The sequence below is a fragment of the Ochotona princeps genome, chromosome 1, assembly GCF_030435755.1.
Source record: "Ochotona princeps isolate mOchPri1 chromosome 1, mOchPri1.hap1, whole genome shotgun sequence".
In the NCBI taxonomy this organism is placed as follows: domain Eukaryota; kingdom Metazoa; phylum Chordata; class Mammalia; order Lagomorpha; family Ochotonidae; genus Ochotona; species Ochotona princeps.
In genome coordinates, this window is record NC_080832.1 from 96,089,125 (window position 1) to 96,377,482 (window position 288,358).

General features: G+C 42.7%; 2 protein-coding genes across 2 annotated transcripts; one reads left to right on the forward strand and one right to left on the reverse strand.

Moving 5' to 3' along the window:
* Positions 1–2,877: 2,877 nt before the first annotated feature.
* LRRC1 (leucine rich repeat containing 1) lies at positions 2,878–151,288 on the reverse strand. The gene is made up of 14 exons (XM_004580491.2): positions 150,908–151,288; positions 99,819–99,936; positions 62,100–62,178; positions 58,970–59,059; positions 34,360–34,416; positions 34,008–34,071; positions 33,548–33,622; positions 31,077–31,221; positions 28,608–28,726; positions 27,374–27,457; positions 16,447–16,562; positions 7,544–7,716; positions 6,426–6,562; positions 2,878–4,350 (listed from the first exon to the last, which is right to left on the reverse strand). Exons 1-14 carry the CDS (start codon positions 151,064–151,066, stop codon positions 4,192–4,194), a joined length of 1,575 nt encoding a protein of 524 aa, XP_004580548.1. The 5' UTR covers positions 151,067–151,288; the 3' UTR covers positions 2,878–4,191.
* Positions 151,289–259,433: 108,145 nt separating this feature from the next.
* KLHL31 (kelch like family member 31) lies at positions 259,434–273,725 on the forward strand. The gene is made up of 3 exons (XM_004599442.2): positions 259,434–259,644; positions 271,004–272,206; positions 272,806–273,725. The coding sequence occupies exons 2-3, from the start codon at positions 271,035–271,037 to the stop codon at positions 273,536–273,538; spliced, it is 1,905 nt and encodes a 634-aa protein (XP_004599499.1). The 5' UTR covers positions 259,434–259,644; positions 271,004–271,034; the 3' UTR covers positions 273,539–273,725.
* The last annotated feature ends 14,633 nt before the right edge of the window (positions 273,726–288,358 follow it).

The window sequence follows — 288,358 nt, forward strand, 5'->3', positions numbered from 1 at the left end:
CTCAAGTGGCAGGAACAGGATTCCAACTTATATTCATATGCAAATGGTCCAATGGCATGCAACCTTAACAATCAAAAATTTGAATTCCAAAACATTGTTAAGAACACACTTTCTCTGCTTCTTTGACAATTTAAATAAATTATGCAGTCTTCTTAAGTGTGTTTGAGTATTTTAAAACACAGTTTGGTTTCTTTGTATTGGTTTAGTATTGGTCTGTTGAATGACTGGTCTATTTTATTATTCTGCCTTAGAGTGTTTAGAATTTTCCTTTGTAAAAAGTCATTTCCACTGGTTTTTGCTGTTGTTGTTAAGCTGGCTCTTGGGAAAGTTATATGAAGTCAATAGTAATTAGTGAAGTGACATTTCAGCTTTCTGGGGATGTCACTGAGTTGCAATATCCTGGATCGCCTTGTATTAACAAACATTTCTAGTACACACATATTAGTTTGCTAGAAAACGTTTGTGTATAATCCATCTGGTATACCTTGAGGAGGACTGGTTGTGCAGACTAACTTTCTGACATAGAAAATATTTTTCCCAGCCTCCACCCCTTCCATTAAGCATGTCTTCATGGGTGTGGTAGATCTCACAAGAGATGGCAGATGGTCCACTATGCAAAACTCGTGTGAAGAGATCCACCTTGCTTCCTTCTCTCATGGATAGTCATCAAGAAAGTTTGCAGGCAGAAAGATCAGGTTGATCAGAACTATTCTTGCAAGCATTTCAGAAACAAACCAACATTCAGAAAAATGTGGTAATTTCTTACTGGTATCTTTCACACTGAAGAACCTAGGTGTTCTCTGCTTTTGTGATTCCTCCCTTAATTGCTTGGCTGGGGGTTATGTGAACTCCAGGCCTGACAGTCTACGTGACACCGGGCAGGACACCTGGCATGTCACATAGGCAGACCACTCCTTAGGAAGGAGGTAACTGGTGTTTGATAAGATCCACCGCCTTATAGCTCATCAGTTTGTACCTTTTGGGAGTTCCTTGCTTCAAATCTACCAATAGAAGCCTGCCAACTTGCTCTTTTTGAAAGTGAACAGTTAAAACTGACCAACCACGACTGTATAATTATATGGGATTGTCCTGAAATGTATAAGAACCTTGTGCTGTTCAACCTCGGCCCTTTTTGCCTTCCTGCTTTTTCCACCCTGCTGTTCCAGCTGCAGCTGTCCCTCTCCCGCCCAGCCCTGCTGGGCTGGGGTCGGGGAGGTGGCTGGGAGACCTAGGCTAACCTGAATAAACACATGTATGCCTTAGTTCCGACTTCAGACTTGATGAATTTCTGGGGATTTCAAAATCCAGCACAACAACATAATCAATAACTTATTTTTCTACCTCCAAGTTTTGTCTGTTTCCTCCACTGAGGTATAATTTGCCTTTTAGAAGGAGAAAGTAAAGAGCTATGAAAAAGAATTGAACAAACAGGTCTTACTAACCTCCTTTCCTGCTTTTATCTGTTACTCCCACAAGACAAACAAGCAGGCCAGACACTATACTCCTCCCTTTCCTAAAGGAAGGGCAGACAGAGGTGGTGGGTGGCTATCAGTGCCTTGCAACTCTGTCCCCTGGAGAAAGTTCAGCAGCTCTTGACCCAAGGCTCACAAAAGAAAGGTATATGTTTTTCTTTTTTCATAATTAATTTCCCTTTTAACTACAAAAGAAACCATCTTGAAAAAGGCTTAACGTTCTCCAGTTGGGACTGTTTGGTTGGTGCTGTTTCCACAATGACACTTGAGTTTGGTTCCAGGATCCTCAAGTCCAAGAGCACTACTGTGTCACGAAACAGTCAACATTGAGATGAAACAGAATCTCCACAAATGAAAATCAAAACCCAACTCAACAACCAGTCAACAAACTAACCAGAGAAACGTGAAAGAAAATAGACTAAAGGAAATAAGTAATTAGATCCATAACATTTCCTAGAAAATTTCAAGCACAACCACCAGAGCCATGAGACACAGAGCTGTACAGAGTAGGCTTTACACGAAAGTGAATAAGCAAAAAAGCAGCAGGCAAGTTGTTTATTCTAAGGTGTCAAGGCAACTCCCCTGAAAACTGATTTGCTTATCTGTAATCAGTGCAGGAGTTACTGGTACCACCTTTATCAGCTTAAAGCAAAAGAGAGTGTGCCAAGATCTTCTATAGAAGAAAAGAAAATGGGTACCCACAGAGTAAGAACAATCATACATGTTGTTAAATAGTCTTAAAAAGGCATATACATACAGCGGCCAGCGTTGTGTTACAGCTTGTGAAGCTGTTTCCTGAGACACCAACATCCCACATACATGCCTGTTTGTGTCCCTGCTGCTCCACCTCTGATACAGCTCCCTGTTAAGGGATTGGGAAAACTCAAGATGGACCAAGTGTCTGGGCCCCTGCTACTCATGTGAGAGACCCATATAAAGTTGCTGGCTCCTGGCTTCAACCTAGCCCAGTGCGGGCATCTCGGGGAGTGAACCAGCAGATGGAAGATGACTGTCGTTCTTTCAAAATAAGTAAGTCTTAAGAAAATTGCACACATATTAACACATATGTAACCAAAAAAGGCAAGTGAGCCCACAGGTAAATACACAGACGTAAAAGATGTATCCTGTCAGACTGATTGAGAACAGGTTTCAAAGGTGTCCCCATGGCCACCAAGCCACAACCCAAGTTTACAGGCCAGAGTTGAAGACAGTTCTGTGTTCTGCCCAATGTGAATGCAAGTCTCATAGGAGCTAACCCAAAAGTGATTGTAACTTTGGTATTTAATAGATGGGAGCACACTGTGATGGAATTTGGCTATTTGCTTAAATTTAAACAAACCAAGTAATAATTAATTTTAAAAAGCTGTATAGCTAATGTTCAGGGTTAGTTTATTTCACAGAGGGAGAAAAATTAAAAACCGACATCATTTTCCCAGTCACTGCAGGGGACTGGCAATTTCTTTTATCACAGTATACAAAAAAGGAATCAACAGAAACACACCAAAACATGTTCCCAGACCCCTTAAATTAGCGATTTTGTTATACTTTCATTCAAACTCTATTTACACATTAAATTGCACTTACAAAGATAGCAACATTTCCATAATGGTAGTAGATTATTTTGTTTTATTATGGTCTTATTTCCGGATATAAAACTTATAAAGCTTTCTTTGATAAAAAATAATCATACTTTCTTTTGCAGTACATAATTTATTTACCCACTGAATTTCTAAGCCAGTTTTCTCTTTTTGTGCTTTTCTTCTCTATTTTCTTATACAAATGGGGCACATCTTCCAAGCAGACAGACTGATACTGCACTCATTGTAAGAGACTTACTTGTGTAAAGCGTTAATAAATGAAATAGTATCAGTCCAGTCAATCCTTTGGTTCCTCTTTTTGAAAAAAAAAAAACTGATATAATTTACAAATCGATGATAATTCATCTTTTTGGCTAAAAACAAATGCACTAGGTAGATTGCTTATTAAAATGCAACACTGCTTTAAAAGTACCACATACCCAGTTCCATCTCATTGCTCAAGGACGCCACTGTTTACAGCTGGTTTAACATGATACACAATACAGTAAGGCACAGTAGATGGGACACATGAAAACAAACACTTTAGGGCTGGTCTGTTTTTCAGCACAAACACTAAATCATGTACCATTTTCAAGATAAAATAACAAAAACAAAAGAAATACATATTTTTGTTATGAAATACCTATACAAAATTTTAAAATTTACACCATCTGAGCTGCCAAAAAAGATTTAAAAAGAATCAATTTCCTCCATTTGTAAAACTACTTTTCATCAGTAGGTCCAAGAGAATTTGGGCTCGAAATGTCCCAGCATTTGATGGAAGGGAGGAGGATTAAAAAATTCCCTATCCTGCTTTCCCTTCCCCAACACAAGACAAAAACCAAGGTCAGATGTTTACAGTAGTGTATTCTACTCATTACACACACCTAAAACTTAGAAAGAAAAAAACAAAAAACAAAAAACAAAACAAAACAAAAAAAACGCGGCAGGAGATCACTGTGCGCAGGGGTGAGTAAGGCACTTCCTGGAAGAGCTGGCGTCCTGACACTGGACGCAGGGAGGAGCTGCGGCAGCAAGCAGGTGCTGTGGAGACCAGAGGCAGCGCGAGGCCCCTCGGGAGCAGACTGGAACATCTCAGGCAGCAGGGGAAGCCACAGGGGGGAAACCCTGACGGTGGAACTCTACACTGAAGTGGTCACTCTGTCAATGGCATGATTGACCTCGTTTTTGTTGGAATCCAGTCCTTTAGCAGCATTCATATCATTCCGTAAATTCTCCACTGTCTTTTTCATGTTCCTTAACTCCCCAGGGTGTGGAGTGGCTCGCCTTAGAAGTGTTCTCTAAAAAAACACAAACAGGGGAGTTGAGTTTTTTGTTTTATTTCATAGCTTTTTTCAGAATACACAGCTTCAAGGCAGTCACATTCCAATACAAATCTTCCTTCTCAGAAACTGTCACTTAGGGTGTGTGGAAAAGCTCTGTTCGGAGCTATGTGCATTTATCAACTACTTCCCACATGTACTTAATGAAGATGAAGGAGTCTCACACTACTCACCCAAGAGTCATGATGGAGAGTTGGTTAAAAGACTACTATTTAAACTTACAGACTGGTGTCAAGTAAAATTAAGGTTCCATAAACAGTAAAAAAAAAAAAAAAAAAAAAAGCTTGGTGCGGTAGCCTAGCGGCTAAAGTCCGCGCCCTGCATCCACCGGGATCCAGTTTGTATCCTGGCTGCTCCACTTCCATTCAGCTCTCTGCTCGTCACCTGGGAAAGCAGTAGAGGATGCCCAAAGCCGGCAGACCCTGCATCCACACGGGAGACCTGGAAGAAGCTCCAGGCTCCAGGCTTTGGATTGCCTCAGCTCCAGCCAGATTCTCCATGCTTGTTGACAAAACACAAACAGCTGGCAAATATGGGTAGTATCTTAAATCCAGTGCAACGAAGCTGACATCATCTCAGAACAATCAAGGCTACTCAAGTAACGTGCGAAACAGTCGTCTCTATCAGGGACTTTGGGATGAAACCAAGGGGCCATCTCTGTCCCCTGGCACTGACATGGCCTGGCAGCAAGGGATACAAAATCTCTACCTCCTCCCCACCGATCCCATAGTCACAGCAGGGAAGGTGTGGTCCCACCCAGCTTCTTTTACCATGTCTTCCCACCCCACCCAAAGCCCTGCATGGGCCTGTGATCCTCTTACCTGTGTAAGAAACATTTAAAAAGAAATTAATTTAAATTTTTTAAAAAATCATGCACACTTTAGCAAGTCTTGAGGTAAACAAGGAGGAGTCACTGATGTTGAAGCTACTTTGTCATCCCTAACTTCCATTTTACACTCTATTGCCTAAAAGCCCATTTGGTGACAGCTGAAATAACACAGATGACAGGTAATAATTTAAAAGCTGACCTTTGTTTTGAAGGTTGTATACACTCCCTCTAAGCTCTGTTTATGAAAATCTCAATTATTTCAAGGAATGTAAGAGGCCAAAGTCCACTGGCAGGAGGAAGGAGGAGTTGTCATTGACTCCTTGGGATGCTGGATTTCTGAGAGATATTTTCAACTATGGATAAAAGTCAGGATGACCTGTATCAGCAAATCCATTTCCGGAGCAAGAAACTGCCCTAGCAGTTAAGATGCCAGTTACGGTGTCTGCATCCCATATTGGAGTACCTGCATTCAGTTCCAAGGTCTGGTCTTCACTCCTTCTTCCTGCTAATGCAGAGCTAGACGTGGTGTAGTTCAAATAGCTGGGTCCCAGCCACCCATGTGGGAGACACGAATTAAATTTTGGGTTTGTTTTTGGCTTTGGGCTTCTTTGGCCAGGCCCAGCCCCGGCTGTTGCAGGCCGCTGGCCGTGAACCAGTGGATAGCACTGCTCTCTTGTCTTAGGCTCGCTCTTTTTGCTCTTTCCCTTCCTCCTCCCCCTCAGTGCCCAATCTCTGACCAAAAACCTGTTAAGGCAATCCAACTAGAATCATAAGCAATCTGCACAAAGGTTAAGGTGACCTGGTTACACAGACATCTGGTACTGAGTCACACCATGATATAATAAATCAAACCAACATGGTCACAAATGAGAGTAGAGGGCAGGAAGAGAGACTTCATTCACTGGAAACAGAAAAAGAAAAACCCACAATTCTTATTTCAAGGAAACAGCTATGGCAGGAAGGGAAATCATCACAAAAAAAGAAACAAACTATTAAAACAACAAAACAAATGCTCTGTGTGTGCCTTACTCACATGTTGTGACTCAAAACCTAGAAGTTAGTTTTGCCTTCTAAAGAAATTTATAAAGGCTGTAAGTGGAACAGAGAACATATTATTTGAAAATAAAGACAATCCTTAATTGCTGCACCTCTCAACCTTAGGGATTCTGAACTTATTCTAGACAAAGAATCCCCATTTCCATACCGTTTCATTGTCCTCTTCGTCTTTTTCATCTTCCAAAAATCGGATGGCGCTGACTCTGTTTATTGGTTGCTCATTCCAGCCTTCATCAGAGACGTCATGTACCAAGTTCTCCAGTGCACTACAACGAGGCAGGTTCTCTGCAGGGACAGGGGCTCTATCAGCAGGAATCTCTGGCAGGTCCTACCCAACTTTGTGTGTGACGAGGCAGAAAGCATATGGAGCACCATGGGCACATAGCATCAGAAATAAGGAGGGCAAACATTGTCTCACCCTCCAAGTCTTGGATTTAAAAAACAAAAACAAAAGCAATCAAAAAGAAAAGGCTTGGAATGGGGGTGTCCTTTCCCCCCCCCTTTTAATGATGTGTAATCCTGTTTTAGATCATATAAAGTATCTTTTAGATTCATATATTTAATATTTCCTTCTAGAAAGTCATAACTGATACAGACCTTTCTTGTGATTGTTACACCGTGACTTCAATATTTTGCTGACAGAGATGTGGCTGAATGTGTTGGGTGCTAGTACTTTCCTGAGTAGCACATTTTTATCAAAGCTCTTACAAGCTCACCTGACACAGTGCAGCCAGTCAAGGTAGCTGGAGGCCCCCCCACTTCGGGGAGTCCCATTGCTCCAGGGCACTGCAGTGCTTCTCTTCCAAACTCAGCTTTTGGCAAAGGATGTGTAATAGCATTTTGATGTCAGCACCGTTTTTTTAAAATCACAATTTACAAAACAAAAATACAAGGACTCAAAATAACTCACTGGCTTGGACACAGTAAGTCGGTGGTATTAACTGTTAATCCATAGAACTATCACTTTGGATCTTTAGAGACTGTTGCCTTTATAAGGAGTGCTGTATTTTCCACCACCTCAGTTATAATTCAAACATCAAGGTATTGATTAAGAAATTTCAGACAACAGGTGTTCAGATAAACAGGTGTGATGGGCTCCTATCTAGCAAGTGCTTGGGAACCCCTCCCAGAGGAGCCCACAGTGGCCTCATATGGACAGGTCCGACGACAAAACACCTGCCCTTGTGGGGTGGAAAGCCTAAAGGATAGACAGACAAGAGCTCCAATTTGCTGTGCTGGTTATGTGAATGCTGCCCAAAAACTCACCCAGACAAGGAGGTTCAGAAGGCAGCTGAGGGAGTAAGACGCAGGTTAGAATCTTCTCTCCTGTGGTGTGGTCCGTATCTGTCTGGAAGGTAAGCAGAGGCTGCGACTGGTTGTCAGATAACCACAGAGCCTTCAACTTCAAGGTAGTCAGGGACAGTGGCAGATGCAGCAACCTAATGTAAAGCAAAAAGAGGTGTCACAACATAAGTTTTGTAATTAAATCAACTGTCCGACAGGAAAAAGCAAGTAAAACAAAAAAACCCCCAAAAAACCCAAAAAACTAGGAAGAGCTCTTCAGTCTGAGTTCAAAGTAAAAAGATGTTATGCTTATTTATCTCTCAAATATTCATTTATTTCAAAGGCAGCATGACAGAGAGAGAAGAGACAGAAAAAAGAGTTTCCTGAGCCCTATGCAGTAGCCTAGCAGCTGAAGTTCTCGCTTTGCATGCTCTGGGATTCCCTATGGGCACCAGTTCTAATTCTGGTGGCCCCGCTCCCCATCCATCTCCCTCTTATGGTCTGGGAAAGCAGTCAAGAATGGCCCAAAGCCTTGGGACCCTGCATCTGCATGGGAGACCCGAAAGAGACTCCAGATCAGCTCAGCTCTGGCTCTTGTGGCCACTTGGGTAGTGAATCAGTGGTTGGAAGATCTTCCTCTCTGTATAGATGACTTTCCAATAAAGGTACAATAAATTAAAAAAAAAAAGTTTCCCTTCTGCTAATTCACTCTCCAAATGGCTGCGACAGCCGGGTCAGGGCCACGTGGAAGACAGGAGCCAGGAACTCCATCCTGCTCTCCCACATGGATGGCAGGAACCAATAAGTGCGCCATTTTCAGCTGCCCATTTTCAGCCACATTAGTAGGAAGAGGATCAGACAGCAAAGTGGTCAGTACTTAGGAGTCTGTTCTGTGATACAGGATGCTGGTGCCCCTGGTCAGGGTTTCAGCTGCCATGCCATACCACTGGCCCCAGATGTGAAGTGTAGAGCAAGCTCGTACATTTACCCCTGGCAAACACATTGCTCAAAAAGTTACTGCACCTCTCCTCTCTGCTGTCACCTCTTCCAGCAAGGCTTCCAAACAGACAACAACAACAAAATGACGATACATTGTTATATTTATTTCAATCTAGAGAGGAGGAGGGAAAAGCATGATTATGGAAGGATGTAGCAACCCAAGCTCTTACTACCCCCAAAAGGCAGCAGCCAGAATGAGGCTATGGGGCTACCCAGTTCCAGGAGCACCTGGCAGAGTGGGATGTGAGGAAGGAGATGGCTGCCGAGCTAAAGAGCTTAAGCTGCCGTGAAAATGAAGATTAAAAGTCATCTCTCACAGGCTCCCATGTGCTTTCTGCTTTCTCTAGGGAGATTATCTCAGGCATTCCATCTTAAACTTTTATCTTTCAGCTGCTTCTCAGACTCCTAGGTGATAATTTGCACATCTAGTTGTTTCAGTTTCAAATGAGGTAGCAGAAATGAACGCCTTTTATAATATGACACCTGAAGACTGGTTTCATATTTATGCTTGCACAAAGATCTGACAATCTGGCTGCAGTCAAATCTACTCATAAAGACCACACAGCCAGAAATTAAGAATATAAGCAGAAAAATGGAACTGAAAATGAAATTTATTTTGGTATATAAGAAAAATTCAGATATTCAAACATATGAGTGGGTCTTCAAAAAGTTCATGGAAAATGTGTATTATGGATACAAGAGTATGCATCTTAAATTTTCACCAAAACAAACTTTTCTTTTCATTCTGAGAATCTTTTGAACTCCCACTGTGCTTTGTATCTCTGAGAAATGGCTTGGGCTCATGGCTCTCAGAGACGATTCCACCCTTGCGGGACATCTGACCGTATCAGAAGACATTTCTAGTTTTCACAACTGGGGCAGGGAGACGTGCTACTGGCAATCCATGAGTAGCAAACAGGAAAGCTGCTAAACATCCCAAAAAGGCACAGGCCAGGCCGTACAACAATTACCAATTACCTGCTTCAACTGACAACAGGGCCAGGGTGAAAACCCTGCTTTTAGCATAACTTAATGCTTCCAACAGCTGACTAATTCACTTTGAGAACAACCAAATTTCTATAAAAATAAGAAACTCAAGGTTAATTTGTTATGTTTTATCAACTATTTTCACTCCAGAATGGCTCCATGATATAAAGATATGGTTCAAACACAGAAATTACTTGGACTGAGTTATATAACTACCTTCAGTTAACAGATGCAAGGAATGCACATATACAACTTAACAAAATATCAACATTGCACTATCAGACACATGCACTGTTCTGAGTTGAAAGAACTTATGGAAAATGCACTAGAACTCCATATAGAAATGTGAATATTGTATTCCAACAGCATAAACTAATCCAAATAAAATGCAGGCATAAGCTGGTTAAGTCAACTTAATAAATGAAATAATAAAACATTAAAGAGCACATAGAGAATCTAAACAACAAAGGCATTAACAAACTCTTCACAAAAACAATTATGTTTGCAAGAGTTACAACATCTTATTTATAGAGATGACAAACTATTTTCCTTGAACAGTTCAGTACAGGCTGTTCTACTGCAGGTCTGTGTGTCATGTGCAGGCCTGAAGTCAGGGGCATTGCAATTTACTTACGTGGGAGTTAGGTTCTAGAGTGAGTGATTGCTGTAGAACCGTCAACATGCCCTTGAGAAGACTTTATTTTACACTACCATATCTCACTAATGAGAGCCAGATACGGTGATAAATGTGTTCTTTTAAATCCTGACTTCCTCCAATGCAGTGCCACACTCACACCATGACAAGGACATGAGAAGGAACAGAGGGAACAGCAGATTCACACATGCACCTTTTAATACTCAGAAGTAGTCGTTCTTCAAATGGGACAGAAAGGGAGATCTCTTGGGACTAGTGTCCATAGCGTAGAAGGTGAAGCTGCCTGTGACACAAGCATTTCATAAAGGCACTTGTTCATGTCCTGGCTGCTCCACTTTGAATCCAGCTCCTTGTTTCGATCTGGGAGAGCAGAAGACAGCCCAAGTACTTGGGCCCCTACTAACCACTTGGGAGACCCGGATGAAGCTTCCTGCTCTTTGCTTCAGCCTGCTCCAGCCCTGGGAGTTGCAGTCATGTGGGCAATTTGTGTGTGTGCATCTGAAATCAGTGCACACCAGGGCACTTCAAAAAGTTCATAAAAATGGGTGTTATGAAACAACTGTAAATAGATTTAAAAATTTCATTACATTAAACAAAGTTACCATTTAATTCTATCGTCCATGAATGTTCTAAAGCACCCTTGCATTTGCCAAGTACTGTGATGGGAATTTTTGCTTTTAAAGGAGGCCTGGGGCTGGCGTGATGGCTCAGTCGGCTAAACTGCTACTTCCAAATGCCACCATCCCATATGCATGTTGGTTTGTATCCCAGATGCTCCACTTCCCATCCAGCTCCAAGCTTATGGCCTGGTAAAGCAGTGGAGGATGGCCAAAGCCAACGGACCCTGGGTGTTGACTGTGGACAAGCCCAGCTCCAGCTATTGTGGCCATCTGGGGAATGAGCCAGTGGATGGAAGATCTTTTTGTCTCTCCTACTTTCTGTAGATTTGCCTTTCCAAAAAAAAAAAAAAAATCTTAGAAGACTATTCACTACTCATTGTGAATGTTTCAAATGCATCAAACTTTTCACTGTATTGAACAAGTGGATCATTTCTTTTGATTTTCACCCACACAGGAAACGTATTGTCAGTACCTCTACCTATCTTCATCATGAGAATATAAAGGAAAAATTCAGACTTGAAAACTGGCACAAAACACAGATACTCGAACATGGTCACTGCAACTTCTCAAGCTAATAATTGGCTTCCCAGCTGTAAGCTAAAGGAGAGGCATACATAAAAGGCTAGAAAGGACATCAGTAATAAATAACAGCTTCTGCGGCCCAGCATGACAGTGTAGTGGTTAAAAGTCCTTGCCTTGCAGGTGCTGGGATCCCATATGGACACCAGTTCTAATCCCTGCATCCCTGCTTCCCACCCAGCTCCCTGCTTGTAGCCTGGGAAAGCAGTCGAGGATGGCCCAAAGCCTTGGGACCCTGCACCTGTGTGAGAGACCCAGAAGAGCTCCTCGCTCCTGCTTTCAGACTGGCTCAGCTCCAGCCATTGCGGTCACTTGGGGAGTGAACCATCTGATGGAAGATCTTCCTCTCTGTCTCTTCTGCTCTCTGTTTATCTGCCTTTCCAACAAAAATAAATAAATCTTTAAAAAAAAATAACAGCTTCTAACTACACGACACATGACAGAAACTAAAGTAAATTACTGGACTCTGCAACAACTGATCTTGTGGCTGTATTTCAACCCAGATTAATGAGTTGTCTAAAATGCCAGTCATCCTGCAGGAGCCCAAGTGCCAGACTGAATATGGCTGTGGCGAACACGTCTGAGCCACACAGCAGCTTGTTCACATCAGCATTACCTGGGAGTCAAACTTAAAAAAAAAAATTACATAAAAAATGTAGGCCCTGTTTCCTAGACAGTTGGCACAGACTCTGTGGGCTGGCCTGACCCTCCTGCTGGCTCACTGCAGCCTGGGGAGGAAGACACACATTCACTCCTCTGTTTCTCTTAAAACCATCATAGCTACACAAGAAAATAGATGAAAAATATAGTCCTGTTTTCTAGTGGAACTAAGAATATGTTTTTGATTTACAAGGAACAGAATCAATGCAAGAAACCACTTCCCAATATTTATATGTACTTCTGCTTAGGGTACTACTCCTCAGAAATAAAAAGACCATCGTTACTATTTACACTGATGATACATGATAAAAGCAAATGCATAACCAAATTGCAGCCTCCTGTTTCCCATTATATCCATGACCTATCTAGCCCAAGGTGACCTTGCAGGCTTCAGAACTACTGCAGCAACTGCACTGTGAAATTAATAACTAAACATGGTCTGATTAATGCAATACTAACTTAGCATACAGATGAATACATCTTATAATTTAATGTTTTACTTGTTACTGCATATTAGTATTTTTAGTTATAAGCAAAGCTTTCAGAAATGTTTAAATGTAAATAAAGAAATAGTGGGGCAGGCACTATCAGTTACGTAAGTCATTACCTGTGATGCCAGCAATCCACATGAATGTGGGTTTGAGCTCTTGCTGTTCCACTGCTGATCCAGCTCCCTGCTAATGCGCTCGGATCAGCAGAGGAATACAGCTCAAGTGCTGGGGCCCCAGATGCCCACCTGGGAGATCCAGATGGATCTCCAGGTTCTTGTCCTTGACCTGACTCAACCCTAGACATGGGGCCATTTGAGGAATGAACCAACAGATTGAAGATTCTATTTCTCTGCCTTTCTCTGTGATTCTAGCTTTCAAATAAAAATAAACCTTTAATTGAAAAATATATAAATGAACACATAATCAGTGAAAGTATTTAAATAAAAGAACCACCGACTTGTTCAGTGAACCACACAGGTAAGCTTGCTGGTTCAGAAAACAAAAATTCAAATACAAAACTGTGATACGTGATTCAACACTTGCCCTCTTCACCCATCATCAGGGGTCGCCTCCTTTCTGTATCACTACACAGGGACACTAACCATTTTTCTGAGTGCTTAGTATTCTATCACATGGCTATATGTATCACTGTCTCTTAATACTTTAAAATTAAAGATTTGGGGCCCAGCGGCGTGGCCTAGCGGCTAAAGTCCTCGCCTTGAACGCCCCGGGATCCCATATGGGCGCCGGTTCTAATCCCGGCAGCTCCACTTCCCATCCAGCTCCCTGCTTGTGGCCTGGGAAAGCAGTCAAGGACGGCCCAATGCATTGGGACACTGCACCCGCGTGGGAGACCCAGAAGAAGTTCCAGGTTCCCGGCTTCGGATTGGCACAGCATCGGCCTGTTGCGGCTCACTTGGGGAGTGAATCACCAGACGGAAGATCTTCCTCTCTGTCTCTCCTCCTCTGTGTATATCTGGCTGTAATAAAATGAATAAAATCTTTAAAAAAAAAAATTAAAGATTTGGAAAACATGTTACAAAACCAAAAGATATAAATGCCCAACAGGTAGCCACTGTTCTAGTATTTGATACTAGCAAGGAAGATTCTCAAATACCCACTTTTGTACATGTTCTGGAGTATTCCTATGGATAAGAATCTGCTAAGAATTCGGGAATTTGGTGTTCTGTTTCCATGGGCAGCTGACAATTCAAGATGTTCTCATTGTCACAGAAGGTTTGGTACCTAGTTTCCAAGTAGCACTTTGCACGAAGTCATCCCAGCTGTGACACATCCAACAGAACCTATAAAGGAAGTCTCTGGAAACTAGTGCACGGTCTCCCTGCCTGTCTGTGTGGTCATATGCCTGAGCGAAGGGGCAGACACTTCTCTTGCTGTGATTTCCTATGCTGTGACATTCCTGCAAGCTGTTAGTCTGACATGGCAGTTTTTTTTAAGTTGTTAGTTTCAATATAGATACTTTTAAACAAAGTAGTGATTAAATATTTTAATAGGCTTAAAATTTGGTTAAGAATCTCTATACACATGGACTAAAGAACATACTTAACTGACTCAGATGATAGCTATGTAACTTGACTTTTTAATTAGGGTTTCTCCAGTCCAGCCCAAGCACAATGTCAACTTTCCCTTCTGAGAACTGAACAATGAGGCTTTCGCTACTGTGAAAAACAGTTTTCACACATGACAGCAATCCTTCTGCATAAGAATTAATAATGCCAGGCCAGGGGCAGTAGCCTAGTGGCTGAAGTCCTCACCTTGCATGCATTGGGATCCCATGTGGGTGCCAATTCATATCCTGGAGGGCCCACTTCCCATCCAGCTCTCTGCCTGTGGCCTGGGAAAACAGTTAAGGACAGCCCAAATCCTTAAAACCCTATAACCACGTGGGGGACCCAGAAGCTCCTGGCTTTGGATCAGCTCAGCTCTGATCATTGTGGTCACTTGGGGAGTGAATCAACAGAGGGAAGATCCCCCCCCTCCACTCTCTCTCGTCCTGACTTTCCAAAAATAAATAAATAAATAAAAGATATTGATTTATTTTTAAAAAAGAATTAATGATGTCAACTCATGACCACCAGTGAGAGAAGAACCAGAGAGCTACTTAGAGCCACTGAACGTCTATGGCTGACAGGGGGACATGGAGGCAAGGAGTTGCCCTTCCCAGCTTGAATGGCTCATGTTGTACTTGGTTTAGCAGAAACTCAACTCCAACTTTAATCAACCCTGAATTTCCAGAAATCCATCAGTGATCCTAAGAATATACTGAGATGTCCCAACACTATCAACTTAAAAGAAAAAAAAAGCACATTTTCTGGGGCCCTAAACCCCCTGCAGAGTTCAGCTGACTACTGCTGTTTATTTAACTTTCTCATCTATCATTCATTTACAAGAATGAAGAATAGTGGTTGTGTCTAAACTAAGTGACCAGCAAATGAGCACATGCAGCTAGTCAGCTGAACACCCTTCACTGGTCACCTTCCTGGTTAAACACTTTCTTTCCTATATAACTATTTCACACACAAAAGCACCTAGTTCCCTTTGGCAAGGAAGCCTGTGGTAGAAGACGTTTTGCAGTAGCTTACTATTCACTTTACGAAAACTATTAATGTTTCATTCAGTCAGCAAATATTTATCAGGCGTCTACCATGCTCAGACCTCATGAACAAAGGCTGTTGCCGCACGTAAACCAGAGCATCGAACTCAGGCACCTGCAAGTCTAGGAGGGCTACATACATGTAAAAAGGCCATTTTAACCAGCGCTGTGAGTGATGTGGCAGAGGAAATTACCCAAAGGCAGACTCAGAGAAAAGGTTTTCTGGAGAAAATATGGTGACAGAAGAGAGAGGCAGAAAGACAGGGCAGAGGGCCAGGTGGACAGGAGCAGCTTGCACCAACTCCAGGGAACGAAGAGTGCGTGAAATCTAGAGCATGCTGCAATCAGTGGAGACCAGCCGAAACAGATCCCTGTTCCACAAAGGAGAGGAAACATACTCCAGAACCTGGCGAGCAGCCACGACAGTCTGTGCTCCAGCACTTGGCAGGCTGTGCCGCTGTGACCTTGGGGGTGTCACAGCCTGGCAGCTGCTCACAGTTTCTGGTGAAGAGTGATTCTGATAGGAAGACTATGACTTGTAGTCATTTAGATTTTCTGACACAATTTAATTCGAGGGATTCAGACTCACCAGCAGAACCCCGAGTAAAAATCAAGTCTGAACAAATTCAAGTTTGACGAGGCCCATAAAGACTCACAAAAGCCGGTTACAAAAATGAAGGCAGGTGGGGGCACAGGGCGCAGCATTTACAACACCAGCTAATATACCCACATCTGGTAGCAGAGGACCTAGGTTTGATAACCAGCTTCCTGCTATTGCAGGCTCTGGGAGTTAGCAGGTGATGGCTCAAAGTAGTTGAGTTTCTACCACTCACGGGAGAGCTGGATTGAGCCTCTGGCTCCTGGCTTGGGCTCAGGCTTGTGGGAATCTGAGCAATGAGTCAGAGGACGGAGGTGCCCTCTCATTTTGTCTGACTCTACAATCAATTACTTAATTTTTAGAGTGCCAAGATAAAACGTGTTTCTCTGCACTCAGGTCAGCATTCTTTCCCTTCCATAACTGTGCTGTCACTCTATGAAGTGTTTCTATGGAAGTCTCTGTGTAAACTTCAAAATATCCCTGCTCAGGTTGTCCCTGACCTTCTCTCTACTGTCCTGGTTCTGTCCCCTGACACTATGGCCACCCTTGGGTATGGACCATGTGACTTATTAGTCTTGAATGCTGTAAGAGGGTGCAGAAACAGGACCACAATGATGCAAGGAAAAATTACTGTGCATGGACACTTGGGCCACTTAAGCAGAGCAAACTAGGGTATCATTACCTGTTCCCTGCCACATCTAGGACATGAAGCTCTGTTGCCTGTGACACCTCTGCAGGTATTCGAGTTAGTCGGTTGTCGCGCACGCAGAACACAGTGAGGCTGCAGCACCCGCCGATCTACAGTGGGAAAGAAAACACCTTTTTTCCATTTTGGAAACATGAGGTGTGATCAGAGTCCAGACACTCTTTTTTACGAAACATCATGACAAGGATACATAACACTATGCCACATAATTTAAATTGTCACTGATGGCCAAAAATGGTTAATTTAAAATCTACAAAACACAGACCTAAAATTCATAAAAAATTATGCGAAACATTAAATGCAGATATTTTAAGACAATAAATGATACAGTTAAAAGCTTCTATTCTGAAAAGAAAGTCATTTTGCTCTGCTGACATCTAATACAACTGCATCTGTTCAATGTGTTAACCAAACTACGCAAGCCCAAATAGTATTTGGAAATATAGGAGTTCAACAATTCTAGCTCCAAAGTTGGGCTAAAAGTGATACTGATACACACACACACACACACACTTTAATTCCTACCTATTACATTCATTCACATCAGTGTTTTTAGTGTTCCAACTTAATTTTTTTAAAAGGATATCCAGTAGGTGAGAGAATACAATCATTTCAGTCACACTTTTCATAGATTTTTTTTTTAAAGATTTTATTTTTATTACAAAGTCAGATATACAGAGAGAGGAGGAGAGACAGAGAGGAAGATCTTCCGTCCGATGATTCACTCCCCAAGTGAGCCGCAACAGGCCGATGCGCACCGATCCGAAGCCGGGAACCAGGAACCTCTTCCAGGTCTCCCACACGGGTGCAGGGTCCCAATGCATTGGGCCGTCCTCAACTGCTTTCCCAGGCCACAAGCAGGGAGCTGGATGAGAAGTGGAGCTGCTGGGAGTAGAACCGGCGCCCATATGGGATCCCGGGGCGTTCAGGGCGAGGACTTTAGCTGCTAGGCCAAGCCGCCGGTCCCTTTCATAGATTTTTGATCATCAACAGTTAAATTACTGAGTACCTGCTCCAAGATAAACACTCCATCAGATCCTTTGGATGGAAAGGTAACTCAAAACAAGTAAATGAATTACTGCAGTACTGTGAGATAAGTACAGTTAAGAAGCTAGCTATAAAGTATAGGGGTAAATAGAGAAGTGATTATGTCTTGAAGAAAGTTGGGAAGTCTTGTCTTCTAGAGATCATTTTTAAGCTGATTGTTGGAAGAATTAGGGACTTGCCAGATGGAAAAGTCCAGGCAGAATGTAACACAAAGTGAAAAGGCCAAAATCTAGGAATGACAGAGTGTGTTCCTAGTTTGTTTGTTTGATTGTACTGCCTTTGTTTCAGGAAGAATTTAAGGTAATTTATGTTCCAGTCTTTTCATATTGGAGTGGTTAGAGACTCAAAGATGGCAGGAAGTATATTATCAAGAGTTTTGTAATTGATGCTTGAATATGAATTTTATATAATGGAAAACGAACCCAAGAGGACTGATAATCAGATTTGTTGTGAATTTTCTGAATATTGAATGAAGATAGAAATTGAAGATTAATATGTACATTTACATGATTTCATTTTTGTAAAAGGCAAAAGTGCACTTATGTGTGTTTATATATACTTGTATATACAAAGGAAAATGTTTCAAAAGATATACTTTAACTTGTTCACAGTGATAACCTCTGGGGAATGGGATTAGAGGGAAGGGGATTTATGTGGCTGTCTGTATACTGGGTGGGATATTGTGCTTTTATTTCTGTATTTGAATTTTTAATAAATATGTATTATTATAAAAATTTAAAAAAAATTTGGTAAATTCACTTTGCTTTGAGAATACAAAATCAGTACTGTCCTATAAAAAGTGAATCTGTAAATACATAATCTCTTTATGTTTGAGAATGTACACAAACCAATATCTGTATCCACACCAAATTTGATTATCTTTTAAGTAAGGAATTTATAAGTAACTGAGCTCTATAGGAGTTTCGCCTTCAAAACAACGCATAAACACAAAAAGAGTCCAATGATTCTTTCTCTCTTTCATACACACACACACACACACACACAAACTAGCTGTGGTTTTTACAGTCGGGAAAGCTGAACCAATGGGGAGGAAAAATAACTCAGTTCCAGACACAACATTCTGCAGGACTCCATAAAGTACTACATTCTTCTTAGACTTGCCATCCTGACTAAGAGCATTTGCTAGAAAAGCCTCATGAAAGACCTATTGAAGTCTCACTGACACATGGAAAAATACTATTCTGCACCTCCTACTTAAGGAAGAGCAAGAGACTTGACTCCACAATGACATGACTGTATCTTCTGTCCTTTGCTATTTACATGTGTGCTTACTATGTATATGTAATAAACACAATGTTTATTTTTGAGATTGCTATATCAATACCTTCATGTACAATCTTCTTCTGTCTTAAGAGTTAATGTAAAGATTCTGAAATATCTTATTTAACCATAGTCTTGAACCATAGAGGAACACACACTAACATTTGTCTCTGACCATGTGGTAAGTATCCAAATAGATTAAATCTTTCAGATTGTCCCCTATATTTCTCAGTATTTACATATTTGCATTTCCAACCTTATACGTGATGGCTTACCATATTCTAAAATACACTTTTCAATCTAGCCTCACTGTTTCTTAAGAGAAATTGCTTTCCTGTTTCAGTCTTTTTAAAATCTTACCAATCATGCAACATTAGTTAAATGCCATTTAAGCTCCACAAAGTCACCTCACAACTCTCTGGCCTATATAATAAATGACTGTCTGCATTTCTTCTGTAATTATGGTCTAAACCCCTAACAGCACAGGACTCCTGGGATCATCTGACTGAGTTCTGTGTAATGTGCACATGCGGACACACAGTCACTACGGAAAGTACAGTATCCATCCTATCTACTCACCACGAACAGTCTTACCTACTTACCACACCTCTCACTTAATTGTTCATGTATTTACTCATTTACTTATTCACTTGCTAAAAACTTTTTGGTTAAAAGTTACCAACTTCTATCTGCAAGAATGGAGATAACAAAATTCCTTGTTGTAGTAACAACCTCCAGAGCAGCCTTTCTTTGGTTTTGTAAATCCCGGGCCCACGATAGTATCCTGGAAGAGATGTGCAACTGGATCTTCACGAGGCTTGGCCTTTCTTCCTTCTTCGAGGGATGGAAATCAATAATGGTTCTCCAGTGCCCAGGAATATCATGGAAAGAAAAGAATTCAAACCCCAGTTCTTCTGAGAATTGGCATGATCATGTTCTCCAAGGAATTAAGCCATTACCAGCAAAGATAGCCATCAGAAGAACATCTCAGACCCACAGCGGAGAAGTGGCTCTAGGATGACTGAGTTTAGTGGTGGGCCTGGATTCCATGAGGGAGTTCTTCCCATTGGCAGCTGACTGAGGCTGGAGATCTATCAACCACCTGCAAACAAGGTCTTGCTTTGAAGAGACCAGATTTATTGGTACCCCCAGCAAAACAGATAACATCAGCTACTCAAGTGATTAAGCCCCATGGGACAGTAAGCTCCTAGCAGGCATCGAGAGCTGAAACTGTACTGACATTCTGGGGCATCTTACCATGGTGCTGTCTACTACCCCAGTCACCTGTCCCCTGCATTGTCCTGGGGCCCTACAGCTAGACTCCATAGGTATTTTCATTTTGTATCATGTGCATGTATAATGTAGTAAAAAAATATATATATATATATATATATATATATTGAATTTCAGTGGGCCAGTGAAGACTCTAAGAGTAGCAGAGCAGTTAATTTCCCTTAACTATTTGGTGGAAAAAGAGTATAAACTTCCAATGGCACGTGTGAGCTGTCTACTGTACTTACAAGCTTACCGCCCCTCCCACACACACCCCTTTTCAGCTCTCATTCTAATCCCAGACCCATATGAGCTGTCACTGGGAGTAATTGTGCTCTATAGTCTCTTGAGCTATCTGGTTCCTAAAACAGGCAGTGTGGGCTCTTGACCTCTATTGTCTATTACTCTGAGCAAAATAATGCCAATAGAGAGCATACACTGTTGCCTCATGTACTAGGGGTGCCTTAATCACCCGGCAAAGGCACACACTGTACCCAGAAAACACGCACAAACACCTCTTTCCATATCAGCCAGGAAGGGGTAGTACAAAACATTTGCCTTTTGGAAAAAATTATTAAGCAGTAGAAACCATAACTCAGAAGAGCTGGTTTGTCACAGACGTCAGAGGGGGAATGTGGTGCAAGGGAGGAAGCAGATGCTTGGAGACCACAGTGACATGGGTTAGGTTTTAGGGTCAGTCAAATGCTCAGTGGGCTTGGATATCTCACTTTAACCACAAGTAACAACAAGGATTAGATGAAATTAAATCGCATATATAATTTAGCAGTTCTTGTAGAACCTGGCCCATGGCTACTGCCAAATACGTGTGGTGTCAGCTCTTGTTTATTGAAGAAGTGAAAACCCCACATCCAAGTGATGAGCTCAATCAACACGTGAATAGGTTCCACGTTCTTAGAACTCTGCTGACACTGGCAATCTCTTTTCAGAGTTCATCTGTACCTCTTAAGAAATGGTCTCCCAGACAATGGATCCCCCAGTGACATTTGTACTAATCATAGTGAAAAACTGACATTAGTTCAGTATCGTATCATACATATCACTCATATGTATTTTCACTTTCCCTTTGGGAAAGAGTTTGGTGGTTCCTTAGTGGTCAGTAGGATAAAATGTCTCTATCACTTAGAAATTCTGGGAAGCGGAATTACTATCCAAATGACTTATTACTAGTTATGTAGGAAGCTGATATTTTTAAACCTCTCTTAAGCCACATAATAGCACCTTCCCAGAAGAAAAGGGGCTGGACTTGGATTCTCTGAGAATTACAGAATGTAACTGAGACTCCTTGTCTAGTTGTTTTGTGTTTATCTTAATTCAAAATGATACTGCCCTCAACTGCTTTGCACTGATCCAACTCTCAAGGGCAGAAGACCTGCCCATCAATGGGCAAACCTTTACCCAGGTCAGCTCTTGCCAAATCATAACTGTCTGAAGACTAATTATGCTAGAAAAAAAAATCAGACAAATTCGATGGTTCCCAGGTCTCCAAATAAAGAGCCTATATTAGTCATCTTTGTCTACTGATATGCCACTTGGCAAATGCCTGTCCTGAATGTAGAAATATTTTCATTTTCCTTCAGTCTATCCTTTCAATATTATTTATAACAGCTGAAACCTCATTTCACTGGCAAAAAGATTCACTTGAACAGAAATAGCACAATGCATGATTTTAGAATCCCATCATTATTTGTGGCATATTACTCAACCATTCCTTACTTTGTAAATATTTTGGATCGCATGTGGTTGGGTCACTAACAACAACATATCCACCAGCATCTACTCATTCTTTTTCTGTCACTTTGCTCTGCATCACTAGCAAGTTACTTATTACTCTCAGTCTTAGCAAAACAATGCTAATTTCCCTACATTTCATTTAACTGCCACAGAAATTAGACAAGAATAACCATGAAAGCTCTTGGTTCAGCGCCTGGCGGTCAGCCATCTCTGCACACCTCTGGGATGGAACTCGAGCTATGTTAGCAAGAAATTCTCTTGTGCTTCACTCCTGGTGTGTATCCATGAATGTTTTCTTTAGATAAATTCTTACAAATAAAACTGCCAAAGCAGTTAGTACATTTTTACTGTATTCCCTTCCAGAGGGGCAAATAATTTATATAGTAATCTGCACCTTCCCATGCAGTTGCTAACATTTTATGATTATTAAAAGAAATCTTGAATACTGGTAGGCCTTAAAAAAAAAAAGTCTTAAGGTTTATGTGAACACTGAGGAAGCTGAAACTGTTTCACATTACCTGCCTGTTTCTGAATATTTTTCTTCTGTTTTTGTCTACTTTTCTGCGTTGGGTTTACCTTTTTCCCAATGCTGTGAAAGGATTTCTAATAGAGTAAGAGAAGAGCTCTTTTCATCTTTGATGTCAATTTCTCCTCACCCTCAGGCTGATTTACAATCTTGGAGATCAGAAACTTAGTTTTCTTTTTCCTTTAAGACTTACTTCCACCTTCAAGGTTAGGCATGCCTTCCCTAGGTTGAAATCTGATGGTTAGTTATATCTTACTCATTTATCTCTTGGTTTTATATTATCTCTTTTATTAATAACTCATTGTAGAATGAAAACTTATACCAAGAGATTTTTAAATTGAAATGAGAAGGCAGAAAGTTCTCCACAGCATGAATACTCCATCACTCTAGATATTTCTGAATATCAAGTAACATATACAGATAATTAATACTGACTAGTTGACACATAATGAAAGTTTGATGAGTGATCTGTAAATTCTATCTTGTCTCATTGGGCTGCACAGGTGCAAGACATTGGAGTCATCTTCAGTTTCACTTAATGGATACATAAAAAAGTTAGACTCTAAACTTGGATACATGTTTGATTTCTGCCAGATGAAAACATTGTGGTCCAGGGCCTTTACAAGTAGTATTTGGCCAGGGAACAGTATGAAGTTACCACCTTTCACTCATCATTCCCATGATCACACATACATCAGCTCCTACCTACCCAGCAGTCACACTCTTGGACAGACTCCTTCCCTTAACTATTCCCTTCACCAAAGATGAGTTTTCAAGGGAATTTCCTTTTCCTAGAAGTAAATATACTTAAGCAACAGGATGAGAACTAAAAGGCACAAAAAAGTGGCTGACAAAAATCAGAAGCATGCCACATGTAGCAAATAAGCAAGTCTAGCCTTTCCGGGAGACAGGATTGTGCTGAAAACGACAAGTTAGTGAAGAGAGATGAGTTGCCAAGTGATGTTTTTCAGAACTTCTGAATAACTAAAAATGGAACTCACAGAAAAGCATTTTTTTGAGAGAAAATCTGGAAAACACATAACAAAATAATGTTCCAGGCCATGCAATCATATTAAAAAATTAGAGGAAATGTTCAATATTTTATAATGAAGAACACACAAAGCAGTCAGCCAATTTGAATTTTCATGCATTTAAGAAATGAAAGTCAGAGATGCAACTGTAGTCTGAACAATACTTACAAGATAACAAGTTACCTGACTTTTCTACATTTCCAAGCAGCTAACAATTAAGAAAATAAGAGACATTCATTGATTTGCAAATGTTTACCACAAATAACACCACAAAACACAAACAGAATCTACCTGTGTGACCCACACAGTACAAACATTTTCCCCTCAACCATTTGGGAAAAAATATATGCAAATAATGCTGCTACAGACTGAGGAGCTGTGCCATAAAACTGACAATATACAATACTGTCAAATTAAAAAAAGAAGACAAAATATAGGAAGAACTGCACAGTGCACCAAGCCAGTGACAACTAATACAACTACGAATCTTGGGCATAAAAATTGAATGGGCCAGAACTTCAGTTTAGATACATCACATATGCAACTTCATTGTTCAAGAGAAAGTAAAACATTTTTGGAGGAAAAAATTCCAGTCAGTAAAGTGCAAGATGCGATTCAGTGGTATCATTCTAGTGGTAGGACTCCTGTGCACACGCATGTGCATCTTCTCTCTCTCTCTCTCTCTCTCTCTCTCTCAGTCCCTCAGTCTCTCTCCCTCCCTCTCACACTCAGACACACACACACAGCCACAGCCCTACCACACTCACTGCACAGAGAGGACAGGACAGGGCTGTCTGGGGCCAACGTGATGCCACATGAAGTGAGGAGGCTGTCAGTGGTTTGGCTGTTCAGCTCTAAGGGTCATAGATGAGACCTCCTCAATTTCTGCTGGGCTACCAAACTGTGACTCACAGTAGAACTGGAGACATGTACTCAGGTGTGCACTCCTGGTCTGGGAGCTGAGTGTGTGCAAATAGGTGTGAAGGTGTACCACAAAATATCTTATTTCTAAGAACATAAACATCCTCTGCTTTACCAGGAAGAAACGTCACAAAGGCTTTACTCTTTTCTAAAACTCTAAATGCCAGCAAGCCAAACACAACTTCCCAGAGAATGGGCAAAGCTTGATAGCTAAAGTGTTCTGAAGCTATAAACAGTTTCACATCCTGAAAAGCTGTTCTAGTAAATTCAAACAGACCAGGTATAATCCTCTAATCAGAAACACTATGTACAAGTTTCATGCTTATCCAACAACAAGCAGGCTTGTGCTTAAGTTTCTGGAGTTCTTGTCTAGAATATACAAGAACAGGGAAGAGGGAGGCTGGGAGCTCTGGCTGAAGTTCAGCATAGATCTTAAGAACACTCTCCTTAGCACGTGCCTTGAAAACACCTGTAAAACTTGAATTTTGTAACATATTCATATGAATGATAATTAGGTTTTTCATGACCAAATCAAGGTCCTGTCTTACTTCAAGGTCACACAGAGGAAAGCACTGGCCTGAGTCAAGATGAGCTGGGTTGCTGTGCTTTTGCTGGCTACAGAGAAGTAGGTTGGCCATTGGTAGTCTAAATCTACAAACTCCTATCTTTGTGAGCCCTGGTGGGGGAATCTCACTGGTCTCAAGTCATACAGCTTTCAAAATTGCTGTGCATGTGAATGAGTTAACATACTTGAAAGCAGCTGGTGCAATGTATTGCACTGAGAAAATAAATAATTTCTATTTCTCTCAGTGTGTTTGTGTTTGCACATGCTTGTTGAATCTATCATCCACCTACCAGGGCTATTCAGCAGAAGGAAAAATAATGTTCAGGAATATCAATAGTGTTTTTGTTTATCACTTGGAAAACAGAACCTACACCATGTTGACCAGCCAAAACTCTCAGCCATTTCCTGGAATAGGTGAGGCAGAGACTCCAGTCTTTCTGCTGGAAACAGTTACACTTAGGCACTCCGGTTCTTATTAAGGGTGTGTCAGAATAGGGTCACACTTAAAATAAATATTCTCATGCCTCCACTGAGGAGTGTCAGCCCTCTTACCTGGAGAAGATAGGGATGCTGAAGGCAAAACACCTACATGAGGAAGAAGATAGGAAGCCAGGCCAGTTCTGACATCCTGAGAAGCAGCTCTACAGAGAAAAGGAGCCCCTCAAGTGCTATCTGGTTGGATGGCAGCTTTGAAATTATTGCAAGACAAATGCTACAAGGGCCAGAACAGAAAAATCTGAAGAAAACTGCACAAGACCAGTGATCACATCCTATGAGGAAGTAAATGTCTGTTCTTGTAAGAATGCAGCCCATTTCACAGTGAAAGTAAGGGGCAGAGAGTGAGAAGTGGCAGCTTAAACTCAGTCTTAGTCTACATTTGCTAATGAGAAATCAAGCTCTCTTAAGTTCCCCACAGAAAGTCCGTAAGACACTACCTATCTCCCGGCTTGATTTACTGCAGGCTCTTCCTGCTGAGCAAATCCACCACCCGAGACAGGATTCAGACACCTTTATATCCACACGGCTGCTCCTCCCTATGGGTGGTGACCGTCTTTTTTCTCTTGCTTGGAGCACTGACCAGATAAAGGAAGTCCCAGGATGCTGTAGCCTGCCGTCCTCCTTTCTCTATGCCTTTGCCTTTGGGAAGAACTCACTCACACTTATGGTGAAAGCATTCAGATCTACTTTTACATCCCTATGGCTTATGAGATAGTTCAATTTCATATTAAATAAAATAATCAAGATCAAAGTTATTTCCTTCCTCTCCCAAATTTCTAAATTACCTATTCCTATCAATTATACTAAGCCCAACATCAATCTCTCCCCTTTTCCCATTTGGAATCCTGTCAATTCATGTTTCAAAATTCTCCATGATGTAAAAGTGATGTATCTCTGACACAATGTATCTGACCAGCTCCATACTCAGAGTTCAGAGTTCACACCTTTATTTTTTTATTTTTCTATTTTTATTAATTACATTGTATTATGTGACATAGTTTCATAGGTACTGGGATTCTCCCCACCCCTCCCCAAACCCTCCTCCCATGGTGGATTCCTCCACCTTGTTGCATAAGCACAGCTCAAGTTCAGTTGAGTTTCTTTCACTGCAAGCATAGACCAAACACAGAGTCCAGCATCTTATTGTCCAGTCAAGTTCAATGGCTTCTTAGGTAGACCCTCTCTGGTTTGAAGACAGAGCCAGCAGAGTATCATCCCGATCAATTAAAAGCTCCAACATACCATCAGCAAAAATTTACATCATTATGGAATTAATTGACATAGTAATGAGTAACCAATATGTTAAAAATAAATGCGAGTTCTTAACCACATTCTGTGACCACCTCACTTACATTTCAATTTTAGTTTATACACAACATATAACATACATAATATAACATGTTATACATAACATCATATCATCTTAAATTAAGGCAAACATGTGGTATTTAACCTTTTGGGATTGGCTCATTTCCCTTAGAATTATGGTTTCCAGTTTGGCCCATTTAGCCACAAAGAACTGCATTTTGTTTTTTTTAATAGCTGAGTAGTATTCCATGGAGTAGATGAACCATAGCTTGTCAATTAACTCCATAACGTTATAAGTTGTTGCTGATGTTATGTTGGGGCTTATAATTGATCGGATGATACTCTGCCGGCTCTACCTTCAGACCAGAGATGGTCTCACCAAGAAACTGTTGAACTTGACTGGACAATAAGATGCTGGACTCTGTGTTTGGTCTATGCTTGCAATGAAAGAATCTCAACTGAACTTGAACTGTGCTTATGCAACAAGGTGGAGGAATCCACCATGGGAGGAGGGTTTGGGGAGGGGTAGGGGGAATCCCAGTACCTATAGAACTGTGTCACATAATGCAATGTAATAATAATAAAAAATTTAATAATAAAATTTAATAATAAGAAATAAGCATCACAAGTACTTATAAAGTATTTCACACTTTTGGTCCTTCTTTGCAATTACTACCACAGCATTTCTCTAAAAGCACATACCTCTTTTGGTAAAGACACTAATTTATTTCTGTCTGCGTTCAAGTTGCTCAACTTCTTAAGTTTTCCAATGCTCTTAGGTAAGGTCTGTGAAGACAATATTTATTATTATTAACACGACACAGTTATGACATGGTTTACAGCAAACCCAGCTGTTGTAAGGATATAGGGGTGTCATGAGGCTGGAGGAAGAAGGTGGTGTGGCAATGGGAGGAAGGCGAGTACAGCCCTACAAGAACCATGCTTTGCCCAAGTGGGGTGGTGGTGGTGACATATCACAGCTGTCATGATTATCACTGATGAGACTCAAACTGTAAACTATGATAGGAAAATCTGGTAACTCCTACACCTGTTAGAAGATGGCTACTTGAGCCACCTGAGGAAGGGTGTTACTGGGTTTCCCTCACTGCATCTGTATACCTGATGCTCTAAAATTGTCTTTTTTTGCTATTTTCATCTAAACAGTGTCACTCTCTTAAAAATATATGAAAAGGAAGAAATAGTAGAAAAAAAGCAGAGTTAAAAAAAGTAACAAAGATGGAGAAAAGAGAAGAGAAAGGAAAGTTAATTACAGAAAAAAATGCTGGGTTTAGGAAAATTATGAGAGGGTAAAAAAGAGAAGACGGGGTGATGACTGAAGGACTGAGCAAACCCAAGCAGGAACAAGGGAGAACATAACTGAGGGTTTCAGAAACCTGGCCAACGCACACTTGGCAGGCGGGCTATGTGCTGTCATTGCCCCTGATTGGGTGGGGAGTCCGATTCGTGTGTGGGACTTTTGCATAGCCACTTTCTACGATGGAGCAGGAAGCAGCCTTGATCAAAAGCCCATCCGATACCACAACAGACACCAATGTCTTGTTCCTCTAGAGCAGCTTCCCTGACCCAGCTCCTGTTTTTTCCCCTTTTCACCTTCTCTTCTCATTTGCTCTAAAAACCCAGAGAACCATCAGCAGAACTTCCGCCCGAGAGTCTCTGGACGCCATGGCAGAGGCACGAGCACGCCCAGTCACAGCGCTGGGGTCCTCAAGTGACTCATCACCTGAGGCCCTGTGTGTAAGCAACCCACGGGTAGCCAAGGTCCAACAGCTTTAAGCAGGTTAAACTCTCACCATTATGCATTTGTTTTACTAGTCCCTTTCTGAGATGTAATATGAGGGAACTGCTTTTGTGGCCCAAATAACAAACCAATACAATGGACTCTAGGTCTCTATGAGAAGTTGCAGGCCACACTCACCAGGAGCCGGTTTTCTGTCAGAACTAACTCCGTAAGACTTTCACACTCCCCAACTGCCTCAGGTAACTGGGTGAGCCTGTTCTGATCCACCTTCAGGATGGACAGCTTCTTCAGTTTTCCTGAAAAAGTATTATTTAAACTAATTAGTTACAATTGCTTTTCTAATTTTCTATTATTTGTTTTACACAGTTACTTTTCACATGAAATCAGGTCATTCTCATTTAGATTTCTAAAGGCTGAGAGCTAACATAATTTGTTCAGAATATCAGTCAGCAATTACAAACAAATCACTCTAAAAGGCCGTATCTGACAAAACATCTTCACAAAGCTGGAAAATCTAAAGGGAAACAAACAGTTGGCTCTGAATATATCTTTAAGAGCAGGAGATGTTCTCTCTGTACAAGAGGCTTCCATTTAAATCTAAGAATCAACCTTACTAAAAACAATGAAGTACAGTATGTTAAATTTCTAGTGAATGAAAATGACTCAGCGAAGATCCTTCCGGGGAAATCTGCATAGAGACTGAACAGGCACTTTTTGGCCACGCAAACAGGCCACGGAGAAGATGAATTCCCCCTGCAGACCCCTGAGAATCCCACAGGGATGAAGAAATCTTAAATCTTTCAGATTGCAGAGGAATGAGCCTATTGAACAGATGCCCTTCATTATCTACTCAGAGTGACTTTCCTCATTCAATCTGAAAACACTTTCTATCCTAAACAGAAGCCTGAGGCTGAGAAAGGGAAACACTGAAAGGACTGACTTGTCATGCTTGCAGCCACAGGACAAAGCAAAACTGATTCTTCAGCTCTTTATTAAGCTTAATCAATAAGCTTCCAACACTGTCCCATCAGTTTTTCAACCAGCTTTAACCAGTCTCCAATGTCTGAATTCCTACTGAGTGACTGTGATCAGTACCCCCTGTCCTCTTGACAAAGTGCCACGGAGCAAGTGGTGCTATTGTACAGCTTCTCCAGCCAGTAAAAATCTTCAAAAACTTTGTCACATTATGAGCTAAAATTAAAAGATGGCAATCCTATGGCCACTGGATAGTTAAACAAAATCCTTTACAAGCTTTAAAAGGCTGTGCATGGGGGAGTCACCTATTCACATCTGTTTAAACCTCTCTCTCTGTTTAATCTCAACACTGGACTTGAGATCCGTAAAGAAATGGTCTAAACTGATTGTTTTTAAGGAAATAGCACAGAAGAGCTAAAGACAGGCCTTTAGCTGAATCTGCCCTGGGTCATGCAATAAAATCAAAGGCATATTCTCATGAACTGTTCAGGAGGCTGAATTAGCAATTTCTTAGGAATGCTCAAATGTTTTAAACACATTTTCTTTTTTAAAAAAGATTTATTTTCATAACAGACTGATGGAGTTATGACTCTTTAGGAAGGACTATACTATTGTAGCAACATGGGGATCTGTCGGGGGGGTGGGAGTTTGGGGGAAATCCCAGTCTATACGAAATTATACCATAAAATTCAAAAATTCAAAATAAAAACTTAACAACAACAAAAGATTTATTTTTATTGGAAAGTTAGATATACAGAGAGAAGGAGAAACAGAGAGGAACATTTTCCGTCCTCTGATTCACTCCCAAGCGGCCACAACGGCCAGAGTTGAGCCAATCCAAAGCCAGGAGCTAGTAGCTTCTTCTGGGTCTCCCATGTGGGTGCAGTGTCCCAAGACTTTAGGCCATACCTGACTGCTTTCCCAGGCCAGAAGTAGGAAGCTGGAGGGGAAGCAGGGCCGCCAGGATTAGAACCGGCAGCCATATGGGATCCTGGAGTGTGCAAGGTGAGGACTTTAGCCTGTAGGCTACTGTACCAGGCCCTTATTTTTACAGATCCATACTGAAAATCACAGACAAAATGCAGGTAAAGAGTTAGCTTTTTTTCTCTTTTTAAAAAAGATTTATTTTTGTTGGAAAGGCAGATATACAGAGAGGAGCAGAGACAGAAAGGAAGATCTTCCGTCCAATGATTCACTCCCCAAGTGACTGCAAGGGCTGGAGCTGAGCCAATCCGAAGCCAGGAGCCAGGAACTCTTTCGTGTCTCCCACGTGGGTGCGGGTCCCCAAGGCTTTGGGCTGTCCTAGTCTGCTTTCCTAGGTCACAAGCAGGGAGCTGGATGGGAAGCGGGGCCACCGGGGACCATATGGGATCCCAGCGTGTTCAAGGCAAGGATGTTAACCAGTACGCAATTGCGCCAGGCCCCAAGAGTTAGCTTTTAAAAGTGGTAATACCTGTAACTGAACCCAAACCAGAAGACAGAAATATTTCATACAGAGAAAGATAATTACACTGAATAGTTTTAGCTTTCTTTTCCTAGAAACCAGCCAGGGGATTTTAAGGAGGCATGCCCCCAGCTTCTGAGAGTTTAAGCAGAGGATCAGAACTTACTTCAGATGTTCAAGATGATAGTGGGCAGCAAGTGTCCTAGTGAGTGACTTTAAATACTCACCAATGCCATCAGGAATAATTTCTAGTAGGTTCTGGGAAATGACTAAATCTGTTAATGAAGTCAGTCCACTGATTTCTTCAGGAAGTCTTTCCAGTCTGTTTTCAGAGACATCCAAGCACAGCAGGTTTTTCAGATTTCCTATTTCCTGTATCAGTGGCAGAAAAAGAAAACTGTTCCTAAAGCTGCCATCAAACAGAGAAAGCTATTACAGTGATCTTTCGGAGTCAGATTCCTAAGTAGGTGAAAGAATGTCAGTTGAGCACACATTCAAATGTTGAGGCAGGAGTAAATTCCTAGAGCTGTCCCAGACAAATGGGAAGCTCTCTGCATCACAGACCCAGGGCTGGGAAGGATACAAAGCAGGCAAGGAATCGTTTTCCAAAAACGAGGAGAGTGACACCAAGAGAGAAAAGAATGACTGCAACAAGATACAACTAGGGTTCAAAAAAAACAAAATAAAACAGACAGACCAAAATCTAGCTAAATTTGGAATGAAGCAACTTATACCCACCCACTTGTTATTTCCTTCCAAGATAGGGAGTACAAGTTATCCCAAATCTAAACACAAATATTTTCCACAAACTGGAGCATAAAGACCCACTGATACCTTCAATCTTAACAGCAAAGAGAAACATGATGGTGCTTGTGAAAACATGCTATATGGGGTTGAGCCTAACAGTCTATTCAAGAGCTCTAATTTCCCATCTCCCAAATGCAAATCTTCTTTCTCATAACTGGCTCTATCTTTTATTTCCCAATTCCCTGTGTTAAATTCTAATTCTCATTATCCTTTCAACTTCCCCTCCCCAACTGCTTCCTATAAACAGAACTTCTTAATATCCACCCTGAAAACATTGCTAGCTTTGGTAATATAATCATTCCACCCTCCCACTCAAAAAACACCTGCTGGATGCCTGGTGATCACATACGTGCAAATTCCTCACTCTGTATTTAACTCTGCTTATCTATTTATCCATTTCGCCTCCAATCTAATATTTGTCTTATGATCCTGCCCCTATATGTCTGGTATGTAGGAAATCAGACCATGTTTCTACTCATCTCTGGCCAGACTTGTGAAGCTGTTGCACTGCACAGGATTTCCTTCTAAGGATGCTTTTGTATGATTTTCTTTCCACTATCAACGAAGTCAGGAAAATAATACCGATTATTTGAGATTTCTTAGTGTGATTAATTCTGGCTTAATACTAGTTTACACAACAGGGGAAAACAAGAGCCTTTAAAAAATTTCTAACATAATCAAAGGAGCTTTAATTTCTTCGTGTTTATACCATATTTTATACGTAGTCAATAGTACATTTATATCCTTTCCCTTTCATGTCCCATGGTGATGTTTTGCCACTTTCCTAATAACTCGATCGTACTGGTCCAAATCCTCTAACATCCTCACAAACAGGATTTCTCATGTTTCCTAGCAAAATCTAAAGTTCACTAACTAACTAAACCTTATCCACAACACTTGATCTGTCTCTTTTCCTTAACTGTAGCCAAGACTCAAGCTAGTTTCTGAGGTCTATCAGTTAGCAAGTGACACCACTGTAACTTCAGTGCCGTAATCGCAACAACTAAAAAATTGGCTCTAGTATTTTCTTCTAGTGTCAGAATTCCTGCCAATAGTGTGGCATTTTCCTCCTAATAAAGGACACGGCCACAGCACAGTAGGTTCACACAACCAGGCAGAGACAGCAACTGAATTACATTTAAAATATAAGCACTTATATCATGAAACACACTCTTCAAAATTGGCTGCAAGCAGCCCAAAGGATAAAATTCAGTCAATACAATTAAAAAAAAATAATAAGGTTCGTTTGGTAGAAATTTTTTAGGTAACTCAGTGTCTCTCTTAGCAAGTGGGCCTGCTTGGCAGGACTTGGGTCCGAGGAGCAATTGTGCATTCAGAAGTCTGCACAAGACTGCTCCATGTGGAACATGGTTCTCACATTTGCTATCGGTGGGAAAAGCCTGAACACCATGACAAGCCAGCTAACCCCCAAGCAATAATTGGGAAGAAGGAAAAATGAAATAAAAGCATCTGATACAACTTTTACATGAACTTTTGCTGAGCACAATGTGGTCAAAATTATCCCAAAGGACTTGGCACATCACAAACAGTGGCAGAAATGTATTCCATCAGGGGCGTGGGTCTTGGCAATTTACAAATCTGCTGGGCTTGAAGTAAGCTATACAAGTAGGAAAGATGAAATAAAATATAGACTTCACAAAGCAAAGGCTATATTTATTGTCTTTAGAAATGTCAGACTGAGGCTTTTTTCCTATGGCAATGTAGAATGATGAATGCTCAATGTATTTTCCCAAATGTGCTTTTTTAATTAATGCTTTGGTTTTCAAGATCTTTTCTTTAGAAAAGCCTCATGTAGAAGTATGAATGCATAAGGCTAATTTGCTACAATTTCCCTATGCTTCTGGAAAGATGCTGTGAAAGTGCCACTTACCTGAGGCAATTCTGACAGCTGGTTACCATCCAACCAGAGATCCTTGAGATGGAATAGAGCTCCAATTGATTCTGGCTAAAACAATAAAAGCAATGTTACCGTAATAAGTACCAAATTACAGCCTTCCATTTGGAAGGAAATAATCCTTAGTAGCTGGGTACCAGAGCAGACATTTGCTATTCTCTAACATCAAGCCCCTCTGCTTCTGGATGCACCCCAAACTTTCTCTAAGAACACTGGCTGCTTCCACTTATGCCTGACATCTGAAGTTTTGTGCTGCCTCACCGCTGGATCCTAATTCCTAAGCTGTGTGGACTGAAGCATGTTCTTTAACATTTCAAAGTCAGATCTATGGAAATGCTTGCTTGGTCTGTATGCCATCCCTAGAGACAGCCCCAAAACGTTTTGTGTTCTTGCTTAACAAGAAAGTTAAACTTACGCTTCTCTGGTCCTGACTTACCAAGTTATAGATTTCATTGTTTCCTAAATCAAGTTCTTCTAGTCTCCGGAGCTGAGTTAGAGAACTAATGAAGAAACAAAGAGGGGGTAAAAAAAAATAGTCAAAGAGTGCTTAGACATTCTGGGCAAGACTGCATCCCTCTCTTGGACCACCTTCCAAAAATAAGATGCACTGGGACTTATTGTAGTAATTATTACACAGGAATAACTATTAGGAGAAGGCTGGAATCTCCTAGCTCCCAAAGAACACAAAATCTTCCTTTGGCATAATACTGCTGTGGTCTTTTCTTCTTTTTCTTTTTTAAAGAAATTTATTCAGTACAAAATGCATTTTGGTCCCCCCAGAGACTCACTCAGGAAGATAGGTAAGAAGATTCTCTCTCAGTTCCAATGAAGCCAGGTTGTAAAGACTAAAAACAGAAGAAAAAAACAAGTGAGGGACATTCCTGAGATTCTTCCTGCTTCTCCTACCCTCCACACACGGGTAACAACTCTGAAGGAAACCTGTACATCACTTGTCAGGGTTAAAATATCTCCCACCACCTCTCATGCTCATTAAAAACAAAATCATCTCCACTCAACTTTAAGATATTAAAATAATTAATAAAATAGTAGCTCATGACGAAAAGGCACCTTCACTCAAATACTTTGTACATTTGCTATGTGGAAATAACTCACCAGCTTTCAACAGACAGCCACTCCCTGGACCAAGATAGAAGCGGAATACATGCTTTTCCATGTTAGAATGTAAAATATGTGCTACTACCATAAAAAACAGCAACGCCTTCATCATACAGGGCTCAGAGTTCTTCTTCCAAACATCAGTGAGAAACCAAACCTGCCTTCACTTAGTGGGCCTTTCAGTCCAGGGAGCTGAAGACCACAAATTCACAAAGCAAGCAGTGACAGTACAGGCAAATAACTGGTATTAAACGCATTAGGGAAAATGGAGCAACACACTTCACATGGTGTTAGGACAGGGCTGGTTTTATAAATGGTGGCTGTAACAACACTGCTTTTATTCTTCTTAAACCCTAGAATGGTGCTCCTTTCAGCAGGTCCTCCTGGTGGTCAGGTTTAGCCCTGTCTACCACACACACAGTGAAAGCAGACAGATGTTTCCCAAAGCTGCTGATTATCTGGGTCAGCTCTTGACAGGCAGTGGCAGTGCTGTGTCCCCAGAAGCCCTCACACACAGAGGAAGGTCAGCACAAAACCAGCTTACTGGATCTGAAAAGAAGTGATTCACCTATCACCTCAGAAGACACCGTACTCAACTCTAAAGCAGCTGAAAAACTCATGTTTTGCTCATCGTCATAGTAACACCCAGAGTGAGGAATTTTCTGAACAAGCAGGACACAGGAGGCAGGCACTCTCCCCATGTGCTCTAACCTGTCTTAGGTCTCTACTCCCCCTCCTTCCAACCAAAAAGCCAAAGGCACGTGCAGTAACAACACTGGTTTCACAACATGGCAAAAATGTAGATTTCAGTTAACAGCATGTGACTAATGTATGTCAAACAGAAGACATATCTTAACTGCATTAAGTACACAGATTCTGAACCTCCTTCAATTTTAGGAAACAACTGCTTCATAATTAAAGCCAGAGAAAGCAAATTAAATACTTTTAAATCTGCATTTAAAAAAGAAAAAACAAAATCCCTGGTAATAATCATGGATTTCATATGAGCATCCTTCAAAAAAATGTAATTAGGTGGGAAGCTGCCATTATCTAGTTTCCCATGACCAGATGTCTTTGTGGAACAAACAAGAGGAAGGGCAGGAGAATGAGGCACATATCACCCAGGATCTAACAGTGTCTTTAAATAATGGGAAAAAAATAATACTCCGAAAGTAAAAGTAAAAACAAAACACTTGGTTTTCTGTTTTAAATTTGCATACAACTTCTAACCAGTTCGATTGACGGAGCAGGAATCCCCTGGTTAATTTTCACTTTGGCTTCTTGAAAATCACTGGCAAGCAGGTCATTTTATTTATTCAACAAATTACTTTCACACCTATCTTGACAAACTGAGAACATCCTCTAGCAAAAGCAGGAAAAAGTCATCCACTGCTTCAAAAACTCTCCTTTTCTGGGCATCAGCGAAAGCAACACAGGTCTAAATAATCACCGTGCATCTCCCACCTGAGCCTCCAGGGAGAAGCCTGGCTATAAATGCAGAGAAACGGTGAGGGGCTCCTTCACGCCCCTCCTTTGCCCACTAGTGACCCAGGCATGTTGATGATTCTATGAAAACACAGCAGGAGAGTCAAGCTTTGTGTGAGGCCCACAGGCCAGAAGGAGGCAGAGCCACACTTCACACTTGGCCCAATGTCAGAGCTCCTGCTACCCTCCCTCAATCACACACTGCCACAGCCACCTGCAGGGTTCTCCATTCTCTGGAACTCTGCCTAAAGTTTAAAAACTCTCAATTTGAGGCACACGCCTAAGTTTCATCTCAACTAATGCAAGAAGACACTGGGCTCTTGGCTGCTTGGGGATATTTTCCACTGGTTGTGGGAGCAGGGAAAATGTGGATGTAAGGTTTCAAACTTTTAAAAACAAAAACTAAATTAAAATATACAAAAGAATAAATAGCCTTGGAGCAAGCATTTGACTTAACAGTGAAGACATCACTGGGATACATGCATCCCATGTCAGTGTGTCCATGGCTCCATTTTCCATTCCAACATCCTGTTAATGTGTACATAGGAAGGCAGAAGGTGATGCCTGAAGTACCTGGGCTCCTGCCACCTATATAGGAGACAAGCCATGAATTCCTAGTTCCTAGCTTTGCCTGGCCCAGACCCAGCAATTCCTAGCACCTGGGGAGTGAGCCAGGTGATGGAAGACCTCTGTCTCTGCATGGGTTGAAAAGGAACTGAAAGCAATGAAACAGCTTTGACTACAGACTCCCACCTCCTGTATCACTTAGCTCACAGCATGTAATTTGGACAAGTCATTCCCAAGGCAGAGTACCAGTAACTGAATCTAGAATGAAACAGGTTTGGTCCTTAACAGACAACCCAGGGTAGTCCTAAATCCTACTGTAGAAATCCAGGAGCCTTTTCCAGAATATGACACTCTATAAATAGCTATCATAAAATAGGATTAATGCAGACTTGGACCACTGATATGAAAATGAATGATCCAATGATCTCCTTCCTTGGTGTTTTAGAAGACAGCATCTTCAAGACTCCAGAATGGTTCCTGTGTCCATGAAGGTAACCCCATCTATTCAGTACAAACTCCATCACATTTCTTAGAGCAGCTAACAAAGAACACACTACTAGGAAGCATGGGGAAGGGGGTTTGAACTCATGTCTGTGTACTTCAGGGCACAAGGTCTTGATCCTTACACCCAGAGAAAGTAGGAAATTCAAAATCTGCAGCAAAATGCATGCTACTTTGGTTTAAAGCATAATATTACAGAAAAAAAAGAGGAAAAAAAAGTCATTTCTATTACTTTTATAAACATGATAAAAACTGGAAACTTAAAATGTTTTTAACAATACTACATATGACATTGTCAACTTTCTTTGTGATAGACATTGTTATATATTTTACAAGAATTATGGGTGAGAAAACTAAGGTACAGAGAGGGAACTTGGTCTAGGGCTCATAGACCCAACACAGAAGCCAGGATTCGATAGGGAATGGGACTTTTTAAACATTATGCTCTGCTGCTTTTGACACTTGTGGTAAGTCAATTTTGTCCATAAGCAATATATTTACCTGCACTTTAAACAACATATTCAATGGAAATATTTCCTTCTACACTTCTATTCAGGCAATCTAGTTTTGCATTCTCACAGAAACAACCGTTTTAGAAATCCCATATGTATCCATCTTGATTTTTCTCTTATGCAGAGACAAGCAAGTATGAATACAGCCTTTATATTAAGATGATAGCAACTTATATGTATCTGGCATGCTGCTTTCCCTAAAAGATTCGTGATTCATTTCTTACCTGCATACAAGAGGGAAGAAATTTTTTTAAAAGTATATACTATCGGGCCCGGCGGTGTGGCCTAGCAGCTAAAGTCCTCGCCTTGAACGCCCCGGGATCCCATATGGGCACCGGTTCTAATCCCGGCAGCTCCACTTCCCATCCAGCTCCCTGCTTGTGGCCTGAGAAGGCTGTCGAGGACGGCCCAATGCATTGGGACCCTGCACCCGTGTGGGAGACCTGGAAGAGGTTCCTGGCTCCTTGCTTTGGAAAGGCGCGCACCAGCCGTTGCGGCTCACTTGGGGAGTGAATCATCGGACGGAAGATCTTCCTCTCTGTCTCTTCTCCTCTCTGTATATCTGACTTTGTAATAAAATAAATAAATCTTTAAAAAAAAAGTATATACTATCTTACTGTGCATAATGGTCTGAAATTTTAAACCAATCACACTAGCAGGTATCTGACCTTCCAATTTTAACTTCTAGCAAATTAAGTTTCAGTGTAGTATTTCTGAAACGACCTCATCCCCTCTTACAGAAACAAAAAACTGTCCATCTTTCCTATGACTCCGACCATTTTTTCCACTAAAACAGAGGTGTGTATGGAAGGGGTGTGAGCCACATCTAACAAGCCCCTGAAGGAATTAGGTTAAAGAAGCATTTCTTGGCACACCAGTAAGTCTTTGTAAAAGATACAAAAGTTATATTCTGTTTTAAGTGAGAATGTAGGCCAACTGTATTTTTAGGATTCTATTTCAGGGACTGAATGAGTGGTTACTTTACAGAATTTACATCTGTTCTCTACTATGTTTTAGAAACTTTTAATCCATTTGGATTTTCCTTTCCATTTTGGTGACCAAAACCATTAAGAAAATAAAGTAAAACAAATTAAGATAGACCACAGAAACAAATTACAGTACACTACAAACCACCAAAATATAAAATTACAATACTTAAGGCAACAATATTTGGAGAAAACAATAAAGTAGCACGGGGGTTGCTGATACATTCATAATCCTTCTGCTCTTCTAAGAACACACTGGCATTTAGGCAATTTCCTCATGGTGGCTATGCAGTGGAAAACATTCTAAAAGTATTTTTTTAAGCAATCAATATCTCATAGTAACTCATAGGTGTCAGAAAAAAAGCATTAAATATGGTAATAGTTTCCAAAGAGAAGTTTTTCTCCCCTTATGCAGCATAGACTCCTAAAGCAATACAGGCAAGCCAGCCAGTACCAGGCCTTATTCTTAGCCAGGGCTAAGTGGCTCACAGTCCAAGTCCACCAAATTAAGGTCAACATTCTCACGAGCAGTAGACAAAATCAGATCCACAAGCTGCAGTTCCACCTGCCACAGCACCTAGGGACTACGCACTTGCTCTACTTCTATCAGCTGATTTTCATATTAAATGTTTATTTAGTAATAACCACTTAGTGGCCAATAACCACTTTAGTCACTATACTAGTCGACTGTACATGTTCTTTCTTATCTAAGAATGTGTGTTTTGAGAGAGAAGATTTAACTAAACAGCATTAGATACAGCAGATATTATTGGAGATATTCAGTCAACTTTTTGGGGGGGAAGGTATTTGCTTAATGGCATAGGACATGGAATCTCAAGTAAGAATCACACAGTGCAAAAACAAAGCATAACTCCACAGAAATACAGCTTTGCAGATCCTCAACTTGGTCCACTACTTTCTGTGGGATTGTGTTTCCTCGCAGCCTCCATTCCCACTCTTTGTGTCCTGACTTTCAGGAAACCTGGCTTTGTGCACTTGCTTGACCCCACAGGTCTACTATACTGAGCTGTTTCTATAAGAATAAACTGGGCCATCTTCCTATGTATAACAATATCCTCCAGCTGAAGGTCCATTCTTTTTCATTAAGCTGAAACTTGCAGACAATCAAAGTTAGCTTTTAAACTACAAAATCCCATATATATATGTGTGTACATATATATATATACACACACACACACGTGTGTGTGTGCATGTTTACCTACAGGGTATAAAACAAATGTCTAAGTTCAGAAAATTCTCATTATTCAAAAAGAACATTTATGTCCACTCATATTCATTCTTTTTTTTTTTTAAAGATTTATTTTTATTACAAAGTCAGATATACAGAGAGAGGAGGAGAGACAGAGAGGAAGATCTTCCATCCGGTGATTCACTCCCCAAGTGAGCCACAATGGGCTGATACGCGCCGATCCAAAGCCAGGAACCAGGAACCTCTTCCAGGTCTCCCACACGGGTGCAGGGTCCCAATGCATTGGGCCGTCCTCAACTGCTTTCCCAGGCCACAAGCAGGGAGCTGGATGGGAAGTGGAGCTGCCGGGATTAGAACCGGCGCCCATATGGGATCCCGGGGCGTTCAAGGCGAGGACTTTAGCCGCTAGGCCACGACGCCGGGCCCCACTCATATTCATCTTTACCATTCCCTTCTCTTTCACAATGACTAATTTCTGTCAATGGATATAATTTTACTAGAAATTTTGTATAATCGGAATCACTCTGCATGTGACCTTTGGCATTAAGCTTCTTGTTTTCTAGATTCATTCATATTGCAGCATGCCAGGAACTCATTCACTTTTATGGTCATATAATATCCCATAATATGGGTAAACCATATTTTGTTCATTAATTAGTCCACTGGTGAAAGCTGAAATTGTTTCTACCTTTTGACTATTATAAATAAAGCTTCTTTGAAGCAAGTCTTTGTGTGAGCTTATTTTACCTTCTTTTGGGGACTTAGAACTAGTGTTAGAATTGTTTGGTCATAAGTGACTGGACAAATTCTTGAAACAGAATCTGCTCACACTTTCAAAAAGGGACTGAGCCATTTAATATTCCCACCACCACCATGGAAGACTTCGAATTTCTCTACATCGTTAACAACAGTTTTGTCACAAATCTTTTGTTTTTAACCATGACTGAGCATTTTAAAAAAAGGTAACAATGTTTAAGATGTTGCGATATTTGCTTCCCTATTTTTCTTGAAAACAAGGGTATTAACACCATTAAATTTTGCCATTCATGACTTACTACAAAGTGAGTAAAGAAAAAAAATGGCCATGTAGTGGTATAATTCAGTGAAGTAATATGTGCAGCTGCATACCAAATACTCTGACACAACGTTTATGCTATATGTATGTGTTTTTATACATGCGTTCACGTACATATATGTGCATATATAAAATCTACACATATATGTATGTGTAGATTTTTCACAAGCAAGAGAAAATGTGATATTTGTTTTGATGTCCAGATCCATCTATTTCGCTGCAAATGTCAGGATTTCATTCTTTTTAACAATTCAGAATATTCCACCCCCCCTCCCCGCACACACATTTTCTTGAACTAGGCATCAGCTGATAGACATCAAGGTTGCTTCCATACCATTGCTAGCGTCAGTTGGATTGTTATAAACATGGAAGTACAGGTATTTTTCATACAGATGTTACTTCCTTTGGATTTACTTTCATAAGTGGGTTAGCTGGGGACTATGGTAGAGCCAAGCCACCTTTATCTCTCTCTCTCTCTGATCTCCACACTGTCTTCCGTAAGGGCTGTACTAGTTTGCATTCCTACCAACAATATATTAGGATACTCTTGTCTCTGTAACTTCTGCAGAATTTTTTTTTTTTTTTGGATAGCAGTCATTCCAACAGGAGTGAAACGATGGTTCAACATGGTTTTTCCTAACATCTTTGCAGTTGACTAGTGATCCTGAATATTTTTCATAGGTCTGCTGGTCATTTGTAAGACTGTCTTTGAAAAAATGCCTATTCATATTCCTTTGCCCATTTATTGACTAGATTTTTAAAAAATTCTTCATATATTCTGGATATTAAACCTATAAGGGACAAAGTTTGCAAATATTTTTTTGCATTCTATCAGTGTTTTTTCCCTTTGTTAATTGTTTCCTTTGTTGTACAGAAGTTTCTTCACTTCATATAACCCCACCTATTTTTGCTTTTTATTACCTGGGCTTAGGGTCTTACCCAAAAAGTCTTTGCCTAGCCCAATGTCTTAATACTTCCCTTATGTTTTTTTTAAAGATTTATTTATTTTTATTACAAAGTCAGATATACAGAGAGGAGGAGAGACAAAGGAAGATCTTCCATTCAATGATTCACTCTCCAAGTGACCACAACGGCTAGAGATGCGCCGATCTGAAGCCGGGAACCTCTCTTGCGCGGGCGGGTACGGGTGCAGGTACAGGTGCAGGGTCTCAAAGCCTTGGGCCGTCCTCAACTGCTTTCCCAGGCCATAAGCAGGGAGCTGGATGGAAAATGGGGCTGCCGGGATTAGAACCGGCGCCCATATGGGATCTCAGCGCATTCAAGGCAAGGACTTTAGCCGCTAGGCCACGCCACCAGGCCCTTCCCTTATGTTTTATTCAGTAGTCTGATAGTTTCAGGTCTTAAGTTCAGATTCTTAGTCCATTATGAGCTGCACAAAGTGCAGCTAAGTGTCCCACTTTTCCAATTCCAGGGAATTCTTTTAGCACATTTGTCAAAGATTAATTGGCTGTAAAAATATGGATTTAATTTTGGGATTTATACCCTGTTGCACTGGTGTACATGGGTTTTTTTTTGCCAGTTACATGTTATTTTGATTATTGTAGCCCTATACTACATCTTGAAATCTGGTATTATTATGCCTCTGGCTTTATTTTTATTCAGATTGCTATGGCAATTTGGGGTCTTTGGTGTTTACACATGATATTTAGGATTTTCTTTCCTTGAAAATGGGTATGAATGATGTCCTTCAATTTTGCATGGATATTGCACTGAATCTTCAAACTGCTTTGGATAGTATGAACATTTTGATAACATTAATTATTCATATCCATAAACATGAAAGATCATTAAGTTTTTATGTCATCATTAGATTCTATCATTATGTCCTACTAGGTTTTACACAACCTTGGTTGCATTTATTCCAAAGGGTTTTTTTGCTGCTGTTGTTTTTTCAGCTATAATGAATGGGACCCATCATACAGGTTCTTTCATTGCTGGCACATAAGAGTCTGTGTGTTGACATTACATGTTGCAACTCTGCCAAATTCTCTGATCAGTTCAAACAGTCTTTTGGTAGAGACTTTTGGTTCTTCTCTATAAAGATTTATGCTATCTGCAAATGGAATAACTTGACCTTTTCCTTTCCAATTTTTATGCACTTGATTTAGTTTCTTGCCTGATAGGTTAATCTAAAAACTACAGAACCATATTGAAAAGCAAGTTGTAAAAAAAAAAAAAAAAAAAAGAAAAACAAGTTGTGAAAGTAGAAATCCTTCTGTTTCCAGATCTCAGTGGAAATGCTTCTAGCTTTTCTGTCTTCACTATAATGTTGGCTATGAGCATGTCATATATTATCTTTTTCTGGTGAGGTGTGTTTCTTCTCTACCCATTTTTAAAGGTATTCATCACAAAACAATGCTATATTTCATGAAGTGTCTCCTCTTCAACTATTGAGATAATCATATTGCTTTTATCTTTCATTCTATTGATGTGATACATCTAATGTATTGTTTTGCCTATGTGAACCATCACTGCATCCCTGGGATAAATAAAACTTAGGGTTAATAATCTTTAAAATAAAAGAAAAAAAAAGAAATTTTTACTTGAACACATTCATAGCAAGAGGGAGGGAGTGACAGAGAGATTTCTATCCACTGGTTAATTCCCCAAATATCTGCAAAGGAGCTTTTTCCAGGTCTCCCACTTGCGTGCAGGGGATCAAGGCCTTGGGTCATCCTCCACTACTTTCCCAGACCATTAGCAGGGAGCTAGATAGGAAACAAAGCAGCCAGAATTAGAATGAGTGTTCATATAGGATGCCAATGTTGCAGGAAGAAGATCAGCCTCCTATGCCACCATGCTGGCCCCAATGATTCGTCTGATGCGTTGTTTGGATTTGATTTGCTAGTATTTTGTTTTGGAATTAAGGTAAATCTGCTCTCATAGAACAAGTATGCAAAGGTTTCCTCTTATTCAACTGTTACAAAGAGTTCGAGAAGAACTGATATTAATTCTCCCTTAAAGCTTTGGTGGAATTTGGCAGTGAAACCATTTGACCCCATGGTTTTCTTTGTGTTGTGACTCTTTATTACAGATTCAGTCTCAGCCTCATTTGGTTATTGATCTATTCAGGTTCATGCTTCCACTTTGGTAAATTAGTTGTGTCCAGAAGTCTATTCATTTCTTCTAGCTTTTTCAATTTGTTGGCATACAGTTGTTCGCTAATATTCCCTAATGATTATTGGGATTTCTAAGGTATCAGCTCTAAAAACTGCCTTTTACATCTCTGATGTTACTTGAATCTCTTTTTTAGCTAACCAGGCTAATGATTTATCAATTTTATTTATTAAAAACAAAACCAGCTCAGGGCAAGCATCCTGGCACAGTGGGCTAAAACGCTGCCTGTGACATCAGCAAACCATTTGGGCATTGGTTCATGTCCCAGTTGTTGCAGGTCTAATCCAGCTCCCAGCTAATGCACTGGGGAAACAGTGGAACATGGCTCAAGTACCTTGACCCCAGCAACCTGCATGGGAGACCTAGATGGAACTGCGTACCTCTGTATTAGCCTGTTCCAACCCCAGGCACTGTGGCCATTTAGAGAACGAACAAATGAATAGAAGATCTGTATCTTCTTCTCTTTCTTAGACTTTCAAATAAAATAGTAATAATATGTTTTAAAAGGCAGCTCTATTATCTCATTGATTTTTTGGCATTAAAAAATTGCTACTTTGTTTATTTCTTCTCTAATTTTTCTTATTTCTTTCCTTCCATTAATTTTGCATTTAGTGTGTTCTTTTCTTCAGGTGCACTGTTAGTATAAATGTATATACGCCTAATGCGACAGCGCACTGTTTCATAAAACAAATGGTAATGGACCTAAAGGGACATTTTAACACCCCACTTCTCTCAATGAACAGAATAATCATAACAAAAAATCAATAAAGAAACAACATAGCTATGGACCTAACAGACCTCGACAGAACATTCCATGCCATAGTTGCAGAATGTACATTTTTTTTCATTAGTATATGGAACATTCTTCATTAGTATAGACCATAATGCAGACCATAAAACAGTCTCAAAAAATTCAAAAAAGGTCAAAATTATAACATATACCTTTTCTGACTGTAATGGAATGAAGCTGGATATTTGTTACTAGTGTTCAGCAGAAGAATCTAGAAATTTGCAAATACATGGAGGTTGAATACCATGTTCCTGAATGAACAGCAGGTCACTAAGGAAACCATCAGAAAAAAAAATTCGGGAAACTAAGCAAATGAAAATATAACATATCAAAACTTATGGACCTGGTGCGATAGCGTAGTAGTTAAAGTCCTCGTTTTTAACGCATCGGGATCCCATATGGGTGCAAGTTCTAACCCTGGCAGCTCCACTTCCCATCCAGCTCCCTGCTTGTGGCCTGGGAAGGCAGTTGAGGACGTCCCAAAGACTTTGGGAACCTGCACCTACGTGGGAGACCCAGAAGAGGCTCCTGGCTTTGGATTGGCTTAGCTCTAGCCGTTGTGGCCGCTTGGCGAGTGAACCATGGGACGGAAGATCTTCCTTTCTATCTTTCCTCTCTGTCCATCTGCCTTTCCAATAAAAATAAATCTTTAAAAAAAAAAACTTATGGATACGGTCCAGTATAGCAGCCCAGTGGCTAAAGTTCTTGCCTTGCATACGCCAGGATATGGGTGCCATATGGGTGCTGCTCTACTTCCCATTCAACTCCCTGATTGTGGCCCGGAAAGGCAGTAAGGAAAAAGAGACCAGAAGAAGCTCCTGGCTCCTGGCTCCTGGCTTCAGATCTGCTCAGCTCCAGTGGACAGAAGCTCTTTGTTCTTCCTCTCTGTAAATCTGACTTTCCGATAAAAATAAATAAATCTTTGAAAAAACAACTTATGGATATAGCAAAAGCAGTGTAAAAGGCAAAAATTATAGCAGAGTAAATGTCTACATCAAAAAAAAATTAAGAAGAGGTACCAAATAAACTAAAGAACCGATTTTTGGTATGATAATCTTCCTTATGTACATGAAGTGGTATATCTCATGGTTTTAATTTACATTTTCCTGATGACTAATGATGCCAAGTGTCTTTTCATATGCTTATCTGAATCTTTGGGGAAATGTCTACTCAAATATTTTGCCCACTTTAATTGGACCATCTATTTATTCTTCAGTTGTAAGAGTTCCTTATATATTTTGGGTAAAAAGTCTATTATTGGTCCTGGTGGACTGTAGCCTTGCAGCTAAAGTCCTCACCTTAAGTGCATCAGGATTCCATATGGGCGCCGGTTCTAATCCAGGTGGCCTTGCTTCCCATTTAGCTCCCAGGTCGTGGCTTGGGAAAGCAGTTGAAGGCATCCCAATGCCTTGGGAACCTGCACCAGTGTGGGAGACCCAGAAGAGGCTCTGGGCTGCTGGCTTCAGATTGATACAGCACCAGCCACTGTGATTGCTTAGGGAGTGAATCAATGGATGGGCAATCTTCCTCTCTATGTATTTGACTTTGCAATAAATAAATCTTGAGAATCAAGATGGTGGAATAGGGTAAGGACATGTTTAAATGGAGAGAGAAACATTTAATCAGGATGAAGCAGAGAGGACATATTTCAGGAAATAGGAAAGGACAGAACAACAGCAGAGGGGTACCTGGAGACTGACAGACACAGGAAAGCAGTGGACACAGCAGTGTGGTATTGCAGTGACTGATACTCCAGCAGCATTCAGCTAGTGGCGATCTGAACTCCACCAGCAGCTGGAACTCCACCAGCAACCAGGTGGAAAGGGACTTTCACTGGGAGCTTGGGAGGTGAGCCCAGACAAAAAACTGTCCATCCTGCTGGTCTGTTTGATTTGACCAGGAGCAGAAACAGAGCAGCAGATCTCAGACGGGCAGTGCGAGAACAGGGTGGATTTCATAGCACAGTCAGTCCCCTAGAGCTGAATTGGGCACCATTTTACTTACGGAGGCAAAGGCAAGGGAAAGGACTGAGCATAAACTGAGCTGGGAGTTAGCTCATTTGTGACTCAGTGAACTGCAGCAACGTGGCATTCTATAGGTTCCACCAAAGACAGGTCTGGGTAGCCCTCGGATCTGACTGCCAGCAGATCAAGAACTGTAGTGGTGGTATCTCAGGCGCCATTTTGTTCACTCTGGCAATAGCTTTAGGACTGCAGGACAACAGTGAACTGCGCATGTGCTGAGCTCGCGAGAACTCGCTCAGTTACTGGATTGCACTGGTCCTGCAGAAAAATAATACCGACTATGGCATCGTACGGGTCAAAATAGGTCCGTGTGGCACCCAGACCTAACGTCCAACAGGTTCTGACAAGATCAGTGCCACCAACAACCTTATTATGTAGGACACCTGGTGTCTCCCTAGTCCTGGGACCTGCTCCAACCAGAAGTGGGAGAAAGTTTGCAGAGACAACAGTGCAGCCTCAGCACGATATCACAGCAGGTGGAGAGTGGTGAGTCAAGAGCTGGGGCTGTGGAGACCACAGTAAAAATCTGACATAAGAACCCAGACCTGGAACTCGCTGGAGCAAGTGGCAAAATTGGCTGCAAGCAGAGTTGTATACCAATTGCAATAAGTAAAATTGAACTATAGACCTGTGGGTGACACAGCTCAGAAACCTGCCCCAAGGAGAAGACTCTGCTAACCAGAAGTACAATGACCAAGAGCAAAAGAAGACACAAAGGCACAATGAATATTACTGAAAACTCCCCTGCAAAGGAGCAAAACCCTATGCCAACCTCAGAGTTACCTGAGGAAGACATCGAGAAAATGGGGCACACAGAATTCAGAAAACTTATTTTAAAGCTTCTGATCAAAAATGAGAAGCACATACAAGAGTTCAAATAATTTAAGGATGCAACAAAGCAAATCAAGGCTGGTATATCAGAAATTAAGAACACAGTAGAGCAAATTGAAAGTACAGTGGAGAGTCTCAAAAATAGAATGAAGCAAGCAGAAGAAAGAATCTCAGGATTGGAAGATATTTCCTGCCACCAGGGGGAAGCAAACAAAAAGCTGGAAGCAGAGCTGGATCAGGCCAAAAAAAGGATTCAAGACTTGAAAGACACTATTAAGAGGCCAAATGTAAGAGTTATGGGAGTCCCAGAAGGTGCAAAAAGAGAAACTGGTTTTACAAATATATTTAATGAAATAATAAAGGAAAATTTGCCTCATTTAGAGAAAGAATTGGGAACCAAGATCCAGGAGGGGCACTGAACTCCCAACAGGCTTGATCAAAAGTGATCTTCACCAAGACACATGATCATCAAGCTCTCTTCAACTGAACATAAGAAAATATCCTTAAATGTGCACGTGAAAAAAATCAATTGACAGATAAAGGAATGCCAATTAAACTCACAGGAGACCTCTCACAGGAAACTCTACAGGCAAGAAGAGAATGGAGTGACATATTCCAGATTCTAGAAGCAAAGGATTGTCAGCCTCTGATAACATATCCAGCAAAGCTTTCTTTTGTCTTTGAAAATGAAATAAAATTCTTCCACAGTAAAGAAAAGTTGAAAGAATTTGCCTCTTCCAAAGCTGCCCTACAAATGACACTTCAAGATGTTCTCTTGACAGAGAAGAGGAATAGCACCTACCAAAACCAAAGGCAAGCGGGAAGAACATCCCAGTGAAATGACACAGAAGACTAAACCAATGAACAACCCATTCCTAAAATGACAGGACCAAAGTAACATCCATGTATATATTTTTTTTAAGGATTTATTCATTTTATTACAGCCAGATATACACAGAGGAGGAGAGACAGAGAGGAAGATCTTCCGTCTGATGATTCACTCCCCAAGTGAGCCACAACGGGCTGATGCGCGCCTTTCCAAAGCCAGGAACCAGGAACCTCTTCTGGGTCTCCCACGCGGGTGCAGTGTCCCAGTGCATTGGGCCGTCCTCAACTGCTTTCCCAGGCCACAAGCAGGGAGCTGGATGGGAAGTGGAGCTGCCGGGATTAGAACCGGCGCCCATATGGGATCCCGGGGCTTTCAAGACGAGGACTTTAGCCACTAGGCCAAGCCGCCGGGACCTACATCCCTGTATATTAAACTCTGAACGTAAATGGCTTAAGCTCAATCAAACATCATAGATTAGTAGACTGGATTAAAAAGCAAAATCCATCTGTTTATTTTCTGGAGGAGACACACTTTACCAACAAAGATCAGTGGAAACTATATCACATGGGTTTTGTTGTTTTCTGTTGGTTTCATCTCTTCAAAACACTTTCTTCTGATTAAATCATTCAATGACTCGTAGATCATGCGGTAGCATCATTTTCTTCAAAAAGTTTCTTGCAATATGGACATAACAGTCTTACCCACTTCCCTATAGCCCGTTAACCTTTTTACTGTAATTAACTATGTAAAGATTGTCAACAATATAATAATAATAAAAAAAATATATATATATAAAAGAAGTTTCTTGATTTTCATTTCTTCAGCTACACATTAGTCATTTAGTAGCATGTTATTTAACTTCTTGGTGTTGTTAATTTCTTTTTTCTTCCTGATGTTGATTTTGCTTTGTGGCTCTACATTTAAGGGGATGTATAGTAGCTGTATAATGGAGACTGTCATATCTAGTAATGTGTTATTTAACTTCATGGCATTGTAAATTTTTATTTTTCTTTCTATTGTTGATTTTGTATCACGACTTTTCATTTAAGGGGATGTACAGTAGCTGTGAAATGGAGACTAACATCCAGATGTGAGGATGCAGTGTAGTATGCATTTCTGCTTCCAGACAAAGATGGACTTACAATGAAACTGTTTACTATATCTTGACAAGAAGATTCTGGACTCTCTGCCATTGTCCATGCCCGCAATGATGGACATATGACTGAGTATGAAGAACTATATGTTAGTAATGATATAGAGGAACTAGGTGGGGGGGGAGGGAATAGGGGAGGGGATAAGGGAATATGGAACTGTATCATAAAATGATAGCAATAATAATAAAATGTTAAAAAAATACAGATTCAACTAATCAAACCGTCATATACCCATATGGAACTACTATGCAATCATTAACATTTTGTAAAAAAATTAACAATGGAAAATATTAAGAGATTATAAAAAATAAAAAAGATTAAAAAAATCTATTATTTGCAAGCACTTTTTCACACTCTATGGGTTGTCTTTTCATTTTCTTTGTAGCATCTTTTGCTGCATGCATTTTATACTTTGATGAAGTCCAATTTATTCAGTTTTTCTTATTGTACAGACTGCTTGCGTTACATGTAACAACAGTGACTAAATCAATATCCACTCTCCACCACAAATCTCTATGCTCTGCTAAAAGAATTTTACAGTTGTAGCTTTTTATTTGGTGCTCTAATTTTTTTCCCTATAGTGTGACTTCATATTTTTGCACATGAGTGTTCATTTATTGAAAAGACTATTCTTTCCCCCATTTAAGCCCCTTGGCACCTTCATCAAAATCATTCAACCATAAATCTGTGGATTTGTTTCTGGATCCCCAGTCCACTGTATTCACACATGTATCAATCCTTAAATTAGATCACAAATTCTTGATTACCGTGGCTTAATCTTTTCTGACTTTACTAGTAGAACCTTCCAAATGTTCTTAATTACAGGAAGGTAAAAGCCATGGTTCACTAAGGCACTATTTTTAAGGGAATATCTCAGGAAACTTTTTACTCAAAGGGTTTTCTCTGATAGCTGCAACTTTACAAACATCCCGCTGCAGGCCTCTCCTGCTCTCCACTGCTGCTTTTCTGTCATTTTTAACAATGCGTAAAGTTATTTACTTAATTTTACTCTGAACTTTTTCCAAAAGGGATTTAATGAGGGCTCTGAAAAATTACAATATGAAAAGGGTTCATGAAATACAAAGTCAGAGTCACAGGACAGAGAAACTCATGCATTCACTGTGCAAAGCATGGCGAAAAAAATTGCTACATTTTCCAGGAAGAAATTAAGCTTAAATGCCAGCTCTGCCCTCAGCACCAAGGGAGACTTGGGCAGAATAGGACTCCCATTTCACAGAGGAAACTAAGGAAGCTCAGGGACACTTGCTAGAAGCCTTTCAAGCCAAGTTCACAGTGAGATAGTGCATGTGCCTAATGAAACAACTCGCTCTCATCCCTCAGTTACCTTCATTGCACACAAATTACTGCAGCTGCTCTCAGTGATGATCAGAACTATCTCCCAGCTCTCTGGCACAAAAGGGAGAAAGGTGAATGTGATGAATTTCAAAGTTGCTATTAAAAGTGGAAGAAGCCTACTATTCTTTTGGTAAGTTTTTTTTTCCCCTAAATATAACTTGTTCTCTTCTTAACAGCTCCTTATAGCAGAGAAATTAAGCAGTATTAGAAGGCAAATTATTCTTCATTAAGAGGTATTAGAGCAAGAGCAGCTGTATTCTTAATTGCTTCTTTATGACAAGCTTTATATAGAAACCTGTTAGGAGCCACAGACTTATGGGCCTTAGACTTGGCCTACCTGACAGCCTGTTGCATTGCAAAAGCCTGCAAGCAGGGCTACAGCAAGCAGGATATTAGGTCAAAACATCCTCTGTAGAGGGAGCAGAATAGAACCTCCACCCTTGTTCCTGTTCAAATAATTAGTTCCTCCCCTGTTTCAATATAGCTGATTAGTTCCTTCTCTGCTTCAATGAACATAATTACTCCCAGGAAACCCCTCCCTCTTTCCCCCTCCCCTAGAGAAGAAGGTATATATATGAGGAGTAAAAATAAAGAGAGAGGCACTCTTTTCCACCAAGTACGAGTGTCTGTGTGTTTCTTGGGCCAGCAGCACGGGGCCAGCAGCCCGGCATTCCCAGTCTACCCTCAGGGTTTGAGCGTTGTGTCCTGCAGGTCGGGACAGAAACCGAGTATGTGGTGTTAAGACAAAAAAAAAAGTGACAGTGCAGGAAGAGTTTAACCTGGTCCTAGCAAAAAACTTCCAGCATTCTAAGTTGGTTTCCATTATGTCATGTTGGGAACAAGGGAGGTAATACCATGTGGCTCTTTCTGTGTGCTTGTTTGGTACATTGAGAACAACGCAGAGTTAAGTACAGACACACAGAGTTGAACAGCACAGACCCCTGCTGTATCAGAGTGCAAAGTGATGCAGGTGTGAGTGCGCACACACACATATATACACTCATACACATACATACATACACACACGTAATTAAGACCAAAGTTAGACTTCCACTGACAGACTAAGGACTGAAGTGCTCACGGGGAGGGGGTAAAGGGAAGGTGCAGACACCTACTCAATGGAGGCCTATATCAACTCTTTTAATCACTCTGGAAAGGTGTGGCAGGAGAAGCAGGATTTCAACCATTATTTGAGGAAAAACTTCTCACTTGCAAAGAAAAGAGGTAGATAGTAAAAAAAGTTTAAAGTTCACTTTCATAAAAGAATTTGAAGCTTCCCATTTGGTCTAAACAGTTTGGTGGGAGACATGTCAAAGGGAACTCCACAAGACACGCTGCTACAGTAAACAATTATAACCAATCGTCCAAAATTTTGCTTTTGGAACTTAACTAGGAAAATGTTTACGGCAGACAGACTTTATATCACTTAAAACTTCCATACAAGAAATTAGAAATCTAACAACAGAGCAGATGGGACACAGAGATCCACAAACAGCACCCACTAGGTATAGGCTCTCCTCACAACACCCTGGAGAGAATTCAGGAGGACCCATGGGGCCTCACACAGCAGAGTTTGAGAATCACTTTATAGAGCTTAGCTGATTTCCAAACATTCTGTTCAAGACTTATGATCTCCACACACTTAAAGAGTACACGTACATCATCCTTGTATCTTTAAATACATAAATGTTCTATGTGCATTACAGATAAATTAGATGCAGTTTAAAAATCTTACAGAAAATTAAAAAAAATGTTTTGAGATAGTACAGATGAGGTAAATACAATGTCAGATCTTAGTGAAAGTAACACAATTAAACTGCTTTAGTATTTGTTAAATTGTTGTCTTTATAGTTGCTGCTAAAACTGGTTTTAAAATTGGTTTCACACTTGGTTTAGTGGTTATACTGAAAAAAGAGATACTTAAATCAATTTATTTGAAATGCAGAGTTACTTACAAATATAGGGAGAGACAGAAGAAAGGAAATTTTCCATTTGCTGTTTCTCTCTCCCAAATGGCTGCAGCTGCACCAGCCCAAAGATGGGAACCCAGAAGTTCATCAGGGTCTACCACGTGGGTGGCAGGGGTCAACATATCTGGGTCATTTTCCACTTCCCTTCCTGATGAATCAGAAGTGGAGCAGCAGGGATATGAGCCCATATTCATATGAGTTGCCACAATATTGGACTTTACGCATAGCACCACAATACTTGGCAAAGTTACACTGATCCAAGAAAAAATGCATTACAAGTTGTATTTAGTAAGTCATTGGAAGAATTTTTCAAAGCTCTTCAGACTATGGAATGTCTTTATTGAGATGTGACTGAAAACAAATTGTCATTTTCTTCCCTGATGCCAATTACCTGTTCATAAAGACTAACCACAAAGTGCTGTATTCTTGCAATTTTGCTATTTATTTATTTATTTTTATTTGAAAGGCAGATTTTACAGAAATAAGGAGACAAGAGAGAGAGAGAGAGAGAGAGAGAGAGAAAGAGAGAGAGAGAGAGAGAGAAAGAGAGAGAGAGAGAGAGAGAGAAACCGCTGGTCGACTCCCCCAATAGCCACAATGGCCAGAGTTGAGCTTATTAGAAACCAACAGCCAGGAGCTTCTTCCGGGTCTTCAATGTGAGTACAAGGGCCAAGAACTTACGCCTTCCTCCACTGCTTTCTGAGACCAGGAAGCTGGATTGGAAGTGAAGCTGGGACACGAACCTGGGACTGCAGGAGGAGGATTAGCAAGCATGCCACTGTGCCAGCTCCTATTTTTGTACTTTCATATATAACAAAAAGGTTTTTAACAAATCCATTGAAGGTGAACAAGTTTCTCACTCATTGTTAAGTATAGACATCAGTCTGTAAGACTGAGTAAGGTTGATGGGCCCATCACTATTTGACATCTCAGAAAAGGTTCATCACATTTGAAACATTTAGATTAGTAAAAGAAAAATCTGTAATTTTACAGAAGGCCAGTGTACCTCTGGGGCTCAAAAAATGCTCCCAATCACTCCTTGTCTCAAAAAATTTGCTTCACCAAACTAACCAGACTGCTGCTTGAGTGCAATGTAGGACAGGGACGTCAAAACTTCGCACCCAAGCAGCATGGCACTGGGACCCTGGGCTAGTGGGATGTTCCGCCTCCTGATGAGAGGATTTTCCTGGATATTGCCAGTGACCACACGTGGCACAGGGACTGAGTGCGGAAAAATACCTACAGGACATCATTTGTTTTTGAATGTTTAAGATTAAAAACAAAAATTATTGCCATATACCAGAAGGTAACATTATATATTCCCTAAGTATTCACGTTAGCAACAACTAATGACTATTGTGCACTGAGACACCCAGGGAAACATCAACAAATTGGCAGGCAGAGGGCTGGTACCATGGACTATTTTACAGTACAACAGTACAGGCACGCTCAATCTCTGTTCCCCAACAGATGAACTGCCAGCTCCAGGTGACAGACTTGGTCTTAACATCAGACAGCTCTACACTCCCCTCAAGAACATCCTACTGGGCCTGGTGCAGTGGCCCAGTGGCTAAAGTCCTCACCTTGAATGCCCTGGGATCCCATATGGGCGCCGGTTCTAATCCTGGCAGCTCCACTTCCCATCCAGCTCCCTACGTGTGGCCTGGGAAGGCAGTCAAGGACGGCCCAAAGCCTTGTAACCCTGCACCCACGTGGGAGACCTGGAGGAAGTTCCTGGCTCCTGGCTTTGGATTGGCGCAGCACTGGCTGTTGCTGTCACTTGGAGGGTGACTTATCGGATGGAAGATCTTCCTCTCTGTTTCTCCTCTTCTCTGTATATCTGACTTTGCAATAAAAATAAATAAATCTTAAAAAAAAAAGAAAATCCTATCTTAGGCCTGGTGTGGTAGCCTACTGGCTAAAGTCCTTGCCTTGCATGCACCGGGATCCCATATGGTGCCAGTTCATGTTCTGGTGTACCCACTTCCCATTCAGCTTTCCTGCATGAGAAAGCAGTAGAGGATGGCCCAACGCCTTGGGAATCTGTACCCGTGTCGGAGACCCAGAAGGGACTCCTGGCTTCGGTCAGTGCAGCTCCGGCCATGGTGGCTGCTTGGGGAGTGAATCAGTGGACTGAAGATCTTCCTCTCTGTATACCTGACTTTCCAACAAAAATTAAAAAAAAATTTTTAAATAGATATCTTATCTTCACAAAGCTGGGTTCTCAGTGACTTTTATGCGAACTCCATGGGAAGAGGAAATGGGACAGTGGTTTTTAAGAAGCTGAGTTATGAGGTCCAGAGTAATGTTCACTTGGTTAATCCTCCCCTTGCAAGGTCTGGGTACCAGTTCATGTCCTGGCTGCTCCACTTCCCATCCAGCTCCCTGCTAGTGGCCTGGGAAACCAATAGAAGATGACCCAAAGCCATGGGACCCTTTGCCTGCATGGGAGACCCAGAAGAAGCTCCTGGCTTCAGATTGGCTTAGCTCTGGCCATTGTGGCCACTTTGGGAGTGAACCAGCAGAAGTAAGATCATTCTGTCTCTCCTTTTCTCTGTAAATTTGCCTTTCCAATAAAAATAAATAACTTTTAAGAAATCATTTAAAAAAAAGGAGTTGAGCTGTGCCTGACAGGTGCTATATCCCACAGTATAGATACTTGAGAATGAAATAAAAATATTTAGTCTTTCAATTTGTATGCATTTTTTTTCAAACAGCTACCAGATTACTAGGATATAAATATTTATTATCTGGAACTAACTATTTCATACATGAAAGTGTTGGGTATTCCTAGGAGCACTAACAACAAAGTTACCAAATCTCTAAGGGCTTTTGGTTTAGAAGTGATGGATAGTGGATTAACGACAAAATGCAAGAATGCAACCAGAACTATATTCTAGTTTCAATTATGCTAACGACTCTCCAAATTCTTGAAGTTAACCATGCTTGGATAGAACAAACACAGAGTGCTTGCCTTAGTTCAAAGGTCTGCAAGTCTGCTCATCCTAGTTACAGACTTAGGCCGCTCTTCCCAGCCTGGACACTACTGCCCATCCTGAGATCCCGCAACCTGAGAACTCTGTAGCCTTGCTGTAAGTTCCGCATGCGTGCAGTTAATACAGGGGCCCAGGCTTCACTGTTGCTCAGGAGGCCAGCATTAACACATCTCACTCCATGGGAAGTGAGACCATGGGAACAGGCTGGCTTTAGAACAGTGAGTGACAAGCATTCAGCTAGCTTATGCTCTTTTCAAAATGAGGGAACAATGAGCATGTGTGCTTCTCTTTATAAAACCATACTCTCTCTGGTTAATTAAATATACCAAATGCTCTACAGATACCATTTGGGACTCCTTTGAGAAACTGAAGAAATCTTTCCCTAAAGGGAAATTGGTAAGTTTCTAACAATGATTTGCTTAGAATGTTGTATAATTGAGGCATCCATGAGAGACTTCTTCAATCACTCCACCTCACCTGCCAAGTGCCTTTGCTGTGTGGGCCAGGACAGCTGAGGAGCTTTCCTTTGATTGAATGAGAACAGGTGAGCAGGAAAAAAATTCTTAAATCCGGTGGGAAGAAATTATAGTTTCTTGGTATGAAAATAAAATTTAAAAGCCAGGAATAGGAAACTCTATATTTTTCATTTACTTTCACAAACCTGTCTAATACTAATCAGTTGATTTCAATTGTAAAGCGGTATTTTATTTTGGAATCAGTCTGCATAGTGCTAAAGAAGTAACACAGGTTAATGAAATCTCAAACAAAACAAAACAAAACACACTACTCTTGCTAAGAGGAAATAGAGTCATAAGGGATCCTGAATGGTGATGAAAACAGGTACAGATATTAACAGAAAAAGATGGAATATGGAATACTGCAACGTATTCTGAAACAATTACTAAATAACATTTTTCCATTAAACACAGTGAGAGGAACACTGGATTTAATAAGAATATAATTTTCTGTCACAGCACTCAACTTTTCCAAACAGGCATAGCACAGGAAAATGGAGGAGGGGGTGTAAATCAAGGACCAGCAGGGGTGACACGTGGGCAACAGCAGGCTGAGCATGAATGGGAAAAGCAAGCGGCAGTCCCTATGTTCAAGCAGCCACCTTACTTAAGGATTTTTAAATTGTAAATATATGAAGCTTGATAGAGAAAGGGTAAAGTGCCAGTGCATGAAATCCCAAGAGAATGCTGTTGTCTCTTCTGAAAATGTTATCTGAAACAGCACTTGGGGGTCTTCTGCCTCCTTCCCCCCACAGGAAAGGAAAGAGCAGAAAGAGGTCCCAGAGACCTCTGGAGAAAGCCCTTGCAGGATAGATGTGCAAGATGGTTGCACTCAACCATTTACTGAGCTGCTCCCAGAAGAGCAGGTGTCCATTTTGTCTTACAACTACAACACGACAGGTGAACATAAGGGAAATCATCTTCCATACGAGAGTTCACTGGCCGACCAGGTTAGGCCAAGAGGAACTTCAATTTTACATGGTTAAGCAGGAACCACTGCCTCACCTGATTCGACCCACTGCAAGTCCTTGAGAAATGAAAAAGGTCTGATAAAATAATCAATTAAGCCATCTGTGATAAGTACGAGAGCATTTTTTCACTAGCATACACTTTAGTGAAAGATTCCATTTCTTGTCACAGCTGAATCCTACATGATCTCTAACTAGAAACACAGACACGTGCCTACCCTATTCCATTCCTTTCCTAATCCCACATTTGTACTCCCTACTCTCAGCAAAGCAGCCCCCAGTGCTGTTAGGCATAGCTGAGGTTCAGGAGCACACCCTGAAGTTTTCAGTGCAGTTGTCCATTGGCTCTCCTCCCCAGTATAGTTGAAAATTACTAAGTGGGATCAGCATTGTGATATAGTGGGTGAGACACAGATACTGGCAGTACATGTCCATTTCAGTCCTACCTGCTCTACTTTTGATCCAGCTCTCTGCTACTGTACCTAGGAAAGTAGAAGACAGTCCAAACACTTGAGCCCCTGACACCCACGTGGAAAATGTGGATGGAGTCTACTCCTGGCTTCAGCTTAGCTAGCTCTAGCTGTTGTGGACAGCTTGGGAGAGAACCAGCTGATGGACGATCTTTCTCCCTGCTGCTCTGCCTTTCAAGTAAATATAACAAATGCTTTTTAAATATATATATTTATATATATATTTATATATATATATATATATATATTAATTTATTTGAGAGGCAGAGATATACACAGAGAGGGAGAAACAGAGATCTTGCCACTGGCTAGTTTACTCCACAAGTGACTGCAACAGCAAGGGCCGAGCCAGGCAAAAGCTAGGATCCCAAAGCTTTATCAAGGTCTCTGACACGGGTACAGAGGCCCAAGTCCTGGAGTCATTCTCTGCTACTTTCCCAGGACTATCAGCAAGCAGGCAGCTAGACTGGAAGTGAAGAAGGCAGGTCTCGAACTGGTGCCCATTTGGGATGCCAGCATCACAGGTGGCAACTTTACTCAGAACACCAGCCTATACAATAAATCTTCTTAAAAATTCACTGAGTGTTGATTTTCCAAATATTTATCACTAGTAAGCACATGATCTACTTCATCTACATTACTACTACTTTGGAATCTGTCCTTGGAGCGCTTTCAACCCAGTTAGGTTTTTTTTATTAGTAACACAGAGGAACATCCTTCACAACCACTGCAACAGGACAACTAGATTAAAAAACAGGAAAGATTTGCTGACATTTTTTTGAACATTAATGTGTAAGTGGTTTTCAGAGCAGAAAAATAAGAGCTACAAAAGAGAATATGGCTGCAGTTGACAACATGAGTGTCCCTTTACCCTCACATAATCCCAATTCCATATAAAAACTTACTTGCCAATATTTTCAGGCAGAGATTGTAGTGAGATGTCATTTACAGAAAGACATGTTAAATTCTGTAATTCAGGAAAGCTTTCTGGCAACCTAAAACAAAACAGTGTTGGTTAAAAAAAAAAGTGTACATGGCGTATACTAAACATATATACAATGACTTCTTGCAAATGCAAACTAAAACAAACTTTCCCAAATGTTATTATACACTGCACATTTGCCTTGTAATTCATTTTTGAAGACATCTGTAAGGGGAAAAAAAATAGACTTCATCTGCCTAAGGAACTTCGCAGGAATAATAAATTCAGAAAGAATTAATGAGGAAAGACATGAGTTCTGAGAATAAAAGGGGGATAATTTGTGGGAGTACTGATTGCTTTGTAGAAAAAAAAATGATAAACAGTTGCTCCAGCTACAAGTGCCTGAGTGAAAATACTCTGATTAGCTGAAAAATAAGCAGAAAATGTCATCATCCTACAAGGTTATAATAAAACACAGGACAGCTACTGAACAATTTTTTCTTCCTGGCCCTTATAACACCCTGAGCAAAGCTATGGACCACTTGGAATTGATTAGCTGACAGGCAGTCACTACTTTCTGAACCTTTTTTCCTTTTAATTTGGTTTCAGATGCCAATCACCAGAGATAATTATGTGTTTCATGGTATTCTACACAAGAGGAAATGTTTTCTACATCCCTAAACTCTACAGAATAGCAAAGCTTCAAGAAAATCATTTAAAATTTACAAAGGCTTTAGTTTTAATATTTCTATGGTTACCAGTACTTGGGGAAGAAAAATTTTGGCTAGAAGCAAAAAGATCTTACTGCCTCTACAGTGAGCTACAACACAGACACATACATCTGCTAATATAGACAAAAGAACATGTAACTGTCCCTTTTTTCAACAGGGAAGAATCTTCTGGATTTTGTGATAGTCTCTGGACTAGAATATTTCATGTTTTCCTCTCTTTAGGTTCTATTAAAAAAAAAAGATAAATCCTATATTATAGTTTGACATTTAATACAGGCTAAATCCAAAATTCAAATTTAAACCCACAAGATGAAGAGATTAACTGGAATGTTAAAATCATTTAAACAAAGTTGTTTTTTTTTTTACTTATAATAAATGCAACTGATCTTTTCTGCACAAGTTTTTGTCAAAAAGTATGTATCGTTTTATGATTTTTAAATAGCTAGAAAGGGAGGAATTGAACCTACCAGTCCCATGATGAAGTGCCTGAGATTAAATCTCAGCTCAGTTTCCCATTCCAGCTTCCTTACAGGGAAGACCCTGAAAGGCAGCAAGTGGTGGCTCAAGTAGGTGGCTCCCTGCCACCCATGTGAAGGCCCCAGACTGGATCCAGGCTCCTAGCCTGAGCCCAGTGCAGTCACAGTCACAGCTAGCATCAGAGAAGTGAACCAGGTTCTCTCTGCTTCAAACCATTTTTTCCCCCAAAAGCGGGAACAGGCACATCCCGTATCAGTGTGCTTAGGCTCAAGTCCTGACTTCCCTCTGGATTCCAACTGTCTGCTAATGGGGATCCTGAGAGGCAGCAGGTGTTGCCTTAAATTGCTAAGACCCTGCCACTCACCTAGAGACCGGGATTAAATTCCCAGTTCCAGGATTTTGGCCTAGTCTGGCCCTGGCTATTGTGGACATCTGGAGGGTCAATTAGTAGATTTACTGTCTCTTAGTCCTTATCTCTGTCTGTCTGTCTCTGCCTCGCATCCTTCCACCACCACCACGACGTGTATGTGTTAAATAAATATGCTTAATTATGTTTAAGCTATGTGCTTTCAAACATAATGGAAATGTTTTAAATGGCTGATTTGCTTTTTCCCTGGGTGTGCACATTAACAGCCAAGACTGAATGATGGAATGAATGAGAGAGCATAAACTTCAGGGCAGCAGAAATGAGCTGTAGCCCAAGTTACCCACTATTACTAGCTGGATGGTCAGGCATTTAACCCAAGTCTTGGTTTCTTCAGCCATACAAGAGATGGGCCAAGCTAAATAATGGATAAAGTTGCTTTAACAAATAGACATTGTCTGCCAAATTTAAATGGCTTCACTTCAAGGAATCTGCCAAACAGGAGTCCAGGTTATTAAAAACAAATAAAACCTCATTTAATCTGGATGTGCTATGGTTAAGAAAGTCTTCAGATAATGAAGTCAAATGTAAGTAGACATTACAAAGGAAAAAACAAGGGACAATTGGGCAACTGAATGGTTAAAAAAAATTCAACAGCAGCATAAGGATTTGCCTAACCCTCTAAACTGCCTTAAGCTTAGCTTTGTACAACATTTACTGAGTACTTATTCCATCCGAGCAATCATAGCAGATTTTAAGGTGCAATAATAAATACAGGAATATACACAACTTTCTTGGTCAGCGGGGGAACTGTAGTCAAAGGAATAACTTATGTGTAAGTTTCAAGTGTTAGGGAAAAAAACAAAACAACAGGGCACAGAGAGTAATGCAGAAGCCCAGAGGAGAGGTCCATGGGGAATACTCAGAAAAGGCTTCCAGAAGACTACTCTGAGCTGAACCTTAAAGGTGGTTGGTGTGGCTGAGAGAGGTATGAAATTAACTACAGGTACATGACTAGAGCAGGCTGTGAAGTCTATCCCAGGTCAGGAGGATGGAGAGGCAGGTCAAGCTCAGACAGGGAGAAGAGGGATCCAGGAACTCTGCCTTGATCTTATAAGGAAAGGAGGTTATCAGTTTTAGGAAGCTGGAAGACAACTAAACAGGACTCTGGCCAGTTCTCCGTACCAACCAAGTCCCCAGAAATTTTGAAATGGGTAAGATGTGTCCCAAATTCTCAATTTTCCTACATTTAAGAAAAAAAATGAGGAGACAGAGGTAGTAGCAGTGGAGTCTTCCTTACTCCTGTGTTGCACTGGCCACTCTCTTATCCCCTGTGATATTCCTCCAGTGATTCTATCAGCTCTAGCACAGTGCACCTTCATTATGCAGGTTGTATAAATAAACCTCTGTGAAAGTCAGACATTTGCAATAGTTTGATCCCCTTAGCTACTTCCAAGATGGTAACCTGGGTGGGTTCTTTCTTTGGTGACCACAGAAGATATCCTCAGTGCTGCAGATAGGAAAGCAGAAAGGTTACTCACCTAGTGAGTGGGTTCCCACTGAAGTCAGCTATCTGTAGTGCTTTACAGAAGGAGATGCTTTCGGGAATTTCAGGAATATCTGTAGGAATGAAGAAATCATCCATCATTTACTCCATCATTAACAATTTACCTTTCTCAAGATGGTCTGCAGGGGCTGAATCACAGCTCAACAATCTAATCCTCAACCTCCAAGTGCCAGCATTCCATACTGGCACTAGTTTGTGTTCCAGCTATTCCAATTCCCATCCAGCTCCCTGTTTATGACCCGGGAAAGCAGTGAAGGATGGCCCAAGTACTTAGGATCCTGCACCTATGTGAGAGACCCACAAGTAACTCCTGGCTCCTGGCTTTGGATCAGCTCAGCTCTGATCATTGCAGCCATTTAGGAAGTGAACCAGTGAATGAAAGATCTCTCTGTCTTTCCTTCTTCTTGTAAATCTATCTTTTGAATAAAAATAAATCTTAAAAAAATGGTCTGTAGTCAAAAAAGAACATCTACAAATTACTATCTCCATTTAAATATGGCATGGATTTGTGAAATACTTTCCACATTCCGCATCTGCATCCCTAATAGAACATATATTCTTAGAACATGTTAAACAAAATTGGTATAAACAGCAACCCTACTACCACCAAGTCACAACACCCTAATCAAAAGTCACGGTTGCTTTTCCATTGTAATTCCCATCAAATTTGTTTCCCTTATGTTTTCCTATGACTTTGCCAGTACAAGGTAAAAGGGAGTAGTACGTTTTAAAATGATAGTGTTTTCTGAGGACAAACTTAAGAATTTAGAAAGTAAAATGACAAAGGAAATAAAACCAAAACAAAACCATCACCCATAATTTTTTAATTGTCACTCATACATACACGTGCACGCACACACACACACTTTTGTATGAAGAGATATTTCAAAAAACAAGATATTTAAAAATACTAGCTTTGCAATTTGTTTTTTCATTTCACATTATTTTACAGGCATTTTTGTAATAAACATTCCCTATTATTATCTTCCCAAATAGACTACCATTCTTAGTGGTATATTGCATATATTTTCATGCCTCACTGAATCAATCCCCCATTGCTGGACACTTAAGGTTGTTTCCAAGAGCCTGGTGTTATAATTGTATTTATGAGCATTTCTGATTTTTCCCTTCGGCTAAGTTCCCAGAACAGGAATTACTTTGTCAAAGGCATTAACATCTCTGTAGCATTTGATAAATACTGTTAGGCTGCTTTACTAGGGGGGCAGGTTACACTTATTTTCACTTCTATCGGCTTGTACCATGTGTCCAACTTAACATCTCCTCTCCTTACATTTAAAAAATTGCCAATTTTATTGATCAAAGAATCTGGCAGCATCTTAGTTCACATTACTTTAATTACTAATGAGACAGCTAATACCTATACTTACTAGTCATTAAGTATTGTTATTTAAAAATATATATTTATTTATTTAAAAGCCAGAATTACAGACAGAGTAAGACAGAGAGACACATCTTCCAGTTATTGATTCACTACCCCAACTGGCCACAAAATCCAGGGCTCAATCTAGCAGAACCCAGGAGACAGGAGCTACACCTAGATCTCCCATGTGGGTAGCAGGTGCCCAAGTACTTGAGCCATTCTCTATTGCTTTCCCAGGCACATGAGCAGGGAGCTGTGTCAAAAGCAGAACACCTGGGACTAGAACAAGCTGGGAAGGTCAGGACTGAAGGGTAACAACAGCAACTGTGCCAGAACACGGCTAGGCTGAACCAGAGTTCTGGATTACAGAAATGCTTCTATTTAGGCTAAACTGTTTTTACGCTTGACATAGCACAGGGCAAACAGGACACAGGTCTCTGAGGCCAAACACCATTTCTTCCCACCACATGCATTTTCCAAACTTGGCCTTTTGAAAGGATTTGCCTATTCTCTATAGTACATGAAAGTTTAAAAAGACGATCTCCAATTACAAAAGAGAATAGTGATTGCTAGAGACTACAAAGTGTAGGTAGCAAAGAGACTGGATGACGAGTGCCAAAGCGCGACTAATGTAAGAGTAAGAAGGTGTATTGTTGCACAAACAGGAAACTGACTACAGTTTACAACAACCTATTAGGTAAGAGAGTACTTCAGAAAGCTCATGGAACATGGAGCTAAAAATGTGCATTTTCCACAGATTTTTTGAAGGTCTCTTTCATTTGAGAACAAATGAGAGGGGAATATGAAAGCTTCAAACAAATGATAAGGAGATGGAAATTTGCATCACATTAATTAAATCATCACCCATTGTATGTTGGACTATCATACTGTTCCCATAAACATGTACAATTATTACATGTGAATTAAAAAGAGAACATATAGGAAGGAAGAAACACACTTCATGAGATCGAACCTGATATCTACCTCATTTATTACAGTTTGGAGATATGTCCAATTTCCAAATCCTTTCGCTATGATCTATTTTCTCTAGTTATCTTTTTCTGTCCACTCCCACCATTGTTGTATTTCAGGCCCCAGTATTTCTATATGACCCTCTTTTCTACATTTATTAGGTTTGTTCTCTTGGGCAAACTGCTTAACCCATTGGTGCCTCAACTTCTTGATTTGTAAAATGGATCATTAACAGGTAGTTTAAAACAATGCTAGCATGTCATATTTTAAGGGCTTCAGAAGTTCTAAAAAAGAAGAAAACTAGACAAAGGAGGACCCTGCTATGCTTTAACCCAGATAATTAATGGCAGAGGGAAAGCACAGAGATGAATGTGATAAACAGTGAGAGCCTCAGGATGGCAAACTGGGAGCACGTACACAGAGAAGCCTGGAAAGGCCCATTCACAGCAGATTATCGCATCTCTGGTTGAACTGTCTACAACTTGTTGGACAAACAGTTCCCCTTTCTGTAAAAGGAGAATAAAATCATACTCCTGATGTAGGGTTGTTATAAGGAATTGGCAGCGGGTAATAACATCAACAAAAGCACATGGTACACTATTATACTGGCTAGGAGGCTAAAAGAGATTACTGTTTTCCATTTAAGGCCAACTAATTTAAAGAGCAGAGATAAGATCTAGGGTTTTTTTTTTTTTTCAATTTTAACTATCTGTGAATCAATAATGATTAAAATCTGGCTAAGCAGATATAACACAAGTATTAGATTACTTAGTATTAGTAACTTGGCTTTCTATATAATTGGAATATTAACAATACTTAGGATTATTCACGATATTTTCCTCTCATCAAGTAATGTGACCCAAAACCTCTACTTGCACTCAGTTCAAGCCTCTAAACAAAGAGAAACTGTAACATTAAAAAGCACTTTAAGTCGTACTTTTCATTAACCCAAACTATCCCAGTCCCAAAGAAAACTAAAAATAAAAGCATAAAAGTTGACCTTTGCAAAATATCTAAGAATGATTGCAGAATTAATCTCTTCCCTACATCCTTTATAAAATACCTTTTAACTTGGATCTACCCTAATCTGCCATTATTTCTGGTTTTGAATTGCTAAGACCTGGTGGTTGTACATCAAAAACTCCACATCTGTAGTTTACCCAATGTAATCATTGCTGCCATCTACAACAGGGAATTCATAACCAACCCTAAGCTCCATCAGTGCAGTCGCCTCCAACACTAACGGGCAGATCACAGCCTGGCACCGGCTGCCACAGGGCTTCTGACATAGAATACAGCTTTCAAAACAGACACTGTGATTCAAAAGGACACTTCCTGTCCTTGCAAATACTTACATTCTCTTGGCATCCAGCGTTCACATACCCTTTCCACCCTGCCATCTTTCTTCAAATTCTATCACCGGGCTGGGGATCCATTAGGATCCCCCTAAGTAAATATCATTTTACAAATCCCTGGCCAGACAACATGTCCTATCTGTCACAGCACAATACATTCCTCATGAATAAATTAATCATTGACTAGCAGTTCTTGTTTGAAATAAATAGTCTCTCCCCTCCTCTTGGGTTCAAGTGCTGACATCAGCAAGTTATAATACTAGGTTCCTTCCACTGAGAACATCATGAAATATAAAGCAAAATAAGACTTAAGTCTTACGTATTTTTGTGGCTATTCTCTAAGAGTGTCTAATTAATGTTACATCATGTGCAAACAGAAAGCTAAAGCAGACTAGAACTGACTAAAAAGGTAAACTGTTATCTCAATCAATTAACCTCTTTATAAAATTACACAAAGATAACATTTTAAGTATCAGGAGATACTCCATGGAAGTTATGAGATTTTATCAAACTAAAAATTACAAATGGAGCAAAGGTTAAGTCAGTAGCACCATGAACATTTATTATGTTGCCATTTTTCTGTCCACAATAAAGTGACTGTTAGCCTAATTAGCACAAGGTGCTAACAGGGCCAAGGTCCTGGACTCTCTCTAAGCGGAGGCTGGTTTCTTTCCCCTGGTGCCAGCCTCCCTGTGCTCAGAGGAGGCTTTATCCAAAGAATTTGTGATCACAACACAGCCACTGCTGAGTCTGGCCGAGGGCTGACCGAGAGTCAGGGCCATGCCAAACACTGCACAAACTCTAAGAAGGCACTGGTACCAAAATTCTCAGCCGGAGGACACTGAAATACGAAAAGGAGGAGGGCCTCACCCAAGTTCAAGCCCAGGAACTTTACCATGTGCTATCGTATCTCTTGTCCCCAAAAAGATGAATGAGGGTTGAGAGGTGTGGGCTACGTCTAATCACCAAGGGTAATGCTGTTCTCAAATCTTCAGCAGCCTAATTTAAGGGAACCAGGAAGAACTATATTTGATTTGACTTAGGATGGATTTAATCTTTTTTCTTTACCTAATTCTGCTAATGAATCAAGCCAAACAGTAAAAAACATGAATAACATATAGAAGAAAGTTTAAAATGAACACACTATCCCTTCTTAGTTCTTTGGTATGATTTTTGTCAACTTTTGATTATAACATAGTATTGAAATTAAAGAAAGTTATTTCATTAAGTATTTGAGACTAAACAGTCACTTTTTGCTTAATGTAGCCCTGCTGACATAAAGGCAATTTAACAACTCTCAGGGCGCAGCATCTTCCTGGACAGCGAGTCTCTGTAAAGAAGCATCCAGCAACTTTCCCATGAGATGTAACCTTTACAAGGTCAATGACCGAACTATAATGCTCTCCACTGTGTTTGTCTTTCCTGCCTCCCTCTCAACAAGGGATATTTGCGGGCATTCCACAACTCCTATAGACCAACCCTACTGGGTCTGGAATCAGGACACTCTCCATAGCCAGCATCTCACATGCCACACGGAAACTAGAGCCCCATTGGGCCCCTGCTTCCTCCTGAGAAGAATTTAGGAGTCCCTGTCTCGTCCAACTCACAAGGTGATGTACACAATTAGCTGGTGTAGTACACAAAGGACTAAACAAGAGGCACAATGACAACTTCTACAAGCAGCCTGAGTTGGTCTGAAGCCTGGGTAGCTTTCTATAACAACTGCTCGGGTCATAGACCCTGTCTTGCCCTCCTCTCAGCCTGGATACACACACCAAAGGGGAGAAAAACCAATAATTTCGTCCACAAAGAAAGGAGAAAGTATTTAAGCAAGCAGTTCATCATCAGAATCTAATCCCTTTTAAAAGAAAATTTTATTTATTTGAAATGCAGAGTTTGTAAGGAGAGAAAGAGAGACAGAGGGATGACAGAAGCCAGGAGCTTCTTCCATGTCTCCCATGTGGTGGGGATAGGGACCCAAGGACTTGGACCATCTTCTGCTGCCTTCCTACGCACATTAGCAGGGAGCTGGATAGAAAGTAGAGCAGTTAGGACTCGAACTGGTGCCCATATGGGATACTAGCATCACAGGCAATGAGTTTACCCACTACATCACACTGCCAATCCCTAGAATCTAATAATAAAGAAATGCATAACCGAGTATTGCAACAATCAACAATTTGAATGCAGTGCTTCAAAATCACACCACTGATGTTCAAATGAGTAACAGATAAACAGCAATAACAGCATAATCCCATGTTATCACCATAAATACACCTTCCCCCACAAACTTCCCTGAGAGAAGCCCAGAAGCAGAGGCAACGCTAACTGGTATCAGAAATTCACAGATAAGCACATGGGTACCAGACATAGCACCAGCCCTCCCCATCAACATCCTTGAAGTCACCTCAAGGCTTAAAGGATGAACAATTTCCCTGCCAGAGTCCAGTCACCCTGTGTTTTCAGACTACAAGGAAAAGCTGTGTAAGATACACAGGTGAGCTCCTTGGATTTTCCTCCGCATGGAAGCTATTAACATTGGTACTTACTGACTGCCATATTTAATAACAAGAAGACTGCAATGAATGATGCAGGAGTAAGTTACAAATTACAGAACCTGACCTTCCTATCCAACACAGCCCCTTCCTACAGAAGGCAGGGATTTCTGTGTGAAATTAATATTTTTCTTAGTACAATGAGGTCTCAAATTCTACTAAGAAGAGATGTGCTGAGGCTCATCCTGGCCATCACTGTGCTGACTTACGAGCTCTAGCCGGCTGTCAAAGTGTCCAGAATGCACACACAGTTATCTCCTTTCAGCCATATGGACACTTGATTGTACACAAAAATTCGATATTGCTACCCAATTATCTATTGCTCACAGAGGTCCCCAGCGGAGCGCCTCACCTAACAGCTGCTGTAATTGCTACTGTGGACACAAGTGCTAAGATCAGAGCCTTGGGAAAACAGCGGAGGACAGACTCAGAACAGGTCAAGTGACATACATGACTGAAAAGAGGAGGCACTTTCCTCCAAGCCACCCCAAATAAAAACACCTGTCATTCTTCAAGGATCTGTTAGTTACCTGGTAGTGTGACTGGCAATTCTCAGGTATTGTCTCTAGTCCTTGAGTCTGAGACAGATGGCAGGAATTCCAGTGATACTTGCCGACAAATATTGAACAAACAGTCCAGGGGTCACACTGCTAACATGTGGAAGAGCAAGGCTTTGAACCATCAGCTTCTCTGTCTTGCTGCTGTAAAGCAGCAGGTGCAGATCTGGGGAATAAGATCTGATCTATTCCAGTCATACCATGAGGATCAACGGTGCCACAGAAAGACATGAACCCTGGTAAAAGCCAGAGCTGGGCTGGCACTGAAGCCAGGAATTCAATCCAGGTCTGTGAGTTGGGTGCTAGAATCCAATTATTTGAGCTGTCACTACTGTCGGCCAGGAAGTTGGAATCAGGAACAGACCTGAGACCCAAGCACTTTGGTGGGAAACAGGGAACCCAACTGCTAATCTGACAAAACTTTGCTTACCAACCTCTTCAAGAGTACAGGAGCAGTAACTGGAGAGGAAGCCAAACTGTGAAAGTTGACAAGCCAACAGATAAAGATGGAGTAGACGGAATGAATGTGACACAGCAGCTGCCAAATTCTAGTCTGAGACACGGAATTCAATGGTCGGCAAAAGGAAAAAAAATGGTAAGAATGTAGTAAGGGTTTCTGACCATGAAACTAAATGTATTCATATAAAAGATCTGTTGTTTCATTAGAGATGACAGCCTAATGGCTTGAAATCTCACTGTCTTTGACTAAATAATGTTGGTAGCTTTTCTTATCAAAATAAAGAATTAGCAATTTGTCAGATCCCACTTAAAAAACTGTACTACTTCATTAAATCTCCATGTCTGAAAACCTGAAGTGGAGTATGCCTTCAAACTGCCTGGCAAGTAGAGGAGCGGTTATAGGTTGAACAGAAAATCAAGGTCAAAACAAAGCATGTTTTGATATGTTTGAATATGATTTCTTTACTTGAAAATTCTGGGTAATCAGAAGATCAATGGACAGAGGAAGTCCTTCCTGAGAAGGCAATGAACAGGACATGGCACAATGGCTCAAAAGCTAAATCCTCACCTTGCAAGCATCAGAATACCAAATGGGTGCCAGTTCGTGTCCCAGCTGTTCCACTTCCCACCCAGCTCGCTGCTTGTTTCCTGGGAAAGCAGTAGAGGATGGCCCAAAGCCTTGAAACCCTGCACTCACGTGGGAGACCTGGAGGAAGTTCCTGGCTCCTGGCTTCAGATCAACTCCACTCCAGCTGACATAGCCAAGTGGGGAGTGAACCAGTGAATGGAAGATCTTTCTCTTTGACTCTCCTGATTGTAAATCTAATCTACCTTTCCATTAAAAATAAATAAATGTTTAAAAGGGGGGGCAGGCAATGAGGAGGAAGAACTGAACATGAAGCCTGCAGAACTCATCTTTGTGGAAGAGAACAACGACCTGCGGATGGTACAAGTGAAACCCACAGTATGGGAGGGAGCTCATGTGATAAGATCACCCATCCACTGCAAGACACAAAGGACAAGATCCCGGGATCTTCTGGGGAAAGGAGTCACCGTGATACGAAACCCTCAAGGCAAAAATACACACTGCAATTTCCTTGCCAATGCTGCAGGAAGGCAGGAGGGGGAAAGGGCGAGCCATGTTGGCACAGAATGTGGAGTCCTGTTATGTATGAAAAGACATGAGTCAAGAGCTGGGCAGATGAGGAATGAGACAGCCAGGCAGTGAACAGAACAAGCGCGTAAGAGGAGACGCTGACAGGCTATGGTAAACTACTGACTGCTGTGACTCGGAGCACACTCGGTCCATCAAATGGCTTCATTTAGGATTATTTACTACCAGGATAAAACAAGTTTCCTGCATGCCAAGCAGGCTGGCTGCTTAAGGCAACTTGAATGCTGTGCTGTGGCTGCCTGACTCAATCCTGCTTAAAAATATCTGGGATTGTCAAACAAGGCTAAATATGAGCTCGTGATCCAAGTCTGCATTTGCTGCCACAGCTGCTCTTCTGAGTGTGCGGGGAAAAAAAGAAAGGCTAAATGGAGATTTTTTTCCAAGTGCATCCCATTTATCATACTATTCTAACCACCACAGACTTGCCTGGGAGGTAGCTGGTCTTGCTGATGCGGCCCTCATTCCAAGCAGCCTCTTTAGCACACATGACAGTGAATGGGACCTCTGCACAGAGCGAAGGCAGGTCAGGAAGGGAGCCTTGGTAAAACTGAATGTTGTACAAGTCTCAGTGCTTGTGATGCCAAAAAAAAAAAAAAAAAAAAAAAAAAGTCTCCACATTGAAGGTTTTCAGCCAGTTCCAGCCACAACTACAAAATAATCTTCCTACCTCAGTCTTTGCTCCCCTGCAGCTGGTTTAAGTATGCACAAACATGTCTTGAGCTACAAGATGTCAATTCTCTCTCTCTCTCTCTCTCTCTCTCTCTCTCTCTCTCTCTCTCTCTCTCTCTCTCTCTCTCTCACACACACACACACACACACATACAATCTCACACAAAACACCAAGTTTAAAAATAGTTCAAGAACTATGCATGATTCTGATTAGTGGTTGCTAGACAAAAAAACTTCAAAACGTTCACTGGAAACTGGAATTAAGAGTTTATTTTGGTGCAAAACAGTTTTTGAAATCCCTGCATATTTTATAGACTACCCATTATTCATGAGCTTTTTGGAGACACCTTTACTTGAAGAAAAGAGCAATCAAATATCAAAACTTAAAGAAGAAAAAATCTGGTTCATTAACTACTACCTATTTCATACAAAATTAAAGTTCATACTAATTACCCCCATATATAAAGGACAAAATGACAACTTCTGGTATTTACCTATCAAAATACTCTAGAGAAATGAAATCTTCAAAATTCTCCCAGGGGAGGCTTTTCTACCCTCCCTACTAGACCTTGAGGCTCTTCGCCCCCTCTGAACCGCAAACAAGCCCTGCGGGTCAAGCTGACTGCTTTAATACCCATCTCCATATCCTCTTGTGTTACCTTTTCAAGGATTCCTCATCTCTCCCCAATTGGGATCTGTGCTTCTTCCTAAGGGGCGCAAACATCTGCCCTCACACCCCCACAGTGTGCAAACTGTTTGTCAACTGACAGGCCTACTCCCAGGCTGGACAATCCTTCACTGGGTGACACAGAGCGGGTCGGGTGCAGGGAAAGGCCAAGTGCCCAGAGCAACCAGCAGGTTCACTGACTCTCAGGTACCTCGCCACTGGTTCCCAAAATGCTATCCTAACCCAAAACAGATATAGTCCAGTGAGTATCCAGGAGGCTGGTATCTCAAATTTCAGAGCACAAAACAACCACCTAACCCTTTTTTTTCCCCCAAAAAGTCCATTCCCTCTCTTAATAATCAATTTAGCAGATCTAGGGTCTGGAAGAGAAATGTGCATCTAATCCAGCACTTCTGGAAATTCAGGAAAAGTGAGTCTTACGACAAACTCTAGAAACACTGGTGAGGGAGGGTTAGCATCAGCAGTTTTCAGCCCTGTCTGAATGAGAATCATACAGGGTCACAATCCCCTGAGAGCTCAAACAGTAGGCCTGAGATAGGGCTGCTGCATTCTTTAAAAAATAACAATGAAACCTCCCAAGAGAATCCAATTCCAGGGCCAAGGAAGCAGCCACTGATGATGAGGCACTGGCCTTTTTATTATGCTATCTGACAATTACTCATGGCTCCCATCCGTAATTTACCTCACCAGCAAAGCTATCTCTGTACTTACACTGAAACAGACCCTGTTCCTAAAAGCTGTGCTCAAGGCTTTGTGGGCCTGTCTCAAATAAGAGCCAAAGAACAACATGGTGAGGAAATGAATGCTGTTCTGTTTCTGGCTCACAATGGGAAAGGTGCTGGAAAAAGGATGTAAACAGAGCAGATTCCACGTTAACTTCCTCCTCATTTTCAAAGAGATTCTTTTTTTTTTTTTTTTTAAAGAACTCTTCTACCTCTACTACAAGTATACACACACACACAGAGTAAAGATTTGTTTTATTTATTTATTTTATTTGAAACGCAGATTTACAGAGAGAAGGAAAGACAGAGAGGTGTCCCATCTACTGGTTCACTCCTCAAATGGCCACAACAGTCAAAGCTAAGCCAATCCGAAACCAGGAACCAAGAGTTTCTTCCAGGTCTCCCATGTGGGTGCAGGGTCCCAAGGACTTGAGTCATCCTCTACTGCTTTAGCAGTCCATAACCAACCAGGGAGCTGGATCAGAAGTGAAGCAGCCACTTTTTAATTAGCTCTCTGCTCATGCACCAGGGAAGGCAGCTCAGAATATGATCTAAGTGTGTGAGTCCCTGTCATTCACATGGAAACCCAGGGGATGTTCTTGGCTCTAGGTCTCAGCTTGGCCCAGCTCTGACTATTGACGCCATTTGGGGACTGAACCAACTGGCAAAAGATTGCTTTCTGTCTGTCTTGTCTCTCCCTTCCTCCCTCTCGGCCTAGTGGCTAAAGTCATTGCCTTGCACATGCCAGGATCCAATATGGGTGTCGGTTCTAATCCTGGTACCCCCTTTTTCCATCCAGCTCCCACTTGTGGCCTGGGAAAGCAGTTAAGGATTGCCCAAAGACTTGGGACCCTGTACCAGTGTGGGAGACCTGGAAGAGGCTCCTGTCTTCAGATCGGCTTAGCTCTTGCCACTGTGGCCACCTGGGGAGTGAATCAGCGGATAGAAGATCTTCCTCCTCTCTGTCTCTCCTTTTCTCCATATATCTGACTTTCCAATAAATAAATAAATAAATAAATCTTTACAAAAAAAAACAAAAAACAAAAAACAAAAAACACCAACAACTGGTCTTATCCTTAAGAAAGCAATGAAAAATGGCCCAAGTATTTGGACCCTTGCCACCAACAAGGGAGACCCAGATGGAACTCCTAGTTTCTGCCTTCGGTCTGGCCCAGCCACTGAGGAGAAAACCAGCAGACGGAAGATTTCTTTCTCCTCGCCTCTCCCTCTTTCTTACTTTGCTGATTAAATCAATGAAATAACTATTTAAAAAAGAAAAAGTGGAGCAACTGGGACTAGAACCAGTACCCATATGGGATGCTGGTGCTACAAGCAGAGGATTAGACAATGGAGCCAACTCATTGGCCCCTACAAGTATACATTTTTAAAATAACCTCTCCAAAGGCAGCAGAGCAAGGGGGAATCGAGGTTACAGGACAATATTGTGGCACAGGGGTTTAAACTGCTGCTTGTGACAGTGCCACCCCATTTCTGAGTACCATTCAAGACACAACTGTTTTATTTCCAATCTAGCTCCCTGATAATGCGTCTGGAAAGGGAGCGAAAAAACGGTCTAAGGACATGGACCCATTACTACCTTGTGGGAGATCTAGATGGAAGTATAGGCTTCTAGCTTGGCGTGGCCCAGTTCTGCCTATTATAGTCATTTTGGAAGCAAGCCTTCAGATGAAAGATCAGTTTCAGTATCTGTCTCTCCCTCTGTATGTAACTCTGCCTTTCAAAAATATATATAAATAAATAGAAAATAAAAAAGGTTGTTAGGGGCTGGCATTGTGTCATAATGGGTAAAGCCACTATCTGTGGCACCAGCATCTTTTAAGAGTACTGGTGCATGACCCATTTGCTAAACTTCCAGCCCAGCTCCCCAGTGTAATGATCTGGTAAAAGCAGTGGAAGATGGTCCAGGTCCTTGGGCCCTGGCCTTCTACCACGAAGCTCCTGGCTCTCTGGCTGCAGCCATGTGCAGAGTGAACCAGACAGAAGCACTTATGTGAACTACCCCTCCGCCCCATGTAATCCAAATAAATAATTTTTCTTTTAAAACAAAGGGCAAATCAGAAAATAGACTGCAAAAGGCTTTAAAAAGAATTCAAAAACATGATTACATTATTAAAAAGAAGAACTACTGTAAACACAGTTTAAGGACCTAAAAAAAAAATAAGCTGTCAACTTGTCAACTGACAAATGAAAAAGTTGCTTCTTAAAAAGAATCATATAAAAATCTTATCAGAACCTACACACTCAAAGTAGCACAATCTGCATCAAACATCCACATGAGGTGTGCATAAGACAATGTGGGTGTGGGTGGGGTGGGCTTTGCCACAGCATCAGCTGGCAGATGCTGGCACAGGGGCCAAATTCTGCCAGGCACAGGCATGGCTAGACAGATGGTGGCACCCGCTGGCACCAGTGTGGACTGGATAGTGGGGCTGGTTGGGACGAATTGGGCTTCAATGCCCATTGACATGTAGTCCATCTTTGATCTGGAAGTAGAGATGTTTACTGCATTGTATCCTCACATCTGGATATGATAGTCTCCATTACGTATTTACCATATATCCCCTTAAATGGAAAGCCACAAAACAAAATCAACAGGAAGAAAAACAAATATTTATAACACCATAAAGCTCTCAAGAGGTTTTGATGCTTCAACAGTCCTGAATTGCTGGTAATCCTGCCACTCCAATTGTGATGAAATCTCTCCAGAATCCACTGGTTGCTAGAGTCCACCTTAGAGTCTCCATCTGCCCAGATATTCACTGCCAATGCTTGGTTGGAGTATTTCATCAATTTGTTCTGTCCTCTGCCATGGTACCAGGTATCCTCTGGAGGTTCCAATATACTGCCATATCCTCCATGCGCACCTGGATAAGTTATCCACTGCTCCATCCAAGCCACTGAGGAGGCCCAGCTCTGACACATACACTCCATGGTCAGATCATGAAACCTGTAATTCTCTCCATGGTTGGGGTTCTGGGTCCAGTGGTTCACTGGTAGGGAACTGCCAAAGAAACCACATCTGAGGCCATTCTAGACCTGATTCTTGTGTGTGTGTGTGTGTGTGTGTGTGTGTGTGTGTGCGCGCGCACGTGCGCCAATAAAAGGCCTGTCCTGCCCACCACATACTCAGCCTTCACGCAAACCAGAGATAGCTGCAGTTTAGTCACAGCAACCTGCAATAACCCCCAGCGGGCCCACTCCCTTCCCTGGCTCCCATGCTTGCCAGTATCTACAGATGACTGCTCCCATCTGTCCCACATCCCATTCAGCTCTTGTACATGTCAATGGGCATTAAAGCCCAATTCGTCCCAACCAGCCCCACTATCCAGTCCACACTGGTGCCAGCGGGTCACCATCTGTCTAGCCATGCCTGTGCCTGGCAGAATTTGGCCCCTGTGCCAGCATCTGTCAGCTGATGCTGTGGCAAAGCCGACCCCATCCACACCCACATTGTTTATGCATGTACCAGAAGGTACAGTCATCCCAACCTGGCTTTTCTCTGATCCAACTCACATGTAGGTCATCAGATGTTGTGGCCCTTCCTGGCCTGGTCTACCCCCATCCCAGCTCTCATGCTCACCGGTGGGAGTAGTGGCCCAGTAGGAGGGGTCCCCCCCCCCCCACTGGGTCTGTCCCCATCATTCTCTGGTTTCACATGTGCTGGTTGGGTGCTGTGGCCCTATTTGGTACAGCCTGCCTCACCTCGGTATTTGTCAGTGGAAGCTGTACCCTGGTTGGGCCCGGCTCAACCCCAATTCCAGCTCATGCTGGTGGGGGCTACAGCCTAGCCCAGCCCTGCCAGCCCCAAGTCCCGGCCTTAATGTGAACTAGCTGGCATTGCATCCCAACCTGGCCTGACCCACAGGCCATTATGGCACTTGGATTTACCAGCAGGTAATATGAACTGACCCAGTCTGGCCTGCACCCGACCTGCACCAAATGTATGCCGGTGGGTAGCATATTTTGGTCTGGTCTGAGCTGCTCCCTGTCTTGGCTCTTGCATTCACCTGCAGGGAGTGTGTCCTGACAGAGGAGTTCCCCAAGCTCCTCCATCAGTTTCTCTCCCAATGCCACATCTTACACACACCAGTGGGTCCATGGGCCAGCCCTATTTAGTCTACCTCCTGTCCTAAAAACAGTGGCCTTTCCTGACCAGCCTTCACCTATTCTGGTTCTTGTTGTTGGGTGCTACAGCCCAGACAAGCCTAGTCCACACTCAGACACAGCTCATGCATTGCTCAGCAGGGGCACAGATCTAGCCTAGTCCATCCTACACCCACCCTGGTTCTCAAGAGCACCACTGGGGGCTGGATTCTAGCCCAGTCTGGCACATCCCAGACTCAACCCACACACATGCCGAGGGACCCTGCAGCCATATCCAGACCAGACCACAGTCCCACCCTGGCCGTCGCACTCACCACGCCATCCAGGATGTCCCCTCTGCTCCCCAACCAAGCCTGTTCCCATCCATAAATCCCGTACATGCCACTGGTTGTCCTGACCCAACCTGGCACAGTCTCTCATCTGTCTTAGCCTTTGCCCTTGGATACTGCAGCCTGGCCTGGCCCAGCCAATCCCCAGTCCCAACTCACTGGAGGGTGCTGCAACCTGGTCTTGTTCTGTTTCCATCCCCGGCTCATGTAAACCAGTAGGTATGATACCCTAGCCTGGCATGACCTGGACTCCAGCCTGGTTTCTGCGCTCACCAGTGGGCTAAAGTTTGCTCGGCCCAGCCCAGTTCACCCCCTTCCAAAATCAACACACACACTTGCCAATAGATGGGGTTACCTTGCCCTGGCTGCCCAACCCCTAGGTCTGGACCACGTGCTCACCAGTGGGAGCTATGGCCCAGCAGGGGAGTTTCCCAGGTTCCTCCACTCGGCCCACGCCCAGACCCTGATCTCATATATGCCAGCAGGCACTAGGTCCTTGCCCGGCTTAGCCTGCCCTCCCACCTTGGCCTCTGCATGAACTGGTGGATGATGTAAGCTGGCCTGCCGCACTCCCTGTTTTAGTATGCACATGCAGGTGCTGCAGCTTGGACCTGCCCAGCCTATTCTTGGGTCCAATACCCATAAGTGTTGGCGGGTTCCATGTTCACACCTAGTTCAGCCCATCACCACCTCAACTCTTCAATTAACCAGTGGGACTTGCATTTCCACAGGGTTGGGGCCACTTATGCCCCACAGAACTTACTCTCGAACCTAGTTCTCTCATGTGCTAGTTAGTGTCATGGACCTGCCTAATGTGACCAGTCCCCTATTCTGACACTTAATCAGGTACTGGGATCAAACTCTGCTAGACAGGCCCCCAGCTACAGCTTTCCTATGTTATGGCGTGTGGTGGTCAGCGATGCTCTGTGCTATAAGCCCATTTCAAGACTCCCATGTTGGCTATTGACTCAATCTGACCCATACAGATATTTTGGTCTCTCCTCTTCAAACCACCAGGTCTTAGTCCCCTGGCTTACCTGCAAATACAGTGGCTTTGTTGTTTAGTGTCGTTCAGGATTCATTCCTCGCCTACACGTACAGTGGCCTTATGAATGTCACTATGCAGTAACTAATACCCTCAAGACCCAGAGCTCGCTGCCGGCAGTCAGCGGGCGGAACCCAGCACCACTTGATGCTCTGGCTGCCCACAAGCCCAGGACTCTCCCCTACCCAGCAGTAGATGGGGAGCTAGGATCCCCATCAGGCAGCCTGGCACGGCACAGATTCTCCCAGCCACTACCACATGGCTGGGAAAACAAGGTACCCACTCTGCTGATCAGACTTGCCTGGGTTCATTCTTTTTTTATTATTTTTTTAAGATTTATTTTTACCAGCAAGGCAGATATACAGAGTGAAGGAGACACAGAGAGGAAGATCTTCTGTCCACTGATTCACTCCCCAAGGGGCTGCAATGGCCAGAGATGAGACAATCTGAAGCCAAGAGCATGGAGCTTCTTCTTGGTGCAAGGTCCCAAGGCTTTTGGCCATCCTCAACTGCCTTCCCAGGCAATAAGCAGGGAGTTGGATGGGAAATGGGGCTGCTGGCACAGGAACTGGCACCCATGTGGGATCTTTTTTTTTAAAAGATTTATTTATTTTATTACAAAGTCAGATATAGAGAGGAAGAGAAATAGAGAGGAAGATCTTCCGTCCGATGATTCACTCCCCAAGTGAGTGCAATGGCCAGTGCTGTGCCAATCCGGAGCCAGGAGCCAGGAACTTCCTCCAGGTCTCCCACACAGATGCAGGATCACAAAGCATTAGGCCGCCCTTGACTGCTTTCCCAGACCACAGCAGAGAGCTGGATGGGAAGTGGAGCTGCCGGGATTAGAACCGGCGCCCATATGGGATCCTGGCATGTTCAAGGCGAGAACTTTAGCCACTACGTCACTACATCATGCTGCCGGGCCCCACCCATGTGGGATCTTGGCGTGTGCAAAGCAAGGACTTTAGCTGCTAGGCTACCATGCCGGGCCCAGTTTCATTTTTTAAATAACTGTATACTATTCCATGAAGTAGATGTACCATTGTTTCTTTATCCATTTTCTTTTGATGGGTACCTGGGTTGTTTACGTATCTTCCTTCTCATAGATTGTGCTATTGTGATTATAGGGTTGTAGGTCACTTTCTCACATGCAGGATTCACTTCATTTGAAAATATTTCCAGTAGTGGGATAGCTGGGTCATATTGTAGATCTATTTCTGATGTTTTAGCAATCTCCATACTGACTTCCATAGTGGCTGCACTAGTCTATACTCAAACCAACAGTGGCATATTCTGCCTTTTTCCATATATCCATACCAACAGGTATTGTTAGTAGATTCTGAATGTAGACCATTCTCCCTGGAGTTGGGCAGAATTTAATGTGTTTTTTTAAATTTGTGTTTCCCTAGTAGCTACAGAGCCTGAGCATTTTCTTCATGCATCTATTAGCCACTGAATTTGTTACTTTGAAAAATACCAAAGGCAGGGCTTCTTCACCCAAAGGCTCTCTCAGTGGTTAACAAAGCACATTTTGGTGGCCTTCAATCAACTTACAGATAACTCTGAAGCAGATATGATCCTGCCATGCTATGGCAGTTCTTAGTCAGCAGAACCAAATCAGATCACAAAGCAGGTAACTCATTCCTTGCCAGATGATTAAGCAAGGAAAACCAACAGCTCACTCACTTCCCTGAGGTACTCCCTGCGCCATTGACTTTTGTTTGGGCCTAGGGGAAGAGACCTCAGTCTTTATCACCCAACTCCCCAGTCCCTCTGGAGCTCCCAGGTTTCCCAGCTGGCTTTGGAATGATTTAAGGGTTAGAAGTCTGGTAAGTTATCCACTGCTGACTCCTTCTAGTTTTGTCTGCTGTGCTTAGACTCACTTATTCCTCTTAATTAAGCACTCCTCAGACTTGCTGAATGAAAGACCTACTACCCTTAAACATTTTGCAGTATAACCAAACACATGTTGAACAACAAAGTTAAATACTCCAAGACATCAACTCTTCAGTGTATGGCACTTATACCAAGAACCTTCACAAACAAAATATACATTAGATAAACACAGCACTGATTGCCTCAGAGCTACCCTTAAATACACTGCACATTTCAACTTGCTCTGCTTCTGCCCACATTCTTTCCCTATGCACCTGTGTAAAGACATGGCCCCTAGGGGATAATTGTACTTCCCTGTCTGATTTCAACACAAGAATCCTCAATGAGGTATAGACTTCCAAACTGATTATTCACCTCTTTCTTCACATTGTCTGGCTGGTTTCTAACTTATCATAAACTTCTGGAAATTCCCTTGATCTGTAGATTATCTTCATCCTAGACCAGATTTACCTCTGAATCTATAGCTTCCTATTGGTGTTACGAAGTTACATATCTGCTCATGTTTTCTCCAGAAAAGTGAAAAGGTAAGAGCTATCAATTTATCTTTTCTAAAAAACACTTAGTGTTTAACTATAAATAAAAAGAAACAGTATGGGAAAGTTCATAACCTATGTTAAGTGAATAAAAAATAAGACACAGAACCATTTATTTGTGAAGCAGACAATGAACAAAAATTAAACACATAAAAACATGAACAAGGAATACTTCTGAATAGCAGGATACAAACTCTTATACAGGGGTGGCTTCTTAAAGTCCAAATAAAGCTGGGATCAAATACCAGCTCTACCACTCGCAAGCTATACAGTCAAAGATTAGGTGTCTAACTGGACACATAAGAGGACACAAAGAGGATCGTATGTATTTCTTAAAGATGGCAACCAGATTAAATAAGATGATGCATATGAACTTAGCTCCATAGGTACACAGTGAACATACAATAAACACACTGACCAAAAAAAAAAATTTACACAGTCTTTGCCTTTCATCATGCTTGATTTTATTACCATTAATTCTTAATAATAAACACGTACTTTAAAAATAAACAATATGTGATTCTAATAATTAATTACCTTTCTCAAGCTGGTTAGTCTTCTCAGGAACAGGTCAAATATAATTTTTTTCCTATGCCACTTGAAAAAACAAAAACCTGAATTAGTGCCACTGTATGGTGCAAACAGCTTTGAAGAAGGAAACTCTCTGGCTACATGAAGCAGAGCTGCGTGAAATATAATGTCAGTGAGACTTGGCAATAAACCAAGTCAGAACCAGAGAGTTACCAGGTCAGTGATAATGTGTCCAGAGGAGACAAGGGTATGAAACCATCAGAAGAGCAACCGAGTGATTGATCTGAGTGCTGATGAAACTAGGTATTGGAGTCTTCATGTCTGACATCACATGAGAGATTACTTCTCAAATTAACATTCCCAAGGAAACAGCATGAGAAGGGTGGGAATTAGGTGCAGCAGTTAAGATACTGCTTGAAATGCATGCACCCTATGTTGAATGCCTATGTTCAAGCCCCAGTTCCACTTTTGGTTCAATCTTCTTGCTGATACACACTCTAGAAGACAGCAGGTGATAACTCAAGCAGTTGAGTTCCTATTGTACAAGTGGGACACTTAAACTGAGTTCTTAGCTCCTGACTTGTGTCTTGCCCAGCCCCAAATACTGCAGGTATTTGGAGAGTGAACCAGTGGATACAAGCTCTCGTTCTGTCTCTGTCTCATCTTTCAAATAAATGATTAAAAGAAGATGAAATGATCTTAAACAGTAGAAATCAAAGCTGGACAAAAGTCTCCATAAGTGAGAGCAGCACCTGCTTTCAGGAGACCAAGGACATTCATGCGATTCAATCTCTTCACATTTGCCTCAAAGGTAAAACCCCACACACTCTTAGTTTTTGTCTTTCACAATTCTACACGTCTGACAACATGTCAGTCTTTTGCCGAGATAGTACAATTGCTACAAGCGCAAGTTCAGATCTAAGAAAATCCTGCTACATTTCACTGGATGATACTCCACTACTGGCCAAAAAAAGGCCTATAAACCATCAATTCTGCTGTGAATGTTGGAGTTCCTCCAAATAAGATGTCCAACAGCAGAGACTCAGAGGAAACGCCTTTGAGAAGGGAATAAGTCATAGGGGTTCCTCCATCATGAATAATATTAGTGCCCTTATAAAAGAGGCTCCAGAGAGCTCCTTTGTCCCTGTCACCATACTAGTACACAGAACAAGGCACTAACTCTGAAGCCAACACCAAGTTTTCACTAGACAATGATCCAGCACTCTGATTTGGATTCACCAGCCTCTGCAGTGGAAGGAGGAATCTGTCCCCTTTGTTTCCTGTCAGTTTGCCTGATGGGACCTGTTGGGAACGCCCTCGTCGCCACGTAATCCGAGCTGAGCGGAGGGACTAGGGTTGCAACGCAGACAACGCAGAGAGACAAGACAAGGCAACACGCAGTACACCGAATGCCGATCGATGACAGATTGATTTTTATTGCAACTCCAGACTTTCTTTTATACTCTGCTTAGCTCCTCCCAGTAGTGGCCACCCTAAATCCCTTCAGTTCCTCCCAGTGTTTATCCAATCCTCTAGTGGCCACCCTAAATCCCTTGAGTTTTATCCAATCCCTTGGCAGATAACTTGACAATAGGAAGCAGGAACTTGCGGTTAAGCCAGTGGCTATATGTATCAGGCCAAAATTACCAATCCTGTTATGCTCTGAGAAACAAGCTAAGCTGTGGAGTTAATCCTTGGGAGAACGGGGCCTGCATGTCCCCCTTTTTTTGTTTTTTTTTTTTTAATGGACGCCTGTCTTAGGTTGTCCAGCAGTCAGTTGACGCCTTACCCGTCATGGGGAGCCCCACCTGGGGAATCCCTGTCTTAGGTTGGTCATCAGCGCTGCCAGATCTTACCCGTCTCTGGCTGCCCATCACACCATGTTCACCAAACTTGAGCGCTAGGGTTTTCCACAGCCAAAACCATCATGGTTTGTCAAATAATGACCTGCTCCCAGGCTTGTTGCCTGCATAGGCGGCAAAGAAGACTAAACAGTACTGCAATCATGGCTATGACCATCAGCCTCATGGCCAAGATTCCGCTTTGTTCCTAAAACATCCATGCTGCCAGTTAAATGCCATTTAACAGGGGTAACACATATATGATGGTAAATCGGGGAGCAGCTGGAGATCCCATGGGCAGGATATCAGGAAGTTGCACCACTGCTGTCAGGGTCTCCTATCCTGCAAGAACATCATTAGGAGTGGGATCATGCTGAGTTGGAGCCAAGGAGATTTGTCGTGTAAGTCTCTCAGGAACCCATCTAGGTGTTTCTTCATCCTGGGGAAAAACACAAACAGAGCCTCGCCCCCACGTTAGTACTGGATCTGGTCCTCGCCATTTATTTGTGGCCAGATCTTTCCATTTTACTTAGCCTTTATTCTCATTAGCAGGGCGAAGCCAATGGCGCTCTGTAGGAGCTACATAAAAGGCGAATGAAAGATGAGCATTCCCCAGTTATCTTTAAACTGACTTCACAGACACACAGGAGTTGAAGGGTCAGCTGAGCAAGCTGAACTTTCCAGGGCACGTTCGACAATGGCTTGACCCTGAGGATTATAAGGAATGCCTGTTTTGTGAGTTATATTAAAATATAGGCAAAGGCCTGTAAACAATGGGCTTCTTTTAATTTCTCTCAAGCTGTTCCTTTACCAATTCAATTGCAGCCTCTAATTTTTAACCCTGTCACAGACTGGTTGGGGGTCACCTTGAAGATGTCTGCCCAAACCTTTTCCAGGAAAGTATCCCTGTCTATTAAGCATATTTGGCACAGGCTGAGAGGTCAATACAACATTCATGGCACTCAACAAATCTCGTCCCCACAGATTGATAGGAATATGTGGTAAGACATACGGCTGGAAAACTCCTGAATGCCCTTCTTGATCCTTCCACCTTAACAACCTGGCACTTTTCTGTGGCTGAGAAGTTCCTATCCCTTGGAGAACGGTTGGGGTGGCCTCTAATGGCCAGGAACTTGGCCACTGTGCCTGGGATATAACTGTACTGTCAGCCCCGGTATCAAGTAAACCTGTGAATTTTCTCCCTTCTATCTCTAACTGTAAGGTGGGTCGGGTTTGCATGTCGGAGACCCAACATGCCAAGGGGCCAGAATGTCCAAATCCTCCTTGTCTATCTCTCTTAAGAATGGGGTTGTCAGTTGGAACCTTGGGGATCAAGATCAGCTGGGCAAATCTAGCTCCAGGTGGAATGATTATAGTGCCTTTGGCTGATTCTGCCATGACCTCTATTTCTGCAGGGGTATCCTCATCTATCACTCCTGGTAGTACCCTGATTCCATCCATAGTAGCACTACTTCTTCCTAGGATCAGGCCCAAGGTATTCTTAGGTAAGGGGCCCCTGACTCCTGTTTTTATCCGTTGGGGTCCCAGGAGCGGGGTCAATACCTCTCCAGAGGTGGCACAGAGGTCCAGTCCTGCGCTACCTGGTGTTGCTCTGAGGAGGGTTGAAATGTCGGTGCTCCTCGCCGTGGGAGAGGGACTCTGGAAGGAGTCTGCGCTGTTCCGGAAGTTACAGGTGTCTGCTGGGCTCCGTACACCTGAGGTTGGGGGGCCCAGAGCGGGCCCCTGACCCCGTTTCCCGATAGGGGATTGCCTTGGGCATCATATCTGTACCTACAATCACTGCTCCAATGATAGCCTTTATGGCATCTTGGACAAAGATCTGGGGCCTGCAAGGATTGTGGGGGTGATCTTCCTTGTCGCAGAATTTTGGGACACTGTTTTATAAAATGTCCAGGCTGTCCGGGGCTGAGGGTGTTGAACAGCGGCTGCTATCACTTGCCCAAGGGCATGGGTGGAGTCAATATGTCTGCAGATTTTGAGATAATCATGCAGGGACTTATCTCTGTGGAACCTGAGAGCATCCTGACAATATTTATTAGCATTCTCAAAGGCTATATGCTTAATTACTGGCATTGCTGGCTCCACGTTACCAAAGATCTTAGTAGCAACCTGCATAATACGGTCCACAAATTCTTGAAAAGGTTCTGTAGGGCCTTGCAAGACCTTGGAAAGCTGGTCTCCTGTATTAGCATTAGGTAAGGCCTTCCAGGCTCCAAGGGCTGCATTTGCTATCTGTGCATAAACTCCTAGGTCATAATTAACTTGTTGTTGGATGCCCTCAAAAGGTCCAGTGCCAGTAAGCATTTCAAGGCTTCGATCTGCATGTCCCCCAGCCGCGTTCTGCTCAGCAAAAAATCTGCACCTATCTTGAAAGTCCCCTCTCCATAGGAGAAAGTCGCCACCATCGAGAGCAGAGCGGCACAATTGCATCCAATCACTAGGAGTAAGATTCAAACTCAAAAAGGATTCTATGAGTGCAAGAGTAAAGGGTGCCTGGGCACCATAATCTTTAACAGCCTGCTTTACATTTTTGAGGTCTTTAAATTGAAGGGGCTGATGCTCCCGGCGAGGGGGACCTCCTCGAACTGGGACCTCTATTACAGGGAAGCATCGAACCCCACCCACCGGCTGATCAGTGAGGCCGTCACTCCATGGCCGCGTGGGGTAATTATTGGGTGAATGGCCCGCGGCATCCTCCTCAGGAGGAGTGGTAGGGGTCACAAAATTAGGGGCATATGGTGGTGGTCTTGAACTGGACAATTTGCCAGAGGAACGTGCACCTATTCCTGCTTTCTTTAACTTTCTTTTAATGTCCCTAATTTCCCGCTTTAAGAAAATCTTCTCTTTATCCTTAATTTTCCGCTTTAAGAAAACCTCCTCATCTCGTTTTTCCTCACTCTCTTCCGAGGAAGAGGCCTCGTTCTCATCTGAAGAAGAGGCTTCACTCTCCTCTAAAGAAGAGACCTCACTCTCCTCTAAAGAAGAGGTCTCACTCGGGGTGGTTTCACTCGAGGCCACCTCGTTCCAGGCTTCCAAGGACCGTAGAACTTCCCACCTCTGGATTCCTTCAAAAGTAGTCTGTACTTCTCTTAACTGTCTCTCAACTTTCACTTTATCAGTAAATAATGAATCACGGACTAAGCGCCACAAAGAAAAGTTAACAATGGGGAAATTATCTGGGTCTTTTTGTAAACAGGATTGTAAATTGGCCTTAACCTGTTCCCAATCGGGAATATTGAAGTTGCCTGAAACAATAAACCAAGGACTGCTAGATTGAATGGCTTTAACAAAATTTCTAATCATTTTAAATTTAACTGGCATCCCCAGTTGACGTAGAAGTTCTTCAAGCTCGGTGGCCAATTTATTCCGCGAGAAGGCAGAACCCATTTTATCGTCCTTTTCACCGGATAAATTAAACACCAAGACCTAACTATACTTCAAAATAAATCTAAAACCTGACTATACTTCTAAATAAATCGAAAACTTACAAAATAAATCTAAAACCTAGTTATATTTCAAAATAAGTCTAAAACCTAACTCTATTTCAAAATAAATCCAAAACCTGACTATATTTCAAAATGAACCTCCCTCTCCTACCAGTTTAGGAGAGACTTACAATACGTCCCACTTACCTGAATCAGCTGGCCAGACTCTTGGGACGACCCTTCGTCGTATCCTCTCTTTCTCAATCTCGGTGAGACCTCCAGATGTTGGCAACGCCAGCGTCGCCACGTACCCCGAGCCGAGCGGAGGGACTAGGGTTACAACAAAGACCACGCACAGAGACAACACAAGGCAACACGCAGTACACCGAATGCCGATCGATGACAGATTGATTTTTATTGCAACTCCAGACTTTCTTTTATACTCTGCTTAGCTCCTCCCAGTAGTGGCCACCCTAAATCCCTTCAGTTCCTCCCAGTGTTTATCCAATCCTCTAGTGGCCACCCTAAATCCCTTGAGTTTTATCCAATCCCTTGGCAGATAACTTGACAATAGGAAGCAGGAACTTGCGGTTAAGCCAGTGGCTATATGTATCAGGCCAAAATTACCAATCCTGTTATGCTCTGAGAAACAAGCTAAGCTGTGGAGTTAATCCTTGGGAGAACGGGGCCTGCAGGGACCCTCGTCTTCTCCTACCTTGAGTGGAACTACATCACTGTCTCTGCTGTGTCCCCAGCTTGCAGAAGACCAACTATACTTCTCAGCCTGCATAACCACACAAGTCAATTTCTCATGATACACCCCTTCATCCATACATATTGGTTCCCAGTAGCTCTATTTATCTGGAGAGCCCTAGAATACTGAGTCTAAGTGTGATCAGTGGCATAAAACCCTGAAATACCAGCATTCACTTGGATGCTGGGTCAAGAGGATGATCCAATGCTAACCAAGCTTCTCCTTTATTCTTACTAAGTACATTTCCCATGTCATGACAAGTAGAAGATAAAAAATATTTGTACTATTTCTTGGCATAGCCTATGAAAATATTCCACATATAGGAGAGAACATTTGGCATAGCGAGTAAGAAGTCACCAGGGACACCCACACCCCATATCCCAGTGCCTGGCCTGGAGACTCAGCTCCTATACCAAGCGCAGCTTATTGGTACTACACACCCTCAGAGGCAGAAGGCCTAGTGGCTCCAGTACTCATGTAGCTGGTATTGATGTAAGACACCTGGATTGGTTCCAGGCTCCTTCTTTTGGTCTGCCCTAACCCTGGCTACTACAAGCCACTGAAAGTCAACTAGCAGCTGGAAGTCAACCAGCAGACAGGAACATGCTCGCTCTTGCACTAGCTTGCTTGCCCATGTTTCTCGCTCGCTCTCTCTTTCACTCAGTTTTTTAAGAATTCTTCCATACTCTATCCTCCATTTTCCTTCTTTTCCATAAGGGCCACATGCTTGAATCAAGATGTAGTATCCCAGCAACATGGGATCCCTTAGTGACTATACCAGACAGAGCCTCCTCACACTACCTATTTCCTCATATGACTTTTCCACAAATACTGAACTGCAAACACAGCAATAAAAGTTCTAATTGTGTTGAGCCACTGAGGCTTAATTACCAACAGTTAATCCATCCTAATGCAGAGAGTTCAGAGTTTTGTGTCACAAAGCAAACCCTGTGCAACACAGTAATCAGCTGTAAAATAATGATCCGTGGTCACTGCTGTAGCACATGCCAGTATCCCATATCAGAGTGCCAGCTGAAGTCCTGGCTGCTTTCCTTTCCCACCCAGCTCCCTGCTGATGAGAAAGCAGCAGAAGATGCCCTAAATGCTTGGACCTCTTCCACCCACATGGGAGACCTGGCTGGCATTTCAGGCTCCTGGCTTAGCCCTGGACCAGCCCTGACCACAAAAATCATTTGGGGAAATAACCAGTAAATGGAAGCTCACTCTCAGTCTCCTTCTGTATCCATCACTCTGCCTTTGACATGAATAAATCTTCATTTAAAAATAAACTAGAAAGATAATCCGCAGACAACTCACACAGGTCTAGCTCTTATTGTACTAAGTACTTTGAATGTTGATGAATCCTGTTACTTGCAGTGAATAGTTATGAGACAGGCACTGATACATGTACACTTCAAATGAGATTGTTAACAAACAGTGACAACCCAACCAAAAAATTCACTCACTCCAAATATGCAGATAAAGTATAAGAGTGCTAAAGATGACTCAATTTCAACATCAAATCAAAGATGCACTATTCTTCTTTAAAAGCCAGTTGCAAATAATATTTCTTATTGATATCAATTTATTGATACCTTTTTGTGCCAGAGGCACTTTATTTACATCAAAGCACAGCAGTCATTCATGTGTTTGTTTCGCCAGCGATTTACTTCCTTAAAGGACACAGAATTTAGTATGGAGCCTCATACTAAGTAGGTACTCTACAGTAAATACTATTTGCAAATACAATATACTATTTGCAGTAACAAAAATACGTTTATGGGGTGTAGTTGTTACATGTAAGACTGGGGGGAGGAAGGTACCAGAACCTAAGACTTTTTCCAAGTGAAAAGAATCCAGAATCATTCTCATTACTGGCTTGAGTAGACATCTTAGACTGAGAACCCATAGATCTCACAAAGCTAATTTAAAATCAATTCATTTCAATATTTAATCCTCAAGTTCTTAATACTGCTTCTCATTTCCCCTTTTGCCTACACAGTCCCTTTCCAAGTCCTGTCCTGTCCAGCTTAGTGGAGAGCACTGTGTGCTGCAGTGGGAGCAGTGGCTGTCATCACTCTGACAGATGCCATACAGCACCTCAGCTGCCTGCAGGCTAAGCACCACTTGGCTCAATCAGACTCACATGGCAAAACAGGTGACATCGCAATCAAAACGTAGCAAGCAATGCGGCTTTCACTCTCAAATCCTGTTAGAAGTGTAAGCATTTAACTCGCATTTAACTCATCGCATACATTGGGGTTTCAATTCTTGCAGGAGAAACAGCTGTGATCATTTTTTGCTTCTGTAACGTAGCCCGATGGGTGCAAAGCCATCACTGTTGTGGCAGAATCAACATCTAACACAAAGTATCACATGTAAAGACTGAGTGAGTGAAAGAGTTAGGGAGGGAGGGCGTAAGACAGGTAAGGAGCTCCTTAAACAACAGAGAACGTGCACCTAAATAAAGAACTTGTTGACCTCAGAAACACAGTCAAAGGTGTTGTTCTCAAAGATCTACTTCAGACCTGCAAATTTAAGAAAAAGAAAGCAAAAGAAAAGGTTATATACTCCTACAGTTTAATCAATACAGTCACAATCTTTCTGATTTTAGAAAAGTAAGCATATTAACAGAACTCCTCCATTCTTAAATTCTGCCAAAGAACTTGGAAGGCACACATTCAATAAGCCCTTCCTTCATGGAGACAGAAAAAAGGTAGGGAAATGACAAGAGAAAAACTGGTAAAGTGTGAACTACGCTCATCCAAATTAATGTTTGTGAAATACAATCTATCATCAGCAGTGTTTGAAATGCTTTCCAGAAACCCTGTTTAAACAACACCCCGGAAGAACACTGTCTAGCATGTAAAGATGAATACCAAAGCATCACCATAGCCCAATTTCTCCTCACTTTCTCTTTAAAAACAATTAACATAATCTGTAATTAAAACATCAATACAGTAGTCACATGGTTGTCAGCCTAAGGAAAACAGCTCAATGGCTAAATTCTCATCTTGCAAGTGTCAGGACTGCATAGGGGTGCTGGTTCGCATCCCGGCTGCTCCACTACCCATCCAGCTCCCTGCTTACGGCCTGGAAAAGCAGCAGAAGATGTCTCAAAGTCTTGGGAAGGGCACCTACATAGAAGACCCCAAAGAAGCTCCTGGCTCCTGGCTTTAGACAGGCTCAGCTCTGGCCACTGCAGACTCTTGGGAAGTGAACCAGCGAATGGCAGACTTTCTCTCTGTCTCTCCTCTCCATAAATCTGATCTGCCTTCCAATAAAAATAAGTGATTCTTAAAAAAAAAAAAAAAAGACAGTAGAGAGAAGCCCATACAGGTCCAGTATAACAAAGCCGAAGCAAGCCAGGAAGGCAAGCCCTGGGTTGGATTTTGCTGAGCTGGCCACCCAAAAGGGAGCGAGCAGAGGGACATGCTTCCCTTGTAGGATGTCTTCTGCAATATTTTAACAGTGACAGTGACAAGAGAATTCTCCTACGGTGTTATATTCAGAGACTGAGTCAGTGTGCTCCAAGGAGTACTGAACTCCAGCCCAAACTGGGCAGCAAGAAAAAGGAAAACTTGCCTTGTGGCAAGTCTGGAGCTTACATGGGTCAAGGCTGGCTTCTGTCACACACTCCTGGTGTGGGTGTTGGCAGTTGTAACACCAAAAACAAGGTGAGGTTACTAATTGCTCCTGAGTAAGAGGACTTCCAGGCACACCAGATTTATTACTTGTCAGAAGGAGCTGCTTGTAGGGATAGAATCAGTAGCACCAAGAAGTGATACCCCAGAAGGGTCACTTGAGCTATTTTAAGATTGGTTTTCAGTTCCATTAGACCAACCATGATCCACAAATACTGATCAGCACGGCCTGGCTGAACAGAGGTCAGGGAACATAGGCATTTAACAATGTCTGACTTCTAGAAGACAGTAGGCGATGACTCTGTAGGAAGGCAAGCTGCTAACTCCTCAGGGGCTGTCCTGGTGCCAGACAGGATTTATAATCAAGCTATTTTCTTTTAAGTTCTTGTTAAATCAGCTTTGCAAGATAATTACCTGAAGTAAGCAGCCTCTGGCCAAGATTTCTCTGTATAGCACTACCCACCCCATAAGGAAAATATGACCTGTTCCAAATGGTATGAATCAGAGCTTCCTTATCTTCAACCATCTCCATTTCTCTCTTCCAATTGTTTTAATTTAATTTTTCAAAAATTTGTTTGTTGAGCCCAGTGCAATATCCTTGTGGCTTAAGCCATTGCCTTGTATGTGCCAGAATCCCATATGGGCGCCAGTTCTTGTCCGAGCTGCTCCACTTCTCATCCAGCTCTCTGCCTGCAGTCTAGGAAAGCAGTCTTGAACAACCCAAATCCATGGGATCCTCCACCCACGTGGGAGACCTAGAAGAAGCTCCTGGCTTCAGGTCAGCTTAGCTCTGGCAGTTGAGGCCACTTTGGGAATATACCAGTATACAGAGATCTTTCCCCCTTTGTATCTGCCTTTCCAATAAAAATAAATAAATCTGTAAAAAAAAAAAAAAAAAAAAAAAAAAGATTTGTTCGTTTATTTGATAGTTAAGATAGAGAGGACGCTCTTCCATCTGATGGTTCACTCGCCAGATGGCTGTACTGTCAGAGCCTGGGCCAGGAACTTCTTCAGGTCTCCCAGATGAGTAGCAAGGATCTAAACATCTGAGACCATCTTCAGCTGCTTCTCCTTCAGCAGGAGGATAATCAAGATGGCAGAATAGGGTAAGGACACATTTAAACAGATGGAGAAATATTAGCTTGGTGAAGTAGAGAGGGCACATTCCAGAAAACAGGAGAGGACAGATTAACGGCAGAGGGGCACCTGCATACTGATGGACACAGGAAAGCAGCTGAGACAGCAGTGTGGTGTTGCAGTGACCAAATATCGCAGCAGCATTCAGCAAGCAGCAATTTGAATCCAACAGCAGCCAGAATTCTACCAGCAAACCAGTGGGAAGGAAAGTTCACTGGGAACTCAGCAGGTGAACCCAAAGAACTGCCTGACCTGCTGGTCTGCTTGATTTTACCAGGAGGAGAGAAAGAGTAGCAGATCCCAAACAGGCAGAGGGAAACAGTGTGGATTTCACAGCTGAGACCCCCAGCAGAGCCAAATTGGGTGCCATCTTGTATAGAAGGCAAAGGCAAAGTGGGACTGGACTGCACATCCACTAAGTTGGGAACAAATTTATTTCGGTTCAGTGAACTGCAACGATCCTACAGGTTCTACCCAAAATAGGTCCAGGTAGCCCCTAGACCTAATGGCCAGCAGATCAAGAACTCCACAAATGGCACATAAGGTGCCATTATGTTCTGTGTGGCAAAGGAATTGAGACTGCAGGGATGAGAGTGAGATGCACATTCAATGAGCTGGTAGCAAACTCACTGAGTTCAGTGCACTGCACTGATCCCACAGGGAAAATAAATCCTACTTTGGCATTGTATGGGTTAAAATAGGTCCCTCAGACCTAACAGCCAGCAGGTTCCTACAAGATCAGCACTGCCAACAACCTAGCTATTTAGGACAAATTGTGTCACCCTAATCCTGGGAAACACTCAAACAGGAAGTGAGAGAAAGGTTGTACAGACAATGGTGCAGCCTCAGCACGCAATCGCAGGAGGTGGAACATGGTGAATCAGGAACCAGGGCCCAGAATGGTGGAAGTCTAACATAAGAGTCCAGATCTGAAACTCGCTGGAGGAAGTAGCACAAGTGATTGCAAAGAACCAGGTACCAACCTCAATAAGTAAAATCGAATTACAGACCTGTGGGTGACATAGCTTAGAAACCTGCCCCAAGGAGAAGACTCTGATAACCAGAAGTACAATGATCAAGAGCAAAAGAGACAAAGGTACAATGAATATTACTGAAGACTCCCCTGCAAAGCAACAAAACCCTTTGCCAATCTCAGAGTTCACTGAGGAAGACATTGAGAAAATCTGGGGTATAAAGAATTCATAACACTTGTCATAAAGCTTCTTATCAACAACAAGAAGCACATGCAGGAATTTAAGCACTGTATCACACAGCAACACTGAAACAGCAGCACTGAAACAAAATCAAGCCAAATCATTAGAAATGGAGGACACAGTAGAGCAAATTAAATTCAGTGGAAAGTCTCAATAATAGAATGAATGAGGCAAAGAAAAAAAATCTCAGAATTGGAAGACATTTCTTGTCACCAGGAGGAGGCAAACAAAAAGCTGGAAGCAGAGCTGGGTTAAGCTAAAAAGAGTGTTCAAGAATTAAAAGACACTATTAACAGGCCAAACACAAGAGTTATGGGAGTCCCAGAAGGTGCAGAAAGAGAAGCTGGGTTTAAAAATATATTTAATGAAATAGTAGAGGAAATTTTCCTAACCTAGAGAAAGAATTGGGAAATAACATCCAGGAGGGTCCCAGAACTCCCAACAGGCTTGACCAAAAGGGATCTTCACCAAGACACATGATAATCAAGCTCTCTTCAACTGAACATAAGGAAAAGATCCTTAAATGTGCATGTGATAAAAAAAAAATCAACTGACTGATAAGGGAATGACGAACTCACAGGAGACCTCTCACAGGAAACTCTACAGGCCAGAAGAGAATGGAGTAACATATTCCAGATCCTAAAAGAAAAAAATTGATGGCCCAGGATAATGTACCCAGCAAAGCTTTCCTTCGTCTTTAAAAATGAAATAAAATTCTTCCACAGTAAAAAAAAGTTAAAACAATACGACTCTTCCAAACCTGCCCTACATGATACTTAAAAGATGTTCTCTTGACAAAGGAATAGCACCCCCCAAGACCAAAGGCAAATGTGAAGAACATCCCAGTAAAAGAACAACAGAAGACTAAATCAATGAACATTCCATTGCTAAGAGACAAGACCAAATTACCACCTATTTATATTAACACTGAAGGTAAACTGTTTAAACACATCAAACACCATAGATTATTAGACTGGATTAAGAAAACAAAACCCATCTATTTGTTGCCTACAGGAGATACATCTCACCAACAAAGATCAGCAGAAACATCTCATAGATTTAGATATTTTTGGTTTTTGTTTCATTTCTTCACACTGTTTTTTTCTCATTAAATTCTTCACTGACTCATAGATCATACAGTAGCATCATTCTCTTCAAAAAGGTTCTTGGTTTTCATTTTCATTTCTTCAATGACACATTAGTCATCAGTAGCATGTTATTTAATTTCATGGCTTTGTAAATTTTTTTTCTTGCTGTTGTTGATTTTGTTTTGTGGCTTTTCATTTAAGGGAATGTATACTAACCGTGTAATGGAGATTATCATATCTAATCGCATGTTGTTTAACTCCATGGTGTTGTAAATTTCTGGGTAGATTTTGTTTGGTGGCTTCTCACTTGTGGGGATTTATAATCAGCGTGTAGTGCAGACTGTCATGTTCAGATGTGAGGATACGGTGCACTGTGCATCTCTACTTCAGGATCAAGGATGGACTCCCAATGAAACTGTTGTATGTGTTTTGACAGTGCCATGCTGGACTCTGCCATTGCCCATGCCTGCAATGATGGTCTTGTGACTGTTTATGAGGATATATACTATACTGCTGTAACAATATGTTGTAACGATACATGGGTGGGACTCAGTGGGGGAAGGGATTTGGGGAGCTGGGAGGGGAAATCCCAGGGCCTATGGAACTGTGTCATAAACTGATAATAAAAAGCAAAAATCTGTAACAAAAAAAAAAGAGGTGAAACAATTGGGACAAAAACAGGTGCCCAATAGGATGGTGGCACTGCAGGCAGCGGCTTTTCTTACTACACAACAACCCTGGCCCCCTAGTATAACAATTATTTGTAATAGTGGAATAACCTCTGTTTTCTTTACAATTTTTTGCATTTTTTTAAACTGACTGTGAAAATTCAAATAAGATTTACTTTTAAAAGAAGCAGACTGCTCTAAATCACCAACATGAATTCAAAGCTATTATCTCTACCAGTTACGCAGGATAAATGTAATACAACTATTTCACCAAATTACACAAAAGATAACCCAAAAGGAATCAAAATTTTAAAAACACTATACTTCTGCAGCATGATTGTTTGCTACCACTAAAAACCATCTCTAATGGTGCTCATGGTATATGCCTTACACTTTGGGGAAAATGGGACTAAATGGATAATGATACAGGTCTGTGATGTAAGTCAAATTACACTATAAAACTCAAATTACTAACCCCTGGGGCAGGGTTCATGCCTTAAGAAACTATGCCCCAGATTCTTGGATAGCAAGGTCCTACTATGGGGTAACATCTTGTCTCACACAGCCAGAAGTCATGCTCCTTGAAGGAGAGTACACAGGGCAGAAAGACAGCTCAGCCCTGGAGGCACATGCATTTCACCACAGGAAACTGTTTCAGAACTTACTTCTAAGCCCCTGTGCTTCTCACAGACAGCATTTAAACAGCATATTCAGGCATTAATTTCACAACTGCAATCATCCTTTAATCTGTATTATTTAAAAAAAAACCTAGCCCCCACCCCATAAATTCAAGTCATTTGCCGGTTTAGAAATAATAATAGGGCCTGACGTGATGGCTCAATGACTAAAATCCTCACCTCACAAATGTCAGGACCACATATGGGTGCTGGTTGACATCCTAGCTGCTCCACTTCCATCCAGCTCCCTGCTTGTGGCCTGGGAAAGCAGTCAAAGATAGATCAAAGCCTTGGGAGCCTGCAGGCATGTGGAAGACCTGGAAGAAGCTCCTGGCTCTGGATTTTGGATTGGCTCAGCTCTGGCTATTGCCACTGAGGAATGAACCAATGGATGGAAGATTTTTTCTGTCTCTCCCTCTCTATATAAAAATGGATCTACCTTTCTAATCAAAATAAATCTTCAAAAAATAATAACAATACCTCATGTGTTTGTATATGCAAACCACATCATACTCCCTCCAACTTCCCCTAGCTTGGAAGCACACAGGGCCTGTCCAACCCCTTCATGACACCCAGCCCAGGATCATCAGGAGCAGCCTTTCCAAGCAAGGTTCCAGGGTGCTGGTGTGTGGCTGTCGTGGGGCTGACACCCCAGGCGCTGCACTCACCCCAGCCCTGGGAAACCCTCCCCACCTACATAATCCCCAGTTGCTGCCGTTTCCCCCTACACTTGCTCTTCTCCATCCTATCACAGCACACACTCTCCCCAACTCTGTGCCTGAAGTAGCCCCACACAAGTTCACAGAATTCAGTGTTTGGAGGACCTGGCACTTCTTGTCAGATCTGGAAAAGAGCCTGTGAAAACTCTCCTCATTTGGACTTTTTTGGAGAGAAATAGAAAACTTGGCTTCCCCTACCCCCTCCCTTGAGCTAGGAAACATCAATAAAGGCCTAATTTTGTTCTTGGAAGCAAAGTAAACTTGAGCTTTGGTTGGCTACAGCATGTCACCCATTAACCTGGAACACCCTGCAGATTTCCCACCCTCCATGTGGCACAGCCAGCTTGGGCTTGTGGCCATAGCCACATACAGCTGCAGAAGGAAAGCCGGTAGCAGGCGTGTGGGTGGGAAACTCAGATCCTGCTGCCCAGAGAGCCTGGAACCTTGTGGCAAGAGTTTCCAGGCCCGCTATCCAACTCCTCCATCACATTCTCCACGTGAACAAAATTCTCACCACTTGTAGCAGGCACACTTGAGTATGACAAGCAATAACTTAATGGATCTGCCTTCCTCCTCCATGGTCTAAGTAGTACCTTTTGCAGTGATGAGGAAGTGAAGAACCCAATGAAGGCATTATCGTGACCCTGGCCAGGGAACCAGAGGAAGTGTTTTTGAGATGGGAACAGGCAGTCTCAGGACTATAGAAAAGCTGAAGCTGAAGCAACCTTCCAGACAGCAACTCCAACCTCACAAATACTCGCACCCAAACCTAGGTGAGTATGTGCATGCTGGCAGGGGTCATCTCATTCTGCCCCTTGGGCTGCACATAGATTTAACTTCTCAGTACCTCAAGAAAGCCACATCAAAGTGATTTCATCCACAGCTCTTGCCCCCCAAAAAGAGGAAGCACAGTGAGATTTGTCTGACCTGGAAATGGCCTATTGGTTACTGTAAACAATGACATTATTCTGCTGTTACCTGTGGTTTTTCGTTTTTCCTTTTATAGCCTCAAGCCCGGAACCTGGCCACCTCCATGCTGTCTTCACATCTCCTGTGCTTCCCTCACATTACACACAACTCCATACTACTGAACCACAGTCAGGCTCTGCCAAGGAGAGACCCCCACCACCAACCCGCTCAACACTTCTAACAGTGCTTGATAACATTCCAATCCTTGTAGATGGAAAGGGGCAAAAATGAAGAAAAGAGCAGGATAGGAATCCAAGACTATCCTGCAGCTACATGGCAGATGGGAGGAAGCTCCTGGCTTCTGGATTTGGCCTGGCCCAACATCAGCCATTGTGGTTACTGAGGGAAGGAATCAGATGGCAGATCTGTCTCTACATCTCCAGCCCTCTCTCTGTAACTGCCTTTCAAGTGAATAATATTAAAGAAAAAAAAAAAGATAGTGTACCCCCTACCCAAGGTGCAATGGTTCAACTGGCTAATCCTCTACCTGCAAGTGTTCACATCCCATAAGGGTGCTGGCTTGTATCCCAGCTGTTCCATTTCCCATCCAGTTCCCTACTTGTGGCTTGGGAAAACAGTGGAGGATGGCTCAAGTCCTTGGGACTCAGCACCCACGTGGAAGATCCAGAAGCTCTTGGCTCCAGACTGGCTCAGCTCTGGCCACTGTGGCTACTTCGGGAGTGAACCAGCAGATACATGATCTTTCTATCTCTCCTATCTGTAAATCTGTCTTTTCCAATAAGAACACAGAGAGAGGGATATTGAAGCAAGGAAAGAAGCAAGGGAGGAAGGAAGGAAAGGAGGGAGGGAGGAAGGAAGGGGGGAAAGAGGGAAGGAAGGGAGGGAGGAAAGGAAGGAGGGAGGGAAGAAGCGAGGGAGGGAGTCACATTTATGAAAAACAAAAGAAGAAATGTTAAGAACATACGGCTTAACCAAAACAGAATTTCTGGTTTAAGGGATATGACAGATGCTAGTATTGTACAATGCATCAAAAGTTGAGTGAGCACCTAAGCTGTTGACACGTCTTGTTAAGAGTTATAAGCCAGTTTAGACTACCCGAAAAACAGCCAGGTTCAGCAAAATCATGCTTCAACGCTATAAACTGCTAAATACTAAAATTAAAATAGACACGAGACAGTTGAATAGTAACCTATAGCCATTTTAAGGTATATAGCAGCCAGTTCTGAATATGAACTAAAATTGAAATGTTAATGAAGAAGTCACAGGATGTGGTTAAGAACTTGCATTTTTTTAACATTGGTTACTCAATTCTATGTCAATTAATTTCATAATGTTATAAATTGTTGCTGATGTTATGATGGGGCTTTTAATTAACCAGGATGATACTCTGCCGGCTCTACCTTCAGACCAGAGATGGTCTCCCCAAGAAACCGTTGAACTTATCTGGACAATAAGATGCGGACTTCATGCTTGGTATATGCTTGTGATGAAAGAATCTCAACTGAATTTGAACTGTGGTAATGCAACAAGGTGGAGGAATCCACCATGGGGGAAGGGCACGGGGAGGGGTTGGGGGAATCCCAGAGCCTATGAAACAGTGTCACATAATGCAACGTAATTAATAAATAAAAAAAGAAATAAGCTAATCCCCGCCCTAAAAAAAAAGCTGAGTGAGGCATCATGGCTCTTCACCATCTTTTTATCCAGTGCTGATTCTCATGTGCTTTTTTCCAAAAAACAAAAGCAACACAGGAAACAAAACAGCTCTGTATGTATGAAAGCATAATTCTTTTAAAATAATTCAGATGCTACTTAGACTATCCTGAGGAAATAATACCTGTAACCAGAACCACTGGAAGCTGTCACTTTATCTTACTTCACCAAATATGCCATAACCAAGTAGGGTGCCAGCCCACTGTGGGAATGTTCCAAAGAGCATGAATTACAAGATTACTCCAAGGCACCCAGTTACAAGGGAGAGGTGTCTGTTCATAAACGCCCAAATGCTCCACAACAAGACAGCAATGTGATAGTGGTGTCTGGATAACAGAACAAATCCACCAACACACCATATAAACTCCAGTAGGCAGAACAATCACCAGCCTAATTAGAAATCAATCACAATGGCAGAAGATGCCTGAACAGTCAGTAGGTCTGTTCACAGCAGGTGCAGCACATCACACAGCAGAGCCACCGCCAAGTGAAGTGACCCCTTTACCAGGGCAGACACCCTCTACCTCAGCAACACCCACACCTGGAATAAACAGGCACACTGCTGTCCCATTTAGGGATACGATGCACTTTGTTACCACTTTCCAGCCAAACCTGAAGCTCCAGGAGTCAGGCAGAACACGTGTTGAAACTGCTCTCTCCTAAACATTACATTACAGAGTAGTTTTCTTGTCTGTGTCCACAAGGTGATGGATCTAGTTCAAAGTGGCATTAGTTTCTCCATAACATTTATGTGTCGTTTTTCCATAACCATTAGGAAAAGTGCCTCCAATAACAACTCTTCAGCCCTATTTAATTACAAAACAACTCTGGCATCAGGAGAGACGGACAACCCAAGCAGAATTTTTCTTACCGTTTCGGGACACGTCAAGTTCCACCAGCTGCATGAAGTTGGCTATTTCTGGAGGGAGCCGCTGAATTTCATTATCGCTAAGGCCAAGCTTTCGTAATTTGACTAGCTGGAAAAATTGCTGAAAGACAAAATGGTTTCACAAAGATTTCACATGTATTTGTATCATAAACCTTGTGGTCAATATGAAGCTTAAAATGGCACACCTATTAAAAATGAATACAGATTGCATCAATGTCAATTTCCTTCCTGATTTTGGTAAGATACTGTAGTCACATGAGGATGTCACCATTGGGATAAAACCAAATTACAAAACATCTCTGGGTACTATTTTTTTAACTTGGCATCAAATCTAAAATTACTTCAAAATGCAAGGGTTTTAAAAGGTAATGCCCAATTTAATGAGATAGTAGTCACTAATTAAAACTACATAATACTTAGAAAAATTGATGTTAAATATTCAACATTAAATAAACATACCTAAGTATAATAATATTTTAAAAGGCCTTTTCAAATGAGCTATTAAAGAAAGTACAATAAATATCCAGCAAATGCATGCAGATGAAAGAATATTTTTGACCAATCCCTAGGAGTTTGCATGAAGTACCTCCCTCAGCTGTGGGAGGCTGAACTCGGTTTTTCCCAGGCTCTGCAAATCATATTCAAATGTTACAAGGATGTACATAAATAGAAATATATGCAATAAAACAATGCAATCAATTAAAAATGAGAGGGGATAAGACCTAACTAGACATCAGGATGGACAAATGGTAAGCAGTGACAAGAATCAAAATAAAGCTAAAACATACGCCCTCAGTGTGAGCAATTAGACAATGGGCCCAGGTACCTCTGACAGAAAAAGCTCACTGGAAATTTCCAGAAAGGACAGCTAAATCCCTACATTTTCTTCTCTCCCTTGCAGTTTCAGGGGAAACAAACACGATGTAGGGACTTCATCAGCTAAAAAAATAATGAATATCCGCAGAGCAGTAAGAGAAGATGCAGCAGCATGACACCATAACAAGCGTAACGGGAACAGAAATAAATTGTTGGAAATTAAATAAAAAAAAAAGCATTGCAGCAGCAATAAAAGAGGTGGAAAAAGTCTGAGCAGGGGAAATAAGAAAAACAGGACAAAATACATCAGTCTACAACATCCAACATCTTGTTGATATGCAGCTCAAAGCAAAAACACGAAGGGAGGGCGGCTACAAAACATGTTTTTCTGGTTTGAAAGGGTCTACCATATAGCCAATAAACCTAACAGGAAAAAATGTATACCAAGAAACATTATAAAATGTCAAAAATCCACATATACAATTTTAAAAAGCTTACACAAAAATAAAAAGGAAAAGTCATAACAAAAAACGTTGCTATTGGAATGCCTCTGGACTCAACAGAAGAAGGCCTAATGAAGGAATGTCTTTAAAATTCCTTTAAATCACCATTCCTAACCTAAAATTGCATACTGAGACTGTCAAGGAAGCGCGGTAAACTGAATGAAAACACTTTTAGACATAAATGGTTTCAAAACATTAACCTTCTTCCATCTGTCTCTGGAATCCATCACACTGTGACAATAAACTGAAAAGAAAGCAGATATAGGGGTGGGCTTCTGGAAGTGAAGTGGCAGTGAAGACTCCACTTGCGATGCCCACACGCATGTCGAAGGGCCTGGTTTGCTGCTTCTAGTTCCTGACTGTCTGGAGAGATTTCATCGTACTGGGAATGGTGAGATTGGCAGCAATTCAGAACTGTTGAACTCTCAAAACCATTTCAGCAGTGCCCTTGCAGCATGCCCCATGTCAGGGACCCTGGGATGGGTGGAAGGTTGAGTGGGATTTCTCCCTTTATCTCCCTCCTTATCCCAGACACAGAAAAAAAAAGAAAAAAAGAATGTGGAAACAATGGTCTTACCCATTTTCCTGTAGCCCTTGACCCTTTGTGCTCTAATAAACTATGTAAAGAAAATAATAATAAAAAAAAAAGAATGAAATTCCTGTTTTATTAAAAAAAAAAAAAAAAAAGTTCCTGGCTGAGTCTCAGCTCTTCTGCTTCTAATTCAGCTTCCTGAATTGATGCATCGGCTGGGAGACCACAAACAGTAGCTCCAGTGCTCGGGTCCCCTCTGTCCTTGTGAGAAACCTAGGCTGAGTTTTAGCCTCCTGGCTTTGACCTGGTCTAGCCCTGAATACTGTTGGCATTTGGGGAGTGAACCAGTGAAGAGAAGCTTGCTTTCCCTATCTCTATTTCTCTCTTTTTCTCTCTGCCTTTCAAATAAAATGAAAATGAATAAATTAAAAATATTATTTTTAGAAAAATAAAAAAGATCTGTGAGCTAAGAAACAGAAATTCAAAACAAAGACAGACACAGGAAAACCCAAGATAAAACCATGAAGGGAATTTCAAGATGTCAACTGAGTAAGCGGGCCTACAGAACAATCTGTCCCCAGTGGGCACAATATGAAGGATCCCAGAGAGAAGTTTTGGGGAAAAAAATTTAAAAGCACATCTAGAGGTTATTTGATGCATCTGGAAGTATCAAGAGATTTACAACTTGATTAGAATGTTTGGAGATAAACTAAATCCAGAAAGAGAAAATGAAGCAAGCAAAAATGGAAGGAGTTATAAATTCCGTCCCCCCCAAAACAGAAATACAGTCTATTTCGTTGTAATCATAATATGAATGTGAAATTCAAATACAAGCAATACTAAGTCATAACATTATAATTATACTATCTATATTGACAAAACCAGGATTTATGTTACATAAGTATTGAGAGGATGGAAAGAATTTCATCTTCCATAAAGGTGAATCGACTGGTAACTATAACACACGTGGACAGAGGGAGTGGAATCCAACAGTAAGAGCCATTTAGCAGCAAGCAGGAAGACACTGGCAAAAACAGCCTTGACTTAGCAGCTTTTAGAGGCCTGATTCGAGAAGGCTGCTGTTCACTGCCACACTATGCTGCCTGGATTCTTGAAAGCTATTTACATATATTATTCTACTAAAAATAGAAACTGGATTTAAAAAGGGAAGTCTCTATTAAAATTAACAGACATTCCAAATGATAATTTTGTAGGAAGCTACTGACACTTAATACGCTTCATCTTTTTAATTGGTAACCAGGATTGCATTATTATATATAATCACATAGGAAAGCATTGCCTTTGGAAAGCCACTGGGAAACTTTTCAAGTCTATAAAACTTCTGGATATCTGTCCTCATAATATTACTTAAAATTCAAAAAGTAGCCCTGAAAAAATGTACATATTTATTTTAGTAAAAATGAAAACCCAGAAAGTAAATATTTCAAATAAGAGAAATGATTACCAAGCTGTTAAGCATTTTACTGATACACAAACAAAAAAAAATTATAAAGACCATAGAACCTGAAAAAGATTTATAATTGAAATATAAAAAAGAAAGAAAACAAAATTGCAGCCACACTATGCAATAAACCACATACCCTTGTGAACTGAAAAAGAACCTGAGAGGGGGTGGGGGGTGTACCGAAATAACTACATAAACTGCCAAGGATAATCCATGAACAACTTCAAAAAAAAATCTAAATAAGAAGGCAGATAATTGGAAACAACATGAACCAAAAGTCTGAACCAATTAGCTACATATGATAATGAAGAAAGTGCTCTATAACAGCACTAATTCTTTGGATTTTTTTAATCATGAGGTTGAGAATAAATTTATTAAGGAAAGGTATTGGAATTTCTTTATGCTGGCTGTGCTGAAGAATCAGCTAATACAAAAGCCATTCAAAAGACTCACATATTTGAATAACTGAGCTTATGCCAACTGCTCAAAGTCTGACAGTTTCATAATACATCAATGTGTTTACTCAAGCATGAAAAGCTCACTTTGTTTTCCAAGAAAGGCATAACAGCAAAAGTACAAAAACCACCACCAGTTCTGTACATTCAAGAACCACTCAGAAATACAAAAATCAACTCCATTGGGTACTCAGATCTACAGTGAACAATGAGTTCGCTTGAAGTCTGTGGAAATACCAGTCTTCAAATCCTCTCAGTCAGTAGGAGTCATAATAGCAAGCAAATTTAAGATTTTGTTCTGCATGTTAAAAACTTCCTCAACAAGAGCCCGTCACAATTACTAATTTATTTCAACTTGAGAATAAAAAACCAGACTCAAATAAATAAATAAATAAATAACCACTCTACCGGACATGATCCCAAAGTGAAACCAGGCATTCCTGAATCCTTCCCTCACTGTCCTGATACAACCTGAATATGGTCCAAATGCTTCAAATGAACTGCTTCCTTGGAAGGACAACATAATATAACTAAAATTGTATTAAATCCTCCAATGGTCAACATCTTTAGTTATGGGAAGCATTCAATCAGCTAGCACCCGCCTTCCCTTGTTTTTGCCATCAGCCAGTGCACACAGAGAACAATTCCTGAAGCTGTCTTGGCAGGGTGCCCCAGCACAGTGCGATCCTGTGACAGAACACACAGACACCATTCTTCAGTTCCACCATGTTTGATTATAGCTCACTGACCCACTTAGAGCACATTCTGTACAATTATATGCAAAGAAACCCAAATTGCCTTGGTTGTTAGGTTACACTGGTCTTCTTATACCACCATTGAATTTAGGGGATATAGAGTCTCTAATTTGTCTTAAAAAAAAATGTCTTTTTCCCACTCTTTATTTCTGAAAAGATTCTTTTTCTTCTCTTTAAATACAGTGTTAGTACCTTGCAACTACTTTTGAGCAAGAAACAAAGGAAATCTCAGTCCTCAAAGAGCTGTGTTGCTTTTTATGACTATATGACCGAGGGTCAATCAACTACCATGGACTTCCCAAACTTCTCCTACATGAAGTACAGAAGACATAAACCACTATTACAGACTCGTATGAGGGACAATACTACACAAAATGTTACATATTTCCAAAAGTCTGTGACTTCAAACAATAATGGCACAAAATTTACTAACAGATTTCCCTTCTGAGGCATTCTAACTCTAGCTAAATCTTGACCTCTTTCCATCCTTTACAACTCTTAATAGGTCCCTACTCCTATTCCCATCAATCGAGGCTTGCTTTTTGGGCATTACCTATGAAGATATGGTAGGTCAATGACTACACAGTACGCAACATGAGCGTTTCCTGGCATTGTTCTTTTGAGACTTAGAAAAAGTGACTTAGTTTATCATACAGAAATTCTACTCCAGGATATGAGTACTTTAAAAAAAGAATAGGTGGGCCCAGCATGGTAGCCTAGTGGCTAAACTCCTTGTCTTGTACACACCAGGATCCCATATGGGTGCCTAATCCCAGTGGCCACACTTCCCATCCAGCTCCCTGCTTGTGGCCTGGGAAAGCAGTTGAGGGCGGCCCAAAGCCTTGAGACCCTGCACCCACGTGGGAAACCCAGAAGAGGCTTTGGGCTTCTGGCTTCAGTTTGTGGCAGCTCTGGCCATTGCAGCCGCTTGGGGAGTGAATCAACAGACAGAAGATTTTCCTATCTGTCTCTCCTTCTCTCTGCATATCTGACTTTCCAATAAAAAATAAATCTAAAAAAAAAAAAAAAAAAGACTAGGTGTCAGCACCATGGCATGGTAAGCTAAGCCTGTGCCACACTGCAGCACTAAAATCTCACATGGGCACCAATTCAATTCCTGTCCTGGCTGCTCCACTTCTGATCCAGTTCCTTGCTTGTGGTTTAGAAAGCAGCAGAGGATGGCTCAAGTCCTTGACCCCCCCTGAACCCATGTGGGAGACCTGGAAGAAGCTCCATACTCCTGGTTTCAGATCAGCCCAACTTTGGCCATTGAGGCCATTGGTGAGTAAACTAGCAAATGGAAGATCCCTATCTCACACCCTTTTTCTCTAACTCTACCTTTCAAATAAAATAAAACAAAATCTTAAAAAATTTTTTTTTCAGAATATATACATGCAAGAATATGCTTGACACATATATCCATTATAAAGCAAAACATAAATAGATCTAAAGGTATATTTTTACAACAAAAATGAAAGCTGCTAGTTATAACGTGGATAAATATGAGATGATGTTCAGGAAATGGAGTCAGACTCAAAAGAACGCAGATTATAACATTCCATTATAGAATGTTGAAAAAAATCATCCAAGCTAAACTATTTTGTTTACAGATGCAACCTTAAGTGGTAAAAACTCGATACAAAAAAAAAAAAAAAAAAAAAAAAAAAAAAGCTGAGAAGTAACCACTATTTCGCCAAGCCACCTCCAAGCTGACGAGAGGATTATGATCAGGAAGAATGTGCAGTTTGGCAATGACATTCCCAGCCACATTCTACTTCTCAGTCTGAGTCTCAGTTAAAAGTGTTTTCTTTATGGTTTGCTATTACAACTTCATTTATGCGTTAAGTACTTTTCCATACACAGGAGGATTCAACAAACCATAAATTGAACATGTTTGACAAAAAGTTATATTTGTAAACATGTACACACGTTTTTCTTGTCATTATTCCCTAAACAATACAATAAAACAACTGTCTTAACAGCATTAACAATGCAATCAGAACTTTATAAAAATACAAAATCTTAAGGATTCCAGAGATTATGTAAAGCATATGGAAGCATGTGCATAGGTTATAAACAAACATTGTATTATTCTAAATAAAGTCATGCACATCTATAGACTTTGGTATCTTCAGTGTGTCCTGGAATCAACCCTCCACAAGACAATGAGATGACTATATTTATGACTTATTTCCTAGGAAAAAAAACTTAAGGTGTAAACTGCCTACTAATCAGGGAAGAAAATATTAAATTGCACTGAGAACATCAAATTCTTTCATTCATCAGTTAATAAGATATTAGACGAGAAGGGAAATAGAGTTATCAAAGCTAATACAGCCATGAGCAAGGACATGGGCCCCATTCGTGAATCATCTCCCAGGTGCCACAGTGCTCATACTCGCATGTGTGTAGCTGGCCTCTGCTGTAAGATAAAATATCCCAAATTTGGCCTTGGCGCAATAGTGTAATGGTTAAAGTCCTCGCCTTGAACGCCTCGGGATCCCATATGGGCGCGGGTTCTAATCCCGGCAGCTCCACTTCCCATCCAGCTCCCTGCTTGTGACCTGGGAAAGCAGTCGAGGATGGCCCAAGGCCTTGGGACCCTGCACCCACACAGGAGACCCGGAAAGAGGTTCCTGGTTCCTGGCTTCAGAAAGGCGCAGCACCAGCCATTGCGGCCACTTGGGGGGTGAATCACTGGACGGAAGATCTTCCTCTCTGTCTCTCCTCCTCTCTGTACATCTGCCTTTCTAATAAAATAAATAAATCTTTTATAAAAAAAATCCCAAATTTAGCATCTCCAATGAACATGGGGTTTTTGTCTTCATTTCTCAGATTGGGTAAGGTGGTTCTTCTGCTTTCACCTGGATTCACTCACACAGTTGTGTTCAGAAAAAGTATCAGAGAGGCTGGAAGACACTCTGGACTCACTCTTACAGATGGAGCTCCTCTGCTTTTTTCCGTAAGCTAGAGTGACTTCCTACAAGAAGCTCACAGAGCAGTATTCACAAAGGATGAGGGCAAGGCTACAAGGACTTGGAATATGCACTTCATTTCTGCCACATTCTATGGGTCAAACCAAGTCATAACTTGGCCCATGTCCAGGCGAGCAGGTGGAAAGAAAGGTAGAAATCCCATGGAAAAGAGGCTTAGCTGGCAAAGACGTGAAAGACGAAATAATCCACCACAAAAACACCATAGGAAGCCTAGATCAGCCACAAAGGAACAAACAGGAAAAACAAGAAGGATATGCTGCAACATTCTATGGCTAATCGCAGAATGACACTTTTTTAGAGCAAACTGAAGGAGAAAAGAACATACTGAATCAACTTTGGATAAGATATTTTCACAAATGTGCAGGCTACAGACAAGAGAACCAACCCAAGTAATAGTCACAGAATCAAAGAGTCAGCCTAGTTAAGGTACAAAAGTCAACAATACTCCACACCCAGAAGTGGAAAGGGCATTAGGGAACACTTAAAAATAGCTACTATTAATAAGGATTAATAAGACATTTTTCAGTATATTCTGATGAGGAAGTATAGAACAGGAATGTCTCTGGGTGACTGATTTCATTTCTCTGGCCCACTGTAAAAATAATCAAAGGGCATTTTTTGGTTCTAAAAATTACAAGATTATTTTTAAAAATAATACTAGCACACAATATAATATTAAGCATGGAATTAAAATATATAAAAATATAGAAACCAGATTAACAGTTGCCTTGGAAATTGGAAATGACTACTAATGGGTATGAGGCTTCTTTTGGAGAGATTAAAATGTTTTAATATTGAGTATAACAGCTATATATCAAAAACCCTGTAACTTTGCACTTTAAATGAATGAACTGTTTGGTATGTGAATTATTGCAATAAAAGAAGTTAAAGGAACATTTATAGAATGTGAACACATCAATGAAGCAGGAATCCTTTGTAAAAACAGAAGATCAACCAGGAACATGTAGGAACTTTCATTTAATTGAATCCTTATAACCATCAATCATGAAAATTTTTGTAATCACTAATTAACAGATAAGGAGATGGAAGTCCAACAACATTTAATAACATTTTTGAGAAAAATTCCAAAATAGGACCATATAGGAAGATTACAGAGCACAAAACCTTAGGTAATTATGTGGCAAACAAAAGACATTTGTGAAATTACATTCTAATTAGCTAAGGAAAACAAAGCATCTAGCAGAAAAAAAAATTAGGAGAGAAGTAACTATTGAAAATATGCCAATGCTGCATTTCATCTTGATTAATAAATGTGAGAAGAAAGGTTTTGCTAATGAAACCTGACTGTGAGAGCAAATACCGACATCACTGTCAGTGTAATCTGGTAAGAAAGTAGACATGAAAATAGAGAACTAGACACAGATAAGCAAATGAATCCATTTTCAGAGGACCTTGGACATACACAATTAATGTCTGGCTAGAGTTCTGGGCAAGAGGAAGGCTCAAACACGGAAGAGAGAGGACAGAACCCAATCCTTGCAGTTTTTTTTAGTAAGAGGAGCAAAAAGCACATAAAGAAAAGAAAGGGGGGTTGGTCTAGATTTTACAGGTTAAAAAGGAGGTACCCCCAGGCAGTAGAGCAGTTCTGATAAAACTCAAGAAACACTATACTGTCTAGTCAACTGGGAATTAGAACGTGTTGGTGATGCTGCCAGTTTGACATAGAATGAAATTCAAAACAGAAATGCAAATACTTTGATGGAATTTGATGGAAACCAAAATTGAGAAGAGATACCTATGCTGAGACAACAGTGTTAAGTCAAAAGCAAGAAAAAGAGACAACAGACAAGCACATAATGATAGAAGGATCAAATTATTAAGAGAATACAGTAGAAAATATATGCACCAACACTGAAGCACCTAAATATGTTCTTTAAATATTAAAAATATGAAGAGAAAGCTATGTTGCTATATCTACTTTCAACAGTGGACACATCATCCAGGTAGAGCATAAAAAACACTGGACTTGAACATCTGAGACCCAATAAATGCATATAGGGCATTAAATCAACCAGTAATGGAATATATATTCTTCTCAAGTGTATATGACCATAATCAAAACGCATCACATAGTAGGATACCAAACAAGTCTTAGCAAACTAAAGAAAACTGAAATTATATATATCAAATACCTTTTGAATAAACAATAACAAGAAGAATCTCAGAAAATTCAAAAACACATAAAAAATCATACAAAATGCTCCTGACCATACAAAATCATACAAAGCGCTTCACTGGATCAATGAAGAAATGAAAGGGAAGATTTAAAAAATCTCTTGAGACAATCAAGTAAGATTTATAGGATATAGCAAGGCTGCTCCAAACACAAGTTTTTAACAATACACATCTACATGAAGAAATAAAGACCTCAAATAACCAAATGTGACAGTCCACACAAGTAGAAAAATAAACCTAGTCCAAGCTTACAGACAGAAGGAAAATATAAAAATCTGAGCAGACTAAAAAGACAATAGGAAAGATCAATGAAATTAAGGGTTTTGTTGTGTTTTGTGTTTTTGCTGTTTTTAACGACAAAAAAAATGGATTTAACTGACATCCTTTAGCAAAACTAAAAAAAAAGACTCAAATGAAATTAGGAATAAAGAGGAGAAATTACAACTAATACCATCAAAATACAAATGATCATAGGAAACGACTATGAACAATCACGTGCCAACAAATTAGATAATCTAGAAGAAATAGAGACATTCCTACACTTATACACCCTACTAAGACCAAACCAGGAGGAAATAGAAAATCTGAATGAATCAGTAAGATTGATTCTGTAACAAATTAACTTCCATGAAAGTAAAGCCTGGAACCTGGAGTTTTCACAGCTGAATTCTAACAAATTTAAAGAAGAACTAAATACCAATCCTTCTTAAACTCTCCCAAACAAAAATGAAGAGGTAGGAATACAAGGCTACTTCAACAAGTTCATGGGAAAATGGACTTCAAAGGTAAGGCTGGGGCAGGCACTTGGCTTAGCAATTGAGACGCTGGTTAGGAAGTTCATGCCTGACACTGGAGTGCTTGGCTTTGACTTCCTCTCCAGCTCGGTTCCAACTTCCTCCTAATGAATACACAGTGCAGCAGCAGTGATGGCTCACACAATTAGGTTCCTGCATTCACCTGGAGAACTGGTCTGAGTTCCCACCTTCAGCCCCAGCCCAGCCAAGGTGGTTTCAGGCGTTTGGGGAACACATCCTCTTTCTTTGCCTTTCAAATAAGTAAGTCAATACATAAACAGATACATTAAAATGTTAGGACAGCTCAATGTAACTCAAAATCATAGTGAGACCTCATGTCACACCTAACAGAATAGTTATTATCAAAACATGTTAGGTTAAGAAGTGTTGTGCAGAAACTGGTGGTAAGAACATTAGTTACAGCTATTATGGAAAACTAAGAAATTTTAAATATTCTTATCACAAAAATATTCAATAGTTGAGTTGACAAATATGATAACCAGATTAACTGTATCAATTATATTCACAGATCATAGCATTACTTTGTAGCATATGATTATTAATTATTTCTTTATAATAAAGATCTTGAAATATTGGTTCACAAAACAAAAAGCTTATATCCATACATTAGTGGACCAGGATATAGATAATAAACATGAGCTGAGATGAAGTGTTTGATCTCTCAATAAAACAACCATGTTCTTTACAATCTGAAATAAGGAGAATTATCTCTCCACTGCCTATTTATTTGCCTGAAGGACAAATCAATAGGCCACAGGAAGAAAGCCACTCCTGCTGTAATGAAAATTTTTAAAGTTTTCTTTTTCTGTTGTTGTTTAGAGATTTTTAATTTATTTGAAAGGCAGGGTTACACAGAAGAAGAGAGACAGAGGAAAATCTTCCATTTGCTAGTTCACTCCCCAAATGGCCACAAAAGCTAGACCTGGGCCAGGCCAAAACCAGAAGTCCAAACCCTGGCTCTCCCCGAGGGGTGCAGAGGCCCCAGAACTGGGCCATTTTCTGCTGCTTTCACAGGCATATTTGAAGAAAGCAGGATTAGAAGCAGAGCAGCCATGACTCCAACCAGCACTGGCATGAGATGCCAGCATCACAGGCAAACACATAGCCTGCTACACCACAATGCCAGCCCCGAAAACAAGTAACTCTTTAATAGGTTCACGTTACAGCACAAGTGCCCTTTTCATTATGCAACAGAGAGAATTGACTCCTTGCCTTCCACGACCTGAAAAAGTCACAGGATAACTGAATTTCTGAGAAGGAATTTCCCACTGAGTCTTAGCATGTGCTTATTTGAGGATTTATAATAAAGGCACCTACCTTACTTTACCCAATATAATTCTCTAATTTTTCTGTAGTCTTGCCTCCACTATTCATATTATCCTCTCATTTCCTGGTTTATTTTAATGTTTTCAAGGTGCATTCACACATTATCAAGCTATCACCATAAATGATACTCAACAAACATGAAAATGCCCCAAGATTTCCCCACTCCTTATAATTACAGCTTCTTGTAGGTGAATCACTGAAAAATCACGCAGCCAGGAATGCCTTATTTACTACATCTATAAACAGAAGATTGGATAAAGTTAGTAACAGAACTTTAATTACAAGCAAGAAACAGATTAACGTATAATGACTTTACTGGGAATCTGAAGATGAGACACTGGGACATGCTACTGACATGGCAGATGACTGATGGCACAGAATGAGAATCACAAGAGCTGGACTGAATAAGGCTGGCACAGTACAGAGAAAGATCAGCTATAACGAGGGGTGTGATAACCCCAACCTGTAAACTTGAACCACTAATAGTGATATGGCCACCAAAAAAAATCACGTTTGGGGAGAATATTGAATTACATGAGTATTGGGAAAAATAATATTAAAATTGCATAGAAGAATAGTTCAAAACAATTCATGAAAAACAGAATTAAAAGACATATCAGTGCAAACAAATTCAAAACCCAAGCAGATGAAAAGATCTTTTAAAAGTCCATACAAATATGTATTAAGAAAAATTACTCACAGACTTCAAAATTTGGGCCACCAAAACACCTATTTTTTCTAAGATTTATTTTATTTTTTTTTTTGCAAAGTCAAATATACAGAAAGGAGGAGAGACAGAGAGGAAGACCTTCCGATCACTGATTCAATCCCCAAGTGACCACAATGGCTGATGCTGTGCCAATTCAAACCAGGAGACAGGAACTTCCTCCAGGTCTCCCACGCAGGTGCAGGGCCCCAAAGCTATGGACTGTCCTCGACTGCTTTCCCAGGCTACAAATAGGGAGCTGGATGGGAAGTAGAGCTGCTGGGATTAGAATCAGCGCCCTTTTGGGATCCTGGCGCATTTAAGGCAAGGACTTTTTGGCTGCTAGACCACTGTGCCGGGCCCCATCTAATTCTATTTTTCCATGAACTTTCTGAAGTTCCATACATAATTGTATATACCATACAACCCTATTTAATTAACAAATATCATTACAATTTTAGGTAACTACTACTTGAAAAGTGTGAATCTGGTAAGCACGGTGGGGAAGAACCTAAACTAAATGGTTGAAGCTTTCTGGTACGATGCTTTGGTACTGCAGAAAACCAAAGCTCCTATTTATCTGTACAAAGGGTTGCTTCCCTTCACAGTTTAACCAACTGTATCACCAAGCAAAACATGAAAAGCTGGTGATGGAAAGCCATACTCCCTCATCTACAGTGCCTGTTTCAGTTACTCCTGGTCAACCACAGTCCAAAAATACAAGAGAAAATTCCGAAAATAAGCAGCTCCTAAGGTTTAAACTTCCGGCCACTGAATTATCCTGATGAAATCTCACACTGCCTGGCTCGAGATGTGAACGATCCCTCTACTCAGCCGATCCATGCTGCAGACATATCCACTCATAGGCCACTAGGTAGACATCCAGCTTATCACATCAGTTACTCCGTATTGCAGTGCCTGCGCTCAAGTAGCCCTTGTTTTACATAAAAATGGCTCCAATGTGAATGACTAGTGATCTGGTAATTCGGATATGCCAAAGAGAAGCCTTAAACAGCTTCCATTAAGTGAAAAGTTGGAAACTCTCACCAGAAACTGTGGAGTTTGGCTTTACCTATAATATCAGATTTCCAGTGCAATCATGAAATGTATCCCCTTTGGATGAGAAGGATTGACTATAATCAACTTCCATATCAGAAAAAAAGTTGCTCCAGCCTGAAGTTAAATAGACATTTGGAAAGAAAAAGAAGAAGAAAGGAAGAAGGAGAAGGCAAGGGAAGCAAGAACAGGAGAAAATTACGTATCATTATACTCTTAAAATTGCATTTGAAGTATATGAAACCTGGTCTCTATAGAAAATAAATGAAATATTTGATAAAGTTTGGCAAACTAATCTCACATTTTGACATAAAATTTTCAGTAAGGCTGAATTTCTTACACACTGTTCTGCAAAATCATTTATATGAGTCAAATGGAATAAAATTTTGTTCAGTAGGCCTTGTGTCACAGACTCAATACGACTTATCGAGGTTAATAGCAATAACAAATCTAACATGCCTACTTTATGCAGGGTGTAGAAGTGAAAGACAAGATGAGCAAACAAGGAGCCCTTATGCCTAAGAGACAACCGGAGATGGTACAAGAAACATGGAGCACTAAGACGCATGGTACAAAGTATGATCATAACTGAGGCACAGATTGCTCAAAATTTGGTGGCCCAAATTTTGAAGTCCTTGAGTAATTTTTCTTAATACATATTTGTATGGACTTTTAAAAGGGTGCTGTCAGCTAGGCTATTTGGTCAAAAGTCATGCTACACCAAAGTAATCAAAGATTTATATGATACATCAAATAAGAATGGAGTGTTCAGTTAGACTAAGGTAGGAAGATTCTTGCTCAATGTTCTCATTAACAAACAGGTCAGGGCCCGGCGGCGTGGCCTAGCGGCTGAAGTCCTCGCCTTGAACGCCCCGGGATCCCATATGGGCGCCGGTTCTAATCCCGGCAGCGCCACTTCCCATCCAGCTCCCTGCTTGTGGCCTGGGAAAGCAGTTGAGGACGACCCAATGCGTTGGGACCCTGCACCCGCGTGGGAGACCTGGAACAGGTTCCCGGCTTCGGATCGGCGCGTACCGGCCCGTTGCGGCTCACTTGAGGAGTGAATCATCGGACGGAAGATCTTCCTCTCTGTCTCTCCTCCTCTCTGTATATCTGGCTGTAGTGAAATGAATAAATCTTTAAAAAAAAAAAAAAAAAAAAGGTCAGCATTCCAAGCGTCTTCTGAAGTGACTGGATCAGTGAAGAACAAGATCATACAGCAACAGTGATGAGCCAATACATAGGTGAACAGAATACCTATGGACTACAGACAAGCTCACATTTTCATCTCCTGAAGTAATAAGTTGATGCTGTCCCCAGCCAGAATTTGACCTTTTTGGATAGAAAACAAGAAATGAAGGACTAGGTCACTACTAACACAGTACTTAAAAATGTGATCTGGGGCCCAGCACGGTGGTCTAGCAGCCAAAAAAGTCCTCGCCTTAAATGCGCCAAGATCCCATAAGGGCGCTGATTCTAATCCCAGCAGCTCTACTTCCCATCCAGCTCCCTATTTGTAGCCTGGGAAAGCAGTCGAGGACAGTCCATAGCTTTGGGGCCCTGCACCTGCGTGGGAGACCTGGAGGAAGTTCCTGTCTCCTGGTTTGAATTGGCACAGCATCGGCCATTGTGGTCACTTGGGGATTGAATCAATGATCGGAAGGTCTTCCTCTCTGTCTCTCCTCCTTTCTGTATATCTGAATTTGCAATAAAAATATCTTTTTAAAAATGTGGTCTGACAAAATAATTACAAAACCTCAAGAACAGCCCATAGTCTTCCAAGAAAACATTAATGGCACTTTAGTGTGTACTGACTATAAATAAAGGGGAAACAGAATTATTTTGTCTCTCGCTCTCATAATATTAAAGTCAACCAAACCTAAAAAACATTATCAAAACAGAGTTCTTGAAGGGCTCCTTAGGGACTTAAATAAGCAGTTAATGCAAGATGTTGCAGTCAGAGATTCATCTCTTAAACCACAAAATGGATTAAGTCCTGCGATGGTAGCCATAATGTTGCCATATTCATTTTGGAAAGTTTATTTCAAGGAATTGCCGAAGTACTGTTCTAAAAGAGGAGGCAGAGTGACTGTCAAGCAATGAAATACAGCAAACACTGAAAGAATAGCTAACCCAAGCATCACACATATCCACACGAACTCCCACAAGAGCCCAGCCAATTTAAATGTACAATTTTGTTTCAGCATTTACTAGTAAACTGCGTGAACTGGATTAATTGTGCAGTGTTGCTTATTCATACTGTTAGGCACTACCTAGATTTCAAGCATTTAGAAATTAAATAATCCAAACTGTAATACTGCAGAACTGGAGAAAGGTATAACTTGCTCCAAACATTTTCCAACATATTAATACACATGAGCCACAACATACACTATGCATTTCTACCATCAAAACGCAAGATGAAAATCACGTAGCTGTAAAGTAAGGGTATCCCTACACCACACAGGCTTACATTCCAAAGTGTTTATACAAGGCTGCCTTCTAGCTTCAAAATATACCCCCTCTTATATTTAAATTTCTCAAACATAAATTCACAGTTTCCTACCCCTTGACCAAAGCCATTCAGTTTTTTTTTAAAGGAAAAAACAGAGTATATTCCCTAGCAACTCACTAACAGTTATGCCAAAACAAAACCCAGCTCCTGCTGATCATCACATTTTAGCTCCTCACACAGAACTAAACATTAAGTTCTAATATTAATCCAGATGAAGAACCACACACACAGGCCCAGCTGAAAACTTTCTGAATTGCCCCACTGTTTAAGGAACAAGAGAAACTATTAGTATCCACCAGATTCTGTTTGGTTCCCATGTTCTGCGGTTATGTCTGATTAAATGCTAAATAACAAGCCTGCTTTCACTATGATGACAAAAGACAAAGCTCTGCCAGCACCACTTGTCATCAAAGGCTGCCCTTTGCAATATTCTCAAAATTCTACTCGTACAGGTCAAAGCAGCCCCACATTGCTTGTTTGACAGGCGCACATACAGAAATGCTGAAGGCGGTTTGCAGGTCACACCTGAGCCATCCTGTTCCCAACACATCCATGGGAGGATGCAATTCTTTAAGTTCTGGCTGTCTGGAATTGATCCCGTGATGTGGCAGGCCAGACCTCCACCTGTGATACCAGCATCCCAGCTGCTTCATTTGCAGTTCAGCTCCCTGTAATGGCCTGGAAAATCAACACAGGATGGCCGAATACTTTGGGCCCCTGCCATTACAAGATATCCAGAAGAGGATCCCAGTTTCCAGCTTCATACTACCCCAGCTCTGGCCACTGCAGCCATGTGGGGAATCAACCAGTGGATGGAAGATATGTCTCTGTCCTTCTTTCTGTCTGTGGATCTTTCAAATAAAAATAAACAAACCTCAAGTGTAGGTAAAAAGAAAAAACACCTACCAGGGAATTTATTCAGCACACCACTTGAACAGTTCCAAGTTCTCTTTACAACAGGTGGTCAAAAAATGTTGAATAAACACAGAGATTTTACAAAATACCCCCAAATCTATTTCACTGGTAAAAACAGAAGATACAATAGCATTCTTCCAGGTTCTGGATTTCCAGGAAACACATAACAGCTCCCTGATGTTCACATACAAAATAGTATGTCATGTTTCCTCAAGTTCCCAGGGCAATTTTCAGAGGTGGCCCCGTGGTGCCAAAAGCTTCTCTATTATAATGTCCCCAAATTCCTATTCCCAGCTGAGACTCCAGTGTTTCATCCTTTTGCTGTGTAAATCAAAGGAAGCGAGACAGCCCACGTCATGGCTCGCTGGCTCGCATCGGCAGTACCCCACAGGTCCCCTCCTTTTCCCTCTAAAAGTGCCTTTGCCAGCCTGGTGTTTGAGGAGGATCATCTCATACAAGTGGATAAAAGCAATTTAAAATTCAAATGACTCATTACCTGAGTGGATTCTGAAAGGCTTACTTCAAAATGGTACAACACTACTTTGTAGAGCAGCAGCTCCACAACCATGAGACTGCCTGTACCATGCCAGAACTCCAAATACACACAATCCCGCTGAAGTCTAAAAACCACCTTGACCCAGGCAGTTACTGATTTCACAAATGATGAAACTGAAGCACACAGAGGCTACACTTGGGCCCAGGTGAAGCAGGTGTGCCTGCGCCTGGATTAAGGTTCACATTCAAAGTCCACACCTCTATGATGAAGAGCACAGCAAAGACGATGCATGGTGGAATCCCAAATCTGTAAAACTCTGAGTTATTGGCTGTCTGTGTGACATCATGCACATGGCTGAAGCTCTCCGTGCCTCAGCTTATCTGTGAAAAGGGAAACTGATGATATCTATGCCTTATCGAACTGCAGTGGCAATGGTGTGCATCTGGACAAAATATTCAGAACAGTGCCTGCATATGAGAAACACTTAACAAATAAGCGAGCAACAATTACCACCACAACAAAACCATATGCTATATTCTCCTACATAGTCACCAGGCATCTCAAGTTTAAGAAACTTACATTCAATGAGAATATCTTGAAGCCCTTGGAGCCACTGATATACTGGGGTTAAATGCTAAGCAAGAATCATGCCAATACATTTTAAGATTTCTTTCATTCTCAAAACTAGAAAAAGAGCACACACACACACACACAATTTAAATGGTCTCAAGAGAAGAACTTAAAAACTAATGAAGTCCAGTAGTCTACAGTCTACCAAGTAGTGGAGCTACTATTCCAATATAGCAATAAATTTCAAAAAAAAAGTCATCCTGATCAAATTATCAAAACCAAAACAAGACAAAGAGTGAACTGAAACATACAATCCATTTGGACTAGAAAACTTTCAGAGTCCAAAGTTGGTCATGACTGATCGGGCAGACTCACGCCAGGCACAAAATGAATGCAGATGAGAGGCGAGTCCCAGAGAAGGGGCTGAGCACACAGAAGATGGCTGTGCCCAGCCAGCCCTTCAGGTGATGGCCTATCTCGCTCCGAGCCACAAGAACTGGACTCCTCACCCACAACTCTGGCTTTGGGAATAACAAAGAGCAAAGCAGGAACACTCAGCAAAGCAAATGGACTCACTGGATTCCTTCCAGTACCAACAGCCTGTGATTCTAATGATAGAAAGGAAGGAAAACAGGTGGAAAACATGACTTGGTGACCCAAGGGTTTGAGGTGTGTTTTTTTTTTTCTCTCTCCTTGGCCTATGAACATTCAACTTTCTATAGTTTCTGTTCCTGACCTTCACCTGTGAACCAGAGCTGGAAATTCAGAATGCATGTCCGCATGCATGGGGGTGTGAAATATCATGACTAAGTCTCCAAATGAGTCTATAAAAATCTATTTGACCCCTGATGGAGTATTAACAGGTATGAGCATGTCTTCCCAAAGCTCCCCAAGGCTATCTACAATTTACGGAACGAAGTCCTTAGCTTCTTATTCAGGGCTCTCCTCTAAACTGGTACATTCTGTAGGTTTTGAGAGCTTAGAGTGCTTACTCATATCTGATTCCACCAACATAACTGCCCACTGAGCAACCAATTGTTACACATTGATCTTTGGAAAGGCAAAGGGCTATTCAGGAATGGAAAGCAAGAGCCACACCATACACCAGCCTCTGCAATTGCCAAGTCCAATGCCCTTCCTGACTTTGGTGCACAACTGCCACAATGACCTTTCTAACTTCACTTCCCACATTCACTCCATGTGCCAGCCCCAGTGAATCATTACGACTTTGCTGTGCTCAACAACCTTTTGCCAGCCAGCTATCAGCATCTTACTCACCTTTAAACGTCACAACTTCTCTGAAGCCTTTACCCCCATTTACTTGGACAAAAGTAAAACTGCTTCTCTACTAGATTCATAATCTCCTTGGGGTAATAAACTGCATCACACACCTACCACAGTTCTGCTACTTGGCATACACTCAAAGTCCAGGTGTCCAGTGAAGCAACATGACACTATGTTCACTGTCTTTTTCAAAAAAAACATTTATCTAAAAGTGTACTCTAAGTTCCAACTTGAAGTATTTAGACCATATCTCTGCTTTGTAAGAATCACAAGCCTGTGTCAGGAGAATGGAGAGAAAGCTTTTGTGTCAGCAGAGAAAACAAGTGTGTCACTTTTCAGGAATTGCTGGAGTAACATTGTTATACACAGATTCCTAATTAACACCTGTTAATGTACAAGTGCTCATTCTTACATCAAACAAGTTTCAGATCACTGGATCTCAATCTTGGATGCCTATTGGAATCTGCCCAGAAACAGTCAGGTGCACGTTACCTGAGAAAGGGCCGGGGATGGGCAGGCAGATTAAAGCAGGCATTTGTGACACAGCAAACATCATCTCCAAGGATAAACCTAATCAGGAGGGGAGTTGCTATAGCTATTATGACGGTCTGCAGGCATCCTCTGTAACACGGGGCATACATTTCGTGATGGAGGAGACACCTTGGGAGCATACTACTGATAATAGTGCTGAGGAGGCCCTGGAGTGACATGATGAACAGCTCAATCACTCTGGACATCTGCTAGAGAAGGACTTCCTCCCACCCTGTACATTCATCCGATGGCTGCTGCAACCTGAGTAAGGACATGTTGAGGAGCAGGCCAAAGCTGAAGTGGACTTGAAGGTGCGAGCCCAACGAGTCCATGAGCATCCACAGAAGAGGGCATATCAAGGAGCACAAGCCCTTAGTAACGTCATCCATGGCAGGTGGTGGAGGTCCTTTATTTTCTCCCTTGTGCCTCTGAGTCAGAGTGTGGTGGAACATCCCTTCTTATGTCAAACTGGCTTGGAAGCACTGGAGAGGTGCCTGTATCCTGAACATACACCAAAGTAATGCTCTCGGTTGGAAGATCGTAGAATCTGTTTAGAGTTAAAATAAAACATTATGGGCAAGCCACTGCCTGCAGTACCAGCATTCCATGTGGGTGTTGGTTCAACTCCTAGATGCTCTACTTCCTATCCACTTCCCTGCTGTCGTGGGAAAGCAGCAAAAAAAAAAAAAAAAGTCCCACGTATTTGGGTCCCTGCATCCACATGGGAAACCTGTAGAAAGCTCTTGGCTTATGGCTTCGACCTGGCCCAGCCTTGGCCATCACTGCCATCTGCAGAACAAACCAGCAGATGAAGATCTCTCTCTGCCTCTCCCTCCCTCTCTGTAACCATGCTTTTCAAGTGAATAAATATGTCTTTAAAAGAAACAAAATATTAAAATTTAAAAAAATTCACAGGCAGGTCCCTTTAAAGGCACACAGACTAGCCAGCTGTGATGGCCATAATTCCCGAGAAAGATGGCTGTGTACCCTGGAGGGGACATCAATAAAGATCATCCCTGGTCAGGCACACCTGTGGACAAAGTGTCAGCAAAAGGAGGTGAGAACCCGAGAGTCCCACAGAAAGACCACTGTGGCCCGTCACATTCTCAGATTGGTGGACAGAATGGCTGACACAGCCAGCACTGAACTGAAAGGGAACTATAGTCATTTCCCTCTTTAAAAATATCTTTGTATCAGGCAGGAAGCTACTATAGGATTAAAAGAAAGCCAGCAACAGTAGAAAAGGTAAATGAAACAACACAACAAAAGAAATTAATTTAGGAAAAGAAAAAAGGTATACACTATAAAACTATAAAAAGTAGAATCCAAAGAACAAGTTATCATTTCAAACTCAGAGGCCATCCAGTCTACAGCTCTGAAAGCTGGCTGGTACTTGCCCCACCCCTTGCCTGCACCCTGCAGCACTATCATCAGCATTTCTTGGTCCACCCACAGAGTTTGGCTCTACAGGCCCACAGCCAGACCACGCAGGCAGTTCCCAAGTCCCCAGGTGATCACAGTGAGTGGCCAAAGTCTGGGAGACATTGTGCTAGCCTGGGTTTTATAGCCATGGAAGCCAGTTGGGGAGAGGACAGCATGGGCACAGCCACTGGGCTCATCTCCCCACTACCTGAAAGCCTCCCCTAGCTCCTCAGCAGTTGCCCTGCTACTTCTGAATGCCAACATGCAGTGATTTCTAGTTCTATTTTCAAAAAGAAACAAAAACAAAAACAAAACCTCTTCTTTCTCAAGTCACTCCTTGTCCGCTTCTACAAGAAACGAAAGCACACCTGTACTGTTGATAAGACTCCAAACCAGTGACTGGCCTGCCCAAGTCCCACTGTGAATTTTCGCAGCACTTAAGCGGCAGGCTAGCATGACATTCAGGCTCCTCAGCCCAAGGACTGCCTGTTGTCCCAAATTAGAACAGTGCTCTGTGATGACATTTTCAAGGTAGGCAGACAAAGTTGAGAACTTGCTCACTAATCAGAGTTCCTCCTCTCCACTGTTCATTCAAGTGTATCTAAGGACTGCATGAGCCACGTTTCAAAGGAAAACTTTGTGTGTGCTCTCACCAGGTAACCATGAGCAGCCCAGAGCGATCACAGAGTGTAATCAGAACAGCAAGACCACTGACAAGATGTGGTCATGCCCCACAAAGACCTGAAAGAGGGCAGGAAGACTTTCAGGGAACAGCAAATGGCTTACAGCTTGTCACAAGATAAATGAATTGACTTGCTTGCTATGACCCAACAGTGGGCAAGTAAAGAAAGAAAAGTATTTCTCTCTATACTAACACTGTAAGGGACCTCTAGGAATAGAGTGAATTCTCTCTTCAACACAAGACAACACAAGAGGACCACTTAGATTTGTTGCATGAAGGCAACTGCAAAGCCATGTGGAAAGCTACTCTAGAAAATGCCTTCTTGACCCCTAGGATTCTTCAACTTCAGTTTCCACACATATTTTCTCTCTCCCACACCCACTCAAAATTTGCCAAGGTACTCAGACATCAGAACATGATGTCATACCCCCTGGCAAATGAAAAGAAAAATAAAGGAAGCACTGACCAATTTAACCAAAAGGAGGGGGGGAAAGTGGTGCTTTTCATGAGCAGCAGAAGGAAAGGGCAATGATTGCTTTTGCTAGACAATCATCATCAACTTGACTCCTTTGCAAGGATATATGCTGCACTGTAAGTTCTTTAAAACAGATTTTTAAAAACATTTACTTGAAAGGCAGACACAGAGAGAAATCTTCCATTGCCTGGGTAACTCCCCAAAGCAACAGCCAGGGCTGGGCTGTGCCAAAGCCAGGAGCCTGGAACTCCATCTGTGTGTTCCCTGTGAGCAGCAAGTACTTGAGGCATCACTACTGACTCCCAGGATGTGTTTTAACAGGAAGCTGGAATCAGGAGCAGAGCCAGGACTCAAATTCAGGCTCGCTCTCAAGGGATGCAGGGAGGCTAAGCAGCATCTTAATGGCTGCACCAGAGGCCCACCCCACACGGGATTTTAAAACAGAAAGTTTTAAGTAATTCAATAAAGACTTTATGATAAAAGAAGTTGAATTTCTTTTATCGCAAACAGCACAGTAAATGAGAATAACACGTTTGAGCAAAGGTTTGTGACTCCCCCAGCTCCGACTCTGGAATCACAGTGAGGATCAGGGGAAACTCAAGAAGTTGGACAACTTGGAAAGGATCATCTAAACTGCTTCAGTGTATTTGTGGTGGCTGGCATGAAATACCCAGAAGGCATTATATGACAGTATTTGCTCCACCAGCCCTCTGTAGCACACAGGAGTGCTCACACATGAGCTGGGCTCAGCCTTCTTCACTCCCGGGCATGTACTTGGTCTCCCAAGAATACACATGTAGGTTAAATGTCTGAGAATACAAGAGAAAGAGTTCTTCGTGCAGTCCTTCTTCCCCCACATTACAAAGAAGCCTATTCCACCAGGAAAAAAAAAAATGGAGGGGAGAACAAATTTAGTTACAATCAATGAGGTTTCACCACTTTGCCAGCAACAGATGAGGCAGCCATTTGTCTGGTAATCCTGTGTGAACCACAGTCAAATCAGGAACCCACAGCTTCACTGTCCATGTGTCTAGCAGGAGCTGGCCTGCTGCCCAGCAACCACAGGAGCCCTGGAAAGTCGCCCTCCCTCGCAACCTTCAGTAGACATGCTTCCACTGCTTTGAGTCACCTACTTACAAAGAGAATGGAAATGCCAAGAACGTTCCTGATTCTCAAATTACTGAAGCTACCATGCTGGGTTAGGATATAGCAACACAGATGGGCAAAAAAAAAAAAAACACCTCATCTTATTTCTTCCTGATACCCTCCATTCCAAGTGAACTTCATTAGAATTTGCTTTCTCTGGCTCCAAATGGACACTTTACAGTTGCCTGTTTCGTTTAGGCAGTAGAGATGCAAGTTCAAATCACATTCTTTGGTCTCTCTCTAGCATCTAAGCCTCTGCTATTGCTGTGTCCTCCCCAACATGTCTGCAATTTTCCTTTTTGTATTGTTATTTTATTCTTGGCATGGATCTGTACTCCTGACTGACTACCTGACCACTCAACAGTGGAGGAGGTGTTCTTACTGGATCTCGAAGTACACAGCTGAGGGGAAAAAGAATGAAAAAAAGTCTCTCAACACATGACAAGTACAGCTTTTATATTTTCTTTAGCAACTTTTATTTAGAAACCATCACTGACAAAGCTTAAGTGTTTTGTATTTTAAATGTTTTTGTATTTTAAATACAATATGCTCATACCAATTTAAAAAAAACTAGCATCAGAAAGCAAAGCAGTAATCTTATCTTGCAGTCTCACAATGAAGCAAGAACAGCATGGTGAAGAAAAATTAATGAAAAGGTTCCCTCACTTAAACCAGCGTAGTAGCATAGCAGCAGCACCACTTCCAGTATCAACATCCCTTTTGGGCCCAAGTTAAATTTCCACTTCTGATCCAGCCTCCTGCTAATGCACCACCTGGCAAATTAATGGATATATAACAACGGGTTCAACCTGGATTATATTTGACTAGCACAGACAGAAAATATAACAACTATAATTAATGGAGGAAAGGACTTGCTATGGTTCATATATGGTTTGTTATCCAAATGCCCATGCATAGAAAGCATGGGGCCCTGTGTGGCAATATTCAGATGTAATACAACCTTTAAGATGTAGGACTTGGTAGAAGGCGAGTAGGTCACTGAGGGCACTGACCAGAGGGTTTAATGCTGGTCTCATACAGTGAGTTGGTTCTCAATGAGAGTGAGTGTAACAGAAAAGCAAGACTGTTCTCAGCTTCAAGCTTCCTGTCTCACCGTCTCACATCGCCATGCACACATTCTTGCCATTGTGAGGATATCCACAAAGAAGCCCTCACCAGAGACAAGCCAAAGCCAGTACTCAGAACAAGAACCACCAGAAACGTAGGCTTAACCAACCTCCTTTCTTTACGAATAGTCTTCACTATTTGGTTATGCAACAGAAAACAGATTAACACAGGGCTTACAGCAATGAAATGACTCCGGTAAGGCACACACTGTCATATGCAGCCCTGTCTTTTGAACAAAAGCAGAAACGCAAGGCAAGCTCCTCAGGACACAAGGGAAACACATTGGAACCCACAAGGCATTCAAAGGAGGCACAGCACTAACACAAATGCTTTTCTGCAGTGAAAGCTCAACAATGACTCTGCACATTACAATTGCATAAAGGAAAGAAGGAAAGTGGATTTTTGCTTTCAATTGTTGAAAGAAAGCTTGGTGCAGGTAACAGATTCTTAAGGACTCTCGGAAATAATAGAGAACAAACCCTGGTACCTGAAGAAAGAACAAGCAAGGCAACATGCTCTTAAGGAGGTCCTTCTATGGGGTTGGCAACTTGGGATACAAAAGGAGAGCCCATTGGGTTCCCACAACAAGTGCTAATATTCTAGTGCTCCTGTAGGAAGCACTGACATTCTAGTGTGTTACTTTATTTTTACTTCCCAGTCACATCTACTTTATTTTTTAAGAAAATATTTAGAAAGTTCTGAATATACAACATGCTTGCTTCAGAGTTTTGCCTTCTTCATATACCAAAGCATAATAAATAATTCCCTATGTCCTTAAATAAAGAATAAAGAATTCACAAAAATATGTGATTAACACCTCTTTTATGATATTGTGGGGAAAAAAACGAAATATGGGCTAAAGGACAAAACGTGGATGGAAATCCAGTTGAACAAGCAGTCAGTTCGAAGAATGTTATCTGCAGGTTCATTACCTGCCAATTCGGAAGCTTCTGAAAGCACTGTTTCTCACTTCTCCACATTTTAATAAATTCCACACACAGCTGGTCAGCAGTGTGCCTACTATTTGCAAAACTCTGTAACAGATTCAACTGTAGCTAGCCTCTGAGATTTTTTCATTTTTGTATCTAGGAACATTTGAGATGGAGCCTCAAAGAGGTCCAATAACTTGCTGAAGATCAGATAACTGTTCAACAGCAAAACAGAAATCTAAACTCAGTCTCCCATTCCTATTTTATTTCATCTGATGATATACTTATTTCATTCTCAGGGTTCCTGAAACTAGCCAGGTGTAGGGGGAATCTCTTTAAAGATACCTGCAGTAAAGCTGCTGTGCTAATGTAACGAGATTAAATTTAGCCCTGAGAGATGTGAAGTCTTGCATTTAGATAAAAAAAACAAACTCCCAGTGCAGAATAATGGAGCACTGGCCCAAATCATTCATGGATAGGAAGTATATTCAATTACAAAATCAATGTGAGTCCAAGACTTACAGGCCCAAATTATATATACTAATTATAGGTTTACCTTGAATCCAAGAGTTACTGATAAATTCATATACTCTAAAGTTGCATTCATAAATACGTTATGCCCAGGATGGGGGCATGGGGTAATAGTCCTCTACCCTGGCTGACAAGCTTTCTTCATTATTTTTTTTAAAGATTTATCTATTTTTATTGGAAAGTCAAATATACAGAGAGGAAGAGAGAGAGAGGAAGATCTTCCATCCATTGATTCACTGCCAAATGGCCATAACAGCTGGTACTAAGATGGTCTGAAGCCAGAAGGCTGGAGCTTCTTCCAGGTCTACCACATGAGAGTCCCAAGGCCTTGGGCCGTCTTCAACTGCCTTCACAGGCCACAAGCAGGGAGCTGGATGGGAAGCGAGGCCAACAGGACACAAAGTGGTGCCCATATGGGATCCTAGCGCATTCAAGGTGAGGACTTTACCCGCTAGGCTACCATGCCAGGCTCCAGGACATCACATTTTAAGAACTCATGTGGAAAATAACATCTCTATGGATGCTCAGCCAGAGTTCTAAGTTTTCAATTGTGACTATTTCAGGAACATGATGTGTATCTCAAAGTAATCATAAAGTGGTGATTTGTTGTTCAGCCCAAGTTTTTACAGATAACCTATACATAAGCCTATGAGACATAACAGGTCAATTGAAAAGGAATTTATAAAGGGGGAGGGTATAGTGAGTTCAAGGGTAGAGAAGAAGGAGATGAACATCCCCTCAAACACATTAGCAGCATCCAGTTATCCTCCCTCCTTCCTTTCCACTTGGCTTCCTGCTTTCTTGGGCCACTGAGGGGAGAGTTCCTGCTGGTTTGCATGTGTCCAAAGTGCTTCCTTAATCCAAAACTCAAAAATGTTAGGGTTCTGATGATAGGAAACTGATGTTTTCACTACACACTACTAAACAGTGAGGGTAGTTAGTGGAAATATAAAATTCAAAGACAACTTTGACACAAAAAAAGTTTGAAATCCATGCCTTGTCATGTAGTTACTAAGTGTTGAGGCGCTTGGGTGAAGAGAAGCAAGGAACATAACATCTTCTTTAAGTGCTTTTCAAAGTCCCTTCTACCTTCATTTCAGTTCTGCCTGCCAGAGGCATATAACCAGAGAAAGATAATCCAATGAATCTTATAGGTAATAGAGGGCTGCTTGATTTGCAAACTCAGAAAAACGCTACAACAATACTTTTCTTTTTTTTTTTTTAAAGATTTATTCATTTTATTACAGCCAGAAATACACAGAGGAGGAGAGACAGAGAGGAAGATCTTCCATCCGGTGATTCACTCCCCAAGTGAGCCGCAACGGGCCAATGCGCGCCGATCCGATGCCGGGAACCAGGAACCTCTTCCGGGTCTCCCACACGGGTGCAGTGTCCCAATGCTTTGGGCCGTCCTCAACTGCTTTCCCAGGCCACAAGCAGGGAGCTGGATGGGAAGTGGAGCTGCCGGGATTAGAACCGGCGCCCATATGGGATCCCGGGGCTTTCAAGGCGAGGACTTTAGCCGCTAGGCCACACCGCCAGGCCCTACAACAATACTTTTCAAAACACCTTTCCAGTTTCAACCTTCACCGCTATATCATGCCACTCAACTCATTTATCTGGCAAAATACTCCAGTTAACAAATAATTTAGAACTGCCTCTCAAACAGCTCCAGCATTTCTTGTTTCCGATCCCATGGAGCTTTAACCCAGGCTCTGATCATCCCCCTCTCGGCTGCCACCTCTCCAGCCTCTCAAGCTAACTGTGCCGGGTGCACACAGTCTGGGCCTCAACCATTACGAGGAGTTAGAGCCCTCTTGGAGAATGTGATTTTTCAAACAGAATGCCAGAACCAGAATTACTGGGCTAGATATTCAATTTTAGTGGACCTTGCCAGAATGATTCCCAAATGGGCAGTATTATTCACATGTCTCCATCACCCCAAAATACTGTAGGAAAGTCTTTAAAAGATCATTTGTACCTAGGTTTACATGTGCACAAGATGATAACTGGAAAGACACAAAGTAATAAGGAGCTTTTCCCTTGGGCTCAGGAATTAGATGGAAGAGACACTCACATTTCAAGATATAACCCTTTTGTGCTTTCTTCATGGTTTGCTATGCTCATGCCCTACACACTATGTGTTCAAATTGGATGTGATCATCTGTCAACATTCCGAAAAAAAAACCAAAAACTCCTGCACAGGCAGTATCACTGTTACGCGATTACATGACCAACTTGAAACTGCATAGACTGCAGTTTACATGGAATCACCTTTGATACTCATGGTATGACAGATTCTGGGGCTGCACAAATTGAGTCTGCAGATCATTCAGCAGCCTGCTGTGGCTACTGGACAAAAGAAGCACCAGACAATTGACACCTCTGTAAACTGAAGTTGGGGTCTTATGGGAACCATGGGTGATTTTTTTTCTTCTGCCTCTATAAACATTTGTGTGCTGGTCAAAGTGTCTAAAATGGGTACCAGCATTATTTACATACTCAAGAATAAAAGAAGAAGAAAAAAAAAAGAAATCTCCCTCAAAGATGTATCAGCTCTTAAGCCACTGCTGTGACACAACAGGTTGAACTGCAGCCTGGAATTTCAGCATCCTAGATAGGAATGTCAATTCAAGTGCCAACTGCTCCACTTTTTTTTTTTTTAAGATTTATTTTTATTAGAAAGTCAGATATACAGAGAGGGGGAAAGACAGAGAGGAAGATCTTCCATCTGATGATTCACTCCCCAAGCGGCCGCAATGGCCAGAGCTGCGCCAATCGAATGCCAGGAGCTCAGAGTTTCTTCCAGGTCTCTCACATGGGTGCAGGGTCCCAAGGCCTTGGGCCATCCTATTTTCCCAGGGCACAGCAGGGAACTGGATGGGAAGTGGGACTGCCAGGACTAGAACCAGCGCCCATATGGGATCCTGGTGTGTGTAAGGCGAGGACTTTAGCCACTATACTACCATGCCAGGCCTAATTGCTCCACTTCTGATCCAGCCCCCTGGTAATGCACCTGGGAAAGCAGCACATGACCCAAATACCTGGGCCCCTGTTACCCATGTGGAAGACCTGGATGGAGTTCTAGGATCCCAGGCTGTTGAGGCCATTTGGAAAAATAAATTAGCAAATCTCTTTTCTCTCCCTCTCTCTCACTTCCTCTCTCTATAACTCTGCCTTTCAAATAAACATTAAAAAAAATCAACCCAAATAAGAATGTTAAAGTCGCCTTCTTTGACTTATATGAAACTAACTTATTGAAATGTTTTAAAGTGGAAAAAGCTAGATTTTGTGGGGCAAACATTAAAGTATTTATAAGAAATAGTGAAAAAGAGAAAATAGGGAAGCGGTATCATCCACAGACTGTCAGTCCTTCTCTCTAGTGTTCATGGAGTTACAAAAAAGAAAAAAAGCAAGAAAAAGATAACTTCCTTTACAAAGCAAAATACATAAGATGCAAAGAAAATACATGAAAGTTTAACTAACCTTAACATACCATTTGTATATTCCAATTGTAATAAATGCAATAACTACAATGTTGGCACTGTTTTCATTATGGTAACTTAAATGAACACTAAGGACCTTTTATGTATCTCCATTGTCACCATGCACTTAGCAATTCTAGCACAGTCATTTCTCTCTCTTCATGTGCTTTCTTTGCACAAAACTAAGAGCCTGTTGGGAGAGATTCAAAGGAGATTCATTCAGATCTGAAACACTCTCATCTTTTCTATCAGGTAATAATCACGGAATGATTACTGTGTAAGAAGTAGAGAACACACAAAACATTTGTTATAGTCTGAAACTAAACATTTTGAATATAATTACATCAAGCCAAGACTGAATGAGAAAACATACCAAAGAAAAAAATGTGCCCTTTGGGACCCTAACGTATATGCCAAAATTATCAAGTCCATAAACTGGTTATCCAAGGCACTGAAGATTAAAGCCTCCTTTACTTAAAAAACTGCTTCTGAAAGTGGAATTATCTTAGACACACCTTCACACATTTGCCAAAAGAGCTCATGTCATAAGAGCAAAACTTTCCACTCAAATTTTAAATGATTAGCAAGAAAAGAATGCAGAGTAATTCCACTTCAAAAGCTCCAAAAGGGAGATAAAAACAAAAAGCAGCAACTTGCTTGGGTACTTGTTAAACCTGCTTACATCCTGGAAACAGGAAGCACTGTGTTTTCACATGCTACCTTGGGCCAAACCCAAAGAATTATTTTTTTGCTGCTAGCATTAAAAACAAATAAAAATAACACTTTTTAAAAACTGACCTATTAGGAAGATGAGGATCATACTGGCCAAAGTACAAAGCAACCCCCAAAATGACACCTGTGCACAATGAGCCCCATCTTTTTGTAACTGTGAGTATAGAAGGGAAACTTACCTAAGTGTGTCCACTGAAAAGTGATGCCCTAATTTCCCTACATGTACAACAGGCAGCAGCCCAAATCATACAGCCCGAGAATTCCCTGACCCTGGCACAGCTCATATTGTGCTGGAACAGGCTGGCCTGAACACAGCCTTCGGTGCAGGTAACAGGACACAATGGCTCTGTGTGTGTGTGTGTGTGTGTGTGTGTGTGTGTGTGTGTGTGTGTTCAAGTGTGAGTATAAACATGTCAGCATGAGAAAGATGATGTTTTAATATAGACTACAAGACAACAGAAGACAGGTAGTAACCACTAAGAACCCCATGCTAGATGGAAGCCTTGGAACCAACACGCAGTGTCATTTCTTAACACCAGTGTTGTACTCACTGAACAGAATGGATTCCATTTGTGTGCCCCTCAGTACTAAACAATGTGAAACACACACCCACAAAAACATGTGATTCTTGTCCTCTGGGGTTAATTACACTCCCTCTGACAAACAAGTCAGAGATTCCCAGCAGGGCTGGAGGCTGGGGGATGCCTGCATTTCCAGTCACAGGTAACCAATGTGTTACTTTGTGCCTTAGAGAACTGGGTGCTTCATGCATATATTCATTGCACAAGATTCATATTCATATTCACAAGATCCCTGTTAGAGGACTCAGTCTCACTGAAACATGACACAACAGAGACTCAGCAATGGTAACTTTGAAACACCTTATGATCATTTATGGGTTACTCATTACACCCCAAAGCCCTCTATACCAGCGCTTCTCAGTGTGTCCCCAGAACCGAATGAATCAGTGACAGGTGCCACTTATTAACACTACAGATTCCTGTCCCCCATCCCACCCTCACCACTACAATGCAACAGGCCAAAAATATTAGACATATGACTCTAGAAACCCTAGTTACTTGTTTCCTCTAAAAGCCAACCTGCCAATCATACAGAAAGAAAGGCAGGGTCAATTCCTTATTTAATGGATACACAACAGGCAGGGCTGAGAGCCTGATTCACATATCTCTATTGCCCAACAATAGGCTGCACACAGCCACATGCACACCAATCTTATCACTTGGGCCCAGCACAATGGCTCAGTGGCTAAATCTTCAGCTTCCAGTGCCAGATCCCATGTGGGTGCCAGTTCGTGGCTCCGCTTCCCATCCAGCTCCCTGCTTATAGCCTGGGAAAGCAGTAGAGGATAGCCCAAAGCCTTGGGACCCTGCACCTGCATGGGAGACTCAAAAGTTGTTCCTGGCTCCTGGCTTCGGATCAGCTCAGCTCCAGCTGTTGCGGCCCCTTGGAGAGCGAACCAGCAGAAGGAAGATCTTTCTGTCTCTCCTTCTCTGTGTAAATCTGCCTTTCCAATAAAAATTAGCAAATCTTTAAAAAATTTATTGCTTAAGTGACCCACACCCTGTTGGCTCCTCATCTATAGTCTTCAAAGCACAACTGGAAAGAAAACAACGGTACCATTTAAAGTCCAGGTTAGTTTCTCAAAGGACAATAAAAATAAGTGGTACACTGATTTCCAAAAAATTACTTAAGAGTCTAACTAACATATCTTGGGAAATGGGAAAATTTATGTGGCAGCTCATTAATACATACAGCATATTTGGAAACAAAATTCTTAAAAAGTTTTTTTTTTAATTAAAAAAACACAGTGATGCAGAGACCAAGGGGGAAAGAGAGAGAGAGAGAGGCATCTTCGTTCAGTTGATTCATTCTGTAAATGTACTCAACAGTCAGGCTGGGCCAGGCCGAAGCCAGGAGCCTGGAACTCCACTTGAGCCATCTCGTACAGTTTTTCCAGATACCTTAGCAGGGAGCTGGACTGAAAGTAGAGCAGGCAGGACTGCAACTGGTTCTATATGGAATGTTGGCACGGCAGGGAGAGGCTTAGCCTTCTGTACCACAACATTGGTGTAGGAAATCAGTGGCTCCCTCCAGAACACACTGCTCAAGATCTGTGTACTTTCCTAGTTTGTACCAACCCACGTCAGTACTTCATAGTCAACCCTCATCTTCACTTACAACTATGACATGTTTCTTACACTGTAAACTTAATTTTTAGTCATTCTCAACCACTAAATGTACCTTCACAGGGACAGAGATGTACAAAAAGGCCAAGGTGGAATGAGGTTAATTCCCAAAGAGTTACAATGCTGTTTTGAAATTTGAGTTAAACCCACAAAGTGACTAATGTGGAGGGCAAAACATGCAGTGGAATGTGTAAATTGCTTCTTATCTGCTAGTTTAAAAAAAAAAGGTTTCACGTCTATGTAATCACAACTCACAGTTAATTCACTGAGGTTAAAACTAAGAAAAAAATGTATCTTACCAAACCAATACAAAAACATTTTTTACATACACATTGCTTTAGCCAACTAACCTGGGCTGACCCCTGTAAGAAAATGAATCTGAGACAGAGAAATAAGTAAACAAAGGGAAGAAAAAACAGTGTGTGTGGGGGGTGAGGGGGGACGCTGGATAGGTAAGGAAAGAAAACGCAGTGAATAGCAGAAGAGGAAGTACAAAGGAAGAAACAGCCTAGCCAGAGGCGCACTGCGCCCAGGGGGAAAGGGAGGCACGCAAGGGTTTTCCAAGGAGCTGGCACCTTTTCCACCACAACCTGAAGCTCCCTGAGCCACAGGCTTCAGATTACTATCATCACCTATTAGCTTCCCAATGAAAAACTAATTAGCTACTTACTGAGTTCCTTATCTTTAGAACCTCCAAGGGGATGGGATGACCAAGCCAGTAGAGTGTTCCAAGACTCAAGCATCCAGTTCACAAGCAACCCACCCCGGCCTGAAGAACATGAAGGGCAGAGGGTGCCAATACATGCCAACCCTTGATTCACATAGCACACTTGGCAGTTGTCAAAAAATTTAAAAAAAAAAGGAGAACTATCAATGTTTAAGCATTGGACACTTAGAAATCAGGTAAGTTCACATAAAAACTGACGAGGAGAAATGAGCAGAGCACTGGCTATGGCAGCTGATCTCTGTAGAGAGGGAATGCGTTCTCTGGTTTGCCACAGGTGGATCTAGAGCTGGACCCCACCCCCCCATCTGGCAATGTGCCAACTTGGCCCTATCACGTGTGTTTGATTGCATGGCTCCTAGTACGGTCAGTCCACCCAGCAAGCAGGCAGAGCACCGCCTGGCTTCCTTAAGGGTAATGACCACCACACCCCACAGCCAGACGCCTCCGCTCCTGGGCCACACCCTGGAATATTGGCCTCACCCGAAGCTGCTTCCTCTCAGGAATGTTCAACTCCAATATCCTGGATCTGGCCATGACCTCTCCCAGGGCATTGCTTCCATCATAAACTCCACTCCATTTCTCTGATGGCTCACCCCTGGCTGGAACTCCCTTCCTTCTCCGGCCAGCATGAGCAGCATCCCAAATACCTTTCCATAAGAATCCTCAATGGCTTCATACCCTCCATCCTGCACCCATGACCCACCCTTCTTTCCTAGTCCTAAATGGCTGAGCACTCTAAGAAATCAGAGAGAAGGGGGAGGGAAGATCATGAGGGCTGACACCACCAAAAACCCGTGATGCCAACCACCAACAATACCTGTTAGCTCACTCCACTGCCCTTCCCGTCCATGTTCCCAGCCCTGAAAGTAGCCACATTCCACCTCCACCTCCACCTCCTTGACCCAGCATGCTGCCGTGACTCATCCAGAACAGAGAAACTAAATATACAAGATGTATCCATGTGCATCCTTTCTCTCTTTCCTCAGAGTGGTCCCCAGCCACTGAAACTGAAAATGTAGCTTTTATCCTCCATGCCCCAGTCACTGGACTCTCCACTTGAAAACCAATCGGTCACCATTTGTCTTATAAGCATCAATTCACCTTCAGTTTTGTTTCCTCAAAAGCATACACAAGTTGCCAACAGGGTCAGCTCTCTAACGCCTGACAAACCACTCCTCCAGCCTCAAAATAAAGCCCAGCTCTTTAACTTGCATTCAAGACCTCCTCTGGTTCCAAGGTCACCTGTGGTATCTATGGCAGTCTCCTGAAAGCCGATGCCTCCAACAGTACTTTACTATGTCTCCTGACAGAAGTATTCGCTGCTAGTCCCACAGTCCATCTGCTCAGCAGTCCAATTCCACCGCTGACCTCTAGCCCCAAAGGCAGTGTCTACGCACCCACTGCTGCATCTCAGGCACCTAGTAACTCACGGTACACAGCAGGCCGTCAATGCATGTGAGCTGCAAGAAACTCTGAAGGCCACCACCAGATAGGGTCTGCCCCATCAGAGCATGACATGAAAAGGCCTCAGACCTGAACTTAACCCCAGCCCACCTTCTGGTGATCCTTAACAAGTGCTCAACCTCAGCTTTTCCATCTGTAAAAAAACAACTTAAAAAAATCCTACAAATGGCCGATGTAAGAAACAAAATCTGTGTAGGCACCTAGTGGTGCGTCTGGAACAACACAGAGCTGATGGTGGTCTACAAACCATGGGCGGAGGTTTTAATCCTCTCCCAGAGGCAGAGAACAGGTAGATCACTCAGTGTGTGGGCAGTTCAGGTGTTGGACCTCAGAAACACTTCCTGCCTTTTGGCCATTCTATTCCTCATTAACACCTCCACTAACAGACCAGGGGAAGAGCAGCTGGACTAATGATGTGCCATCTCTCCATGCTGCTGTGGACGCTCTGCCAACAGCACTGCTGACTCAGCCCACACCACCGCCCTCTGAGGTAGAGGGCAAACAAATGTTCACCTGGGAGGCTGGTGACCCACAGGGAGCGCCTCCCATACAGACGCCAAGACTGTCCTCCTGGCACCATTAGTCTTCCGTATAGCTAGCACCTGGAGGAAGTGGGCAGGCATAAGCAGAATGTGGACAGGGTGCAGATTTGCGTATCTAAAGGACTACATACACAAACACATTTTTTTCAATGCACCAGATGCTTTGGGAGGGAGGGCATTTCATGTGATTAAGGCCCTGCTTTTTTTCAATGTCTGGCACAGACACAGAAAATAAGTCACTGACGACAAAGTGACAGTAAACAGATGTATAATGAGGTCCAACCCTAAAAATGTCTTGAGAGATGTCAGCCCTGAAGGCCTGGAAGAGCAGAAAGACACAGCTTGATGGATAGAAGACTTCTTAAGACTTCCACGAGATGGGAGCATCTACCCGAGAACAGCGTATTTTGATAAAGTATTTCAAGCACGACAGACACGACTGACAAAGGCTCAGCAGCCCAGAAAACTGAGTCAGAAAAACCAGGCAAGTTACACTGCATTAGGCATTTTAATTGTTAAAATATCTTGTTTACCTATACTTCTGTTATCTCACAAAATTTATTCTCCCATGCAGCAAGAATAAAAATCTAGGGGAAATGTCCACAGTACAAGTTTTTATTTTGTTTATTTTTTAAAGAAACTGAGACAGAAATCGCTTTGCTGAAGGTTTTTCCCAGGCAGATGGTCTCTGTGATTTTTGGCAGAATCCACAGGGTTAAGAGACTTAACTGCTACTGACAGGAAAGAAAGGTGTCTGGCAGACACCAAGCGGTGCTCACGCCGGCTGGCCCGCCTGCCAGTCACTGCCCAGTGTTCACCCTTCACCCATTCCTACCATCCCCTGCAGAGAAGCACACACACTGCCAAGTCTAGCCTCACCTGTGGCCAGGGCTGGGCCTCTAGTTCTGTCTATGCCTGTGCTTTCTCTTTGTCCTTGGCAAATGTCAGTGCTGGCAGCAAAGGCAGCAGAGGACAGAGAGAAGTCCCACTGTTGTCCAGCTGTCTAACTACCCTAAAACCACCTACCTTCGGGTGTCTAATGGAAGAAGATTACTAACTGCCCCTTTTGCTGAAGGTATTTTGGGTCAGGATTTGTGTTATCTACAGTTCCAAGTATTCCAAGTACACTCTGACCAGGGCTGGCCTTGCCATACAGGGCAACCAAGGAGTGAACTGAAACCAGAGAAGGTAGCTAACTAATGCTTCTCTCTACCAGAATTCCTGAAAACTGAAATAAGACATTCTATCATATAAACAAATTTCCAAAGACAACCTTGGAACAACCATTTAGCCTAGCAGTTAACATGCCCACTTCTTACACTGGAGCACTCAGGTTCCATTCCCAGCTGGGTCTCATGACTCGTTTCCTGCCAATGCAGTCCCTGGGAAGCAGTGGTGATGGATCCCACAGTTGTGTTCCTGTCACCCAGGTGGGTGCCACCCGCACAGGATGCGCTCCCCATGCTGGCTCCACCTCTGCCCAGCCCTGACTGTTAACAGGCATCTGGGGAATGAACTAGCATGTGGGAGTGCATACTTTTGTTCTTGCTTTCTCTCCATTCATTTTTCTCTCAGATAAGACTTTTTTTTTAAAAGTATCCTCAGCTATATGTAACTTACAAAACTAACACTGATTTTGATTTTCAATAGCAAACGCTTAAGAGGGGTAGGAATGGGGTGAGGTTGTTCAGCTTGATTCCTGACTCCCGTGCAATCTCAGTAAAACATTACAGTCTCCAGAGACATGGTACATGCATTACACCTGCCTTGCCGACATCTTGTCACTTTAGAATGAAGCTGTCGGGCCTAGCGGCTAAAGTCCTCGCCTTGAAAGCCCCAGGATCCCATATGGGCGCCGGTTCTAATCCCGGCAGCTCCACTTCCCATCCAGCTCCCTGCTTGTGGCCTGGGAAAGCAGTTGAGGACGGCCCAAAGCATTGGGACACTGCACCCACGTGGGAGACCCGGAAGAGGTTCCTGGTTCCCGGCATCGGATCGGCGAGCACCGGCCCGTTGCAGCTCACTTGGGGAGTGAAACATCGGATGGAAGATCTTCCTCTCTGTCTCTCCTCCTCTCTGTATATCCGGCTTTCCAATAATAATAAAATCTTAGAAAAAAAAAAAAAGAATGAAGCTGTCAAAACTCAAGGTATGAGGCAGGCATTTGGCACAGTGGTTGTCACCTGGAATGCTGTATTCCAAAGCAGAGTGCCTAGATTCGAGCTCTGGCTCCATTCTGAGTCCAGCTAGCTTCTAAATCACACCCTGGTAATGGCTCAAGTGGTGGAGCTCCTGCCGCCTACAGAGGAGATACATACCAAATTCAGAGCTCTCAGTTTGGGTCTGGCCCAGCCATAGATATCGCAAGCATCTGAGGACTCAACCAGCTCATAGGAGATCTCTATCTCTCCTCCCTCCTTCTCTTTTAAATATGTAATTTTTATTAAAAAAAAAAAACAGACCTATGAATAAGTACAGGATGCTATTAGGATATGTAGGTATATTGCAAACCGCAGTTTTCTATTAACTTTTATGAGCATCCATTTGTAGCAATTCTGATAGATGCACAGTTCTAAACAGTACATTAGTATCTGTTTATAATAGGGATCTGCATGACAAAGACTAAGATAGGCTTCTTAAGCTAATCACTTGATATCCTGCTTCAAGAACAGAGGCAAACAGTGTAACAGCTAAGTAATTATGAGCTGGATTATAATGGTAAAACCAGAGATCATTTTCCCAGAGACATGGTTTTATTTTAAGAGTGTTTAAGGATTCAACTGTAAGTCATTTCATGAAAACAACAAACCTGCACCAAAAAAAAAAAAAAAAATGACAACTACTAACGTTCTTTCAAAGATTATGTTTGAATGAGTTTATTAATATTTGGTGACCTGATTCTTAAAATGATATTTCAGCTCAGTGTTGTTTTCTAATGTTGGAAAAATAATAACCCATTGGTCATGAGTGTCTCTTGCTCCTTTCACAGAACAGGTGCAACTCCCAGATCATCAGGTGGCTGCTGGGACCTTCTGCACACCTGACGTCAAAGGAGGAAGATCTCGTGGTCTTTCACTCACCAGCCTTTGACCCAGACTGCACCAGTTCAAACCCCAACCGTGAGTCCCCGGTGAGTTACCGAACAGTTTTGTATCCCAGTGTCCTCATCTGCAAAATAAAGTTATTTATATAGAACAAGGCAATGGTTGTTGTGAGGATTAAATGAGTTAATCATGGGAAGTGCTTAGAGCAGACGGAGGGCACACTGCCAAAAAATGTTGGATGTCTTTATTGTAAGTCTCATTATCTAGGCTTCCTCTCCTCAGTTCCAGGTCTCATAAAAACTTGCACGATGATCAATTTGAGTACTTAACAATTCCTACACTGTTACAGTCCCTCTTGCAGTCCTCCACAGAGCAGTAAATGGTTCACCAATTCCCCCCTACCAGAAAAAAATCAACATTCTGCAGGTTTCGTCCACTCTACTCCCAAGAAATATCTCAGTACTTACTCCTGCCACCCTGGTCCGAGTCACCTTCAGAACTTTCCATGAAAGCCTCCTCTCCTGGTCTCTCTACTTCTTCTGTTCCATTCAGCTACAGCATAATCTCCAACCACCAAGCACAGTGATCTCTAACATGGATAAGAGACCAACTGATGAAAAGCAGTGCTCCAAAATCCTCATCACGGTCCCCTGGCCTCACCATCTTCCCAAAAGTCTCCTACTGTCACAGCAGTTGTTGAGATACAGTGGCCTGCCTTCTGCCCATCAACACAGCGAGCTCACCCCCAAGCCTTTGCCAGCACTCCTGCATAGTCACACAACCAGCAGCTTCACACCAGCGCAAATGGCACTTCCCTGGAAAGAAGTTCTGGGATTTCAAGAGAAGCCTCCAGTCATCACTGCACTTCCCTGTGTGGTTTTCCATACAGCTTTTATCACTCTGAAATCTGTATGGTTTATCTATGTAAGGGCTCTCTCTCTGTTCTTAATGCTAGATGCTCCAGAAGGACAGATGCTATCTGCCCTGCAAGGAAAAACAGTGCCTTAAGCACAGCCGGCAGTCAGTAAGTACAGGGAGTGCATGTGGGCCATGCAAGACCCAGCCAATGCCTGTCCCCAGTCCCCATTCCTGAACCAAACTGACTCTAAAGTCTGACACCAATACCCTCCCAGAAATCCAGCTCTCCTGTAGCAGCTGTGAAGGCTGTAACCTTCTACTCTAACATACTCCTTGCAAAGCCCTCTCAGTCTGACACTGACCCAACAGATATTCTTAATGATTAACCCCTAAACTAATGTTCCTAAAATTATCTCAGGTTCACAATTCATCTCAAAGGAAACAACCACCTCTGAATTATTTGAGTTCATCTGATGACATCAGAAAAAGTCTCAGCGTTCAAAGGGTTTTGGGGGTGTAAGTGTGTTTGACCCAAAGAAAATCTGCTGATCTTTCCCCCCTTAATTGGTTCTGGGGATCAACAACTGACCACAAGAGAGTAAGTTGGAACAGCTTCTCTGTAGTATCAAATCCTTGATTATAATGATTAAACCGAGACTTGTGGTTCCACCAAACATCAGTATGCAACCTCACAGAAAATGTGTACAACTGAGGCCCTAATCTCCTAAGGGCTGCGCTGGGGCATCCAGGCATAAAATTAGCATCAGAGAAGGTCACATCACTCAAACCCTCCCCTCATCACTCAGATAAGGAAACAGAGCAAGGGCGACAACTGGAGCCGACTCCCAGTGATGTCCTCACTCACTCGCTGCACCATCCATGCACATAGGGTAAGCTGACTACCCAGCCCATCTCAGTGTAATCTTCATGCTCTTACTTACAGAACTGGCCCAAACTGATTTCTAAATCTATTCTACAAAGAACTTCAAAACACTTCCCCAAGAATGTCTTTCAAATATGTATTCAAAATGTGCTGGGTGGCATCCACCCTTTCAGGCAGCAGGAAGGCAAAGATGAAAGTAGTGTGTGGGTTTAAGGAACCTACTTTGACAAAAGATAGAGATAATTTATGCAGAGGCAAGAATAATGTTAGTCCCAGAGGTGGTACCACAGGCGGCATCAGAAGAGGAAGAGAAAGGCTTTGCAGAGAATGCCATCTCCTGAGTTCTGTCCAGCAAGATGAAAAGTGGTGAGCCAGGTCAAGAAGTTGAGGACAGCATAGAACTGTTAACAGAAGAGTAAAAATGAAGATGGAGAACCAATAAACAGTCTAAACAAAATAACTAAAAGCAGTTAACAGTTGCTAGAACACAAAATTCAACTAAAAACGATACAGGAGATAAAATGGAAAGGGCGGGCACAGGGCAAGAACGCTGCTAAACTCTACCCTGCATGTGTATGGAAGCCACTGCCACAATTTCTCACCACCTGCATACCATGGAAGGACTTGAAGGAGGCAAAAATGAGGGGACTTGGGTCTCTCTAATAGTCAATACTGCTAACACGATCAGGATGTATGGGCACTTTCTATCTGCCAGACACTGTTTTTGGCAGTGAATAAATGTTAACACATTTAATCTCCCTACAGCTTCATGAGATAGGGGTTACTATCAAACTGAGGCAAAGTAAGGCCAACGGCCTAACCAAGGTGTCACAACTAAGAGGCCAACCTCTTAACGATTATGCTTACTTTCTCTTCAAGCATTCTTGGGGAGAACCGATGGAAGGAGGGCTAGATGCACGCCATCATGCCAGCAAGCTAATGCTCAGGCTCTGCGGGCACACCAGCCTGCCCCTCTGCTCAAGAAACAGAACTAAGGAAACCCAGAGCAAGGTTCTGTGCTCCGCAGCACAGCACCCTGTCACCTTGCCACGGCTGCCTGTGTGCCATGCCCTCGCCACCCACCTGAGCCCAGCTGCTGTGAAAGCCAGAGTCCACCTCCCTACACCTGAAGTGCACAGAGCCACCCCCAAGGACCCACTGCAAGCTGGACTTGTGCATCCACGTGGCACTCGTTTACATTCCAGAACGCAAGGCTCTGGCTAAAGACTGCAGGTCACTTGAAGGCAGGAATTAGGTATCAGTCTTCCCCAGACCTTGCACGCGGTGCCTAAGTGACTGACTAAATCCTGTCTGAGGGCTTTCCCTGGCCCTCAGGCAGAAAGGAAAACAACAGAAGCACAAAGGCTATTTTCCCAGTCCTCACAGGCTCACAGGACTCGCAATCAGCCCACAGGTTGTTCTCCTCTGACATGTTACTTTACCTCTTTGTTTTCCTCAGCTGTAAAGTAGCTAAGTTTCTGCCATCTTGAGGCCTCCATCACACTCTAATTAAAAATAAAAATTGACCATCTACCAGTACATTATCTATTCAAATTTTAAACCACTTAATACTCTCTCATCTAGCAAGTAGGCTTCTTGAAATTCACCTTAAAGAACCATTTGATTGGGAGAATGGGGCCAACTTTTAGCCTAGTGGTTAAGGCACCTGCAATCCACACTGGAGTGACTGGGTTCCATAACTGGCTCTGGCTCCTGACTCCAGCTTCCTACTAATGTAGACGTTTGGAGGCAGCAGTGAAGGCTCCAGCAGTATGGCCATTCACATGAGAAACCTGGACTGAGCTCCTAGTTCCTGGCTCTGGCTTCGCCACAGCCCTGGCCCACTGTGTGTATCTGGGAAGTAAACCATCACAACCGAATATGCTTTATCCATCCCTCGAATAAGTAAGGAACACAAGTGTACAAAGTAGTGTGTATAGGAACCCTTACCCCTGCATCATGGCAAAGAATGAGAAGCAATTTAAATTCCAGCAAAAGGAAAATGGTTAACAAATGACGCTGTATCCAGTACTGCAGCACTAGCACCAATGCTGTAACATCTCCACACAGTGTCAAGTATGAACAGTGAGCAGCAAAGCAATTCACACAGAATTCTTTCCTGTTTTGTTTTAGTAACAATAAGCATATGAGATGTACAAAGCCACAAGTACAGATTCTTCTAAGAGTGGAGGTGAGGCTGAAGTTGTTGGGCGGTGGATTAAGTCCCCACTTTTGAAGCCAGCTTTCCATACAAAGCGAAGGTTTTTGTCCCAGCTGTTCCATTTGTGATCCAGCTCCTAGAAAAGCAGCAGAAGATGGCCCAAGAGTTTGGGCCTCTTCCACCAAGATTAGGATGGAATTCCCAGCTCCTGGTTTCAGCCTGGCCCAACTCTAGTTGTTGCAGCTACTTTGGGGGAAAAAATCAGTGGAGGAAAATCTCACTTCCTTGGTCTATCCCTCTTTCTCTGACATTCCGTTTTGCTAACATATACATGTTTTTTAAAAACAAAGGAATATGTCTCAAATGTTCTCACCACAAAGAAGTAATGAGTATGTGAGATGATTATTATGTTAATCAAATTGATCTAATCATTCTATCTTATATGCATGTATCAAAACATCACATTATGAGGGTGGTGCAGTGGCACAGTAAGCTAACCCTCAGTCTGCAGTACCAGCATCCCATTTCAGCATAGCAACTTCAAGTTCCAGCTGGCTCGCTTCTGATCCAACTCCTTACTAATGGCCTAAGGGCAGTGGAGGGTGGTCCCAAGGTCTTAGGGCTCCTGTACTGACTTATGGAGACTCCAGGAAATTCCTGGCTCCTAGCTTCAAACTGCCTCACGTCTGGCCATTAGGGCCATCTGGGAAGTGAACCAGCGAACAGAAAAATCTGTCTCTCCACTCACTTCTGACTTTCAAGTAAAAATAAATAAATCTTAAAAAAGAAAACATGTACTCCATACCTCTATGTAATCATGTCAGCAAAAATAAGTTTTCAAAATTTTAAATAAGACAAATTTGCTTCAGTGCGATAAAATGGCAAACTGAATCTATAACCCCAGTTCATACTCCTTTGTTTCCAGGGGTTCCCAGTGGGAAATGAGCACCTGGCCCCACCTCTGCCTTCTGGGACATTATCTTCATCATGGCAGATAATTCAGGAACAATTCTGCTATCTTTTTTGTTGAGTTATTTTAAACATCCAACACATGCAACTTCTGTAATCAGATGAAAACAAGAGCCAACCTGGCAGCCCAGGTCAGGCCCGCGGCACTGAGCCAGAGCCAGGAGGTTTTCCTCAACACCTTCCAGGTCCAGAGAAGCAGTCAGAGACCACAGCCCCTTTAGAGGGCTTGGGAAGCTGCTTCCTGGCCTTCCCACCTGCTCATCCAACTCTAGCTCCGGAGCCACACAAACCAGCAGACAGCAGCCCCTCCTGATCGTTTTTTCCCAGGTGAGTGTGGGCTATACAGAGCAAGGTGATCACAGTGGTCTGGGCAGTGTCTTCTCCACCAGGCCACAAAGGCATCAGACTGGAGCATACTGCGACACCTCTTTCCTCCCAAATAAAACAGATCTATTCCTTGGGGTTCTTGGAAACGAAAAATACCAAATTTCTTCCAGCTGAGACAAATTCCCTGGGATCTACAAGTGATAGTCTCCACCAGGAAACTCTCCAAAATAATGGCTTGTTGTGCAGAGATTTAAATATTACATCTTATTTCTACGAGCCTAAAGTACTTGGCACTACACATACACATATACCATTAGACCTTCTAAAATAACATGTGCAATTGAAAATTACCATTTCTGTACACTAAATAGCACCCAAGAAAAAGTTAATAGACAGCCAGAAGCTTCATCTATGCATTTACCAGGTTCGGGCATATGATCTCATCTGCCTTCGTAACCATGCTTGGAAGCAGAGAACAGGCATCCCCAGCCCTAAGCTGGGGGAGTCCTGGAACAGGTGGACTTTCTCGCACCTTCTGTGAACACAGTGAGAAGCCTGTAGCACACACTGCATTCTCTGCCACAGAATGCAACGCCTCTGCTCCACAGCATGTCAAGGTCACGTCTGAGATGTGTCATCCCTGCAAAGAGAGGTCTACGCTGCTGTTTCTTACACTCTCGTGCAAGTATCAGCAATGTCTGTGATAAAGGGTCCATTTTAAGGAAGTTTCAAGTGCCTGCTGACCACAAACAGCTGAGAGTTTCTACAAATTCCAGCAGAAAGAACACCAGGCAGGAAGGCTGAGGTGAGTTCAGGTGCCCCCCACCTCCTGGAAGGAGGCAGCATAGACTACATACAGACACAGATATGGAAGTTTCATTAAGACAGCCTGTCCTACTTCTTCTCAAAGATGTGAGTTGTTTTTCGAAAAGCAGTGCCAGCAATGAGCTCACTTAAATTACTCTAGAATAATAAATATTCTCCAAGTGTTAGTTTCTTGAAGCATCAGCAGAGGATGAAGAAACAAATATCCACCTTCCAGCACATGTATAAGTACATTCATATTAGTCAGGAAAATAGTACCTATAGGGCTATGCTGTCCCTGTGACTAAATTATCAGTTTGATAGCCACATTCTTCCAAACAAATACATCCAAATACCCATCCCACACCTGACTATCTGTCCATCTTTCTCCAAAGCCAATAGCTCTTGCTTGCCATGCATCAGTAAGCAACTTTGCACCAGCCACAGTCAAGGAAAAAATGCTTAGAGAAAGGAGGCAAATGCATTGTACTTCAGCACTGCAGAAGGTGGCATGCGGTATATCAGAAAGGGAACACGGTGCAGAAAGGCAGAGCTCTCCCTCTGGCATGAGAAACCTCTGGTGAAGCCAGCTCTCCATTCACCCCACAGGCACACCATGGGCTAGACCTCTCCAGGGCCTCTTGACTGCTCTCCACAAGGCTGCACTTTCCTGTTGCCCCAGACTCACCTTTCCAAACAAAGACCTGACTATACTGCCCCTGGGCTTAGATGCCTTCCAGGAGCCACCTCTACCTAAGGAGCCCAACTCACTGCCTGAACAAGAAAGCACAAGACTCACCCTGCGCCTCCGTCTGGGTTTCCAACCCAATCAGGGACTCCCAGTCTCTACACCAGGACATAGTGTTTTTGAGCAACAGTGACCCAACAATGGGCTCCTGTCCGTGCTTCCAGTCTGGTTTGAATTTCACCACCTTGAAAACCTACCCTGCACCTCCAAAGGCACCCTCAGTATCAACATGTCACCACCCTGCTCCCAGACAGGCAGAACAGTAGGAAACACCCACAGGAAGCAGGAGTCACTGAATGCTCTCTCCAGAATAACTGAGACCACATCTCTTCAATAAGCATCTCAAGGAAGTTTATGTCAATCTGCATCTTTATACATCGGAATTAGAAAGGCTAAAGTGGGTTGTTACTCAGTTTTAGAGAACTGATGTATGCAGAGCATTTAATGTAATATTGGCAACTCAGTAACATCTCAATAAGTGGTGGCTATTATAATTATGATTAACGTATCACAGGTACTGATGATTCTTAAAGTACTCTAATCTCCACTAGCACAGAGCAAATCACACTGAGGGGAGCAGATACACATGAGAAGGGGGTTAGGAGTGTGGACCCATACAGAAGACCACGTAGAGCTAACTAGAACAGCCCCAGGATAGCCGAGAAAGGAAAACTGTGGCCCTGACTGAAGAAAAACACACAGCAACATCACTTCACCTAGACTCCCCATCCCCTAAGCAGTTTTTAAACTCATTTCCCCTGGGCATTGACTACTTCTCTAACTGATTTATTATGATACCATAAAAGTATGTCCAAACATAAACTAGGTATGGCCTTCCCTATCCTTATAAAACTAAAAACAATTTTTAAATATAATAAAAAGAGAACTCAACATTAATGTATCATGAAAACAGTAAGGATGCCAACTATGCACACACTGCATGGTTGCTCAGAACATACTAAGCGCAACCCTCACCCGGCATGGGTCTCTGGCACATATTTACCTTTCACATATGTACACCATGCCACAGTGGGCTCTGTGACCCCCCTCAGCTACCCACTTCTCTCTCACAAACCTTCATGAGAACTTTGCTGAGAATACTTCAGCCATCACCTGACTCTAACATATTATTTCTGTAATATGTCCATTGCTGTTCTTCCCTCATTAGCTAGACAATTAAGAGTACTCAAACACGGGCAATAAAATGTTAATGACACTACTCAATTATAAGTCATCTAGATGTTAGAGTCTGTAATTTTCAAATTATTATTGAAAAGAGCATTAAAATTTAATTCTGGTCTAAAAATAACAATCTCCCAGGGAAATCTCTTCAAATTTCAGTTAAGAAATTCTTTTTTGTACGTAGTAAGGGCTCCTGCTGCAGTATGTGGAAAGATCTTATGATATCTCAGATCTAACTTTGTTGACACTTCAAGTGCTTTACACACAATATTGTTTTCATCTCTAGAATAATTCCATAAACTTGATCATGCTTTGAAATCTGAGGGAAATCAAGGCTTGAACGAAGTGATGGAACAGCAGGCTATCAACACAGAACCTCTGCTTTCTACCCTCTCAAGACAAGTCCTGACCAGTCCTGGCAGAAGACATCCAGCAACAGTCGACGTGAGTTCAGGGGAAACCAAGCAAGTGGCTTTGGGAAGACTCACAGAGGAAGCACAGCCTTTGGAAAGAGGAAAATAAGACATGGTGACAGGATTCATGGGGAGAAAGCAGGCTTCTGCCCCTGTGAATGCTGCAAATGTATGTCAGCAAGAACAATGGGATAAGAAGCAGGCTTGGGAGACAACACCCAAACCGACAGGTGGCTCACGGAAAGCAAAAGGGACATCCTTTTAACAAGCCACAGTTTGGGATGCTAAACTTGAAGTCATGTTCACAGACAATATGCTTAGAATGCACAAAATCTATTTAAAAGATAAGGCAGCCAAAATTTCCCAGTACAGAGGGGATAGAGAACAAAGACTGGCAAGATGAGACCACTGGGTTGTGAAAGACGACTTTGTGTCTTTTTTGAGTTTCAGCAGACTGGTACACAAGAGTCAGACCACAGCCAGGGGAATTACAATGAGTAAGAAACAAGGGCAGCCTAGCCATGACCATATATATGACCTCTCATTCATGCCCCAGCATGTGTGCCCATGATATGTCAGCACTGTCCCGAATCCAGCCACGAACATCCCACTGGCACGGACTTAATGTTCTAGCAGGGGCTCAGAACAAATAAGCAAGGAGGAGGGAACTTCACAAAGTCTGCAGAAACAACAGAAACAAAACATCAGTTTACTTTGCTGCAAGAAATGTTGAAATCTATGTAAGTTTTCTTTTCATAATATCCATTTTCCATTAACTTCTTGAAGACTACCTCACTCCTATATTTAGCCTAAAATTAAGTGGTTGATACATTCTCTAGGGGAGAGTGGAGAAAATTAAGCAGGATATGAGAATGACTGGAAGGAGAAGGTATTTGAGCTAACATTAGGTGGCGAGCTCTAAGAAGGTGACAAGATGAAATTGCTTTAAGCTATAAAGGCTTGGGCACATGTAAGGTAGCTGCTTCCTGACACTTTAACTAAGTACCTTCTTGGGGCTATGGAGATCACAATGAAAACAGACTTTATTCAAAGTAGCTGAGAATCAGTACATGCCAAGGAGAAAGTCAATGCCATTCAAATCAATGAGGAAGTAGATGGGAAACCAAGGAGTCCGTGGAGCAGGTGAAACCAGTCACATGACATCTACTTCTGAATCCCTTCCATCATGAATAGTCTGAATATACTGGAAAAGGACGCATGCTGGGACAGTGATATGTTCACAAAAAAAAGAAAGAAACGGGGGAGGCAGATGTTTACTATGCTGCAGAAACACTCACTCAAGATGTAAATGATTCTTTCTTGAACAGGACCTGCTGATTGCAAGGCTACATACTGACAAGAATGAGCACAAACAAGCAGGTACTTCAAGAAGGCAAGGAGGTTAGAGAGAGATTGTTAGTTCAGGTCCCCCCCCCAAAATTCAACCACAGGAAGCAGGCAATGGAGGGTGAATGTGTGTACCATAACAGGACAGGGATTCTATCACCCAACCGTAGTCAAGCTAAAATTCAGAGTTCTGAAGCTCTCTCTGCAGGACACAAAAGGTGAGTAGCTGTGACAAACCTGAGGCACCATAGCACATGGTCCTGCAAAAAGGCTAGACTGAGGTAAGTAACCGTCAGTCCCAATACGCAATCTGATTAACTGGGCTGCCCTCCCCAACCCACACTCACCACCTGTGCATTAGAGTTGTCTGCCTGCCTACACAGCTGTGAACCACTTACAGGAATCATATCTCCCCTAATCCCTCTATTCCAAATAACCAGCGAATACAAGAGGACCAGTAAATGTTCAATGAGGCCAAATTTCAATGACATAAGTAAAATGTGAGGAACCAGAGAACTGAAGGTTTGATGGGTTTGAGGAGATCAGATTCCTTCTAGGTGCTTCACAACTGAAAGCATGACCAGCAACTGCACCTGACTGACAGGCTCACAGAGAGAAAGTGACTTCAACTCTTGAGTCCCAATTTGTAAAATGAGGATGCAGGAGGAAATGAGAGGTGGCGGGCCTCTCAGCAGTTGGCGGCTGTCATCTTCCCTGGAGAGCAAGCACCTGACGCTTCTGCCAGGTTAGGGCTATGCTTCCTAATTACAAAGAGAACATGCAGCTGGTACGGCCGCTATACTGAAGACCCCAGAGGTTGGTCAGCAAGAGAGCTCCATGGGTGATGCAACAGGTAAGGAAACGAGTTTGGGGAAGTGGCAGGACAGTGGCGAGTGGCAAAAATGTATGACAACTGATCTCAGAGGCAAAACAACAGATGGCTGGCAAAAACCACGGGAATGGGAACAAGCACCTGCGATTTCAAGGTGGTGGTTCACGTCTGGCATGTACACACCCAGGCACCCAGACAGGGAAAAACACGTAGACTTTACACACCTAAAAATGTTAATACTAATTTAAGAGCTGTTAAAGCAATAATTACCCCCCCCCCAACAAGACCATCTCCAGCCCTTGAAAACTTGCTCATTTATTGTGTTTACACAGTGCCATAGGACCGTATCCTGAACTTCTGGGAAGTTTCTATTTACAATCGGCAGAAATACTGGCACTTCTAAAACTCCTTATTTCTCATGCCAAACTGAGCTCCCCAACATGACAGGAAAACCCAGAAACTGCAGGAGGGAAGGAAAAACCAATCCAGGCCAAGAAAATCTTCCAGTTCCACGAAAGAAAACAAATACCACAATCAGCATGGAAACATCTCTAGCTGAATAACACACTCAATCCTTAATAACTTCATGCTGAAGCCCTTAAATAGTATTAAATTACACATTCTATATTTCAATGCCTAAAATTACACAACTTAAAGCAGCTGAGTGAGCTTTAGACTTAAGTCAAATATAAGGAAGCAAAGGGCCAGACAAAACCATGTGTCTGCAAATGCCTGCAAAATAATAAATGTTGGAGGGAAGTGGATGGCTTTTCTGCTTCCAAACTAAATAAAGCCTGTTGGCGGGGCTAGGGGTGGGGGCTGCAAAGATCCCAGCGACGATGATCTCTGTGATTACATAGAGCAAACCATCCAATCAATCGCACATGAACCAAGGAAAGTTAATCCAAGAAGAATAACAATGCTTGAAATGTTGAGAAAAAGCACACAGTCCAGTCTTTCAAAAACGCTGTGGGCTCTGGAGAGCACCTCGGGTCATCCTAACCAGCTAAGACACAGGACTCCCGGTTCTGGGGACAATGCCTCGGATTGTGTGTCAACTAAAGGACAAGCAAGCTATCCGCGTTCGGGACCTTCGGGTCCCCTTCCCGACTTTCAGAAGCCTCCATACTTCCTGCACACCTTTCAATTGCTTTCTGCACACTGACTTGCTGCACACACTACCTTCTTTCTTCCTTGAAGGTTAGCAAAGCTAGGATCCTGAGCCAAGCTCCAAGGTGACAAGTTCTTAATCCCCGGACCCCGCACAGCCTTTGTCGCTCAACAGGTTGGGCCGCAGTGGAGCGATTAATTGACGTAAACAACTCTGCAGAGGGAACGCATCACTGCAAGAACAAAAGTCAACAACCTGAACGGGGCCGCTCCAGGACAGGCTGCGGGAAGGCGGGTGAAGGGCAGAGCCTCGGCTGACATTCCCCGCAGCTCCCATCACGCAACAGGTCCACACAGGCGAGCCCCCAGCGGCGGGCAGCTAGGCACCTGCCCCCGACGATCACGGCCATGGCGGGCCGGCCGAGCTACAGCTCTCTCAGAAAGGCTCACCCGCGCGATAACGCCCGGGAGCACATTCCTGCCCAGATGCCGAGATAGTGCGGCTCACCTGCGCGGTTGCACAGGCCCCTAGGGCTCGGCCGAAACGGGAGCTGCGCCCCGACCAGGAGTTGGGGGAAATCGGGGAGTCAGAGGACCGCCCCAGGGGGTGAACTGCGGCGCTCGGCAGCCCAGCTAGCTGGTACCTGCCCCTTTTTCTAGGGGCTACTCACCTGTCCGTACTCAAGTGTCGGGTGTGAGAATCTAAGCTACTTGATACCACCCAATGTTTCTCCCTTTGCACAGGCTCTCGCGGATACTCGGAAAACACTCCAGTCAATTTGTATAGAAAAACACTTTGGGGAAGGATGCGGGCACAGACGCCAGGGGGAGAAGGAAGCAGGTGAATGCAGAAAGCGACGGTTCCTGCAGGACCCCGGGGACCGTCCGGCGTCTGCAGGTGGGAGAGGGCCCCAGGACGCCCCGGGGAGGGAAAGGAGCGGGCGGGGGGGGGGGCCGGCTGCGCCGAGCGCAGGTGAGGCCGGACGCTCACCTCGGGCAGCTCGCGGAGCTGGTTGGCGTCCAGCAGCAGCTCCTCCAGGCTGCGGGCGTAGCGGTAGATCTCCTCGGGGACATAGACGAGCGAGCAGTGGCGTTTGTCGATGGTCTCCACATGACGGTTGCACCGCCACAGGGGGATGCAGTGGAACATCGCCGCCCCCCACCGCCGCCAGGTTCCGAGCCGCGCAGACCCGGGCTCCCAGCCCGCTCTGCCCGGCGGCTCCCCTCCGCTCCGCCCGCTGCCCGCGCCGCGCTCGCTGTTGGATCCCAGGCTCGCTCACTCGCTCCCCTCGTGGGGCTCCGCGGCACCAGACGCTCCCTCGGACTCCTGGGCGGGCGCCCCTGTCGCGTCCCTGCGCCCCCTCCCACCCGCCGGCCGCCGCGCGGAGCTTCCTCCTTAGTGCCGCCGCGCTCCGCGCGCATGCGCACTGCTGGGCGCGCGAGGGCGTCTCCCCCTCCCGGGGCTTCTCCGCTCCGGGTTTTCCCGGAGACCTGGCTGTGGAGCGGGTTGGGAAAGCCTGTGGGCCGGCGGCGGGCAGCCCCCCGCACTCGGCCCGGGACGTGAGGGGACTTGGGGTTCTTTGAGAAAGAGGGAGACTCTGGAAACCGGCTTGAGGCAAAGATGAGGCGGGGCTGAGGAGAGCAAGAACAACTTTTGATTCTCAGTTTTACTCAACTCGCTCTCTCTACTCGCCTCCCTCTCCCCAGAACAACTTTCTCTTCCGGGGTCAGGAAGGGGTACCCCGAGTGTACTTTGAGCCCCGCGAGCTGCGGGGTGTCGCGTCTGCCGCCGAGTCCCTCGAGTCCTGGCGCTCGCAGCAGCCCCGCGGGGTGAGCCGGTCGCCGCCCGCCCTCACAGCGCGGGGCCCGGCCGCGTCCTCCGGCGCTTGGGCACCGCCTGCAGGCTTTGTAGCCGCGGAGCCAGTCTTCAGGTGCCCTGGTGGTTTGCGTGCACAATCGCTAGGCTGTTTCCCTGTCCGTGCCTCCAGAAGCTTAGGAGTCGGAGAAAAGGTGCTATTCTCCTCCAGCAACCCAGGTGCCGAAGCCAGCCGAGGTCAGCCTGGTCAGATGTTGGTGCCTGGTGACTTGGCGGGGGTAGGGACAGAGAGGGAGGCTGGCAGGTGAGCATCCTCCTCCGGGACTCCCGAGGCAGCACCATCCCTTAGTAACCTCCATTATGGAAGGAGGACCTGGGAAGTTCATCACAACCGTTCTCTGACCCCTGACCAAAAGGAAGCCTAAACTGCCTCTAGTCTGTAACAGTTTGCTTTGCAACCCCCATCTCCAAACTCACATCTTCTCGAAGGGTTTTCAGGCAAGACCAGTCGTATTGAATGGATGGCTTTGTTTTGGTAGGAGGGGGTCTCCTCTGACTTCCAGCCAGGCTAGCCGCACATCCTACTCGAAGTGTACTCAAAGTCCGGCGTCCGCCTGTGACCTCTGCCTTGTCCCCGTGCCGGTTCTACACTCACTCGGTCTACAAAGCTTGTCTAGATAAAATCTAGGGCCAGGAAAGTCATCTTTCTGCAGAAGGTAGTATGCGGAGCATGCTCAAAGGCCAAGTTTGTTCCAAAAAGTTGACAGACTCTCCCGTTAATTCCAGCTCTTTTCCCTGGTGAAGAACAGGAGGGAACAGACCACTGTTTGGGCCCTACTAGGGATATGCCTTTCCTCCCAGTCGAAGAGTAAGGGTCCAACTTTTTCTGCTATCAGCCTAACGTCCCATTCCAGGCAATCCCCAGATGCCTGATATCCTACCCACTTCACCCTCACTTTTGTTTGTCCTGATTTGAGTCCTGCATTCTCAGGGAAAGCTACTGGACTTTGAACCTCCACCCCGCCTCCTTCATTCTTGCATTCTGCAGTCCTGTATGTGTAGCCCTTTTTCTGCCACCTTCATGGAAAACCGTTTCCTGTCTGAGACTTGTCTAGAAAGGCAGACAAAACTTTGCAAAAATTTCAACTGCTTTTATATAAGCTGCCCCCCTGTGTTTTATCTAATGCTGAGATGATCACACTGGATTGTTTTAATACATGTTAGATGTCTTTTAAAGGTGTATCTGGTGTTTTTGAAAAGTCAAACCTGCCTGTGTGTGTTGTGTGGTTCAGGGTCATGTGCTTGGAACCCACTTCCCCACCACCACCTAGGTGTTCCTTTCTGCTCATCTATCATCATCTGGAACCTGAGGGGGTGGGCTGTATTGCATTGTTGTGTAACCACTCCCTTTGCAAGCCCCCATAAAGGCCCATGATAAGGAGGGGCTCACTGTCTTGGTCGTGTGTTTCCCTCACTCTGGCACTTAGGCTCTTGGCCTCCCCAGGACCTGCTTGCTCTCTGGCTTTCCATGGACACATTCTGAACACAGGTAGTCCCTGAGCATGGCCCCTGCATGTCTATATTCCTCACGCTCTGCTCACTGCTTGGATGGGACAGTAAAGACAGCAATGCTAAGATGCTTTGTATTTCTACTTTGCGCACTTTCAAAAATTCCAGGAGAGGTGAGGCCTAGCAGTCATGGAATGTGGGCAGAAAAGCCAGGGAAAGGTGAATGTCTGCAGTTTTGTAAGTGTGTCCAGGTTATTCACTGTATGTCTCTTAGGATAACTTATATTGCTGGGAAAGCTGGGACATAGATCTTCAGTTTAACAGATGGATTTCAGGATACTGACCATTGTTCCTCTTAGGGTTTCAATTAACTGGATTGCTATATGGATTTGTGACTTGCTATTTCTAGTGGACCCTGTTATCATCAAGCTTGATTAATAAAAACTCTTTAATAAACCCTAGACTTGCTGGCATGATCTCTCTTGTACCCCACAACATATGCCTCCCCAGGGCACTTACACTTCTGTGTTATGATTATTTTGTGTCACCTTAGTCCAAAAGAGTTTGTACAGTGTCACTTGATTTATAGACCCGGGAAACACCACAGTGCCAAAAAATCAACAGAGTTTATAGAATTTACTGAGGGCAACTAACAAAAGAATTCTTTTTTTTTTTTTTAAAGATTTTATTATTATTAGAAAGCCGGATATACAGAGAGGAGGAGAGACAGAGAGGAAGATCTTCCGTCCGATGATTCACTCCCCAAGTGAGCCGCAACGGGCCGGTGCGCGCCGATCCGATGCCGGGAACCTGGAACCTCTTCCAGGTCTCTCACACGGGTGCAGTGTCCCAATGCATTGGGCCTTCCTCAAATGCTTTCCCAGGCCACAAGCAGGGAGCTGGATGGGAAGTGGAGCTGCCGGGATTAGAACCGGCGCCCATATGGCATCCCGGGGCTTTCAAGGCGAGGACTTTAGCCGCTAGGCCACGCCGCTGGGCCCAACAAAAGAATTCTTGATTTTCCTTGTTTCCAGGAACCTGCCAAGAATTTGGAACAGTTTGGCAAGAAAGAAAAAAAAAGTGTTGTCAATTATAGGAAACTAATTAGATCTTCATTCACCTGCAGTTTGGGATTTCCTTTCCAACATAATCCCTATATACAAATGAGTTTGATTCAGTATCAATAAATATTAAATCATTTTCTTATTGGAATAATATAATTAATTCATCTTCACTGTCAACCATTGTTCACAGCCTTCAGATCTGTGTCTGAAGTTTGGCTATGCCATATAATAGCTTTGTAGAATTGGACAGGCTACTTTTACAAGCTTCAGTTTTATCATCTTTCCAGAGACGAGAATGGCTCGTGGTTAAGTGGAATAATGTATATATGATGCTCATTCTAATATATGTAAAACACAATATCTCAAACACACATCAGTCCGATCCGTAAATACTCATTAGGCACTGTATAGCAGCCAGCCTCCAGGACAGTCTTGGTAATCCACATCACCTGATCTGGTCAGTCACCAGTTTCTAGCATTTTCTCCATTGGATCATTCACTAGGAAAACCATCTGTCAGGCCAAGAAATTGAATGAAGAGGTTCATGAGGCAAGGAATTGAGGAGTGCTTACAAGAGCTGGCCAGCAGCTAAGCCTTTCTGCCATTCAGCTATATGAGAATCATCTTGAAAATCAATCCTGCAGCCTTGGTCAAGTCTTCAAATGACCGCAGCAGCGCCAACTAGTGGCTTGAGTGAAACCTCTTCATAGATCTCCGCCCAGAACCACTCCACTAATCTGCCCTACTGTCTCCCCCTGAGAAACAGTGAAAGTGACTTGCTTTAAGATGCTAAGATTTGGGGCCCAGCGGCGTGGCCTAGCGGCTAAAGTCCTCGCCTTGAAAGCCCCGGGATCCCATATGGGCGCCGGTTCTAATCCCAGCAGCTCCACTTCCCATCCAGCTCCCTGCTTGTGGCCTGGGAAAGTAGTTGAGGACGACCCAATGCATTGGGACACTGCACCCGCGTGGGAGACCCGGAAGAGGTTCCAGCTTCGGATCGGCTTGCATTGGATGAAAGATCTTCCTCTCTGTCTCTCCTCTTGTGTGTATATCTGGCTGTAATAAAATGAATAAATCTTTAAAAAAAAAAAGATGCTAAGATTTGGGGCAGTTTATCACATAACATCAAGTAACTAATAAATGTACATACTACTCATCAGGCATTCTGCTGGAAACTAAAAATGCAATAAAGAATTGACGAGTGTTAATTTCATAAAGCTTATACTCTGAAGTTAGGAGAATAATGGATTCTAAGTTAATAGTTTGGCTTTGATGTTTTACCGGTAATTTTTCTAAGTGAAAGTCCAAATGGTAGCTGGCAAAACAGAGGCAGAAGGGATTCAGAAGAAGTTTGAGCATATATATTTTGAAATGAGATACTATGACCTGTTCATCTACTTAAGTAAGGACTTTTAAAAAAACTAATAATTCCAAGTACTGCTAAACATGTGCAACGGCTGGGATTCAGACATTGCTGGTTGAATTATAAAACAGTAAAAAAACACTTCATAAAATGGTTTGGAAGTTTCTTGTAAGAATTTTCTCACCCTAATGATATAGCAACTCTGCTCCTAATAATTTATGCAATAAAAAATGAACTCATATGACCACTCAAGGATTGTTTCCGAATGTTGATAGCAGTTATGTTTATAATAGCCAAGAACTGGAAGCCATCCAAATAGTCATCAACAAATGAAGATGTTAAAGTATAGTAAATTGAAGGCATGGAATACCATTTAGCAGTGAAGAGTACCAAACTGCTTTGTAACATGCAACAATGTGCAGAAATCTTAAAAACATGCTGAGTCAAGGAAGCCAGATGAGGAGTATATCGTATGGGCTTGGTGCCATGGCCTAGCGGCTAAAGTCCTTTCCTTACAGGCACCAGGATCCCATATGGGTACCAATTCTAACCATGGTTCCCATCCAGCTCCTTCCTTGTGGCCTGGGAAAGCAGTTGAGGATGGCCCAAAGCCTTGGGACCCTGCACTCACGTGGGAGACATGGAAGAGGCTCCAGGTTCCTGGCTTTGGACTGACACAACTCTGGCCTTTGTGGTAGCTTGGGGAATGAATCAGTGGTCAGAAGATCGTCCTGTCTTTCCTCCTCTCTGTATATCTGACTTTCCAATTTAGAAAAAGTATATACTTTATGCTTCCACTTATCTAAAATTCTAGAGAAATTACATTAACATAAAGTGACATAACCTAGATCAGAGTGTACTTGAGTTTTGAGATGGTATATATGGGAAAAGACTGGTAGTACATGGCCTGAGTGAACTTTTTGGAGTGATGGAAATACCTATCTTGAATGTGTAGTTACAAGCATGCAAACATTTATAAAAATCATTGAATTACACACTTACAAGAACCTTTTATATAAAATTTGTATGTCAGAATTAATTTTAAAATGATATACTGGCAACCTCTTTACAACAGGAAGTTGTAAGTTACTTATTGGGCCAGGAGTCATGTTGTATTAGTTGATCAACAAATATTTACTGAGTATCTGCCATATGCCAGGCCCTGAGTTAATTTGCTGGGAAGACAAAAAGGAACAAAATACAGCTTTAAAAATTAATAGAAGGTAGCTTTCATATGCATAAAAAATAGCTGTCATATGACTATTGTACATATTTCTTACTGTAGGAAGGATGGCCTCTTTGTCATGTAAAGGATCACTTGAGTGACCTCATGAAGTATTTATGTACGGTTCAAACATTAAATCGTACTATATACAAAGGTGGACGCTGGGATCTGGGAGGAGAAGCAGTTAAGCTCTGCCCATGTCTCACCAAATTTGAATGTGAAAGTATTTCTACAGATTGTTCCTGCTGCAAGAGACCACTACTTTTAAGCCATTCGAAAAATCCAAGTACAATTTCTTGAGTAAATTAGTTTAGAATTCAACAACCTCTGTAATCAGAACCTAGGTTGGTACCATATAATCTGAGTTTAAAAAGACATTTAAGGAAGAAAATGTTGGAAACACACTGCAACACTTAGGGGTAGGCCCTCACTTCCTAAAAAAGACTCCAAATGCAGTAGAAATCAAGACCAAAATAAACAATTGGGACCTCATCAAACTAAGAAGCTTCTGTACAGCTAGAGAAACAATCAACAAAGTAAAAAGGCAACCCACAGAATGGGAGAAGATCTTCGCACACGACTTAGGTGATAGAGGGCTGATCTCCAGAATATACAAAGAGCTACAAAACAACCAAAATGTCAAAACAAACAAGCCACTCAAGAAATGGGCATGGGAAATGGGCAAACACTTCACAAAGGAACAAACCCAAATGGCAAATAAACATATGAAAAAATGCTCAAGTTCCCTGGCAATAAGGGAAATCCAAATTAAAACATCAATGAGGTACCACCTAACGCCAGTAAGACTGGCCCACATGAATAAAAGCACCAACAACACTTGTTGGCGAGGTTGCGGGGAAAAGGGAACCCTACTCCACTGCTGGTGGGGCTGCAGGCTGGTACAGCCTCTATGGAAATCAGTATGGAGAACATTCAAACAACTCAAATACAACATACCGTATGACCCGGCAATAGCACTCCTAGGAATATATCCAGAACACTTGTTTTATGAGAAACCAACATGCACTCCTATGTTCATAGCAGCACAATCAGTAATTGCAAAAACATGGAAGCAGCCAAAATGCCCATCAACAGAGGATTGGATAAGAAAGCTATGGTTCATCTACTCCATGGAATACTACTCAGCTATTAAAAAAAACAAAATGCAGTTCTTTGTGGCCAAATGGGCCAAACTGGAAACCATAATGCTAAGGGAAATGAGCCAATCCCAAAAGGTTAAATACCACATGTTTGCCTTAATTTAAGATGACACGATGTTATGTATAACAAGTTATGTTATGAATGTTATATGTTGTGTATAAACCAAAATTGAAATGTCAATGAGGTGGTCACAGAAGGTGGATAAGAAATTGCATTTACTTTTACCATATTGGTTACTCATTACTATGTCAATTAATTCCATGGTGATGTAAATTTTTGCTGATGGTATGTTGGAGCTTTTAATTGATCGGGATGATAGTCTGCTGGCTCTGTCTTCAGACCAGAGAGTGTATACCTAAGAAGCAGTTGAACTTGACTGGACAATAAGATGCTAGACTCTATGTTTGGTATATGCTTGCAATGGGGGAATCTCAACTGAACTTGAGCTGTGGTTATGCAACAAGGTGGAGGAATCCACCATGGTGGGAGGGTTTGGGGAGGGGTGGGGAGAATCCCAGTACCTATGAAACTGTGTCACATAATACAATGTAATTAATGAATTTAAAATTAAAAAAAAAAAGATGACATGATGTCAAAAAAAAAAAAAAAGACATTTAAAAAAAAATTCTGACATCTTGTTTCTTAAACATTCAATTATTCATGCATTGAGAGGCAGAAAGAGACAGAGACCTAGAGAGTGCCTATCTCTACTGGGTCACTGTCCAAATGCCCACAATGGCTATGACTGGTACTGGCCAGTCTACAGCTGGGAGCTGGGAACCAAGTCAACTAGCTGAGCAGGGACCCATTGGTCACGTAGTTTTCTCTGTTTTTCTGAATAGATAATGAACACCGCCCTGGTTTCAGGTTTACCATTTCTTTCTTCTGTCATCATCAAGCTTCAGTATCTAGATCATCTGTTTTTCTCCTTTCATTTCTTTTACATGCAAACCACACTCCCAACTCTGTATAAACCCAGTAGTTTCAAATTGTGTCGTGGACATTATGAATGGTAAGCTTTTTGGATTCTGTTATATTTCTCACAGGAGAATTTTTTCACATGGGCTAAATGACATAAAGCTCCAAACTCTTATTTCGTCTATGGTGAATGACAGTTGAAATTTGTGGTATTATTGTATGTGTGTGAGTACATGTGTACTTTTATTTGAAAGGCAGAGAGAAAGAGAGAGGTATCTACCATCCTCTAGGTCACTGTCCAAATCCCACAAGAACTGGGAATAGACCAGGCCAGAATCAGGAGCCAGAACTCCATCAAGTCGTCCATATGATTGGTAGTGAGCAGCCAAACTACTTGAGCTATCATCCACTGCTTCTCATTAGCAAGAAAGCAGGAATCAGAGTGAGGATTTGAACCCTCGCACTCCAGTATAGAATACCAGCATCTCAAATGAAAGGTAATGCACCAAATGCCTACCCCTCAGTTATTTTTGTGGAACTGTGCATACATAAGTGAAGAGTCAGTAAATGTTAGAAAATGTATGTACAGAATTTGGAGCTCCTGTTCTTACTAAATTCCTCCAGGGGTCCCCACCCACTCCCCCTTGCTTTTCAGCTGCCATGGTTATCCCAACTGTGATCTATGGGACTTCAAGCCAGTAGACTGCTCTACACAGCAGCCTCAGCTGATCTCTGTAGTGGAGCTGTGTGTATGCCTGACAACACATATACATAAAATAGAAAATTCACCCTTCTTCCAAGCACAGACTCCGCCTCAGTTTCTTTTGGTTTTGGCTGCTTTCCAATGCTTTCGAATTGGTAATCTCTGTGTTTTGTCAGCAGGGTTGCTTTCTATGAGAAAGTTGGTCTTATAGAAACTACTCAGTTGTTACTGGGGGAAAAATAACTCTTACTTTTTATAAATTACATTCATATATTTATTTAGCTTCACAGATTGTAACACTACATGGACAATCCAGATTTTCACACTTTTGAAGACTTTCACCTACATCTCCATTCAAGAAAGTGATAAGTGAGCAATTTGAGTTTCATCGGCTTTTCTGTTTTTTCTTCAATCCCTAATAAATGTGCTGATGATGAGTCAAATATTGAACAACATTTTGCCTTGGTGGAAACGGGCCAAATGCTGTCTGCTGTGTGGGGTGGTAGGAAGAACTCATGTGTCTGCATTGACTCTTTCCATCTGCCACTACAAGACGTAAGATCTTAGGTGAATCATATTGAATTCTAAAACTCATGTTCTTTGGCTCTACAGAGGAGATTACAAATGTTACCCTTAAAGGGCTGTTCAGACAAGTGTGGATTAATGTAGCAGAGACATTCCATACTGAAAACCCTAAACATGAGGCACTGACATCGCCAGTACCCTGTCCTCCTACCAGCCAAAAGCAAGCCTGTTAAGTGACAGTTTGCTTTGGATAAATAATCATACATTATGGGATCAATAGACATGGGAACTGTGAAGTATTTCAGCAGAAAAGAATGACATCAAAGGAGCTTAATTAAAACTTGCACCTGCTACTGAATCTGTCTTCCAGGTTTCTTCATAAGCATTGTGGTCTTCTTCCCATTTAAACAGGAACAAGTCAAGTGGACCTGAGAGGAAGCCCCTGAATAACCTTCCCTCAGACTGTAGCAATGATTTCCATTAGTAGAATACAGCTTGAAAGAGCACAGTTGCATATAGCACCTCACTTGGTCAACATGTACATTTTTGTCAGTTAAATATAGATGCCACACTTATTCTCTACCTTGATCCTCAAAAGATTTAAGAAAATCATGATCAGTCTCTTCTCATCCTGTCCTTACTTCATAGTTGCAATTCTTAAAATTCAAAATAAATTAATATGGGCAGTTTTTACTGAAGGCCAATCTCTAATTCACAATAATAATTGGAAAAGCTATATATGTGCAAAGCTGCTGTTTCTAATAAGCAGTATCACTCAAGTGATCCCAAGAACACTAGTAATGAAATTATGCTAATTAGTTAACTAAAATAAGCCTTACGGATATCAAATTTCTCCAGTCAGACTCTACTTGATTCTAATTCATTCTATTTTCCATTACTGAGCTAATTTGCAAACTTTTGTTTCCCATTTTCTTTCCACAAAATACAAGGCAGACTTGCTTTCAGAGAATATCTGGTTGTCACAAAAAATTTATTTTCTTAAAATATGTGTGGCTTGTGACAAATACTCTTGTTTATGTAACACCTAAAAAGAGGTAAAGGTGAAGGAGTTTAAACGGAAATATAATTACCTGATCTCTTTTAGAAATCTGTCACTGGTACAAGCTGTATCAACTTACCAAAAGGGAACTCTACTGGGATGCCTTACTGTAAGAAAATTAAACATAAGGCTACCTAATCTTACAGCAAATTTCAATGTGGAAAGGATTTCTGCTCTCCCAGGATTTGTCACTATGTCAAAAGAATTTACTAAAAGGTATAATAAACCATCATTCTATTGCACCTGAAACAATTTTATTTATGAAAAAATGAAGTTACATACAATTTAATAGATATACATCTAATACACAATGCTTAATATTACCATATTAGTCATGACTATATTGTTATTTTAAAATAGTAGTTGAACCAACAAACACCTGTGAATAAAGTAGTCTTTAGGTGCTGAGCCAACCAGAATGTGAACTCATCATATATATATTAAGATTTATTTGTTTTTATTGGAAAGTCAGATATACAGATAGAAAGAGAGACAGAGAGGAAGACCGTCCATCCAATGATTCACTCCCCAAGCAGCCCCAATGGCCAGAACTACTCTGATCTGAAGCCAGGAGCCTGGAGCTTCTTCTGGGTCTCTCACGTGAGTGCAGGGTCCCAAGGCCTTGGGCTGTCCTTGACTGCCCTCCCAGGCCACAAGGAGGGAGCTAGATGCGAAGTGGGGCAGCTGGGATTAGAACTGACATCCATATAGGATTCAGATACGTGCAAGGTGAGCACTCTAGCTGCTAGGCCACCACGCCTGGCCCCCATCAGATATTCTTAACCTCTCTCAGGCATGCTGTGTATAAGAACTGGAGAAAATTTATTTGTAGCACACAATCTGCTAACCATCCATATACTGATAGAATGTAGGGAATGTTTAATTGACAGGCTTATTTCAGAGTTTTGAATTCTTTAGTGAGACAGAAAATTTAAAAGTCACATTTTTAAACTTAAGTCAATTCTTTCATAAGATACATTTTAGAATTATTACTAGAAAATAACAATCAGTAATTTAATGAGTCTTGGCACTGGTTTTTCGGCAAAATAGCATTGGATATCAAGATTTACTCCCATACTGACCCAGCTTCTCACTTCCAACCAGAGAAGATGGGTATAAGGTCTCTGACAACTGTAAAAGGACCATAATTATTCATCTTCCTCAAAACACACTCCTAAGAATACTATGAGCATAAATGGTAGGAAATCTACTAAAGCAGAAGGTCCTATAAGGTTTTTGTTTCTTTATTTGTTTTAAAGGTTTGTTTATTTATTTGAAAGAGTTATACAGAGAGGAGCAGAGGGGGAGGGAGGGAGGAAGAGAAAGAGGGAGAAGGAGAGAGAGAGAAAAAGAGAGAACTTCTAGTCTCTGTCCCAGTACTCAAATGACCGCAGTGGCTATAGCTGAGCCAGTCTGAAGCCAGGAGTCAGCAGTGTCTGACAAGTTTCCCTCATAGATGCAGGGGCCCAAGGTCTAAGACATGCTCTGCTGCTTCCCCAGGCCATTAACAGGAAGCTGGACTGGGAGAGCACCATCCAGGACTTCAAGCAGCAACTATATGATTTGCTGGTGCCACAGGTGGTTTTTAGGCATCCCTATTTTTCCATTATCATTTTTTTTCCTGCTTCCCATAGTAACTATCAATATGTTCTCCACTTTGAATTTTCAGCAGCTCATTGCTCCTTATTCTCCTTTCTACAAATATTCTTCTGGCTCTTTCTCTCTTTTTAGTAGGAAAGAATAATGCAAAAACAGATTTGTTAAGAGTGGTTTGCAGTAATAGCAACACAATAATGAAATCATTAATTTAATAGGCTTTCTTAATAGTTCATCAAAATGAAAGAACATGAAATTGCAGATTGTTAGATCTACCTGTAGATTTCAAAGCAAATGGTATTTCTATAAATATGTTTTAATATTTATACACTAAAATTTTAATATTTAAATACTTATTTGACATCTATGACATTTTACTACTTATATAAACTGTTCTATATATCATCTTTGATTTAAACCTCAATGGTATGATGATATTAGCGTGAAAACAATGGTATTACCCACTTTCCTGTAGCCCTTGACCCTCTGTACCCTAAGTAACTAAGTAAGATTATCAAAAAAATAAAGTAAAATTAAAAAAAATGTAAAAACCTCAATGGTTATAAATTTATTTGATCTGTTTAAACCCCTTCCAGTAGATTAATGTGACTAGACATTGTCACAACTGAAGGCAGCCAGAAGGAGAAAAAGAGTAGAGGACAAAACAACCCATGGCAGGACACACCACTCTCAGGAGATGACTGTAACGCACTGTGACTTGGTTAAGAATAATAAATAAGTTGCCCTCCAAGAGTGAGCTGGGAATAGTGTTTGTGTTTTCCCATGACTCTCCACCTGATCTTTGGCATTCCCAAAGGAAGGAAGTTAGGTTGTGTGCATCTGTAAACCAAAGAGAAGGAAGTAGAAAATGTACCAAGGAGACAGCCAAAGGGGAAATGGTTTTAAAGAAAAAACAAACTGAATCAGATAAAAAAATACAACTTCATAGAATGGAAATGGAATGCAGCTGATGCGACAATCTGTAAGACTATGCAAAATAAATCATTATTATTGTCTTATCAATTGTGGCTAGTACAAACCCCATCCCAACTTAATATTTGTACCCCAAAAATATGCAAACCTCTAGTATAAAGGCAAGCTTAACTTTTCTGCAAGAAGTTATAAGTCAGAATATATGGATCATATCTCTAAGCCAACTCTATAAACCATCTGAAAATATGTGTGAACAAGTGTTCAACGCAGTAATTAAGACATTGCTTGGGACACCCTCATCCCTTATCAGAAGGCCTAGGTTTGAATCTCAGGCCCACTCCTGATTCCAGCCTCCTGTCAATGTGTGCCCTAAATAGAAGCAGGTGATGGCTCAAGTCATTGGATTCCTCTCACCCAAATCAACAACCTGGATTAAGTTCCAGGCTCCAGAAATTGCTTTGGCCTGTCCTAAAACTGCATCCCTGCTCTTGAATTACTTGTTTCTTTTGAGTGTTAGCTGGACTTACTAACTTACCTCTAAGGAATAAAATAGTCATTAGATGTTACTCACCAAGTTAGATTACACAAACAATGGCTTCCACCTTGAGTGTCCCTCTCCCTCTCATTGGGTTGCTTGCTCTGGGGAAAGCCAGAGACCTTGTCCTGAGATAGTCCTTTGAGGAGGCCCTCATGAGAAGGCTGAGAAACAGTTTTTCCTGAGGAATGTCAATAGGCGTTTTGAACTTTGGAGATGGTTTCTTCAAGCTGAGCTGAAAAGGACATCTTAATTATAGCTTTGTAAGAAACGGAATCAAAATCACCTAGCTAAGCTGTCCCCAAGTCCCTTTCCCACAGAAAATTTGAGATAATATGTTTGCTGCTAAATTAAAAGTAATTAGTTGAGCAGTAATAAATAACTAATGCGGATAATGCATACGTAGTATAATGCATACATAGTATATATGTATGTGAAATACAGTGGGAGAGTCAAAGCGAAGGTGGGCAGGAAAGAGATGAAGAGAAATGTGTTCACTGAATACCTGTTGTACAAGACACTACGCAGGCACCTAATAAACAAGTTAATCTTACTGCACTTTCGTCATTATCTTCTTGCTACACATAAATAACTTAGGGTTCAGAAGGCTTGAGTAACTTGTCCAACATTAGATGCTAGATTTTGAACTCTGGACTACCAAAATCTGAAGCTTCTGCTTCTAGTTGCAATGAAAAAGTCGATCAAGTACTGTTTAACAATGGTAATGAGGGAACACATGCACAGCTGGATCTTTCCCATATCCCCTGACACAGAACGAGAGCAATAGTGGAACATGGAGAGAGCAGTCTCATTCTTCTTGTGGTATGAATGGGGGGTGGGAAGAAAACAGAAGAGATTAGGTTAGAAGCTAGTAGTAGTATAACCTCTGTTACTCCTGGAAGAGCCCAGCTCTAGAATCCAGCTAACAATGGTGCAGGCAAGTGACTAGCTCAGTGACCTTAACAAGTAACTTCTCTCTGTCTTGGTTTCCTTATCTGTACTAATTAAATTATTGCTTAATATGCTTAGTAGAACAGTAACAAGCAAGCATTTAATGGATGTTCACAATTGATAATACCACTGTCACTGTCTTCAAGACCAATTTTCTCCTGATAAATATGGAATCACTAGCACTGCCTTTCATGCTTATGAGTCAGAGTGGGATTTTCTCCTCCTAAGGGAAGAGAGAAGTATTTTTCTGATGTTTGGGTAGGAGTTGACGAATAAGACAAAATAGTGAAAAAAGGGAAAGGGGGTAGAAATTGAAGGGATGGATTTGTGAGATAATGAATGAATGTGTGAAGCAAATGAAGAGCTGGGAGCAGAGACAGAGAAGGACACAATCTACCATGGGGACATTATAGGGAGCAAGGAGTATGCTTTATTCAAGCTCATGTGGTCAATGGATAAAATCAGATCATTCACAGAACTCATTCATTTTCCTATCTGCAAATGCTAACTGAAGCCTGCCGTGTGCCCTTGTGCTTCCATGAGGGCAGCGCTGTAGAGCTGTAGCAGCTTACTCCACTATGTCACAGCACTGGCCCTGAGGGTGTTTTCTAAAAATAAGACAAAAACATAGGAACAAAACAACTAAACAAATGATGTAATTAATACAGGGAAAATATTGAAAGGAAAGAGGAAAGATAATTAAAAATATGAGAAGAAACCAGAAGTTACACATCAAAGTGTGAAATCATAATCCACCTGGTGGTGGAACAACATTACATAGAATTTTCTGAAAGTGTTCTAAAATCAATTCAATGAAAAATGATGGTGGAATAAAGTGATAATATACTGGAAGACAAGAGAGATGTTCTAAAAGTGTCAAAATCCTCATTTGTCATAGGACAGGGTAAATTTTCTCAGTTATGACAGCAACAACAACAACAACAAAAAACGAAAAAACAAAAAACCAGGAATTGATGCTAAGGAACAATGGGTTTAATCAATGCCTGAGCAGCAGCATCCAATCTGGGTGCCCATTCGAGTCTTGGCTGCTCCAGTTCCAAACCAGCTCCCTGCTGATGCATCTGGGAATACAATAGATGTCCCAGGCCCTTAGACCACTGTACCCACATCAGAGACAGGGATGAAGCTTTCTCTTTCTCCCTCGTGTATGTGTGTCTCCTCTCTCTGACTTAAAAAAAGATGCATTGATTTTTATTTGAAAGGCAGATTTAAAGAGAGAGGGGAGAAAAAGAAAAGAGGAGAGAGAGAGAGAGAGTGCTTCCATCCACTGGTTCACTCCCCAAATGGCCACAATGGCTGAACCTCAGCTAATCCAAAGCCAGGAGCCAGGAGCTTCTTCTGGGTCTTCCATGTGGATGCTGGGTCCCAAGGCTGTGGGCTGTCCTTTACTGCTTTCCCAGGCCACAAGCAGGGAGCTGGATTGGACAAAGAGCACTCAGGACACAAACTGGTGCCCATATGGGATGTTGGCACATAAAGGTGGAGGATTGAGCCACAGTGCCAGCCCCTGTAACTCTGACTTTTAAACAAATAAATCTTTAAAAGATGTAGAAGAAGGAGGAGGAGCAGGAGCAGGCAGAGGGGAGGAGGAGGAAAAGGAGATGAGAAAAAGAGGAGCAGGAGGAGGAAGAGGAGAGGTAGAGGAAGAGGAGAAAGAGGAAGAAGGAGAAGAAGGGGAAAGAGGAGGGAAAGGAGGAGGAGGAGAAGCAGAGACAGAAGAAGAAGAAGAAGGAAAAGAAGAAAAAAAGTCTGGTCCAAGTCCGGGCCACTCCACCTCTAATCTTGCTGATACATTTGGGAAAGTAGTGGAATGTGTCATCCGCACCTGTGGGAAGCCAGGAGTGGGCCCCAGGCTTCTGGCTTCAGCCTGTCGCAGAACTGACTTGCAGCAATTTGGGGAGTCAACCAGTGAATGGAAAATCTCATTCTCTCTCCCTTCCTTTCATATATATATGTGTGTGTTATATATGTTATATATATATATATATACACACACACATACATATACATATATCAAATGAATAAGTAAATATTTTAGAAGATATATTTATTTGTTTGAAAGTCAGAATTACTCAGAGCCAGGAAACATGTTCCCATGGAACTCACATGTTGAAACTTCGTCACCAATGTGATCGTTATAGGAAGTCGGTCTTTGGGATGTGATCGAGTCGTGACATCCTCAGGGAGATCCCATCAGACCGGCTTACCATCATGAATGGGATTCACTGCCCTGTGTGAAAGAGGTGCCAGGAAGTTGTTCGTCCCTTCTGCTCTTCTCTCTCTAGCCTCTGGAGATGTGACAAGGAGCCACACTAAAAACAGCAACTGGTCTTTCATTGTACATTGAACCTGCCACTGCCTAACCTGTCAACTACCAGATTACAGGGGTACTGGAGATAAATTTCTGCTGTTCTAAATTACCCAGTGTCTGTTATTTAGCTGTAGTGCACAGAACGAAACTAATACAAGGCTTGACTGGATTAAGATGAACCATTTTTTATTAACATGTCACAAAATGATGCTCTTTTCTTCATCTTATAATTCTTTTGATTAAACTGGTGATTATGGGCTTCCTTCTTGATAGGAATGCATTTGTTTATTTTCTAAAAACAAGCAATTTATATGATGACATGTGCATACCTTCACTCAGGACTTTTAGGATTTACTTGTAACCCTACCTGCACTATTTATTTCATTTTAATTGCACAAATGATGCTTTTTCTATTACTATCATTCCTCCTACATTTGCTAGCTAGAATTCTGATGTGCTGAATTGCTTTCTGGGGCAGAGCTGAGGCTACTGTATGCTAAAAATTCCACCTTTATGACCATATTAGTATCTTCATCAGCATTTACCCCTAAATGGTTTTGAATATTGTTCTTTCACAGAACTCTTAGTGGTAGGGGCAGTGATGGGCTAGACATAGTAGTCAATGCAGATTTAATTAAAATTATGACAATTTTCTAAAAGATGGCAAGCACATATCATGAGAATGGATCCCCTTTGCTTTTTTTAAAGGTTTATTTTTATTGGAAAATCAGATTTACGTAGATAAGGAGACACAGAAAGATCTTCCATCCACTGGTTCATTCCCCAAGTGGCTGCATCGACTGCAGCTGAGCCCACCTGAAGCCAGGGGCCAGGAGCTTCCTCCAGGTCTTCCATGTGGGTGCAGGGTCCCCAGGCTTTGGGCCATAAGCAGGGAGCAGGATAGAAACTGGAGTAGCCAGGACACAAACCAGTGCTCATACGGGACCATGGCATGCAAGGCAAGGATTTAGGCTATTATGCTGGGCTTCATAACTGCAATCTTTGACCTGCTCTTGGAAGAGCCTTGGGGCAACCCTGTAATTTACTCAGGGTATCTGTTAGTGTGGAGGAAGAAATGGAAGATAGATGGAATTCACTGACCCCTGAAAAATTCTGATGTTTCATACACTCCCATGTATCAGGATTTTTTTTTTCTCTTCTGCCCCAGGGAAGAATAAACTGTGTCTGCCACTTTTGTCAGTATCTCCTTATGCTTCTAACAGACTGTCAATGCTACATATTTTGCAATGTTTTGATAGGCAACCAAGAAAAATCACAAGATGTCTTTTACTTATTTGCCCACCAGTGCCTGTAGGAGAAAACTGTAGATCTAGCAGAGCGCAGCAAAGTGTCCTCTTCCAGGCTCATTAAACATCTGCAGGGCCACTTTATTTCTGGTTCACCTGGAGCAACTGTCTACTTTCAGTATGTCATGTCCTCCTCCCCTTAGTGCTATGTTAGACTGAGTCCTGGGGATGGAAAATTTTCAGTTCTGTCTCTTTGGCTCTTTCCCAGGGAACCTGTTGGCAATTATAGCCTTTGCTTGACAAGGTCTCTTTGACATAGCATGGCTGATGGCAGTTGCCCCAGGAGGGTTCAGCTGTGTTAGGAACAAGGGTGACAGTTGTCTGATTCCATCTCCCCTGGCTACCACTTTTGTTGTTAAAACTTTTCCAGGACTTTCAGAGGTGGTTATTTTTTTTTTCTTGTGCCATCATGACAATTTTCTCTCCTCACTATGGGTGCTGTCTATAATTAAGCTCTGCCACGTCCATTCTTGAGGAAATTTAGAAAACTTCCATGTAGAGACTTTTCTCTATATTAGCTTTTTTTAAAAGAGAGAAAAAAATATTCATTTTTATTGAAAAGACAGATTTACAGAAAGAAGAGAGAGAAAAATCCTCCATTCACAGATTCTCTCCCAAAATAGACACAAGCAACAGAGCTGAGCTGATTTGGAGCCGTGAGCCAGGTTTCCCACTTGAGTGCAGAGTTCTAAGCCTTTGGGCCATCCTTTGCTTTCCCAAGCCAGAAGCAGAGAACTAGATGCGAAATGGAGCAGCTGGGATATGAACTGGTGCCTATATGGGATGTCAGCACTTGCAGATGGAGGATTAGAGTTGACGGTGCCAGCCCTTTTGTTAGCGTTTAACAACAATTCAGGCCCTACATCCATGATGTATTATGATGACAGGTGTAGACCACTGGTTCTGTATCTAAATCAAGTGCTTGCAACTTTGGCATTATGGGCATTTTTGGGTGGGATAACTTCTTACTGGAGATGGGGGTTATGGGGTTGTCTGTATACTGTAGGAGGTTTAGCAGTGTCTCTGTCTTTTAACAAGTGGCTGAAATGATAAAGTATTGCTCTAGGTAGTGGTTTTTGTTCTGTCTAATAAAGAATGCTAACTCATACACAGCGGGTAACTTGAAAGTGCTACAAATATTTAAAGGAAAACACATTCAATGTTAAACAAAGTAAGATACGAATATAAACCACAAATTGTTTCTGGCCTTGAGGTACTTTCAAACTAATAGAGAGTAAACTGAAACAAAAATAAGAACTTATGCCATTATTCCATGTTATTCACTTTCTGTTGAAGATCTTTGCGAGGTAAAATAGTTTGGAAACTTTAGCTAAGCAAATTCGTCTACCATGAAGGCTAATTTATTTCAAAGATTCCCTCCACAATGAGTATTCCAGGGCCAAAGAATTTATACAGTAGTAAGAGTTTTTTTGTTTTGTTTTGTTTTTTCAGTGGTAAAAGTTGATGGAATCTTCCAGGTGATCTCAACAATTTCTCATTTACAGCAATGAGCACTAAAACCCCTTGTGAGAAAACTGGCCAAGGAGCACAGTAAAGACCTGTGAGCCCTGGTACAGTCCTAAGATTTTTCTACCCAACATACTACCTGATTCATAAATCCAGGCTACCGCAACAAGAACCAGAGTTTTTGAGGAAGGTTGGGGCTCACACCAAAAGGAGTAATGAGAGGATACAATGTGCTACAAAGCCTGTGTCTGCTGTTTTGTAATTTGGCCCGGGGTTCCCCCCTCCCATTCTCACAAAGCATTTTTATTCAGACTTGAGAGTCTACTTTGATGTCTTTCTGTGTCTAGCATGGTAACTGGGACAAGACCAGCTCTCAGCAAATACTTACAGGTAAACCACAAGGTTGCCAGTGCAGATGCTGACACAGCGAGACAAGCAGGAATAGGTGCTCCCAAATGGGCAGGCAGGCTGCACAGGGCTTGGTTCTTATCTTTCTTTACTCTAACAATCCACATAGGTTCTGTTGCTAGAAGCTTCTCCCGTTTTGTTTAAGACTTTAAGGATTCATAGGGGACTTGCACGGGTGTTTCTGGATGTAAGGCAGCTTTGGAGCTCTTCTTTTGTTGAGGCAATCTTTAACCCAGAATCCTTGGGGATTCTGGAGCGGCTTCCTGCTCTGTTCATTTTCTCAATGATCTGGAATTTATCCAAGACACCAGTAGATATTAAAAGGCCTATATTAGGGTTTCTCAAACTTTATCGTACATTTAAATCACCTAAGGATCTTGTGAAAATTCAGATTGTGATCCAGTAGGTCTGGAGTGTGGTTTGGAACTCTGCATTTCTGACCAGCATTTCTAGGAAATGTGGATGTTGCTGTTCTCCATGGGTAGGATGCAGAATCCAGCCAGGACCAAGTCTGGTTGGCACTCATCAGAAAGTACTATTAACAGGCGGCTGCTGATCTTCGCTCTTCTCCTCCCTCGTGACCAATGCTAAGTATTGACAATGCATTCTCTTTCACCACAAAAATTATTGGGAACCCATTATATACATCAAAAATATGCTGCCATCACAAGGAGATATAAAAATAAATCAGAAACTTCCTCAGCTGAAGGTAGCTTTAAACTAACAGAGATTAAATAATGTGTGCACAGCAAGGATATTCTACAAGTTTTATTTGAATTACAAAAAAAAAAATCCTACAATTTCAAATCAGGGAGGCTGGAGAACACAGGTTTGGAGTCAGACAGAGCCAGGGACCCTCAGCGGAACCATTTCCTAGCACTGTGAACTGAAGCTAGGTATGGAACCTCTAAAAGCCTCCACCTCCTCAAGTCCCTATCTTGTAGGGCAAACAATAAATGAGCTAATACAGAATCACTTGGCACCCAATATGTAAGCATGTTCTAAATACCATCCAATATTGTGTTATTTTTTTAAGATTTACTCATTTTTATTGGAAAGACAGATATACAAAGAGAAGGAGATACAGAGAGAAACACCTTCTGTTCACTGGTTCTCTTCCAAGTGGCCACAATGGTTAGTGCTGAGCCAGTTTGAAGCCAGGAGCTTCTTCCAGGTTTCCCACATGGGTGCAGGGTCCCAAGGCTTTGAGCCATCCTCGACTGCTTTGCAAGGCCACAAGTTGGATGGGAAGTGGATCAGCCGTGATTAGAACTAGCACCCATATGGGATCCCAGTGCTTGCAAGGTGAGAACTTCAGCCACTAGGCTACTGCATCAGGCCCCCAATACTTTTATTATTGTTATTTTAGAAGAGGCAGCATTTGATTTATTTTAAGAAAAAATACTGTTTAGTCAGAAGGAATTAGCAAGGAGGAAGAAAAAAGTACAAAAGGTAAAGATAAGTATTTGGTAAGGAATTTGGTAGGGAACTAGTGAGATGTTCAGTGTCAAAAGTTGAGGAATTCTGGCATTCCATGTCATGGCATTAACAAGATACACGGAAGTTTGTGAACAGGCAAGTGGTCAAAGTGACCTCTTTCCAAATTAACTGGCATGCTTTCCATTTCCTGGTCACTTAATCCATACATTTGTCCTCTTTGCACCTTGATGGCCAGGAAGTTCTTTGCTATCAAACATTACGTCCAGGCTCTCCTTGCCTAAATGCTGCCTAATCCATAAGTTGTGCTGATCTTTCTAGACAATCTGTGGTGTTTCCCTGGCAGAGAAAGCTCAGCCCAGGGTGATTTCTCCCCTCCTGAAATCCTTTGTGTATATGTTCTACAACAAAATCACTCCCACTTTCTTGGAGATTTAATGGCTGTTTCACAAAGTTGATATCCATATTCAAATATATAGATAGGGAACTCTGGATTAACAAAAAGTGTGCAAGTTTTATTGTGGCAGGAGCTCCCACAGGCTTTAGTGTACTAATATGCTCATAGAACCTCCAAGGAAAGAGTTTAGGAAAAGGACCCTTGTCCCTGAGCATTTGATGGGGCCACTGTTTCCCAAAAGTTTTCTGCAGCACTCACCATATTTGGCATAGGCTGTCTAACTCTGACCTTTGCATTTCATTACATCTTCCCTACTACTAGAATATAGGAGCCCTTGGGCCAACAATATATCTTATCCATGCATAAAAAACATGTTCTATGCCTTTGTTGAAATCTACATATTAAGGCATAATCCACATGTACTTTAAATGACCTTTAATGTGGGATCAGTCAGTCAAGCTGGTTGTACAGATTGAGAAGACTACAACTTTAGGGAGTGACATTCGCCTCTACGCCAGTGTAAGTAAAGCTTCCTCAAGGTGTCCCATTGGATAAATAGATTCATGGTGGCCATCTCCCAACTCCTGGGTCTAGCAATGTTGCCTCTTTGTTTTCTTTACATCCACTGAAATATAGAACACAGCATGTCTTCCAATATGAGATTTTGATTTTTCTTTGCACCAAAATAAGCTTAGGTTTTTTTTAAAAAAAGATTTACTTCTTTTATTTGAAAATCAGAGTTACAGAAGGTGAGGAGAGAGAGAACAAGAAAGTGAGCTTCTATTTTCTGCTTCTATCCCCAAATGGCTGCAATGGCCCGAGCTGGGCTGATTTAAATCTACCAGGTCTCACACTAAGCTGCAGGGGCCCAAGGATTTGAACCATCTTTCCAAGCCATTAGCAGGGAGCTGGATCAGGAGAGCAGCCAGGACTCAAACTGGTACCCATATGGGATGCTAGCACCATAGGCAGAAGACTAGCATGCTGTGCCATTGTGTCAGCACCACAAGCTTAGCTTTTGAGCCCATATTCCAGAATCAGTCAAAGTTCCTTTGTATTTAAATATTCCACTTGTACAAAATCACTAGTGCCATACAGTTTACTGGTAATTTTATAGATGGATAGAAGAAAAGGTTTTATATCACACTTCTTCAGTGACCATTTCAGTAATTACCCATTAGATATCCTTATCCTAAAAGGATATCATTTTTCACTTTGCCATGAGCTTGTGCATTTGTTTTCCTTGGATTTTTCTTAAGTACACTGAATTTCCTTCCTTTTTCTAGTTTGATTCCTTTGAGCCACTGTGACAATACATACGAAAAGGAAGCAAACATCCCAAAGAAGCCACCATAGAAAGTCTTTATTCCATCAGGGAGCACCAGTTGGCATGCGGAAGTAGGAATGTCAGCAAAATTAGCACAGAAAACAATTCATCTTGACAAATTTTAAGTAGCTGAACACAGCGGCTGGTTCCACTTAGACAGCAGAATACAGTCCACACCAAGCATTATATACAATTCCAGTGCTGAATTGACAAAATATGGGGTCCTACCTGTCTGAAACCCTCAATAGCTCATAAATGTTAACAGCAGAGCATGAGGGCCCTACACCTTTCAAGCAAGAAAACTGGAGCTTGGGTTGGCAGAACTCTTTGAGGAGCAGAAGGCAGGGTTGTGCTCCTGTAGCTAAAGGTGAGCAGAGAACTTTTGCTGGTTAATTAGTAAGCAATTGCAAGTTGGACCTGAAGTCAGCTGAGAGGCGAGAAGTAAAGCTCCATATGAGGCAGCATCAGCTTATTGCCCGGCTGATGAATCCAGAAAAACAGTCCTCCGAGGTCTCATGCAGTATCGAGGACTGATGCCATGCGAAGGGGCCCCTTCACTGAGGAGAGTCCCTGTCTCTTGCTAAAGGAAAGACAGAAGCCTAGCAATTGTGGAAGCATCCTTCAGGTGTGAACCATCCAGAGACACAGCAAGGTCTTTGGACCTGGAGCAGTTCTGCAACTCTGGAGCCTTCCACAGAAGGGAAGAGTACATGATTGTACTGCATTCTTTTATATTTGGCATTTGTTCCTCTGACAAAATTAGCTTGGTTCAAAATAGAAGGGCTGGCAAAGCCTACCATGCTATGCTGCTTAAACGTAAAGCTGATATGGAGTAAAAATGTGAAGGAATGATGTATTAGACCATTATGTTACAATCTCATTTTAGCTCAAGGAAGCCACTTCAGCTCTTCTTGACCATGTTCAGTTTATGAAGGACCATGCGTGGCTGGCAGTAGAGTCGTTGCAAGTTTGCCTCTAGAAGGATGCAGCCAGAAGAGGAGAGCCTAAGGATCAGAGCTCTGCCATGGTGAGCCTACAGAGCTGTCTTTTTGGTCTGGCCCCAATAACACAAAAAGGCTTCAGCAACCCCCCTAAGTCTGGGAGAGCAGGGCTCTTCCTGGTCGGATGAAATCTGCCTTCCCCTCTAAAACAGTCATTCCTTCTATGGCTGTTGGCTGTGTCCTCTGCATGCACTGTTTACTACCTTGGGTTCTCCAGCTCCTTGGGTGTCCAAAGGGCTACTGATTAGCCAGCATTGCATAAGAGGTAGCCCAAGGGAAAATGTTGCTCATTGCAAATAACAAAATAATTTTGTCTCTAATAATATTTATGTAAGCAATGCTACCTAGTGATAGAATATTCAGAAGGTATGTAAGAGTATTTCCACATCTCTAAGATAAATCAGTTTCACTTTTGTTTTTCCTATGTGGGGTTTGTGATTAAGACTAAAGTGGAACAGATGCTACAGACACATGGAAAAAGAGACAGAGAAAGAAACACAATGCCGGCAGACCCCTGGATGAAGGAGTTGTTGTGCCAGCTGAAGAACCCAGCCCCTCTCTGCTCAAACCACAGTGTGCACAGCAGCAGCCTTAGTACGGGCTTGTGAAGAATCTCAGGCCAGCTCCATATGAATCAGGTTCTGCATTTCCACAAGACCAACAGGGCACTGACGTATTAACATTTGGAAAGTTGTGCTGTTAAATTGCAGAGGTTACAGCTGTGTTGGATACAGAACAAACACCATTCTGCCTTTGTGAGGCCTGACGGATACTGTGTCCTGTATTTCCATGGCCTGACTTCAAATAGTTAACTTGGAGAAGTTTTTAGCCTAGGGATTCAAGCACCAATTAAGATGCCCATGTCCCACAATGGAGTACCTGGGTTTGATTCCCACTACAACTTTTGACTTCAATTTCCTTCTAATGGAGACCCTGGCAAACATCAGTGATGGCTCAGGTAACTGAGTTCCTGATACCCTGGTGCTAGATCAGGCATGAATTCCTGGCTCCTGGCTCTTTGCTCCTAGATCTAGTCCTAGCTTAGTTCCAGGCACATGAAGAGAGAACTACTTGTTGGAAACTCCATCGCCACCTTTCAAAATATTACTTTAGAAAAAAAAATTAGTAGAAGAGCTGGGATTTAAACAGGAGAATGGCTCCTTAGCCCATCCAGTTAACTGTACCCAGGAACAAGCTATATTTTCTCTATGTGCCTATAACATATATCAACAAAGTTTCATTATAATTTGCATATTTATTTTTACAAAGCAGATTTTACTGCTACTTCAAACTACCCTTTCTTTTTAAACTCTTTAGGATTATACTTGTAATATAGGTTTTATTGTCTTGTAACTGTGATGAATTATTGCCTTTGTCATAGTAAAAAAAAAATACAGTTGTCTTAGAACAGATTACAAAGAAACAGAAACTTCCTATATTGTGGCTGAGTTGAAAACTCTAAGAAGTTTCCTTAGGGGAAAGTTTAGGACTCAGGTAGATCAGATTTTCTATCATAACTTTGCTAATCATTACCACATAACATGTGATAACGACCAAAGGCAATGATGGAAGCTACTGAACCAATGGTTTAGAAGTTTTGCTACATTTTAGACTTACCTTGGAGCTTAAAAACTCCCCATAACCTGCTCAGGCTACAGCCTTACCAATTAAACCAACATGTGGCCGTGGGGGCCGGGCAGCAGTAGTTTGTGAAGATTTCCAGGAGATTCCAGTGTGTCACACAGCATGGGAACCAAGGCCCTAACACACATTCCTTAAGACAGCAAATTGTATCCTCCTGCTTTGCCTGTTTACTAAATCCTGATTTGCCACCATTGTATTTCTTTACTTAAAGTAATGCACATGGGTATTTGATATCTAATAATAATTATTTTTTCTCTGTATGTAAGAAATTAGAAATTTTGGGCCCCCCATCAACAATGAGCAGACCAGAATCCGCAACAGAGTAAGATTCCTTGCACATTACAATTTGAGACTTTTTTGCCTTTTCTCCATCCTCTGGCTGCAATTCCTGGAAGGCATGTCCTAGGCCAGCTTCATCCTAATGGTACCTTGCAAACTGGGGGTAGTTAGGACCTGTTGACTGTACTGCTGGTTCAGCGTCAGAGAGCAGCATGCCTTATGGTTTGCACCAGAGTATATAATTGCTTTCAGAGCTGTCAGTACTTTTGTAGATGACAGACCCTTTGGAGAAGCTAATGAAAATTAAGAACCATCTTTCCATCCTGGATTCTTCTGCATATAGTACTCTGTGACCCACAGGTGGACTCGCAATGTCCATGGCAGATAAAGTTTTGGTCTAAAACCATCACTGAAAAATTAGGGTATTTATGTGACTTCCTTCTTCTTCAAAATAGATAGAAGTAGAGTAGGGATCTCAAAAGGACCTGATGATAGTTTAACTAAGATTAAAATGAAAATAGATGCACAGGGACATGGCAAAGATGTTTATTTAGACTGTTGTGCACAAGTCGCAACGAAGTGTTTTGACTAGAACTTTGGTTTTTGACTTCATTCATACTGTGAACATCTTTAGCAACTTTTAAAAACTTTAAATACATCAATAATTCAAAGTGACTATGAACTCTAATACAAGATGAGAATCATGCTTATTATACCACAAATACCAAGACCCAGTCTAAAACAGATCAAACAATCTGTCCAGAAAAAAAGAAATGTAAAAGGTCACTTGCAAAGACTCCACATACAAGCAATTAGTTCCATTACTGAGATTAAAAGCAGAAACGAGAAAAGAAGAGCCGGCAGACATAAGGTAATAGATGAGCCTGGGAATGGGACTAGAAACAGCTTAGAAATTGGGTTTGGCCCACAAATCCAATTTACTTGACATTGGAAGTAAAACATTTTCTATAGTTGTGCTGGCTTTGCAGATTGATCCACCTAGCATTTGGAGAATGATAACCTTTATTTATTTATGTCCTGTTTTGCCCCAAACAAGATATATATTCTATGAATATGTGTGCCAAAAAATACAACATTTTGGATAAAGAATTTTAAAAATAAATGAAAAGTAAGTGTAAAAATGATGAGATGAAAGAAAAGTCTAAAACTGTGTGCTGTTGGATCTGTATATTTGAAATATAAGAACTATGAAGATAGGCCTGGTATGACGGCTCATTGACTAATCCTCCACCTCCAAGCTCCAGGATCCTACATGAGCACCAGTTCATGTCCCAGATGCTCCACGTCCCATCCAGCTCCTTATGTATGACCTAAGAAAGCAGTGGAGCTCAAAGCCTTGGGACCCTGCACCTATGTGGGAGACCCAAAAGAAGCTCCTGGCTTCAGATCAGCTCAGCTCTGTTCTTTGTAGTCATTTGAGAAGTGAATCAATAGATAGAAGATCTTTTCTCTTCTCTCTGTAAATATGCCTTTCCAATAAAAATAAATAAATAAATTTTAAAAAGAACTATGAAGAAGCAAGGGGTGCAACTTGGTCAGAAAATGTTGTGAGAGCAAAATAATGATTATGTTTACAATTTCTAAAAACAAAAACAAGTTCCTAAATCATGTGAAACTAAAGAGGAAATGCCTCAAGAATTGTTGAAAAGAAGCTTTTGTAAAAAAAAAAAAAAAAAGAAAGAAAGAAAGAAAAAGAAAAGAAAGAAAGAAATAGAAAAAACATTCTCAACTTCTGCATAGCCAAGAGTTAGTAGGACAGTGACACTCACTGAGTATAAATCTCAATGACAGTAGAAGGGGAAAATACATTAATTTTACAAATGGCACGTGATTATGTGAAGTGCCATGATCTTGTCTGTCTGTCCTGACCCTGACAAGCAGAGATTCTGTGTGCAACTTGCAATAAAATCTTCTTTATTGCCAAAAGTCAGCAAAAATACAGTAAAGATTAGGAACGGAATAACTGTCAGCTCCCTGCCTACTCTTTGGGTAGAACTTTAGTCTAAACACCCAGACTACTAGGGCTGGTGACATTGCTGCCTACGTTGCTGTACCCCATTTGAGCACTGACTGGAGTCCTGGCTGCTCTAGCTCCTTGCTAATGCACTTGGGAAGCCAGTGGAAGATGGCTCAAGTGCTTGGGTCCCTGTCACCCACAAGGGAAACCTGTCTGGACTTCTAGGTTCCTGGCTTCAGCCTGGCCATGTCCCTGTTATTATAGGCATTTTGGAGAGTGAATCTGAAAATGCAAGATTCTTAATCTCTCTCTATCTCTCTCATTCTGCTTCTTCCTCCCGTTCTCTTTCTGTAACTTTGCCTTTCAAATAAATAAAGATTTTTAAAAAGCAGCAGCAGCTTCAATCTTCAAAGTCTCATCTATATTTATTAGCCCACAGGTGGGCTCTGAGTATTTAGTGGTCTTGGGAGGTTTTACACCCAGAGTGAGTGATTTAGAATTTGCTAGTTTCCTTCTGTGACATAATTTTTAATAAATACATTGTCTGTGTTGCTCTTTACATATAATTTTTTTACATATAATTACATGTAAACATATTTCTGATCATTCCTAATGCAATCTATACTGTCTCCCTTTATGTTTTTTTTTTTAAATTTTACTTTTGATGAATTTTACATAGTTGATTAGGTTGCAAAGGGCCAAGGGCTAGAGGAAAGTGGATGAGACCATTGTTTCCACATTCTCTTTTTTCCTTCCTGTATGTGGGGAAGAGAGGAGATAAGTGGAGAAGCCACACCCAGCCTCCCAACCGCCTCCATACCCTGGGATGGGGGACAGACACCTGATGCCATCCCAGGGTCCCCATGTGGGGCAAGCTCTGAGGTTTTGATAGATCAGCAGTTCTGAACTACTGCCGATTTTGCCACTCCAAGCACGATGAAATCTCTCCAGAATCCACTGGCTGACACAGTCTACCTTAGAGTCTCAATTTGCTCAGATATTTGCTACCAACACTAGGCTGGAGTAGTTGATATATTTGTTCTGTCCTCCACCCTCTATTATGGTATCAGATGTCCTCTGCAGGTTCTAATGTACTGCTATATACTCCATGTGCACCTGGATAAGCTGTCCACTGCTCCATCTAAGTCACTGAGGAGGCCCAGCTCTGACACATGCACTCCACGGTCAGTGCAATTCTCTTCATGGTTGGGGTTCTGAGTCCAGCGGTGCAGTTGGTGGGATCCCCAAAGAAATCTCATCTCTGGTGATCCCAGATCTGATTCTTGTCTGTGCCTGCCAATCCAGGGTCCAGCACGATCTGTCACCCAAATCAGCCTATCACACACTGGTGGTTGCAATTACTGGGTCAGTTCTTTCTCCAGCCCTGACTTTTACACAAACCAACGGATGTTGCAACCCAGCCCGATCCTGCCCACCACACACTTCCCTTCACATACACCAGAGGGGGCTGCAGCTTAGTTGGAGCAACCCACAATAACTCCCACCAGGTCCACCCTGGTTCCCATGTTTGCCAGTATGTACAGTAGACTGGTCCAGTCTGTCCAACATCCCATTCAGCTCTCATACATGTCAATGGGCATTGAAGCCTAGATCAAACCAACCAGCCCCACCACCCAGTCCACACTTGTGCTGGCAGGTGCCACTCTCTGTCTAGCCATGCCTGCCCCTAGTCCTGGTTCTCATGTTCACAAGTGAGAGTGGCAACCCAAGGGGGAGGTGCCCATTGTTTCTCTACTGGCCCACTCCCACTCCCAGATCTTGTACTCTATAGGTGGTTCTGCTGTTTAGCTTGACAGAATTTTCCCCTAGTGCCAGCATCTGCCAGCTGATACTGTGATGTTCGTTTTTATTTCTTCTTACTGCTGACGTTGTACTTGGAAAATCTAAGTCCAGGGCACAAAGGGAAGGAGAAAAAGAAGTAAGATAAAGAAAAAGACTAGACCAGTGAGTCAATAAGTTAGTACATTGGCCACTATTTCTCAACTGCTCAGAAAAAGTACCTAGGAGCCAGGATACAGTGGATTAAGCTGCTATTTTGGCACTGGCATCAAAAATTGAAGTGCCAGTTTGAGTTCCAGCTACTCTGTTCCCAATCCAGCTTCCTGCTGATGCACCTGGTAAGGCCCAGGACTTGGACCCTGCCACCCATGCTTCAGCCTGGCCTAGACATGGCTGTTGAGGGCATTTGGAGGTGTGAATCAGTGATGGGTCATATCTCTTCATTTCACTTCTCTCTCTCTCACTTTGCATTACAAATAAATAAATACAGCATTAAAAAAAAAGAAATATAGCAATTTGTCAGACACAGACATATTCTCTAGCGTTAGGGACTCTCTCCACGAGGCTTTCAAGTAAAGAATTGGTGGGGAATGTATCTGCCTGGCTAACTTTTCTCTAACCCTTCACTAAGTTTCATCCTTCTGGAACCTGATTACATCACATTTCAGCCCTTTAGAAGTTCCAAGGTCTTGAATTATGGCTTTTCACTTAACTTTGGAGTGGAGTAGAGTATGGGTGAGCCCCCTTGTGAGCAGATTGGAAGTAGACAATGCAGAGATACTGAAGACAGACCAGGAGTGTACCTCGTACTTCCACAGGAACATATGTTCTCCTGAAATGATGGTACTCTGAAGCTGATTCACTAAAAATAAATAACCCCAAGAAAAATCAAAATCAATTTAACGAATAGGAGTAAAGAGCTCTTCCCATAGCCAGCCAAGTTATGGTGCTATGTACCATAGCGGGCCTCATGAGAGACTAGAAGTGTTTTGAAGAGAGTCTGGATTTAGGTGGACCAGAGTTTGAACTTGTATTATTCTCCATATGCATTGAAAATATTTAACTTTCTAAGTCCTAGCTTCCTGGACAAAATAATAGTTCTTCAATAAATGTCCTTTGGGACCAGGGAGGAGAGCTTTCTCTGGTCCGAGCCTGGCTCCAACTCTGGACCCACGCCTTCCCTCGCAATGACCATCAGGATCGCTTTGAAAACCCCTCACAGCAAACAATCATACAAACTAAAAAAACCTAAAATAAATAGACAAACAACAGAAAGTAGAGCTTGAAATCTGACAGGAAAGAGCTGGCGTGGATTGGCTCATGCCTCGCTGGGTGGGACACAAAGATTAGTTACTCCTCACCATGGTGTTGAGGATTTTCCTGCACACCCCCCCCCAAAAAAAATGTTCTGTACCTTAAATGTCGACAAATGTCTTGTTAGAGTTACAAGCCAGTCTAGATTATCCTAAAATCTGCCAAGATCAGCAAAATTATACTTCAACACAACAAATGGCTAAATACTAAAATGAAATAGACACGAGACAGCTGAATGGTACCTTATAGCCATTTTAAGGTATATAGCAGCCGGTCCGGTCCTGTATATAAACTATAATTGAGATGTCAATGAGCTAATCATAGGTTGTGGCTAGGACTTGCTTTTTGTTTTTTATTTTATTTTATTTTTTAACATGCTGGTTACTCTAAACCATGTCAATTCCATAATATTGCAAATTGCTGTTGATGTTATATTGGGACTCTTAATTGACTGGAATGATATTCCACCAGCTCTAACTTCAGACCAGAAATGGTCTCCCCAAGAAACTGTTCAACCCATCTGGACAATAAGTAGCTGGATTCTATGCTTGGTATATGTTTGCAAGGAAAGAATCTTGATTGAATTTGAACTGTAATGCTGCATCAAGGTGTAGGAATCCACCAGGGGGGAGGGGAGGGGAAGGGGTGGGGGGATTCCTGGAGCCTATGAAACTGTCACATAATGCAAAATAATTAAAAAAAAATAATAGTTCTTGCCATACAGGCTTCTTACAAGATTGAAATGAAATCACAGTTATAAAATAGCCAGTACATTTGATTAATGTTGAATGTGATCAAGACAAAGGACTACAGGAAAAGTTCCATAGGCAGGGGATACTCCAAGAGTCAAGTGGCACAGGGAGGGGAAGAAAAGGTTCCACCAAGGAAGTCCACGGAAGGCCTCTAGATGGTGACCAAAGAGAAAGGGATTCCCTCCCCTCTCCTTGTGCTCATAAAACATGCTTTAGCAGGCAGGCTTGGCCTCGGACCCTTCCTCCTTTGGGCACCCCTTTCTTGCCTCATGCCGCCTGTGTTCTTTGTGTCCTCATGTGGCTTTAAATCCACTCACATTCCTTGATTTGGAAAAGCAGAAGGATGTTCTCCCAGTCGGACATCCTTGGAAACACAGGATTTGTTCACAAGCAAACCTACTATGCTCATTCCAATCCTTTTTGCTCTTCTAATGTTTCGTACCTCTGCCTCACAAAAGCAACTGCTTTTACCAAGACAAAACTGCAATCAGAGTCATTTCCCCACAGCATGAGTTGGTTCCCTCTACCTTCCAGGCCTTTTAGGTCTTCCATTTTGCACTCTTAGAACCCCAGTCTAAAAAACCATAGCACTTCCCACAACAGCTTTCCTGGAGTTCTGATGAGCCCAGGTGTCTTGGAAGTATTAGGTGTTTATTTACAAGTCGTTCAATGGTTACAGCCCCACCTTGCAGGCTCCCATGTGGGTGCTGGTTCATGTCCTACCTGTGCCACTTCCCATTCAGCTTTCTGCTTGTGGCCGAGAGGGCAGAGGAGGAACGTCTGGGGCCTTGGGACCCTGCGCCACCATGGGAGACCTGGAAGAGGCTCCTGGCTCCTGGCTTCAGATGAGCTCAGCTTTGGCCCCTGTGGCCATTTGGGGAGTGGACCAGCAGATGGGGTATTGTTCTCTCAGTCCCTCCTTTTCTCCATGTATCTGAATCTGCCTTTCTAATAAAAATACACAAAATATTTTAAAAAGTTACATTATTTGTTCAATAAGCACAAAGGAAGTAGTTTCTACACCCCCTTTCAAAAGTTTTCTATCACCCATATTCTCTTCTCTAATCACTATTTTCTATTTTCCCTCTCTTTTTCAGGCTCTGTCCTACCTACTAATACAGAATCCTTCTGTGCATATATGTGAAAGAGAGGCCAAGAGCACAGCGAAATTTTTAATTCCCTACTTAGAAAAGAAAATCATACTATTCATACAAAAACATGTGAAAACAAATTCCTGTTTAATCAGATAAGAAAGGCGAAACCTATAAAGAATGATGACACACTTCTCTTTCAGTTAATCATTTCCTCTCTTTTTCTGAGCTAGCCGGCGTATCTTCCTAGAGTGAGTGCAGTCTGAAACATCCTCTCTCTTCATGTACTTTTTACTTATTCAAGAATTTTATGAGGAGGATCTGGAACAATGGCTCATTTGGCTAAGTCTTCCTGCAAGTGTCAGGATCCCATGTGGGCGCCAGCTTGTGTTGCAGCTTCTCCACTTCCTATCCAGCTCTCTGCTCATGCCCTGGGAAAGCAGTAAAGGATGGCCTAAAGACAGGGGACTCTGCACCCATGTAGAAGACCCAGAAGAAGCTCCTGGCTCCTGGCTTCAGGCTTCAGATTGGCTTAGCTCTAGCTATTGCAGCCATTTTGAGAATAAAACCAGTGGATGAAAGATCTTGCTGTCTCTCCTTCTCTCTGTAAATCTTGCCAATTAAAAAAATCTTAAAAAGAAATCTGTAAGGACAGAGTGAGAAGGCACTCTGTAAGAATCATAGAGGGTGCAGTGAGTTTAATGTAACAAGGTCTTTGCAAAATGCTACAGCCAGCTCCTAAGTGATCTTTTCATCCTGCTGTCATGGTGATGGCAGATTTGTGGACGAACAGAGGCAGCAATCTGCTGAAGTGGGAAAACACAGCATTGACCCTGGGGCAAGTGGCGATGGCTGAGCCACAGGCTAGTTGTGGAATATTACCATGTTGTTTCATTTGGTAGGGTCTCTTCTGTTTCTTCATGCTTAAAATGTCAGGCAAGCAGCAACAAATGAGGTCATTTGACTCAGAAAACATTTGAGTGCTTGTGTGCCAGACACTGGAGGTATAGATTTTTTTTTTTAAAGATTTATTCACTTTATTACAGCCAGATATACACAGAGGAGGAGAGACAGAGAGGAAGATCTTCCGTCCGATGATTCACTCCCCAAGTGAGCCGCAACGGGCCGGTGCGCGCCGATCCAATGCAGGGAACCTGGAACCTCTTCCAGGTCTCCCACGCGGGTGCAGTGTCCCAATGCATTGGGCCGTCCTCAACTGCTTTCCCAGGCCACAAGCAGGGAGCTGGATGGGAAGTGGAGCTGCCGGGATTAGAACCGGCGCCCATATGGGATCCCGGGGCTTTCTAGGCCACGACGCCTGGCCCTGGAGGTATAGATTTTAGCCAGATAAAGATCCTTCCCTCCACTAGTGCAGGATCTTTTAAAGAGAATGATGTCTGTACATCTGTAAGTGAAATGCAATTACAGAAACATATTCAACAGCGCTCCTCAGGATGTGAGGTATTCTCAGTGAGCAAAGGGAACTTTTGAGATGACACAGTCAATGCGAGAAGAACAGGGCAAGACTCCCAATAACTCACTTTTTATAAAGTGCTACTCTACACACTCAACCATGGATGGCAAGCACTTTAAGTCAACTCCCTGTCATTTCTAGGGAGAGAAACTCCCCTGTAACCCTTTCCTAACCAGCTCCCCAAAACTTCTGCTCCATGTAAAACCCTTCAGTGACAGAGTAAACTTTGACTTCTGCTTGCTTGCCAACAGCTTTGAGAGCTGCACCCTGCATCCAGCTTGTTCTGCTGAGCTCCAAAGCAGCTGTTGGCTGGTGAGCAGTTATTTCTTGGATGACCCCGCATCAACGGGAAGAAAATCACACTTGGCTCAGAGCTCTCCTCCTTTCTACTGCAGACCTCTTCCTCCTGCCCCTCATTAAAGTGGTCAACAATTTTGCCCAAGAGGATTCTGCTGGAGTAATCCGAATCCTTCTCTCCTCTGAAAATGCTTTGAGTGCTGTCTCTGAAATACACAATAATGTTCCTAACTCTCTCTTCCCATGTCCTGATCGTATTTATATCTGTAATACCTTTTTCTAGGACTATTCCAATGACCTTCTTGTCCACCTTGAAATGTTATTTTCTTTAACCTATTAAGTTTCTTCCTCATAGGTAACTTTAATGATGTCATTCCCAGCTAAAATTCTTGCAGGGGTTTCCTCTTCATCCTGTTTCTCTTGGGGTCTAGAATTATGTCCTTCTCATCTTGCTGCTTGAGCAATTCTGGGTTAGCAAGAGTATATATCAGAAGAGGGGGGATAGACAAACAAAGAATTGTAGATGAGATCTTTCTGCAGTGAAGTAATTTACAGACTGTTTTTAGAAGATTCTGGAAGGATGCAATCACATAATACTGATCAGCGACCAGTTATTGAATATCTATAATATAACAAGCAATAAGACAGTTTCTTCAATTGAAGTGATAAAATGCATGATTCCTGCATTGAGCCGAGAAAATTACAACATAATGAGCTTTGGGCCATTACATGTATAAAGAATTGCTGGAGTGTGGAGTTATAAGAGATTAAATTTTAACCTGAAAGTTGAATAGGAACTTGATAAGCTATGGTGAGCTGCACAAGGAAATAAGTGATTACTGAAGTTAGAGAAGACAGAAGCACAGTGTTCGGGAAATGAACGCAGTCCAATGCACCCGGAGTTCAGGAATGTTCAGTGGAGAATGATTCACAGAGCAGGACAGTAAAGGGTTAGGAAGCACTCACCATTCATTCATTCATGCATTTACAAGTTTATCAGCCATTAGTGATAAAATTTTCTTTACAGAGCCTCCTATCAGCCTTCCAAACTAAGCACAGGTCACGGCTTAAGGCAAGACCCTGAAAATTGCCTGCAACTGAATAAAGTCTCTAAGTGAAGCCACTAGGAGTCTACTGTCTTCTCCCTCCCCTCCTCCTGTAGCCCTCTCAGTATGCCTTCAAACACTTAGATCTTTCCTTATAGTGTTCCAGTCAGAGATTACAGATGTCATCCGTTAAATGAATTAGAATGAGAAGGAAGAAAGACACATTTAGAGAAAGAACTTCAACAGCTGCACAAGTGCCTCTTTACTACTATAAATATTTGGGACAGGAAGGCACACGTTTTAAGTCACTCCCTGCCGCATTCAGTGTTTATTTAGGTTTTACATCTTAAGCTATCAATGTTCCATCATTACTCCTGGGCTGACAGTCTTGTCTTTTGTGTATGTCAGCTTCTCCCTATTAAATAAGCTTCTCTTTTGGAAGGCATCTTATGGTAACAACTATAATTACAACCCAACGCTGAGCTGCAAAACGCACTGATGTGACAGCTTTTGTGATAGGGAGGGTGGAGGAAGAACGAAAGCTTGTAATTTTCTTTAAGGTGTCTTGAAGTCTGACAGCAGCCCTGCCCAGATGATGTAAATGTGCAGTGACCTGGAGTTTCAGGTGAGAATAAACCAGAAAGACATGGACCACCCATCAAGAAAGACTTGACGTGATTTTAAATTCCCAACAGCGCCTTTAAAAGGATTAGCCTAGTGCAGTATTTCCCAGCATTTCAGAGCATAAGGACATCCTTTCAATGTCAAAATTTTATTTCTCACTTCATAGGAGTTCTTTTCATGTCTGTCATCTAGGCAAATGCATGACAATAAGTAACTATAAATTTGTTATTACTTTGAAAGAAAATAGTTTTTTTTTCATTCTTCACAATAACATTTGTAGACACCTGAAACACAGGACATCTAGGTTTGAAAAAAATATATAATTTGTTCAGTCAATCAACAAAACCAGGCCTATATGCAGCAACTCAAAAAATTGTGATTTGGGGCCCAGGCACTTTGGCTCAGTGGCTAAATCCTTGTTTTACACACTTGGGAACCCCTATTATGGACACCAGTTCATGTCTTGGCTGCTCCACTTCCCATCCAGTAGCAGAGGATGGGCCAAAACCATGGAATCCTGACTCCGTGTGGGAAACCCAGAAGAAGCTCCTGGTTTCCAGCTTCAGATTGACTCTAGCCATTGCAGCCACTTCAGGAGTGTACCAGCAGATGGAAGATCTTTCTCTATCTCCTTCTCTTTGTAAATCTACCTTTCTAACATAAATTTTTTTTTTTAATTTTAATTTGTGATCTGTTCCTTCCCTTCAGCAGTCCGCACCTCAAGGTCATGGGTTTGCTATTATTTGTTCTGTGTGTTCCTTTATTTTTCATTTGTTTACCTCTTTTCATTAAAAAATAGTAGTTCAGGCATGTGGCCCAGTGGGTTGGGTTAAGCTAACACTTGGGACACCTGCATGCTACACTGGAGAGCCTGGGCTGGAGTCCTGCCTCTGTTTCTGATCCAGCTTATGCACATCATAGAAGGCAGTGGACGAAGGTTCAAGTACATGGAGCCTTTGCTACCCATATGAGGGACTCAGATGGTGTTTCTGGCTCCTGGCTTTGGCCTGGTTTATCCCTAGCTGTTGTGAACATTTGGGAACTGAACCAGTGGAATCAATCTCTCCCTCCATACCCCCCGCCTCTCTCTCTCTCTCTCACACACACACAGACGCACTATCTCCCAATTCTTTTTCTCTTCCCCTCCCAAATAAATAAAAATAAATTTTGAGAAACTATCAAGGATCTAATATATGCTTACACCATGCTATAAGTCATAGATACAAGGACAAATAACACTTGGTGCCTTCCCTACAGGGACTTACATTCATTAGGGGAGACATTGGAACAGTATAATGGGCAAAAAAGAGGATGAGGTTAGTTCTCCTGGAGAGAATGCTTAGAAAAGCTTTCATCCCAGAGGTTTATCTGTTAGCTACTGCACAATAATGCTGAGAAATCAATCACCCAAAGATTTAGCAACTTAAAGCAGTAATCCTTGGGCTCAGAGTCTTCAAGCCAACAAGCAGTGCCCTGGCCTGTGCTTGATACCAGGCTTTAGACTCAAGGCTCTAAGCTGCAGATTGGGGTGAAATCTGCTCCCTGTGACTTTCAATCCTCCTTTGAACTGAGTATGTGCTGATAATGGGTCATTAATGACCAACAGTCCCATTTTGCAAAAACAATTCCAGTGTGCTATTGCTACATTGGTTCAAGCTGCACTGGTCAAAGCCCGTAATACAAACATGCCCAAAGTCAGGGGATGATCACTTCACTGACAATTAAGTCATGTGTGTGTGTTGAGAGAGAGAGAGAAAGAGAGAGAGAGATTAATTCAAGGGAAGTAAAAGATTAGAATCCAGAACTCCAGTTGCTGCAGGACAGTGCTCCCAATCTATACCCCGAGAGATTATAGGAAGTTTATTAGGTAGATGTAAACATCTGAAATAAGAATCAGGAGAAAGAAATAAACATCAGCATCCAGTATTTGGCCTACAGGAATTGTTCCGAAGGAGTTGGGACTATTCTATGAGTCATGGTCAACATTCACTAACACATGGAAGGAACAGAGCCTTATTAATGCCAGAACTTGATGTAGCTACAGAAAGGTTAGTGAAGGCCTCATGCTGCTATATCCAGGCTCAGTCTGACCATTCACAGGCTATTTTAATCCAGCAGCTCTGTTGTATGATGGCTTAATACAATCAAACCAGGATTTATATTCTGTACTTTCCATTTTATATTGGTTTTCTACTGCCGCCATAAACAAATTCCCACAAATTCAGTGTCTAACAACACTACTAATTTTACTGGTCTGAGTGTGAGGAGCCTGGCATGGGTCTTAGAGGCTAACATTAAACTGTCAACATGGCTGCATTCCTTCCAGAAACTTAGGGGAAAACATTGATTTCCTTGCTTGATCCAACTTCTAGAGACACCCATATTCGTTGGCACTTGGTGCCTCCCTCTGACTGTAAATCCAGCAGTGTAGCATCTTCATATCTTTGACTCTGACCTTTGATTCCCTCTTCCACATTTAAAGGACAGGCCAATCTCCTTATTGTAAAAACAAATTTTTAACTATCTTTTTTTTGGTTTTTTTGTTTTTTTTTCACTTGAAAGGCAGGTTTACAGCATGAAAGAGAGGAATCTCCCATCCATTGGCACACTCCCAAATGGCTGCAATGGCCAGAGCTGAGGCTCTCAAAATCAGGAGCCAGGAGCTTCCTTTGGGCATCCCCGCGGGTGCAGGGTCCCAAGAACTCGAGCCATCCTCCACTGCTTTCCCAGTTCATAACCAGGGAGGTGGATCAGAAGCTGGGACTGCAACTGGCACATATACAGGATGCCAGCACCACAGGCAAAGGACTAACCTGTAGAAGCACCACTCTAGCCGCATTTGCTAGCAATCTTAATTCCAACTCCACAGGCAGTACAGCATGTTTCAAAAGTTCTGGGCATTGGCACGTGGACTTCTTAGAGAGACTATTATTCTACCTGCCATATTGTTCTTGGTAGGGAGAACGATATTGATGATGCCTCGTATTTGTACTGTCCCTTGATTCACACTAAGCACCTTCATTGTTTTAATGCCCTTGCTTTTCTAAGCATAGAACCATTTTATAAGAGGACAAATTAAGACATACTAAATGGCAATGGACTGTAGTGCAATAGTTACTTGCTGGTCACTCAATTTTCTCAGGTGTTCTGAATGTGCCTAGGTTGTTTCTTATTGCACTCCATGACAACCATTTGTCTTCTATCTGTCTCATCATCTCAAGGTGGATATGGAGTCTTCTTGGGTTTTATGGCTTAGCAGTTCAGGGAGGTGAAAGACAATCACATTTACAGCCTACTCTTATGCGTTCCTCAAGTGCCAGGAACCCTGGATGCAATTTATAATTCATGGTTCCTGGTACTAACAGAGCCCAGAGTAACAGAGCTCACACATTGCATAAGGCTGGCATCCACACCAAGACTTGCCCAACTTCAAACCATCACTCTTTCTCCTGGTCCTCAGGGTTCAGAATAGTCTTCAGCTGGCCTTTGAAGAAATGGTTGGAGCACAGTGTCATGGCACAGTCTGTTAAGCCACAGCCTATAATACTAGCATCCTGTATGAGCACCAGTATGAGTCCCAGTTGCTTCACTATCCAATCCATCTGCCTGATAAGGTACCCGGGAAAGCAACGGAAAATGGCCCAAGTACTTGAGACTCTGCCACCTTCATGGGAGACCTGGATGAAGTCCTAGTTCCTGGCTTCAGCCTGGCTCAACATTGGCCATTATGGCCATTCAGAGAGTGAACCAGCCGATGGACAATCTCTGTCTTTTCCTCTCTGTCATTCTGCCTTTCAAATCAATTACATAAATCCTAGTAAAAAATAGAAGAGTAAAAAGTGGTTATGTGGGCTCCTTGTAGTAAATGTCAAAAATGAGACCCACAGAAACAAAGAGCACCTGGCCCAGCACAATGGCTCAGTGGCTAAATCCTCACTTTGCGTGTGCTGGGATCCCATATGGGTACTTGTTTGTGTCCAGCTGCTCCATTCCCATCCAGCTCCCTGCCTGTGGCCTGGGAAAGTAGTAGAGAATGGCCCAAAGCCTTGGAACCTGCACCCATGGGGGAAACCCAAAAGAAGCTCCTGGTTCCTGGCTTCAGATCAGCTCAGCTCTGACTGTTGCAGCCATTTGGAAAGTGAACAAGCTGATAGAAAACCTTTCTCTCTGTCTCTCTGTAAATGTGCATTTCCAATAAAAAAAATTAAAAGAAAACAAACAGTACCATTGGTTTCTGTTCATTCATGGATGATCTGACTCTTCTGAGATTTTTAATCTATTAGTTCTACCAACAGGATTATGCACCTTGGCTAGTTCACTTCTCTCTCAGTTCAGTTTCTAATGAGAAAGCTGGAGCAAGTGACTGCCTAGCTTTTCTGTGTAACCTGAGATGTAGTGAGTTTTTCTCAGGCTAGGACATGGAGGGTTGTGACTATGATGGTTTTCTGTGTTTCCAAGGCACCAGCTTTTGTAGCTCTTCTGTGTGGGTAATAAGAACCCACCTACTTGAGTTATCACCTTGGTGTTCTAGGGTCTACTTTAGCAGGAAGCTGAAGTCAGGAGCTGGAGCTGGTAACTGAACTTAGATACTCTAATATGTGATCTTGATCACTATGCTAAATAACTATTCCTAAACACTTTAAGGCAATTCAATGAATCTTTTCATGTCTATGGAACCTTCTAATAAGAAATATTCTTTTGTATTTTGGGTGTCTATTTTGAAATTCTATTTAACCCATTTTCATTGTGTTTTATAAAGCATTGATCTGCAACAGCCTGCAAATTTTTAAAGAAAACTTGATTTGTCATCAGAGATAGTCTGAGATTCTCTTCATGGATTCTTCTTAGAAGTAGAATTTTTGACTTGATCAAAGGGTACATCTTTAGCTCTTAAACTTCTTTTAAAAATACACTACAGAATGATTACAATAATTTTCAATTTCATCTGCAGTGTGTAAGACTTTTCATTTTCCCACAGTGCTATTATCAGACTTTTAAATCCTTCTCAATATGATGGTTGTGAAATATTATTTTAATTAGCATTTCTCTGATTAGTAGTAAGATTGAACACCTGTTCATGTTCTTATTAAATTGTCAGTTGTCTGCCTTTAACAAGGTATATTTCTCAGTCTGCAAATGTGGGGAAAACATGCCTTTAAAAATCCAAGTATAGGAGGTAAGGTAATTTAACAGGTTTTACTGGTTTTGAAGAGGAAAAGCCCAGGAACAGCTAGTTTTGACTTGATTCAGGACAGGAAAAGCTAGTTGTAGCAAATTAATGCATAGGTAGATTTTTAGTGTAGATGTATCTTTCCGGCATTTTGGGTTCTGGATAATCATTCAGTCATCACCATTTACACACCTCAGTGCAGTAATTTTCATTGAGAATGGTGTGCCTGTTCCCAGCTGTGATCACCCAATGGCACTCTGGTGTTGATGAGAACAAGCTGAGAGAAAACCTTTGCCAGCTTCATTGTTCATAACCTGACCTCTCATTCTCTCAACCACTCAGTGATGAAAGAATCCTAAAATAATAGTAATAATTAAATAAAGTGTGGAGCTGAATGGGATTCACCAGCCCTCCACCTCATTTTCCAATTCATCCTGTAGTTGGTCTGTGCGATTACAGTTTTTCATGCAAACCAGAAACCATGTCCCCAGTGCTTAACATTTCTGCATATCTTCCTAAAAATAATGAAATTGGAAAAGCTTGCCAGGGACTTTACTACCTCTTTCACTTCAGCTAGCCTCCCCTTCCTCCTGTCCCATCACACAAAACTGCTTGGAGGGCCCTGTGTTGTGGCAAATTTCCTTGCCTCTAGACGCGTCCCACTCCCAGAATGCAGTCATGCCCTTGGGTGACCCAGCGCACATCTCCTCCCAGCTCATAACTCAGCTGTGGAGCCTCTCCCAGTGGGAACTGGTTATTCTCCTTTGCATGTTCTACTAAATTCAGCATCTTAAGACACTTCTTCCTTTGTGAAAACAAGCTTTCATTCAAAAAGCATAGTTGAATGAATTATCACAAAAAGAACTCTTGGTTGTAACCACCAACAAATAGAGCATAACCACTCGCCTTCCACATTGACTGGTTTGCCCTTATTAAGTTTTGGTATTGGGTATGAATGAGCTTAAATGTGTTCAACTTCTTTTTCTTAATGTTATATTTGAGAAATATATTCACATTGTATATGAGTTTATTCATTTAAATTGCTATATATTCTCTCATTTATGACTACACATTTTTCCCCTAATTATAGCTGGGTATTAAAATTGTTTCCACTTTGTGGCACTATAAACGACACTGCTAGGAACATCCCCACATGTCTTTTGACTGATATCTACTTGCATTTCTATTGGATGTATAGTTACAAGTAGAATTTCTAGGACATATACTAGTTGTACCAATTCATACTTCCAACAGTCATTTTGCTTATAGTTAGCTTTTTAAAAGTTTAGCTATTATTTTAGTGTATAGTCAAGTCACATTGTGTATTTAATTTGAATTTCCAGATGACTAATGGGGTTGAGCATTATTTATATAATATATACTTATTGATCTTTCAGATAAACTCTTTTCTAAAGTCCTCTCCCCTCCCTCTTATCTTTATCTTACTCATATTTTAGTTCATTTTCTTGTACTATAGTTCAGTTTATTAGCAGTTTCTAGAAAATTGACAGAATCCTGAAAATTGTTATGTTTAGCTACTCAGAAGTTTGTTACAGAAAAATACATAAATGAAACAGATGAGCAGACAGGAGCCTTTATCTAAAAGAATTGATTTAGCATCTAAGTTTTTTCAGAATCCACAATATTTAAAAATAAATTTACCAGGGCTAGCACGGTGGTTCAATAGGCTAGTTCTCCACCCTGCAGTGCCAGCATCCCTTATGGCTTATGTCCTACTATTGGCAGCTCCACTTCCCATCCAGCTCCCTGCTCATGGCCTGGGAAAGCAGCAGAGATGGCTCAAGTCCTAGGGCCCCTGTACCAACGTAGGAGATCTGGAGGAGGCTCGTGGCCTTTACGGCCATTTGGAGAATGAACCAGCAAATGGAAGATCTTTCTCTCTGTCTCTCCTCTCTGTAAATCTGCCTTTCCAATAAAAATAAATAAATTATAAAAAAAGAAGTAGAAGGAGGAGGAGGGAGGAGTGGTAGTGCCCATATGGGATGTTGGCACATAAGGGTTGAGGATTAGCCTTTTGAGCCACAATGGCAGCCCCTGTAACTCTGACTTTCAAATAAATAAACATTTAAAAGATGAAGAAGGAGGAGAGGAGGAGGAGCAGGGGGAAGGGAGGAGAAGAAGAATTAGCACTACTAGCAGTAGTAGCAGTAGCAGTAGTAGCAGCAGTACTGGCAGCAGCAGCAGCAGTAGTAGAAGTTGTGCACTGGTCTCGGCTTGGTTCTTGTGTAGCACAGAGTCTGCAGACTCAGAGCTCCCTGCATGCTGTTGACAGGATCTACGCTGGGATTCAAGGCGAGTGAGTTGGTACTCTGGACAGTGCATATGCCCTGGTGAATAAAATGTGCTACCACTGTTAGCTTACACTAAGCTGGCACAGAAAATTTGAACACCCCAGTTGGCATCAATATCCCTTTCACAGGCACCCTGCCATGCCCATCTTGAGTTTCACTCTGGGCTCTTGCCCCACCCACAAAAACTGGCCTGAGCTCCCCAACCCCACCCAGCATACACCCTTGGAGCTCAAGCACAAGCCTTAGGTGCTCCACCCAGACCCAGAGGCACATTTCCAGGAATAAAGCTTTTAATTGAGAGTGTGTGTGTCCCAAAAGGAACACAGTATTTGTTAATATTTAGCTGTGATGAAGGGAAAAGTATTGAAACACCTGAAGACAATTTACAAAAATCATTGTAAGGTTATTAAGAGTATAGAGAAAATGTTACATGACATTAGAAAATCAGTACATGATATGAAAGAAAAAGTCAACAAAGGAATAATAAAATTGGAAATAAACCAAACAGAAATACTAGAATTTAACTATTCAGCACGTTAAATAAAAAAGCATAGAAGAAAGCCTTAACAGACTTGGTAAGACAGAAGAAAGAATATCCAATGTAGAAGACTTGGATTTTGAAATATCTCAATTGAAAGGAAGTGAAAGAGAAGGGAGGGAAGGGGAGGGAAGCAGAGGGAGAGGGAGGAAAACAAACATTTAGAAAGTTTGGAAACAGTGTTTGGGGACTATGGGATACCATGAAATGAGCATCTATATGACTCTTAGAAATCCCTAACAGTACGTAAAAAAGCTTAGAAAATCTATTCAGTGAAATTATAGGAGAAAAATTCCCCAGCTGGGGAAAGACACGGACATTCAAATACTAGAAACACACAGAATTCTAGATGAGGTATGATCAGGAAAGAACCTCACCAAGTCACATTGTAGTCGGTCTTTCAAAAGAAAAGACTGTCCTAAAGCTTGCCAGAGAGAAACTCCAGATCACCTCTGAAGGAACTCCCTTCAGATTGACAACAGATTTCTCAACAGAAACCCTACAGGCCAGGAAGGCCAGGAGATAATGGGGAGATACAGTCCAAGTCCTAGCAGAAAAACTGCCAGCCCAGGATACTTCACTCTTACTCATAAGTGAACATTAAATAAAGACTATACAAGACGAGCAAAATTTGAAAGGATTTGTCACCACTAAGCAAACCCTACCAATGATGTCCTACACCCAGAATCAGAGAAAGATATTCAGCATCAGGAAAGAATGTGAAGACAGAAAACATCATAGTTAAATAGCACAGATGCAAAAATGGCAGGAGCAAGTCCTTAATTACACATAATAACCTTGAATTCAAGGATACAGACTGCTGAATAGATTATAAAAAATCCATATGCTGCTTATTGGAGATATACTTCACCAATAAAGATATACACAGACGGAAAGTGAAAGGATGGGCAGATTCTATAGAAAGGGAAATAAAAAGCAAATAAGAACAGTTATATCAGGCAAAACATGTATTAGGATAAAAATGAGAGAGAAAAGAAGGTCATTATGCAACAATTGAGGAATCAATTCAACAGGAAGATGTGGCTATACTAAATGTATATGCACATAATACCAAGGCACTCAAGGTTTTGTTTGTTTGCTTTAAAAATTTATTTATTTTTATTAGAAAGGCAGATTAACAGAGAGAAGGAGATCCCACTTGCTGATTCACTCCCCAAATGACTGCAAGGGCCAGAGCTCAGCTGAACTGAAGCCAGGAGCCAGGAGCCTCCTCTAGGTCTCTTTCCACCACTGATTTCCCAGGCCATAAGCAGGGAGCTTGATGGGCGGTATCCAGGACACAAACTGATGCCAACATCAGATGCTGGCATTGCAAGTTGGAAGACTGACTTGTTGAGCCATCGTGCCAGCCCCTAGGGCACTCAGCTTTATAAAACCAATGTTAATAGATCTAAAGAGAGACATAGATTCCAATACAATAATAATGGGAGCCTTCACCACCACTTTTATCAGAGGACAGATAAACCAGACACAAAAAACAAAGAAACAACGGAGCTAATCTATATTATAATCCAAGTTAACTTAATAGCTATCTCTAGAATGTTGCATCCCAATGCTGTAGGATACACACTGTTCATCAGTGCATGGAATATTCTAAAAGATAGACTCTATGCTAGGCCATAAAAGAAATCTCAACAAATTTCAAAAAATGAAATCATACTATGTATCTTTGCTAATCACAATGAGATGAAGCTGAAAATCAGCAACAAAAGAACTTCTAGAAAATACACAAACAGGTGCTATGGTGCTATGGTGTTGCTGACAAAGCCCCTGCCTGGGGCACCAGCATCCCATATGGGCTCCAGTTTGAGTCCTGGCTACTCCGCTTCCAGTCCAGCTCTCTGCTGACATGCCTGGGAAAGAAGTGGAGGATGGCAAAAGTGCTTGTACCCCTTGCATCCACAAGGGAGACTCGGAAAAATCTCCTGGCTCCTGGCACCAGCCCCAGCTGTTGCAGTCTTCTGAGGATGAATGATTTCTCTATCACTCTTCCTCTTTCTCTTCCTAATTCTAACTTCTAAATAAATGAATAAGCAATTAAAAACAAAACAAAAGGTTCCCTAAAACTTAAGAAAAAATGCAAACATGGAAACTGAACAGTGTGCTCTTGAATGAACAAAAGGTAATGGAAGAAATCACAAAGAAAATAAAAAAAAAATATCTTGAGTGAAAATTAAAACACAGCATGTCAAATCTTAAGGGATATAGGGCCCGGCGGCGTGGCCTAAGCGGCTAAAGTCCTCGCCTTGAACGCCCTGGGATCCCATATGGGCACTGGTTCTAGTCCCAGCAGCTCCACCTCCCATCCAGCTCCCTGCTTGTGGCCTGGGAAAGCAGTCGAGGACGGCCCAGAGCCTTGGGACCCTGCACCCGCGTGGGAGACCCGGAAGAAGTTGCTGGTTCCTGGCTTCGGATCAGCAAGCACCGGCTGTTGCGGCTCACTTGGGGAGTGAATCACCAGACGGAAGATCTTCCTCTCTGCCTCTCCTCCTCTCTGTATATCTGACTTTGTAATAAAAATAAATAAATCTTTTTTTAAAAAAAGCTTAAGGGATATGATAAAAGCAGTGTTCAGAGGAAACTATACAGCAGTAAGAGCTCATATTAAAAAATTAGAATGGTATCAAAAAAGTGACCTAACCATGAATTCCAACGACATGGAAAATCAAACACAAAACAAACCCAAAATTAGTAGGAAAAAACAAATAATAATTAGAGATCAAAAGCAAAACAGAAATGAAAAGCATGCGGTTTTTATATACATTTGGTAAGGTAATATCAAGTTATTTTTCTCTATTTGGTTACTGCTTCATATAGAAAAGGTCCAGACAGTAAACATTTGAATTTGTTTATTGATCATATATTAAGAAACATGTTTCGCTATGTTAAATTCTGCTAATTCTAACAGTTTATCTGTAGATATTTTAGGTTTTATACATAAACAATTATATCTGAATAATATAAGATTAATTTATTCCTTTCCTATCTTCTATTAGGATTTATTTACTTTTTTCCTTACGTTTTTGCACTTCCTAGAACCTCCAAAATAATTTAGAGTATAAATAACAATTCTTGCCATGATCCAGACTTTAGAGGAATAATTTAAAGCATTTAATTATTAAGTATGATGTTTCTTGTGGGCATTTGAGAATATCTTTGTGAAGACAAGAATTTCTTATAATACATGGTTACTGAATTTTATCAAGAGCCTGCTATCTATCTATTATGATCTATCTATTATGATGGATGTCATTTTTTTCTTTTATTTTCTAACTATGAAGAATGACATTGCTTTTTGAGCCTAAAATCAAATAAAGCCAGGGTAACATATTCTTTGATTTTAATCTATTATGGGACATTTGATTATTCTTTCTCCCTTTCTTTTTTACATTTATTTATTTCTATTGCAAAGTCAGATATACAGAGAGGAAGAGAGAGAAAGATCCTCCAGCCATTGAATCAATTCCCAAGTGCCTGCAAAAGCCAGAGCTGAGCTGATCCAAAGCCAGGAGCCAGGAGCCTCTTCTGGGGCTCCCATATGGGTACAGGGTCCCAAGACTTTGGGCCATCCTTAAATGCTTTCCCAGGCCACAGAGAGCTGGATTGAAAGCAAGGCCGCTGGGATTAGAACCGGTGCCCGTATGGGATCCTGGAACATTCAAGGCGAGGACTTTAGCTGCTAGGCTACCACGTTGGGCCCTTTCCCTTTCTTTCTAATGAAAAATCTGTCGTAGCTGTTCATAAGAGAAAGTGGCTTGTTATTTCTTTTTTGCGTGTGTATTCTTGTCAGGGTTCAGAATGAAGATTAAGCTTTGTTATAAAATTAGTTGAGAACTTTTTCTCTAGCAAAGTTGTTATAGAGTCAATATAGCCACTTTTTAAAATATTTGGTGGAGCACAATGGTCTCCAGTTGGGACCATTTGGTTATAAATGGTAGAATTTCATTATTTTTAATGACTGAGTAGTATTCCATGGAGTAGATGTACCACAGTTTCTTCATTGCTGCATTTTGACAAGAACCTGGGTTGCATCCATGCCTTGACTAGTGTAGAGTGTGCTGCTGTAAATACAGGACTACAGATCCCTTTCTCATATAATTTCCTTTGGATATATTTACAGAAGAGGGATACCTGGGTCATACAGCAGATCAATACTGACTTCCATATTGGTGGTACTAGCCTCCGCTCCAACCAACATTGAAGGAGGGTACCTTTCTCCCCATATCCACGCCAGCATGTGCTGTTAGTAGAGTTCTGAATGTAGGCCAAACACACTGGAGTTAGGTGAAACCTCAACATGGTTTTCATTTGTATTTCCCTGTCAGCTAGGGAGCCTGAGCATTTTTTAATATAGGCATTTGAATTTATTCCTCTGAAAAATGTCTGTTCATTTCCTTTGTTTATTTACAGGGCTGTTGTTTTGCTGTCTAAATCCTGGATACTAGTGCCCTATCACCTGTGCAGTGTGCATTCTGTTGGCTGCGTCTTCACTTTGTTGATCATCTCTTTGATATAAGGCAAACTTCATGCAAAATATTAGCCCCTTCAATACTGTTTGTGCTACATCACAGGGGTTTTGATATTTTTGTTCTCATTTTCAGTCATTCAAAACAAATTTTTTTCTTATTAATTTCCTCACTGACTTATTGGTCACCATTATCATTATTTGCTTCAAGAAGGCTGCTGATTTTCTTCTTCATTTCTTCAGCAACACACTGATCATTCAATAGCATGTTATTTAACTTCATGTTGTAAATTTTCTATTTTTTCTTCCTGTTGTTGATTTTATTTTATGGCTTTTCATTTAACAGAACATATAGTAACTAACTGTGTAATGGAGACTATCATATCCAGATGTGAAGATACAACGCACTATGCATCTCTACTTCCAACTCAAAGATGGACTGCCAATGAAACTGTTAAATGTATCCTGACAGCAGGATGCTGGACTCAGCCATTATCTATACCTACAATAATATCAAGATACACTTAAACAGCAGCATGATGGACTTATGACTGTTTATGTAGGACTATACTATTATAATGATATGGGGGAAATCAGAGGCAAGGGTGGAGATTTAGGGAGGGGGAATGGGAAATTCCAGAGCCTATGGAACTATATAATAATACAATAAAACAAATTAATTTAAAAATATGTTTGATGGAGCACATTAGGGAAACATTTAAATTATAGACTTAGCTCCTTTAACAGACACATGATTTCTCAAGTTCTTCTAATTTTTACACTATCCATCAGCTCATTGGCATTTTCTATGAATTTGTTCTTATCATCTAAATTTAAAAATTATTGGCATAAAATTATTCACATGAACATTATAAGATCTCAGTGACTGGTTCTTGAAATTGTTTATTTTCTTTCTTATCATTGTCATTTTTCATTTTAATCTGTTTACTTTCATTTTGTTGGAAAGGTAGGAAAATTCTTCCTTGGTTCACTCCCCAGATTCCTGCAACAGCCAGGCCAAGCCAAAGGCAGAAAGCAAGAACTCACCCTGGGTCTCCCACATGGTGACAAGAGCTCAGGGTTTGAGCCATTGTCTGCTGCCACCCAAAGTGCATTGGCAGGAAGCTGGATCAGAAGTGCAGTAGCCAAGTCCTCTCTTTCTCCATCAGGCTCTTTGTTTGTTTGTTTGTTTGTTTAAGCTATAACTCAGTTTTGTTACATATCAGGTATGTTTACTTTCTTTTTCATTAGTTTCTAGTTTTATTCTTTATACTTCGGCTTTTTTATTTTCTTTGATATAAATTCCCTGTGCTTGTAACTTCTGGAAATGAATACTTAGTCACCCATTTTAGTTTTCTTATTTCTCTGATACATTTAACCCTATCAATTTCTATTAAAGTACAGTTTTGAATACAGAGCACAAGTTTTCAATAAATCATACTTTCAATATATTACATTTAAAATATATTTTAAATGTGATTTTTTTAGTTTAATTTATTTAGGATGATTTAGTAATATATTGCTAATTTCAAAACTGTGGGGTTAGTATTGTTTGAATTGTTTCAGTTTTTAATGTTTGTTAATTCTTCTCTGACCAAGTACATGATGAAATTTTTTTTCAATAATCTGTATTCACTGGGAAAAGGTCATTGCTGGCAGCTGTTAGGTGGACATTTCACTGTGCACATATTAATCAGACCCAATTTGTTTATCTTGGGACCAGTCCAATGGCATGGTAAGTTGATCTTCTAGCTGATCTTCCCAAATGGGTATCAAATCTAGTTCTGGCTATTCCACTACTCATTCAGCTTCTGCTAATGACCTGGGAAAGCAGCAGAGGATAGCCCACAGGCTTGGACCCCAGCGTGGGAGACTGGGAGAAGCTTTTGGTTCTCAGTTTCAGATCAACTTAACTCTGGCCATTGAAATCTTTTGAGGATTGATTTAACAGATGGAAGATCTCTCTTTGTCTCTCTGATTTTCAGGTAAAACAAATTCTGATTTTCAGGTAAAATAAATATTTTTAAAATACTGTTTACCTTGCTGCTCAAATAATAAAATTTTTATTATTTCTCTGTTAATAGTATCCATATGCTTTACTTTAGGAAGTGTGATAAAATTTAGCTTTGTGATTGTGGGTTTGTTCTTTCAGTTCTGAAAGTCGTATTTAATGCGTTTGCAGGCTTTTTTATTAGCTGCACACATATTAAAAGTTGATGGATCTTCACAGCCTGGTAGATTCTCCTCTCATGTTCCTGCCTTTAACTTAAATAGGTGTACAAATGAATTATCTCTCTTTTCTAAAGATTTATTTATTTACTTAAAGCTCATAGTTACAGAGAAAGAAAGAGATCATCCTTCAACTACTAATTCACTCCCAAGATGGCTGCAACACTCAGTGCTAGGCCAGGCAGGGAGGCAGGAGCTTCACCGGGATGTTACATGTGGGTGGAAGAGGCCCAAAACTTGGCTTATCCTCAGCTTCTCTCCAAGGCATTAGCAAGGAACTGGATCAGAAGAGGAGCAGCTGGGGCGTGAACCACCCTCATATGGAATGCTAGCATTGCAGGCAGTGGCTTTATTTGCTATGCCACAATGCAGATACTAATTATTAATATTTATACTACCCATTTACATATAAAGTTCACTCCTTTTCCTTCTTGTCCATATTCTGTCATATTTTTCTTTTGACTTCAATCCCCCTGTCCAATCTCTTTCCTGTCAGCCTGAATGGGGAGAGTTTGTCTCTACTCTCAAGGGTGGTTATGTCCAGTTTCGGTTATATGTGATCCAAACCATGTGGAAAACTACAGTATCAGGAATCCATTGAAATTCTTCTCTTCCTCTAAGTCTTAGCTCCCAAGGTGACGAGAATAGGTAGTGAGGCCATTGAAGGGTGGTTGGGTCACAAGGCCATAGCCATCAGGAATGGTGTTAAGGCCTTATAAAACAGAACCCAAAGAACTGCCTTCATCCAGAGAATCAGTACATAGGAATCACCAAACAGGAATCAGTACGTGAGCCCTGGTCCCAGATGTCAATCCCCCAGAGCAGTAATAAATTTCCTCTCCTCTTTGCTTCTTTACACGCATGATCTCACTGTTGTTCTTTCATCCTACCACATAACAGATGTGAGGTACTGGCACCTCAGACAGTTCAAATAATTTTCTTAGGAACACACAGAATATAAATAGGTGAACTAAAATTCTGTTATAGAAAGTCCAACTCAAAAATTCAATTTCTAAACCAGCATTTTTCATTGAAATGTTTAGAAATAATTATATTTACTTACAGGTTACCATTTGATATTTCCATACATGGCTATCATGTGTACCAATGAAAACATGATTATCAACATTTGCCCTTTCTTTGATAAATCTATTAATGGAGCCTTCTATCTGTTCATAAAAAAAAAAAAAATACTAGGTTACTATGAGCTATAGTACCCCACCATGTTGCATAACAGGTGAAACTTGATGAATTCCTGTCATTTGCCATACAGTTTCTCTCCTTTATAGCTACGGGTGTATGACATTTTGTCACAGCGACATAGATGGTCAAAGACAACCAGTTCACAAGGAAAACATCAGTGTTGAGTCATCAAAGAAATGGAAAGGTTGGCTGGCCTTGACTTCTCATTTACAGAGCACATTTTTGCTCTGAGAGAGCTAAAGATTACCTCGAAGTTGCAGCTTGCTGCTTTGTCCTTGGGCACATGCTTGACTTGTCTTGCAGCCTTTGTGTTTTCACTCCCCTCTGTCTGGAACATTCTTACAGGTAACCCCATCAGAGATAGGTGTGAACCACATGGCCTAAGACCTGGCACTCAGCGGTCATCTGCTGCTAGAGGCGACAAGGAACACCATGAGTTCAAGTGCACGGATCACTCCATGGAGAGCGGTGTAGGATTTGTGGAGAGACAAACTAATTTGCCAGGGAGTGAAGAAGAAGATATTATAGTCCAGTGAACAAAGGAACGGAGCTGTGAAGTTGCAGGCATCTGTAGCTGCATCACAGCGACGACAGGGTGCAGGGAAGGGAGTGCCAGCTGCAGGATGATTGAGTATGACAAGTAAGACACAAACTAATGACCATGAGGACGCAGCCAAAGAGTTCATACTCCCATTATGTCTCTTCCCAGGGTTTCGCCTTACTCTTTACTAGAATAAATGATATCTGAAGATACAACCAGAGTGATCTTTTACACCTGACAAGTAACATTCCTTTTGTTGGTAGGTAAGCTCCCCCGCCCCAGGGTGAGAATATCTGGGTTGCAGTCCTGCCCCAATTTTTGCTGAGTGAATCATGTGGGACAGGAACTTAAGCTTCTCTCCACTTCTGTGTCTCCTTCCCCATGAAAAGGGATGGCAGAAGTACCAGCTCCTGGTGCGCTTGTGAGAATTAGCTAAGACACTGCACAAGAAGCAGCTGAGATACAACTTGTCAAACAGGGAGCCTTCTATCTAACAATAGCCAGCTATTGTTAATGTAGGAGATTCCTTAATTCTATAAGATTTTTGTTTCCATAAACATTCAAAATTCTATTTCAAGGGAGAAAACTTAAAAATAGGAGTATTGGTTTTTTCATTCAATTCAACTTAGTAATTATACAAACTTCTGCTTTCCCCAATGTCTTTGTGATAGGAATTGTCTCTGCTTCAAAAATACTTTACAATGAATCAGCAACATGGCAATGGCTGCCAGGGTGATCAGGCTCTATAATACCTAAAATTTAAGAAGGAGAGGATAATGAGAGGATCTCACACTTCTAATTGTTCAAAGCATTTTTCTTCAAAGACCTGTTTTGCTTCACTTTGAGTTTTTCCTCTCAAAGTTTTGCCATTCAAGGCATGTCTAGAAATTAAATATGTGTGTCATTAATACTTTTTTTCCTGGCTGATGTGTTTTGCAAGTATCTGGCATTGTATTGAATATTGGGGCATCAAGGATTAGAGAAGACTCAATGAGAACAAGTAAAATAAACCATGAAATGTACCACAAGTAGATCAAAAAGTTTTTCAGCTCTGAGTTTGTGTTCTAACTTGTCGTTTAAGTATGTACCAAAAAGGGATTGATGGAGATAGCCAGGAAAGTGACAGCATAAGGCCCCATTACTGAGAAAAGTCACTCAACAAATCCTAACATCGCTCCACTTGCAGCTCCGAGATTAAATTAAAACAGCACTGCAGGAAAAACACAGAACCATGCTAGGCTCTTCTTCCCACTGAATGCTTTTCCTGATGGAGCCTAAGCTTTTCAACACTCTTCTTTGGTTATTTTCAGTTGCTATCCAGAAGATTAATGAAAATAACTCCATCAAATGTGAGTAATGTCTCAAAAATGTATTCTGTCCTAACATTCATAGACAGAACTTCAAAGCAATAGAGAGGAAAAAAACCAGATTTGTCTAAATATAAAAATGGAACTCAATTTTGATGTGTTCAGTAATGAACTTTGATCAATGGAAGTTATTTTAAAAAGAAAACTTGCACATCAGCTTTCGTACTAATGGCAGGAAATTAGCAATGTTATGTGCTGAATGAATGCAAATTAAGATGCAAATGTTGGTATTATTGATTGAGAACAGAGATAGACACTTTACCCATAATGTGCACATTTCATCCTTAATCTAGTCCGTACAACATCCTGGATAAACTGGTACCATTTTAAAGTAATTATTCAAAACATCTATAAAAGAAAGAAAACAATGCTTTTATCTCATGTGATTGCTATGAAAACAAAGTGCAATCCAATAAGCAATGATTTTGAAATTATTAAGTTTACAATTATTAATTTGTGATGTAAGAGAAGGATGACATAATGAAATTTCAGTTTTTAAGACTATTTTATAACCTCTTATATGTATAGTATATATATACACATTTGTTACTTGTGGAATAACTTGCATTGACGTACATACAAACACCAATTTATGGAAATTTTGTAATTAGGGTTAGAGACTTTTCTGTCAACATATCAAGCACTTCCTTTGTTTTCTAAAACCCTAAGAGCAATTTTTTTTTTATTATACCAGAACATAATTAGTGGTTACTAATTATGAGTGAATGTAGACAAAATTACATAAAAACAACAGGTGCAAGAACTCACAGACTCCTTAATTACGGAATCCCTGTGGATTTGGAGCAAGAGGCCCCAAAATACCCCAGAGCAAGTGTTCTAGGTATTCTTGTGGCTCGTGTGAGCTCTTAATAGTAACTGATGTGGTAAATAGCAGCCTGCTTCAGGATAGAATGGGACAGTTGGCTACAGGATTAATGGCATTTGAAGAGCAGGCAATTCGAGAAAAGAGAAGCTATGATCAGACCCCCGACCAGGCTAATCAGCGGAGTGGGTTTCTGCATTCTTGGGATCTTTGATTTCTCATTCAAGTTCCTTAAATTAATCCACTTGCAGACAGAGTGACCTCAAAGAGGTTTACTTACTCCAATTTGGGTTCTCAGGGTAAGAGAACACCTCCCATGAAAATTCAAAATCAAGATCTGCTTTCACATGAATTTTGGACTCATGTCTCACAGCTCAAGACTTCCCCATCTGGGGTGTTCATTTGGTGAAATGGTTAAGACATTGGTACATTCCATACTTAAGTGTTTGGGTTCAAGTCCAGGCTCTGCTTCTGATTCTAGATTTCTGCTAATGCAGGTGATGGTTCAAGTACTTCAGTCACTGCCACCCATATAAGATATTCAGACTGTGTTCCTAGCTCCTGACTTCCAGCTAGCCTGGCCCAGCCCAGGCTACTACAGAAATGTGAACAGAGAGTGAACCAGTTGAGGGGAGACCTCTCTCTCTCTCTCTCTCTCTCTCTCTCTCTGCCTCTCTCCTTGCCCCACCTTTCCCTCTCTTTCTCTGAATTTCAAAGAAATAAAACTAAATTTAAAATGAATTTGCAATCTGGGCAGTACATATAAAAATAGATTCCACCCTAGGGCATTTGTTAGAGACAAATGAAAAGCCATGTGATGACCCCACTTCAATTCCAGGGTACACTGAGAAAGGCTCACTTCATACAACTTCACATCTATGAAACATGAACAACAGTCAACAAATTCCACAAGCAGCATGATTGGATGCCTATAAACTTCAGATGGATCAGACATAGACTATAAAATTGTTAGGTTTCTATGATTAAAGATATAAAATACTAAAAATCAGGAGAAAAATAGAACAACAAAGACGGCTAAAAAGGTAAACAAATACAACACTTAGAAATGGAAAAAGGCATTCACCGGCATTGACAAATTAGTAAGAACGCAGTGAAGTTAGCCAACTAAGAGATAATTGGAATCTAGATCACAGAAGAGGGTAATAGAAGAAAAGCATAATGAAGGGTAAACAGACACTGAGGACCCAATGGAATATATCAACTAGAAGTGCCAGGACAAATATACAGGAAAAATAGGGAAGAGTCAATAGTTAAGATATGACTAAAACTTTTTCTTTTTTTGGAAATATTTCATTTTTCATGATGTTTACATAGTTGCGAAGGACAGACAACCATGTGGACCACTGACTAGGGTGGGAAGGGTCAAGGAATGGGGGAAAGTGGATGAGGTAATTGTTTCTAATTTTTTTTTTCTTCCTGCATCTATAGGAAGCAGGAAGAGAAGTAGAGAGTGCTACTTCCAGCAGCCTAACTACATCAGTACCCAGGGATGTGGGACAGTCACTCAGTGTCATCTTAGAGTCCTCAGTGTGGAGCATGTTCTGAGGGCACTGCTCAAGTGGTTCCAGAAGTTCTGAGGTATTATTGATTTCATTGTTCCCAGGCTGAGCAAATCCTTCCAAGGTCCACTGACTGATATAGTCCACGTAACAGTCTCTACCTGCCCAGATACTTGCTGTCAAAGCTTGGCCAGAAAAGCTGTCCAGTTTGTTCTGCCACCCATGGTACCAGATGTTCTCCACAGGCCTCAATGATCTGTGATGCCCCCATATGCATCTGGATATGCCCTCCATTGCACAGGCTTCAGCAAATGAAGAGGCCCAGTTCTGACATATGCACTCCATGGTCAGACCACAGATCCTGTAATTTTTCCTGTGGTTGGAGTTTTGTGACCATTGGTTCAGTTGGAGGGTCCCCAAAGAAACCTCACCAGAGGTGTATGAACCTGAACCTGACTACTGTGTGTGCTTCCCACTATGGGGTCCGGCTCAGCCTATTACCAACATCATTATAAGCACACACTGGTGGCTACAGTTGCCCAGTCAGTTCTATCTCCAGATCCATCTTATATGCAAACCAATGGATGCTGCAGCTCAGCCCAACCCTGCCCACCACACACTTGGCCCTCACGCACACCAGAAGGAATGGCAGCCTAGTTGGAGTAACCCCTAATAACCCCCACCAGGGCCACCCCAGCCTCAGTTTGTGCACAAGCCAGTATATGCAACAGACTGGTCCACTCAGCCCTACATCCCATTTGGTTCTTATACAAATCAAATGGTGCAATAACCTAGCTCAGCCTAACCAACTCCTCTATCCAGCCCACATTTATGTCCGTAAGCACTACCACCTGCCTAGTCAGGCTCTCCCCCAGCTATGGTTCAAATACTCACCAGTGGGAGTTGCATCCCAACAGAGAGGTGCCCACAGTTTCCCTACTAAGCCCACTCCAAGTCCTAGATCTTGCACTTTCCAAGTAATACTGCCTGTCTAGAATGACAGGAATTGACATTCTTCCTACCATCTACCCCTCGCCCCTATCCTGTCTCAGACTTTGCCACCTGATGCTGCAGCAAAGCCCAACCAGCCTGCACTTACCCTGGTTCCTGCATGTACCAATGGATATGTTCACTTAGCCCAGCCTGGATTTCCCACTAACCCAGCTCACATGCAGGCCAATGAGTGTCGTATCCATGCCCTGCCTGGTCCAGCCAAACTCCCAGATCTCATGCTTACAAGCTAGAGCACTGACCCAGCACGGTAGTCTCCACAGCCCCCACTATTGGGTTCATCCTTCCTCTCTGGGGTCCTACATGTGCCCATAGGTGCTACGGCCCAGTCTGGCATGGCTTGCCTCACCTCGGCATTCCCTGGTGGGTGCTGCAACCCGGCTCAACCCGGTCTGCTGCAGTTTCAGCTCATGTGGGCAGGTGCTGCAGCTTAGCCCAGCCCGGACAGCCTCCAACAACTAAGAATTTTCTGACCAACACAAATAAAATCATTTTTAAAACTGTAATGAAACCAAGTATTATTAAAGACAAAGATCTCAACAAGTGGAAGTGAGATTGCCTTACCAAAAATGGACAATTACATTGACACAAAAACACTGAAGTCACAAGAAAGCATAGTAACATCCTCAAAATGCTAATAAGATGGTTACCAATCTAACACTCTACACTACAACTACACTATCATTAAACTAATCACCCTAATCATAGTAATAATAATAGACCTCTGAAGACTCTACTAATGGATGCCATTCAGGAAGAACAAAATTAAGCTTAGGAAGCAATAAATTACAAAAGAATATAGCAAGTGAATAAATCTGTCAACTGGAGACAATTCTAATGGGGCTTGATTATGCAAAGCAACATAATGACAATGAGCTTGGTGTTCCTGATGGGATATAATTTAACAAGGTAGAGATTATTGTCTGGAGTGTCCCGAAGCCTTTCTGTTGTTTGGAAGGTAGAGAAAGTTGTAGACTTCAGACTTTGAAGATCACAGACACATGATCAGACTGCAAGGATGCTCACCAATATGACAGAAGTGTAGCATCTTCATACTCATAAGACTCTCAGAGGGGTTGGTGTAATAGGTTAAACCACTGCCTGTGGCATCGGCATCCCATATGGGAGCTCCAGTTCAAATCCCAAATGCTCCACTTCTCATACAGCTCACTGCTAATGCACCTGAGAATACAGAGGTTGATGGCCCAAAATCTTAGGCCCCTACAACCTATGTGAAAGACCCATATATGGTTCCTGGCTCCTGACTTTAGCTTATTTCAGCTCTGGTTGTTACAGCCATTTGGGGAGTGAATCAGTGTATAGAAGGGTTCTTTCTCTGGCTCCCCCTCTCTGTCATGTTGCCTTTCAATTAAATAAATATAAGTATTTAAACAAAGTAGTAATCATGGGCCCAGCACGACGGCCCAATTGGCCAATCCTCCCCTGCAAGTGCCTGAATCCTGTGTGGGCACTGGTTCACGTCCCAGCTGCTCCACTTCCCATCCAGATCCCTGCTTGTGGCCTGGGAAATCAGCAGAGGGTGGCCCAAAGCCTTGGGACCCTGTATCCACATAGGAGACCCAAAAGAAGCTCCCGGCCCCTGACTTCAGATAGGCTCAGCTCCAGCTGTTGTGGTCATTTAGGGAGTAAACCAGCAGATGAAAAGTCTTTCTCCCTCTCCTTCTCTCTGTAAATCTGCCTTTCCAATAAAAATAAATAAATCTTAAAAAGAAAAAAAGTAATAATCAGACACCCTGAGAGAATCTGCAGTGCAGTCAGCAACAGATTGCAGCCCTGGAGCTGAAATTCTTCCTGGTCCAGGGAAAAGCCCTAGCATCCTGCAGACCTCTTGCTGTGGGAATGTGGACAAGCCCCCTTGAGGACAAAGTCTAAGGCCCCATTTTTCAGGTTGATTCTTCTGTGCCTTCCTCATTGCTGTATCCCAGTGCCTGGCACAAAGTAGGCCATCTCACATTTGTACCTGAATGGATATAACTTACACAAAGTTCCATGCCCAAGTCGCAGCTTCAGCTGGAGAACTTAGGTCTTGGCAGCCCTTTGCTTCCCTCAAACTAATCTGGGGGAAAAATGATAACTGAAAAAAGAAAGTGTTGTGTTTCATGAAAACAGTAGCAACTTGTTAAAAGCAACAAGAGGTGACTCTAAGGCAACTGAAGATAATGAAATCTCACATCGTAATGAGTATTTGTTTTCTGTGCAAAATCCACATTTGGCAGGTGATGTGTTGATGGAGCAGAGACCTAGAGTCGGGCTCAGGAGCAAATAGCTTTCCTTGGGAGAACGTGACCATATTCACCTTGAGGGAGCATTACTTCCCAAGGAAATGGAAGCATCCCCACCTATAAGCTTATCATTGCTGGAATTAAACCTTCTAAACGTCCTTGTTAAGATACAGGGTGTCAGGCCCAGAGCACAGTAGCCTAGTGGTTAAAGTCCTCACCTTGCAAGCACTGCCCCCGGATCCCATATGGGCGCCGATTCTAAGCCCGGCAGCTCCACTTCCCATCCAGCTCCCTGCTTGTGGCCTGGGAAAGCAGTCGAGGACGGCCCAAAGCTTTGGGACCCTGCACCCGTGTGGGAGACCTGGAAGAGGCTCAGGACTCCTGGCTTCAGATCAGCACAGCTCTGGCTGTTGTAGCTGCCTGGGGAGTGACTCAATGGATGGAAGATCTTCCTCTCTGTATATCCGAATTCCCGATTAAAAAGAAAAAAAAATAAACACAGGGTGTCTCAGGACTCCTTTGGGGTGGATGACGGAAGAGTGGAAAGCTGGCTGAGAATTTGTCCCTCAAAGACCACACTAAAGAAGCAAGGCAAGGAAAGGAATTAAGGAAGAAATTGGGAGAATGGGGAAGCAGCTGAGCAGTGAAGGAAGACAGCAAATGCCAAAGACTGTGTCAGCTTCCCAATCTTAATAAAATAGGAACCACTACCCTTGACCTTCCCTTACTTCACAGCAAGGTAAAAAAAAAAAAAAAAAGTAGGCAGGTGAGAAATCTTTTGAAATTATTTTGACAAGCACCAGCCGAAAGCATCACAGTCTCCCAAACACAAAGCTATATTACCATGTGGTTTTTTCCTTCGCCCTTACCCAGCACAAAGCTCCAAGAGCAACTCAAGAAGGAAGATGATCCACAGGCAAGTTTCCTTTAAGAGGAGCAATGACTGGAGATCAATGGAGATAATGACAGGGGGTGGGACGGAGGGGAGGGAAGAGGATGGGTTTACCTGGGGTCTGTGTCTACACACAGGGACATCAGGGCACACAATATCTCGCCTTTGGCAAATGAGTGGATATTTTGAACTCAATCTGCCCTCCGCTGGTCATGAAGGCAGCGTGTCCTGACAGAAAGAACAGAGCAGTTTAAGGGTGTGTGCACACACACATGCGTATGTGTTAAATGTGTTACTGAGAACTACGTAACCGAGTCTGCGGCGTGCAGACCTGTGGAATTTGCCTCGTTTCTGCCATGCAGTGGAGTTACTTAAGTTAACTTTCAACTCCAGCCTTCAACTTGGAAGTACAAAGGGGAGCTCTCTTTTTTCCCCCCAAGATCAGAGTTTTCCCATAAAAGGACTTTGTCGCTGTTATCCCACTTGTGTCTCTCTAGGCGGGGGATAAGGTGAAAAGTCACAGGTTCCCAAGGAGGAGCTTTTCACAGCTGGCATCGCTGCCAAAGCCCACGGAGAAGAGAACAAGGCAGAGCCTGAGCGTCAGCTTTTGCCGGTGGTCTTTGACTCCCAGGGCTGTGAAGACCCGACTGTGACCTAATGCTGCACAGCGCTCTCTCGCGCGGTGCCTGATGATTGTAACTGTGAGAGAGTATCCATTTCTAGAAACCTCACTGTACCTAGCTACTGAGAAAACTTCAACTTCCTCTCGGGATCTTGCAAAGAGGGACCCATTGCCGAGAGCAGAGATCGCCATCAATGAACAGCTTCTACCAAACACCCCCCGGGGAGCCACTTCCATGTTCTGACAATAGATGCTTGTCAGTCCTGGGACCCACCCCTGGATCAATTAGAGCAAACGTGCATCAGAGAATAGATACCATTTCTCTTGGATCCAATTACAAGACATCCTTAAACATCACTGTTTCATAAAGGAACTGAGGACTCCAACTTGTTCTTTGGACCTTCTTCCTAGAACTCAGAATATGCCTAAAACAAGGAGCCAGTGGCTGCAGTTTGCCAAAGCCAATGCAGCCTGTAAGAAACAGTGGCGTCGGGCCCGGCGGTGTGGCCTAGCAGCCAAAGTCCTCGCCTTGAAAGCCCCGGGATCCCATATGGGCGCCGGTTCTAATCCCAGCAGCTCCACTTCCCATCCAGCTCCCTGCTTGTGGCCTGGGAAGGCAGTTGAGGACGGCCCAATGCATTGGGACCCTGCACCCGCGTGGGAGACCCGGAAGAGGTTCCAGGTTCCCAGCTTCGGATTGGCGCGCACCGGCCGTTGCGGCTCACTTGGGGAGTGAATCATCGGATGGAAGATGTTCCTCTCTGTGTCTCCTCTCTGTATATCTAACTTTGTAATAAAAATAAATAAATCTTTAAAAAAAAAAAAAGAAACAGTGGCGTCCATGGGCCATGGGGACGGTCGCCCACTGATAACGTGCTCATCCCCACCTCTCTCCTTTCACAGGACGCCTCTCTCAACTCCAAGCTCAGGACAGAACTAAGACTGCCTTTGTGCTCATCAACAGATTCCCCGTGGGAAGTTCCAGACAGATGTCAACCTCAGTGAGGTTTCAGATTATGTAGTCTTTTTTTTTCCTTTAAGCCACACCAAAAATTTTCTCTTGTCACTATTGATTTAAAACGCAACAAACAAGCACTTCACATGTGACCGGGCTGCACTTAGCCCTGATGTGGCCCGGTGTCCCAATACAATATCAAAAGCATCTAGGATAGAGGAGAAAGAATACAGTTCTCCTGGCCAGTGGGATGCTGCCAGCAACTGTTGCCCGGATCTAATGTGGTGAGGACGCCGTTCTTCAACACAGATTACCTTCTGCGGAGCTGTTGCTGCTGAACATGACTTCAGACATTGGCAAGGTGACTGTAAATCTCTTATAAAAATGGATGGGGGTGACATACATAAGATAGGCAAGACCCAGGTTATGAAACTGACGTTTCAATACCATTCGTTTACATAGTTAAGTTCTTAAATTTGAAAGGTGTTCCGCATAGCTACCACTAGAGGGCAAGGCAGTCCAGTTCAGATTTCCAGCCCTTTCTCCTTACCCTGAAGAATGGAAAGCCGGTGAACTGCTCCACAGAATTTTGTGATTCAATCCCTCCACCCTTGAACTTCATCCCTCTGTCACGTCTTAGAGTCAGAAGCAAAGGGGTGAGCGGACATGTAGGCACCACATGAGTTGCATTGAAACGTAGTACTTCACTGGGGGAAACTTTTGTGCAACTGTGATAACGTCCAAGGCTGGAGCCTGAGCTGGACGCTGAGCTATGAACACAAGCAACTCTCCCTGCCGCTGTCCTGTCCGGCCTTTCCGTTCAGGCAGAGAGGCGGGAGCGGATCAATTAGCAGAGCCCATTGCCCTAGAAGCAATGGGAGCTCAGAGCAGCAGCAGCAGCTGAGAACAGCAGGTGACTCAATGGCGAGTGCTTCCCCATAGAACCAAGGGCTGAGGCTCCTGCAGGCTTAGAAGCCAAATCGGAAATCACTGGGTGAGGGGGAAACGCAAGGCAGAAACAGAGGGGGGTTGCGGGTTTGTTGTTTACTTGTTTTGGTCTTTGCTTCCAATATTAACAGAAAAAAAAATCCTAAGACAAAATGCAAAAGGAAAAATATAAAATAAAGACAAAAGCTAAGTATCAAAAAATATCTTCAAACCATGAACTTTTCTCGACTTCAAAAGGTTAAGGGCTGAAACACTATAGGAAGAAACCCACGACATGACCTCACTGGCCTGCATGAGATGCTAGAACAGCCTTCTGCCCATGTCTGCCAGGAGGAAGTGGGCAGCCCGCATGGTCTCGGAAGAAGGCAGGGGGTGGTTGGATCACCTCCTGAACTCCCTGTTTATCCACCAAGTGGACCGTGTGCACCCAAAGCACCGGATGCCCACCAGTGGCTCCCTATCCCAGCTGCTCTTGAATCATTCGCAGAGCTTCTAAGAAACACAAGACTTCACCAGCCCTGATCTAATGCCTGCTTGAAATTGTAACTTCTAAGGGCAGTCCTGGTCAAGGCCCCTGAGTTGTAGTTGTACACTGTAGTTACGTCCTAGGTAATGGTGAGCAGAAGATATAGTTAGAGAGATGGGCTGCATTTTTTTCTTACCTTCAGGGAAAAAAAGTTGAATTTCCTCCTTTCAACATTTGTATTCATCTGTAGCCAGAACATGCCACTCAAGGCCCGACTTGAAGGATCAATTGGCTAATCTTCTACCTTGCAAGTGCTGGAATCCCATATGAGCACTGGTTCACTTCCCATCCAGCTCCCTGCTTGTGGCCTGAGAAAGCATCAGAAGATGCCCCTAAGCCTTAGGACCCTGCATGTGTGTGGGAGACATGGATCAAGCTCCCAGCTCCTGGCTTCGGATTGGATCAGTTCCAGCCATTGCAGCCATTTAGGGGTGAGCAGCAGATGGAAGATCTTTCTCTTTGTTTCTCCTCCTCTCTGTATACCTGCCTTTCCAATAAAAGAAATGAATACACAGAGGATGTTCAGATTTTTAACAGAGTTTTCATTTATTTGAAAGACAGTGAGTGACGGCGAAGACACATACACACAGAGAGAGATATCTTCCACCTGCTGGTTCACTCCCCACATGGCCACAATGGATGCTCATATGGATTTGGCCATCACAGGCAGCAGCTTAACCCACTATGCTGCTATCCCAGTCCCTTGCTTTTTGATTTCTAAAGTGCCCCTCTTTTGGGTACCCAAAGCATCTTCCTTTGGGTCCCTCTGTGCTCTTCTCTGGCAGCCCCAGCCTCACCTCTGAGCAGAGGGAGATATGCCAGGCTCCGGGCCTCCTTCATTCTTCCACCCTGGGCTCTGCATGGCGGCACCTCTACGCTCGCTGGAGTGTTTGTCCCTGGAGTCTCTGTAAGGCAGACAGACCTTCCCCTTCCCATCACCAAGCACCTCCTTTCCCTATTAGGCTAACCCATGTCTATCAGTGTGCTAAAAAACGGACAAGGATCCAGGAGGCCCTGAATCAGGCCTGGCACACCTCCCTGACAGCCTGAGCCCGGCGCTGACATCGCGGGGGCTGATTCCCTGTAACAGCTGTTGCACCACGCGAGAACTCCATGACAGGATGCGAGAGTCTGAGAAAGAGCGGGTCTGAAGCACTCCCCGGCTGCCCCTGCGGCAGGATGGCAAAAGAACCGCTGCTGTGGCGCCTTTCCGCCGCCAGGGGGCAGGGCAGCAGCCCTAGGCGCTGGTTAATAACCCGGGCACAGAGTGACGCATCCCGGCTGGCTGCTTCGCAATTTTTCCAGGCGAAAGACAGACAAGAAAGGTAAAGGACAATCGTGGCACTCTGAGACGGGGAAGTGTCAGTAGCTTCGCTGGCCCGCCCCCTCCGTCCCTGTTAACTGTTGTTACGTAAGAATCCACAGCAGGAAATAAAGAGACCCCTGATGCTCAGCGTTCCCAAGAGGTCTGGGGAAGCTGCCCAGGATTTTATTCAGGGGACACAGGCCGCCCAGGTGAGGCTCATTCAGGAAGGGTGCGGGTAGGAACGCAGGGGCGCTCTCCGGACTGTGGGACAAGGAACACGGAGCTGCAACAGCCAAGCTGGTACCATCCCTGCAGGTGATGGGGGCCCCAGAGGAGCCGGAAGGGGAGAGGTAGGGAAGGCAGCCAACGAGGAGCAGGGAGCTGGGGTACACGCAGTCCCAGGGGGCTGCCTGGGGGCTGGAGGTAGAAGGGCCAAGGACTGGCTAGCCTGCTTCTCCCCCTCCACCCCGCCCTGGGTCACCACAGCCTCCATCTTCCCTGTGGGAGGGCAGAGGGTGTTTAGGCAGGCGCCTCTGCTCTGACTGCTAGGTGAGTCAGCAAGGTGGACCGAATCAAACTCCGCTCAAGCCTGGTGGTCTCCATCAGTCCTGGCCCGTGCCGGCTGCACAGCTGGGGGCCCCGGAGGCCGCCTGCCCAGTCCTGGGGGCGCAAGGAGAGCTTGCAGCAGACCCAGTCTCCATAGAACCTCCTGGTGTTCTGTCAGTAACCGGCTTTTCTTGGCCTGCTTTGGACAGGTTTTCTTGATCGCTGCGATAGGGAATGTGAGGGTGATGCGCTTTTTCAGATTGTTTTACTCGTTGACTATAGGGTTTCCTGAGTCCACGAACCATCATATCACATCTCAGATCGCCTGTCTTCTGGAAAATTCTTAGCTAGTGTCCTCTCCCCATCTCTCTCCTTCTGGAACATTTCTGTTAGCACTCCTCATTTGGGTTTGTTCACCTGTGATAACTTCTATTGATTTTGTCTTTGGAGTCTCCCATTCCCACTCCCAGTTCTTTGCCTGGGCCCCAGCAGTTATTCAATCCAGCCATGAAGATGTTTTATAGTTGTCTGTGGTATCAAGTCTCTGTAGACAAGATTATCTCAGCTAGCTCGGAGAGGACCTTCTATCTGTTTTGTCTGAACGAATACTTGATTGTGTGAGCTCAGAGTTCTTGCACCACTGCCTGTGAGAGATCTCCGATGTCTGGGTTGGTGGCTGTTTCCTTTGAAGGAGGATTATCTTTGCTTTGGCCAGAATCCTAAAGAGTACGGGTGCTATCTGCCTGTTCCTGGTCTGGGATGGGGGGAGGGGAGGCTGTGCAGTGTCAGTTGTATGCCGGTGGGGAATTTGGACAATGCAGCCCTCCCCTCATGAGAAACAGCAATCCGTGCCCAGGGGGAACAGCCCCCTCTTCCAGGTAAGCAGCCTTAAGTTGAGCCTGGCGGGGAGGGGCAGGGTCAGCCCAGCACAGCTGCAGTTGTGTCTGGGAGTAGAGTGTCTTGTGGACCCAGCTGCGCCTGTTGCCTGTTTAATGTGCTCTCTGGCCAGGTGGTGCAGACTGGCGAGCAACGGGCCGTAAGTTCAGCTCCCATAAGTTCAGCTCATGTCTTTCCTGGTGGGGCTTTTGGGTGATCTCCTTGGAACTAAGGAATGTTATGTGTGAGCCCTCTGAGACTTGGGGCTCTGCAGTAGGGTTGGCTTAGGGGCTGGTTCCCATCACTCATTGTCAGCAAATGTGGGCTGTGGTTTTTCCCCAGCACGTGACTTGCAGGAGGCCCACCGCAACGAGGTTGCTTACACTGAGGCCTTTGAGAATCCCGGTCAGGTGGGACTCAGATCTCTGCTTTTCTTTGCCTTCCTTATGGCTCTGCTGTCACAATTCAATTTCTCGGTCATGGTGGCTAGGGTGCTGGCCTGTCCCTGGAGTAGCCAATGACTTCACAGGTGTTTGCCCTGGGAGTCTGCAGGTATGTGGGTAGCTGTGCTTGCGCCACCTTTGGGCTTTTAGCCGGGCATTATCCCTTTCCTGAATTAGCTAGCATTGCCAGTTAGGACAGCAGAGAGATTTTTTTTTTTTTAAACATTTTATTATTATTGGAAAGCTGGATATACAGAGAGGAGGAGAGACAGAGAGGAAGATCTTCCATCCGATGTTTCACTCCCCAAGTGAGCCGCAACGGGCCGGTACGCGCCGATCCGATGCCGGGACCAGGAACTTCTTCCGGGTCTCCCACGCGAGTGCAGGGTCCCAAAGCTTTGGGCTGTCCTCGACTGCTTTCCCAGGCCACAAGCAGGGAGCTGGATGGGAAGTGGAGCTGCCGGGATTAGAACCAGAGCCCATATGGGATCCCGGGGCTTTCAAGGCGAGGACTTTTGCCGCTAGGCCACGCCGCCGGGCCTGAGAGATTTTTTTTTTAAAGATTTATTCATTTTTATTACAGCCAGATATACACAGAGGAGGAGAGACAGAGAGGAAGATCTTCCATCCAATGTTTCACTCTCCAAGTGAGCCGCAACGGCCGGTGCGCTCCAATCCGAAGCCGGGAACCTGGAACCTCTTCCGGGTCTCCCACGCGGGTGCAGTGTCCCAATGCTTTGGGCCGTCCTCAACTGCTTTCCCAGGCCACAAGCAGGGAGCTGGATGGGAAGTGGAGCTGCCGGGATTAGAACCAGCACCCATATGGGATCCTGGGGCTTTCAAGGCGAGGACTTTAGCCACTAGGCCACACCACCAGGCCCAGCAGAGAGATTTTTAAGATGCATGTATGCTTTGAACCCAGAAACCCTTAGGTCTGAAACGCTCTAGGATAGTGGCTATTGTTTGTTTACTTTGTGTTAAACCTCAAGTGATTTGTCTCCTTTAATATCCAAAATGGTCCTATGAGGAAGGGATAATCCATTCTGCACTTTGTGGAGGAAACAAACAAGGTTCTGAGAGAGTAAGCTGCCCCCGATCATAGAGCTGAAGCCAGTGTATTTGATGGTCACATCTGTCCTCTCATCCAGAGCAACTGCTGCCTTACAGGTGGGAGACTCCCCGTGCCGTAAATAGATCTCCTCTCCCTAAGTCATCCACCAAGCTCCTTTGAATCAAACTCAAGCCAGTGTGGATCAGAGTTCACACAGGCAAGCAGAGCCCATCCATGTTGGCAGGGGTTGAGGGTTCAGTGTTGACACTGGAGCTGAAGGAGATCTGGATGGACAGCCAGAGACCATACTGGATAGCAGGTGGGTAAAGGTGTGTGGGAAGATGTGGGAAGCTGTGTGCCTTGGCCACAGAGGGGGAACCACTGAGGCAGAGCTCATAGAGAGGCCTGGAAACTTCTCATGGACACTACGAAAGGTCTTGGCCATGGGCCAAGTAATGGCCTTGTTGCTTGGTCAGACAGAAAATAAGGCAAGCTAGACAAGGAGCAGGGGACAGCCAGGACCCCTGAGGCCTGCTGGCCCCACTGTCTGCAAGTCACGGTCTCAGCATTGGAGAATTCAGGTTTTATTGTTGTTGTTGTTGTTTAAAGATTTATTTATTTTTATTGGAAAGTTAGATCCACAGAGAGAAGCACATAGAGAAGGAGAGAGAGATCTATTGGCTGAATCGCCGCACCCCCCCCAAGTGGCCGCAATGGCTGGAGCTGAGCTGATCCGAAGCCAGGAGCCAGGCGCTTCTTTCAGGTCTCCCATGAGGGTGCAGGCTCCCAAGGCTTTGGGCCATCCTTGATTGTTTTCCCAGGTCAGAAGCAAGGAGCTGGAATGGAAGTGGGGCAGCTGAGACATGAACCGGCGCCAACATGGGATTCCAGCACCTGCAAGGTGAGGACTCCAGTCACTGGGCTACCATGGTGGACCCAAGAGTTTATGTTTATAGCACAGTACTGATCCAGGATGGTGAACTGACAGGCCTTGTGCTTGCTTCCACCACAGAGAAGAACCATAACAAGCAAGGAAGTGCCACATGTCCTGGAAATGGAGGGAAACTGTGGGTGAAATGACGGAACCCTGAATAGCACAGCGTCCCCAGGAGCCTGCCTAGAAAGAGGAACAAGGCACGCTGCAGCTCCTCCCCAGCTCACAGGGCTCCATCCTCCCGAACAAAGGCAAGCATCCAGCATAGCAACCCGCACCATCAGGACCAACCAGGAGCTCCAACTACAGGACAATTCCACAGGTACCCCCTGGCTTCACATGCTGTAGAGACATCTGGCTTTGTTCTAAGTGAGCCCAGAAGAGTAACCTTGGGGCAATTTCTTCAGCCATCATCAGTGTCAATATTGTTTATAATATCCAAGTTGTCTAGGAAATATCAGCTCATGGAGGTTACAGTATGATTTTGAAGTGGATATAGGCTTCTAAAAGTGTGTTTGTTTCTTCTCCAGAGCATTGAGTATTGAAATTAATTGGGGTATGTGATAGCTGTAGCCATATTCTTGGTGCTGTGGGCACAGAGCGGGCTGTCCACTTGTCCTTCCAGCAAATCTGAGTGGTGTTGAGGCATGTGACATAAATAATTGACCCTGGAATGACGATATGATTGGGATTTCCCCAAGTCCCACTGAGTAGGCCTTGGTGAGGGTCAGGCTTATACATAATGGGAAAGTAGCTTGTCCAGATGCCATGGCTGAACATGGCTCACGCTGAGGACTGTGTGCTGGCAGGCATGAATCTGGTCCAGGTTTGAGCTTTTTCAGGTCCACAGGTTGAATTCAGGTGACTTTGAAGAATGCAGGACTAATAGCCACAGTTCTGGAGTTACAGGGCAGAAAGGGAAGCGTGTGTGGTCCCCATGGGAAAAGCTCAGAATAGGCTGGGAGTTGCACACTGGAAATTGTTGCTCTATAGCAGCGAGAAGGAGAGCTTTTCCCAGCTCTCAGAAGGCAAGCACAGGTGTTCCCTGGACTTATAGGGCAAATTCTGTAGTCCCATGCAGGATGCAGTGGTCCCCCAATTCACATAGGTGTTATGCCAAAGACTGTGCTTGGGCAGGCGTGGGTCTGGAACTCTGTGAAAGACAGTTCCTCTGGTGCTCATGGTGCCATGGGTTCAGCCTCAGCCTGCAGGGCTGGCATCCCATGTAGGCACCAATATGAGCCACAGCTCAAAGATGGCTTAAGTACTTGGGGCCCCGCCATCCACAAGTAGACCTTGAATTCCAGGCTGCTGGCTATGGCCTGGCTCAGCTCCAGCTGTTTCGGCTATTTGAAGAGCGAACTAGTGAACAGATCTTTTGCTCTTCCTCTCCTTCTCCCTCCCCAGACTCAACCAGACTCGACGAAAAAGACCTCCAAGATATATTATAGTCAAATTATCTCAATCAATCAGAGAGAGTGCTAAAAACAGAAAGAAAAAAAAAAAAACATCAAGTTTCATGCAAAGTAAAATCCACTAGGTTAACAGCAGAGTTCTTAACGGAAACCTATAGGCCATCACAGCTTTAGGCAGCTGCCTAGTTTGCTTTGTACCTAGATAAGTGTTAAACTACTGAGAGAAGAGCAGCCAATAGCTGACTGGCATTCTAGCCCTGTTTTCAACCAACTCTGTTAATTATTCCAGTGTGCCAGCACAGTTACTTATTCATTAATATTAAATCTACAAGAGATTGACTTTTGCAGGACTTTTGATCCTAAGGCAGATCACTCCCAGCGATGTGGTAGGCCACCAGCCAGCCTAGGAAGAAGCAGGCCAGGGGCCTAAGCAGTCACTCCCATGGTGTCCCACTGTTCTGGACAAGAGGTCCTGTGGGGTACTCCACTAATGACCTTCAGCATGATGGATTCTAGGTGAGATTGGCAGCCCAGAGACCTGATGCCAGGGTTCTAGGAAGGCCATACCCTCAGACACCATGGTGCCAATCTGGGAGCTAGCAGGCTAGGGGCTCCATGGTTCCTGGGAAGCCATTTCTGCAGTGTGCCACTGACATGGACCTGGGGCCTGAGGCTGGGTTCCCAGGAAAGCAAACCTCAATGAGGACCTCTGTTAGGCCAGGGCACCATGATATGCTACCATGGCAGGCCAGGGACCTGACAGGTTCTAGGGGGTCACACCTATTTCACACCACCAGGCTGGGCCAGGGGGCCTGAGGCCGAGGTCCTGAGGGAGGCTACCTGATGCTCTTTGGTACCATCAAGAAACCCAGCCTTTAGTGTTCAGTTGGTCTCAGACACAACAGGCTCTCCTGTCTCAGGGATGAGAGGCCCAGCAGGTGTGTCCCGGCATCAGAGGAGAGTATATGTTGTGCTACTTCCTATGTTGACTCCTGTGCAGAAGAGAGGAGAGGAGATCATGACCAGGTGCACCTGAATGATGAGCCAGCCTGCTCCTGGGGACCAACTGAGGGCCTCAGATGCCACTTCAAAAGACAAAGAAGGCCAGCAACTTCTCATAATGGTCATGCTGATAGGGGAACACAGCCATGGGCATCAACTGAAACTTCTTGAGCTCATGAGATGAACACATTATATGAGACATATAATGAACTCGGGACATGCAAGGCCTATACCCCTAATCAACACAAAGTAGTTACAGATGATGTGAAGAATTTACATCCTTCAACAACCCTTAGAAATAAGGATCAGAAGTTTCTGAAGGCGTTAAGAAATGCGACAGCCAGGTAGCTAACTTAGTCATGAATTGGAACCTGCTCTATGTGATACGTGTGCCTAGCTATCAGTCAAATGACCCCTTCCTTAGGATGTACACCTCCTCACCCGGAACTTGGGGATGGCATCATGTAACCACTCCCCTTTCCAGGCTGGAAAAAAGCCCTCACTCTTCCTCCTCCTCCCAGCTCATGGACATCAGCACCCTACACAGGGACGAGTGCTCTCTTCCCACAGACACAAGATGAAAGCAGAAACGTGTCTCCTCTCACCATTCCCCTCCCTTCTCACTGTATCCCTGAATATAGCCCACATGCGTCTGTGACTTCCTCATCTTAAATCAACTTTACAAAGAAAACTAGAGAAACTCCACAGAACAGAATAGGATGATCTAGTCAAGCTCTTAAAAAAACTTTAGGAGAATGAAGAAATTAAATACTTCCCAGACAAGTAAAAACAGAACTCCTCACCACCAGACAAGTCCTAGAAAGAATCCTGAAAGTAGTGATGTAAAAAATGTTAACAGATATCACAGAAATAGGACAGTACAAAATTCCCTAGCAGGGCGGATACACAAAGGAAAAAGAATGGAATTTAACTTACCAATGACAGAAAGTTGCCACAACAGAAAGATAAAGAATGAGAGCCAAAGAAAAACAGAAAGGGAAAAAAATCAGTGAGCAATCAATGAAATGGCAGGAGTTAGTCTTTACTTGAATGTAAATGGACTAAATTCTCTGGTCAGAGGCTGTAGACTGGCATCACGGACTGGCACTGCGGACTGGTGTGGCAGGCCAAGTTGCCTCCTGCGGTGTTAGCATCCCGTGTGAACAGTTACTCAAGTCCCAGCTGCTCTGCTTCCAACACCATTCTTCGTTAATGTGCTTGGGAAAGCAGCAGAGGATGGTCAAAGTAGTTAGAGCTGCTACCCACATGGGACATTTAGGAGGAGCTCCCAGCCCCAGGCATTGCAGCCGTTTGGGAAGTGAACCAGTGGATGAAAACTTTTCTCATTCTCTAACTAAACTTTTAAAATGTACCAGTAAATCTTTGATGGGCTCTGAATTAAGCCCATTTCTTAGCTATTGTTAACTGAACTTCTATAAACAGGGGTATAGGTAACTTCTCATATGCTGAAATCATTTTTTCTGGAACTCTCAGGAGAGTGGAAAGGCTGGGTCCTATAGTAGATCTACTTTCAGTTAACTGGTTGCACTAGTTTCCATTCCCACAGGACACTGTCATCTACCATGGATATCTGCAGGTGGCAAGTGTGAACTAGGCATAGGCAGACTACGTGGTCTGCTCAAGAGTCTGTGTCTCCCTCTGCCTTCCAAACAAGTAAATGAATCTTAGAAAACAAAAATTATTGACAGACTTTCTTATTCATATTGTTCCCATATGACCCATTCTTACATGGTCTCAACAAATTGGTCTTTATAGAAACAAGTTCTGATAAAAAGAAATGCTAAGTGTTACCTTAATTGTTTGCATCAAACTTTTCACTTTCTGTGGTGGGTGTTTGGCCTACTGGTTAAAAACAACAACAAAATCAGGATGCCTACATCTTATTTGGCGTTCCTGGCTTGAAACTCTATCTTACTTCCAACTTGCTGCATAACCTAGCAGGTGCAGGTGCACGCACAGGTAGGGCTCCAGGAGTCCTCACCACCCACATGGGAGACCAAGCTTCTGCCATTAGCCTAACCTAACCTGGGGGAGTGAACTGGCTGTACACAGGAGCTCACTCTCATGAGTTCTCACCTGTTCTTTCTTTCTCCCTCTGTCCCTCTCCTCCTCTCTCCATCTTCCTTTCTCTTCTTTCTCTGCTTCTTCAAATATTCCTACTTTCCTTTCCTAATGAAGCTGATTTAGCCACTATATGTTTTCCCCCAAATATTTAACTCATAGATTTGTGTCTGGTTGATCAGTAAAAAAATGTATGGTATCTCATTGAAAAGGTAATAAGAAACATTCAAGATGAAGAGTAAGTGTTGGGCCAGGTGCAATGGCTCAATGGCTAAATATTCATCATGCAAGCACCGGGATCCCACAGGGACACTGGTTTGTGTCCTGGCTGCTCCACTTTAATCCAGTTCTCTGCTTAAGGCCTGGGAAAGCAGTAGAGGATGACCCCAAACCTTGGAACCATGCATACACATGGGAGACCTGGAAGAAGCTCCTGGCTTTGGATGGGCTCAGTTCCGGCCATTGTGGCCATTTGGGGAATGAACAAGTGGATGGAAGATCTTCTCTCTCTCCTTCTCTCCATAAACCTGATCTGTCTTTCCAAGTAAAAAATAATAAGAATATGAAAAGAAAAACAAAGACAAACTCAATAACTTCAGCTTACACTAAAGAAGCTAGGAAAAGGATAAAATTAAATGAAAGCAAGAAGGGAAAAATATTGAAGATTATAGAATAATAAACAAACCAGAAAGCAAAACAAAAACAGGAAAATAAGACTCAGTTGTCTTTTTTTCCATAGCCTTAATTTATTAGCGTCTCACAAGCATTTCTGAATTCTCTGCTTTCTAACTTCCATTTTCAGATGTTGAGATATTCCAGAGTAACTGTTTATGATTTGTTTTTCCATTAGAAAGACTCATTCCAGAATCAAAGCTTATCAAGTTGGTAGTTATGATGAATGAGCATCAAAGCGGCAGCAGGTTCCATCATTTTGTCAGCACAAAAAACATGAGCACAGTGACCTCTAGTGGGCACAATGGAGCTAGACATCCTAAGGCACAATGAGGTCACGTATTGAATAGGAAAAGCTCTTTTCCTTGTGAGCTGGAGTAGCTTAGTGAGATTCTTCACAAAGATCATGATTCGGGCCTAGCGGCTAAAGTCCTCGCCTTGAACGCCCCGGGATCCCATATGGGCGCGGGTTCTAATCCCAGCAGCTCCACTTCCCATCCAGCTCCCTGCTTGTGACCTGGGAAAGCAGTCAAGGACAGCCCAAAGCCTTGGGACCCTGTACCAGTATGGGAAACCTGGAAGAAGTTCCTGGCTCCTGGTTTCGGATCGGCGCAACACCGGCCGTTGTGGTCACTTTGGGAGTGAATCATCGGATGGAAGATCTTCCTCTCTGTCTCTCCTCCTCTCTGTATATCTGACTTTGCAATAAAATAAGTCCTTAAAGCATAAGGCTGTACCTATACTGACAATTTTGTGCTTTATCCTAAAATCTCTCTAGGCAATATTCAAATATGAACCTGACCAACTGAATCTTTTTATAAAAACCACACCCCCAAACTGCTCTAAACTTTACATACCTCTCATCCCACTTAATAATATACTTTCATTTTTGAGTCCTCTAACCTCCCGCACTTCAAAAATAGTTTTATCAGGCAAGCCATTTGTTCCCTTTGGCTTTATTTTTAGAGTGGCTTCGCTTTGGACAGGGCCATTAGAACAGCTGTGAGAGCTGATGTTCATTCATTTGGAACCAAAAAATAAAATAAAACTCAGCCTCACATGTGACAGGCACCAGGCTCGTCGTGAGCTGCAGCTGTGCCAGGCGAGCTCTGCTGGTAGGCAGAAGGGCCCACTGCTGAACCATTGGGGGATAGTCATGAGTTGCTAATTTATAGCACTGAAACTACAATTATGAGATTGTGTCAGGTAATATTAAAAACTAGATTGAACTAAGAAGTTGCATATGCCTTTTGCTAATGAAGCAATTTGCATACATGTATCAAGTGGCACATTTTAGGTTTCCTACCTAATATCCTTCCTGTCTAACATGTGAACCTATTTCATCCCCTTTGATGACAAAACTTCACAAAACAGGTTGTTGATAAAAAGCAACAACAGCAGCTAAGGTCATTTGCCAGTAGATTCAGTGATACTAAAAAGAGATACTAAGAAGAGAATAAAAGAGGTGAAATTGCCTTTCTTCTCCACAGGCTGAGGGAACTCAACTTAAGCAGCAATAATCTCAAAGGACAGGAGGACGCATGTTCCACTCTCTGGGTGTGTGGAAATCCCACCTTCCTTTTTGCTGCCGCTGCCAGCAGCCCCAGCAGCCAGTGGCACAACCCTGGCTCATTCTGGGCATCTTGCTAAAGTGGTCACCCCTGGCAGTGCCCGTTAGCACTTCTGAGCTGAGCGCAAGGAAAGGGCATTCTGGAGTTAAAAAGGCAGACCAACAAAGCTTCCTTTGCCAGAGATGTTTGGTCCCAATTCAAAGTCCACAGTAAGCTACCTTTTAGCCCTGGCTTAAAATTCCTCAAAGAAATTGCATTTCTTCCCAGAGAGAAACTCAGGCATGGAGAATTGAGTTCACACCACATGATCTCAAACTGTATTAAAACACTTGAGACACATGAGCGGTTCTAGGCCAGAGACATCAAGCAACGAACCCGTTCCCATGCCTCTTCACTGGCAGTGTTTCGATCTTGCCCCTCGTACAAATTTGAGCAACAGGTTAGGGCAGAGACCATGTCTTAAGTCCTTGGTAATCCCTCAAGCTTATAGCAGTGCCAGAACACAAAGTGCAAGTTCAATACAGCTTGGTGAAGTTTATCACAAAATCAGAATCACTAACTCTCCATGGTACAATTTCATGGGAAGAGGGAATGCAAGATATCTGTGTAGAGAAGGTGTTTTATTTATGCTGGCTGGCAGAAACTGAAAATTTCCCTCACACTTTCCATTTGCACTTGCCCCTCCCCCAAGCCTGCCACCTGTTCTGAAGTATCATCATCAAGCAGGGTTACCCCTAGGGCACCCTTACAGATGATGGCTTGTCACCAACTCTAAGTAGTGATGATCCAGAGGAGAGGTGAAAAAGCTTCTTATCTGCCTGCACACCCATGCAGTACTGGACACAATTGCAATATTTAGTCATTTAGCTGAAGTACCACCCCTGCCTCCAGAGGATGCTCATTAAACAGTGTGTAAGTAAACTCACAACACCAACTTCACACTCCTTCAACTGCTGTGTGCTTTCCAGCTACCAACAAAACATCAAATGCTCATTGTGCTGCCTCCGTGATCAAGTCATAGTGAGTGGGGCTGGGATGAGGCAGCACAGAATGAGCAAAGCATTGGCTTCCCTCCCGTGGAAGCTACACAACAGCATCAGGAAACAAGCAAGCAATTGCTTGTCACATACACACAACAAGTATAGAAGTACCACAAGAACAGCTACATACGCAGTAATGTTGGAATTTTTTGGTAAGAGATGGATCCCTGTGTTTGTGAGTGGGGTGGGGAATGACTTGTAGGCACCTGCGCTAGACCTTGAGCAACAGCCAGGAGCTTGCTGTGTACAAGCAGCACCTGGTAGAAGTAGCAGAAGCATCAAGTAGCAAATTACATGATTTGGTATCATTAGCATAATGGTGCTCCAGGGAAAACAAGAGGAGATAAAAGTTAGACTCTTCTCAAATTAGTAGTCACAGTAGTGACATTAGAGCTGTGTTTGAAGCAGTCTAAAATTGCAAGCGAGATGACCTCTGGGTTCTCTCCATATGGAGCTGGAGGATAAGGGAGCTTAATTGCTGCCTTTGGAGCACAGAACAGGGGAGGGAAGGTAAAGGGACACTCACACAGCACATGCAAGATGTCCAGCTCAGTTGGTATTGTAGTCCAATTTACCAAATCTGTGAACTGATGCATAAATAGACGGAGCTATTGACGGCCACCTATCAACTCCCAGAGCCAGAGTTTGTGATCATCATAGCTGATGATCACGTGTAGCACTAGCCTCAACATCATTTCAGAAATGTTGATGTTGGCCCAGCCTCGTGGCCTAGCGGCTAAAGTCCTTGCCTTGTATGTGCTGGGATCCCATATGGACACCGGTTCTAATCCCGGCAGCTCCACTTCCCATCCAGCTCCCTGCTTGTGGCCTGGGAAAGCAGTCGAGGACAGCCCAAAGCCTTGGGACCCTGTACCAGTGTGGGAGACCTGGAGGATGTTCCTGGCTCCTGGTTTCGGATTAGCACAGCACTGGCCATTGCAGTCACTTTGGAAGTGAATCATTGGATGGAAGATCTTCCTTTCTGTCTCTCCTCCTCTCTGTATATCTGACTTTGCAACAAAAATAAATAAATCTTAAGAAAAGGAATGTTGATGTTGAATCTGACGACAAGATGTGTTGTTTCATTCTCACGGCACCCATTGCACGTCAGCAAGCAGGGGTGGCAGAGGCTCCAGAGTGATGGCAGACATAACAATAAAGTAACAGCAGGAATGCTAGGATAGAAACGGTGAAAACCGTATCAGAATAAGGCTGAGTATCACAAAAAAAGAAAGAAGTTGGGGGTGAAGGTACTGGAAAAGGATAAAGAAATAGCAGTACAAATAATAATAACATTTGGGGAAATATTAGTCAATGTTGTAACGCTGCAATTCATAGATTGTCTCAATGTTCACAGAAATTCAGAGTAGTAGACATAATAATTGATGTCTAGAAATAGCTTGTCCCATGATAGCTTTCATCTCTTATGTCAACTCAAAGTTTGCCTCCCTCAAATCAGCTGAAACAAACACTCCCTCTCCCATGATTCCCCATCATGACAGTATTGTCAGCCCCATCACTTCTGCATCCCACACACCTATGGCCACTTCCTTTCCCTCCTCTCTGGAAGCTCATTCTGATTCTGCTACTTTTCAGATAACAGTAAGATTATTTTTGCTTAAACATGAAGATTCAAGGGCAAACTTTGCATCTCTCTCTTCCTCAATACCAGTGTTTTTCTCCCAGTGGACTGAAAGTTTCTATTAATTTGAAATGTTTCTTCACTCATAGTATCTTCCTAGTGTGAAAAAGGGTAATTGATGTTGTTTGGGTTTCTTGGCTCCCTAAGGAGCCCACTGCATTGGTATACTAAATCTCATAAATAACTAGATGGGACGTCCCATTGTCTGATTCACAGGTAATATATCAAATGCAGATAAGCTAATTCACTTCTTGTTTCCCAGTTAGGTAAATGTTGCAAGCAGTCAGAACCATATTCTTGAATCTTAGAACTGAGTGAAGACTCATTGATGAGCCTTATCGAATCCCATGATGCTGCCTGTTAACATGGTTGGGTGTATTCTAGTGTATTAACTGATGGTGCCAGGTCTTGATAACATTCAAGTGTGTGTCAAAACACATTTAAATCATTTCTTAACATCAGGTTTGTGCACCCAAAGTTTCACAATCCATCCTCCAGCAGCACTGGATCACATGAGGCTTGGTACATGACCCATATCACTTGCTGCCATGCTGTGGCATCATATGACTTGGAGCAGTTGCCTCCGACAGGCAGTGATTTGTGACTGCTGCTGAGCACTTCAAATAACAGGATCTCCAAGGACTTGTGGCTCAACTGGACTCATTTAAATTTGGTTGATTTTCTGCAGTCTCAACAAATGCCCTTATCATATCTGAAGTCAAGTAAGACATTGACCAAACTAGCAATGATTTATTTGTAGTGAAGGGTACACTTATTAAACCACAGCTCCCCAAGGAAGACAAATGATTTAGCATTGCCTTTCTACTGGCATTCAGCTATGTGATCCTTTTGATGAAGGAAGATGCTGTGCTCTGAATCTTTCTAGTCCCCTGAAACTTGTAAGTTGAAACCATAATATCCGAGGTGATGGTATTAGGAAGTGAGGTCCTTCGGGAAGTGATCAGATCCTGAGGGATTAGGGCCCAAGGAAGTTCATTCACCTCCTTCACTACATGAAGACACCACAAGCAGTTACTATTGCCATAATACAGGAAGTGTACCACAGCAGACACCCAGTATGCTGATTGGTTGATCTTGAGCTTGCTAACCTCACCAACTATGAGAAAAAAAAAATTCTGTTGTATACAGATCACCTGGTCTATGGTACTGTATAAACCCAGCTTGAAAGAACTGAGACAGTAGGGAGTAGGTCTTCCCCCTACTCAAAACTGAGTTCAAAAGACTTTGTTATATACAAGGGCAGAAGAAAAATCTATTCATATAAATCTTGGCATGGTAAGAAAATTTAAGGATTTCTTCATGCATAGAAAACAATGTAGCAACTTCGCATTTGTAACATTCTCCTTCATACACATTCTAAACAGCACTATCTTGTGCTCTCTTGTGATTATTTTCATAGTATAAGCTCCAGCAAATGCAATAATCAAAGATTATGGAAAGGCATGCAGCACACAATTCCAAACTGTCCTCGGGAGAGGCAACTGCAGGCCTTCTAGGAGAGCACTGCTTCCCCACCCCGTCCCTCACTGGTATCGTCCAGGTGTTCCTGAATGTCACCATTGGAAAGTGGGCTTGCGCCGGGTCCAAGATAATTAAATTCTACACTATTAACATGAATTTGTTCCTTAGCAACACACAATTTAAAGTATACAAATACCCATTTTCAGGCCTGGCATGGTAACCTAGTAGTTAGGGTCCTCACCTTACATGCACTGGCATCCCATGTGGGCGCCAGTTCGTGTCCCAGCAGCCCAGCTTCCATCCAGCTCCCTGCTTGTGGCCTGGGAAAGTAGTGGAAGATGACCCAAAGCCTTGGGACCCTGTACACATGTGGGAGACCCAGAAGAGGTTCCGGGCTCCTGGCTTTGGATCAGCTCTGCTCCGGCTGCTGCGGTCACTTGGGGAGGGAATCAGTGGACAGAAGGTCTTCCTCTCTGTCCTCCTTTCTGTATATCTGACTTCCCAATAAAAATAAATAAATAAATATTTTTTTAAAAATAAATTTAAATAATAAGAATAAATAAATAGGTAAGTAAAGTATACAAATACCCATTTTAAATGCAAACATCAGAACACTGAATTTACAGTAGCCTAGAGCTAGTCTGAAAAGATTTAAGCAGAATAAAAAGAAGAGAATCTGTCACCCGCACTTCTGGCCACTGATAAACTCTTGGGACAAGTACAGGCCCTTACAGTTACCCAGGAGCCCATAGAAGGCACAAGTGCATTTTCCTGGCCTAATAATGGCTGTTGGTTTCCCCTCCCATTAGCAATGGAAGGAGTCATAATAGGTTACCTTGTCAGGAAGTGGAGTCTGGGAAGGCCAGACCAGGCAGCTCCTATTCTCACCACTTTGCAAGCCCCAATCTCTGGCAGACAGTAACTTCCAGGCATATCAAGCTTGCATGCTAGCAATGTGCTGGGGACTGCATGTCGGTAGGCAGGAAGCTTACACTCACCAAGAGGCCACTTCCTCCTGCACAGCCACAGATGCACATGGACTTGCCAGGACAGGGACAACAGCCACCAGGCCCTGGTCCTAAACATCACACAGTATTGATGCCTCGTCCTAGCCAGCTCCCTCGGCTTGCGCCCAAGGCCCTGTGCCTCAGGGGAAGGCTGAGTAAGTCTGGCACCAGGAAACATGAAAGAGGTCAGCCCAGAAACTATGCACTGGAGATGGTGAAACGCAGGCACACTCAACAACTCAGGACTCCCAGACTACCCTAACACCTGATCCATTGTCCCACTGGACTTCAAAACAGAAATCGGAAGATAATGAAGAACTTCAAGAAGAGCTTTAAACCCCAAGTATGAAGCTGGGCAGAGATGAAAGACAGATTACTGCTGGGTAGAACTGGTGGTTGGACTGTGAGCCCAGGTAGGGAATGCAGGCAGGAACAGGTGTGTTTCCATGTTGAGTCCTTGATGGTTTAGCATTTCTCACCTCCCTGGTCTCACACTAGGTATTCATTGTCAACAGACACCCAACTTTCAAAGAAAAATAGAAAAGTTCCTGGAGAATATGTAAAATCTAAGCATGTGAAAAATTCTGTGGAAACCTCTTGGCTCAGACTGAATAGAAAAATTAACTAAGATATTAACTTACCACTAAAATTGAATATCTTAGAGAATTACCTAATGCTATCAATCAGAAAAGGAAAAGCCCCCTCGTTACTTGTGTAATTCTATGCCTCACAGTTACTCAGCAGGCACTCATTCTGTTCCAATATCTGGATTACAGCAATACATTGGCTGAAAATATAATTCCTGCTAAAATAATAGCCATGGTGAGTTAATTTATAATGATTTAATATATAGTTTTCTAGAGCTTTCTGTATTTTAAAATAATCATCCAAGACAGCATTGCAGCGTATCATGGTAAGCTTATGAGTGGATGCAGGCATCCGTAACTCTAAGTCCCAGTTGCTCCACTTCTGATCCAGCTCTCTGCTAATGTGCCTTAGAAAGCAGTGGAGGATGGCCAAAGTGCTTATGCTCCTGCTACCCATGTGGGAGACCTGGAAGAAGTCCCTAGCTTCAGCCATTTGTATAGTGTCTGGGATGGGAGATTCTTTCCGTGTGTCTCCTCTTTGTAATTCTGCCTTTCAAATAATTTTTTTCAAAAGTCCTCCTCCAGAGAGTAGACATTTAGTCTAGTCATGGTTAAGGCATTTATGTTCTACATATCAGAGTACCTAGGTTTGATTCTTAGCTCTGGCTCCTGACTCCAGATTGTTGCTAATTCAGATCCTGGGAGGCAGCAGTGAGAGCACAAATAATTGGGTTCCCACCACCCATGTGAGTCAGTTTCTGGCTTCATCCTCAATCACTGAGCATATTTAGGGAATGAGCCACCAAATGAGAATGTGTTTCACTCTCTCCCTCTCTAATAAAATCTTGAAAATAAAATACGATTGGCATTGTGGCAAGTGTGTTCAGCTGCCATTTGCATTGCTGGTATCCCATCTTGGAGTGCTGGTTTAAGTCCTGGCTGCTCTGCTTCCAACCCAGCTTCCTGCTAATGGCCTGGGAAGGCAGTTGCAAATGAGCCAGGTGCTTGGGCACCTGCCACCCATTTGGGAGACCCAGATGGAGCTGCTGGCTCCTGATTTCTGCCTGACCTAGGCCTACCTGTTGCAGCCACTTGGGGAATGAACCAGAGAACAGAAGCTGTTTCTCCCTCCCTTTCTCACTGGTTCTTTGCCTCTGAAATAAATAAATAAATCCTTAAATTAAAAAATAGATAAAAGTGAAAATATAATCATTTATTCATTCATTTAAAACATGTATACTGAGACCCTAACATGTACTGGGCTGAGGGGGCAAAGAAGAATAAAAACAGCAAACATAAATTGTTCTAGGACAAAAATATCCTGGTGCTAGGAGAACTTCAACAAGTGAATATAGGGCCTGGCACGATGGCGTAGTGGTTAAGGTCCTGGCCTTCTCTGCCCCAGGATCCCATATGGGCGCCGGTTCTAATCCCAGCAGCCCCGCTTCCCATCCAGCTCCCTGCTTGTGGCCTGGGAAAGCAGTCGAGGACGGCCCAAAGCGTTGGGACCCGTACCTGCATGGGAGACCCGGAAGAAGTTCCTGTGGCTTCTGGCTTTCGATTGGCTCAACTCACGCTGCTGCAGCAGCTTGGGGAGTGAATCATCGGACAGAAGATCTTCCTCTCTGTCTCTCCTCCTCTCTGTATATCTGACTTTGTAATAAAAATAAAATAAATCTTTAAAAAAAGTGAATATAACAATATGGTAATTTCTGCCTGTATTGTTCTCTTTACCTAAGCCCTGGAATCAACTATTTTTCCAAGGACTCCTGGTTCCTTTGCAAATTTGGACTTCCATGGCCATTGCAGTGTCCCTGCTTTCCTGTTCTCAGTAAACAGTCATATCTATCTAGTTTTCTGTATGTATAAGCACACATACACACAAGTCATACCAACAACATCAATTCCAGTTAAATAGCACAGGGTTCATTCTACCCACCTTCCATATTTATAGCTCCTTCCACACAAAGAAACCTGGTTCCCATGATTCTTGCCATGTTCCTTACATAGCAGGTCCCCCTTCTATAACCAACTTCTTATGGCTGTGGCTAAGCCTCACTACCACATAAGCATCCTTCACCTCATGTGCCATGCTAGGCTCCTTACTCTCCTTACCCAACCTGTACTCTGGCCACCTGCACTGAGACATGCCCACTTGCACATCGTCCTCACTTCGCTAGGGCACTAACTCCCAGAGCCAGCTGCCCTGGCACGTAGGTGGCTCTCCCCTCCACTTGAGTTCTGATTCTCTGAGTCAGACTACTTCATCAGAGACACAGCTCTTAAGCTCCAAATTCAATCACAGACCATCGCCCCATGGGGAAATCCTGCTTTCTCAGCTTTAAGTCTGCAATCTGATACGCATTGGCAAACAGGCAATAAAGCAAAGAGCAAAGACTAGCAAGCCAAGCTACTTACTACATAAGGGAAAGCAGCAGGAGAGGAGGGTTTACATGAAGTCAATAAGTTCCTTGTGCCACAAGACAATTGTTCACTCTTTAACTAACCCCCCCCCTTTCTGTTTATTAAAAACAACCATCTTCCCCATCTTCCATTAGTGAGACTGAAATTTAACCCATAGCAGTAATCATTAGCAACCAAGACAGTAAGTTCAGGGAAGGTCTGTTATACCCTCATTTTTTTAGCAAAAGTAAGGCAATAACACCAGATCCCAACATGTATTTTTTTTTTATTGTTGTGGTTCAGGTCATCCTGCAAAGAAAGTACTGCTTCAGTAGCCCTCTTATAGAAATGTTTTGTTTTTTGTATTTATTCAGAATGTCCCCCACAATTTAGAATAAGTCATAAATAACCAAACTAGGCTAATTAGAGAACCCTTGGAAATAAGGAAGTAATTCTCCCACCATCCAAAATTCTTCATTTAAAGCATGTTCTCCCTTTCATGCAATTCCTCCCTCTCATTCTGCCCGCTCTGAGAGTAAGGACTAGACTCTTGCCCTTCCTCTCCAATCTAATCCTAGATTTCCTTGTTTTATTTATTTGAAAGCATGACAGAAAGAAAGAAAGAAAGAAAGAAAGAAAGAAAGAAAGAAAGAAAGAAAGAAAGAAAGGAAGGAAGGAAGGAAGGAAGGAAGGAAGAAAGGAAGGAAGAAAGAAAGAGTCATCTATTGGTTTACTACCCAAAGGGCCTCAGTAGCCTTGGCCAAAACCAGGAACTCCATCTGGGTCTCCCATATGGGTGGCAAATATTTTGGCAATCTGTTGTTTTATAAACGCAGGAATCTGACTGCGAAGCTGAGCAGCCAAGACTTGAGCCAGTCCTCTGATATGGAGTTCTGGTGCTTCGGGTGGTGGCTTAACCCACTTTGCCACAACACTGGCCCCTTTCTTCACTATTGTAAAAACATTCGCCTATTATTTTCTGAGATCTTGTTTTCTTCTCAGGCTCTACTTCTACCTTTTATCATACGTTAATTCTTATGTCTACCTATCTGTAAAATCCAGATAGCTTTGGAGCTTGCCCCATTGATACTCTCTGTAGAAACTGAATCGTGAGACCTGGATGTACTGTGGACTCTGACAAGCTGATTGATGGCGGGTAACATTAACCTTGACTTCCCCAACCCGAAGTGAAGGGATGGGAACAGATGTTTTCCTATCCTACAATAGTTTCCTATCAACTGCTCCAGGTTAAACTGGCCTAACTGTTAATTCAATCCAAATAGAAGAAAAAGGTGAATAGAAATCAACATCCCTCTCCTTCACTCAGCAGTTGTTGGTTGAGGAATGAGTAGATGCTGGGATAAGGACAGATAGTAAGCACAAAACCTCACTGTCTACTAGGAGACAGAGAGCAAATACAGAATGTCAGACAGTGTTCAATGCCTTACAGACCAGTACATGACCCTGGATGAAGACTGACCCAGTGATGATGAAAGCGGACACAAAGGGAATAGCATCCGAGTTGTGACTTGCAGCAACAGCCGCAACAAGCCATCAGAGGAACAGTCGATGAAAAAGGAATAGTAGGCCTGGCACAACGGCTTAGTGGCTAAATCCCCACCTTACATCCATAGGGATTCCATATGGGCACCAGTTCATGTGCCTGCTCCTCCACTTCCATTCCAGATCCCTGCTTGTGGCCTGGTTACGCAACAAAGGATGGCTCAAAGCTTGGGACCCTGCACCCATGTGGGAGACCTGGAAGAAGCTCATGGCTCCTGGCTCCTAACTTCAAATTGGCTCAGCTCTGGCCATTGCAGCCGTTTGGGGAGTGAACCAGTAGATGGAAGATCTTTGTCTCTGCTTCTCTCTGTAAATCTGCCTTGTCAATAAAACATAAATAAATCTTAAAAACAAAACGAAACAAACAAAAAACAGGAATAGCAACTGCAAAGGCTGCAAGTCATGCCTGAAGAACAAAAAGCAGGTCATTACATCAGAAGTGTATTGGGAGAAGGCAGTAAAAAGTACAAGAAGAGGATTCCGGGCCTTGGGGTTGGGGGCGGCTTGAAACCCCCCAGAGTGTGGTGGCTGTGTGTGTGGGGGTGCCCCTACTGGGCTGAATCCAAGACTGGGGACTCAGGCCAAAGCCACTGCCAAAAGGCAGTGACTGAGTCCTTGGCTTTGGGCGGCCAGTGCACCAAATGGTGCCAGGCTCTTCCTGCTGGCTGCCCAGAGGCGAGCTCTGGGGTTTTTATGATATGAAATAGCTGCTTAGGGAAATCCATGAATAAGAGATGAATTCTTGGTGATTCACAGTAACAGGGTCATGAAACTTTAGGGCAAGAGTGGGACTGAGACCTGATGGTTTGGAGGGGAGCGTCCATAAGATCTGTTTGGGCCAGACTGATTCATTAGCCAAGTTAGGAATCCTGAGATCGGCTGTTAGCATAGAGCATCACTGACCACCACACACCAGTCCACACCAAAGCTATGGATGGGGGGTCTGTCTGGCAGGGCTAGGTACCATTACTTGACTGGGTGGTGGAATAGTGGACTGGTCACATTTGCAACAGCATGCAAGAGAATTTGGTCTGGGGGTAAACTCTATGGGGGAAATGTGGGCCCAACCCTATGGAAATATAAGTCCTGCAGGTTAGCTCACGAGCTGGGGTGGCGATAGGCTAAGCTAGGAGTGAGCATGGCACCTGCCATCACTTATGGGTAAAGGAACCAATGGCAATCTGGGCAGGTCAAGGCAGCACCACCAGAAGATGCATCCTAAAATAGGATGTGGGGTAGGCCAACTGTAACTGGAAGGGGGCAGACTGGGCAGGGCCAAGCAAACTTCAACTTACAAAAAAGAATTGAAATCAGGATGGAGCACATGTCATTCCAACCTGGGCTCTTACAACAACTGGTCTGCATGAGACAGGGATACTATGCCACAGCATCAAAGGTAAAGGCTGAGACGGGTGAGGGGCTAAGCCAACTGGGTCAGAGCACCCACTGGCACGCACGCAATCAAGGGCTGGGAATAGACTCGGTTGGGGAGCTGTGAGTACATCCTTGCTGGGTTGGGATTCCCACGGGAGGGTGCGGGGGATGGACTGGGGGCTGTGTTTTGGTCTAGATACGGCTGTAATCTCCCTAGGCACAAATGTGGACTGGGGCTCGGCACACCAAGCTGGGCTAGATGCTTTCAAATCTGGCGCTCTGGAGAACCTGGGTGGATGTAGGATGGACTAGGCTGGGTCTCTGCCCCTACTGAGCCATATGTGAGCAGTGTCTGGCTATGGACAAGCCTTGGCTGGGGTGAAATAGCCAACACCAAGAACTGGATTGAAGGCCAGCAATGAGGTCTGGCCCATGGGACCACCAGTACGCGCAAGACCTGGTATAGGGAGAGGTTCTGAAGGAGGAGCTGGGAAACTCCTCTGTTGGAACACAGTCCCTACAGGTGAGTGCAAGAACCATGATATGGAACAACCCACACCAGGTGAGAGGAAGATACCCACCATCATACACATGGCATAGGTGGGGCAGAGCAGGCCGGACCAGTTCACATCAACCGCTGGTGAATCCAAGCGCCAGCATAGAGTGTGGGTCAGACCAGTTCTGGTCACAACACATACCAGTGCACATTAAGGAATACCAAGGTGAGGTGAGCAGTATCAGATGTGGTTGCAGCACCCAAACAGCACTCGTGAGAACCGGGAGTAGGGGACGAGGCAAAGTTGGCAGGGGAATGTGGGCTCCCCTGCTGGATAACCACTCCCACTGGAGAGCATGAGTTGGGATGGGGGAGGGGCTACAACACCTGTGGGCCTCACGTGAGCTAGATTGGGGAGGGTCCAGATAGGGCTGACTATTCCGACTGATGCAAGCAAAAATTAGAGTGGGTGAGGGTTGGTTGGGCTTTGCCACATCAGATGGCAGAGGCTGGCACTGGGGACCAATTCTGATAAGTTAAATGCCAGAACCACCTGGAGAGTGCACAATCCAGAAGCTGGAGTGGCCTAGTAGGGAGACAGTGGGCACTTCCCTTGTGGATTACCACTCCCACTGGACAACACAAAAACCAGGACAGGGGAAGGGGTGGCAAGACAGAAAGGCACCCGCCAGTATGTGTGTGGGCTGGATAGTAGGTTGATTAGGTTGAACTAGGCTTTAATGCCCATTGACAAGTACTAGAGCTAAATGGGAGGTGGGACAGATTGAACAAGTCTGCGGTACATACTGGCAAGCATGGGAACCAGGGTAGGGGGCAGGCCTGGTGGGGGTTATGGGGCATCACCTCGACTGGGCTGCAGCTCCCGCTGGTTTGCGTGAGGACCAAGTATGAAGTGGGTAGGATCAAGTTGGACTACAACACCCACTGGTTCATGAGGAAGATGGCTGGAAACAAAACTCACCCAGAAATAGCAATGACCAGCATGTGCATAAGCTGATTGGGGCAATGAACGCTGTTGGACCCTGTACTAGCAAACTCACGTACAAGAATCAGGTCTGGGATCATCCCAGACGAAGTTTCTTTAGAGATCCCTCCAACTGAACTGCTGATCTCAGAAGCCCAACCATGAAGAGACTATGTCAGCCAGTAGATTCTGAATAGGTTTCATCGTGATTAGAACGACAAGATTGGCAGCAATTCAGACCTGTTGAACTATCAAAACTGCTTGAACAGGACCCTCGGAGCATGCCTCACATTGGGGCCTGTGATGGGTGGGAGGTTGGGTGGGTCTTTTCCCTTTGTTTCTCCCTTGACCCCCAGATACAGGGAAAAAATGATAATATTAGTGTGGAAACAATGGTATTACCCACTTTCAACCCTGTAGCCCTTGGCCCTTTGTACCTTAATCAACTAAGTAAGATCATTTTAAAAGAATAAATAAAATTATAAAAAAAAAGAAAAAAAGAATTTAAAAGTTAAATTACCCTTAAAAAAAAAAGATACAAGAAGAGTTGAAAGGAGGAGGTGGAGAACAAATTAAAAAGAGTCTGTGGACCTTGGACCACTGGAGGGTTGTAAGCTGAGAAGTGACATGGACAACTGATGTGGCTGCTAAGTCAGGTGTGGGTGGAAGCAAGACCAGTTAGGAACCAGGGGAGTCACTGGTACAATGGCGATGATGAAAGAAGATAAATATGGCTAGATCTTGTCAGTGTACCTGACAGGGCTTGCTACAAGCTTGTAAGGGAGGAGGGAGAGTCATGTACAATCACTCTTTCCTATCAGGATGGATGGGCTGAATGGATACTGGGTATGAAAAGAGCCAGTAGGGCCCAGCGGCGTGGTCTAGCGGCTAAAGTCCTCGCCTTGAAAGCCCCGGGATCCCATATGGGCGCCGGTTCTAATCCCGGCAGCTCCACTTCCCATCCAGCTCCCTGCTTGTGGCCTGGGAAAGCAGTTGAGGACGGCCCAAAGCTTTGGGACACTGCACCCGCGTGGGAGACCCGGAAGAGGTTCCAGGTTCCCGGCATCGGATCGGCGCGCATCGGCCCGTTGCGGCTCACTTGGGGAGTGAAACATCGGACGGAAGATCTTCCTCTCTGTCTCTCCTCCTCTGTGTATATCTGGCTGTAATAAAATGAATAAATCTTTAAAAAAAAAAAAAAAAAAAAAAAAAGAGCCAGTAGTAGCAGACCCTCAAGTCACAAGCATTTGCTCCAATAGCTCTTCCATTATCTATATTTTTCTCTCCCCACCAACACCATAAATATTAGGACAACTTTACTTATCCCTACAACATACATTTGCTAATTGTATACTATATGAACTATAGTACCATTTTAAAGCAATATAGCTATTTGGTTAATTTTAGTTTTGGAGCCTACTTAATCAATAACCTAAGCTACCAATGAAAGGAATTCTTTTTTTTTTTTTTAGCATTGGTAGGCCACTTGCAACAAATGATGCCTTACGTTGGAAAGTAACCCACTTGCATACATTGACTCAGGTTGGGGGCGGACCAGGCTGAGTTAGCTCGCGTTATCCACTGGCAAGTCTGTGTGCTGGAGCTGTGCGGGGGTCTGGCCAGGTTCGGTTGGGATAATAAAAAAAAAAAGTATACAATACAAAATGCCAAGGCAAGGCTGCCTGTGCCGGTTAGGAATGCAGCACCCAACCAGCACACCTCCCACTGGTTTAAGTGAAGGAGGAGTGTTTGATGGCCAGAACCAGGATGGGCTGCAGTACTCATTGGTTCCAGTGGAGGTCGGGGCTGAGAATAGAACCAACCCAGCAGTTGCAACCACCAGCTGATCGGGGTGATGGGTTGTGGCGGGCATTGTGCTTACTAGTACATGTAGGAACCTGGTCTGGGAACACCTCAAAGTTTCTTTGGGAACTCCCTTAATCATAATGGAGGAATCAGAACATTAACCAAGAAAAGACAGAAGATGGAATAGATCAATCAACCACCTCAGTTATATGTTGGCAGCGAAATACTGGACAAGGGGAGACGTTATGATGGTCTACATCAGTCAGTGAACTCTGCACCAGCCTCATCATACCTGGATTGTTGCTGATGATATGTTGGAGCTTCTAGTTGATCGGGATGATGCTCTGCTGGCTCTACCTTCGGACCTGAGAGGGCCTCCCTAAGAGGTCGTTGAAATTTGGACAATGGGATGCTGGACTCTATGTATGGTATATGCTTGCAATGAGGGAATCCCAGCAGAACTTGAGCTGTGGCTATGCATCAGGATGGAGGAATCCACTGGAGGGGGAGGGTTTGGGGTGAAGGGGGGAGAATCCCAGTACCTATGAAATTGTGTCGCGTAATACATTGTAATTAATGGGAAAAAAAAATGATGCCTCAGCTCAGTGCCAGCTGTGAGAAAATAGTTCTAATTCTCAATCTGTAACATTCTAGAAATTCACAGGACATATCTAGAACAAGGGCTGGGAATGTCCTGCTGTTGTCATATTTTCTCTAGCCATGTAGCTCAGCTGTCTCAACTGAAGTTTTCATTTACTAGCACAGAAAGGCACAGATTATGAACACTCAGCAGGAATCCATCATGCTGTTTGTTGGAATGTGCTTGGTCTAATCACGTCCTTACAGCTAGTATTTCCATGCTGGCCTCGTAAGGCAGAAGTCTGAGTACGCCTGCGTGCTGTTTTTAGGTATGCAAATCTGAAGCTGAGATCTCCACTTATCAAACACATAGTCTTTAGGAATGACACGAATGAACCGAGACCTTTCATAGTTGAGGCAAAAGAAAAATCATGACTGCTAAACTGACTTGAAGGGAAAAAAGGAAACTTCAATAACTTAATATCGGCACTAGAACTCACAGATTTGGTTACTTTATTCCACATACCAACCCCAATTAATTCAACCATGTAAATATTTCTGCTCTCTTGGAATTATCATTTTAAGATTCTCCAAATAAACAGGTGCACATCATTCACTCAGGCTGGCTTTCATCCAGATGATAAAAGCCTCATCTAGACTAGCACATTTTTAGCTGCCCATTTGCAGACACTTCAGTTTATTCCCACTTGTGCAAGGATGGAGAACCAAGTTCACGTCCCAAGTTTACACCTAATATTTGTCCTTATGTGTTTGCAGCCACAGTATAAAGTCATCTACTTTTCACAGCTTGAGTGGTGCTCCAATGCTTATTCACACTTGCAATCTTACCACCAAACCTTTCAAGGTGATAGCAACATCAGAATAGTATTATGAGTTGAAGATGATTTGAGTACCCACCCCCCCAAAGATTCATGAGTTGAAGGCTTAGTTCCAGGGTGGAGTGTTTGGGAGAAGGCCTGACTTTTAAGATGCAGGGTTCAGGGGGAAGTCCTTAAATCAAAAGTAGGTGCTGCCCTTCACAGGCAATACTGGTCTTGTGCAGTGAGCTCTCCAGACAGCAAGAGGCTGGCCCTACTCAGTCTCTTTCTCTGTGGCTTCCTGTTTGAAACATCATTGGTTGTTTCGATATGATTTCCCATCACTAATGTCTGCCAGAGTTTGATACAACCAAAAGGGCCCTTATAAGAGCTAAACCAAAGCCAGCACCTTTCCTTTGAGCCCCGAAAACCATGTAAGAAATCAAGAAGCCCTGTTTCAACATAAAGTGAGTTGGTTCAGGTATTTTATTGTAGTTTAAACAGCTGGCTGCTAGAAATAGAATATCAAGGAATTACTTTGTTCTATTGCAGAAAATTTTGCTAAGGCTCAAAAAGGAGGGCAGGAGCCACCACAGGGGCACAGCAAAGTACCTTGTGGCACTCACATTCCGTATAGGCAACAGTTCATATCCTGGCCGCTTCACTTGTGATCCAGCTCTCTTATGGTCTGGGAAAAGCAGCGGAGGATGGCTCAAGGCCTTGGAACCTTGAACCCATAGGGAGACCTGGAAAAGCTCCTGGCTCCCAGCTTCAGATCAGCTCAGCTCTGGCCATTGTAGCCATTTAGGAATATCTCTATCTCTCCTGAAAAATTTGCCTTCCAAATAAAAATGAATGAATTAAGAAGAATGAGAAAATAGCATTGCCACAATGTGTCCAGTGACTGAAGCCCACCACAGTGTTAACTCAGGGGCACCAATTCAAGAACTAGCTCTTCCACCCCAACCCACCAAACACTACCCTACTTACCATAAGATGACAATCAGGTGGCAGAGAGAGGAAATGGTTTCCCCTCCCAAAACTATAAACAGGAAGGAAACCTTGCTTCTCTTTTCCACTTTGGTAGATCTATTAAGGCAAGGATAGAGCAAGGGAAAGAACTTAACTATGGTAGTGCTAGTAGGAAAAAGTAGAGGAAAATACTGCACACCAAACTCATAAGATACATATGTATTCTTAGAATGAAGGAGAACATGGAGGTTCACTAGGACTGAGTGAGTGTCTTTCTGGTATCCTCCTTAGACAGCCATGTGCTGGGCAAGCAGAACCCAGAAACAAGGGTTTGCTGCTCCTTCTGCCTGGAATACTTCATTCAGTGAGGCTCCTTGTCATGCATAGCTCAGCGCAAATATTGCTTCCTCAGAATCTTGACCTCTGGCTCTCACGACTAGGGCCAGAATATTTACTAAAGTGGAAAGAGAAGAAGGACAAGAAGGGGTCATCAAGCAGAGAAGATCATTGGAAAGTTCACCAAAGATATTCATGACAATGTAAGTGTCCTCAATAGACCCCAAAGTACAAAAATATTGAAAAGTCATCTAAGAAACACATAAATAAAGGGCCCTGCATGGTAGCCTAGCAGCTAAAGTCCTCGCCTTGCACTCACTGGGATCCCATATGGTCACCAGTTCTAATTCAAGCAACCCCGCTTCCCATCCAGCTCCCTGCTTGTGGCCTGGGAAAGCAGTCGAGGACGGCCCAATGCTTTTGAGATCCTGTACCCACATGGGAGACCTGGAAGAGGCTCCTGACTCCTGGATTCGGATCAGCTCAACTCTGGCCATGCGGCCACTTGGGAAGTGAACCAGTGAATGGAAGATCTTTCTATTTCCAAAATAAATAAATAAATAAATAAATAAATAAATAAATGAATGAATGAACCTTAAGGAAAAAAAGAAATGTCAAGAGGACAAGGACAGGCTGACATACATACTTATCCGTGTGTGTGTGTGTGTGTGTGTGTGTGTAAAGCACTTGTGGGCCTTTTAAACATTTAGATAGACAACACATGGGTGCCATATGGCCTAGTACTGCATAAATCAAAGGCACGCCTGATCAGGGAAATTAGAATGAGTGATCCCTGCTTTACAAAGGAAATCACCTTTGTTGAGTAAAGAACTGATGCAATGAAAAGGCAGTTCATCCAGGCAGCAAAATAATAGACATGGAGACCAAATTTAAAGCACTACAGGAAAAAAAAAAAAAAGACAAGTCTAAATCAACCACATCCAAATTTGTGTAAATGAGAGCCTCATGAAAAAAAATTCCTGAAAATCTTAGGAAAAGTCAAGTATGTGACTCATTATCTGACTAGCCTTTCAAATGGAATGAGGAGCCCTCTCGCCCTGCATGCCACCTGTGCTGTAACAGCAACTCCTCAGAGGCCTGAAATGGAACGGCTGAGTGTGCAGTGAGGTCAGCAGCCGTGTGGAGTGCAAGCAGAGAGGGCTTCATTACGATGACCTCTAACTGGGCAGCAGAAATGCCAGCAGGCAAAGCTCACAGCTAGAGGAGGGACCGCATTAAACTCAGTCACTCTCAGCAGTAAGTTTCTGTCTTTCTTACAGTAAGTTTCTGTCCCTTGTGAGCAGTGTGCAGCTCCTTATAAAACAAGCTCATCCCTAGCAGTACAATGGGGCATATGGAATATATGTGTTCTTTTTTTAAAAAAGATGTTTATTTTTATTGGAAAGTCAGATATACAGAGAGGAGGAGAGACAGAGAGGAAGATCTTCCATCCAATGATTCACACCCCCATGCAACCACAATGGCTGGAGCTGAGCCAATCCGAAGCCAGGAGCCAGGAAACTCCTCTGGGTCTCCCACATGGATGCAGGTCCCAAGGCTTTGGGCCAGCCTCAACTACTTTCCCAGGTCACAGGCAGGGAGCTGGACGGGAAGTGGGACCACCAGGATTAGAACAGGCAGCCATATGGAATCCCAGTGCATGCAAGGTGAGGACTTTAGCCTCCAGGCTACTGCAGTGGGCCCATAAATAAATCTTTAAACACACACACACACACACACACACACACACACAAACACACAAATCCTGGAGAGCTTTCATAAAAGGGTAATACCTGGGTTCCATCTCCAAACAACTGAGTTAGAATCTCAGATATCTTGGGCCCGGCGTGACAGTGTAGCAGCTAAAGTTCTCGCCTTACACACCCGGGATCCCATATGGGCGCCGGTTCTAATCCCGGCAGCCCAGCTTCCCGTCCAGCTCCCTGCTTGTGGCCTGGGAAAGCAGTTGAGGACAGCCCAAAGTTTTGGAACCCTGTACCCACAAGGGAGACTCGGAAGAAGCTCTTGGGTCCTGGCTATTGGCTCAGCTCCAGCTGTTGCGGCCACTTGGGAAGTGAATCATCGGACGGATGAAGATCTTCCTCTCTGTCTCTCCCCCTCTCTGTATATCTGACTTTCCAATAAACATAAATACTCTTCAAAAAAAATCTCAGATATCTCAAAAGGTAGTCTTTAGATCAGCAGCATCAACTGTTTGGTTGAAGGGCTGAGGGAAGGAAGGGGATGTGGTAGTGAGGGTTAGAAATGCACTCCCAGAGTGGGAGTGGCCTAGTAGGGAGACAGTGGGCACTTCCCTCAGGGTTACCACTCCCACTGGACAACACAAAAACCAGGACAGGGGAAGGGGTGGCAAGACAGAAAGGCACCTGCCAGTATGTGTGTGGGCTGGATAGTAGGTTGATTAGGTTGAACTAGGCTTCAATACCCACTGACAAGTACTAGAGCTAAATGGGAGGTGGGACAGATTGAACAAGTCTGCGGTACATACTGGCAAGCATGGGAACCAGGGAAGGGAGCAGTCCTGGTGGGGGAATCATCCCGACTGGGCTGCAGCTCCCACTGGTTTGCGTGAGGACCAAGTATGAAGTGGGTAGGATCGAGCTGGACTACAACACCCACTGGTTCATGAGGAAGACAGGGCTGGAAACAAAACTCACCCAGAAATAGCAATGACCAGCATGTGCATAAGCTGATTGGGGCAACGAACGGTGTTGGACCCTGTACTAGCAAATTCACACAAGAATCAGGTCTGGGATCATCCCAGACGAAGTTTCTTTAGAGATCCCTCCAACTGAACTGCTGATCTCAGAAGCCCAACCATGAAGAGACTATGTCTATTTCATTTTAGTATTTAGCCATTTGTTGTGTTGAAGTATAATTTTGCTGATCTTGGCAGATTTTAGGATAATCTAGACTGGCTTGTAACTCTAACAAGACATTTGTCGACAATTAAGGTGCAGAACATTTTTTTTTCGGGGGGGTGTGCAGGAAAATCCTCAACACCATGGTGAGGAGTGACTAATCTTTGTGTCCCACCCAGCGAGGCATGAGCCAATCCACGCCAGCTCTTTCCTGTCAGATTCCAAGCTCTACTTTTTGTTGTTTGTCTATTTATTTTAGGTTTTTTTAGTTTGTATCATTGTTTGCTATGAGGGGTTTTCGGAGCGACCCCGATGGTCATTGCGAGGGAGGGTGGGGGTCCAGAGTTGGAGCCAGGCTCGGACCAGAGAAAGCTCTCCTCCCTGGTCCCGAAGGACGTTTATTGTTCTTCTGTTTCTGCGGACCGCTCAGGGCTTCTGGTTGTCTTTCCGATGACGTTGGTTTCTGCACGGTAGTGTTTGGACTTCTTCCATCCCCTGCGGAAGCTCCGGTTGGGGGTGGGTGCCCTCAGAGTACTCGGCCTCCGAGGGCATCCCATTCCCTGTGGCCTCCTTGGCAGTTGGGATATAGTCCTTGTTGCTCGTATTAATAGTTTGTGGTGAAGGTCTGGGAGTCTTCATGGTTGGGATCCAAGCTTCCTCCTTACCACCTGCTCCACTCTGGAGTGCCCCCCTGCTCCACGTACCTTACAGCCATTTTAAGGTATATAGCAGCCGGTCCTGTATATAAACTAAAATTAAAATGTCAATGAGCTAATCATAGGTTGTGGTTAAGAACTTGCTTTTTTTTTTTTTTTTTAACATACTGGTTACTCAAAACCATGTCAATTCCATAATGTTGCAAATTGCTGTTGATGTTATATTGGGACTCTTAATTGACTGTGATGATATTCTACCAGCTCTAACTTCGGACCACAAATGGTCTCCCCAAGAAACTGTTCAACTCATCTGGACAATAAGTAGCTGGACTCTATGCTTGGTATATGTTTGCAAGGAAAGATTCTTGATTGAATTTGAACTGTAATACTACATCAAGGTGGAGGAATCCACCAGGGGGGAGGGGCGTGGGGAGGGGTGGGGGGATTCCCAGAGCCTATGAAACTGTCACATAATGCAAAATAATTAATAAAAAAAAAAAAGAGAGAGAGACTATGTCAGCCAGTGGACTCTGAATAGGTTTCATTGTGACTGGAAAGACACGACTGGCAGCAATTCAGACCTGTTGAACTATCAAAACTGCTTGAGCAGGACCCTCGGAGCATGCCTCACATTGGGGACCTGTGATGGGTGGGAGGCGGGGTGGGACTTTTCCCGTTGTTTCTCCCCTGACCCCAGATACAGGGAAAAAATGATAATAATAATAGTGCGGAAACAATGGTATTACCCACTTTCAACCATGTAGCCCTTGACCCTTTGCACCCTAATCAACTAAGTAAGATTATTAAAAAATAACAAAACAAAACAAAAACCACAATGACATAAAAAATGTAAGTAGAGGAAAAAAAAAAAAGAAATGCATTCCCCCACCTTAGACCCACTGTATCCAAATCCGCATGTAAATAAAGAAAATTCCCCTTGTCTGTGGTTTCATTTTCTTTGGCTATGGTTATCTATTATCAACCATGGTCTGAAAATATTAAATGGAAAATTCTAGAAATATACAATTCATGCATTTGAAAATGTACACTACTCTGAGTAATGATATAATTTCCCACTGTCCTTCTCTGTCCTTCCCAAGATACCTTTCACCTAATGTGTCTAAGCTGTATATATTACATGCCCATTACTCAGCTAATCAGTTGCTGTCTTAGCTATCAGTTCTACTGTCTTGGTATCACGGGGCTTGTGTTCAAGGAACTCTTATTTTATTGAGCAACAGCCTTGAAACAAAGGGGAATGATGCCAAGAAGGCCCCAAGACATAAAGTATTGAAGGACACATAACTTTGGTACCATATGGCAACATTTTCAGATGTGCAGAAAGAAAAGCATTCTGTGTAGGATTTGATACTATCTGGGATTTCAGACATCCATTGGTAGTCTTGAAATGTATCCCCTTGGATAAGGGAAGATTCCTGTAAGATTTCCTAGAGTAACTGTTTGTATATTAAGCTTTGAGAAGCACTAGCTCTCCGTTTCTTATCTACTTGAACCTATAGTGAGTTACTTAACCTCTGTAAACTCTACTCTCTTTATCTGTAAGATGGAGAAAACCAGAATCTGTTTAGACCAAATGAGCTTGGCTGTGTAGAGTCCAGAGTCCAGCTCCCTACCTAGCACCCCGTAGGTACCTGATCAAAGATAGTTTTTTGGTGGTAACACCTCGAATTTTGCAATGAAAGAGTGGAGTCTCAATGATCAATATTGACTTACCAACTCACTAGATAATCCTGCGGGCTCCATTGCTTGTAGGATATGTGGTCCAACGCTCAGGGTACCCAAAAAACCCATGTGATGGCCTGCTTGCCAGTACACCATGTCCTTCTGCTCCTACAAGTTCAATGGTTTACCAAGAGCAGCTGGATGTGTTTCCTACTGTAAGTACCAGTAGTACTTGGTACTGAATTACATAATTAAGCAAATAGTTGTAGACCAATGAAATACAAACATAGTGGTTGCTTCTGTCAAACACTAAAATTGAATGTTCTTGAAAGAACTGATAAATTCGGTTTCTTAAAATGGGTATATGAGATAACTCTAAAAGGAACAGCAAAGAAATCACATACGTCTATAATTGTATTCCAGCTGCTGTGTCAGTTTCTTAAAGTCTTTAACTTGATGTGAGGTAACTAAAATTAGAACTCACAGTTGGTATTTTGTGGGTAAGTTTCAGACAGTTTTATTCACCTGTTTTCACCCAGAAAGTCTTGATTCTATTTCAAAAGACTGGGAAGAACATATATAACTATGCCTCAAGTTAAAATAAAATGGTTCTGGTATAGCTGGGCATCTCTTTCAACCATTTCCCATGTAGTCTGGTTACTAAACGTTTGGATCTCAATAGGAACAAGAAACATTTTTTTCTTCTCATTTCTCCTTCCTAACGGCCTTTCAAAGTCTCTAGTTACTCTTCAGCTTTTTCAGGTGTTAAATATTACAAGGTCAGGCATAGCACGATGACTCACAGGTTAAATCCTACTTTATAACAACTTGGATCCCATATGGGTGCCAGTTCATATCCCAATTGCTCCACTTTTCCTCCAGCCCCCTGCCTGTGGTCTGGGAAAGCAGTCGAGAACAGCCCAAAGCCTTGGGACCCTGCACCTGTGTGGGAGACCTGGAGGAAGTTCCTGGCTTCTGTTGCCTGGCGCCTGGCTTCAGACTGGCTCAACTCCAGCTACTGCAGTCATTTATGGAGTGAGACAGCAGACAGAAGATCTTTCCCTCTGTCTCTCCTGCTCTCCATAAATCAGATTTTCTTTCCAACAAAAACAGTTTTTCAAAATGTTCTGGGGTCATTTTATCTTTAGGATTAAGCCTAATACTGGCAGTTAAGACGACCAGCTAGTTTAATAATCAAGCTGCAAACATTTTCCCCGCCCATACTTCAGTCCTGATTCTGGTGAAGAAGTCAGGTTGCAGAGGGCTTTGTGGCACGATTAATATCTTTCAGGTTCCCACATCTTCCCTCCAACTTGGTTCTCCAATCCTTTGGTGGTTGGGCCAGGGCAAAGGGGTTAGGCAAAAGGCACAGTCTTTCACAGACAGTACCATCACCACCAACTCTTAGACTTCTAAATGGGGAGCCCACTAGAATAAAGTTCTTTTTGAAGTAAAATCTGCTTTATTTATTATGAAGATTCTAGAGCAATTCCCTCACAGTCAGATACTCAAGATTATCAAGTACAATTGTGTAATCATAACCATTGGTGTCTGTGTGGGTGGTACCAGTTAGACTCGTGCAGTTTACAGCCTCAGCATTTGTGCTAGAAACGTCTGATTAACATTTACTTACTAGCCTATTACCCTTCAGGTAAGGGGATTAAATATTGGTCTATAAACGTTTCCTGACTTTATCCAAAAATTTGCTGTGCCTCTCAAAGTATGACCGACTCCTCACTTAGAGTACTACAATAATAGTTATTCATTTTGTGGGATTTATCATTGTCTTGTCTTAAGTTCCATGTCAGTAGGCTCTCCATCTTCCTGCTCACCTATGTAGTCACCCTTCCGTTTAGCCCACTGCCAGACAAAGGGGACACATCCTGTTAACAATTAATATTCCCTCAGTTCCATAGCACCCCAGCCATAGTAATTAGTCCTATAAACATTCAATGAGGCACAAGTGCAATCTCTTGGTGCCTTTCCTGGGCCCAGGCCATGTACCTCTTCCTGCCCATCCTGTTCTTGGCCAGCCAGGAGGAGGCTCCTGAGAGAACCCAGCCACATGAGCATAGGGAGCCAGAATACAGCTGCTGATGCCTTTCAGGTCACTCTTGGTTTTGTGGACAGTTATGGAATCCATTTCAGCAAACTGTTCAAGAAGTCTAGTGTATGGAGCAGGGTGGCCTATTGTACTGGTCAACCCTGTAATACTTCCCTGATACTGTCTTTCTCCCTTTGCTTTTTTAGTCCCTGGCATCATTTCCCAATTCAACTGCCTATCTCAGGCTCTGCTTTTAGGGAAGTCCAGACTAGAACATCTTGTAACAGTTTTTTGTCCAGTGATAAATTCAATTTCAATCCTTTTGGGTATGTGAGTATAACTGGATCACAAGAAGTTTTACAAGTGATCATTTGCATCTGGGTAGCTCCTAGGAGGAAAACTATCCTGAGAGAAAGAAAGAACATCATCACTGCCCTCAAAATCCTATGTAAAAACTCATTTGTTGAAAAACAGGCAAAGAACAGCTCCCAGAGGCCGGGAAGAATAAACAGCAATTTTTTTTTTCAAAACGGATATAAGTTTCAGTTTGGAAAGATGAAGTTTTGGTGATGACGCTTGCAGAGCAATATGAATGTATCGAATGCCACGGAAATGTGCATTTAGAATGGTTGAAATACTATAGTATGATTATAACCATAGGTCGCACTGGCCAGGACACACATATTGGTGAGAAATACATGCAAATGTTCTTAATATTCATAATATAACGGTTGGCATTTCAGTATATACTTGTCAGCTTTGAAGTTTTCTCTGTCACTGTTGTACCATACTCCTAACCTCACAGCAGTGATGGCAATGCTATCAATCTTGAGATCTATATATAAAACAACTATAATACCTAGAGTCTCAAACTCTGAGTATGTAAAAAGAGTTAGACTGCCTGTCTTTAAATGCTAACTGGATAATAATATTGGAGAATTTGTTTTGTTCTCTTCAATTTTCTATAAATCCAGGCTTAATTTGGTAGGAGACATGTTGGAGAAATATATGACTTGTTTTTATAAAAGACACATGAGACATCAAAAGAAGCAGTAGTGAAGACTCAATTGGTAATGCAATTAAAACATCTCAGTGGTTAAGATGTTGCTTGAGGGGTCAGCACAATGGCTCAACTAATTAGTCCTCTGCCTTCAAGTGGTGGCGCTCCATTCAGGTGATGGTTCATGTCCCAGCTGCAACACTTTTGATCTAGCTCCAAGCTTATAGCCTTTTGGGGGCATAGCTTAAAGCCAAAACACTTGAACACAATGAATAAAGAGATTCCTGCACCACCATGTTTATAGTAGCACTGTTCACAATAGCCAAAGCTTGTAGTCAACCATGCTGTCCATCATCAGATGAATGGACAATGTTGTAAATACACGCAGTGGAATATTATTCAGCTATTTAAGAACAGAATGATACCATCTGCAGCAAAATGGACTCAATCGGAAGACATCATCATTGAGTGAAATAAGCCAGACCCAGAAATGCAAACACCTCATGTTCTCCCTTATACTTAAATTTAAAAAGCAAGCAAAAAGAAAAAAGGAAAAAACTGTCTGTATGTATTGGTATCACTGCAAATACAAATTTGTAAACCTTTTTATAGCTTTGTCAGACCAACAGTTAATAATGTCTTATTACTAGAGTTTTTTTTTTTAAAGATTTATTTATTTTATTACAAAGTCAGATATACAGAGAGGAGGAGAGACAGAGAGGAAGATCTTCAGTCCGATGATTCACTCCCCAAGTGAGCCGCAACGGCCGGTGCTATGCCAATCCAAAGCCAGGAACCTGAAACCTCTTCCGGGTCTCCACGCAGGTGCAGGGTCCCAATGCATTGGGCCGTCCTCGACTGCCTTCCCAGGCCACAAGCAGGGAGCTGGATGGGAAGTGGAGCTGCCGGGATTAGAACCGGCGCCCATATGGGATCCCGGGGTGTTCAAGGTGAGGACTTTAGCTGTTAGGCCACGCCGCCGGGCCCTATTACTAGAGTTTTAATAACCTGTGATGACTTTATAATCTGTGAATGGCTGAAATGTTAATTTTTCTATTCAATTACGGTTTATAAGTTGTTGTCTGTATTTCCCCTAAACTAAGGTCTTGTTGCTTTTCATTTGTTAACCTTCTTACTTGGTGAAGCTTTGAACCTTTTACTGCAGTGTAAATTTAAAATATGTTATCTCAAAAGTTAAAAAAAAGCGGGGGGGAAGGTAGGATAATGGGAGAGAGGATGAGCTGTCATTGTGTTCCTAGAATTGTATCTACAAACCATACTGAATCTGTTAAATGCTAATTAAAGAATAAATACAACAAAAAAGATGCTGTGTGAAAGGTCTGCATCTCCTATCTAGGTGCTTTGGTTCAAGTCCCAGCTCCATTTTCCATTTCTGCTTCCTGCTAATGCATTCCTTGGGAGACAGGTCCAGGCTCAAGTACTTGGGTCCCTGCCACTCACGTGAGAGACCTTGATTACATTAACAGGCTCCTGGCTTTGGCTTCACCTAACTGTAAGAATTACAAATTTGAGGAATTAATTCACAAATGGGACATTCATTTTCTCTCTCTCCCCTTCCCTCCCTCTTAAGAATTTTCACCATTAACCCAAAATGCCAAGTGGAACAAATCACACAAGAGGCATATATTCCATCAGGAGGGGTGGCCTGAGAAGGCAGAGAAAGCAGAGCAGAGAAAGATAGCTGTGGGATGGGAGAAGAGACAGAGAGCAGAGAGGGAAAAGAGAGGTCTCCTGCCTTAATGACAGCAGGGGGCTCTGAGGGAAGAGAGGGAGACAGAAGAGTTTCTATGCTTTTATGACCAGGGGACGAGTATTGGGAATATGGGACCATGAGGGATTGGTGGATAGGATAGTCAGGGCCACGGGGCATTGGTTGACGGTGGCAGTAGGTGGGTACTAGGGTTAGGGGCCCTGAGGGATTGGTGGATAGGGTCATCAGGTACAGTGCAATGAGGTTACAGCAGATTGCAGGAGAACAAGGTTGCAAGGTTACAGCAGATTGGTGGACAACAGAATTTGAACCTAAAGGTTACAAACCTTAAAGAAACCAAGACCTAAGGGAAGCAGATACTTAAAATGGTGCCAAGTCTATACCAGTTGGGTCTTATCAATCTTAAAGGCTGAAGTTTTCAGTCAACTCTCTCTCTCTTTCTCTCTCTGCTTTCAAATCTAAAAAATAGGATTTGGGGCCCAGCACAATAGCCTAGTGGCTAAATCCTCACCTTGCACATGCCAGGATCCTGTATGAGTGCCAGTTAATGGGCCCAGCAGTGTGGCCTAGCGGCTAAAGTCCTCGTCTTGAACATGCCGGGATCCCATATTGACACCGGTTCTAATCCCGGCAGCTCCACTTTCCATCCAGCTCCTGCTTGTAACCTGGGAAAGCAGCTGAGGATGGCCCAAAGCTTTGGGACACTGCACCCGCGTGGGATACCCAGAACAAGTTCCTGGTTCCTGGCTTCGGATCGGCGCAGCACTGGCCGTTGCACTCACTTGGGGAGTGAATCATCAGATGGAAGATCTTCCTCTCTGTCTCTCCTCTTCTATGTATATCTGACTTTGTAATAAAAATAAAAAATAAATCTTTTTAAAAAATGAGTGCCAGTTCATGTCCTACCTGCTCCACTTCCCATCCAGCTCCCTGCTTGTGGCCTGGGAAAGCAGTCGAGGACGGCCCAAAGCCTTGCGACCCTGCACCTGTGTGGGAGACCCAGAAGAAGCTTCTGGCTCCTGGCTTTGAATTGGCTCAACTCTGGTCATGGTGGCCAGTTGGGGAGTAAACCAGTGGATGGAAGATCTTTCTGTCTTTCCTTCTCTGTGTAAATCTGACGTTCCAATAAAAATTTTAAAAAGCTTTAAAAAAGGATTTTGTATATATTCACCATAAACTGTTTGAGGAGATATACATGTTTGTCCTAATTGAACATTACATTATGTATACATTCATAGAAACATGAAATAGTATCACATAAATATACACTATTTATATGTATGCTGAAATTTTTAAGGTTTATTTATATTTTTTATTTGAATGATAAAGAGGGGGTGGTGTGAACTCTTCTACCTTGCTGGTTCATTCCACAAATGCCCACAATGACTAGGCTTGGATTTGGTTAAAACTAGAATCAGTAACTGCACCTGGGTCTCCCATGCATGTGGTGGCTATCCAAGCATGTAGGCCATTACCTGCGACCTCCAGGGTGCACACTGGTAACAGCCTGGATTGAAAGCAGGGGCAATACTTGAATCTAGACTCTGGAATGAGCGATCCCGGTGTCCCAAATGGCAACGTAGCCCACTATACAACAATGCCTGTCCCTACCCCTCACACATCTTTAATGGTGAGAAACCTGAAGTGAAGCTCTTCATGGTATCATGACCAGGCAGAAATGAGTGAAAACACCAGGGGTCAGAGCAGAACAAACTGGGTGAGTGATGAGAACTGAGAAATGAGGCTAAGTTCCCATGTAGATAGGTAAGTCTGTTATTGGTAGACCTTATCGTGATTTATGGCAAGCAAAAAAGCACATCCCTTAAGGAAGGACAGGAAGGGATCAGCTATGTAGAAAGAGCATGGCTTCAAGAATACAGAACCTGCAATACCTATTTCAGCAGGCCACATGCAGTTGCTTGAACATCATGTGCTTCCCAAGGAGCATAGGGTTACTATACTATACTGTCTGAAAGAATTCAGACAAGCTTTTAGAAAATATTTTAGGGCCCGGCAGCGTGGCCTAGCGGCTAAAGTCCTTGCCTTTAACGCGCCAGGATCCCATATGGACGCCGGTTCAAATCCGTCAGCTCCACTTCCCATCCAGCTCCCTGCTTGTGGCCTGGGAAAGCAGTAGAGGACGGCCCAAAGCTTTGGGACCCTGCACCCGTGTGGGAGACCTGGAAGAGGTTCCTGGTTCCTGGCTTTGGACTGGCGCAGCTCTGGCCATTGCACTCACTTGGGGAGTGAATCATTGGACTGAAGATCTTCCTCTCTGTCTCTTCTCCTCTCTGTATATCTGACTTTGTAATAAAAATAAATAAATCTTTAAAAAAAAAAGAAAATATTTTAATTCCCCTGTTCAGAAATGACTTGACATTTTAACACAACATAATTGATCCCAATCTAAATAAACACAAGAAAGGATGGTTTCAAGATTTTATGATATGGAACCTTCTTTTTGAAAAATAAACAGGAATGTACCCAGCATGCTGGCTCAGTGGCTAACTCCTTGCCTTGCACATGCCAGGACCCTATATGGGCTCCAATTCACATCCTGAATGTTTCACTTCCCGTACAGCTCCTTGAATATGGCCTGGGAAAGCAGTGGAGGGTGGGACCCTGAACCTGCATGGGAGGTCTGGAAGAGGCTCCCGGCTTTGGATCAGCTCAGCTCTGGCTGTTCCAACCACTTGGGGAGCAAACCAGCAGATGTGAGATGTTTCTGTGTCTCCTTCTCTCTGTAAATCTGTCTTTCCAATAAAAAATGTTCCTCACAGAAAAACAGGAATAAAAATGATTATTAAAAATTTATAAAAAGCACCAACTATCTCTTTCCAGTTCCTGAGTCTTTCATGATATAGTCCTTGATCATAGAGATGAAATAATAATTTAATGAAGTCAAAGCTCAAATTATCAAGCGTGTCAGGCAAGCAATGGATGGCCTTTCATTTATCCAGGACAGTGAGTGAAGGGAATCTCAATTCTTCACCCTTTTAAGGTAATTTGACAATTGAGGAAATCAGAAGTTGCCTTTTGGAATTTTTGATTGGCTTTCAATCTTACTAGTTTAATAGTTATGAGATCTTTAATGTAATTAAGTGAGTCATGACTAAAGCAGCACCCTCTCCTGAGCACTAATCATGTATCAGCCATTGTGCTGGATGTACACACAAACACACACACACACACACAAATGTTACAAAGCACCTGTCCCTAGGATTTCACAGGCAAGGGAGGAGAAAACTTTTCATCATAATGTTGTAAGTTCCAGGACCGTCTGACATGCTCACGGCATTATGGCAACAGGGAAGAAGTCACTTGAGCAGCTGAGTGTTGGGTGGGGAAGCAGTCAGGCAGGAGAAGGGAGGAGTCTTAATGGAAGAGACCAATTGGTGGAGAACATACATGGCTCTAAACGTGCTAACTAAGAAAGTTATATCATTTTAACTCAAACTGGCCACATGCATCAGTCTCTAAACTTTTGTCAAACCAAGTGACAGCAAGTTTTTTGAATGCGAAATTTCTTCATATTAGCAGGGATGACTTTTCTATGATGCTATATTATTGGTACCAACACCTGTTTCTCGAAGTTCCTTACTACCATCTATCATCATTATCACACATGAAAATAGGGTTTAAAACTGTGCCCTTTTCCCTAAGTTGCAGATGTAGAACTAAGAAAGATCTCTTGGGAGCAAACCAGAAATGAAATGTCTATGACTTACTTCCAATACATATTGTGCTAGACATCTGTGAGTAGAAGCAAAGGGTTTTCTTATTAAGAAATCAAAGTAGTTCTGCCTGCTATAAAGCTGACTATAATTCTAACAGAAAGGGCAACTGAGACAGACACCATCCAAGAGCTGAGTCATGTCAGGAGAATGAGAGGACAGTACCTAGAAATTCATAGCATGTTAGCACTGGAAAGGTGCCAGAACTGATCCAGTCCAAGCCCCTTGCCAGTGCATGCGTCTCTTCCACATCACTCAATAGCTTCTTTTATTTCCATCCTTCTAATTATAGGGACCTTTTTTTCCCAAGGCTGCCATATTCATTATTAGAACCCAGTTGGTAAAATATTTTTTCATCCATATTTCAAATTTATTCTTCTGGGATTTCCATCCATTGGACCTAACATCTTAAATTAAAGCAATTCAACTGAATCCCTTTACTGCACACTAGCCCTCCAAACACTTGGTCATGGGAGTCTCATCTTTTTTTTTTAAAATATTTATTAATTTGAACAGCAGATAGAAAAAGAGAGAGAATGAAAGAGAATTTTCCATTTGCTGGTTCATTTCCCAAATGGCTACAACAGCTAGCGAAGAACCTAGGTGTTTTCTGCTTTTGTGATTTCTGCCTCACTTGCTTGGCTGGGGGCTGTGTGAACTCTAGGCCTGGCAGCCCATGTGACACCCGGCAGGACACCCGGCAGGTCACGTAGGCAGAGCACTCCTCAGGAAGGAGGTCCCTGGTGTTAGAAAAGATTCACTGCCCTATAGCCCATCAGTTTGTACTTTTTGAAAGTTGCTTGCTTCAAACCTACTAATAGAAGCCTGCCAAGTTGCTCTTTTTGAAAGTTAACAGATAAACTGACCAATCATGACTGTACAATTATATAGAATTGGCCTGAAATGTATAAGAACCCTGTGCTGTTCAACCTTGATCTCTTTTTTCTGCCCTGCTGTTCCTGCTGCAGCCTCGGCTGCAGTAGGGCTGGGAGTAGGAGGGTGGGGGTAGGGAGGGTGGCTGGGAGACATAGGTTAACTGGAATAAACCACCTTTATGTGTTAGCATCAACTTCAAACTCGATGATTTTCTGGGGATATCAAAATCCTGTGCAACACTATAATTAGGCTAGATTGAAGCCAGTAGTTCATAGGGGCCCAAGTAATTGGTCCATTGTTTGCTGCTTTCCAGGCACTTCAGCAGGTCGCTAGATAGGAAATGGAGCAGCCAGGACTTTAGCTGGCATAGCGTCAGCCCCCCAGTCTCATCTATCTTAATTCATTTCTTAGTGTGCTTCTCTTTAGATGTCTCCAATATGAATATTCACAGCTTCTAAATTCTCTTCCTTTCATCTTTTTCATATTGTGGGATAATTTTTCTGTGTATCAAGACAGCAAAGCAAAGCTTAACACTCCCTCTGACTAATGAAGCAGAATTAGAACATTTCTTATTCATGAGCTACTTTTCTATTACTGTGGCCTAATGTTTGCAGCAGTCACTTCACACTTCTGGTGCCTATTAAAAGCTTGTAGTTCATTCCAATCCTTTGGATTTTGTTTTTCATGTGAAGAGCTGCCAAAGCAACTGTATGTATGCAGGAGTGTGCACTTATCTCAGACTATCCCGTGGATCACCGTGGAATCATGGGCGAGTGGCAAACCTCACTCTGTTAAACTCTAAAATGCTAGTGCTGCATGTGAGATCTGTGGAAGGTGCCATGCCCTGGCAAATGAGTCCATGTTCTCCTCTCTTAAAAAACAGTCTATTCATAGCCACACTTCTCTCAAAGGACCTCATATGACCAGGCTGGTTACCTCTCCAGAAACCAATGCTCATCCGCTACCTTCCCTTCCTCTTACTCTACCCAAATCTGTGCTTTCAACACTTAAACATTCACTTGCTTTCCTTTTCTTTCTTCATTCACATCCAGGAAAAGACTAAGCTCTTTTTTTCTACTTCTTCTACAACTGGCCAAGATAAGAAACCTGACCCTGCCCCCCAAGCAGAGCCCCGCCTCTGCCCCAGGATGGCCTGCAACTGAGGGCCAAAGAGGAAGAGGAGGGCTCACGGGGCTGCTCCCAGCGAAGGCACAGACTCTGCCTGCTTTTGCCAGTGGGACGGCAAAGGGTCACTCTAAAAATTACTGTTGCTGCTGGGGCTGGTCAGGTGGCTGGGTGGCCCCACAAGATCCTCCTTCTCCTCCTGTCTGTTTCTCCAGATTGTCTCCTAAGAGGAGTGTGCTGCTAAACCTTCTCCATCGCAAGTTGGGCTGCGACCCTTGACACAGGAGGGTAAGGAGTTGGGACCATATTTGCCAATTCCCACTTTCTCCATCCTGAGAGTGTGTGGCTGTGTGGGTGGGACAGGGTGGCATGGCCGGGTGTCTGTGGTTAAGGGAGTCTCCAGCTAGGGCAGATTGCTTCTGATCTGCAGTTGGGAGACCCCGCATCCCCTCAAAAAGCACAATTTTCTGAAGTGTGAAAAATGTGACCAATTAGAGGACTGTGACAGGAACAGAAATTCCTGCAAGACATGCCCTATGAAAGTAAAATGACTTGTAACTTCCTAGAATAATTTTAAGTCTTAAGAGCTTAAGGATCGTTCTTCTTTCACTATTTTACAAAGAAAAGGAGACTGAATTTCTAGGTTTTGTTCACAAACTTTTAGAATTACATCTTTACTTTTATCAGGAACCATTTAAACATTTGATAAGCAGATTAGTTTAGTAAGTTTAGTTAAGTAACTATCTTGAAGTATGAAAAGCAGCCAAGTCTTTGAACTCAAAGAAATATGATCTTTGAAAACAGAGAAATTCCCACTGTGAGAAGGCCAAATCTATGACTTGACTTTTGAAAATCTTTTGGTGTTTTTTTTTTGTTGTTGTTGTTAGCTTGTTTGTTTTTGGTAGGCAGGCATATATGGCTACCCTGATATACATTTTCTATTTAGAAAACACTATGAAATGGTTAAGCGGAACAACCCCCTTCAGTTGGCTGCAACTTAAAATGGCACGATAAGAAGCCAGGTTGTTTCTATTCCTGGAGGTAGCACTGATGAGCGCAGACAGATGCTGGGACTGGAATTTGACAGGGAGGGGAGGCAGGGATAGCTGATTGGCCACCTTGGCAGAAGGCATTCTGGGATCCCAACTTATTCTGGCACGAGAGTGACAGTGACAGTTTAGCACACATGGCTTTTCAACTCACCCCATGAAGAGTCTCACCCAAGAGGCAAGGCTGGCATGTAAAAGAAATGTTCTTAAACATAAAGTGACAGCGGTTTCTGCAACCAGTTCTGTCCTCTGAGCTTTCATCTGGGTTCAGTTTGGGCCCGGGAGGAATTTACTGAAGTGCAGTACTTACAGAGCCTGGCCCACTTAGGAACGGGTGCAATGACGTTACCAGCTCTTGGCATCAGAATCCGCAGTGCAGTGGTTTTGGCTCCGCTTCAGATTATAAACCCTTTGGAGAACATCAAGGAAGCACATGCTACAGAAAAGTGCATGTGAGCACATTTACAGAAAACATTTCAAAATATCTGCAGAGCCTGTGGGCCCAGCTGGGACCCAAGTCAACTTAGATCATCGAGCCACACACGCATTTCAGTTGGGCCACAGATCAGCTTTTAGTATAAAATACTAAGTACGGCCCAAACCATACTTCATGGTTCTCTAAAATTTAAATTTACATGGGTATCTTATATTTTTATTTACCAAATCTGACAGCTCAGACCTGACTACACAGAGCCAATGTGAAAACAGCCTGTCTCTGTCAGTTCATTGCCATCTGATAACAAGTCAATTCCAGAGCTATTGAACACCTGATTCAGAGAAAACGCGATACCAAAACTATGACAATTCCAATAGTAAAAATCAGCTGTGTGGTTTTTTAAAATTTTTTTAAGATTTATTTATTTTCGGGCCCGGTGGCGTGGCCTAACGGCTAAAGTCCTCGCCTTGAACGCCCCAGGATCCCATATGGGCACCGGTTCTAATCCCGGCAGCTCCACTTTCCATCCAGCTCCCTGCTTGTGGCCTGGGAAAGCAGTCGAGGATGGCCCAAAGCTTTGGGACACTGCACCCGCGTGGGAGACCCGGAAGAGGTTCCTGGTCCCGGCATCGGATTGGCGCGTACCGGCCCGTTGCGGCTCACTTGGGGAGTGAAACATCGGATGGAAGATCTTCCTTTCTGTCTCTCCTCCTCTCTGTATATCCGGCTTTCCAATAACAATAAAATCTTAAAAAAAAAAAAAAGATTTATTTATTTTCATTGGAAAGTCAGATATACAAAGAGGAGGAGAGATAGAGAGGAAGATCCTCCATCCGCTGATTCACTCCACAAGTGGCCGTAATGGCCAGAGCTGAGCTGATCCAAAGCCAGAAGCTGCCCAGAGCCTCCATGCGGGTGCAGGGTCCCAAGGCTTTGGACCACCCTCCACTGCTTTCCCAGGCTACAGGCAGGGAGCTGGATGGGAAGCGGGGCCAACAGGGCACGGACTTGTGCCCATATGGGATCCCGGCGCTTGCAAGGCGAGGACTTCAGGTGCAAGGCTACTGCATCAGGCCCTGAGCTGTGTGTTTTTAACTCTATAAAACTTTGCAACTGAATGGGTCTTATCTCCTCATTTAACAGATAGCTAGACTGAAATCCTGAAATATGAATGTTTTGCCCAGGTCTAACAAATGCTTAGAGAAGAATGAACAGGAAATTCTAGGTTCTAGTTCTATAGTGATCAAGGGAGGAATCAACTCACTTTCCAACCCCTTCCACCCATTATATATGAATGCCCAGGAGAGAGAGCCAATTTAATAAAAAACTTTTGACAAAATTAAAGCTGAAAATTTGCATTGGTCTTTATGGCTCAAACCCAGACTTGAAGAATAGAATTAGACTGATCTTTGTATACACAGAGTCCATATGTGTAACAGATAAACACCAGACACAACCTCCAGCTATACTGAGCCACATGAAATTACTAATTTTTAATTGTTCTAACAAAACAGTAATTTGATATTTAATCTGTCACTTAAAAGGAAGTGTTCAGTTACCTACTCAACAATTCCATGCAAGCTCTCCTTGGACCTATTTATACACTTGGCTGATTCAGCCTACTGGAGTTTAACATCCTTCATACCCTTTTTAGGATAAAGAGATTCACAAGATCTGTGTATCCTCCCAAAATTTATTTATATTCGCCAAGACAACGGTCTTATTGTGATATTTGGAATGAGAAGGAGCCATTTTATGTTCTGTACATCCAAATTTTGCTCCACATCATTCAGTCTTGATCTTCTCATGCTGGACAAAGCTATCTGTTAACCTCCCAAAGATTCTGGTCCCCTTGGTTGGATTTCAGGGAGGAGCTATGGGGTGACAGGGTTCCTCTGGCCTTGAAACTTTACTCAACAATACTGCATGCTTACTTGTGTGACCCAGGACACCTGGTTTTTTTTTTTTTAAGATTTATTTTTATTACAAAGTCAGATATACAGAGAGGAGGAGAGACAGAGAGGAAGATCTTCCGTCCGATGATTCACTCCCCAAGTGAGCCGCAATGGGCCGGTACGCGCCGATCCGATGCCAGGAACCAGGAACCAGGAACCTCCTCCGGGTCTCCCACGCGGGTGCAGGGTCCCAAAGTTTTGGGCCATCCTCAGCTGCTTTCCCAGGCCACAAGCAGGGAGCTGGATGGAAAGTGGAGCTGCCGGGATTAGAACCGGCGCCCATATGGGATCCTGGGGCCTTCAAGGTGAGGACTTTAGCCGCTAGGCCACGCCACCGGGCCCGGGACACGTGTTTTTTATAAACTCAATCTTAATTTCTTCACTTGCAAAATGAACATAATAACCTACCCCTTAGGATTCTGTGCTAGTTACTTACTATACAATTCAAATGAAAAAAAACCTACTTAATTCAGGGATCAACATATAGCAAGCCTTCAATTAATAAATGATAATTATAATTATTATTCTAAGTAGAAATGGTTATTATTCTAAGTAGAAATTAGAGTATTGGTCTATGTACAATATGTAGTATTTATTCATGCTTTGTGATTTGCATGTAGAAATTAGTTACTAACCTTCTTAAGCTTGGCTAATACAGAAAATGGTGAAAAATGTGATGAGTCATAGCTCTGCCCAGCTATCTGTCAGAGTTAAATACATGACACTATTGTCTCAGAAGTGACCCAAGAGCCAGCATCTGCCGAGGCCTTGGGGAAGAGTGTGCAGTACTGCTACCTAATACCCTGCTGCCCACTTGCTAATGGGCTGCTATTCCCAGGGGTCCAAGAGGCTGCTCTGGGTGATGGAGGATGAAACACAAAATAAAGGGTGCTGTGGCTTTCATAGCCAGGGCAAGGAACTTCGTGGGCTCCCTTCAGCATAGCCTCTGAAACAGAGGGACCCTTCTACATGCAGCCCCATGCAAAGCCTTTTTGACCAAAAAAGGGAAAGAATAGGGAGGGACTGTCAGTGCCTCCAAATAGCTGCTCATCCCATTACACAACCTCAGCTGCTATGGCTAGACCTGCTCTTCTTTCCAGTGTTTGCTACTAAGGTAGGGGCCCTCTGACAAGTACAAGCCGCTTAGAGTGATCAGGGAGTGCTGTGACGTTCTCCTTCCCTTTGATCGTATAGGGCAGCTTCCAAGAGTCCCTTCTTGTTAAGGTGGAGTAACAAACCCACTGTAGTTGAGCAAAAATGGAAAAAACCCCAACCAGCAGATGCTCAACAAGGGTGCACTACTCATACCCGAGCCAAGCCCGCCTTAAGGTATGGTAACCATGGTGATTGCCGTGTCTGCTGGCTGCCCCCTGAACAGCTGACCGTGAAGTATTCACTTGGCTGAGAACAAACAAAAATAATCTAATTTGGGCCCAACGAGGTAGCAGCTAAAGTCCTAACCCTGAACGCGCCGGGATCCCATATGGGCGTAGGTTCTAATCCCGGAGGCCCCGCTTCCCATCCATTTCCCTGCTTGTGGCCTGGGAAAGCAGGACGGCCCAAAGCCTTGGGATCCTGCACCCATATGGGAGACCTGGAAGAGGCCCCAGGTTCCTGGCTTCAGATTGGCTCAGCTCTAGCCATTTTGGCCGCTTGGGGAGTGAATCATTGTCTCTCCTCCTCCTCTCTGTATATGTGACTTTGCAATAGAAATAAATAAATCACTAAAAAAAAACCCTAAATTAATAGTAAGTAAAGCTCTTAATCTAACTCAAGTTAAAGTATAAATTTAACTAAAAATAATATAATGCTTTCAAAAATGTATTGCTCAGCACCTACATTATACTTTCCATTACATATGAGCATATAAACATGCAATTCATTCTTTTAGCAGCTTTTCGTCCCAGCCAAATAGTGACTGTTTTTGCAACTGTCACTGGTAATCAGTTGCTATATGACCCCAGGCGTACAGAGGAACATTTGTATAATGGCAGAAAGCAACAATTTCTGTGCAAATTGCGCTAAACTGTATGCTCACCAATGATCCAGCTAACAAATAATTTTGTATGATGTTAAATTGTTAAAAAATGTTTTGTGATATTAACATAAGTAGAGACTTAATGTAGTTGATAGGTACAATTGTAACAATATGCTTTTCCATACAATTCGCCTTGAAGCCCTGCATCATACCAATGAACAAATAATACTTTTTTAATGCATGCATGCACTCCTAAGCCACCCTTTGTAACATCTCTCCTTTAAGACTGCCCTCAATCATAATGTAAATATGACTGTGGGTCTGACAATCCCCATGGGTTACAGGAACCAAGGAACATCTCTATAGCCTTGATGACATCCCAGCTTCCCTCATCTGCAAAGCAGTGACCCCTCCGAGGGATCTACACTGTCCTTTTGGAGGCACATGGCACAGATTGAGAGTGCCTAAGCAAGGTGTGAAGACAGCCGCCTCACCCAGGAAGGACAGACCCAGGAATAGTATGCAATGAAAGTTCTATAAAGGTTAGCCTAGAAAATGCAGCCACCTGGACACTGCCTCTAGGCTCTGATTTTAATATTCTCTTAAATCATCCAATGTCTATTTGTCTCTGCCTTCCCTAGAGAGAGCTAGAAAAGCCAGTTACAACTACAAAGTGATTTCAAGGGCTCTAAAACTCCAAGCCCTTTTTACTAAATAATAACTACACACACACACACACACACACACACACACACACACATCAGTTAGGAGTTTGTATTTGAGTCATAAAAGAATACTAATTTTCAAGAAAAAAGCAAAACAAAAAACACTCACATCTAGGAAGCAGAGTAGACTTGTCCTTAACTGAAGATCTTGGATCGTTCGTCAGATCAGCTCAGGTGTCATTCCAGGCCCTGGAAAAAGACAACAAGGACAACGGTATGCAGATAAAGAAAGGGTCATGGAAATTCCCACAAGTGAAGCAAGATCAGCATCAGGTCCATAGAGGGAATGCCAGGGCAACATGAAGGCCAGATGATGGAGGAGAGAGACATCACCAGGAAACAGGACAAGGAAAGGCAAGGAAAAACATTTTCTGATATCACTAGTCTTTTTTTTAATAAGGCTTTAAAATTTTTATTGGAAAGGTAGGTTTACAGAGAAAATGAGAGACAGAGATCTTCCGTCTGCTAGTTCACTTCCCAACTGGCCACAACAGCCAGAGCTGAGCTGATCAGAAGCCAGAAGCCAGGACTTCCCAGGCCACAAGGAGGGAGCTGTATGGGAAGCATAGCATCCAGGAACTGAACCTGTGCCCATAGAGGATCCCAGCGCAGGTAAAGCGAGGATTTAGCCACTTAGCTATCGTGCCAGGTCCTATTTTATCTAGTCCTGGGCTGTCTTCTTCTCCCTTTCTGGGGTTTTCTTAATCCTTCTCATTTCATGTTAACTTACCAAATTCTAACCCTTCTGGAACATTCTGTGTATAGTAGCCCAATATGACTAGCTCAGCTATTTCCCTCATGACCTTAGGCTTCTAGCCTTCTCCTAGCATGTAGCCCTTCCCTGTTTCAACTTGAAATATTCCCTCTACTTCCCTCTCTCTTATTCCAACCCATGTTAGAATTCTAGTTGCCAGGAGCCAACTGAATTGGTGTTATCTGCACCCCTTCCAGTCCTAACATCTCTCCATCAACATAAGTTGAATCATTAGGTCCAGACGTAGACTCAATCTGTTAAATACAGTCTGTGATTTTGCATACCTAACCTGTAACTAAATATCCCAAACCCTAGCATTTACCTCAAAACAAAAATAATAAATTTCTCAGCCCATGTGATTTCATAAGTTCCATTTTCCAAAATTCCTCAAAAATCTTTACATGTTGCAGAAATCTCCCCATAACTGCTATTTGCAAGTTCTTGTTCTGCACTGCCATGTCTTCTTGCTCCAAATAGTCTCCTGCTCCATGTGAGCGGTTCTCCATTACCTGGCAGCTCTCCTGAATATGTGCCTTCCTTATTTCTAAAAAAGACACAGCTAACAAAGGCCATTGCTTTTGATGAAGATGGCTGAAGTGCTCTCATACATATTTTTAAAAGATTTATTTATTTTTGTTGGAAATGTTTCTAATAAATTTTTATGTATAGTCAGAAAAAGAGAAAGTTCTTCCATCTGTATGGAACACGACAGCCAGAGTTGAGCCAATCCAAAGCCAGGTACCAGGAGCTTCTTCGGGACCTCCCAAGTGGGTGAGGGTGCCCAAGATTTGGGCCATCCTCGACTGCTTTCCCAAGCCACAAACATGGAGCTGGATAGGAAGTGGAGCAGCCAGGACATGAACTGGTGCTCATATGGGATCTTGGTGTTTGCAAGGCGAGGATTTAGCTAGTGAACTGTTGTGCTAGGCCCAAGCAGCTGGTACTTTAAGTAGTGTTCCAAATGGGCTACCAGCATCTAAGATGGTGGCTTAACCATTGCCTCACAACACCCTTCCCTCCAACCCCCACTTTGTACCTTTTTAATGTGGGTACTGAAATATGTCGCTCATATTGTTAGTTTATGGGGCAACATTTTATATATATACATATACATACACACACACATATATATTATAATATGCAGAGTTAAACTTTGTCAGGCTGTGTAAGTTATTATTATATCATTACGCATAAAATGTAGAAACCTTGAAACTATTCAAATTCTTTTACGACTGTCACCCTTCATTTCATGCTGTGATTGCCACAGGCACTATTTTTTTTTAAAAGATTTATTCATTTTTATTACAGCCAGATATACAGAGAGGAGGAGGAGAGACAGAGAGGAAGATCTTCCATCCGAAGATTCAATCCCCAAGTGAGCCGCAACGGGCCGATGCTGGTGCTGCGCCGATCCAAAGCCGGGAACCTGGAACCTCTTCCGGGTCTCCCACACGGGTGCAGTGTCCCAATGCATTGGGCCGTCCTCAACTGCTTTCCCAGACCACAAGCAGGGAGCTGGATGGGAAGTGGAGCTGCTGGGATTAGAACCGGCGCCCATATGGGATCCCGGGGTTTTCAAGGCGAGGACTTTAGCCGCTAGGCCACGCCGCCGGGCCCGCCACAGGCACTATTACACCTAAACCTCACAAGGTAACATCCTTTTTGCTCTGGAGAGTAACATGTATGATAAAGAACTTTAGGAGAAGAAAACGTGCTTCCAGGCCGACTACCATCTCTGATGTTCTTCACTCCTTCCTACAGATTCAGGTTTCCATCGGAATTGCCCTGTCTGGATCTCTTTCCCTAAATTGCTCTCACTTTCAGTGAATGTGGTTCTACAAACTTTGGCTTCAGATTATTTGATCCAGAAACTGGAATTGCAGCTGTCCTGTGCAATAGTAATCTGCAGCCAGCTCTTAGGCTAAAAGCCACAAAGAAATCTGTGTGTGTGTGGGAGGGGTTGACTCCCACACAAAATCCTCCTCATGTTTTGCATTCCCTACTATCTCGGGTAGTCCCTCCTACTTCTCCTCAGTCCTCCCCACCACCCAGCTGGTAGTTGCTATCTTTGTATGATGTTCAGTCCTAAAAACATAGTGAGCTAGTTGGCCCTTAGCCAGGCTTTATTAAGGACACTTGAAGACACTTTATTTAAAATGGAATAAGAGAACAGCAATGTAGAACAGGAAGACTGGCAACAACTGGCAATGAGATACTGTTGTTCAATCTTACAGCCATGTCTTCAGCTAGAATTTCTTGCTGACCCTTTTTCTCCACAGCTTGGTGAAAATTCTGAGATCTCCTGTAAATGTTAGACAGAAAAGTGATAGATAACAAGCTGGACTGTTTTTGTTTCTTTCCTAGGACTCTCTGGGTCTGTGTTTCAGTTACTATGAGGCAATAACTCAAGACTAATGGACAGTGCCCCAGGAGGCACTGTGGGACCCAGTTCCTACCACTGTGCCTGAATCCATTCTGATTTTAGGGACTCTGTGTTTTGAGTTACTAATATTTTCTCCTTTTAAAAGATTTATTTGTTTTTATTGGGAAAACAGATTTATAGAGCAAAGGAGCAATAGTCCATCTGCTGCTTCACTCCCAAAATGGCCATAACAGCCAGAGCCGAGCTGATCTGAAGGTAGAAGCAGGGAGCCTGGAGCTTTTTCTGGATTTCCAACGCAGGTGCAGGGTCCCAAGGTTTTCAGGCCATCCTCTACTGCTTTCTCAGGCCATAAGCAGAGAGCTGGATGGGAAATGGAGCAGACAGAACATGAACCAGTACTTATATGGGATCCTGACACTTGCAAAGTGGATGATTAGGCAACTGGGCTTCCGCAACAGGCCCACTATTATTTTCAACATCATGACACCACCACCAACAACAACCACAAAAAGAAAAAATCCTTATTCATGATGAAGAAAAAAATCAAGATTTAACATCCAGTCTGAAACATGCTGATTACTCCTAGGGTTTAGGATTTTCTCTAAAAGAATCAGTATTTATGAACCTTATATCAGTATAAAAGAATGGACCACAAAGTTCTTCCAGGAATATAAACAGAACAGAACTTTCTTTTGAAATTTAATTCGCTATGCTTACCTAGCTCTATGTTATCATTTTGCATTTATCATGTCTTGTCTAAAACAAATTACATCTTGTAGGATTCCACCATTCTTTACACGCCCTGCCCACATAGCAGCAGATACCTAATAACTACTTACTGAACAAACCATTTTAAGCTGCCCCCTAGAAAGTCCCACAAGGAACCCTCAACCTGTAAGCTGAATGCTTTTGAACTCTAAAGTGATGATAGATTCATAATTGATTTCACAAGGTAAGGACAACTTTGGCACTGTTTGCAAAAAAGGAAAAGGAGGACATATATGTTACAGTCCTTTTAAAGGTTTATTTGTTTGAGAGGGAGAGTAACAGGTAGAGAGAGGGGGTGATCTTCTTTCTGTTTACCAGCTCACTCTTCAAATGGCCACAACTGCCAGAGCTGAGTCAGGCCAAAGCCAGGAGCCTGAAACTCCATCCAGATCATGATGTGGATTATAGGAGCCCCAGTGCTTGAGCCACCTTCTGCTGCCTTCTCAGGCGGATTGGCAGGGAGATGGATTGGAAGCAAAGCAGCCAGGACTAATATGGGATGCCAGTGGTATACAAAGCCATTTAACATGCTGTACCACAATGCTGGTCCTAGTGAATTTATTTCTGATATTAAGTTCTCTAGGAAGGTTATAATAGAACTGACTCACAGAACTGCTACATTTTCAGAAATTTGTCAAGTTAGTTATGAAAGAACTGAAAGCTTAGAATCAGTCATAATTGCACCACAAAAAGGCAGATAAGGAATAAGGACTAGTTTTTTCTCCTCCAGACAGTTGATTTGCAGCATACCACTGCTCAAAATTATGCAGAAATAAGTTTGTATAAACATATAAAATTACCTGGGCCTGGTGGCGTGGCCTAGCAGCTAAAGTCCTCACCTTGAACAAGCCCCGGGATCCCATATGGGTGCCGGTTCTAAACCCGGCAGCTCCACTTCCCATCCAGTTCCCTGCTTGTGTCCTGGGAAAGCAGTCCAGGACGGTCCAAAGCATTAGGACCCTGTACCCGTGTGGGAGACCCGGAAGAGGTTCCAGGTTCCTGGCATCGGATCAGCGAAGCATCAGCCATTGCAGCCACTTGGGGAGTGAATCATCGGACGGAAGATCTTCCTCCCTGTTTCTCCTCCTCTCTGTATATCTGTGTAATAAAAAAAATAAATAAATCTCAAAAAAAGCATATAAAATTACCTGTTAAGAAACACAAAGTTGTGAAGTGTTGATTTATGCTTGTATATGTATTTAACGGGGCCCCATATATTGGGTTTTGTTCCAATTAATTATTTTCTATTCCTTCATAAAAAACTCCATTCCTTCGTTTAGTACCATTCCATTCTATATAGGTGAATCAAAAGTTTTCATTTCTACCATATCATAACTACTTGGCAATACAGCTACAGTAATCATATTCGATAATCCAAATCTTTTTAGGATTGTCTTGATGTTAGAGTCAAGCTTCCATAAATTGTGCCTCCAGTTTAATGTAAGTTTTCACATTTGTTTTTGAGGATTAGTCTCTTTTATGTCACTAAAACACTATTACCAAAAGAGTTCCTCAATGTAACACTTCAAAGTCCAAAGCACAGTCAAAATCATACCACACCTTCTGTTTTCTTTTCCTTTTCCTCTCTTTCCTTTTTAGCAAGCTCTTGCCTGTGACAGTTTTTGCCAACATGGCACCCAAAAAGAAGAGTGTCAAAAAGAACAAAGGAGACATCAATGAGATGACTATAATTGTCGAAGACAGTCCTCTCAGCAAACTGAACACCCTGAATGGGCTGCTGGAGGGAGGCAATGGCCTTCACTGCATTTCTTCTGAACTGACAGATGCTTCTTATGGCCCCAACCTCCTGGAAGGCTTAAGCAAGATGCGGCAGGAGAGCTTCCTCTGTGATTTAGTTATTGGTACCAAAACCAAATCCTTTGATGTTCATAAGTCAGTGATGGCTTCATGCAGTGAGTACTTTTACAACATCCTGAAAAGAGACCCATCAACTCAAAGGGTGGATCTCAATGACATCTCGCCACTGGGCCTGGCCACGGTCATTGCCTACGCCTACACTGGGAAGCTGACGCTCTCCTTGTATACGATAGGAAGCATCATTTCTGCTGCTGTTTATCTGCAGATCCATACACTGGTAAAGATGTGCAGTGATTTTCTAATACGAGAGATGACTGTTGAGAACTGCATGTATGTGGTTAACATTGCTGAAACGTACTCCCTGAAAACGGCAAAAGCAGCAGCCCAGAAATTTTTACGGGATAACTTCCTCGAATTTGCGGAGTCAGATCAATTTATGAAACTCACTTTTGAACAAATTAATGAACTGCTTATGGATGATGATTTACAATTGCCTTCTGAGATAGTAGCATTCCAGATTGCAATGAAATGGCTAGAATTTGACCAAAAGAGAGTGAAATATGCTGCTGATCTTTTGAGCAATATTCGCTTTGGAACCATCTCTGCCCAAGACCTGGTCAATTACGTTCAATCTGTACCCAGAATGATGCAAGATGCTGACTGTCATAAACTCCTTGTAGATGCTATGAACTATCACTTACTCCCGTATCATCAAAACACACTGCAGTCTAGGAGAACAAGAATCCGAGGCGGCTGTCGAGTCCTGGTCACTGTAGGGGGACGCCCAGGCCTCACTGAGAAGTCCCTGAGTCGAGATGTCTTGTATAGAGACCCTGAAAATGGATGGAGCAAGCTTACAGAAATGCCGGCCAAGAGTTTTAATCAGTGTGTGGCTGTGATGGATGGATTTCTTTATGTGGCTGGTGGTGAAGACCAGAATGATGCAAGAAATCAAGCCAAGCATGCAGTCAGCAATTTCTGCAGGTACTGGATCACTAAGGATAGAGTGGAACAGCTCAGAATTATGGGGAAATTTCTCTGACATAGAAGTGAATTATACCTATAGCTTAGTTCATTGGCTGTGTAAATCAACAGTAAGCCACAACAATGTCACCTTATATGGGGAGAGCACTTTCTATTGCATGGAGAGTCACATATATTGGGCACTCTAGGTTTCTGAAAGGTAGGCAGGATTATTTTGAATTTGCATATAAGAATCCTTACACCTAGAGAATATACTACCAATAATTGGCAATTTCTATATCCTACTGCATAGTGGATCATTTGAACACAGAGACAGAAAACCCCATTCTGCGGGCTCTTCTCCAAGTGGCCAGAGAAGAAAGTGGTCATATGGACAGAGGGTGGGGATGGGAGTCACTACTGCATTCCTAGCCTTGCCTAAGTGCCTCTCATTCTTACTGGTTCAGAGAGATACACAACCACCTACAGGGAGGTGCTGGACTAGGTCCCTCACCTTCTGGCAGGGACAGGGTCAGCATCTCCACATTAGCCTTTACCAAGTTCCCCAGCTTCTCTGGCAGCTGCCAACAAAGCATGTCATGTCTCTTCTGCATTTCCAGATACGACCCCCGCTTCAACAGCTGGATCCACCTGGCTAGCATGAACCACAAGCGCACGCACTTCAGCCTCAGCGTGTTCAACGGGCTTCTTTACGCCGCAGGTGGCCGCAACGCAGAGGGCAGCCTGGCCTCGTTGGAGTGCTATGTGCCCTCCACTAACCAGTGGCAGCCCAAGACGCCCCTGGAAGTGGCACGCTGCTGCCATGCCAGCGCAGTGGCTGATGGCCGAGTGCTGGTGACTGGTGGCTACATAGGCAATGCGTATTCGCGCTCCGTGTGCGCCTACGACCCAGCCAGCGACTCCTGGCACGAGCTGCCAGCCCTGAGCACGCCCCGAGGCTGGCACTGCGCAGTCACGCTGAGCGATCGGGTGTATGTGATGGGGGGCAGCCAGGTGGGGCCGCGAGGGGAGCGCGTGGACGTGCTGACCGTGGAGTGCTACAGCCCGGCCACAGGCCAGTGGAGCTATGCGGCGCCGCTGCAGGTGGGCGTGAGCACGGCAGGCGCCTCTGCCCTGCACGGCCGCGCCTACCTGGTAGGAGGCTGGAACGAGGGCGAGAAGAAGTACAAGAAGTGTATCCAATGCTTCAACCCAGAGCTCAACCAGTGGACGGAGGATGACGAGCTGCCCGAGGCAACCGTGGGCGTGTCCTGCTGCACCCTTTCAATGCCCAACAGCGTGACTAGGGAATCCCGGGCCAGCTCGGTGTCCTCCGTGCCAGTCAGTATCTGAGCCCAGACAGGTGCGGGCATGCGAGGAAGAACGCGTATGTATGCTTGGTTAACCTTTGGGGTTAGTAAAAAGGAAAATATGTAACATTTACTACAATAGTTATGTCTTTAAATACATCCAGGCATGTGCCTTGGTACTTTAAATTCCTGATATGGCATAATCTACCTCTGTTTATCTTTTTTTTTTTTTTTTTTTTTTTTAAGCAAAACACAGGGTCCTAGCTCACAAAAGAAACAGGATTTAATTCAGTGGCCACTGGGTGGCAGGAGGAACACGCTGCTTTTAAAGTATAACCGTTACACTCAATGTTGGAGATTTTTCTTCTACACATAGGTACACACAAAGCTTATTTTATATCCAAACGCTACTTTTCCTCCGAGAAGTTAGAAACCTTCATGTGTAGATTTTATTTATTTTAAAACCATTTATTAGTATTTCCTCTTAGATTTAAGGTTGCAGTTCTACATTTCAACACTGTACTTGACCAAGCAAAGATTTTGAAAAACAAAATCAGATCAGAAAATAGATTACAGAGAGGATTGCCAAGCTGATCCCTTTGGGAGAGAGGGTACCACTTCCTCAAAGCCTCGGGCCCCGTACAATTTGAGCATAAAATTCTGTTTTCAGAGTAGACTACTGTTTATCCTATAGTTTAATGTGCCTTTACATCAATGTGCTGTTTCTCCTGCACTTTTATTCCTTGTTCTTTTATTGAGGGAATTTCAGACATCCTCCCCTTGAAAGATACTCCAGTGTAACTGAAGGCAACTGGACCCTAATATTAGCCCTGGGAAGATCTCCCAAGAAAACTGCAGGCATAAGGACCATTAACCTGTAGCTTAGATGCCCTGAAAGGTTACATAAGCAGTAACAGTAATTTGATTTACTTCACTCTTTTCCATGACAAGAATGAAGAAAACATTTGTAATGCTTAGATTTGGTCATAACTGGATGCATGCTATAGTTTCCCATTTCATATCAATCCTCCTAATTTTCTACTTCAAAATCTAACACATTCATTTATAGTCATGTTAAAATAATACAGGCCCATTCTGCTCAGAGTGTATCCATTTGACATCTTTTCCTTATATGTTTGCCAAGTTGGGGGTAAGGGAATGATTGTAGTAAATGGTACATATTTTCCTTTCTTATAAATTTATCACATTATTCTTTAATAGTTTGCTTTAGAGAGGAAGTTATTGGTTATGTGAAAATAAACTATTTATAGGGCAAAACACAACATGTTTTCATTAATCCCACCCTCTCCTACCTTGTGAAGATAGGTTATTGCTACAGTTAAAATGTTTATGACTGAGGTATCTTAAGAGAACTGTGAAAAGTGGTTCATAGCATACACTTTGCGGAACAATTTTATATTATTGCCCCTTATGAAAAGTTCAGTCTTTGCTTAGTTGATGTAACACTCAGGTGGAAGCTGCACACGTTGTAGATGAACAAGGCACTGCTATGTTAGAAACACTGGCTTGTTTCCTCACCCCATGCTCCAGGCACAGGCCAGATCCAAAGGACCTGCTCCTTTGTTTCCTTTTCTGCCCATGCTGGAAAAATAAAACTGAAAAAATACTTTAGGGAGTTCATTCAGTTCGCTCTGAATACACCAATGATGTAACCTATATATACTCTTCAGTCCTTTCAGCAACATCAGTAAAGGCAAAGCTTCAATTTTAATTAATTACTGTTACCATCACCGCTTGCAAAGCCTATGTAAGTGTGTTCACATAACTGAGAGGCCTGTAGGTGCTGCTCTTTTTGAGGGGAAGACATACCTTATTATGGGCTACTGATCAAAAGAGGGCAAATAGACATAATTCCTCAATGCGCACTAGTAGATGTGTCTCCAATTGAAATGTTAGAAGTGTCCTGTGAAGAAGAGGACTTAGACTCTAAATGACATAAGAACCAATTGATGCATAAGTGAGAAGAGGTACTGAAACTAGATGGTTTCTCACCTGCAAAAGCCTGATGAAATAGACTGTGCAAAGACTTAGCAATGACTTTCTAGAGATGAAAATGGAAACAAGTGAGAGCTGGATACACTGAAATTACTGCCTAGCCTATTCTCTATATTATTTATCTTAAAACTCAGTAAATATGGATGTATTGCTGTTCTGTATTCTGCTTCAATAGACCAGTAAAAACCAGTATGAGTCTGCAATTCTGCAAGTTTTAACAGATCACCTTAGTAGGGAGGAGGACAGAAGCATTGGTGAAAGTTTTATGTCCCAGGATTTCCCACACTGCTAACCAAAAGACACCAAAATGTACAGAGTCAAAGTAATGTGTGTCTCCTTCCTTTTGTCTGTAAATTAAACATGTTCTTCAACAAACTATTAGAGCAGTTGCTTCTGTAAAGCTTGACAACTTCTTCATGCTTCCCAACTGGGAATTTTACTTCGATTTTAAGGTATATTTTAAGGTATATTTTAAATTCTTACGATCTAAATCTAAATCCTTTAATGAAAGAACAGGATTTTTTTTTCTAATAAGAGCATCCATTTATTGTGTCAAAGAAATAGCACAATAACCAGCAGCTGAGATAAACTGAAGCTTCCTTTTTTTCTGAATGGGCCAGGACCTAATAAGAAAGTCCCAATGTAGTTCATCTAGTTTTAGCTCAGCTCTTGGTGCCAAGTCATTGTCATTGCTAAACTAGTTGATTTCAGGGCATTGGATGAGTCTCATTTTTACTTTTGTGTTGTAAGAATGGTTATGAATAGAAGGTCAGTGATGATGCAGATCAAACAATGAGCAGGTGGTTGTGGAGTGTTATGAGTGAAGAAGTGTAACTGAGGCATAAGGAAGTGAGTAGCGAGTGATTCTGTGACTTAAGGCAGAGCTACAGTTATAGGTAGTATGTTTTATAATCATGCAGGTAAATAGAGGTTTCCTGGAAAAATGTGTTAAAAGGTTGTTTGGTTTTGTTTGGTTTCGTTGTTGGTTATTCTGGCCAAGTGTCTTCAGAGTTCATACAAGTTATTAAAGAAACTAAAATCCTTTCGTTTATTTTTCCCACTGAACTAAAAGAATTCTTGTTAGTCCTGAAGGAGCTAGAGGTCCTGGGTACCGATATCACATGTTTTCCTGCACAAGGCAGCATTAAAGGAGTTTCTTTTCAGTATTTCTTTTCCTACCAATACAAATCATAACAACTTCCAAACATATCTCCACAGGTCATTATGAGAACTAAAGATTCTAAAATATTAAGGATATATCTTCCAGCACATTCAGAGGATAAAGACCGTTTAATTCTCCCTCTCAGGGAATTTGAAATAAAAAAACTTGTCTTAAATACTTCTAAAAACTTTTTTTATGTATTCAGCAAATTTTGGCAGGAAAATGCTTGCTCAAATCAGTCTAATACTACATACAGAACAACATTACAACAATGTAAGTAGTATTATTTTATAACCTCATCATATCAGTAAAGCTACATTCAACAAGAACTTAGTGTCAATGATTAAATGTGGGTTTTTGTCCTTTCTATAATGGAGATGTGTTTTTTTTCTTCTCTATTTAGTTTTCATGCTGATTCACCTAACAGAGTAATAACAACAAAAAGAGATGGCTAGTAATTCAAAAAGTGTCCGAGGAACAAGACAACAGATAAAAAACCTTAGTAGTGACTTGCTTTGCAAAACAAACCAAAACCCAACTTAGGTTTGGCTCAATTTTGACCTTTTTGAAGACTGACAGTATGAGTGTGGTTTCCAGTCTTGTTTCCACTCCGACCACAACCAACCAGACGCAAACACAGTACATTCACATCTGCAAGAGAATGGTCTGGTAGAAAATGAAATCATGTTGCTATACAGGAAAACTAGCCTTCTCTTTGAGCTCACCATTCCAAATGGTGGTTTCGGTAGAACAGCCAAGAATCAGAATCCCAGGAACTGACACTGAGGCCTGCAGCATATTCACTTAGTGATCAAGGCCAGGCCTGCAAGGACAATTACCTTCACAAACATTCACTTCATTGCTAAGCTCTGTACTACCCGAGTCCTTACGGAGATGAAAAGGTAAATCCATCTCTGTGCTAGCCCTCAGGGTGCTTGGAAGCAGTCCAGTGGACTCAATCGAGATGTTGTTCTTTGATTTCTAAGCCTCATGACCTTGATCGTGCTCTTTCTCCACTCTGCTCTATGTTCTGGGAGGCTGACCCCATGACCTGTTTGGCCAATCCACTGAGACCAGCCAGCAGGAGGTATCAAAAGATCAGAAGGCAGAAGTGAGTGACTGGGGTGCTTATTTCCTGCCCTCCCAAGCTTTATCACTGTGACTTCTGGCAGGGCTGCCACCCTGTGTAGTCACAGCTCCTGCCAGGTGGGCCCCTCCCTCCAGCTCAGCAGTTCTCCCCTCCACACCATCATGTACCACCTCAGGATATCTTCTTACATTCTGCTATCCTTTCCAAAGTATGCACCTTAAAAGCAAAACATTGTCTATCTTATTTGCTGTTGCACCTACAATGTGTAAAACAATTGTCAAAGACAGTTTTTATGTGAACTAAAAGACTGAATGGATGAAACAACCATTATGACATTATTATCTGTGGTTATTCCAATATTACTTTTATTGAATCAACAAATATTTATTGAGTTCTACTATCTGAAAGGCACTTTCCCTTTCCCAGGAGTCACAAAAAGTGAACCCAATTAAGTTTACAACCATGATAACCAGAACTTTCCTGCCTAGCAAGAAGCTAAAAATGAAGTTCCTAAGAAATACCATGGGCAGAAGGTATGTAACCAAACCTTCACTGTGCATTTCTTTCAAAAAATAAGTCAGATTTAGATATCTATAGCTATTTTCCCATTAAGTTTTTAATTATATGCTTTCTCTCTATAATTACCCAATCCTTTTTAAAAAAATTTATTTTTGATGGTGTTTACATAGTTGATCAGGGTGGAAAGAGTCAAGGATCAGGGAAAAGTGGCCAAAACAATTGTTTACACGTTTTCTTTTTCTTCTTCCTGTGTCTGGGGAAAGGGAGGATACAATGGGAGAGACCACGCCCAACCTCCCAAGTGCCCGATGTCATCCCAGGGTCCCCATTGTGGAGCCTGTTCTGAGGGTTCTGCTAAAAGGGCTTTGATAGCTCTGAGATGCTGTTGATATCGCTGCTCCAATGATGAGGAAATCCTTCCAAGGTCAACTGGCTGACATAGTCCACCTCACAGTCTCCATTCACCCAGAAGTTAGTTGTCAAGTTTCACTGGGGATAGTTAATCAATTTCTTATGCCCTCCTTCCTCTGCAAACCAATGGGTCCTACAGCCCAGCCCAACCCTAGGCACCACACACTTGACCCTCATGTACACCAGGGGGAGCTGCAGCCCAGTCAGAGTGACCACCAATAATCCCCACAGGACAAGGCCCCAGCTCTGGTTCCTGTGTCTGTCAACATGTGCAGTTGAAGATTTACCCAATTTTCAAAAGCAGGTTAGGAATAGTTTTAGCTTGAAAGTGCTCAATACTTAGTAAACTCATGCATATATACACAAATGTTATCATTTGTTAGAGTGTACGTATACATATATGCTTAGATATTTACTTATATAAACATTTGTGATATCATACTACTACATTCCTGTATACTGAGACATTATAATAGCCATTCCAATTCCATCACGTTACCTCCCATGAGAGCTAAGTGAGTTCATGGGCAATGTTCACCCGTTTAAATATTTACACAGGTGGCCATGTTCCTTGCGGCATGGAGACAACTGAGAAGGTAGAACCAACCTAGAGGGATGCCTTGGACGGATGGGGACATCAGCAACCCAAACCTTAGCTCCCTTTAGACGCAGACTGGTCCCCAGGCATGTGTCCATCATTTCCCTCATGGAAAAGATACTAAGAGCAAGTCATGTGGCAGAGTCCTGGCTGACAGACAATTAAGCTCTGGAGTCTATCAGCAATACTAGGAGCACGAGATGCTGCACAAAGATATAGAAGGTGGCCCTGGCAGAGGCATGCTCCCAAAGACAGGAATGTGAACTTGAGATCACTCCAGGGCAAATTTGGGAGGCACACACTGACATGACAAGACCACAGGTGGCTAGAGTTACCACACTGGAAGACAATCTCTTGTTCAGGATGCTAGTCTTCAGCAGGGAACAATTGCACCCACTAAAAATTCATGAAATGCTAAGACATTGCCACATCCCTGAATTCTTAAAATTGCAGTAGAGCTCAATAAGATAGGGCCTTTGATGAAGCCAGTCAGTCTCCTGTCTCTGCCTGCTTGCACTGACTCTGAGCCTTCAGAGAAGGGTAATGTGTGTGACAGGCACAGGCAGCCCAGGCTTACAGGCAGCAGAGGAAAACCTGAAGTCAAGAGAAAAATGAGCCTCCTGGGCCTGGAGAAATGGCTCACTGGCTAAGTCCTTGCCTTGCATGTGTCAGGATCCCATATGGGCACTGGTTCTAGTTTCAGCTGCTTCACTTCCCACCCAGCTTCCTGCTTGTGGCCTAGGAATGCAGTAGAAAGCTTAGGGACCCTACACCCACATAGTAGACCCAGAAAAAGTTCCTCGCTCCTGGTTTCTGAATGGCTTGGCTTCAGCAATGGAGGCCACTTGGGTAGTGAACCAAAGGACAGAAGATCTTTTTTTTGTCTCTCCTTCTCTCCATAAATCTGACCAGCCATTCCAATTAGAATAAATAAATCCTTAAAAAATGATAATGCTCACCCTCAAGAAAACCTTCCCAGGGAATTCTGGAATGAGGGGGAAAAGCTTGGAAATCAAAGAGCAAGAAAAAAGTGCTTGAAGATTCAAGCACACAAATGAATCGAGTTATAAATGATGAAGGCGGCTAGTTAAAATTTGATTGAGACCATGCTGAATGATAAAGCATCCTTTCTTATATAGGAGAGTACATGGATGATGGCAACAAAATGATTGAACCAAAAAAAAAGGGAAAATGCAGACCACACAGATGTCTCCATCAGCATTCAGCATGAAGACCGTGATGCTGCTAACATAAATGATTCCTTCATAATCCCTACAGGAGAGGAACTGGCACTGGAGGGCACTGGGGTCACTGGGTTAAACTGCTGCCTGGGAGTCCAGCATTCCATACTGGAAAACCTAGTTAAAGTCTCAGCTACTCAGTTTCTGATCCAAGTCCCTAATGCACCTGGGAAACGAGCAGAAAAAGGTGCTTGTACTTAGGCCCCTGCAAACCGTGTGGGAAACCTCCATGAAGTTTCTGGTTGCTGGCTTCAGCTTCAACCACCACCAGCTGTTGTCACTATCTGGGGAGTGAACAGATAGATGTGAGATCTGTCTGTCTTTCCATCATTTACTCTGTAACTCAAACAAATCATTTTTTAAAAAGACAGGAAGGAGAAAATCAAAGAATATTTTAAAATTATGTGAAGAGCTTACAGATCAAATAAAGTCTCCAAGTTGGGCCAACAGTCTGAAAATTCACAGCTAGAAGGTGAACTTCAAGAGCTTTCGGCTGAAACATCAAGACTAACAGGATAATTTCAACAATGTGTAATGAACCCTGTGGAAAATTAATCAACCAGGTAGTTTAACTCTTACAAATACAGAAGAGGGGCCCGGCGGCGTGGCCTAGTGGCTAAAGTCCTCGCCTTGAAAGCACCAGGATCCCATATGGGCGCCGGTTCTAATCCCGGCAGCTCCACTTCCCATCCAGCTTCCTGCTTGCTTGTGGCCTGGGAAAGCAGTCCAGGACGGCCCAATGTCTTGGGACACTGCACCCGCGTGGGAGACCCGGAAGAGTTTCCTGGTTCCCGGCATCGGATCGGCGCGCACCTGGGGGATTGAATCATCGTATGGAAGATCTTCCTCTCTGTCTCTTCTCCTCTGTGTATATCTGGCTGTAATAAAATGAATAAATCTTTAAAAAAAAAAAAGAAATACAGAAGAAACTTTTTCCTAAAATATAAAAATACATCATCAATATAAATCAAAAGCACAGCTTCTACAGAAGATGGCCATGGTCCAATCAAAGAGTTGCATGAAACAACTTCCTTCTATTAGCTGGATTCCTTACCTCCAACGAGGGGAGAAAAAAAGAGGTTTAGAAGTTATTTCAAAGAACAGGAAGCTCTGGGAACTAAGCGAAGAAAATGCTCACAGCTGACTAAACTACCTGAAGCAGAGTTTAAAGTCTGGTTCAGTAGAGTTGCCAAAACTCTGTAAGCCATTTAATAACCTCCCGAGGGGCCACACCCTAACATCTAGATCCCGTGCACATATTTTCCTACATGGCCAGAGGGACTTTATACCATTAAGCATATGGATCTTGTGGAACAGAGATTATCCTGCATTAACCAAATGGCCCAGTCTAATCACCTGACCTTAAGAACAGAGATTTCTCCAGTTGAGTCAGATGCAGCAGAAGAGAGATGCCAAGAGCCTCCAAGCAGAAGAATTGGAAGTGCTATTCTAGCCCTGACACATAGGTGCCCACATACAAAGCCAAGGAGAGGTCTCTGGGAGCCAACAGAGGTTCCCAACTGACAGCTGGCTTGGGAAATGAGGGATGTAGCCAGCAATCTGAACGAGGCTCCTCCTAAGAACCCAGCCCGTTCACAACGATTAGAGCCTTGGGAAACATGCAGCAGAGAACGCAGCCCAGCTAACTCAGACTGCTGACCCACAGGGCTACGAGATAGGAAACTGGTATTACTACAAGCTGCCAAGGTGTGATGATTTTTCCCAGCAGCAGCAGCAAAATATGCCCTTGTTCTTCCACCTGCTGCCCTGGACACAGGCCTAGGACCATGAGGGGAGCAGGAGGAGCCTGAAGCTGGGACCACTGGGGCACCCGAGTTCAAAGCAGCTGGCACGCTCACAGTCACAGACACTGACTGCTCTGCATTCTGTCTACTTCAAACTCACTTCGACCTTTTTAGTAGGACTGTTTCTCTGTAACTGACACTACTTTTGCCCTCATTGAGGTTTGACAATCATTGCTAAGGTAAAAGTTTTTAAAAAGGACATGGTTTACATATTTTTTCAAATAATTTTCACTTCAGTAAACCATACAGACTTAAATTTTTACAATTATTATACTTTGGGATAAATGAACCACTATTATTTAAATCATCAGTGAACTCTGGCATGAATAGGTAGAGACAATGGAAAGAATTAAAGCCATTTCTGGATCCTATGAGCTGCTATCAGAAATAAATAAAAATAAATTAATATTTACCTCAATAAATTTTTATGTTTGAGAATAATATACATATACACATAAAAATAAAAAACCCAAGTAATACTCCAGCTTAAGCTTCATCATATTTTAATTAGGCTGGCTCTAGATGTATGATTAATATAAGGAAGTTGACATTTTTATAACTGTTCTTATTTTGCAGCTCCTGTGTAACCTTTGATAGCTAATCTTTATGAAACAAAAATAAGTTATAGGTAAATGATATATATATGCATACTTAAGTCTATATTTTTAAAATGCTACCTTAAAAACTATAAGTTGATCAAATCCCAGTAGAAAAGGTAATATCAATTAAATAACAGTTGTTCAACTGAAAAGACAAAAATAGAATTACTTTTAAGGAGAAAGAACGCAGCTTAGTTTGAATTGGCCATGGGTATATAGGAGTCTTTACAGAGGCATGAAAATATTTGTTATGTCTAGTAACATTCAAGGTGCTGGGCCCGGCGCGATAGCGTAACGGCTAAAATCCTCACCTTGAACGCACCGGGATCCCATATGAGCGCCGGTTCTAATCCCAGCAGCTCCACTTCCCATCCAGCTCCCTGCTTGTGGCCTGGGAAAGCAACAGAGCATGGCCCAATGCCTTGGGACCCTGCACCCACACAGGAGACCCAGAAAGAAGTTCCTGGCTCCTGGCTTCGGACTGGTGCAGTACTAGCCATTGAGGCCACTTGGGGAGTGAATCATTGGACGGAAGATCTTCCTCTCTGTCTCTCCTCCTCTCTGTACATCTGCCTTTCCAATAAAATAAATAAATCTTTAAAAAAAAAAAAACATGCAAGGTGCTGAAGGTCCAGAGATGGACAGACTTTGTCTCCCTGTTCCCAGGGGTGTGTGAGAGGGGTGAAGGATGAGAGGCAGGAGAGACAGGCAAGTAAACAATGACTGCTGTATGATGTAATACTTGCAATTACAGGGGTAAATATGGAAACTTGGGACTGTGCACAAAGTGTGGCAAAGTCTATCAGCAGGGCTCAGAGAAAAAGAGGGCAATTTTGAGCTGAAGTGTTTAAAGGTTTAAGAACACTGTATACAATGTTCAGAGAGGAGAAAAGCTCTACTCTTGCCTTTTGAATGTTGTCAAAAAAACCTAGCGTGGTCTTCTCCTGCTCGCCTCTTCTATGGTCTTAGGGTTACCGTATAAATGGAGAATTTGAAGACTTTATTTTGTACTCAGATGCAGCATTTGCTCAGCTTCAGTTTCTATTTCTTTGCAAATGACACTAATCATAACCTCCCTGATACGTCATAGGACAAATGTAAAGATCAAACTAGATGCAGTATGTGAAAACATCAGTACACGCCATACCTACTCCAGGTCACAACTAGAGTGTGCTGTGCCCCGAGTCTCCTACTATGGCCAATGTTAATTACTTCTGTCTTAGTTTGTTTTCTGTTGCTAACACTCAATGCCACAGGACCAGGTGATTTACAAAGAATTTATTCAGCTCATATTTCTGGAAGTCTGAGCTCCAGGGACTATAGCTGATGAAGGCTTTCTTGCTGGTGGAGTTTGCTGCAGAATTTCAAAGTGATGCCAGATATCACAAGGTAAAAAGGGAACATACCAGAAACAAAGCCATACTGGCTTTTTATAACAAATCCACCCTGGAGATTAACGCCCAAATGAATGAGTCCATTCATGAGGACAGAGTCCCCTTGAGCCATTATCTCTGAAAAGACTCATCTGGTCCCACTTTGTGATATCACAATAGGGATTAAATTTCAACATGAATTTTAGGGGGAATATTCAACCCATAATATCTACTATGCGTTAAAAACAGCATGTGAGGCCCTGAGACATAGGCCCAGTTGTGACCCAGTGAGTAAAGCCTCTGCCACAATGCTGCTATCCCACATCAGAACACTAGTTGAAGTCAGCTCTTCTACTTCTGCTCCAACTCCCTGTTAATGGCCTGAGAAAGCAGGAAAAGACAGCCCACATCATTGGATCCCTGCCACTCACCGGGGAGACCCAGAAGAAGCTCTAGGCTCGGGCCTTAATTATTGCACTTGTTAGGAGACTAAACCAGTGAGTGGAAGAGAGTAAGTGTGTGTGTGTGTGTGTGTGTGTGTGTCTTTCTATGTAACTCTGCCTTTCAAATCAATAAATCTTCCTTTTTTAAAAAAAGTGATTCTCTAGTTCCATAGCATATTTCTTCTGAAGCCTTGCATATGTGTTTTCTCTTTGCTTCCTAATACTTTTCAAGGAAAAGCTGGGCCATGCATTATTGCAGAGGAATGGGGAAGATGAGGAAGAAACTCAGGGTTACAGGACTGAATCGGCACTGGAGCTCCAGCTCTTGCTTTCAGACCACTGATACACAGCCAAGAAGTCAGGGTCATGATGCTTTCCAAACAAATATTTCAACAGCTACCCAGAACACATGAAAATATATTTACGGTAACTACAGATGCCAAAAGTAAGCTTATTCTTTCCAATATTCTCATCAGCTGATGTGCTACCACGCCTAGAGAGTGTGGACAAAAGGTAAGAGGCAATTCCTTGGCCTGACACTGAAGGTCTGACACAGCAGATATTGGGCAATGTGTGAGACCAACCCATACGACAAAGAGTCCCATATCCAATTTAATCTTTAATAAGTGATAAATTCATGGCTCAAATTTATTTTAGGTATTACAACAGTATTTTTTCTCTTGATTCTGATATAAGATGACTACCTCAGTGATGCCACTACAATAATGCTGTTCTAGTGACAATTATTTTTTTAGTCACTAGAAGCTCATAATGCCATTATAGTTGTAACTTCACGTAGATTGCAAATCTTTGGGAACAAATCTCATCTCCTGTGGGGGCTCCACCTTCTGGGAGAGCCACACCCGATTCTTACATCAGGGCACATTTACTGTTGTTACACTTACAGACTTTCTTCATCATTGTGACTTTACGGAAGTCTTCCCTGACCAAGGAATAGCTTGTTATTTCACTAGCATTTACTCTTTTATGTTTCAATTGGGGGTATATTTTTCTATTTACTTACTTTTATTTTATTATTTTTTTAAGATATTTTGTTATTATTGGAAAGCCGGATATACAGAGAGGAGGAGAGACAGAGAGGAAGATCTTCCATCCGATGTTTCACTCCCCAAGTGAGCCGCAACGGGCCGGTGCGCGCCGATCCAAAGCCAGGAACCTGGAACCTCTTCCGGGTCTCCCACGCGGGTGCAGTGTCCCAAGGCATTGGGCCGTCCTCGACTGCTTTCCCAGGCCACAAGCAGGGAGCTGCATGGGAAGTGGAGCTGCCGGGATTAGAACCGGCGTCCATATGGGATCCCGGTGCTTTCAAGGCGAGGACTTTAGCCGCTAGGCCACACCGCCGGGCCCTACTTACTTTTATTTTTATGGGAAATGCAGAGTATGCATGAGACAAGGAAGAGTGACAGTGAGAGACCCATCCATCAGCTGGTTCACTTCTCAAATGCCCACAGCACCAGTTTTAAACCAGACCAAGGCCTGGCACCAGGCATTCTACCCCTGTTTCTCATGTGGGTAACTGGGACCCAGGTATTCCAGTCATCATCTGCTGCCTCCCAAAGTCTGCATCAGTAGGAAGCTGGGCAGGAAGCTGAGGCAGATCTGGATTTCTGGCACTCTCACAGGGGATATGAGGGTCCCAAGTGGTAGTTTAACTGCTATGCCCCATGTTGATTTTCAAATTACACAGATAAGCAGCTTATATGATCTATGAAAGTTATCTCAGGATAAAAAAAAGGTTTTAAAATCTCATTATAAATAAGGAGTGCTGGATATTGATGGTATTAAATTTGTGCCCAAGATGCAGTTTTGACGCATCCTTTTTATCTCTTCATCACTTCCCTAATAGAAGGCGCCAGGCTATACATACACCCAAGAAGGCACTAGACTCTAGCTCTCTATTTCCTGGGCTTCTGACACCCTTAGACTCTAGAGTAAGTTGATCTACAGGGAGTTACTACCACTAATTTAATTGTATAATAACATGATTAAAACATTATGGGGTCAACACTGTGGCATAGCACATTAAGTCCCCACTTGTGGTGACAGCATCCCATGTGGGCACCAGTTCAAATGCCAGCTGTTCCACTTCCAATCCAGCTTCCTGGTGCAACTGGGACAGCAGTTGAGGATGGCCTAAATACTTGGTCCCTCGTACTTACTTACACGGGAAACCGAGAAAAAGATCCTGGCTCTTGCCTTTGCCTGCCCCAGACCGAGCTGTTACAACCATTTGGGGAATGAACCAGTGGATAGAAGATCCTTCCCTCAGTCCGTCACCCCAACCCTTTAATTTTGCTTTTCCAACAAATAAAATAAATCTATAAAAGAAAATTCAACCTTTAATTTCAAAAGAGTTGGAGAAAATAGCACTACTCATAAAATGGTGCCCATTCTCAGACTAAGACATCTCTAACATGATTAAATCACGAACCCCTGAGGGTTGGATGCTAGAGGCAATCTGATTTCACCACTTTCCTACAAGCATTATGCTGAAACCTTGGCTGAGTCTACAAATTCAGATTTTTTTTTTATTGGCTTAAAGGCTATGGAAAAACAGTGATTTGCAGTAAAGAAAACACAACATCCAAGTTCATTATGGGAGCTTCTCCCAGGAAGAGAATCTTCAGAGTCTCAGTGAAGGCAAGGTGTAGCAGCCAGACCACATGAGTACAGAATCTGTTTTGGCCCCTGAGCAGCCTTGTGCATGTGGCAAGCTTTATCACTACTGGAGCCCAGGCTCTTCAGCTTAAAGTAGGCACCAGTACTTGTCCCTTAGAGGATTACTGAGTAAATGCGAAGCACTCAATAAGTATTGCTGATTATAAACCTGCTTCCTGTGAAATTTCCTACTTTTGTCTCTGCCCACAGTGGGCCTCTCAAAATTCTGCAACATTAAAAAAAAAAAAAAAAAAAAACACCACAGCTCTTAGGGGTGTGCCTGCATGGCACAGCCAAGGCTCTGCCTGGGGTGCTTGTATTTCACCCTGCAGTGCCTGGATTCAGGTCTGGGCTCACTTCTAACCGAGCTTTTTTATTATGCATCAGGTGATGGCTCAAGGACTTGGACCCCTTCACTGACATGGGAAACCCAAACTGAGCTCCCAGCTCCTTGCTTGGATCAGGCCCAGTCCCAGCTGTTGAAGGCATTTGGGGCATTAAAGAATGGGCACAAGACTTTTCAAACACTTTCTCCTCCCACCCCACCATCGTGCCTTTCCTTTTCCCTCCTTCTCTGTTTCTTTTTTTTTTTTTTTTTTGAGATTTATTTATTTTTATTGCAAAGTCAGATTTATAGAGAGGAGGGGGACAGAGAGAAAAATCTCCTGTCCAGTCCGCTGATTCACTCCCCAAGTGGCCATGATGGCTAGAGCTGAGCTGATCTGAAGCCAGGAGCCTCTTCCAGATCTCCCACACGGGTATAGGGTCCCAAGGCTTTGGGCTATTCTTGACTGCTTTCCCAGGCCACAGGCAGGGAGTTGGAAGGGAAGTGGAGCAGCCAGGATATCCATCGGGGTCCATATGGGATCCTGGTGGATGCAAGGCGAGGATTTTAGCCACAAGGCTATTGCACCGGGCCCTGTGTTT

Coding starts and splice junctions, on each gene's coding strand:
- KLHL31 (XM_004599442.2), top strand. CDS start 271,035: ATGGCACCCAAAAAGAAGAGTGTCAAAAAGAACAAAGGAGACATCAAT. Junction 272,207..272,805: donor GCAGTCAGCAATTTCTGCAG/GTACTGGATCAC, acceptor CTGCATTTCCAG/ATACGACCCCCGCTTCAACA.
- LRRC1 (XM_004580491.2), bottom strand. CDS start 151,066: ATGTTCCACTGCATCCCCCTGTGGCGGTGCAACCGTCATGTGGAGACC. Junction 34,072..34,359: donor CTTCTTACCTATCTTCCTGA/GTGAGTCTCTGG, acceptor TTTCTTCATTAG/TTCTCTAACTCAGCTCCGGA. Junction 4,351..6,425: donor ACGAAGAGGACAATGAAACG/GTATGGAAATGG, acceptor GTGTTTTTTTAG/AGAACACTTCTAAGGCGAGC.